Here is a 238,141-nt window from a genome sequence, read left to right as displayed (position 1 = left end):
GAAGTAAATGTCAATAGTTGTAAAAATCTGCTATGAAGTGTATGTTACCTTGATGACATAGACAAACTAACCAGTTGAAATGGTAATCCAAATATATTCTACTTTACCTCCAAATTAAAAGAATGTTCATCAGATCAGGTGATAGATGCTGGGCTTGATGATGCACACCTATAATCCCAGCAACTTGAGAGGCTGAGGCAGGAGGCTCACAAGTTCAAGATCAACTTCAGTAACTTAGTGAGACTCTTCTCTCAAAATAAAAAACAGTGCTGGGTATATTTGTGGAAATAACATTCAATTACTGATATCCCCATTTGATATTCATTTAACACATTTTTTTTAATGTTCTAAGAAATAAAAGATGGTAGGCATACTTACTAATTTGAATGAAAGCCTCTCTCTCCCCCTTTCTCTATTTCAGTAGTGGGAATCAAACAGAGTGTCTTGGCTGAGTATGGTGGCACATGTCTGTAATCCCTGTGGCTCGGGAGGACAAGGCACGAGGATCACTAACTCAGCAATGGCAAGGCGCTAAGCAACTCAGTGAGACCCTATCTCTAAATAAAATACAAAATAGGGCTGGGGATGTGGCTCAGTGGTTGAGTGCCTGAGTTCAATCCCTGCTACCAAAAAAAAAAAAAAAAAAAAAGAAAAGAAAGAAAGAATGCTTACCTAGTATGCACAGTGCCTTGTGCATACTAGGTAAGCATTCTACCACTGAGCTAGATCCCTACCCTGACAATGCCTGACAGTATGCTTCCTTTGTTAAAGGCAATTACATCAAGGTGGGACAAGTATGTGGATGAAGAAGTACTGGATGCTCTGAGAGCACGTCAGGGGGCCTTAACCCAGACTTGGAGTTATGTGTTTGGGAAGGCTTCCTAGAGGGAGTTACATTTAGGCTAAGTTTTTTCCTGAAAAAAATGAGGTGGGGGGTGCAAAATACACATTGAGAGACTGTTACACTAGATAATCCGAATAGACAGATTGAAGACATGGTCAAGATTGGTGGTGAGGGAAGGGAAATGGGGAACAAGAGCTCATCCATAACTCAGGTATTACTTGGGGAACAGAAAGTGGAAACTGGAACAAGGGAGACAAATGATGAGTTCAGTTTGGACCTGTAGAATTGAATTTAGGTGCCTATGTGAAGCCCAAGGAATGATATATATCTCAAACTCAGAAGGACCTGCCTGAGCTAGAGAGGAAGTTTGGATTCTGGAATTCTTAGCACATATGATAATTGCGGCAAAGGAATGTTTGAGATGGTTGGTTGAGGGATCAACAGTGGAAATGAAGCCCACTAAAAAGGCAGGGGAAAGAAAGGTAGATGGGAAATCAGAAGGCTTTATCCAGCTGAAGACTCAATAGTTGTGTTGCAGTTCATTACATGCACAGCACTATTCCAATTGCTGATGATAAAGCAGTAAGGTTTTACACAGATTTTATTTGTTGTATTTGGAGGAAGCATATAATTTCATGCACTATGAAGAAAAATAAGGCAAAATATGGAAATAATACAGAATGATGGAAGAAAGGCTATTTTTTAAATATTTATTTTTTTAGTTGTAGTTGAACACAATATTTTATTTATTATATTTATGTAGTGCTGAGGATCAAACCCACAGCCCTGCATGTGCTAGGAGTGCACTCTACCGCTGAGCTACAACCCCAGCCCCCTTTTTTTTTTTAAAGATAGAGAGAGAGAGAGAATTTTTTTTTAATATTTATTTTTTAGTTATCGTCGGACATAACATCTTTGTTTGTATGTGGTGCTGAGGATCGAACCCGGGCCGCACGCATGCCAGGCTAGCACGCTACCGCTTAAGCCATATCCCCAGCCCAACCCCAGCCCTTTTTAAAAAAATTTTTAGTTGTCAATGGATCTTTTTATTTTATTTATTTATATGTGGTGCTGAGGATTGAACCCAGGACCTCACACATGCCAGGCAAGTGCTCTACCCCTGAGTGACAACTCCAGCCCCGAAAGGCTATTTTTGATGGGGTGTCTAGGAATGATTACTCTTAAGAATTGGCATTTGAGCAGACGTACAGAAACGTCTGAAGTACAGAAATGGGAATATCTTGGGGAAGAGCACTCCAGGTAGAACAAATGGCAAGTGCAAAGGTCCTGAGGTAAAGAGCTTGGTAGATTCAAAGAATGTTAAGGAGGCCAGCATGGTATAAGGCTGGCAGTGGTAAAAGAGTTTGGAGAGGATGGCTGGGGTCAGCTCCTGCTGAGCCTGGTGACAAAGAATTGGGGTTTTGTTCTGAGTGTGTTGGGAAGACATTAGAGGGTTGACAGCAAGGAGTGGCATGATCTGAATTATATTTAACGAAGATCACTGGTTGCTGCTGGAGAATCATTTTGGGAGCAGCCCAGAGGAAACAGACCAGATAGGAGGTTAGGACAATTATCCAGGAGAGAGAGAGGGTGTGTTTTAGTTTGGTGGTGGTGTAAATTGGATGGATTCAGATACATTTTGAAATGAGAGCTGAAAATATATACTAAGTGTTTAGATATATGTTTGTTAGGAAAACAAAGAATCAAGGAAGCCTCTTCTTGGTTTGTATTTTAACAACTGGGAAAACAGGAGCAGAGTTTAGGGTGAAGGGGAAAAGAATCTAGAGTTCTTATGTAGAACATGTTAAATTGGATACATATATTGGACATTCCAAGAGAAGCTGCTTCTTGGGCCTTCAGATACACGTCTTAGAGTGGGTACTAGATTTCTTCTGGCATTCATATAATTTTTAAAAAGTATTTATTTTTTAGGTGTAGATGGATACAACACAACGCCTTTATTTTTATGTGGTGCTGAGGATCGAACCTGGGTCCCGCCTGCTAGGTGAGCACTCAATGTGAGCCACAATCCCAGCCCGATATATAAATTTTTTATGTTGATCTCAAGATCAATAAATTAAGACCTGAATCTAGGCCTCAGGTTGGCAGATAGTGACTTCTAGCATTGACCTATTATATGCATTCTTAACAGGGTGATATTGTCCTCAATGGGACAAAAATTTATTGTCAAAGTTGGAAAAAAAAAAAAACCTTAGACTTTACAATGACTTATGACCTTCAGAATTCAACTTCATCTGACAAAAATCTTTTTTTTTTTTTTTTGGTCGTGCTGGGGATTGAACCTAGAGCCTTGTGAATTTTAGGCAAGCACTCTACCAACTGAGTTACACCCCCAGCTCCATCTGACAAAATCTTATTCCTTAGTGTTTAATATATTTTATTAGGAAGAGCTTAAATTTAAGTAATTAAAATTTTCAGACTAGGGGCTGGGCATGATAGTGTAGGCTTGTAATCCCAGGCTGAGGCAGGAGGATCACAAATTCTCAGCCAGTTTGGCTAGTTAACTTAGTGAGAACCTGTCTAAAAATTTCTTAAAAAGGCGGGGGCCGCAGGGCTTCTGGCTCAGTGGTAGAGTGCTTGTCCCAAATGTGTGAGGCACTGGGTTCAAGTCTCAGCACCATATATAAATAAGTAAATAAAAATAAAGGTCCATTAACAACTAAAAAAAAGTAACGCATAATCTTAAAAAAAAAAAGGTTGGGGATATATCTCAGTGGTAGAGCACCCCTGAATTCAGTCCCCAGTAGCATTAAAAACAAACAGTTGGGATGTAGCTTATTGTTAGAGCTTTTTGCCTAGCATGTGCAAGATCCTGGATTCAGTCCTAGACACCATAAATTGATTAATTAATTAATAAGTTAATTGATTAAAATTTTCTCCTGGCACGGATGGATGATGGAAAAAAAAATAGGTTGAGAAACACTAGTTCAGTGCAAGGCTTTTAGGACAGACCTGGTATGAATCCTGGTTCCATCACTTGGACATGGAACTTAAATGAAATGACATGCCTGGCTATAGAGAATGGCTGACAAATGTTTCTTTCCCTTTTATTTCCTCATCCCAGAAGGGAGATTATTATAGAGAACTCCAGTAAATCGAGTGGTGACCTAAATCAGGTGGGAATATGAACTTTAAAAAAGTATTGAGGAAAAACAGGACCCAAGGGCTAATTAAATATTAGGAATTGGGTGTAAGAAAAAGGGAGCAGCTGAAGTAATTCTTAAGGAATTTGACACTCAAGGCAAGCCCCCAGTAAAGGTTGTTAGGTGCCTGTTGAAAATGCTATCTGAGGAAGCTTACTCTGGAGTCATTGACATATTTCACTGAAATAGTGATCAGAGGAAGAGAGCCCACATTAATTGTGGTGGACTTGGAATCTGAAGATCTGAGTGTATAAAATGTTGAACAATGAGGGGCTGGGAAAATTAATTATGGTCACTATTTTGAAATATCATGCAGCCGGTACAATTGTTTCAGAACAATATTTAGTGGCACATTACGAAACAATATGAAGCCATTTTTGTCAAACTTATGTCTGGGTAGGAAATAGATAAAATTATCTCTGGACTAGATATCAAGTTTTCTTCTTTGTAGTTTTCTGTGTTTTTAATTTTTTTAAATACAAAATGCTTTTGTTAGTTTTAATAACTAGAAAAAAAAAAGCTATTTTCCGAAAGAACTTTTGGCGGAATTCACAGAACGTTGTGACCCACATCTCAGCATTACCCCAACCTCTGGGTCCTGAGAAACGGAGAACCAAGGGTGTGGCTCCGGAGGTCTGAGACCCAGGGAAAGGGAGGCAGTGGCGAAACCTCCCTCCTCTGGACAAGCCTAGTCTTTGCGGGGAGGACTAATTAGGGATCCGACGCAGAGGTGGCCACACCACGCGAAGCTCAGAGCCAGACCCTCCCCTGGGGCTAACACCGGGAGGAGCAAGACGCTGGCCTCCGGAGTCGTCCGGACCACGGGGGCAGCCTAGAACCGAAGGGCGGAAGGCCCAATGGCCCTGGCGGCCGCCTCCTAACCCCAGCCCCAGAGTAACCGGCCGGGAACCGCGCCAGCCCGCGCGTCCTCGGAGCCTACGATGACTGATGGGAGGTGGGAATGTGGGCGGAGCTTCACACCGCAGCTGTGATTGGAGCAGCCCACACCTCCCGGGAAGAGCTGGAGAGAGCTCCAGCTAGAGATGCGCAGAGACTGAGGCTCGAAGCCTTCTCCGTGATTGGCTAGCAGCACGGGAAACCGGCTATGTTTTGATGATTGGCAGGCGCCAGACATCACTCGGAAACCGACTTTGCTTGGCTATTGGCATCCTGAGGGAGGAGGCGGGATTAGTTTTCGTGTGGTGCTGATGATTAGCTGGCGGCTGAAAGAGTTTAGGGTGTTGGGAGAGAGCCTGGGAGGGGGGCAATAGGGGTAGCTGACTTCCTTCTCGTTATTGGCTGGTGAAGTGAGTGGGGGTGGTGCGAAGGTCCTGCAGCTGCCTGGGATTGGAGGATGCTGGCGTGAGTGACAGACAGGGGGGCGAGCTGCGCGACCAGCGGTTTGTTTTTCGGAGCGTTCCTGAGGTGGAGAACGGTGGCCGGACCGAGCGACTGCCGGACTGAGGGACTGGTGGGCGGGCGGGCCGAGCGGCACTGCCGAGGCCGGGCTGGGCCAAGCCCGGGAGCGCCCGGGATGTAGCGGGCCACCCTGCCCATGCCACAGCGCCCGGCTGCGGGCGGAGCCGGAGCCGGAGCCTGGGGAGGCGGCGGGGGCCCTGAGCGCAGCCCGCGGCCCCCGTGCGGAGCCAGGCCCGCTGCCGTCCCCGCCGCCCGGGCCCCCGGCATGCAGCCCCTGCTGCGGAGGTGACACTCCTGGGCTCGAGCCGCCGCCGCCATCGCCACCATGGGTGAGTGTCGCCACCGCCCCGGCCTGTGCCCGCGCTGCCTCGCGACGCCCCGCCCCAGTCGGAGGGGAGGAGAGCCCTGGGCCGCCGCCTGACAGGCATGGACAGCTCGCCCAGCCCCGGGCTGCGGACGGTCGGCCCCCCGCCCACCCGCTTGCGGCGCCGGAGCCGGGTTTCTGGCTCCCGAGGCCCTCCGGGGCTGCCCCGCCGGCCGAGCCCACTAGGCAGCCCTCTTTCCGGGAGGCGCGGAAGGCGCATCCCGGGGAGGAGGAGGAGGCGGCGGCGAGACCCAGGGCCAGTGCTCCGCTGGACAGCCGGCTCCAGCCCCAGCGAGCCGGCCCTCGAGCCCGAGGGAGGGGGAGCGAGAGCGCAGTGTGGGGCCCGGGTTGGAGGCTGGTGCAGGCCCAGCTGCTGTTGTGTCTTTTCCTTGATTTGCTTTTTTTTCCTGCCTGTGTCATTTCCTTCCCTTTGCTCACATAGGCCAGCCTGTGAGTTCCCGGGGCTTGCTTTCGAGTCCTGGTGCGCGCCCCAGCGCAGGGGGAAGGGCGTGCGAGGATCGGCTGCGTAGTGATTAAACTCGAATCTCTGTTATCAACAGCGTGGTTGAGAAATGCGTGCTCCACGCAGATTGCAGAAGGTTAGGAATGTAGGGTGCTGCAGATTATAGTTCTTCCGCTGCTTTTTGAAAGATTCATTTGTGGTGTTTTACGTCTATTATTTTTCTCTTGTGGTATTCCTGAAAATTATGTAACTTTTGAAAGAAACATTTGCTACAGAAAAGGTTCTAGGAAATCATTTCCTTTTTGTCAATATTTGCTGTTTCAGCTGGAAGATGTAATCTAAGAAAAGCTGATAATGTCTTCCACACGCAGCACTTGAACTAGATTTCATATCCTTTTTAGTACTTAACAAATGACCATTGGAGCAGATTAAGGAGTAGACGAGACAGGCGGTGTAATACTGTTGTCCCCATTCACAAGAATTATTATTAAAAGGGTGAAACTGAGTGAAAAAGGATTCTTTGCAAAACCATTCATTGCTTCTCCGCAGTGTCCCATGTGAAGAGGGAATGTTAATGTTTGCTTTGCCCTAATAATAAGGTCAAGTTATTAGGGCATTTTGTAGGTTAAGTGTGTGCTGTGTCACATTGGTTAGATATTCATTTATGACCCATCTCCACACTCTTTGAATGAATTGCCTTGTTCTGTTTCATGCTGTCCCTCAAACAGTATAGGAAGGGTTTATTTGTTTGCTGGGCTTGTGGTTTCTTTCCAATTATGTTCTTTAAAAGTTCTTTCTTTTCTAGGGAATGTCTCCCATGAGAGTTAAACATATAAAGGAACGCAATAAGGCCTGATGTTCAAATATATAATTCTACAAACATTTTTTGAACATTTACTATAAATGGGGCACAGAATTATTTTTGTCTTGTCTTCCCAAGGCTTTAAATTTTATAGAATTTGAACTAATCTTTGAATTGATTTATGAACCTATATTATAATAGTCTTCTATAAGTCTACTCTTGTCTTGTGTGGCAGCATTAAGTCCAAAAGGGGTTATGAAGAAATTGAGGTGTTCACACTTTGCAAAACCAGTAAGATTGTCCAGATGTGAGGGCTACATCTCATTACGTAAAATAGATTTACAAACCTGTTTTCAAGACATTTTTAAAAAATTTAAGTGTCTGAATTATGGGGAGGAAAGGAACTATATAGGTAATTTCAGAGTCCCAAAGGTGAAGGACCAGGAACTTTTAATTTGCCCTTTTATCAGTTTTACATTAAAAAACTGAGACTGTGAAGAGGGGAATTAACTTGTCTGGTGGCAGCAATATGCTGGACAAGCCAGTTTAAAAACCACTGCCCTGGCTCTTTCTCCCCTTGCCATTCCCTACCTCTTTCTTTTATGTAGATGATCTTAACACACTGTGAGAGGTAGTATTGAGTTTTCTTGACACCGGGCTCTTTCATTTGTTTTGTTTAGAGCTCAGCAAGGTTATATGTACATAGACACACACACACACTCTGAAATACTAATTTTATTTTGGTGATGTAAATGATGAAAACTCATCCCCAGTTAGTTTGCTTTGGTTGCTGTGGTTCTAAATAAACCAGCAAGGAAGAGGCCCTGGGTTCAATCCCTAGCACCAAACAAATAAATGAAATAATTTGATGAAAAAGAAACATAGATTCCTTAATATCTTAGTTACACTTGTTGAACTCCATCCCAGTGAGGAAAGGACTAAGACTAATTTGAATACCCTGCCCTGCAGGTTCTTTTGTTAATAGTCATATTTTCTTGAGCTGTTCTATGCCCCAGACTCAAGCCTGTTTGGCAACTTGGATTGTTAATAAAAACAGGTCAGATTTTATATTGGTTATTAGCTCCAGTAAATTTCTAGTGGAAATTATACTTTGTAAATAACAAAAAATTCTTCTTTTTACTTTGATACCATGCTATGTAACTATTAAGAAAAAAAAATGGGATTGACTGGTTGTTATTTCTTGGTTACTGTAGAATTCCCTCCCAGTTTTAGTAATTGTAATGGCAAGTGCTATTAATAATACCTGAGACTAATTCACTAGTGTTTATTTGGTGTTTTTATAAATACAATCTGAAACTTAGTGGAATATATTACTGAATAACATGTAATAACTTGGAAATGTTAAGGAAAATATAGTGAACTAACTATAGGATTAAATAGTCTGGTTCTAGTCACTGATTTGATGTCAGAATCATGGTGACTTACAGAGCCTGTGTCCCTAGGGTTCCAAGGCTGTTGGGAGCTCCCTGGAAGACCAAATTCAATTTAGATTGGCTAGAATATGATCACCTGTGTAGACTCAGAATGGTTATTAACTTTTGATTGAAACTTGAATTATAGCCAGGCGTGGTGATGCATGCTTGTAATCCCAATGACTCAAGAGTCTGGGGCTAAATAATTTAGTGAGACCCTCAACAAATTAGCAATATGCTGTCTCAAAAATAAAAAAGAAAAAAATTACTGGGGATGTGACTCAATGATCAAGTGTCCCTGGGTTCAATCCCCAGTACCAAAAAGAAAGAAAGAAAACCTTGAATTGCAGTTTCACAAATCAACATAACATGATTTGTGATATTTTTACCATGTCTTAATGTATTCCTAATATTTTTTTAAAACTGACAATTGGGTTTTATTTTTTTAAATTTATTTTGTTTTTAAAGAGAGAGTGAGAGAGGGGGGGAGAGAGAGAGAATTTTTAATATTTATTTTTTAATTATCGGCGGACACAACATCTTTGTTTGTATGTGGTGCTGAGGATCGAACCTGGGCCGCATGCGTGCCAGGCGAGCGCGCTACTGCTTGAGCCACATCCTCAGCCCCTGACAATTGGATTTTAAAACTGAATTTTAAGCATTTATAAAAAAGTAATAATCCATCCATTAAGTGCTACTTTGGACACACACATGATAAGAATCAATTCTGGTTCTATGTAAGCTATCCATTTATTTTTTTGCCCATTTATCAAGTGTTTCCTATGTTCCAGGTGTAATATTAAGCCCTGAACCTGCATTTTTCTGCTCAAGAAGTTATAGTTAGATTAGATGAACCAAAAACATATAAACAATACAGGTTGAATATTACTGTTTTTTTTTTTTGTTTGTTTGTTTATTTGTTTTTAACTCCAAAACACTTGGGATCAGAAGTGTTTAAAATTTCAGAGGTTTTGGGTTTGGGAATATTTGCATGGCATTTACTGGTTGAACATTCCTAACTCAGATTTTGGATTAGGGATGGTTAACCAGTAAGTGCAACAAAAAAAATATAGGTACTTTGTGAAAAGTATGTAAAGATTTGCAAGAAGGAGAGCTCAGTTCTGTAACTAATGGTTTAACTACACAATCCTATAGCTTCTAGTTTTTTAAGTTAGTTTTTTCAAATATTAAAATATAAAGGTGATACATAGTATTTCTTTTTATGAGGAAGCAGTGGTTTTCTTTGTAATATGTATTTAAAATTTTTGAACTGTAAATTAATGTCAGATGCCTGTTATATATCCTAGAAACAGAAAAATAAACACCAGAATTTAACTTTGAGATCTAGCAAAGTTTCAACCATGTTATTAAAGGAGAAAAATTTGTGAACTGAGGATGGGGACTTTTTGTACATACTTGTTATAAAATGACGTTTGCTTGGGTATGGACAGGGTGGAGACATTGGAAATATGTGAAATGTCATGAAGAGAAAGAGTAAAATCTGACTCAGGGACACTCTGAAGCATAGGCTGTCCTGGGTTGAGCACTGTGATCAGATAATCTGGCAGAGCTGGGTAGAGCCTTGGCAAGATGAAGAAATAACATCATTAGTTAAGTGAAAACAAAGATAAAAATATTACTTTGGGGATTTGTATATATGGAAAAGAGAGAATGTATGGCATAGTAATCAGACATCTTGCCAGATGACAGTGTTTATTGGAGGACACTGTGCATCTGGCAACTTTTGTGTATTTTTAGCCAGGAAAACTCTTACATGGGAAATGTCTTAAGACCCTTCTTTTAGATAAAAGTAATATCTCAATCTGGAAGGATGACTTCCTGCTGGAGCTAAAAAGAGGAATGTGTTGTTTGGCAGCCCCCATACCCTAGGTCAGGGTTTAAGAGAAGAAAAAGTACATGCTGCTGGGAAATTATGGATACCTGTCTACTTAAAACTGCTTAAGACTTTCCACTTTGTAAGCCTGAACTCTGATTCTTGTTTTATATATGGCTTCTTTTGTATCATCTATGAATGCTCCTCCCTTTCCCTTCATACGTTCCTTACTTCTTCCTCCTGTACCTTCCTTTCCCCCTCCCCCCTTCTCCTTTTTTGGAGTCTGGGTACTGGGCCTCACACATGCTAGCAAGTGCTCTACCACTGCACTGTACCCCCACCCCTTTTTTATTGTACTTTGGGACAGGGTCTTGCTAAGTTGCCCAGGCTAGCCTCAAATTTGTGATCTTCCTGCCTCAGCCTCCTGAGTTGCTGGGATTTTAGACATGGGCTTAACTATTTTTTGCATTTAAGATTTATGTGTGTACATGTGTGTTTTAAACTGCTGGGGTGAGAACCCAGGGCCTTCCTCTACAGCTGACTTATATGCTCAACTTCAAAAAGCCAACTGCTTCTCTCTCTCTTTTTTTTTTTTTTCCTCTTTCTTTTCCTGCAATGCTAGGGATTAAACCCAGGGACTTGCACATGGTAGGCAAGTGCACTACTGAGCTACATCCCCAGCCTTGGTTAATATTTTTTATAAACTAATGTTTGGTGGTGTTTATTATTTTACTCCTAGAATTGAAATACTTCCAAATAGCTTTTATAAATTTCTAATGGGGCTAGAATATAGCTCAGAAGTAGAACACTTGCCTAGCTTTTATGAAGCCCTGTATTCAATTCCCAGTGCCCTAAAAACAAGCAAAAGAATAAAACATTCTAATATATAAAATAAGATAAATATTCAGTAAATGGTTATTGTTAATGATTAATAAATTTTCAGGATTAAATTTAAGTACTAAGGTAGATTAAGTAGCCTCCAGTTTTTTTCCACTGACCTGTTCCTACTGATGATGATAATAGCCAGCATTTTTTTTTTTTTTTAGTATTACTAAATGTTAGGTACCATGAGAAGTAATTTATAAGTTCATTTGTTCTTTTTTCTTTCTTTCTGATTTTTAATTTTCACAGCACTCTGTGAAATAATGCTTTTATTACCTCCATTTTACAGATGAGGAAATTGAGGTTTAGGGAGAATAAGTTTTGTTTATTTAGGAATGTTACACTGAAGGGGTGCAAATAATTCAGATAAAATCACAGTCAAGGAAGAAATGCCTAAAAGAGCTACTTGATTTCCTTCCTGTCTATCCATGTCCTCAGTTTGAAGTATCTGTTGAAGAACTATTTTGCTTCTAGTAACTTTGACTTTTACATAAAAACAGGTTCTATAACCTTGTTTTACTTGTGTCAAGCGATAGTGTCAAACCATTCCTTAGTGTGTTCTCAGAGCAAAAACTACCAAACAGGTTTATCCCATTAAGCATTGTTGGGAGTTGGTTAGCTTTCTGGAGATAGAATTTGTCAACCCGATAAACCAGCTCTTATAATAGCATCATCTGATACAGAATTAGAAATAATTCTGCCAGTCATACTTATGGATTTGACTCAAAAAGTATGTTTTATTCACATCCCTGTTTGTTCAATATAAAAATTTAGACAACTGAAATCTATACCTTCACCCCTGCAACCTCTCATATCTCTCTCTCTCTCTCTCTCTCTCTCTCTCTTGCATGCCAGATATCAAAGCCTGGGTCTTATGTGTGCTAGGCAAGAACTTTAACACTGAGCTATTTTCAAGATTTAAAATCTTGGTTGTAAGAATTAAACAAACAAACAAACAAAAAAACCCCAAACAAAACAAAACAAAAACCCAAGATAGTCCCCCCACTGCTCCTACCTCTAAGCTATATCCTCAGTCCAAAGTTCTTTTTCTCTAAGGAACATATAAAGAAATTGCTAGAAAATATAAAACAGTGATGGGACTTATGTGTTTTAATTTTGACTAATGTCTTTTTGGAGATACCCACTTCCCATTTGTTGTCCCATGTGAATGCTTTCAGTACTATAACTGTGTCACCCTTTACAAATTTTTGTATGTGTTTTGAAGTGGAATTGTAGAGAAGCTACTCTTCTGATGTTTTTCTTGTTTTTCTGGATAGACAAAAACCTCTTTATAGGCACCTTTGTTCTTCCTTTCCTTTACCTCCTCTGAGGTGTGGTGGGCCTCTAAGCAGAGTAGTCTAGGAAGAGGGGAGAGGCAAATAGTATGGGAGAAGAAATTGGAATGATGCTGTGTTTTCCTTTTCATTGGGGTATTAGAATATTTCCAAGGGACAAACATAAAGGGCAGAAGATAGGCACTCTATTTGGGAGTAGTCTTTTGCACTTGTTTCTTTTAAAGTTGTGTCCCAAGTCCCCAAGTGACTCACTTGATACCAAAGTGTGTGTAACAACTCATCCCCCATATTCCCTTCCAGAGCAACAGATTTAATTTTTTCAACCTCTAAATGTTAATTGAATGAATAGAAACCTCGTGAAGGACCTAGGAGAATTTTGCAAAAGTTAGAATTGGGCTGATTTGGGTTCTGCTTTTGCTCAGTTGTTTTCAGTGCATGAGAACTCCAGTAATTTATGCTATTTCAAGGAAAAGAGATTAAAAGTAATGCCAGTAAGGTAGAGACAATGCATTGCTTGGTCAGGGAAGAAAAACAATAGAACTGCCCTTTGACTTTCCTATAGGAAGCAGAAGGTCTGTAAACTTTGTAGAGTTAGGGGGCCTATATTCAAATGAAAGGCTTGTAAAAAAAAAAAAAAAAAAAAAAAAACCTCTGCTCCAAGTAGCTACCTGAAGTCCTTGTTTGGTACCTTTTTAAGATTTGCTCTCCTACATATGATGCTTTAAGAATAGGTCTGGGACTGACTGTGTCCCCTATTCAGCTCTCTCTGAATTTATCTTTTCATTAATACCCTGTTACACATGTGTGCTATGTTTTTTTTTTTTTCTCTTTTTTGTGGTACTGGGGATTGAACCCAGGGGCATTCTACCACTAAGCTAGGTCCCCAGCCCTTTTTATTTTTATTTTAAATCAAGATTTCATTAGCTCAGGCTGGCCTTGAGTTTACTATCCTCCTTCATCAGCCTCCCAAATTGCTGGGATTACAGGTATGCACCACCTGTGCCTTGGCTCCAACTTTGCATGTTTTTCCTGTTAAGTTTTTCTAATACTGGACAAATTGCTCTTTTTTAGTATCTTCCTTAGTTGCAATCAGTTGGCAAGTACTGCTGCCAGACTTTTGACTGGAGCACTTCTAAAAATTCGTTAAAATTTAAATTGTCATAATCTGATCTCATTTATCTACTTTAGTGAGGCATCTGCTGTAGTGATTGTTTTTACTGGGTCTGTCATTTTACCTAGGCAGAACCCCCTGAGTATTAGTTGTATAATTTATGGAAGTGCTTTGCTGATCTCTGTTTTAGTCCCTTAGCCCATGTGCTCTTTTTCATTGCAGATGAACAGGAGGCATTGGACTCGATCATGAAGGACCTGGTGGCCCTCCAGATGAGCCGACGTCCCCGTGCATCTGGATATGAGACCATGAAGAACAAGGACACGGGTCACCCAAATAGGCAGGTATGTGTGGCCTTAACAGATTTGTTGGAGAGGGATTTTTCCAATGGGAAATATTTGATAAGTTAAGGCCACTCTACTAACAGCCTTGAATTCTGTGGTCCTTTCCCTTCACAGTCTGTTAAATGGTAAATGATATATATCAACCAGATGTGAGTCTATGACCTGAAGTTCCAGAGCCTTGTGCATAGCATTTCATTTATAAAGAATAAAAATAGCTGGGTGCAGTGATGCACATCTGTAATTCCAGTGGCTTGGGAGACTGAGGCAGGAGGATCTTGAGTTCAAAGCCAGCCTCAGTAATGGCAAGACATCAAGCAACTTAGTGAGACCCTGTCTTAAATAAAATACAGCTGTGGATGTGGCTCAGTGGTTGAGTGCCCCTGAGTTCAATCCCCAGTACCAAAAAAAAAAAAAAAAAAAAAAAAAAGAAGAAGAAGAAGAATGAAAATAATTATTTTACTTATTATTGGGAGAGTATTCATACAATTTTTTTCCTTTACTGATTATTTGGCCTTATTCAGATTCATGCTTCCTAACTCAGAAGTATTTTAGAGTATACCTTAGAGTGTGTATTCAGAGAAAATTAATTTTATGTAAAACGTAATTAGGAAGGGAAATTTCATTCAAATGTTACATAAGTACTTGGGACACTGAGCCAGGAAGATGGCAAGTTCAAGGATAGCCTCTGCAACTAGCAAGACCCTATTTCAAAATAAAAGGACTGAAAATGTAGCTTGGTGGTAGAGTACCCCTTGGTTCAATCCACAGTACCCCAGAAAATAAATTAAATTTTTTTTAAATTTAAAAATGCCAAATAATATATTCTAAAGGCAACAATGAATGACTTGTTATTATTATTTATAGTTGTTTCCCATTATTGACTCATAATATATTTTTGAGATAATATTTGTTTTATTGAGAGTCCTGTGCTTCAGAAAAACATTGCCTATTTTTGTTAACATTTAAACCTGTGTGCTATTGGGAATCTTCTCACCTCTAGTGTCATCTATTGTCCTATTTCCTGGGTACTTTGGCCTTCTGAGAGGTGAGAGGAATGAATGGATGGGGAGCTTTCCTCCCTAGTGGGTATCACCAGTGCTGTATCTGATGGTGTTGCACATGTTTGATAAAAATTTGTCCATGATATCCATTCTTTCATGAGCTAACCTCTTCTCTCATTTGCATCTTGTCTACCAAGTCTTCAGAAATATCCTTGGTTCCTAGAGAAAGCATAAGCATAAAGCTCTAGGATTTTTTCTATCTGTGGTCTTGCCTCCTAGAGTATTTCCTGCCTTTAGGAATTCTAAGCCCCCCCCCCCTGGGGGGAGGTGGAGAGGATTATTTTTGTTCCATATTATTAGTGGAGAGATCACTTTAGAAAGCTTTCATTGTAATTATCTTACAGAACTGAGCTAGGAACAGATTAGGACCCATTCTTCTAATATTTTCATACATTATTCTGTCTAATTGTGTGGGTTCTCCTTGTTGTAACTTATTTGTTCAAAGCCACTTTTGGAAGGAGCATTTTACCAGAATTGAGTTCCCTCCCCCAGGCTTAAGCCTAATGACCTCACTTTCCTTCCTGTCTTCCTATGTGGAGTATGCCTGCAAACACTGCTCCAGTTAGCTGATCTTTTTCCATACTGAACTATGGGCGTAGATATCAGTTAGTGGGTGAAAAGGGGAAGCTGTTTTGAGCTGGAAGACCCAAATGGACTGAGGGAAAGGGAGTGAAGTAGTCCCAGATAATTTCTTAACAGGAATTACCTTTTAGGAATCGTTCTGTTTAGAGCCTAAAAGCTATTATAAAAGAAATCTTGATTTTTTTTCCCCTATGTCTGCTGTTATGTTATTGGAGTGAAGTCAGTGGTTGGGAAAGTTGTATAAAGAATTGACTAGGGCTGGGGATGTGGCTCAAGCGGTAGTGCACTCGCCTGGCATGCGTGCGGCCCAGGTTCGATCCTTAGCACCACATACCAACAAAGTTGTTGTGTCCGCTGAGAACTAAAAAATAAATATTAAAAAAATTCTCTCTCTCTCTCTCTCTCTTTAAAAAAAAAAGAATTGACTATTTTTTAGAAATTAATCTTCATGGTACTGGCTCTTTGCACCTATAATTTACTTGAGTAATGTCACATTTTTTTTTTCTGTTATGTGGAGGATACAAATCATTAACCTCAGTTTTTTTGTTTTTAAAGAAAAAACACAACAGCAGCAGCTCAGCCCTTCTGAACAGCCCCACAGTAACAACAAGCTCATGTGCAGGGGCCAGTGAGAAAAAGACATTTTTGGTAAGGACCTGTATTACCTGTTAAAGCTGAAATGTGCTTTTAAATTTGCTATTCATTCTAAAAGAATGCAATTCATTTCCCAGATAAGTTGTTTTAGTGAATTTGTAGGGATCATTGGTTCCATGTTCTGTGCCTCTAATCATTTCTCACAACAGTATTCATAAACAGCCTCTCTCAGTACTAATAAACTTCCTGTGATGACAGAAATGCTTTAATATTTGTACTGTCCAATATGGTAGCCACTAGCCACATGTGTCTGTTGAGCAACTGACGAACTAAGTTTTAAATTTTACTTATTTTTGATTAAGTTAAATAGTCACATGTGGCTGGTGACTATTTGAGAGTAAAACTTTATATACTATGTATTGTTGATTTTTTTAAAAAGGAAATTAAGTCTGTGCTTAGAGATGGTAGAGATTCATTGGTGCCTTCCGTATTTCTACACAGGTCGTGAGTTTCTATAAATTAATTATAAGTTCATCAATGGGAATCCTATCTAATGAAGTTCTATTCTTTGGAGAATGTGAAGCTGTGACTCTAACATGACTGTTTTTGAAATTAAAGCTCAAGTTTTTATGCAATATTAGGTAAAAATCCAAAAAGTGTCAAGATGACTTTTCTCTTTAAGTCAAGGTTGTAGAATGATCTCTTCTGGGAAGCCTCGTAGCTTTTCACCAGGAGAGATAGTCTTCAAAAATCTTTAAAAATTTTTTTAGTTGTAGATAGACCTTTATTTATTCATACGTGGTGCTGAGAATTGAACCCAGTGCCTTACATGTGCCAGGCAAGTACGCCACCACTGAGCCACAGCCTCAGCCCCTTCAAAAATCTTGAAAGCAGAAAGAGACTGCATTTATAAAAGAGAGAAGGTGAAATGGGGGTGAGGGAAAATGCATGGGGGAGAAGTATTGACAGTTTACAGTGTAGTGTAATGAAAAGCACGGGGGTGGGGAGTAGGGGGAAGCTGGGGTTGTGGCTCAGCGATAGAGCGCTAGCCTAGCACATGTAAGGCTCTGGGTTTGATCCTCAGCACCACATAAAAAATAAAATAAAGGTGTATATACATATTAAAAAAAAGTACCTGGAAAGTGGACTTGGGACTTTACAATTTACAGAGTAAATTAATGTTTGTTATTGTTGTTTATTGTTAGTTTAGGCCTAGGATAGGATGAAATAGCTTTTTTCATTACAAATTCTTTGCCAGAATGTCCATACTTAGGAAGAAAGAGGAATGAAAAATCACTGCCTAATTTCAAGGGCTAAGAGATGCCAAACTGGGCTAAGAAATGTCAAATTGGGCTAAGGATTCAAATTGCAGAATTGCAGTTGAAGGTAACCAAGTATTTTGGCTAGTGGGAAAGGTTGTTAATTCATGAGTGGAATGATGTTGGCAGAAGCAAATAGCTCTTCAGTGTGCAAATGGCAGTGCTGGTTACAAGGCCAAGTTGAGACTGGCACAGCCTCATGGGGCTCAAGCTTGGCACGGCAAAGAAAATCAGAGGAGGTAGGTTCATTGATAGAAATGTTTGGGGGCTGAGGCCTGGAAGAACTGGGAAACCTAACTCAATATCTCTGATTGGCAGGACTTAAGACATCCTCTTAAGTAAACAGGGTTGGTAATTAATTGAAAAAGAATGTGTCTAAGAACAAAAAAACATTCTGAGCCACTATAGAAGTACTGTGGGCAACAAGATGCTCAGTTGTGAACCATTGGCCGGGAGGCTAGATCTGTGTTCTCTTTATTCTCTCTTCTATACATTAGGTCCCTGGAAGCCTACAGCATGGTTAGAGCTGGCTGAATATCTTAGGTGTATGGCATATCAGGTGTGATTGGGGCCTGTGGATGGTTTTGCAGGTCATGATATGTTAAATTCTCTCAGCTGATATCCACTCACAGTGAGTACTAGCTGCCAGCTCAGTGGAGTAAAGAGAGCACTGGCCTAGAAGTCACAGAATTGTTAATCATCTGTTAACAAAGGATTTTACGATTTACTGAGTATTTTCTACAATGATAGTTAACAACATCAGCAGTTGTAAACATGTGTAATATTTTAATGTTTACAGAACTTTTTATTTTATTTTTTTATTTTTAGTTGATTATTTTTATGTTGTTTATTTTTATGTGGTGCTGAGAATTGAACCCAGCGCCTCACACATGCTAGGCAAGTACTCTACCACTGTGTTACAACCTCACCCCATACAGAACTTTTACACAAAGATAATTGAGTAGAACCAGGTAACAAACCCAGATCTTCTGACTCTTAGTCACATTAATTTTACCAAATGTAAGTTATATAACCTTTCGGAACCTCAGTTTTTCCATCTGATATATAAACATAGTATCATATTGTGTTTACCTCATAAAGTTGTGGGTAACATGGACAGAATGTATTTTGTACATTTTAAAACAAACATATAAATGTGAAGTTGTAGCTGGGTGGGGTGGAACACGCCTATAATCCCAGTGGCTTGGGAGGCCGGGACAGGAGGATCTTGAGTTCAAAGCCAGCCTCAACAGTGGTGAGGCGCTAAGCAACTCAGTGAGACTCTGTCTCTAAATAAAATACAAAATAGTACTGGGGATGTGGCTCAGTGGTCAAGTGCGAGATCAATCCCTGGTACCAAAAAAGTATAAATGTGAAATTGTAGTGATTACATGACTTCTATTATGTTCTAGTTCTGTAGGTGTGAACTTTGGGGAAACAGTTTCTAAACCAAAACTAGGCATACTGTTTTGGAACTGAAAGTTCTAAGATTTTCTACCTTTATTGAATTGTCATTATCAATTATTTGATTGATGGCCTTGTGCAAACTTCTGGATCTAGTCCAATTTTAGAAAACTCCAGTAAAGGAAGAAATAGAATCTTTTTTTCCATGATTCTGATTTCCCTTGAATCTTATCAAGATGGCAGGTAGATGCTCCATCAGAGCCCAGAGTCTGGATCTGACTCTCTAGATAGTCTACTAGTGGGTCCTTCTGAATGGAAAAGCTGCCTTTTTTGTGGCAGAAGTAAGCAGGGCAGACCCTTGGCTATCAGTTCTACAGGAAGAGAATTCCAGGAGCTGTTCCTCTAACAGGGTCGATGATTAAGCAGACTGCCTTTTGCTTTTACCATGATAGATCTGGCTCTTCAGGACTTCCCTTCTCTTTCAAGGGTTGTTGATAAGACGGCTGGCCAGTTTGAAAATAAGACATAGCAGCACACAGCCTGGTTTTTTTTTGTTGTTGTTGTTGTTGTTATTGTTATAAGGTTGGTTTATAATCATCTCTTCTGCTGATCTCTTCTGTCTTTTCTGAGTTACATATACAAATAAAATTTTTATTTTTGTTGCCTTTTTCTTTCACTTATTTACAATCTCTGGCAAAATAAGGACTTCAGTTCCAAAGATGTGGGAAGCCATCAAAGGTATTCAGCAAATATAGGAAGAGGGAGCAATACAGAATCAGAGAGAGGGTAAGACAGATAATGACTAACCGAGACCTTTGCCAGAACAAACTAGTTCACAAACCTTTGTTTAATAACAATGATTTTTTTTTTCTGGATTCTCAAGAGTTTTTTTGGATTACATGTTCACATATCAGTCCAGACTTTGAGAAATTTGCGTCTTCGTAAATTTGGTGTTACCGGTGACATCCATTGCCCCTGCTGCTTCCTGAATCTGTAGCTCAACTTTGAGGCCTGCCCTGTCCCTTTTCAGAGTGTGACCCTCACTGTTACCCTTACCGATTAACTGATGAACAGGGGACTTGAATTTCCTAAACCTGAATCGTTATACTAATTTTCTTCCTTTTTTGGGGGGGGGTTGTTTGTGGGGGGATACTGGGGATTTAACCGAGGGTTGATTTACCCCCCTGAGCTACCTCTCCAGTCCCTTTTATTTTTTATTTTGAGGCAGTCTCACTAAGTTGCTGAGGGTTTCACTGAGTTGCTAAGGCTACCCTCAAACTCTTCCCAGTGCCTCTCGAGTTACTGGGTTATAAGTATGCACTACTCTGCCAGCTCCAGAACATTTTTTCTCAGCTATGGCACCTCTATTAAATTTAACACATGAGTATAGTCCAGCTTCCTAAACACATAAAAGAAATGTAAGTTATAGTCCCTGAACCCTAGGATTTATGCATTCTTACTGGGAAATGAAGAATACATAGAAGAAAGGCAGGAAGACAGGCAGGCAGGCAGGCAGGCAGGAAGGAAGGAAGGCAAGAAGGAAGGAGAGCAAGCGGGAAGGCAGGCAGGCAAGAAGGAAGGCAGGCAAGAAGGAAGGCAGGAAGGCAGGTAGACAGGAAAGAGGACAAGCAGGAAGGAGGGAAAACTACTGTAGTGTATGACTGTACCTAATCAATTATATGGTCCCCAAAATGAGCGCTATGGGAAACCAGGAAAATGAAAGGTGTAAACTTGAGCCAGAAGAGCTATGGAGTCATTTCATAAGGAGGTGGCACTTGAACCAGTCTGCAAAAGTTGTGTAACAGTTAGGTGGAAAGAAGGAAGAGTGGCACTCTAGGTCAGGAAACAGTTAGTTACAGGCTAGAAGAAGGAATAAATATGGCAGAAAATAGAGTGAGCATTGACTGGCTTGAGGGGAGAGTTCCTTAGAGAACAAATAATATGCAATGGTTAGGTAAACAGAATGAGCGTAAATCCCAGAGGATTTCAAATGGTGGTGGAGGATTTAAACTTTATTTCATAGTTGTGGGTATCACTGACTATTATTTGAACAAGGAAGGGACACCATGAAAGAGGTGATTAAGATAGTTGGGGCCACGTATGATGGCACATGCCTGTAATCTCAGTGTCTTGGGAGGCTGAGGCCAGAGGATGGTGAGTTCAAAACTTAGTGTGGCCCTAAGCAACTTAGTGAAACCTTGTCTCTAAGTAAAATACAAAAAGGGCTGGAGATGTGGCTCAGAGGTTAAGCACATCTGGGTTCAATTACTGGTACAAACAGAAGATACTTGGAACTGTAGAGGAAATGTAGAATGGGTAAGAAGTGGGGAACTGAGAAGCACAGAGGTAGCCTTCAGAATCCAGTATCAAGAGGTGATGTCAGAAAGAATGGGAAGCAGAATCTCTTATCAAAGTCTTTTTTTTTAAGAGAGAGAGAGAATTTTTTAATATTTTTTAGTTTTTGGTGGACACAATATTTTTGTGTGTGGTGCTGAGGATCGAACCCTGGCCGCACGCATGCCAGGCGAGCGCGCTACCGCTTGAGCCACATCTCCAGCCCTCTTATCAAAGTCTTTTGAAGGGAGAAATTGGAAATTGCTATCTGTGAGCAGGGAAAGGAAGGAAAGGCTCAAACAGAACCCAGGTTTAGCTGAGAGAACAGAAGTACCAGCTTAGAAATAGGGATACTGAGAAGGGAGACTCATTTAAGAGGGTAGTTGATGTAGACATATGTGGCTAGGTTAAGTGTGAGATTGTAGTGGGGAGAAACACAGAGAGAGTATGATGGATGTGTGTGTGTGTGTATATGTGCCTGCACATGTGCACTGATTTTTGCAGGTCTACAGTATCTTTTTTTAATATTTATTTTTTAGGTGTAGATGGACACAACACAATACCTTTATGTTTATGTGGTGCTGAGGATCGAACCCAGGCCCTGCCCGTTCTAGGGAAATGCTCTGAGCCATAATCCCAGCCCCTATAGTATCTTTTTAAAATATTTATTTTTTAGTTGTAGTTGGACACAATACTTTTATTTATTTATTTTTAGTGGTGCTGAGGATCAAACTCAGGGCCTTACACGTGCTAGGTGGATACTCTGTTGCTGAGCCACAACCCCAGCCCCTCCACAGTATCTTATCTGCAATTCTGAAATGCCGAGAGTTCTGTAAACTGAAGGGTTTTTGTTTTTTAATTTCAAGCAAACTCATTTGGGAACAAAACTTACTTGAGTAGATGCAGGGCTATTTATAATCTTTCTCTATTCCACTTATTATGAATATTCATATTTTTCACTGCAAAAATTAGAATAACTTAGATAAATAGTTTGTACTGTGTAACAAATGAACTATGAATCTCAGTGACTTAACACAATATGGCCAGTATGAGGAGGGAGAGGAAAGTGTTCCCCACAGTAACTTAGCAATTTGAGTTGAGAGGGTCCCTGCTGTCTTGGGATGTTAGACTGCCAGGAAAGAGTATAGAACTCAATTCTGTTTCTAGCTCTTGGTCAGAAATAGGCACAATGTCCTAAACTAACTTTAGGAAATGCACAAGAATGTAGGAAATACTTAAGAGCATTCTGCCTCTCCAGTGGGAGTGCTGCCCGCCACTGACCCAGGGATGGGAGAGGTATCATGTGGTTTACAGAGTACATACCATATTAGTTCTCTAAGTCCTAAATGTGCATTTGGAAACACTTTGGCTGCAAGGATTTTGGCTAAAGGATAATGGACCTTTCTTAGTTCTTAAGTATCAGGTACTATTCTAATTTATATAATTGTGTAATTTAATTCTTTTGATAAATCTACATAAAAGATACATGCTCTTATGATTCTTACTTTTCAGATGAAGAAATTGAATCACAGAGAGGTTAAGTAATAAGTAAAGGTCATACAAACTAGAGCCAGCATTTAAAGAAGGTGGTTTGACTCCACTGCTACATTTTAATAACTGCATATCTGCCTCAGATACATGGTAGGCAAATAAAGCTTTGATTCACAGATTGGGGCTGGATATAGAGATTTGAGAGTCTTTTATTTATAGGTTGATTTGATGAAATTTATCCTTACTGAGAAGAAAGTTGAGTAAAGAGGGAGAAAGCCAGAAACTGAAGATTTGAAAATGCATGGTCACATGGTGAGAGGGGTGAGAGAGGGCATGAAGAAGAGGAAACAGCAAAGAAGCAGAAGTAGTTAGTGTGTTAGGGGTTAGAGTGGTAGCAGGTTCCCAGAGGAAGACTTGGCCACCAATGTAAAATGCCCCAGAGAGGTTAAGGAGAATGGTTGGCAGGAAGGAATTGAACTAAGTTACCTTTATCTGAACCTTCTTTATCCATATTGTCAGCCTGACAGGAGAAACAGATTTAGGAATTTGGCAGATTTGGGTACACCATGTCATACATGGAAATCTGCATCTTGCTCTGGGATGGCTGTGGTATCATTAGACAAGGAATCTTTGTTTACACTATTTGCTAGTCACAGCTTTGGTTAGGCTGGAGTAGGAGTGATTTGTGATTTGGAGCAAAAGTTTAATTCTTTCTCTCACTCTTTATTTTTGTACCAGGGATTGAACCCCAGGGACAATTAACCACTGAGCTACATCTCCAGCCCTTTTTTATATTTTATTTAGAGACACAGTCTCACTGAGTTGCTTATGGCCTCACTAACTTACTGAGGCTGACTTTGAACTCGTGATCCTCCTGCTTCAGCCTCTTGAGCTCCTGGATTACAGGCATGCAACATCATGCTGGGCTTAATCCCCTTTCTAACTAACCTCATGTAGAGGCAATGCCCAAGATAGATCCTTAATGAAATAAATTTAGTTCCTTTAGTCCTATAAAGGAACTGAAGAGGTTCTTTCATATGTATGTCTAAATATATTGTTCCAGTTTAAGCATGAGAGCTATTATTATATTTTTTAAACTATCATCTTGTAAAATGAAAAAAAGAAGTAGATAAAAATCAGCAAAAAACCTGAGGAAATCTGAATGAACTGTGAACTTAGTTAATACATGAATATTGATTAATTAATAGTAACAAAAGGAAATGTGCCATACTAGCATAAGATGTTATTAAGGAAAGCTTAGTGTGGGGGGAGAGGAATATATGGGAAGTCTGCTTTATCTGCTCAATTTTTCTGTAGATCTAAAACTGTTTAAAAACATCTATTCTTTAAAAAATAATAATAATGAGAGCTACATCAAGGTATGCCAGGCTATAGGCAGAATTGGTGAAAGGATATGGTAATCCACCTTCAGGGGAAGACAGGTGAGCACTGAGGATACTTCAGAATCCATTGTGGGAATAGAGTGAAGCATGTCAGGGTGGACCATGCTTTGGAGGGATTGAACTCGGGGGCACTCAACCATTGTGCCACATCCCCAGCCATATTTTGCATTTTATTTAGAGACAGGGTCTCACTGAGTTACTTAGTGCCTCACCCTTGCTGAGTCTGTCTTTAACATTCTCCCATCTCAGCCTCTCAAGCCGCAGGGATTATAGGTGTGTGCCACTGCACCAGTTTGGAGGTAACTTTTGTTATGGCAGCCCCTTAGCTTTTCACGGAAGAAGAAAACAAGTCTGTGAAAAAACTGCTATCACTAATATAAATCTTGAATTCATATGGTAACTCCTCCACAGCACTGCTCCATCTTCTGGCTTTTATTTGTGTGTGTGTGTGTGTGTGTGTGTGTGTGTGTGTGTGTGTCCGTGTGTCCGCCCTTGTTTGTGGGGGGGCGTGTTTACCTAGAATACAGATTGATAGGAGCAGCCTACCTTCCTGTTCTATCTCCTTTATCTCCATCTACCCATAATCTCAGCCAAAGGCTCCCCTCCTGGTTTCCCAGTTTGCTGCATGATTGTCTCCTGGTTCTGACTCCACTATTATGCCAGATACAGAGTTTTCCATCTCTTTCTTTATAAGTTCCAAAAAGTAAGTCATGTAACTTCCTTTGGTGTTCTTATTTATTTATTTATTCTGGGAGTACCAGTGATTTAACTGAGGAGCGCTTTACCACTGAGCCTCATCCCCAGCACTTTTTATTTTTTATTTTTGAGACAGGATCTTACTAAATTGCTTAGGGCCTTGCTAAATTATGATCCTCCTGCCATAGTCTCCTGAGTTGCTGGGATATAGGTGTGTGCCACTAAGCCCAGTGATAGTTTCCTTCCTCAGTACTTGCATTAAAGCCCTGCATCTCTGAGTGAAATAAACATTTACCTATGTGACACTTAAGTTGTAGAATAACATGGTAGTTAAGATAAGAGCTAGTCTAATACCTGTTGTGCAGATTAGTTCAATAAACATATAATATGCTTAGGACAATCTTGGTACATAGAAAATGCTCAAGCCAGGCATAGTGGCACACAAGTATAATACCAGCAATTTGGGAGGTTGTTACGGGAGAATTGCAATATTGAGACCAGCCTCAGTAATTTAGTGAGACCGTCTCAAATAAAAAATAAAAAAGGCTGGGGCTGCAACTCAGTGGCAAAGTGCCTATGGGCTCAATCCTTAAAGTTCAATAAGCTGGGTGAGGTAGCCCCTGCCTATATTCCAGTAACTGGGGGAAAACTGAAGCAGGAGGTTTGCAAATTTGAGACCAACCTCACTGATTTAGCAGACTCTGTCTCAAAACAATTTTTTTTTTTTTGTACCAGGGATTAAACTTCAGGGGCGCTAGACCACTGAGCCATATCCCCAGCCCTATTTTGTATTTTCTTTAGAAATAGGGTCTCACTGAGTTGCTTAGCACCTTGTAGTTGCTGAGGCTGACTTTGAACTTGCGATCCTCCTATTTCAGCCTCCAGAGCCTGGGATTACAGGCATGTGCCACTGTGCCCGCCCACTAAAACAATTTTTTAAAGAAGAAAACAAGAAAATGCTCATTAAATGTTAAAAATTATTGTGTTATTATTAATTGATAAAATGACTTATAGGTTATATGAAAAGAAAACATCAGGGCTGTATGTTTTGGGTTTTGTTGTTGTTGCTGTTGTTTGTTCTTATTTTTGTAGTACTAGGAACTGAACCCAGGGACACTCTCTCACTGAGCTACACCCACATCCCTTTAGTTTGAGACAGGATCTCACCAAATTGCTCAGGCTGGCCTCAAATTTGCAGTTTTTTTGCCTCAGCCTCCCAAGTTGCTAGGATTATGGACATGTGCCACTGTACCTAGCTCAGGGCTATATTTGAAGAGTTATCACATTACAGGCCTTGTCCCTCAAGGGAGCCTTGCTGCCTACTTTTTAGTACCTGTACTTTCCAGGAATACTGAGCTATTTGAGCCTCACTTTCCTTGTGTTTAAAATAACGGACTAGAGGATGGTATTCTTATATTCTAATTTAGTGATATAGTCTGGGTATCCTCTGGGAGGTTCCTAAGACTGTTTCAGGGTCAAAACTTTTTATAATACTAGATGTTACTTGCTCTTTTCACCCTCATTCTCTTAAGAATATACAGTGCAGTTTTCCAGAGTAGCCATATATGTCATTGCAACAGAGTGAAAACAAAAACAAACATGAGAATCCAGCTGTCTTAGGTAAGGCATTAAAGAGATTTGCATTTTCTCAGTATATTTTTTGGAAAATACTATTTTTTAAGTAAAAATCTATATTAAGTATTAATATAAATATTATATTTAACAAAAAGTCTATATTTTTATTTTAATGCTGTGTGTATGTGTGTGTATGTGTATGTGTATGGTACTGGGACTTAAACTCAGGGCCTCACACATGCCAGGCAAGCATTTTACCACTGAGCTACACCCCCAGTCTTAATTGCTATTTTTAAGTGAATAAAAGAAATAAGATTAGGGCTGGGAATATGGCTCAGTTGGTTGAGTGCTTGCCTTGCATGCACTAGGCCCTGGGTTCTAATCCCCAGCACTGCAAAAAATAAAATAAAATAAATTTTCTGAGCTTCTAATATGGTAAATGTCAATGGATATAATCCACAGAAACAAAAGTACTTTGGGGTCCTCAATACTTTTTAGGTGTAAATTAGAACCACTGTTTCAGTTGACCTAAAGCATTCTAGCCCCTAAAGGGAGAAAGAAGTTCTTTGTGTTCTCTCCTACCTTTCAAGCCTGCTTCCTTTTCTGTCATCTTTGATTACTAATTATTCTTCATCTTTTAAAATTTATTTTTATGGGTGCATTATAATTATACATAACATTGGGATTTGTTGTTGCATATTCATACATGCACATGATGTCTGTCTTCTTTAGATACTCTGAAGTCCTATTTTTCCCTCCCAATCCACAATCTATTAATTTGTCTTGTCCATATAATTTTTATTCATTGAGCTTGAATTCTTTCTCTCCTTCATTTGTTATTTGATGGTTTCCTGATGACCATACTTTCCTTTTCTTCTTTCATTTTTTTCCTTCTGTAATATCTTATCCCCGGCCCCCCTTTTTTTAGTTGTAGATGGACACAGTACCTTTACTTTATTTATTCACGTATGGTGCTAAGGATCAAACCTAATGACTTACATGTGTTAGGCAAGTACTCTACCACTGAGCCCCAGCCCCCACCTTTTCTGTCATTTTTAAAACGCCTTCTGCACTATCTCTTTCTTGATTTATTCTTTAACATTTTCACACTTATACTTTTCCCTATTTCTGACATTTACACTCAATTCTGTTCTTCAATCCACTCATCCATTTAGCAAATATTATTAAGTACAAATATTATATGCTACTCCCTTTGTTGGGCATTGGGGATTCAGAAACAAGATAAATGTGATCCTTGCCCTCCCAGAGTTCGCATGCTATCCAGCATAGTTACTTCAGATAGATCTGGGGACAGTTTCTAGGGTAATTTGTATAGGGTCTTACTTTACTCCCACTAGGTTAGCCTTGGTAGAATCATGTGAAATCCATAATAATAGTAACAATAGCAGCAGCAGATACAAAAACCATTTGTCACATGTCTATTACTTGTCAGTTATTTTACTAACATTATCTCATCTAATTCTCAAAGCAACTCTGCAAGATGTGTTTAGCCCTATTCTACAGATAGAAAAACTAAAACTCACAGAGGATAAGTAACTTACCTAAGGTCTATATCTAGAAAGATTGGCATCTAGGTTTCTTTTTCTATTTAGTTGCATCAGCCAAGCAGTAAAGGTATCTTGGTCAGGAGGTGATTTGGTAGGAGAAATTTCAGAGCCTCTTATAGAAATAGTGTATGAACCTAGAAAGTTGCTGTTTCAGAGCATGGCAGTTAAGCTGGAACAGCTACCTAGGAATTTTATCCCAAGAGCTTTGTTGCCCCTGAGGTTAGTACTGGAAGTTGTAACTCATTGGAAAGGAATGCCTTTCTGGGTAGAGAAATTGGACCAGGAGCCATCAGGTGTTTGCTTAATGGTAATGTTTGCTTAATGTTGCCAAGGACTGCCCAAGGCTTACCTGGGAATGTCTAGAGGAACACAAGTCGAGACTGCTCTAACCTCTCTATCATTCCTTTTGACAGAGTGATGTCAGAATCAAATTTGAGCACAACGGGGAGAGACGGTAAGTTGCCTTCCGATTGATGGTTGTGTTCATGTGTATGTAAGCTATCAGTATTGACTTTGGGAAGCAATACCCTGTCAGGTTCCCTGTGGGACCACTGGGCTGGAGCATGGGGTTGATTGGGCATAAAGGGGAAAGTTTCACCTATCAATTGAACTTTGTTTCTGATCTTAGAATTGGAATCCATTCCAATTGCTAATGTTCTGTTATATTCTGTTATTGTGAGGTCTGCCATTTTACTAGGGGAGGAAATGAGAATTCTTTCTACTCCAAGTCATGGCTTCCAGACAACTGGAACTTCCAGACAGCTGCCACCTGTAAGCATTAGAGGGAGGTCAGGATGGTCCTGTGACATGATGCCATCCCTATCTTCTGTAGAATTGCCCTGGCTTTGTCTATATTGGGGCCATTGAAAGTTGGGTGAATTGAAAGTTTCTTCATGATGTGTCTTTAGGTCATGGGAAGCTTACTAAATCCATCAGTTTTAAAAGATTTCAGATCCTTTAAGGGCATAGAAAGAGGGAAGGCTTTCTGTTTTTGTTTTTTTAAGTCTATTCTGAATCTTACCTCATTGGTGAAAATAATGTTACTCAACTCTTCTGTCTTCTCCATTGTCAATATTTTAGTAGTAGTTGTTGTTGTCATTATTGTTATTATTTTGTGGGAAGCCAAGGTGGAAGCTCTCAGTGGAGAAAAAAATGTGACTCCACTTACTTTCTCAGGTTATTTAAGGAAAAACATTTTAAAAATATACAGAACTCTGGTTGAGCAATATTTGGAACCCTGTTATGTGTATGCATATGGTCCATGTGTATCTAAGTGTGTCTAAGGGTACCTTTCAGTATTTATTTCCCACTCTTTCCCTCTCTTTCCCATTGCTATTCCTCTTTTTCCCCTTGTTTGAGCATCTGAAGAGGTGAAGAGCATGCCAGTGAGAAGATCTTCCTACTTTAAGAGGACCTTAGTACCTCCACACATCCTTCATTCTGGGAGTTGTCTGTAGCTGGTACCTTTCAACCCAATTTGACACTAAGTCCAGAGGAGATTGATGGCTGCAATTCTCCCTTAATAAGATCCAATCACAAGCCTGCAAGGTTGGCGGAGACTACCTGATAGAAACCTCCTAGAAAGTGTGGCCTATGGAGCCAGAGTCCTGTTCTCCCATGTGGATTTCAGGCCTGGAGGAAGGAAGTTCTTCGGAGATCAGTCCTCAGCTGCTCATTCTGCATTCTTCCAAAAACAAGGAAGTTAAATTGCCACTTCATAGGTGCTGCTTTTCACACTTTCTGACCTGACTGGGTTTTGGAGGGATGGCCAAATTTGGTATAGCAGAGAATTTTCAGAAGTAGATATGAAATCAAAAGCTCAATTGTGTTGGAGCCTAATTATGCAGTTATGCTCTTCTGAATTCCCTGTTCCCAGAGTGGTGTGCAGTTACAGTGAACGGACTTACACTGAGAAAGTGTGTATGTTTGGTTTCAAAGAAGCTGCCAAATTGAAACCACAAATATTTAAGGTGGTCAGGCAGGAATGGCCTTCTGAAGCCCCAAGTGGCAGAATGTTGGTATCAAGGTTTTGAAAACTGTATTCTCTTTTTATTGAGCTGACATTTCCCTGTTTGTGAACTATATGTAGAATCGAAGACTTTATAAAGAACAAGGGGAAGCCAAGTTCAAGCTGCTCTTTGCCAGACAGCTCTAGTTGCATATATTTCATGTCAAGATTTTGTAGAGAAAGTTGTGGGTTTCTTTACCTTTTTCAAGGAATATGGTAGGATCTTTCTAAATGTAGGCCCTTACAGAATTAGAATTTACAGAAAAGAGGAACAAAGTAGCAACTTTTCCCATTCATTCCTGTCAGGTATCCAGGTTGGTCATTGCACTTTCCCTTTGTTTTAGAAGGGTGGGGACCAGACTCCTGACCCTCCTCCCTCTTTGCCCCAGAGGCAGAAAAGGAGGAGTCTTTCCCTTTGAAAACCTCAGTGGCAGATAACATGGGGTTTGTTGTTAGGATATAGATTCCTGGTTGAAGCACAGGCCTAAAAATGCCTACTAGTGCATGCCATGGCAGCAGCTTGGGCCCTACCAAATCTTAAAAAGTTCTGGTTTCTGAACTTGACCAGACTGTGGGCAGCTTTTAAGGGTTTTTAATTGCTCATTGCCAGACCAGGATTAGGAAGATTTAATCTCTGATCCTTTTCTAGTACTGTGCTATGGATATCTAAGTGGACTTCTGGCATTTTTATACAGAAAGGCTAGCCCCTTTTGACTTATTGCTGAGACCCTGATGAGATGAATACGATTTGATATTAGGAATGACAAGAAAACCATTCTTTCCAAAGGCTACATAAAACTCCTCTAAGATAACATATCTAGCTAGCATCTAGATAATACCTAACGCTGCTTGGGACCGTTGATGGGGGGAGGTACGAATGGATTTTTCCCAGTGAAGACAAATGAATATAGTTGGCAATATAACTTCCAAAAGAAAAATTATGGGAAAGTATCTTCCTAAAGGGTAGGTTATGGTGTATAGTAATATCCTATCAGAGTTGTCCAGTAGAACTTTCTGCTATAATGGAAATGTTCTGTATCTGTGCTGTCCAATATACTGGCCACTAGACATGTGTGGCTAGTGAGACTGACAAACCAATTTTAATTTTAATTTAAATACTTTAAATTTGAAGCTGGGTGCGTTGGCACATGTCTATAATCCTAGCAGCTCAGGAGACTGAGGCAGGAGAATTGCAAGTTTAAAGCCAGCCTCAGCAACTTAGTGAGACTCAGTCTCAAAATAAAATATAAAATGGGCTGGGGATGTGGTTCAGAAGTTAAGCACCTCTGGATTCAGAAGTTAAGCACCTGGTACCCCCCTAATTAATTAATTAAAGTAGCCACACATGGCTAATGACTGATATATTGAATAACAATTCTAGATGAAGGTTTTTTGTACTGCTCCTTGGAACCAGTATAGTACAGAGGAACATTAAAAAAATTTTATCTGGTCATATTCTATTAAACCCAATGGCTTAGATTCATTTTTCCTGTGGCTGATTGCTTCTTCCTCTGGTTATACCACTTCCCACTCTGGGTGAGCAGGGAAGATATGAAAGAGCCACATACTTCTTCCTGTCAGCAATAGAGGATGGCAAAAAATGTAGAGTCTGTAACTGAGCCCTGCAGCTCTACCCCTAGTGTGATTTTTGTCCTGAATAAGTGTACTGAGAGATTTTACCAATTACATGGAATATCTTTTCATGTGTGCATTAGCCATTCATAACTCTTCTGTAAATTCTTTTTCTATTTTTTGTCTTTTTGATTCTTTGTTAAGTATTTTCTCTAAGTTCAATGTTTGTTGTTTTTTTTTTAACAAAAAACAAAAAATTTTTGGTTTATTTTGCCATTTGCAAGTTTAAATTTTTGTCTTCAAGTCTGCCTTCTTCCTTGTTTTCTATATTTTATGTTACACTTAGGAAGACCTTCCCCACTCTTAAGAATTTTATTTATTTATTTATTTTTAGTTGTTGATAGACCTTTATTTTATTTATTTATATGCAATGCTGAGAATTGAACCCAGTGCCTCACACATGCCAGGCAAGTGTGCTACTGCTGAGCCATAGCTCCAGCCCCTAAGAATTTTTTTTTGAGATGGGGTCTCACCATATTGCTTAGGCTGGTCTTGAACTGTTGGACCTAAGTTATCTGTGACCCTCCTGTCTTGGCTTTCTGAATACCTGGAACTACAGATGTGTGTTGCTGTACCTGGCCAAGATTTTACTTTTTAGTCCAATATTTTCAGGTGTGGGGAATAAATTAATTCTGATGTTCTCTTCTGTTAAATTTTTCTCTTTGCCTATTTCAGTTAGTTTAGAACCTTGTTGGGTTGGACCTATTGGATATCAAAAATGATTGACTGATAGCAGCCCTGTATAATTTAGCCTAATACATTGATTAAAACATTTTACCCTGAAAATATCAAACATACACAAAAGTTGATAGACTACTATACTGAACCCCCATGGTCCTGTCATTCAGCTATAACGTTACCAATATTTTGCCAATATCATTTCATCTCTCCTACCTTTTAATTTTGCTGGAGTATTTAATAACAAACCATATTTTAATACTTCTTTACTGAAGTTTTTACTCTATTTTATGTTTATAGAACTTGTTGTTTGTACTGACCTAATGAATCTCCCTAGAAAAGCTTCAGTATCAACACTACTTTCATACCCAGATAGGACACTGGTTAAGACACTGGCATATCAAAAACTTAAGGGAATTTTTATAATTCCATGGTAGGAAATCCTAATTCTGAAAGTAGTCAGTATTGAGATTTCTGTGCCATCTCAAAAATGAACAATGGAAAAGATCTTTCACTTCTTAAGAGTTGAGTCCCTTAGGATTTAAGATCATGTTTTCAGACCTGGTGGTTTGATCTGTGAGTTTTTTTTTTTTTTTTTTTTTTTTTAAGAGAGGGGAGAGAGAGAGAGAGAGAATTTTTTAATATTTATTTTTAAGTTTTCGGTGGGCACACCATCTTTATTTTTATTTTATGCGGTGCTGAGGATCGAACCCAGCGCCCTGCGCATGCCAGGCAAGTGCGTTACTGCTTGAGCCACATCCCCAGCCCTGATCTCTGAGTTCTTTTAGCTTATTTCCTAACAAGAGTATTTAGAATATAGTTCTCAAGCTGTGATGCTGTCATTGGGAGAAAGGTGCAAGCTAAAGTAGTAGAAGGAAAAACTGAGATTGAGCAAAGGTTGCAAGAGCTATTGTCAGATTTGAGAGATGTTCAGGTAAAGGGTGAAAAGGGAAAGATAAATAAGAAAATAAAAGGAAACAATAGAAAAAAAGCAAACTCAGTGAAAGAAAAAAGAGAATCCTATGTTGAGAAGAAAGGGAAAATATGTTCAGGTCATTCTAAAACCTACATTGTAAATATATAGTTAAATCAACCTGCCTGTTCCTTTTCAGAATTATAGCATTCAGCCGGCCTGTGAGGTATGAAGATGTGGAGCACAAGGTGACAACAGTATTTGGCCAACCTCTTGATCTACATTACATGAACAATGAGGTAAGAGAGATGAATTGTACAGGGACAGGAGAAATAGCTGCTTAAAGAAATTAAAAAAAAAAAAAAAAGGAAGAGATGCCTACTTTTCTTTCTTTCTTTCTTTCTTTTTTAAGAGAGAGAGAGAATTTTTTTAATATTTATTTTTCAATTTTCAGTGGACACAACATCTTTGTTTGTATGTGGTGCTGAGGATCGAACCCAGGCTGCACGCGTGCCAGGCAAGCGCGCTACGGCTTGAGCCACATCCCCAGCCCCCCTACTTTTATTTCTTACTGCTTAACTGAGCTGAGCATTTTTTTACATTTTTTAGTTTGTTCCTCTAATATCATCTGCAGGTTCTCATTTTCTGGAGCCCCTTTTCTTAATTCTAACAACTCTGGGATTTCTGGTTTTTTTTTTTTTTTTTTTACTACGTGAGAGATAACATAGTTATTTCTATTCCCCTACTCATTCAGTGTAGGTAGATCTAATATTTCATGGTGGAACCAGGTATGATACCAGGGCCAGAACTTATTCTGTCTCCTTTACATTTTATAGGTGTATCTTTCTTTTCAGCACAGACTTATCAAAAAATAGAGTATTAACTGAGCACAGTGACACACATCTATAATTCCAATGATGGGAAGCTGAGACAGGAGGATGGCAAGTTCAAAACCAGCCTCAGCAACTGAGACCTTTTCTCAGAATAAAAGGGCTAGGGATGTAGCTTGGAAGTTAAGTGTCCCTGGGTTCAATATCCAGTATCCCAAAAATAAAAGAATTCCAGATGTAGAGTTGAGGATGTCGCACAGTGGAAGAATGCTTGTGTAGCATGTGCAAGGCACTGAATTCATTTTCTAGTACTGGAAAAAAAATAAAGTCCCTAAAAAAAATACCTCATGTTCCCAAATGTCCCTAAATCTATTTTGAAACTCTTTCGCCAGTTAACAACTGTTTAGAATATTGAGCATTCCCTATTTTAAATGTTTGTATAGATGTTAATTTAAAGCCAAATCTAGATAATTATTTTAGATCATGCATCTAAATTATTTTTTGCTGTCCATACTTTACTAATGTCAATGATCAGGAGTTGACCAATTTATATTTTGTTAATTTAAAATTCCTTGTTTTGGTTGTACTATTGGCCTACATTGGCAAGCCCCTATGTGAAAGAGATGGAGTTAGAAAATGGGTCCATCTGGCTATAAGCCTGTGCTTATTCCATTTCAACACAGCTTTAATGCTGCATTCAGGGTGGAAACCTGAGTTACCAGAGTTGAGATTTATTATAAGCAAGTGAGGATTTTCTCTGGCAGTCTAAGGACCACCAGCAGTGGGTATACATTGCTTAAGACAATAAATAAAGAAATTTTTTTTGTTCTTCAAAAAAATAAATAAATAAATTTCATTTTCTTTCTTTTGTTTTGCTCCTAAACTCTACCCTGTCAGGATTTGAGAATCCCAAGTGAAAAACTCATTAAGGTTTTATTTAATTTATATATATAAGGGGCTGGGTTTGTGGCTCAATGGTAGAGCTCTTGCCTAGCACGGGCAGAGCCCTGGGTTCGATCCCTGGCACCCCACATAAAAATAAATAAATAAAATCAAGGTATTGTGTCCAACTACAACTAAAAATTAAATATTAAAAAAATTTATATATACATCATATACATATATATTATATATATGCCTCCACCTTGTTACTGGGGCTTGAACCCAGGTATTCTTTCTTTCTTTTTTTTCTTTTTAATTTTTTAGTTGTAGATGGACACAATACCTTGATTTTATTTATTTATTTATTACCAGTGAGCTATACCCGCAGCTCCTTTAAGAAAAACAAAAACTTTTTTTTAGCTGTAGATGGACACATACCTTTATTTTATTTATTTATGTTTTGCTGATGATCGAACCTACTGCCTTGCATATACTAAGCAAGCGCTCTACCACTGAGCTACAACCCAGCCCATCTTTTTCTTAGTAGATTGAAACTGTGTGTCATCATGATTTAGATTTGCTTTATACTAATGACTACTAATGTTGAGCATCTTTTCGTGTGTGTTGGGCCATTTGTTTATCTTGGGACATATATCTGCTCAACTTCTTTGCCCATTTAAAAAAATTGATTGTTGTTTTATTGTTGAATTTTAAGAGTTCTTTGTGTATTCTGTGTACCAAACTCTTATGCATTTGTAAAATTATAGCTGTTTTGAAAGTTAACACCTATTCCAATGATCTCTTTATACTGTCTGCAAACAGTTCTTATTTATTCCTATTTTGACTATCCCCCAGGAAGGAATTATTTTGCAGTATGATAGATTTGCAAAACATTCTTCCATTCTATGAGTAGTTTTGAAATTTTTATTTAAATACTATTCTTGCAGTTGAGTACACCTATAATCCCAGCTACTCTGGAATCTGGGGCAGGAAGATCACACGTTCAAGGACAGCTTGCCAATTTTGTGAGACCCTGTCTCAAAATAAAAATAGAAAGGGGCTGGGGATGCTCAGTACACTCACATACACTGTTCTTACTATTTGTTTTTCCCAGTTTAGGATTTGGGGTTCTGTCATCTATCTGTATTTTAAATTGGAAAATGAATAATTAAATGGACTTTGCTTGATTTTGTTTTTACAACATGTTTAAGATCTGGCATTTGCTAGTCCTGGGCAAAGCATATTTTTGCATCTAAGTATTCAGTGCCCTCTGCATTTAACAGTGAGTGAGACTTATCTGTATTCTTAAAACCTTCTCTTTAATACTTCAATGGAATGAAAAGAGAGTAGGTAGTTTTCAGGTTCTAGTCACTGAATTTGCCTTTAAACATTAAGATATTAAACATTCAGATTAAATTTGTGCTCTTATTTTTAAAATTTTTTTTTAGTTGCAGTCAGACACAATACCTTTATTTTATTTATTTCTATGTGGTGCTGAGGATCAAACTCAGCACCTCTCACATGCTAGGTGAGCGCTCTACCACTGAGCCACAACCTCAGCTCTTGTGCTCTTATTTTAATGAATTTTCATTCTCTTCCATTCCCCCCATCCTCCTTATACCTTTCTCTTCCTGCTTGTTCTGTTTTTGTCAGCACAATGGGAGATAGGGTGGGACATGACTCAACTACTTACTTTGGGTAAAAATATGAGACCTTTAACTGTTTAGGATTTGATGCTTTGGAATAAAGGGTATTTTTAGAGAGGACGCTCTTCTCAGAAAATATCTCAAAAAAAGTACTGAGTCTGAGCATGGTGGCACACGCCTATAATTCCAGCGGCTTGGGAGGCTGAGGCAGGAGGATTACAAATTCAAAGCCAGCCTCAGCCACTTAGCAAGGCCCTAAACAGCTTAGCGAGACTAATCTCTAAATAAAATATGAAAAAAAAATGAACTGGGGATGTGGCTCAGTGGTTAAGTGCCACTGGGTTCAATCCCCAATACCAAAAAAAAAAAAAAAAGAAAAAGAAAAAGAAAAAATACTGAGATGTGCTACAGCATGGATGAACTTAGAAACATTAAGCTAAGTGAAAGAAGATAGATGTAAATGATTGCAAATCTTTGAGTTGAATTGAATATGTATAAATTGCATGATTCCATTTAAATTAAATGTCCAGAAAATCTATAGACACAGAAAGTAGATTAGTAGCTGCCTGGGGCTGGAGGTGGGAAGGGGGAGTGACTGTAAATGGGTACAAGAAATATTTTGGTGTGATGGCAATCTTTTAAAATTTAATTGTGGGCTGGGGTTGTGGCTCAGTGGTAGAGCACTTGCCTAGCATGTGTGAGGCACTGGGTTTGATTCTCAGAACCACATATAAAAAAAAAAGACAAATAAAGGTCTATCAATAACAAACAAAAATATATATAAAAAAATTTAATTGTGGTACCAGTTGTGGTGGTGCATACCTGTAATCCCAGCAACTGGTAGGTTAAGGCAGGAGAATTGCAAGTTCAAAGCCAGTCTTAGCAATTTTGTGACACCCTGACTCAAAATAAAAAATAAAAAGGCCTGGGTATGCATCTCTCAATGGTAAAGTGCCCCTGGGTTCTATCCCTAGAACCCCTACTCTGGGGAAAAAAAATAATTATGGTAATGGTTGCACAACTCTGAAAAGTTACTAAAAAATATTGAATTGTATACTTGAAGGAAAAAAATTATGATTTCATGTAGATCTTTTAAGACCCATAGTATCCAATGAGATTGTTTTTTTCTCCAAACTTATTTTTAATTTTTATGTTTGCAAATTAAACATTGAAATAGAGTTGTATTTTATGATTTAATTTTTCTGTGTCCCATGTCACAGCTCTCCATCCTGCTGAAAAACCAAGATGATCTTGATAAAGCAATTGACATTTTGGATAGAAGCTCAAGTATGAAAAGCCTTAGGATATTGTTGCTGTCCCAGGACAGAAACCATGTAAGTAGCCTGTGTTATGGGCCAGCAACTGAAGACAAAGCTTGCATTCCTTCAGGCTTACCTTGTTGCTTGACAGAATCTTGTATTCCATGGCCCCTGCCAAAGTATGGGCATAAGCACAGGCCAGCCCACTATTGTTGGTGGCCAGCAAACCTTCTGTGTTTGATTTCATAGAGAGCTAGATTCAGTTTCAAATTTACAACTAATGGTAATTTAGCTAATAGGGTGGGAGGAAGGAAAACACTTTATGATAAAGGAGAAAATTCTTTTCTCTATATTTGTTTTCAATTAGATTTTGCCCCTACCACAAGAGAGTTTATTAGTGTAGAAGTGATGTTTAGTAAAGGTTCTCAAGGACTTGAGACTATCATATCTTGTGAATCCAACTCCCACAGCTCAGCACTCTGGCCTCTCCCTTGAGACACATGTAGGAAACAAATTTTCCATCTGTGCAATAGAAAAAAAGGCCATGGGCTGGAGGGCTTCTTGTAACTTGCCAGCTGCTGCCCTACCAAGTGGCAGGCAATCTATAGGGGCTGTCAGAAATGGGGAATTACACCATACACTTTTTTTCTGCTGAATTGTCTGAGAGCCTACATTTCATGAGAACACTTGCAATTAGAATTTGTCTTCTTCACTAATTCCTCTGCCAGATTTCTTCAAATGTGTGTTCCTAAAAGTTTCTTGCCTCTCTTTCCTTTCCTTACACTTGAAGATATGCAACTGTGGACAACTGACAGGGCTGCATGAGAACTATGAATGTACTATAGCAGGGTAGAGTTTAGGTGGAATGGTACTCATGACCATCTACTTTCTGAAGAGACTTGTATAATAGGATGTCTTATTGAGGAGACCCAAGAGAATGGGTATGTCCCTGTGCATAAGGAGAGTTCTTTTTTATCCCCAATGTATCTTTTTTTTCTGAATATGTTTTGGGAAAGTATCATTTCATGTTATTGTATTTCATTTCTCTGTTCAAGTTACCTCCCCCATATAGCCCTTCTTTATTGCCTATCATGTAAAATCTGAATTTAGTCTAACATCCAGGGTTCAACACTGAATGTCTCTGCTTTTATCTCCCCAGTCTTATCTACCTACATTCTTCATCATACTACAGAGCCCACCATCCTTCCTTTCACCTCTTTGCCAGTTCATTGCTATCATCTTTTATTTTAGGATCCACTTTGATTTACCTGCTATCATGTAGTCAGCATTTCTGACTGAGGCCATTTTGATTATTCTTAATTTCTTTAGTCATTGGATATAATTTGTACACTGGTCTGTAGGTTGTTCAGTTGTTGCCATCTAGTTGTTGCACGGTTGTAAGTTTTGCCCTACAAGATTATAACTCCCCAAGAACAGGAACTATATCATTGTTTTGGAGCCCTTCCCCACCCATTCACTAAATAAAATGTTAGTGCTTCTTGAATTGTTAGCAAGAGTTAAGCAGAGATCATTTTTAGCAAAATCCTTCCTTACAAAAGAAACTAGAATTGAAGTGTTGTTGAATGATTGCTTGACTGAGGGCTAGCACTCCTGATTGTGATTGTGGTCCTCTGATCTCCTAATAAGAAGTCATAAAAACTGGTTCTTTATATCAGCATTCCTGTCACTAAGGGGGTGCACATGGTTTCAGACATTGCCACAACACTCAGAGGTGTTTGAAAGATTTAGTCCAAGTGACTTGGGAACTGAAGCAGGAAGATTGCAAGTTTGAGGCCAGCCTGGTTTACGTAGCAAGAACTTGTTTTAAAATTAAAAGGACTGGAGTTGTAGCCTAGTGGTAGAGTGCCCCTGGGTTCAAGCCCCAGTATGGATAAAATGACAACAATAACGACAAAAATTAGTTATTTAATTAAATTATGGTATATCTATTAAAGAGAAGTATGTATGCTTATAAATTACAATTATGAAATTATATATTAGCATAGAAAAATGTTTGTGATTTAATGAAAAAATAAGTTAGAAAATTGAATGACTACCATGAAAACATTAACATAAATACATATACATATGACCAAAACCTGAAGAGGCATATGCAAAAATAAATAAAAATAATAAATGTGTTATGGTGATTTTAAACTTTATAAAACTTATATTGAATTTATTTAAAAAAATTTTTTTTTAGTTCTAGATGAACACAATACCTTTATTTATCTATTTTTTATGTGGTGCTGAGGATGGAACCCAGTGCCTCACACATGTTAGGCAAGTGCTATACCACTGAGCTACAACCCCAGCCCCTATATTGAATTTATTATGATTTCTGGAAACAAGGTCCTTAGAAAAAGAGGCATCGATGTGGCATTTGTCTTTTTTTGTTGTTGTTGTTACTGGGTATTGCACCCAGGAGCACTTTACCACTGAGCTATACTCCTAGCCCTTTTTATTTTTTTAGTTTGAGATAGATCTTAAAATTACTCTAGTCCTTGGAAAATCTTGTCTGTGCCTCTCTATAGCTGGATATCATTAGTAGTCAGAAAGTCTGATGTTACCTATGAGGAAAGCTTGTAAGATAATGTATCATTTTATTCCCCATATCTCAGAAGATAACCGACTAGAAAAAGTCCTAGAGAAGACAGGAAGGGGTTGGGATCACTTTTTTATGTGAAAAGTTAAAAAGCTTGAAACTCTTTGGTTAGAAAGACAGTCTAAGCATGAATATAATCTAAAACATCAAAGCGTTTAAGAATATAGATAATGGACACACAGATTTATTCACCTAGGCTCAATTTGGTTGAATGTGCCTGGAATACTGGCAGAACTTGTATAATAGTTGGTAAACATGGCTTTGTATTCTGAAATTATGTAATTTCAAAATGGATTTTTTTTTTTTTTTTGAGATAGGGTCTCGATAAGTTGCTTAGAACCTTGCTAAGCTGCTGAGGCTGGCCTCAAACTTGTGATCCTCCTGCCTCAGCCTCATGAGCAGAACTAAACCATTAAAGCAGGATGCTATGGATAAGATCCTGTGTGCCATTCCTTACCTTATATTTTCATGCACCAAACTAAAGCAACCTCTCTCCCTCTTGTTTTCCCTCTGCTTAGTTGAATCTACTTGTTTTTTTGTGTCTTATCTCCAAATCTTTTATTGAAATCATTCATGCGTCAACTTTTATAACTTACTTTTCTGCTTATCTCCTATCTTCCATTCACTGTTCATCTTGATGCATCTAGTTTCTTAGTAATTTTTCATATTATTTGTGTCATACCGCTTCCCATAGAGTCCTTCAGTGAAATTTTCATGAAATGATCAAATACCACCTTCTAGCTGCTGTGTTTAGAATGTTCTATTAGTTACACATGTCACACCTGTGGCTCCTATCACTCTATGACAGTCCCCTGTCATTTTTTTGGTATTGTCCCACCTTCTTCCTTTCTCTTTCCTATTTCTGAATCTTGTTCAAGTTTCTGTAATTCTTTGCAACAACTTCATTTTTGTTTACCATGTCATATTCCTTATTTCTTAAATCAAGGTTTTCAAAACTTGGCTGACTATTATAATCACCTGGAGACATTTAAAAATTATCAGTGCTTGAGCCCCATCCCTAGAGGTTCTTTTGTAGTTGGTCTGAGACATCGTAAATTCCACAGGCAATTCTAATGGGCAGCTAGAGGTAAGTAGCATTATCTGATATTGAAGCAAGCCTCAGCTCCTGAAACCTCACAACTAGTAGTGTGGTCTGTGGACAGCAGCATCAGCATCACCTGGAAGGTCATTAGAAATATAGAGTCTGAGCCCTACCACAGACCTACCTACCCAAATCAGAATCTGCACTTTAACAAGGTTCCACGGTTTGTACATATATGTATTAAAGTATGACTATGAAACCTTCACCCAGTCCCTTCACCTGCTTTTCAGCCTTTCCTTTCACAAATCTAAGCGTGGGCTGGCATGAACTTTCCTACCTCAGCCTTTAAATTTTAAAACAGAAGGTTTAGTGTGGATGTTCTTTGGAACGTTTCAAATTTATACTACAAAGATTCAGTGAAGTCTCATAATGTGTAAAGTCCTTCACCCAAGCAGGTGCACTGGGGGTGCTCATCATGCAGCTCTTCTTTTTCTGACTGCAGAGCTATGGCCCTCCTTTGCCCTTTACAAACCTGCTTTCCCCTGTGTGTGGATTTGATTGTTTTTACCTTTCTCTGGGCAGAACTATTGCACTTCAGAGGCTTCAGCAAGAATATTCACTTCCCTTTAGTTTAGACTTCCCCTTAGAGTAAGATAATTTGTCAAGACAGCCCTACATGTGATAAAGTCTTGCATAGGGAGACTATAGAGGTGGCTGTTTGGCAGCTGGACATGCCCCTGGGAGTGGGAAACCTTTTTTTCTGGGGGACAGGATATAGAGATTGTCTAGATCAGACTTTTTTTGTTTTGTTTTGTTTTTTTTTTCCTTCTCCTATGGGTAGAGGACATAGAGAAGCAAGTAGAAACGTTGACCTAAATTGTTGATAAATCCTGAGCTCCCATTCAAAATTTCAATAGTGCTTTGCATATATTTGTAATTACACCCTGACATCTCTCACTCACTTCTGCTGTTCGGTTTTAAGCTTCCTCAGTGCAAAGCCCCCCATTATTGCTTCAATTTCTCTCTAGGGCTCCCTTGCTGACTTGACTGGGTTGGCACCTCATGGGGTAGGTACAGGAAAGCTGCTGACCCTATTCTGAGGTCCTTGACCTCTAGCACAATGGTGCCTCCCATAGTTTTTCCTGGTTGAATGTGAACCTAAGATGATTTATGTGTAAACCTTGGCATTTTGAAGCAACCAAGATGTTTATACCTTAATTTTCAGGGAGTGGTTGTGATTGGGGAAGGAGCATATTGAACTACTTTTTAAAATATCGTTGTTAAGTATTTAGCGATGATAATTTTGTTGGGCAGGGAAGTTACCATCGTTCTCTTTTCTGACCCTCTCGCAGCAGGTGCTTTGGCTGCTGAAATAATTTCCTGCAATTCTTCCAAAGCTCTCTAGAGAATTTTATGAGAGGGTATTTACAGCTCTCTCTTCTGTTTGGCAGATTTTTTACAGGAATGCCTGTTATTCCTCCATGTCTGGGTCATTACCCATTAAACTGGGCACCAGATCTCATTGCTTATTTATCACTGAAGCTGTAATACTACATTTAATAAATAGTGAATTGTCAAAACAGATTGAGGGAAAACCAGGTAGCTCATTTGTTTTAAAAATATGAACATGGCTGGGTGTAGCAGCACACACCTGTAATCTCAGCGACTTAGGAGGCTGAGGCAGAAGGATCACAAGTTTGAAGCCAGCCTTAGCAACTTAGTGAGACCTTGTCTCAAAATAGAAATTAAAAAGAGTGCCCTTGGGTTCAGTCCCCAGTATTACCAATAAAAATGTATGAAGGTGGCTGAGAGAGCAGGGAATCCTAGAGAAAAGTCAGGGAGCCTTATAGGCCTGCCTGCTGAGAGATTTAGTTCAGCGTTTTTCCTCTTCTCTTACAGACCAGTTCTTCTCCCCACTCTGGGGTGTCCAGGCAGGTGCGGATCAAGGCTTCCCAGTCTTCAGGGGATATAAATACCGTCTACCAGCCCCCTGAGCCTAGAAGCAGGCACCTCTCTGTCAGTGAGTATCTCACTTCTTTATCCCCCCCCCTCATTTATTTTATCGGCTCATACTTTAAAAATTCAACAAATATTTGGACAACCCCTGTTGGGTCCCCTCTCACCCTGCAGGAGCTTCTCTTCTCAGTTAAATAATTCCTACTCTTTTTAAAAAATATTTTGTTAGTAGTTAGTAGACCTTTTTTTTTTTTTAATGTGTTTCTGAGAATCGATCCTAGTGCCTCACACATGCTAGGCAAGTACTCTGCCACTGAGCCACAACCCTAGCTCAAAATCCTACTTTTTTACACTCAAAAAATAAAATAATTAAAAAAAATTTAACAAATATTTATTAAACAGTCATCAAATATGTATCAACTACTACTCTGTGCCAAATAATCCTCTGTGCTTTTATTTATTTATTTAAAATATATATATTTTTAGTTGTTGATAAAGCTTTATTTTATTTATTTATATGTGGTGCTGAGAATCGAACCTAGTGCAATGTGTGCTACCACTGAGCCCCAGCACCAGCCTCTCTGCTTTTATTTGGGGAGGAGAGATGGGAAATGACTAGAATGTTATCCTGATCCTTAAGGATCTAACAAATATAATGATCTGATTAAATTTCTTTTAAATATCCCTGAGAAGGTGATCTCCTCAGACATCTGTTTGGAGACTCCAGTGAGGTCTACACTCATTTTTGATAATTCTTTCTCCTAAAGGACCAGAGACTTATAAATTTAGGAGACAGGTCTGAGTTTGAGTTTTGACTTTCTGCTTATAAGTCCTGAAAAGTCCTTATACTTTAAGGAAGTTGCTGGCTAGAAGACTCTTGGAGAATCAAACTAAGTTGTCTGAGAAGGACAGAGTAGTAGCATATACTGAATTGTGGAGTTGTATCAAGAGGGAGGGAAATCTTGCTGGACATGGGGCTCATACCTATAATCCCAGCAAATCTGGAGGTTGAGCAGGAGGATGGCAAGTTCATGGTCAGTCTGGGCAATTTAATGAGACCCTCAAAATAAAAAACAATTTAGTTATATCTCAAAATAAAAAACAAGAAGGATTGGGGATGTAGCTCAGTGGCAGAGCACTCCTGGGTTCAATACCTGGTACCATTAAAAAAAAAAAAGTAGGAAATCAGGCCTTATCAAATATTTGTATTATATCTGTTGCCCTAATGTTGAGACCCTGTGCTACTAAGGAGCCAAATTTTCCCTTTTCCATATAAGCAGAATTGCATTAAACTGAACTACTCTGAAGATTCAGAGCTAAGCTTGGAGAGGTCTGAGCATTGGCCCTGCTACTAAATCTGTCTGTGAGTAATATGTCTCCTGAGGAAAGAGCAGGAAAAACTATGTTGCTGAGGCACTGATTTTGCCTCACTGAGTAATTTCTGGAACTCAAGCAAACACTGATAGTGTTTCCAAATGAATTTCAGATTTCTGTGGATAATTATAGATAATTGGTGGATATGTTTTCAGTATGTTGGTTGAGGAGAGCCACCAAGGAGAACCTATCCAGAGCATCCCTGGAATCTGGGTGCCCTGGAGCCTGGAAAACTCTGCCAGCTTGACTTCTTTTCCAGAGACCTGATAGAGATTAAAGGAATGGAGGGCAGCAGCATTGTTCTTTGTAGAACAATGAAGTATGACATGGGGTAGTAATTCAGTCTTCTCCCAAGCATGAGCCTGTGATTAATGTGTAGAGACAGGGCTTAAATGCTGAGCCATTTGGACCTTTTCTCCATGTTGCAGGGGACATATATGGAAATTATTTTCCTGGCTAAGAATGCTGAGAATAAGATTTCTATATAGATCCTGTTTCTCTAGAAAATGGACAACACAGACTTACCCCACCTAGATTCTGGCTTCCTTCATTCAGCAAGCATTATGTACCAATTGGTGGGCTGGGTGAATGTGACAGTGGACCATGTACAAAGGCAATGGTAGTAGGAGCACAGAGGAGGAATCACTGATTCTGCCCAGGAGAGGAAGACTTTCACAGCAAAGGGAACATCTGGGCTTACACGCTGTATATAGAGATACATTCCAGGCAGGGAAAAGAGTACCTTCTAGGTGTGCTCATAAAAGATTGTGGTGGGCTTGAAGAACTCCAGGCACTTTGGAGCACGTGGAGTGGTGTAGATGCATCAAGAGAAGGGGGCAGAACCAGAAAATTGTAGAGAGGACTTCTAACTGGGATGACCTGGGAAATGCCTTCCGGGGAGGAGCTTTTTTAGCTAGATTTGAGAGAGAATGGAGGATTTCCATAGAAGGATGAGCTGAGAGGGCTTTTAGACTGTGCCTGTGGAGAGCTCACAATCCTTCACATCCAGATGGGTTCATGCATTTGGAGAAAGGATGCCTGAGTTGCTTTCTGGTGGTGCCCTGATTGTACTTAGTTATGCTTCTTTTTTGTTTTTGTTTTGTGTGTGTGAGGTATTGAGGTTTGAGCCAGGGTCTTTTTTTTTTTTTTTTTTTTTTAACAGAATGCCTTTATTTTGTTTATTTTTATGTGGTGCTGAGGATTGAATCCAGTGCCTCACACTTGCTAGGCAAGCACTCTGCCACTGAGCTATAGCCTCAGCCCAAGTCTAGCGTCTTGCACATACTAGACAAGTCCTGTACTACTGAGCTGCACCTCCAATCCTTTTAATTTTGAGATAGGGTCTCACTAAATCACCTAGACTGGCTAAAAACCTATGAACCTCCTAATTAGCTGTAATTATAGGCATGTACCACTGTGCCTGACATGCGCTTAGTTTTTTTTTGGTAGTCAGTGGAAACTGCTGAAAATCTTCGTTCCTCGTACCCTTCACCATTATAATCTTTATCACATTATTATCTTATTTCTGTCCTTTTAAACTACATTTTTGTTCATTCATTACCAAAGTATCTGCTATGTGTCAAAAACATGAAAAACAAAAAAGACTTGGGCTTTGTTCCTGAAAACAGACATTTACTTGTTATGATATGATGAATGTATAATTCCAATATGTGACCAGAAGATGCATAGTACTGTGTGTTTAGATGAGAGATAGAACCTGACCCTGGGGCCTGGAAAGGCTTATACTTCTACCTAAAGCACAAACAAAGGGTTCCAGGCAGAAGGTACTACACATGCAAAAGCCTGATGACTGGAGGGAGTGTAGATTAGAGAAAGGGAAAGAAGTCCTGATAGCTGGAGAGCTAGGAACAGAGGAAGGAGGCCAGAATTTGGCTGAAGAAAGAGGCAGACCCATGTGGACTGTGGTTAAGATGTTAACCCTTTTGTCTAAAGCAGTAAAAAAGGAGTCTTAAGGTAAGGAGGAATGAGTGGTGTTACATATTCAGATTTGTATTTTGATAAGATTGTGCTGGCTGTAGAGTGGAGAACAGATTGGGTCAAGAATGAACCCAAGGGAACCATACTAGGATAATGCAGTAGTCCAGGTAAAAGAAAACAGAAGCTTGCATTAGGCTGGTAATAGTAGTGGAGTAGAGGAACAGGAAGATTTGAGATTTCCAGAGGTAAAACTGACAGAAAGTGGCATGTCAGTGGTTCTCAAAGTTTGGAATGAGAACCCTGGGAAGCCCTTGATACCCTTTCAGGAGATCTGTAAGGTCAGAATTACTTTCAGAATCATACTAAGACCTGATGCCAATTCTCTCACAAGTCCGCAGTGGAGTTTTCCAGAGGTTATGTGTCTGAGGTGATGTCATCCCTCTGATGACTAATGGAATATGTACTTGTGTATTGTGTTTTTAAAATTTCTGAGTTTGCAGGGTGTGGTAGTGCAGCCTGTAATCCCAGCTGGATTGAAAGTTCGAGGCCAGCCTGGGCAAGTTAGTGAGACTCTATTTCTAAAATAAAATATAAAGGGCTGGGGATGTAGTTCAGTGGTAGAGCATTTGCCTAGCATGAGTGTGGTTCTGGGTTCCATCCCTAGAACCACACACACCAAAGGAAAAAAAAAAAAAAAACTCTGAGCTTTAATTTCTTTTTAAAAAATATTTATTTTTAGTGATAGGTGGACTCAATATTTTCATTTTATTTTTACGTGATGTGAGGAACAAACCTGGTACCTCATGCATGCTAGGGAAGCGCTGTGCCTCTGAGCCCCAGCCCCAGCCCCTGAGCTTTAATTTCTACTATGCTAAATATCAATTGACCTTGTTGGGGCTCTGAAAATGATACCTTGAAGTATGGTGCTTTGGCATGCTGAATACTTTGAACTGCAGGACATTGGTAGGGCCTCAGAAGCAAAGTGTCTTTCTGACATTTTTTTTGCTCTTCTTATATCTTGCTCCCCATTCTCCTCTACAGCAGGCTACAGAAATTGGAATTCTCTTTCCCCCAAGCACATTATGGAATTTGTTTTTTTAAAAACATATAAATTAGCAATTTTATTGAGGTAAACTTATACATTCCAAGAAATGATCTGGCAATTTTATTGAGGTAAACTTATACATTCCAAGAAATGATCAAATTGTCTAGACTTTTATATTATCATTTCAAAACCATTATATAAAATAATATTTCAAGTGGTACTTCATAAAATTATAAATATCAATCACATATAAATTAACTCAGATCTCATATTTAAATTATCAATAAATTAAAAATAATTAAAATAGTGTCCTAACGCTCATATTGTCAGTTCTTCGTAGAGAACAAGATAAGGTAGGTACCCAGTTGATAGGACATGTTTTCTGACCATAGGAAGGAATGCTCATGAACCAATAAGCTTAGATGCCCACTATGCTTTTGGAACAGCTCTCAGGGTGAACTACAGGAAATCCTCAAACTTGCTTAAGTTGAGTTGCATGGTCATGACCTTCTGCCAATCATTCTGTGACTCCAGTTTTGCCAACAGGTTGATATTTGCAGTTGGGCTAGGGAAGACTATTTTACTGGGATCCTTCACCTCTTGTTTCAAGATCTCAATCAGGTCTTTGGAACTGAACTGCACATGTTCAGCTCTGTCCCTGTTCTTGCTTTCCTGAAACTTGTTCCGGATGTACCTCAGGTAGACCTGAAACTCCAGAAGCCCAGAGGTGATTCTCACAAGGCAGTTGTCCCGATTGTATCCAGTTTGGAAGCATCCATCTTTTTCAGTCATCTTTGGAAGGTTCAGATTGTTTTCGGACACTGCCACATGGCTCTTGATACGGGTCTCATCATTCTTGCACAGCTCTTTTCTCATTTCGAAGACTTCCTTGATGAGGTAGGAAATCTGTCCTGCGGTTTTTTCGGAAGAGGCACGTGTTGGTTTATTTCGAGTGACACTATTCTCTCCATCTTCTCCTTGAAGTTATGAGGCGGGGAAGGCAGTAGCCACCACTAGGAGCAGCCCCAAGGAGGCAATTGAGAAGAACTTCATGGCTGTTCCTGGAGGGCAGATGGAACTCTCTTTCTTTCCTGGTGGACTCAAGAGCTTAATGTACATTATGGAAATTAACCCTTCTCCTTTATAACCAGCCATAAAACCTAAAACATTCCTTTTCCAGCATGTCTGTGTAAGAGCTGGTCTTGAAGAAATTCTCTGACCTATTTTATCTGATAATAGATCAGAATACCCTCATTCCAGAAGAGCTGATGCCCTATACCACAAAGAGACACCAAGAAGCATCTGAACAGTCAGGGCTTTACTGGGTTTCCCTCCTCAGTCTGTTACCATTAGGTACACCCATTTTATCTAATCAAAGTTCTACACTGGGGTTTGCTGTCATTGATTCCTAAGTATAACAATAGACAGTTTTCCCTGGGTCTTTGGATCTTCATTCTGAAGACTTTTGTGTCATATAAAACTTTGGTTAAATAAAATTGCTATGCTTTTCTCTTGTTAACCTGTCTTGTTGTAGACATGTATACCCTTGGTTTTAAAGAGTTTAAGTATTCTAAGACCAAAAGACTTTAGGAAATACTTTGGTATTGGATTAAATTTTCAGGTGTTGAAAAAGAAGTAAGTTGCTGACTAAATGGCACCACCTTTCACTAAGGCAGGGATACTGAAAGAGAGCCTGATTTCAGGTGCTGGGAAGGGGCAGAAGTAATGTTTTAATCATGGTGTTATTAAAGTACCTTTAAGACAGCCAAGAGGAGATGTCAAATGGGAAATTAGATATATAAGTCTTAAACTGGGGAGAAAATCAGAGCTGAGAAGGAAAAACAGAAAAGAAATCGTCTGTTTGAAACTATGATCTCAGAGTGACTAAGCAGACTATAGAATGAGAAGAGAAAGGGGCCTAGATTGAGCCTTAGGAACCAACACTTAGATCCAGTTAGAGGGAAGAGAGGATGAACCTGCAAGGAACAGAGGAAAGGAATGACTAGAGAAGTGGTGAATAAATTAGAAGTGTGAGGCATTGGCCTTACGTGGAACCGGCCAGATTGGAAAGGACAGAAGGGTAAGTTAGAGAAACTTGCTTAAGCAGGTACAGTATAAGGCTTTCTAGTAGTAAAGGGAAGCAGGAAGAAAGAGGAGTCAAGGTTATAAGATGAAGGACTCTAGGAAAAGTGCTAGCAGTAGAAATGGGGTCCAAAGAGAAGTCACTGGTAAGTAGGCCTTAGCAATTCACCTCCCACCCAGTTCTTCTCCCTTCACCCTCCTTCATCTTCAACATTAGCACACCTAACTATTCTGTGAGAGGACAATGTACAGGTCATTCAGCTCCCACTGCAAGGTTTCTAAGAAGCACTAGGTATCCCAGTCAATTTTAGACATCTCTATTCCTTACATTGAATTGAAAAATGGATTCCCTTCTCTTGACTACTCAGATAACATCTTTCAATAATAGTTTTTCAAATATTTGAAATCAGCTATCTTGTTTGCCCCTTGTTTTTCCTATTATAACACACACCTTGAGTTCCACTTTTTTTTTTTTTAATTTTTTAACATTTATTTTTCAGTTCTCAGTGGACACAACATCTTTGTTGGTATGTGGTGCTGAGGATCGAACCCGGGCCACACGCACGCCAGGCGAGCGCGCTACCGCTTGAGCCACATCCCCAGCCCTTGAGTTCTACTTTTTAAAAGCCAATCTGTTAAACTAGTTCATGCTAAAAACAAACAAAAAACAGGCTGGGTTGTTGGTGCATGTCAGTAATCCCAGCAATTCTGGAGGCTGAGGCATGATAATTGCAGTTCAAAGCCAGCCTCAGCAACTTAGTGAAACCCTGTCTCAAAATAAAATTAAAGGCTGGGGTTGTAGCACAGTGATAGAGTGCTTGCTTAGCATGTGTGAGACACTGGGTTCAATCCTCAACACCACATAAAAATAAATAAAATAAAGATCTATCAACAACAACAAAAAATAATAAAAAATTTAAAAAATAAATAAAACTTATTTCTTTATTAAAGATTGTGTGTGGAGATATTGGCAGACAGATGAATGGAATTTCCTTCCCTATGTGAAGATGTCCTTCCTGTCTTTGCATATAGAAATTCTACCATCTTTGAAGCCAAGCTGAAGCAGCATTCTTCCATGAAGTTGAGTGGTGCTCTTAAGCCATGTAGCCAGGCTAGAATTAAAGGACTTGTCCCTGGGTATTCTGACTCCTGTTTTTCATAGTGTATCTCATTAAGTGCCATTGCTTATTCATACACCATCTTTCTCTTTTTCTTGTCACTTTATCCCAAGTTGAGGCAAGCCAAACAGCAACCCCTAAAATGAGTGGAGGTAATCAGTCTTTTCAAGAAGTTGGGTAGTTGGGACTGGGGATGTGGCTCAAGCGGTAGCACGCTCGCCTAGCATGCGTATGGCCTGGGTTCTATCCTCAGCACCGCATACAAATAAAGATGTTGTGTCCGCCGAAAACTAAAAAATAAATATTAAAAAATTAAAAGAAGTTGGGTAGTAACAGAAAAATAGAGGTGGGCTAATAGCTTAGGGAGCAGCTAAAATATTATCAGGCTAGAGATCTGAGCAGTTTGTGAAGGGAGAGTAAAGATGGCTGGAAAGGGGAAAGCCAATGTGAAGAGACTGTGGGTAAGCTGGATCCTGCAGAGGGGGATCGCAGTCCAGGAAGAATGTAGTGGTGCCTTGGCAAGAAGGAGAAAAGCCTCTGATTCAGAGGGAAGAGGAGGAAATAATGAAGCAAAGGGAGAAAAGGATTGCTGACAGTGTGGGATAACTTATTATAGTGACGGCTGGGCAGTGGAGAGCTAGAGCCCTGTGTGTAGTACCAACTTCCAGTCTTAGGACAGGTTTGAGAGGGTAGAAGTCAAACTGCAAAAGTGGCATTTATACATACGAAAAGAAAATGGTCAATCTCCTTCACTGCCAAAGGTTTTTTTCTCTTTTTCATTATAAATTCTGCTGCCATAGTAGATGGTTAGTGGTGATAGCAACTTAATAAAATGGGGGGCTGAGGTTGTAGCTTAGTGGCAGAGCACTTGCCTAGCATGTGTGAGGCACTGGGTTCGATTCTCTGCACCGCATATAAATAAATGAATAAAACAAAGGTTCATCAACATCTAAAAAAAAATAAAATAAATAAATAAAATGGGAATATTGAAAGTTGAAATACACAGATGTTCTCAGGGTCTTGTGGGATGAAAATGTTTAGAAGCACTGTTCTGCACAGCATAGTCCAGGGTGAGTATTTGGAGAAATATTGGTTACAATTTCTTTTTCTTTTTTTTTTTTGTGTGTGTGTGGGTGGTTATTGGGGATCAAATCCAGGGACACTTAACCACTGAGCCACACCTTCAGCCCTTTTTAAATTTTATATTTAGAGACAGGGTCTTGCTAAGTTGCTTAGGACTTCATTAAGTTGCTGAGTCTGGCTTTGAACTTGTTATCCTCTTGCCTCAGCCTCCTAAACCACTGGGATTATAGGCATGCTTTACTGCGCCTGGCTGGTTACAATTTTCATTCTTTTTTTTTTTTTTTTTTTTTTTGGTACTGGGACTTGAACCCAGGGACACTTAATCACTGAACCACATCCTAACCAATGAGCCACATCTTTAAAAAAAAAAAAATCTATTTTTCAGTTGTAGGTGGACACAGTACCTTTATTTTTTATTTTTATTTGGTACTGAGGATCGAACCCAGGGCCTCACACTGTACCACTGAGCCCAAGCCCCAGCCCCAGTCCTCAGTCCCTTTAAAAATAAATAAATAAATAAACATATTTTTTTTGAGTACCGGGGATTGAACCCAGGGACATTTAACCACTGGGGCACATCCCCAGTCCATTTTTGTATTTTATTTAGAGACAGGGTCTCATTGAGTTGCTTACCATCTCGCCATTGCCGAAACTGGCTTTGAATTCAAAATCCTCCTGCTTCAGTCTCCTGAGCTGCTGAGATTATAGGTGTGCACCACCACACCTGGCTTCTTAAAAAAAAAAAAAAGAAAAAAGAAACAGAGTCTCACTGAGTTGCTTAAGGCCTCTCTGAGGCTGGTCTCGAACTTGAAATCCTCCTGCCTCAGCCTCAAAAGTCACTGAGATTACAGGTATGTACCACCATGCCTGGCTTTGTTACAATTTCTATTGAGAAAGCAAAAAATTAAAAAATTTTAAAAAATAAGATTTAATTACCCTCCCTATATCATTTATCCCTCAAGAGAAAAAAAAAGACTTAGAAATATTTCTTGTACTTGCAATGACCTGACCTACACATTAACACTGACCCAAAGCCCTAGAACTCCCTGTGGAGGCAACTTCCTGACTCCTTCCTGTTCTCCTTTGAAAAGGGCCAGAATCCAAGAGCCTGAATTTCAGCTTAGAGCCCAAGCAAAAGAATCATCCATATCCTACCTTGGGGGGGGGGGCATAGTTATCTGATTCTGCTTCTCTGAATAAGGAGGCTAGCAGAGAGTAGCATACCCCATCAAGAATTCAGACAGCTAGCAGCCTAACCCCCATTTCTTCTCCTTATGTATAGAATGCTTTCAGGGGAAGCTGTGAGACACTCTGGACTGAGGACTACTCCTGTGCCCTTCTGCTTCAGCCAGTGCTAAGATGGGCCCCTTAGTATAAATAACCTGATGAAGCTAGAACAGCAAGATCAGGGTAGAATGCCAGGGAAGCATGGCCTAGAGAACCTGTTCCTCTCCCCCTGCCTGTGCTTGCCTCCTGAGATCTATTGAACGAGCTGTGCTTTGCACAACAGACTCTTCTGCCATCCAGCTCACTGTCATTACTGGTAAATATATGACCATCAACAGCACTTAGCCCAATATCCTGGCCTTGTTCAGTTCCCTGTCCCACTTGTTCTCAACTACTTGTTGTGTATCTTGTAGGCTCCCAATTTCTGAAATGAAGATAAAAACAAAACTGAAAATACCCTGAAGCAGTTCTGCCAACTCCTGGTTTTTCCATTCGCTTCCTCTGATAGCCATTGGTTTGGGGAGACTTCCCTTTCCTGCTCCAGGCCGTGGGCCTAATCACAATAGCCCCTGGCGTGTTGCCCATCAGATAATAAGGCTGGCTCTCTGCAGGCCATCGTGTGGATTGGAAAAAGTGAAAGTCTCTGGCTGGAAGTAAAAGCTTAGAAAACCTTTGCTCTTTTCCCTCTCCTATTTCTTTGTTGCCCTTGCATGGGCTACTTCCATCCCACCTGCAAAACCAGAAGATAGTTCAGAGGAGCTTGTGAAGGAGGGGATAGGTATGAGGAGGATGCTGAATGTTTGATCTCAGGGAGGTCTCACCCCAGACACTCTGTAACAGATGGGGAAATTCATCCTGTTTAGGGATAGTTTGGACCAATGTCTGAGGTTTCATCAATAAGAGTTTTTCTTTCTCTTTAATCAGTCCCTTTCAGGAGATGTTTATTATTTGTTCTAGGTGAAATATATAATATCTTTTCACTCCAGAACACATTGATCAGGATTCAGTTGCACAAAAAAGTATCCATTTTAGGCAAAAGAGATTTAGTGCACATTCTGCTCATGGAATGGACCATTGGGAGAGTGAAAGAAACAAGCTCTAGATTCCAATGCACCACAGAGCTTCTCTTTCTTCTATAATTGGAAAGCCACCAGTCCAGAAGCACGTGCCTCTTGGTTCTGGTCCATACCACATACATACACAGGGATCCCTGCACTTCTGTAACTGTGTCCACAAACAGTAGGAATGACAGGAAGCCTCTAAATCTCACACAAGTGTATTTGTTTGGCTGAACCTAAAAGGAGTTTTAGAAATATAACTAGCTAAATAGCTTTTGAAGAGCAGGAAGAGATACTAGACAGAATGGATCTAGAGTGTAACTCATACCTGCTATATAAGTTAAAGGAAATAAATGAGATTCGGCCGAGTTCCTACTATGAGATGGTGTCATATAGGTTACATATGCCACCACATTTATGACTTCCCCAAATCATAGATACTTCTCTCCATTTTTTCAGATGAGAAAATTTAAGATGAGAGTTTAAATCAGTCAGCTAATAGGTTAGCAAAGCCAAGTTCACGTAATCCCAAAGCTTAGACTTTCTTTGATACAACTTTCTTACCTTAGGGTTGCCTCTACTACTGACATATGTTACCAACATATGGACTGAATTGCCACCGAACTTGGAGACTACCAAAATGTTATCTACTGCCAAAAGCAAGAATTGGGCACAAATATTAGCAAGATTAAATGTTCTGTGTTTTGGGACATGACAAACAAAGCTTAAGAAAACCATCCTTTTTTCATGGTTACACTGGAATTTTGTGATACAGTGGTGAGGGAAGTGGCCAGGTATTTTGGTCTTTGACATCTGGGCCACTTGGGAAGTGCAGGCATTTTCTTTTACTTGGTCCAGATTTCCCCTCCCCTCCATTGTGTGTCTTTGCCTCTGGGTTCTCTATTTGCCACATGGCATTTTGTATCCCTGACCCCCTCCTCATGAATGAACATGGACAAAATAACTTTGGATCTGAGCTATATAAAACATGTCACTGTGTTTCTCCTGTACTGTCAAGAAATTCCCACACTTGTTGGGCTTTGTGGCACATCCTTTGGTCCCAGTGACTAAGGAGATTGAGGCAGGAGGGTCGCGAGTTTGAGACTAGCCTCAGCAATTTAGGGAGGCCCTAAGCAACTTACTGAGACCCTGTCTCAAAAAGAGTTGGAGATGTGGCCAGTGGTTAAGTGCCCTGGTTCAATCCCTGTTATCAAAAAAATTATAAAGGAAGCCATACACGATGGCACATGCCTATAATCCCAGTGATTCTGAAGGCTGAGGCAGGAGGATTGCAAGTTCAAGACCATCCTGCCTCAAAATAAAAAAAAAAAAAATTAAAAGGACTAAGGATATAGCTCAGTGGTAAAATGTCCCTGGGTTCTATCCACAGTTCTGGGAAATAAATAATTTCAAAAAGGGCTGGGAGTGTGGCTTAATGGTAGAGTGCCTGCCTAACATGCATGAGGTCCTGGTTCCATCCTAAGTCTGTGAAAAAAGAAAAGAAATCCCCACACAAGCCTCTCCTGTGCCTGCAGAAGACTATCACATTTCCCCATGTAAGGGATATCCATCCTCATGGGGGGCACTTCCAGGAAAAGTTTTGCCTTTTGCTCCTATATTAAGCAGCATGCCTGCCCTTTTTGGAAATGAATGTCTCAAAATTACCTTGGCTGACCTGCTTTGGGAGTCACAAAGCCTGGTTTCTAGCCACAATCCCACTGTTAAGTCACTATATGACTTTGGGTCTCAGGTTCTCCTTCCATGCAGTGTAGGTGATAGTCATACACCTCTGCTGCAGGGGTGTTGTAAGAGTTAAATGAGAGATAACAGAGTGTCGAGAGAGAAGAGAATTGCCTAGCCTGATTTCATTGCTCTGTTGGTTCACATCTCAACATCCCTAAATTTATACTCAGAGCTGCTTGAATTTCTGCCTGGGCTTAAGAAATCATGAACAGACACACTTCATTGGGCTGTTTGAGATCATGTGATAGGAATGGTTCAGGTACTGCTTTACCTCGGAACTGGTGGCCTCTAACCTGTGATGACATGTTGAGTTCCTATTTTTGGAGAAATGTTTCTGGCAGCTGCGGTGAAGTCAGGTGAGGAAGTCAGATTATTGAGGGCCTTATGTTAGCCTTCCTGCCCAATATACATCCTTGGATTGATGCCTCCAAGAAAGAGTTGGAAGTTTTGTTTGTTTGTTTGTGTTTTTGGTAAAGGCGATTGAACCCAAGGGTGCTTAATCACTGAGCCACATCCTCTGCCCTTTTTATCTTTTATTTTGAGTCAGGATCTCTCTAAGTTGCTGAGGCTGTCCTTGAACTTGCAGTTCTCCTGACTCAGCCTTCTGAGTCTCTGGGATTATACGTGTTCACCATCACGCCCAGGCTCAATTGGAATTATTTTTTTTCTTTATTTTTTTAGTTGTAGGGGGACACAATAACTTTATTTTATTGATTTATTTTGTTGAGAATTGAACCCAGTGCCTCACACATGCAAGGCAAGCACTCTACCACTGAGCTACAACCCCAGACCGGAAGTATTCTTGATGACAAATTTATCAAGTGTCTTCTGCATAATTGAATAAGCTATAGGTCTGATCAACTGATATCATATAGAATAATAAAGGAGTCAGTCTCTTGATGAACGGATTAAGCTTCTTAGATGCTGTCTCAAAGAGCAACCCTCTGCACCATTCTTTTTCCCTTATGAGGGCCCTTGGGATAGTAAAAGGAGCCTACCTGACTCAGGGAATTTTGTTGAGCCCCAGCAGTTTGTTAGGCCCACTCTCCCCTCCAGGATGTTCAAAGAGCCTAGCTGGACTTATTAGCATCTTCTGCAGGAGATATACCACCTCTCCTTCCAGAGCACAGCCTGTGCTCTGTATATCCCAAATTTTCCTTCTGAAACTGATTTCTATCAAGAAAGGAGGGAGTTGGTATTGGCTGTTCCCCCACTTTCAGAGTAGAATGAGTTAGATTCTTCCCCAAGTCTCCAGGCTACCATACTTGTTCTCTCTTCCTTAGCCATGCCCACAGAACATCTTGCCTGCAGCTCCATTTCAGGAAACCTAGTGCTATAGCTCTGAACTAGACTGGAGAAACCGGTCACTGAGGAAAGTAGCCTGCTTCATTGAGGATTTTAACTTCGGCTATTCCCAGTGTCGGAATTGCTGAGTTATGGGGGAGAGGTAAGGAGTATAAGATATGAATATGGGGAAGGATATGGGGAGGACTGTTTTGATTCAGGTTTTCTATATGACTGGATAAATTTGTTACCTGCTTGGTGATCTTAGAAAAAGAAAAAATTGGGGCTGGGGATGTGGCTCAAGCGGTAGCGTGCTCGCCTGGCATGCATGCGGCCTGGGTTTGATCCTCAGCACCACATACAAACAAAGATGTTGTGTTCGCCGAAAACTAAAAAATAAATATTAAAATTCTCTCTCTCTCTTTTTAAAAAAAAATTAAAAAAAGAAAAAAATTGCAAAATTCTAGTCTCACTTTTGTCTCCTCTGATTATTGAAAACAGAGAGTCAATCAGAAAAGGCTAGGGGTAGAGAAATTGATTTCCCAGACTCAAATCCCTTATGACAGAACATTGCTCAATGATTTCTAAAGCATGTCTATACACTTGTCATTCTGTGATATTTGAATGATAAACTATTCCATCTTACAAGCTGATGTAAGTCCACACACATTGGCTTTGTGTCCTCTCACCTGTAAAATAGGAATGATTTCTGCTTCCTAAAATTATTTATATTTTCCTAAGAAATGTAAAGCTCTCTGAGTTCAGCTGCCTCCTCTGTTAAGTAAAGCAAATGCTTATGTTTCAGGATTATTGCAAGGATTAAGACAAGTAACAAATGTAAAAGTACTATGCAGAGTGCCTGACTCTGAAAATGTTCCCCAAACCTCTGTTATATGGATGTTGAAAATCAAATGAAGTAATTACTATGAATGTCCAACAGAAAGTAAAACATTAAGATAATATGATTATTCATAGTAGTTAGGAAGGATAGAAGTGGTAGATCTGAAATAGGCAGCCCCTTGCTGCTGGCCAGAATGTCAGGGGGCCTTCTTACCTGATACAGATATAGAACAAGTAAGGGGAGCCACAGACCTGGGGAATAGGGCAGGAGAAGGAGATGCCTAGGTATATCCAGTTACCTTTCCCTGGATCCCAACCCAAAAGTGCTGCTGGGACCCAAACAAAGCTCAAGAGAATTAAGCTGATGTACAGTAGACCACAGTTTTGTTTTCCACAATTTTTTTTATCACTAGTCAGTTGTAGTCAGAAAATATTAAGTGGAGAATTCAAGAAATATGCAATTTATAAGCTTTAATTTGCACACCATTCTGAGTAATGAGATAAAACCTTGCATTTTTCTGCCTGGGGTATGAATCTTCCCTTTGTTCATATGCTACCTGTTAGTTACTTATAACTATTACATTTTAACATTGCTTGTGTTCCAAATAACCCTTATTTGTTTTTTAAATATTTATTTACTTATTTTTTAGGTGTAGATGGACACAACACAATGCCTTTATTTTTATATGGTGCTGAGGATCGAACCCAGGTCCTGCCCATGCTAGGGGAGTGCACTACCGCTGAGCCACAATCCCAGCCCAAATAATAACCCTTATTTAATAATGGTTTCAAAGTACCAGAGTAGTGACATTGGCAGTTTTGTTAGACTATTATTATAATAGTTTTATTTTATTATTATTATTAACCTCTTACCATGGCTGATTATAAGTTGAACTTTATCATGCATATATATACATCTAGGAAAAAACACGGTATATGTCAGGTTTAGTACTATCCAAGGCATCAGATATCTTACTGGGGGGTCTTAAAATATATGCCCCAACCATATATGAACAGACATATGGGAAACTACTGTATCATTCCTTTTTCTAGGTTCTTTGCAGAATGAGAGGAAATTGTTTTGGTGCTCTATAGGGAGAGAGAGAGGTATGGCATTATAAAGGAATAGTCATATACATGAATAAGAGAAAATACAAAGCTGGTCTGATTGTCAACTCAAAATGATTTCCCAGGGTTTATTCTGGTTTATGTTTTGTTCTAAGGTTCTTAGTTAATGTATGTTCTAGCGTATGCTCCTTTTTTTTGTTTGTTTGTTTTTGTTTTTTGTATTGGGGATTGAACCCAGGAGCACTCTACCACTGAGCTACATCCCCAGCCTTTTTTTTTTTTTTTTAAATTTTGAGACGGGGTCTCATCAGGTTGCCAAGGCTAGCCTGGGACTTGCCATCCTCCTGCCTCAGCCTCTCAAGTAGGTGAGATGATGGACATACACCACCACACCCTGCTTGCTTCCTATTAGGAAGGACTTTGCCTTGGGGAGCTGGAGCATGCTGGGCTTTGGTGCCATAACCCAAGTCACAGCCCTGACCTCTAGGTCTCAGTATCTCAAACTGGTCCCATGCCTGCTCCTCTTGAGCCACAAGTCCTACGCTCTGTTGTTAAAAGCCTTGTTTCTATGCTCTAGGCTCTCAAAACCCTGGCCGAAGCTCACCTCCCCCTGGCTATGTGCCTGAGCGGCAGCAGCACATTGCCCGACAGGGATCCTACACCAGCATCAACAGTGAAGGAGAATTCATCCCAGAGACCAGCGAGCAGTGCGTGAGTATGGGGGCCCAGGGTATGCCCATGGACTGTGTTAGACCAAGGTTATGACCAGGGGTACTCAGTGGGCACAGTGTATACCGCAGGGACTTGAATCCCACCCAATAACTCTTTTATAAATCAGGCTTTCCCAAATATTAGTTATTCCTTTCTAGGAGCCAAATATTAATTCTTGCCAAAAATGAAGTTTAAACTACCTACCCTTGGTCTTGGGTGAGTACTTGACAGTTTCCCTCTTCTGCAGTCCTCTCGCAATCCCCTTATATTACACCACTTTGCTATTTACGATGATCTTTACAATGCCTATCTTCATTTCCACACAGTTTTTCATTAGCTGTGTTTTAGTTTTGCTATATCTTGATGAAAGGTAGAAAGTAAACTATATCCAGATCACCTTTTAGGATTGATTAAGAGTGACCTTCTGTGAAGATAAATAGCTGTGTTAGTTACCTATAACAAAATAACAAATTCCAGCAAACTTAAAATCTTTAAATGACATATACTTTTATTGCTTTAGTTTCCTTGGGTCAGTTGTGACTCATTGGTCACTTTGGGGGTTTGTCCACTATGATGGTTTAACCATTTTAATGACTGGCTTTTTAATCTTGGGGCTTACTTGATGAAAATGGCAATGGGACTTAGTGAACTCAGCAAGGGTGAGATCTCTGGCTTCATTCTGGTCTTTTAAATGAGCTTGCTTTAATTACAAAGAGAAAGATCTGCTTTTATAAGTTTCTGGAATTTGGTTTGAGAAGGGGAAATTTCTTTTTTTTTTTTTTTTTTTTTAAAGAGAGAGTGAGAGAGGAGAGAGAGAGAGAGAATTTTTTTAATATTTATTTTTTAGTTCTCAGCGGACACAACATCCTTGTTGGTATGTGGTGCTGAGGATCGAACCCCGGCCGCACGCATGCCAGGCGAGCGCGCTACCGCTTGAGCCACACCCCCAGCCCCAAGAGAAGGGGAAATTTCTTAAGGGTAAAATGTCCAACAGAAGGGCCAGTACCATCACATGTAGAATTTTACAGCAACAATTCCTGTAACTTTTCTTTCTTTAAGAAAAGAGACTGTATAGTCTATGAGAAGCCCTTTATACTCTTCTCCCTTCTCTACTCCTGCCTGCTAGATAAATTCATGTTTGGAACAGTGACTTGGAATGCCTTTAGCTGCAGATTTTTCCTAGGCATTTTACTAACTGCCCCATTTCTCTAACCATTTTTCTTCTGCACACCTGCTGTTCTTAGAGGTGACTGAGTATGAAATTCCAGAGATTGCCAACAAGCTCCATTGCCTCTGTTTCTGTCTTTCCCCATGGAAAACATAGGAGAATTTGACTCTTATTGATTACAGACTTTTAGAAAGAGGCTGCTGGAGACTATCAAGGTCCTACCCCCAGTTCCCACCCCTTTAGCCAAAGCAAATTGCTTCTAGTAACAGGCCATTCAAGATAAATCTACTTCACAGGGACCAAAACAGCATAGTATATAGTGAAAAAAATATCCCATTGGGACTTTCTTAAAAAGTGAAACTAAGATAAGTTTATTTTGTTTTTTCTTTAATCAGATTTAGGTAACAGTTGCATCTATTTGCCGATTTTTAGAATGAACAAAGCATGATTCATGTTAATTTTTTGGCTTAATTTTTCTGACAGAAGTTAGCTAGCACAATGTAACTTCCTTCACTTCCCCTTTGACTTCTGTAGCACTATCATAATTAGGGTCATTGTTGCAAAAACATTCATGGGACTCAGCAGTTTTTCTCAAGGCCTCTTGAACCTTTGGTATATTTCTCCATCACACTTGCTGTGTTGTTTTACTCATCCATTTTCTCTTTTCGGTTACTTGATCAAACTTTACCAAATATACACTTGCTGGATTTGGAGCAGTTCTTTCCCACTTTGGGAAATCTTGTATCCTGGCCAAATTTGTAATTTTACTTTGCAGTTAATTTGTCTTGATAGGCAGATTTTTTAAAATCATATATGATAATATGACCTAAAACATTTGAAATTATGGGTGGGAATGGACCCTAGTATGAAATGGGAAAAGAGATTTCATTTGGAAACAAATTATGTAAAATCTTATGTTATTGAATTCTCATAATTCTAATATTTTCTTCCCTGTGTGAAGTTTAACTTTGGAGCTCAGGTAATGCATATAGTCAGTCCTCTACCTCTGTGGATTCCATGTCTATAGACATGGAACAGATTCAACCAACTACACAATGAGTATATTCTGTCTGTACTTATTATATAGAGACTTTTCTTTCTTTCTTTCTTGGTACTGTGGATAGCTCTATTTTTTTTTTTTTTTTTTTTTTTGAGACAGGGTCTCACTAAGATGCTAAAGCTGGCCTCAAAATTGTAATCCTCCTGCCTCAGCTTCCCAAGTCACTGGGATTAGAGGCAGGTGCCACTGGGACCAGCATGGACTTTTCTTTTTTCTTGTCATTCCCTAAACAATACAGTATAACAATTATTTATGGAGTATTTACATTGTATTAAATATTATACATAATCTAGAGATGATTGAAAGTACGTAGGAGTATATATATATGGATAATATGCTAATACTGTGCCATCTTTTGTAAAGGGACTTGAGGATCCTCAGATTTAAATGGGAACCTGGAACCAATCTCCAGTGGATGTCAGGGAATGACTATACTGTGAAATTGAAGACCCCATAGCCACCTCCGCTCTGTAAAGAGAAAATGAAGGGGAGGACCTTCACGAGATTAGTTGGGGGGGTGAACTATTGTGAAGGTTTTTTGTAACTGCATTAGATCAGGGTCCAGAGAAATACTTCAATCTATGTAGACGTCTATTAACTCTGTATTGGAACTAGGAGCTGGGAGATTGTATTCTGGTACCAGCTTTGCATGGACTAGTTTTATGACTTTAGACAAGTCTCCTAACCTTTCTTTGGCTACAGTGCTCATCTGTGAAATGAAGCAATGCTTGTTTTCGTAAATTATGAATTATAGAGTGTAAACAGAAGCATTGGGGTCCCACCCAAACTCACTGGAAGCCTCTGCAGGGTAGTACCATCTCCAGTGCCAGGCACCAGTGTTGATAAGCCAAGAAAGTGCCAACTAGAGAAGCTGCGTCTCTGCTTTGCCCTCCTGGCAAGACTCCTTGGGATGCCAGCCAAGCATTTTTCTCCCTCCTGGAAACTTGCCTTTCAGACTACAGGGGAGAATGGTACCTTACTAACCATTCTTCCTACTGTATGGGGAAACAAGGGCACTTTCATATTTAAACAAAAAGACCATGTGCTGGCCTCAACTGGGTCATAAAGCCTGGGTCACCTGGCTGGCTGGGATTAGGGTTGGGACTATGGTTTTATTGTATGACTTGCCTTACAGATGCTGGATCCCCTGAGCAGTGCTGAAAATTCCTTATCAGGAAGCTGCCAATCCTTGGACAGGTCAGCAGACAGGTATGGGGCTGTGGGTAGCTTGAGTGTTATTAGATGGGCTTCTTAAATTTTTTCCTTCTTTCTTTTTTTTTGGGGGGGGTGGTCCTGGGGATTGAACACAGAGCCACTTAATCACTGAGCCAGCTACATCCCCAGCTCTTTTTTTTTTTTTTTTGTAGTAGCAGATGGACAGAAAACTTTATTATATGTTTAATATTACGCAGTGCTAACGATTGAACCCAGTGCCTAGGTTTATTTATTTAATATTTTGAGATAGGGGATCACTAAGTTTCTTAGGCCCTCGCCAAATTGCTGCAACTGGCCTCAAGTTTGCGGTCCTGCCTCAGCCTCCGAAGTCTCTGGGATTATAGACATGTGCCACCACACCTGACCAATGCATAAGCATTTTTTGAACTGATGGGTTGAAGAAGTAATGTTCGCTAGTGTGCATCTATGATCCAGCCACAGATTGACAGGCCCAGTGTTGTTTTTTTTTGTTTGTTTTGTTTTAAATATTTTATTAGTTGTTGATGGACCTTTATTTATTTATATGTGTGCTGAGAATCAAACCCAGTGCCTCACACCTGCTAGGCAAACACTCTATCACTGAGCCACAATCCCAGTCCCAGGCCCAGGGTTAAAACAGCATGCATCTAGGGAAGCCCTCTCCTTAGTTTCCCAAACACCTTGAGAATGTTTTGCTTGCATAATAAAATGAATATAAAATATATTTGCATAATAAAATAGCCTATAAAATATCAGTTCATTTATTAAGTGCTTGTTGTGTTGTTTTGAGTGCTCTACATGTTTTGATTTGACTCATAATACTTGCTGCTCTTGGGCATTTGGGGTCTTTATTGTAATCTAGACTGAGAAACAATGGGCTATTGAAGTTTGGGGGGAAAAAACGAAATTCTCATCCATGGGTTTACTTTCATTTTAAAATTTTTTTGTCCAAATGTTTCTGGTGGAATAAGAAACAGGGATATGATAATTGAAAAACAATACTTAGGCCTCCTCCCATGTATGGAATTCTGTTCTTACATTCTAGGAGGAAATGTGTTCTCCTTTATATAGAACATGGCTCTTTAGAGCTGGCCCCAGCACTGATCCCACTGCTCCCTTATCTCAGCCTTGTTTTGGCCACCTCTGATTGGGTTTAGGGTTATGGTTAGAAGCTAAGGAGCAATGGTTGGGATTGTGGCTCAGTGGTAGAGTGCTCATCTAGCATGTGTGAGGCACTGGGTTCATTCCTCAGCACCACTTAAAAATAAATAAATAAGTAAAAGTAAAGGTATTGTGTCCATCTACAACTTAAAAATTTTTCAAAAAAAATGGAGAGCAACAAGTTTAGTTTTTTTTTTTGTGTGTGTATCTGATTAATTGTTTATGTGTGTACTGATCTTCTGACTGTGGCCAGATTTGACCTGAGCACTGATAAGTGTGATCTTCCTCTAGATGTCCCAGAATGTAGTCATAGATATGTGTTGATTCCAATATATATCCTTGATTGGGGCTTGCTTTCCAATCAGGGTAGCAAGAAGGCACAAGTAAAGTGCTAGGAGTCCTCACTGGTTGAGGGCTCTGCCAGGACAGGGACTGACTCTGACTTTGGACTATCTTCTGAGCTTTGGGATAGGAAGAGAGGACAGAAGGTCTGGGGAAGGTCTTGGGAAGAAGAAGGCAGCCCCCAAGTCACTGTCTTGAAAGTTCTGACCTCTGACCCTTTCAAAAGGTACTTGCTTATCAGTCAGGGAAAGGGTTATTCAGGTGGATGCTGGGAAAGATAGCTGAATTTACCCACTTCCCTGGTTTTGGGTATTTCTTCCAACCTTATTTTTTTACTTTGTTTTTTCCTTGTGAATGAAACCCAGTGATCTGAACTGACTTCACTGAGGTCTGGCCTGACCCGAGTTCAGAGCTCTTGTCTTCCCTTTTTGGGATTTAGGAAAGGGCAGACATGGAGCCAGATAGACCTATATCCAGTCCCAGCTCCAGCAGATATTTCAGTAGCTTCAAATAAGTACGTTAACTTCTTAGTTCCTCAGTGTCCCTCTCTCTAGAATAGGATAGTAATGACTAATTGAAAGGAAGATGCTTGGTATAACTGCAGGAACACAGACTTTGGAGTCACAGATGTGGATTTGAAGTCTAGCTCTGTTGTTTCCTAGCTGTATCCTTGGGGAAATAAATAAGAATGTTCATACTTAAACCAGTAGGGGGTCTGCGAAGACACATTGCCTACCTTGCAGAGTTATGAGGGTTAAATAAGAAAAAGCTCACTCTCTGTAAACTATGCTGTTGTTATCTTTGTTACTGCTTGGGCCAGGGATTCTCTTGCAGCTCTTCACCTGTTACATAGTTGGGGAAAAAGGCCAAGAAGGTAAAGTAAAGGGGCATGCAGCCAAGGTGGGGCTCAGCAGGACTGTCATTTACCACCCAGGGTCCTGTCACATTTGGGCCTCTGACAAGTGAAGGGTGGAGAAAGCAGGGGACTAGACTAAGGAAAGGGCTACTTCCCTCCAGTTCCTCTTTCCACACCTGTGCACATGGGAGGCACTTTGAAGAAGAGATGATTTAGATGCCCTTGACTTCTCTTCTGCCTTCTGAGCTGCACTGGAAGTACACTGAGGTCTATTTTGTGATTCCTTTTTGCTCTCTCTAGCCCATCCTTCCGGAAATCACGAATGTCCCGAGCCCAAAGCTTCCCAGACAACAGACAGGAGTACTCAGGTAAATTCCACAGAGCCTGGGTTAGCAAAGCAAGGGAGTCTTTGTGGGTCCAGAGAGTTCTGAGTTGGGAAGCCAAAACTGTGTAGACAAATTTGCCTGGGCTTACTGCTCTAGGGTCTTGAATGACCTGGGACTTAAGTGGCTCACTCACATTGACCTGCCCAAAAGCCAGTGACTCCCTTGTTTTACTTAGATCGGGAAACCCAGCTCTATGACAAAGGGGTCAAAGGCGGAACCTATCCCCGGCGCTACCACGTGTCTGTGCACCACAAGGACTACAATGATGGTGAGTGTGCCTCCATGCTGCCCTCTGCTGGCTGCCTCACAAAAGACCATGCTTAATGCTCTGCTTTGGAAAAGCCACCACTAGTGGGTGGGACCTGGGTACTCCAGGATCTGTGTTTTCCATTAACCTTGGAAATTGTGCCTTAGTCTTGAGTCAAGAGAGACAGAAAATAACCAGATAAGGAGTATTGCATTTTCAAACTAAGTAGCTGCTGCTAGGAGCTCCGTCTTTTTATCCATGGTGTACTCTGGAGTGCCGTCTCTCCAATGACACAGCGGAGCTGTGGAAGAGGGGGTCGGAGTAGGATGCTGAGGAGAAAAGAGACTTGTGCTGGGGATTGGCCTTATCAGTCCCTGTCCCCACTCCCTATGGCCATGGCTCCCTGAACCTGGCTACTTCTTTATTTCTGCTTTTGTCTTGATTCTCAAGGTGCTTGGGACAGCAGTCTTTCTGGCATGAGTCAAGTGGAAGGGCAGACAGGATAGACCCAAGCCAGTGTTGTCTATCACTTCTAGCTGGTCTGCACATTCTGTCTTGTGGCCAGAGGTCTGACTTGCTCTACTCTGGCCCCTTATCTTTTTAGGCAGAAGAACATTTCCCCGAATACGGCGTCATCAAGGCAACCTGTTCACCCTAGTGCCCTCCAGCCGCTCCCTAAGCACGAATGGCGAGAACATGGGTCTGGCTGTGCAATACCTGGACCCTCGTGGACGACTACGGAGTGCAGACAGCGAGAATGCCCTCTCTGTTCAGGAGAGGAGTGTGCCAACTAAGTGTGAGGAATGTCCCTGGCTAGAAGAAGACTGTCAAGGGTGCTCAGACAAGCTTCAGGGTTGGGAGGACAGCCAGGCCACTAGGGTGTTTAGGCTCAGCATGCTGCTGCTCTGGCCCATCCTCTCCCCACAGGGACATCCTCGGAGAGAGCAGCATACCCTGGATCTTAGGCCTGACTCCACTGCTGTGAGACAAGCTATTAATCTCCAGCCTTTAGTTTTTCCATGTTTAAATTGAAAAGCATGCTCTTAATCCCTGATGTAGTAAGGTATTTGGGAGTTTTGAAAGTCATGCAGAAGACCATTTGACTATGAGTTTAGCAAGTCCTCTGTTTCCCAGGACTCTGATCTTAAGCTCCCTTTGATGAGGGCTCTGGGTCTACTTCAGATGGGGTACTGAAAGAGGTGATGGTGCTGGGCATGGGGGAACCTAAGCCAGAGGTTTCATGATCAAGTGGCTGGAGAACAAGGAGGGTCTCCATAAAGAATGTGCATAATATAACAGTCTTTTCCAATGTTCTCTTGTAGCTCCTAGTGCCCCCATCAATTGGCGTCGGGGGAAGCTCCTGGGCCAGGGTGCCTTTGGCAGGGTCTATTTGTGCTACGATGTGGACACAGGACGAGAACTTGCTTCTAAGCAGGTCCAGTTTGACCCAGACAGTCCTGAGACAAGCAAGGTACTGCCTTTCCCATTCTCTGACCTCCAGTTCTCCAGAACTCTTTCAATATAAGTGCCTGTCTTGTACTGCACAGATTAATAGCTCCAGGTGCTATAGGTTGCCTCCCCCATCACTCTTCCTCCCAAGCTGTCTTGCTATCCACCCTGGTCCTAACTATGGGGTGAAGAGTTGATGGTCCAAGGAGCACCAAGCCCCTCGGGGAGGATCTAAGGCCATCTCATAGTCCCATGCAATCCAAACAGAGGTGATAATCATCGCTAGAAAGAGTACTCCCTGTCCCCACTCCCCAAGTACCTTTCTCCACTTACTTGGGCCAGCTCTAAAGGAGAAATCATGTGACTGACACCTCAGTTTGAATAGGCAAATACAATAGCTACCTTAACTAATCCCCCACAACCCCTCCTTCCTTCTCCCTGTCTGCCTTCCTCCAGGCCTGGGAGTGCCATATCCCAAGGACTGGCCGGCATTGTGGCCAAGAGTCAGACAGCGAACAGGCCCTCTTTTCTCCATATGAAGTTCCCAAGGCAGATCCCTGTGAAGCACAGTCTAGGGCAAGCTGAGTGCATCCCAGGCAGGCACACCCAATCCCCTAAGTGCCTGGGTGACCACTGGCCCTTCCCTAGGAGGTGAGTGCCCTAGAGTGTGAGATCCAGTTGCTGAAGAACTTGCAGCATGAGCGCATTGTGCAGTACTATGGCTGCCTGCGGGACCGTGCCGAGAAGACTCTGACCATCTTCATGGAGTACATGCCAGGGGTATGTGTGCCTTGGACATATGAATCTCTCACAAAAAGGAGCCTGATCTGGGGTGAGGCCTTGGGGGGTCACTTTTGACTTGGGTCTGACCTCCTGGGGCTCCAGAGGTTCGGGGGAGCTAGGTAAGGTTATGGCAGGACCTGGATTCAGGAGAACCTTACCTGTGGCTATAGTAAAGGTGTCAGGTGAGAAATGTCCTAGCCTAGCCTAACCCAAGGTTGGCGCATGAGGTCTAGTTCTTGTCCAGTAAGCACAGACTTCACCTGCAGCAAAGGTCCCTTCTTCTGCATGTGGGTCATCCATTGCTTGAAGGAAGGATTGTTATTTATGTTTTTCTCCAAGCTGCCTGGCAGCTCCTGGCAAAGTGCCCAGCATATCACAGATGGAGCTTGGATGAATAACTGCTTTGCTACAGTGCCTGGGGCCAGGAAATAGCCTTGCCCCCTCCCACAGCCATCCCCTGAGGGGACTCCCTGTGACTCCTTGTGACTGCTAGGGCTCAGTGAAAGACCAGTTGAAGGCCTATGGAGCTCTGACGGAGAGTGTGACCCGCAAGTATACCCGGCAGATCCTGGAGGGCATGTCCTACCTGCATAGCAACATGATTGTTCACCGGGACATCAAGGGTGAGCAGGGCTTAGGCTGAATGGAGTCTTCAAGTCTACCATTTAGTGACTGGGTGGGCCAACACTGAACCATTTTGAACTTTCTATAAAGTGGGACCCCCAGTTGCTTCCCCAGCCGTGTGGGATTAATATGAAGAACGGTTGAACAATTTGGGGAAATACTCTAATCCAGTGTGAATGTTGACCACAAAGACCTGTGACTTCACACTGTAAGTTTGAGGCTTCCCTTCCCTGTGTGCCCTGTGCAGCTCATGTCAAATTCAGTGTAGCTCCCACCCTCCATAGCTCTCTGTGACCTGGAGGGAGGATGATAGAAAATAGAAGGGGGGGCCAAGGTGGTAGTTTCTGCTCTTCCATGCTTTAGGAGCCAACATCCTCCGAGACTCTGCTGGGAATGTGAAGCTTGGGGACTTTGGGGCCAGCAAACGCCTGCAGACCATTTGCATGTCAGGGACCGGCATGCGTTCAGTCACTGGCACTCCCTACTGGATGAGCCCCGAGGTCATCAGCGGCGAGGGCTATGGAAGGAAAGCAGATGTGTGGTGAGTGCTGGGACATACCAGGACTCTGTTTCCCTGCCTGGGCTGTAGTCGCTCTGAATTGGAAATGATTTGGGGAACCTTGCGTGTGAAAGGAGGGCCTGCCTTTTGCTGACTGGTGCACCCATAGGCTAGGCTCCTTGTATGCAGCGGTGGTGGTGTTTGCAGTAGCACAAATAGGGTGTGTTTTAATTCCAAATAACAAATCTTGTTAGTGCTAGGAATTTAAGCCATGGAAAAAGTATCCTTGGGTTTGCTAAACCCCTTGAGAAGCAGAATCCACTCTGAAGACGTAAATCTGTCTCTAAACAAAAGCAGACTTATGCCCTTTCTCCTAGTGCTCAGATGGACTTGCCTTTGCCTGAGTTTATTTCTATTTTCAGAAAGGACCTAGAAGTCACAAGAACTTTTCTTGAATAGTTATTGTAGTGGGCTTAACAATGCCCCCCCCCATGTCCTGATCCCTAGAATCAGTAAATGTTACCTTATATGGTAGCAGGTCTTTGCAGCTGTTAACTTTGAGATGGAGGGGTTATCCTGGATTACCCAGGTGGGCCTGGCATAATCACAAGAGTCCTTATAAAAGGGGGTTCAGTTGGTGCAGTGACACACTCCCATAACTCTAGCTACTGGGGAGGATAAGGCAGAAGGATCAAAAATAGTCTGGGCAGGGCTGGGGATGCGGCTCAAGCTGTAGCGCGCTCGCCTGGCATGCGTGCAGCCCGGGTTCGATCCTCAGCACCACATACAAACAAAGATGTTGTGTCCGACGATAACTAAAAAATAAATGTTAAAAAATTCTCTCTCTCTCCCTCTCTCACTCTCTCTTTTTAAAAAAAAAAAAAGAAAAAGAAAATAGTCTGGGCAATTTAGCAAGATCCTGTATCAAAAACAAACAACAAAAAAAATTTTTTAAAGGGCCAGGAAAACCTGGATAACTTGGCGAAACCCCATCTCAAAAACTAAAGGGCTGGGGATGTAGTTTAGTGGTAGAACACTTGCCTAGCATGTGCAAAACTCTGGGTTTGATCCCCAGCACTACAAAAATTAAAAATAAAGAGGGAGGCAGGAGGTCAGAGTGGGAAATAGGAAGTGTGACAATGAAAACACAAGGCTGGAGTAAGCCACGCAGGTACTTGAGCCAAGAAACACAGGTGGGGCTAGAGTGTAGCTCATTATAAAATACAGCACATGCTTGGAGAGCACAAGACTCAGGTTGATCTGAGGGTATACACGCATGCGTGCATGCACTTACACAAACACAAAGAAAAAGAGAAGTGCAGGGGGCCTTCTTTAGAAGCTGGAAAGGTGAGGAAATGAATTATCTCCTCAAAAGCCTCCAGAAGGAACAAGCCCTGCTAATGAATGCCTTAACTCTAGTCTGGGGAGACTAATTTTAGATTGATGATCTCCAGAACTGGATGATAATAAGTATGTGTTGTAGTTATGCCACTAAGTTTGTGATAATTTGTTACAGCAGCAATAGGAAATTAATATAATTATCTTGGAGGTTTTGGGTTTTGTGTGTGTATGGTGCTGGGGATGGAACCCAGAATCTCCCACGTGCAAGGCAAGCATTCTAGCACACATTCCCAGCCCACTTGGAGCTCTGTCAGTGCCCAGTGGTTCCTTTTTCTCCAGTCTGAAGAAGTAAGTACCCAGGTGAGTGATTTGTGCAGGTTGATGAGGCCCGTATGGATAAGAGCAAAGAGTGTTTCAAAGTTTTCTGGTCTTGGGATTCAAGGAGTCTCATTCCTCAGCTCAGCACATCCTGCACTTCAGTGTGATCTGAGGAAGGCACCTCCTTTCACAAATTGGGTGAGGCAGCTGGGAGCCTAGAATTGGCCAAGGGGTGACGTGAGATTCTCTCTCCAGGAGCCTGGGCTGCACAGTGGTGGAAATGCTGACAGAGAAGCCACCTTGGGCAGAGTATGAAGCTATGGCCGCTATTTTCAAGATTGCCACCCAGCCCACCAACCCTCAGCTGCCTTCCCACATCTCTGAACATGGCCGGGACTTCTTGAGGCGCATTTTTGTGGAGGCTCATCAGAGACCTTCAGCTGAGGAGCTGCTCACACACCACTTTGCACAGCTCGTATACTGAGCTCTTAAGGCCACTGCTGCCGGCTGCCCCGTGCTGCACAGGCAGGGGCTGCTGTGGGGCGCAGTGAAGTTGCTGCTTCTCCCAGACCAGGCTGTGGACCTTGGAGCTGCAATCCAGCCAGCGTTTGTCTGTGCCCCTTCTGCCAATGGGGCTCAGCTAGGATGGGATGGCTGTAGCCTCAAGGACTGGGAGCCACCAGCCTGCCAGACCCAAGAGCTCCAGTGTCTTAAGCTCAGTGTGGAGGGAAGGGGCTGGGAAAGTGTGTAAGGCAGCTGCGGGCCCTGCCCTTGGGGTTGTCCTGACACTGCCGTTGACTGGGAAGCCTGGGGTGGGGGGTACAGGACTGACTCAAGGGTATGAATAGTGTTATTTTCATTCAGAGTGTTATTTTGTTTCTCCTCCCAATGTCTGGAGATCACCAGGGTGTCTCTGGGCTGGATGAGCCCACTCAAGCCTGAGGTAAAGCCCAGTGTCCCACAAATGAGGGAAGACAGAGGCCCAAGTCAGTTTTGCCAGTCCTAGTCTTTACCAAAGATGAATGAAGCAAATGTTATGCTGCCTTATTCAGGGAAGGAGGAACATATCCTGCCTGCCCCCATGACTCTGCACCCCCAAGCAGGAGCCTGAGACATGGCTGCCCCCACTGAGGGGGGAGACCCAGTTTTGTCAATGCAATTGTCTCTGTTTTACAAGTTGGAGTCACTCTTATGCTGTATCCAGTTTCTAAACTGGAGACTGTGCCCTCTGGGTTCTGAGTATCCCTGTGTGAGCTTGGGCTTTGGGCTGGATTCTAAAGAGTTGATGGGATGACCTTTGTGCTTCTGGCCTGGCATGTTTCCTCACTGAAGCAGAGAGGAAGGTGGACAACTCGGTGGGCCCAGCAAGGATGTTCAGGAGAGCCCAGGGGTTGTCTCTGCCTGTCAGTCATGTCCCTGCCAGGCCAAGCCCACTCCATCTAGTAGAAGGGAAAGCCCATGTGCTGCAACCAGCAGTGTCCAAAACTACCAGCTCTGTTCTTCCTTAGCCTTGCCCATCCCTGTGAGGACTCAGCCTCTTTCCCTTCTTGTTCCTCCCCTGAGGGAGGAATGGCAGTGGGGAGCCAGTATCTCCAAGCAGCTTAGAGTTGGCCATATTTACCTCAGCCTGGGCGCTGGTCCTTTCTTCCGGCCCCTCCCCTCCAAAATGTGCCTATTGCTAGAGCTCCTCCCTCCCAACACCCAGTTTCCTTGGGAGTTATCATAAAAGAAAGAAAAAAAAAAAAAAGCTAGTGCCCGCGGATGGGCATCTCCAGGGAGCTGGGGATTAGCGCCAGGCAGCTCACTGCCAGCCATGCCCACTACCCCGCGGGCACAGAACAAGCCAAAGCCTTCGTTGTATGTTGACGATGCACTTTTATGAATGTAGTTTCTATCGCTGTTTTTAGCCTTTTCACATCATGTAATGTGAGGCCTTGTACTTGTTAATTTATATCTCAGATCATATTTGATGGTTTTTATATATCAATTCTAGACTGTTACAGGTGATGGACGCCTCAAGAGAGAGAAGAGAAAATGAAAGCAGCTGGTTTTGCAGAATGTGTGTTGCACGGTGCCAATTGGGCCTGGGCCCCCTTCCATCCCTTTTCCCCTGGGGCCTCTGTCAGGCCACCTTCTACCCATCACTGCCCTCTGAGGCCAGTGAGCACACATGCTCCTGCCTCTACCTCGGCCCTTGCCCAGGGTGGGGACTGGCCCCTCAACTTGACCAAAGCTGCCAAGAGGCAGCTCGGCCTCTCCAGGACTCCATCCTGATGGCTGTAGCACTCCTTGGCCCATACCCTGTCCCCAGTCCCCATTTCCCAAGAGGAAATAGAGCATGGTGCCACTGATGAGACTAAGTGAGACGACTCTGCTACTCTGCATGACCCAGGTTCAGGCTCCTACAGAGCCCTACCCCTGGGGTCTTACCTCACAGGGATTATTTTTAAAATAAAATTTTAAAACAAGCCAACCAAACCCTGCACTCCCCCCAAATCAAAAAAGACCGACTTTTGTGCCAAAAACTGTGGACATGCTGGATCAGCATCCTCAGGACCAAGCTGTTGCTTAATTTTAATTTATTTTTTTTATTATTTACTAATCAAGATTAAAAATTCTGGGACTCTAGGATGGCCTGGGCCCCAAAGTTCTGGAGGGCAGTTTCCTTGCAGCCCCAGGCTTGCCATGGCAAGGGGCCATGCTACCATTTTCTCACCATTCCATGGGGTATGTTTGCCCAACCCCACACATAAGGGCCAGGGCTGGGCCAGTTCGCGTGCTGCCACCCTTCTGCCCCTCTTGCCCTCCCAGCTCTGTGTCTGTGTCTGAATTGTGGATTGTGCAGAAGAACCTGCAGCCATAGTTATTTGACTGTATCTTGACTGAGGGCTTGCAGTGCAAAGCCAGGCCAGTGTCACGCATTACTTACAATAAAAGGGATCATTTACACCAGGGGGGTCCTGTGCGGTGCTTTTGGTTGGGGGTAGTAGGTGTATGCCTGGGAGGGGCTGGGGATGGCACCTAGTAACAAGGTTCCTCAAGCAGGAGAGAACTTGATGCCAAGAAGAGGGGCCTTGGCATGACTTGGTTAGGTACCACTGTTATGTTACCTCAGTGTGCCCTCCTTCCTCCACTCCCTCTCCCTTTTTAGGACCTCTCCTGAAAGTGGTAAATTAGGGCCAATTTACTGAGGCACTGTTGGCCTTTCTGACCTAAACATCACCAGTGGCTTAGTTCCTGGGACCCTCATGGCATCTAATAAGGTCGTCTTTTGAGGCTCTCCTTGGACCCATCCTGCAGGGCATTATCAGAAACCACCTCCAACATCTCTCCTTGGCTCAGCTGCTGCTGTTGCTTAACTTTGAGCAGAGACTGTCCTTGTCCCCAACAGAGGCCTCACTATAGGAAGTTGGGCTTTCCCTGAGTGAGGCTCTTAACAGCTCCCAGGATCCAGGCCTTGGGTGCTGTTGGCTTACTAAGCATTGTGTCTACTTCCTCAAGGAGCAGTGCTTACCTCAACAGCACAGTGGCTCATCTGTCACCAGGAATTGAGACCAATTCCTACACACTGCTTATTAGTAAGTTGAGTTGTATGGGGCAGTGGCAGCAAGTCCTAGGTGTCTATCCTCTTGCTCCACCACCTTTTCTATCCCACAGGCAGTTTGGAGAAGTCAGGACAGCTGGGTCTGCGCAGGAGAACCCAATCTTCCAAGATTGCATTGTTTCTCTGCTATACACTGTCACCTCTCAGTGTGCCTGGGCTCTCAGAACAGCTGACAACCTCTCCTTGGATGACCTGGTAGGGGTAGCTGTGGTTGCCCCACTCCCCAGAACATAGCAATAAGAGGGGCACAAAAATGAGGAGGGACAAAAGGAAACCTTTAGCAACACTTGCCAGGTCTGTGGGTTCCTACATTCCATGCAGATTTCCAAGGCAAAGGAATAGGATTGGGGAGCTGCACAGCTGGGAACAGCCCATAGAAAGGGGTTAGACTCTGCTGAAGGGTTCTGCCTTGGGCCCTGCCCCCCAGGTGTAGCAAGGCAAACAGATGACATTGATGCTTCTGGTTCCTCTCTTCAGAACAGGGGTGTGGATGTGAGGCCATGGGCTTGGGAAGTCAACCAACCCAAAGATCAATGAGAGTGGAGTTGCAGTTATAGAATCACACTGTTTGTGCGGCACCCTGGCTGAGCAGAGAGCACCCCTTTTCTCAAGCAGCTTGTATTTCCTTGACACTGCTGCCCCTCCATCAAAGCCAGGAGTGCTCTGGGCTAACCCTGAACCCCTTCCCCTCCCTGTGGTCAATGGGCATCCTGTCACAAGAGCCCCCACAACAGGCCACATAATAGAGTCAGGATCTGTTTAAACATGTTTAAAACAGGGTTATCACAACAGTCAGAAGGCAGAAATGAGGGAGAGGAGGGGGCACGGCTGCTGCTGGCCCCCGAAGGTCTCAGAAGCGCTCAGCCTGGCGGGGACTTTAGCTTCATGGTGCAAGGGGGTCCCGGCCCCAAGGCAGTGGGCCCTGCTTTGCCTTCTACTTCCCCATTCCCTCCCCCATCAGCTGCTGTGGCATCCTTGAGGTCCAGCAGGTGACACTCTCACTCTCCTTCCTCCCAGTCTGTGGCTCAGGACCAGGCTAAGGACAGAGGTAGATGGGGAGACATGGGGGCCAACATGGCCCAGGTGGCAGTAAGGGAGCTTGGGACCCTGAGGGGGGCATGCTGACTCCTTGCTGGAGAAAAGGCACCTAAAAAGGGAAGCTGGGCTTGGCGGCCTCCCAGGGGGCCATGTGGTGAGGTGGGGTGGGCTGAAGGAAGCAGGGTGAGCAAACCCCAATCCTGGTTCCCACCCCTTGACCCCCACTGAAGGAGAAGGAAGGAATCCTGGAGCAGAGCCCTGCCCCGGAACCTTCTGCCTGAGCAAGCCTCCCCCTTCCCACCCTGCCCCCTACTCAAACCCAGAGAATCTTTTTCCCGCCCTTCCCACCGCCCAGTTCCAGGCCCTCCGCTGAGGGAGTGGATGGTCAGAGGGGCCTCAGGCTGTCTTGGTGCCGGGGTCCACCTCTTTGTGGGCCCAGAGCTCCTTGTGCTGTTTTCGGCCGAATCCCTCATCGTAGTTGCCTTTGCTCTTAAACAGCTGCTGAAAGTGGGGTTTGCAGTAAAACTCACCATGCAGCGCGGCATAGCTGCCCAGACTGCGGAAGCAGAGCAACAGGGTCAGGCGGGGTCAGGACTAGAGGCAGGGCAAGGGGTGGGCAGGGCAGGGTCGCACCTGAGCTTGGTATGGCAGTGCTTGCAGCAGAAGCAAGAGTTGTGGAAAATGAGCTTGTCTGCCACCAGCCGCTCCATGGGGTACACAGTCTTCTGGCAGGCGGCACAAGTCTCCTTCACCTGGGCCCGCAGGCTGAAGGACTGTTTCGAGGGACGCTCAGCCAGGAGCCTGGCCAGCGCCCACTCCTTCCTCCACCCTCACTCACCCTTAGGGCCCTACCTTGGAGCGCTGCACAGCGCTGTTGCCACCGCTGCTTTTGGCTTCCTGAGAGACAGTCAGTCAGGGCAGGCTCTGAGGCGGCCCAGCCCAGACCTAGGGGCAGTCAAGAGGGGGCAAAGGGTGCCCGGCAAACACACAGCTCCTCTCCCCTCGTCCCTCCCACCCGGCTGGTCACCTACATGAGATGGGGTGGCCTGGGCGGCTCCCGAAGCCTGGAACATGGCTTGTCGGAGGTGATGGAGGCCCCAGGCAGAGACGCGGCACCGGCTGGGTTCTGCAAGGGGAAGTCAGTCGATGGGGCCCCACAAGCCTTCTGCAGGCTGCAGGGTGGGGGTGTTTACAGGCAGGGGGCTGGGGGGCTGTGGTTGGGACTTTCCCTAAGTCATTTCCTGTTGCTCTCGGTTTTGCCACTTCCGCCCCTCACCCACCCTCTTGCCTGCCCGTCCCCCACGCTGCTCCCCAAGGGACAGGGGTCCTGGAGTGGAACTATGTGTGGGAAAAGAACAAAGTTATGGGGCAGCGGCCGGGCACAAAAGGTCCCGCGCAGCCTCCTCGTGCGCTCCGCAGGCTGGGACCCCTCCTGGGGTGAGGGGAGGTCAGGGGAGGGCGGGGCGGACGCCGCCGGGCGAACACCCGCTGCCCCAGCCTGACTCGCGCCGCACGCTGCCCGGCGCGGGGCCCAGGCACCCAGCTCCTGGACAGCGCCCCGGCCCGGCCGCCCGCCCCGCCCCGCCGCGCCGCAGCCCCAAGTCTGCCCCGGCACCTTGGACCCGGGGAAACAGACCCCAGACCGGGGACTCCCGAGGGCCCCACCCTCGCTGGGGACCGGCCCTGAAGGCAGACACGAGCCTCGGGGCCGACGGCGAGAGCGAAGCACAGAGTCGCGGGGCGTTGGGACCCCGCGGGCGGAGGCAGAGGCGGCCCTCGTCCCCCACCTCGGCGCCTGGGCCCTAGAGCCGGATGCTGGCCCCTCCCCCTGGGCGCCCGCGCGTCTCACCGGGCCCCGGCCTGGGCCGCGGGGCGGGGGTCGGTCTCCGGGGGCCGCCTCGAGTGGGAGGAAGGTGAGGGCGCGAGCTGCCGCCGCTGCCAGTGGTCCCCAAGCGGCCACCGCCGCCGCCGCCTTATCGCGGCGCCGCCCCCGCCGGCCCCCGCCCCGCGCCCGCCCATTGGCTCCGCCGCGCCCGGAGCCGCCTCCGGGGCCCGGGCGCCGTCGCCGACCCCCCTCTGCGCTTTGTCTTTCTCCGACTCGCCGTTCCCCCGCCTTTGTCTGCCCCCCGCGCCGACCCCACGCAGCCTCTCTGGCTTGCCAGCTCTCGACGACGCCGGGCCGTGGGCAGCCGCGCTTGAGGAAAAGAGAGGTGGGGACCGGAGCCCGAGGTTCCACACCGCCCCCTCCTGCGGGGACCAGTGCAGATTCTGGTTTCAGGACACGACGCTACTGGCACAGCCCCTTGGAGCTTGCCTGAGCCTTTTGCTGCCTCAGTTTGCCCGTTGGCCCTCGTGGTCGCAGGTTTCCGGCAGCTCCTGTTCCCGCCCGGCGCAGTGTGGGCCCCGCAGCCTGAGACCCCACTGGGGCGACCGTGGAGACGGGGCAGGGACCTTGGGTTCGGCTCCCGTGCCCCCTCAGGTTGCGGGGTCCTCCCGCCGCCAGGGGCCGCTCCCGCGCCCGCACAGCCCGCGGAGAAAGATGGCAGCGGCACGCGGTCCCGCCAAGCCCCGCCGCGAGGCTGCGAGGCCAGTGTTAAGGGCCGCAAGGAGGACTCGGAGCAATCGCTGTCAGTGGCCTTGGCTGGCCGCTTGCCACGGAGCTTACCTGCATGAGAGGTCGGGCAGGGTTGCTACCCCAATGCGCCTTCTGCTGCCCGGTAGACAGGGGCGGACAAGGCTGCTGGCCGCAGTTTCCCAGAGCACCCACTGTCCCAGGGCCGGCGTCTTGAAACCTTTCTGTGGCTTGACTTTGTGGCATTACTAATGTTACCGGCAACCCGACCCAGGGCCCCTGCCTGTTTTCTGGCTGGTTGGATTGGCTGCAGCCCGCATAAGAAAGAGGCAAAAACAAAGGAAAAGTGAACTTTATGCAGTTTGACCAAACTGGAAAGAAACAGCTAGATTGCTTCTCTAGCCCGTGACACTGAAGCCGCCACAACTTACAGAAACAAAAGCCAGGTGATATGCATATGTAGATTTAGTTGTCCTGAAGAGAGGCAAAATACACATATATTTAGTGAGCCTGTGCTCCATAGGCCAAGCAGGAGTCTCCCTCTCAGCTTCTTTGGCACCTTTTAGAGTGAGGGTTGCAGCCTTCCCTTTCCATTCTCCTCCAAGAAGTTCCTCTTAATTCAGCAGGTCCTTAATTCAGTCTGTTTCACTAACGTCTGGCCCTCCAAGAATACCAAGGGCAAGTCCTCAGGGAAAGAATTATTCCATCTCACCAGCAAGCAAATCTCTGAGCACCCAAACCTCATTCTGCAAAAGGGAGCTAAGGCCTAAAAGTTTGAGGTGACATTCAGGGGAACAAAGTTAGTGCAGGAGCATTGCCTCCTGCAGGTGTGCCCTGCACAGAGCAGGTCTAAAAGTGACAGCCACTTGTGAGTGGAACCTCAGCTGTGCTGGGGTCCCTGTGGACCTCTGCAAAGAGGCTGGGGCTTTCTGGGTCCCAGCGACTCATTTGGCTTTGCTTGAAACCAGGCTGGAGGCTGTTTCACAAAACACAGCCCTAAACAGCATGTTCCCACACTGTGGCAGGAATAGAACTGGTGGCTCCAGATTGGGCCCACACACTTGTCAGGGAACAGAACAGCTCCCTGCCTGCCGCCTGGCAGGGAAGCAAGGAGCTGCCCAGCCCCCATTTTCCTGGCTGGCTGGATGCACCCACACTGTATTTGGTTTTCTCTGTCAGCCCTCTGGCTCACCTCTAAAGGAACCTGTGTTTTCCTGGCACTGTGGGCCTGAGAATTCCCTTATAGGTGTGAGAACCCTCCACAACTACATGTGTCCACACCTGTCATCCAAGGGAGCTGTTTGATACAAGAAAGGTGAAGCCCTCCCAGACACTAGGAGCAGGCTTCTTGGCTACAGAGTACTATCTGGGAGCCAGCCCTGAGGACCATATTCTGCCCAGGACAATCTGTGGGCTGAGTTGCAGGAAACTATCACAAGATCAGTAGTTAGGTGTTGAGGATGAGCTGACTACATGGAGAAGGCAATCTGGAAGGAAAGAAAACTAATATGGTGATATGTTGTTAAGAAAAGGAAATTTAAGGCTGGTTACAATGGCACATGTTTGTAATCTCAGGGACTCAGGAAGCTGAGGCAGGAGGATCACAAGTTCAAGGTCAGCCTCAGCAACTTTAGCAAGACATTGTCTAAAAAACTTTTAAAAGTTTTTTAAAACTTTTAAAAGGGCTGGAATGCAGCCCAGTGATAGTGGTAGAATGCCCCTGGGTTCAATCCCTAGTACCAAAAAAACAAAACAAGGGAACTTAAGACTCCATGAAAAAATGAACTGGGTAGGGGTTAGGAGAAGGGCTGGAAACAGATGTGATGGAAGCTTCTCACTTGCATTTCAGGTCCTCAACCCCTAACTTCACCTCAGCTCCTGTAAATGCTCAAGGGAAGAAATATAAATGTTTTCTTTAAACTGGTGTTAAAATTTCTCAGGAAGTGGAAAGTAAGGGTGTTTGACAGTTCAGAGCAAGCTCAGGGAAAAGGGAGGGGCACTTCCTTAATCTGACATTTGCAGTGCTTGGGCCAGAGTCTTCACCAGAAAGGACCAGCAAGGCAGAAAGCACTGTGCTGGGCATGCACAAACACATGCAAATGAACGTGCACATGTCTGTGAAGCACCACAAAGGAGACCAAGGTTGGAATCATCCTTTTGCTCCCATTCACTGGCTGACAAGAACGACAGGGCCAGGAGCAAATGCCTATAACCCAAGCAACTTGGAAGGCTGAGGCAGGAGGATCACAAGTGTTTGGAGTCCAGTCTGGGTAACTTAGTGAGAGAGACCTTGTCTCAAAATAAAAAGAGCTGGGATATAGCTCAGTGGTAAAATACCCCTGGGTTTGATCCCCAGTAGTGAAAAAAAGAAAAATGACAGGAGTGGGCAGGTCTTGTTCTAAGGTTTCTTGCTCTTTGGACATTAGTACCCATGGTAGGGAGACTCCACAAGTCAGGTTACAAGACAAAACCCTCCACCCTTTCCTGCCAAAGGTGAGCATCTTCTGCCCAGACCCTCAGTGGCCCAGAAGAGGTCCTGCAGAGGGCTAGTCTTTAGCACACAGACCTTTCCAGCTCCAGGTGGTTTGATGGCCACAAGCAAAAATTAATAGTCTTAAAATTGGGGGTATTTAAGAGACTATCTCTTATGGGTTTTAAAAGAAACTGGTCTATCTACCTAGTGAAAGGTGTCCCTTCTATGCTCCCACAATCACTTGTAGGCCCATTTTTGGTTAGAATGGTCCGGGTGAAATGAGGAGAGCCTGAGCCTGGCCATCCTTGGAAGCACAATATAGCTTCTGCGAGCTTGCAAACACTAAGCCATTCTCTAAAAGGTTCTCTGAAAATTTTAATTTGTTCTGACAACAAAACTAACACAGCATAAGGATTTTAAGCCTTCAGGCAAGGCAAGACATTATGGCCCTTGGAAGAAGCACCAGGGCAGCTGGCAGGTGTTAAGATGGATACTTGGGAAAGGAAAGAGCTGCACAGATGAACTATGGGAAGGTTTAGGAGTCAAGGTCAAAGAGATTAGTGGAATAAGGATGGACTGCCCCAACTTTATTAACTTGATGCTTAAAAAGACAGACCCTTCCCTTCAGTTATTAAGGAGAGGCTTCAGAGCAAGGGAAGCAAACTGCTAATGACTTGCCCCTTTATGGACCAATAGGATCTGAGAGCAGAGGAAAAGAATACAATCAGGCTGGCAAGAGAACAAGTGATGGGAAGAGGAGGTGACAGTTCCCTAAGTTGATGAGTCAAACCCTGGACTTCAGCCTCAAGGCCAGAGAAGCTTTTCTTTCTTTTGAGGATGTTGCTTGAGTTCGTAGGACAGGACGTGTCAGCTTTCTGACCCTTCCCAATCCCTGGTGCCTGGGATTCCCTTGTTTCAAAAGCAGTGCAAAAATCTCTCCTGGATGCCCTTCCAATCAGTCCACAGCCTGCTCTGCTGACAGAAGGTCCTTTCTACCCAGTCTGCACCCACGAGGGTGGGAATGTGCCAGACCTCAAGGGCTCCTGGGCCTTGCATGCCCTAGGTTGGAGAACGTGCATAGTCTGCAGAGGCTCAGAATTCCCAGTCGTCCACCTCCAGCTCTTCCAGGTTTGTCACCAGGCCAAAAATTCCACTATGATCTTGAGACTGGCTGCCCTCAAAATTGGTGATGGGAGTGACAGGACGAAGTAATTCAGGCAAAGCCTCTGAGGCACGTCGCTTGATCTGGGGAGAAGAGAATTGGGTGATGGATCCTGCTGTTCAGGCCCCAGGATAACACAGAGCAGGAATAATGGCCCAGTGACAGATGGCCTGTCATAGCCAAAATATGATAGAGAGGAAGGAGCAGTGCCTTTTAGTGGCTTCAGAAACTTGGTCATTTCTCTAGTTCAAAAGGAATAGTAGAGAATTCCTGAACACCCCACAGCTAAAGGAATAATGGGCAGTAGAACAATAGGCCAGAAAAAAAACAGGAACTGAGGCAGTGCTACTGTACCTGCTTGAAGAAGGAGTGGCTCAGGAGGGCGCTGGCACTTGGCCTGGAGAAGAAGGTGAAGAGATCCACATCACCCATGCCCAGCTCCACCTCCTGTTGCTGACATCCTATCCTCAGGTACCTCTACTTCTTCCCTCAGCTCACCAAAAATGACAGCCAGAACTATCCAGGCTGGCTTTTTAGCAAATTCATGAGCTGATCTCTCTTACTGTTTTGCCCCTCATTTTTCCTGGGAGCCCAAACCCATACAGATTCTTCTACTTTAATGTTTCAGAACTTTTATTTTTATGTGGTGCTAAGGATTGAATCCAGTGTCCCACACGTGCCAGGCAAGCATTCTGCCACTGAGCTACAGCCCCAGCCCCCTTATAGATTCTATGAGAGGTACATCTTTTAAAAGTCTTGCCCCAACTCTGGAGCTCCCTCTGCTACCCCAAAGCCTGGCTCCAAGGCCAGAGGGATACCTTTCATCCGGGTTGCGCTGAAGGCACTGCTCCACAAAATGATGAAAGTGGGGGGAGAAGGTTCGTTGGTAGGGATGGGAAGGTGAGTCACCATTGGAGGGCCGGGGGTTGCTGGTGGTCAGGCTCTCACTCAGGCCAGGGTTGGCCAAAGAGCGTGAAGGGCTCATGTTCAATTCCTCAGCAGGGATGGTACTGGTGTCCAACAGGCAGGGCACTGTGCCATTCAGCTTCTCCAGCAGCATCTGGGAAGGACAGAGCCAGGGCCTGGGCTGGAGGGGGCCTTGGAAGACCTAGGAGTCTCTTCATAAATAAACTCTTCCCCATAAGCAAATGATCTTTTGGGAACAGAGAAAAGACGGAAGTGGAATAAGTCTAACTTTTCCAAAGGAATGCTGGCCACTGACTCAGCAGCTCCCCACTACCTAGGCTGACATGAGAAGGAGAGGAGGAGTTGCAAGAAGTGCCCCTACCATCGCTGGAAGGGCCACCACTGCCTCTCTCCCTTTACAAGACATCAAATTTCTTTAACTGTAAAGCCTTCATCTCAGGGTAGAGGCAGCAGCCAGGTCACTTTTTCTGAGGCCCAGCCCATTTGCCATACCCAGGTGGGTCCAATTGGGTCCACAATGCAGAACCTATAGTACCATATTCTGGGTTTGCTTTACAGTGGCAGGCTGCACAGAAGCAGTGTGCCGGGGCAGGCCAGGATTGGGTGACTGTTCCAAAGCCTTCAACTCAATACATGTAAAACAAGTCCACTTTGAATACTGCTGTCCTCCTGAACTTCATGTGCTGCCCAAGCCAGAAACCTAGGAATCTCTCTAGGGCCGCACTTGTGTAGTAGCCACTAGCCACATGTAGCTATTAACATTTAAATTAAATCACGTTTAGAATTTAGCCCCTCAATCTAGTCACATTTTCAGTGCTAATAACTGCAGGTGCCTGGTGGTTGCCATATTGAAAAGTGCAGGCATTGCACAAAGTTCTACCTGCATAAATGCTGCTTCTAAATCTGAACCTGAGGGCTGGGGATGTGGCTCACGCGGTAGCGCGCTTGCCTGGCATACGTGCGGCCCAGGTTCGATCCTCAGCACCACATACAAACAAAGATGTTGTGTCTGCCGAAAACTAAAAAATAAATATTAAAAAAAATTCTCTCTCTCTCTCTCTTTGTTTAAAAATAAATAAATAAATAAATCTGAACCTGAGCATTCTTCTGTTACTAAATTATTTTTCTTGGGACTTTACCTACATTCATTCATTCATTCATTTATTGGTACTGGGGATTGAACTCAGGGGCATTCAACCACTGAGCCACATCCCCAGCCCTATTTTGTATTTTTATTTAGAGACAGGGTCTCACTGAGTTGCTTAGCACCTCACTGTTGCTGAGGCTGGCTTGAACTCTGGGTTCTCCTGCCTCAGCCTTCCAAGCTGCTGGGATTACAGTTGTGAGCCACTGTGCCTGGCACTTTACCTACATTTCTACACCCCCCTGACTCATTTACCAGATCGAATCCAGCTGCTAGAATGACCTTTCTAAAATATGTGTGTCTGATACGATCACCCCATACTTAAAATCCTCCAGTAGGGGCTAGGGATGTGGCTCAGTGATAAAGAGTGTTTTTGCCTGGCATGTATGAGGCCCTGGATTTCATTCCCAGAACCACAAACAATCCCTCTAGCAAGTCTCCATATGCTTTGCAATAGGAGCCTAATTATACATTAGAATGGAATACAAAGCTCTTCATGAGATGCCCTTGAGCTTCCCTTGCTTCTTTCTCCAGCCTCATCACCAAGCAGCTTCCCCCACCCGAAAAGCACTTGTACCTTAGCCACTGACAACATTTTGCTGATGTTGTTCACCAGATCCTTTTCTCTCTCTCTTTGATACTGGGGATTGAACCCAGACCACTTTACCACTGAGCTTCATCCCCAGGTCTTTATTTTTTATTCTGAGACAGGTCTTGCTAAATTGCTGAGATTGACCTTGAATTTATAATCCTCCTGCCTCAGCTTCCCAAGTCATTGGGATTGCAGGAATGTGGCACTGTGCCTAAAAGATCCTGTTCCTTCCTGACTCTTGAGTCTTAAAAGAGTCTGTTTTTGTTCCCATTCTTCACACAATAAACTGATATTTGCTTTTAAGGCTTGACCCAAATGCCTCCTTCCTCAAAGCCTCCCTGGTCCCCTCCTCTAGAGGGCTCATCTGGTCATTCTTTTTGTGGCTTTTACAGTGCTGGGAATTAAACCCAGGGCCTTCAGCATGCTGGATAAACTTTCTACTACTGAGTTACACCCCCAACCCTAATATTACTCAACCATATTACCATGGTAAGTTGTGCAGGTCAATTTTTTGTGGGGGTAAGGGAGGTAGGGGATTGAAAACAGGGGTGCTTAACCACCGAGCCATATCCCTAGCCCATGTTTTATTTTTTATTTTGAGACAGGGTCTTGCTAAGTTTATTAGGGCCTGGCTAAGTTGCTGAGGCTGTCTTTGTACTCTCAATCCTCCTGCATCAGCCTCCTGAGCTGCTGGGATTACGGGCGGGCAACACCATACCTGGCTGTAGGTGAATTTTTAAAGATGAAATAATAATATATTTATTAATTGCTTAAAAATATATGTGTGTATGTATATACATATATTATTATTTTATATAACACATATATATTATTTTGTGTGTGTATGTGGTAGTGAGGATTAAACTCAAGTCCTCATGCAAGCTAAGCAAGGGCTCTATTACTGAGCTACATCCTCAGCCCTTGGTCTGGCCATTCCTAAGCTTCCCTCTCCCCACAGGGGGAAGAGTTCACAGGTGGGAGAGAGAGGCTTACTGAGAGTTCATGCCTGCCCCCTCCTCATTCTAGGCCATGCTCCAGGCACTTGGAACCCAGGTAACCCTTGCCCAGATGACTCTTCTAAGTCCACTTTCCTGATTCTGATGGGGTCTGGATCAGCCTCTTCCCTGGACCTGTCCAACCAGACTGTGGTACAGGCTGTGTATTCTAAGGCCAGAGGGTGGGCCAAAGGGTAGCCATACGTAGGAGCATGAATAGAAGGTGAACTTGCAGAATGGAGGTTCCAAATGTGTGGGTCAGAAAGGCGGCACAGAACTCTGAAATGTTAGCCAGACATGGAGGTGCACATCTATAATCCCAGCAACTCAGGAGGCCAAAACAAGAAAATCACAAGTTTGAGGCCAACCTCAGCAACTTAGCAAGATTCAGCAATTTAGTGATACCCTGTCTTAAAATAAAAAATAAAAAGGACTGGGGAATGCAGCTCAGTGGTAAAGTGCCTCTCGGTTCAATCCCCAGTACTACAAAGCAAAACAAAATTCAGATGTCTAAGAATTCCAAATTAGAAACTGACCTTTCAAGGTAGGAGACAGAAAATAGGTAGAAGATATTTTATAAATTTATAAAAATTGGTTGGCTTGATTTATACATTTTAAATAGACATATGGTAGGTGGGCCTCCATTTGCACTCTTAATTCCAGGCTCCACCTTCACTGGACTGGGCTCCATGACAATAGTATTTATCATGTAGAGAAGGACACGAAGAAGTACACAACCATCCCTGACTTCTTGAAGAAAAGGACCGTGTCTTTTCATCTGAGCTAACATTAATCTATGTCATTTATGTAGCAGGTATTCAGGAAACATTTGTGGAAGGCAGGAAGGTAGGTAAGAAGGGAACCACTGGGCTACAGGCTCACCTGAGTGGCAGGCATATCCTTAAAGGGGACATGGCCATTGGCCAGTTCACAAGCAGTGATTCCCACACTGTAGATATCAGACTTGGCATCGTAACCCTGAAGATTCTAAATCAGAAGAAAAAAGCCACAGATGACTTCATTTGCAGTCCTGGTCTTCGTTTAGAAAAAGAAGGTTTGAACAAAACTGAGGAGGAAAAGAATGCCTTTCCCACAATCAGAACCAGCTGCTAATGACTCTCCTTGCCTGTACTGCTGAAGATTAGCTGCTATTTTACAAGGAACAAATGTTTAGTGCTACTATGTAGTACACTGGAAGGAGCACTGGGGCCATGCTCCTGCTCAGCATAGGGGTCTCGAGAGCACCAAAATGCTCACTCTTCCATAAGGTAGGAAGGATTCCCCAGGAGGAGTTGAAATAGGACCCCAGCAAGTGGGAACAACATCTATCTGCAGTGGGTAGATAATATCCATGTTAATTTGAGTACCAACGCATATCTGGCCAATAGGGACCCCTTCCCTCCAGGATCCCTTTAGTCCACTCAGAAATACAGAGCATCCCACCCTATCCCTGGGAAATTCCTATAGCTTCCTTGGGAAATCATGAATTGATGGGGACTCCTTGGGACCCTATGCACAGACCTGCTGAAGGACTTCTGGGCTGAGCCAAGGGAGGACCTTGATACTGTACTTGGGAAAATCATGAACCACACGCTGCCGCTGCCCATGGCTGATCATGCTCAGGTTGCTGCGTAAACCAGACAAGTAGACCTTCCCGTCCACAGAGATCAGAATGTGGCTGGCTTTAACGCTCCTGGTGGAGAAGGAAGAGAGAGATAATGAGCAATAGGAACGCCTCACACTAAAAACCCTCAGTATTTACACACTACATCTATTCAGCTCAGACCCAGGTGTATGTTATACATTTTATATGTAAATATGTTTTTATGAAAAACTTCAAACATACAAAAAAAAAAGAGAAGATAGCATGAACCCATGTACATATCACTTTTTTTAAATATTTTTTTTTAAGATGTTGATGGGCCTTTGTTTTATTCATTTATTTCTATGGATGCTGAGGATAGAACCCAGTGCCTCACACATTCTAGGCAAGTGCTCTACCACTGAACCACAACCCCAGCCCTTTTTTTTTTTTTTTTTTTGGTACCAGGGATTGAACCCAGGGGCACTTAACCATTGAGCCACATCCCCAACCATTTTTATATTTTATTTTGAGACAGGTCTCACTAGATTGCTTATAGCCTAGCTAAGTTGCTCAGGGTGGTTTTGAATCTATGATCCTCCTGCCTCCTCCCCTTGAGTCACTGGGATTACAAACATGTGCCACCATACCCAGCAATCAGATTTTAAAACTTACTATGTCTTGTTCTGTTTTTTTTTTTTTCTTTTTTAGTTGAAGATGGACACAATACCTTTATTTTATTTATTTTTATGCGGTGCTAAGGATGGAATCTAGTGCCTCAAATGTGCTAGGCAAGCGCTCTACCACTGAGCCACACCTCCAGCCCTCCTGTTCTGTTTTATGCACATCCCCCTAACTTCCACTAATAATCTAATCTGTACTTCTTATTTGTAGGGATTCTTTCTTTATTTTATTTTTTTTAAGAGAGAGTGAGAGGAGAGGAGGAGGAGGAGGGAGGGAGGGAGAGAGAGAGAGAGAGAAAGAGAGAGAGAGAGAGAGAGAGAGAAGAGAATTTCCAACATTTTTTATTTTTTAGTTCTTGGCGGACACAACATCTTTGTTGGTATGTGGTGCTGAGGATCGAACCTGGGCCGCACGCATGCCAGGCGAGCGCGCTACCGCTTGAGCCACATCCCCAGCCCCGGGATTCTTTTTTTAAAAAATTTTTTATTCTTAAGTTTCAGGTGGACACAATATCTTTATTTTACATTTATGTGGTGCTGAGGATTAAACCCAGTGCCTCGTACATGCCAGGCAAGCCCTCTACCACTGAGCCACAACCCAGCCCCTTGTAGGCATTCTTGTAAAGTATGCCATTGTTTTGTATGTACATTTTAAATTTACTTGTTTTGTATGTATATTTTAAATTTAAGAATGTTATGCAACTCATTCTTCCTTTCTCAGTGCTATATTTTCAAGACCCACCTGATAGCTCTCTTTATATATCTTACATATCTGATCTTTGCTTCTACTTGCCACCTTGTGTCCAGGGTGGGAATCTAACACTTTATTCTCATTCTCCCAGTCTCCAGGGAGGGATACTCATACTGCCTCTACTCAGTACAAATATGACCAATGACATTGATACATATGTTCCCTCATGGGGCTATGTAACAGTTTCTTTAGGGCACACACCCCAGAGGCAGTATTAATTGTCTTGGTTCTGTGTACCTGACTGGCTGCATCAATCATCTTCTACTATCTGAAAAGAAGCTTTCAGGTTCCCACTGCACTGGGCTTCACCCAAACTCTGAACCACCACCAGTTTCAAGAGTATAAAGTGATATCTTAGTTTTATTTGCTTTTCTCTGATTGCTAGGTCTCAGTGCTGGCTCTTATGATTGTTTGCTTTTGGGGATTTTCTCTTTTATAAGCTTCATATCCTTTGCCCATTTTCCTATTCTTTGTTGTCCTTTTCTCATTGCTTTGCAAAATTTTCTTATTTCTAAGCTACTGTGTATCTTAGACAAAGCTAACATCTTCTTCCACTCTGTTACCCATTTCTTCACTTTGTTCATGATATCCTTTATTGAGTAGGGAACTGAGTCTTCATATAATCAAATTCATCTATATTTTTGCCTTATGTTTTATGTTTCTAAAACGTTTAAAAGTTGTTTTTAGTCTCAGATTATAAAACTATTTTCTTGCCAGGTGTGGTGGCGCACGCTTGTAATCCAGTGGCTCAGGAGGCTGAGGCAGAAGTTTCCCAAGTTCAAAGCCAGCCTCAGCAACTTAGTGAGGCACTAAGTAACTTGGTGAGACCCTGTCTCTAAATAAACTATATATAAAAAAAGGGGGTGGGGATGTGGCTCAATGGTTAAGTGCCCCTGGGTTTAACCCCTGGTATTAAAAACAAACAAACAAACAAACCCTATTTCCTCACATTGTTTTCTATTTTAGTCTGAGTTTTAAATCTTACATTTAAGGCTTTAATCCACCTGCAGTTCTCTCTGGGTATGAAGATAGATGGAGTTCCAGTTTTATCATCTTTCCTCAGTTTTCCTGACACACCTATTAAGAAATCTGTCTTTATTGCAGCCACTCATCTTAGGACTGACTTGAAAGCACACTAGAAAGGAAGTAGGGGAGTGGTCCATGTCAGATGTTCTTTCCTCTCACATTAATACTCAGGACCAAGCTGCCCAGTAAACAGAAAACAGTGGCATCAGCACTAACAGGCTAAATGCCACCATCAGTGGCAAGGTCAGACTCAGATCCTTGATTTTATTTTATTTTTGGGTGCTGGGGATTGAACCCAGGGCCTGTGCATGTGAGGCAAGCGCCCTACCAGCTAAGCTGCATCCCCAGCCCCAGATCCTTGATTTTAAACTCTGGCGTCATTAACTCCAGTTAACTTTCAACTGTTTCCCTGAGGGCACATGGTCACAGGTTCTTTTTGCTTATTTTGTGGACTGGGAATTGAACACAGGGCTACTCTACCACTGAGCTACATCCTCAGCCCTTTTTTATTTTTATATTGAGATAGGGTCTTACTATGTTGCTGAGGTTGGCCTCAAACTGGTGAACCTCCTGCCTCAGCCTCCCAAGTTGCTGAAATTATAGGCATGAGCCATAGCACACAGCATTTGCTCTTTATTAATAGAGGATGAAGTCACTTAAAAGTGTATTACCAGGTGCAGTGGCACATGTGTGTAATCCCAGCAGCTCAGGAGGCAGAGGCAGGAGAATCTCGAGTTCAAAGCCACCCTCAGCAAAACCAAGGTGCTAAGCAACTCAGTGAGACCCTGTCTCTAAATAAAATACAAGATAGGGCTGGGGATGTGGCTCAGTGGTTGAGTGCCCCTGAGTTCAATACCCAGTACCTACCCGCAAAAAGAGCATACCTGTGGGGGCTGGGGTTGTAGTTCCGTAGTACAGCACTTGCCTAGCATGGGTGAGGCACTGGGTTCAATTCTTAGCACCTCATTAAAAATAAATAAATAAATAAATAAAATAAAGTATTGTGTCCATCTACAACTAAAAATATAAAGGAAAAAACAAAGAGTGTACCTGTGCACATAGCCCATATGGTGGATGTAATCCAGGGCCTTTAGCACCCCCTGAAGGATATAAGCAATTGCCAGTTCATTCATGCCATCCATGAAGTGTGTGCCGATGAGATCCTTTGCAGAACCTGAAGAAAAATTGTGGGGAGGAAGCAAAGGGTAACAGAGGAAGATGATGGCACATAAGCAATCTGCCAAAAGAGTTCTTAGAACCCTCTATACCAGGAACCTTTTCCCACTCACCATATGCCATGAATGATGTGACAACCCACAGCTCATTGTCTGCAATAAAGGTAGCTCGATATGGCACGATATTGGGATGGTTGAAGAGTTTAGAGACATGAAGCTCCCCCTGAAAGCAATGGTAAAGCTGAAGTCAAAATCAAGGAGCCCTGAAGAATGATACCCAATGTGAAGGTGGGAGCATGAATAACATGGGAACCTACTTCTTTCTGGGTGTTCTTCTCAGAGTTCTAGGATAAGCCAGAGTGCTTCCAGTATAGGAGAAAGTAGGCCCTGCAGTGCCTGCAGTCTGTTTTGCCTGCTTAGGCCTGAGAGTGGCTCTGTACCTAGCCTCAAGAATCAATCCCCCACCAGACAGGGAAACTACTGTCAACACATTGGAAGGTTCCAGTTAGCCATCTCAGACATGATGAAAATAAACTGCTGATTAAAGACTTAGGAAGCCTGCCAGCAAGCTTAGCTCAACTTCAAAGACCAAGGTAAGAACTCCTCTTGAAGAAAACAAAAACAAATTTTTCTATTATAAATAAAAACCTAGTAATTGATAGAAACAACGTATAAAGAACAAATGACAACTAAGAAACATAAGATGTTTTTTCAACAATCTTAAACCAAGGGATTGCTTCCTCAAAAGCAGCTATAAAAGTGTAAAAAAAAAAAAATGGGGGCTGAGGTTGTAGCTTAGTGGTTGAGCACTTGCCTCCCATGCGTGAGCAGAGGAACTGGGTTCAATCCTCAGCACCACATAAAATAAAAAATTATAAAAACAAACATATAAGTCTAGGGCTGGTATTGTGACTCAGTGGTAGAGCGCTCGCCTAGCATGGTCAGGACCTGGGTTCGATCCTCAGCATCACATGAAAATAAAGGCATTGTGTTGTGTCTATCTATACCTAAAAAATAAATATTAAAAAAAAAAAAAAGAATTACACAGTCTAGCAAGCACTAGAACAAAATTAGATGTGTTTTTCTAAAATAACTAAGCTGCTTTACTGGCAGCCTTGCTCCATCCTCAGCCCCACCAACCTACTCTGAACAAATGAACTGAGAATAGAGCACCATCAGGCAAGCTTGGATTCAGGGAAAACACTGAAACATTGCAAACAAAGAAGAGGAAAGGCTGCAAACAAGAACATTGAATATAACACAGAGCAGGCTCCTAATTCCAAGCCATGTTAGCCAAAGAGAGTCTAGGCCCCAGTCAGCTACTAGACTTGTAGTCTCTCTTAGTTGAACAAGAATGCAACTACTTACTTCCTAAAAAGGAAGGAACCTAAGGCAAGCGGGATGCTAAGAGCTAGAAGATAGCCACTGGCAGCAGGGCAAGAAGCTCTGCATTGGAAACAAGACTGTCTGGGTCTGAATGCTGTCTCTGCCACTTACTACTATATATGACTGTGCACCAGTTACTCAGTCTTTTAAATAATGAATGAGCCACAAAGGAATATTTGAAGAAGGGAGCATAAAATACATATAATGGCCAATGCCTAAGATTCTCCATTGAAAGCTTCTTGACTTTTGAAGTCAAGAAACCATCCATGAAGTGTGTGCTGATGAGATCCTTTGCAGGAACTTTCAGAAGATTGATGTGACAGATGTCTTACAATTACTATGGAACTTCTAAGAGCCACATTCATTTTTTTATTACCTGCAAAAATGTCACCATCTCATTGGAACAAGCTTCTAGGTTAATCCTTCGTACTGTCACATATTCTCCTGTTGGTTTGTATCTTGCCATATTCACTGTCATCAGGTCCTCAAATCCTTTGCCTAAAAGAAAAGAGGAATGCCATAAATAAGAACAACAGCTTCTAATCTCTTTAATGGAAAAAGAATTTGATTTCAACAGAAAATTAAAAATTTTCCCTACTATTACTTTCATGATTGACATTTCTCTTTTTTTTCCTTTTAGTTATCAATGGACCTTTATTTTACTTATTTATATGTGATGCTAAGAATCAAACCCAGTGCTTCACACATGCCAGGCAAACACTCTACCAATGAGCCACAACCCCAGCCCAATGACTGACATTTCTTGGGTTTTCTCCTATCACTTCCTTCTTAGTCAACCATTCTAGCTAGCTATGACCTGGGACATCAGAAGTATACAACTATGAAGAAAAAAATGGCAAAAGAGTTTCTCTCCTGGAAACTTGATTTCTTTGCATAGTTGGCAAAAAAAAAAAAAAAAAAAAAAACCAAAGAAGATCCACAGGAGCCAGTTTTGTCACTGTGAATCCTACTAATTGAGCTAAGCTGCAGCAGTCCCCTGGAACAGAAAAGCAATGACAGTCTCTGGACATTACCTATAATAGTAAGCAGCTCATAACATCCTCCCTCTGGCAGGAAACTACTCATGATCTCTTGTTTAGAGAAGGATGCTATCGACTCTGAGCTTGCCTCATTGGTCTAAAGAAAAAGAAAAATAGGTTAACAAAGAAAATGGGGTGGGACTGGAGTTGGGTGAAGGTGGTAATTTAAACCCATGAGGAAACTGGAATCTAAACAAACACACAAATCCTGACTCTGGCAAAGAAACAGTACCAACACTATTTGAAGAGAAAACACAAGATGTACAGTGTAGGAATCAACAATGATACCTGAGCAAGTTAAGTGTTGCAATATCTACACATGTTGGGAGATGACAAGGGGCTGTTCCAGTCAACTGTCAATCTGCTTGTCCTTTCATACAACTGATTCACTTGTTAAAAAAAAAAAAAAAGAGGAATGCCATAAACTATGGCATATGGAATATCTATGAAATTCTTACTTGGGGCAAGGATGTCTAGAGAAAGGCATATGTAGAAAAAAGAAGGGGGATAGAAAGGTAGAGAGGTCTCTTGAATTTCCTTCTCTTTGAGGGTCTTGCTTTTAAGGACCTAACTGCAAGTTCTCAAAAAGATCAAGTGCTAAATCTTGCTGTGTGGAAAATGTGGCCAGAAGAAGTCCTCTCTTAAATAACCCAAGAGCCCAGGCTAGTCATTCCCTGATGTTTCCAAATAAAGCAAGGTGACAATGCAGGCACTGAGCTGCAGGTCAGGAACAGAGCTGCCAGTTCTCAGCTGTATCCCCAGCTGCAGAAGCAACCTGCTCCCTCCTTCTGTGCTCTCATGCTATAAATGAAGCCAGAGCCCTGCCCTGCCACATAGATGGAGGAGTTATGCCCCTGGACTTTTGAGGGCCTAAAGGAAGGCGTTCAGCAATGTCTGAGTGTTGAAAGCAAAACACACGGCAGACAACAGTTCTTCTTCATCTAAATGGCTTGGTTTTCTTCTTCTTAACTTAAATTTATTTGTATGGCTTGGGATGTATATTTCTCTTTCTTTTTGACACTCTTTTCTTTTTTGGAGGGAGGGAATAACAAGGGATTGAACCCAGGGGCACTTTACCACTAAGCTAAATTCTTAGCCCTTTTTATTTTTTTTTAATTTTGAGACAGGGTCTTGCTGAATTGCCCAGGCTGACCTCAAGCTTGTGATCCTCCTGCCTCAGCCTCCTGAGTCACTAGGTTTAGAGGTGTGTACCACCATGCTAGACCCTTTTTCTTCAGATATGTATTCAACTAAAATGGAGAGACCCAAGGCCAGCTTATATGTCATATGCTACATTCAGAAATCTAGTCCCTAGCCAGGAGTAGTGGTGTATGCCTGTAATCCCAGCAACTCAGGACTCTGAGGCAGCAGGATCAAGTTTGAGGTCAGCCTCAGCAACTTAGTGAGAGTCTAAGCAACTTAGTGAGACCCTGTCTGAAAATAAAAAAATGAAAAGGGTTGAGGATGTGACCAAGTGGTAAAATACCCTTGGGTTCAATCCCTTGTGTCAAAACAAAAAGAAAAACCTGGTCCCTAGTCAGAAAAAAAAAAAAAATCTCTGTGAATACATGAAGGGTTGTTGGCTCAGCACTAGCTAGAAAGATCCAAGTAGAGAATGTTCTGACAAGGTGGTATTTGAACAATCACCAAGGAAGTGGCTCTGCATAGGAGCCCATAAAAATGGTCATGCTTAGCTGGGCGTGGTGGTGCACACCTGTAATCCCAACAGTTTGAGAGATTAGAGACAGAGGCAGGAGGAGCTAGAGTTCAAAGCCAGCCTCAGCAATCTAGCAAGGCGCTAAGCAACTCAGAGAGACTCTGTCTCTAAATAAAATACAAAATAGGGCTGGGGATGTAACTCAGTGGCCAAGTGTTCCTAAATCCAATCCCTGGTACCGTCAACCTCCCAAAAAATTACCTTACAAAAGAAAGTCATGTTTAAATCTGTTATTTAAATATAATATATTTTTCAGAGCATTTCCACATTGTATTTGATCTTCCCTATAGCTCAGTGAAGTAGATATCTCTATTTTTCAATACCAAAAATAAGGGCCAAGGAGATGAAATTCAAAATTCAAAATGTGAGTACATGGCACAGACAAGATCTGGGCCCAGGCCAGGGAAATTAATATAATCCCTTGATAGGTTGATGTTTATGGAACATCTTATTTCAAAACAGTTGACAATATCTATGAGGAAAGAAGTGAAGTAGGATTCTGCTCCCTCACCACTTATGCTGACACTAAGAACTAAGAAGAAGTTAGTCAAGCAAAACTGACCACTGTTAACAAACTCCATTTCTAACTTGGTCTATTTTTAGTATTGCTAAGACTTAGCCATATAGCTGTTCACCACTTTCACTGTTGTATGATATTCCTCTAATTAGTGAGATCCTGGGTAACTTAGAATTAATAAATTGAGACACATCCCCAGCCTTTTTTTTTTTTTTTTTTAAGATAGGGTCTCATACTCCCATACCCAAAGCATAAGGAAGTACTATACTACTTATTCAACTTTTTTTAACCCACCATTTCCCAATTATGGCTGTCTAAGAAACTTTTGATGCCTAACATCTGCTAATCTTTGGGAAAGAAAGTGATATTTTAAGTGAAACATATGGTATAACACAAAGATCATAGCCTTAGGAGCCTGACAGAGGCAGAATTCAAATTCAGGTCTATCATTTGCCCTGAGAACCAAGGTAAGTCATTCTTATCTCTTGGTGGTCAGCTTTCTCAGCAGCAGTATAATTCCCATCTTGCAGGCTTGTTGTAACTATAAAATGATATAAAATATATCAAGAGGATAGCTGCCTGCTATATAACAGGTATTCAATTGTGTTATTCTATTCTCCCTCTATTGCTGTTTACTTTTGATGACTTGCCATTCAATAAACAAAATGGCACAGAAAATGGAAGAAACAGAATCCTAAGTGGAACTTCATCAATAGTTGATTTATTTTGCTTTTTAAAAATTTTTTTTAGTTGTAGATGGACACAATACCTTTATTTACTTATACGTGGTGCTGAGGATAGAACCCAGTGCCTCACACATGCAAGGCAAGTGCTCTACCATTAAGTCACAGCCCTAGTCCCTGATTTATTTTGCTTCTTACAGTTATCTCTGGAAACCAATTCTAGGATCATTTAATGTCACTGTAACTCTTTGAAATGATCTTGTCTTTTTTTAAACTTTATTTATTTATTTTAGTTGTTGATAAACCTTTAATTATTTATTTACTTACTTATATGTGGTGCTAAGAATCGAACCTCATGCCTTGCACACGCCAGGTAAGTGTGCCGCCACTGAGCCACAATTCCAGCCCCCATGATCTTGTCTTTAAAACAATCTTAAAATACTGGTTACTACCTGCCATGTACTTCACACAAGTGAGAAAGATACAAGAGAAAATTAGAGCAGCAATTTGAGCAAGAAGTCTAAACTACAAACTCTGGAATGACAACTCCCCATTTGTCTAGAGTTTATGATGCTACGTCAGTCTTTAAGTATCCCATTCTTATATCCCATTCTCAACTTCTAGCCTCTGCACATACTCTTGCTCTCAATAAAATCAATGTCACCTGTAACCAGAAAACTCAGTGGATTGCTTTCAGACCCAAACTTCTTATTCTGGCCTATGATTCTTCACATGATCTGACCTCTGCCCACCTCTCTGATCTCTTCCCTTACCACTCTCCCTGCCATTTTCTCATTGCTGTCTCAATTCATCATAGAGGTGTCACTTAAATGTTGTCTCTTCAAGCCAGGTGTGGTGGCACATGCCTGTAATCCTAGCATCTAGGAAGACTGAGGCAGGTGGATTACAAGTTCAAAGCCAGCCTCAGCAATTTAGCAAGCACTAAATAGCTCAGCAAAACCCTACCTCTAGATATTAAAAAAAGGGGGATGGTGAGGATGTGGCTCTGTGGTAAAGTGCCCCTGGCACTGGGTTCAATCCCTGGTACCAAAAAAAAAAAAAAAAAAAAAAAGTTGTCTCTTCAGAGAAGACTCTGTCAGGCAAAGTAGGCTCCTAATTACTTTCCTTGCTTTACTTTCTTCATGGTAGCCATCACTGCAGTTTGTTTATGTATTTCCAATCTTCTCCATTAGAATGCCAAGCTTCACAAGAAAGGAACCTTGTCTGTCTTGACACATATTTATTTATTATTTTTTAATATTTATTTTTTTTAGTTTTCAGCGGACACAACATCTTTGTAAGTGGTGTTGAGATCGAACTCGGGCCACATGCATGCCAGGCGAGCGTGCTACTACTTGAGCCACATCCCCATCCCTGTCTTGACACATTTAAAAAACAAAAATCATTCAATCGAAGTTTGAAATGAGGAGGTTTTCTGCCTGTAATCCCAGCAACTCAGGAGGCCGAGGCAGAAGGATCAAAATTTGAGGTCAGCTATGACAATTTATTTTTTATGTCTCAAAATAAAAAATAAAAAGTGGGGATGGTGATATGGCTCAAGCGATAGTGCGCTCTCCTGGCATGCACGGGGCGCTGGGTTCTATCCTCAGCACCACATAAAAATAAAATAAAGATGTTGTGCCACCAAAAACTAAAAAATAAATTTTAAAAAATTCTCTCTCTCCTAAAAAAAAAAAAAAAAAAAAGAGTTGGAGATGTAACTCAGTGGCAAAGCTCACTCAGGTCCAATCCCTGTACCAAAAAGTAAATAACTGCCTTTGGAAAAACTACAAATAATTCACTGTTACTACCTATGTCCTTCCATGTCAGGGACACTTAGAAAATATACTGTCTCACTAGGCTTCACATTAAGATGTGCTCTTTTTGAGGAAACAAACAAACCAAGTCAAAGGCAAGTCAAAGCTTTCATCAAAGAGAAATTCCCAGTCACCATCATCATTTTTCATTTAACCTGGGGCTGGCTACCTCAACACATTCACTAAACTATTGATGTGCTTAGTTAGCAACTTGACAAATATTTCTACTATCCTGGAGTACAGAAAACTATTCAAAAGTGTTAGTTTTAGAAAATAAAATTCTTGGGCTGGGGTGTAGCCCAGGGCTAGAGTACTTGCCTGGCATGTATGAGGCCCTAAATGCAATCCACAGCACCACAAAGAAAGAGAGGGAGGGAAAAAGAAGGAAGGTAGAAAAATTCTTTAGGTAATTAGGATTACAGTTCATGGGCAATTGGGAATTGCATGAAATCATCTACGCTAGTGATTGCTGTGGCTCCTCTGCCTCACTGACCCCAACTCACTAGAAACAATCCTAAAATGGAGGCTTTCTACTTTGTGAATATTCTTTAGGTCTGAAGTTAGACAGCCTAACTTTCACTTATGAAAGCAAACAAACTAAGAAACAAAGGCAAGACAGGTGTGGTGGCACACACCTGTAATCCTAGCAACTCAGGTGGATGAGACAGGAGGACTAAATCTAAGGCTTACCTTAGCAATTTTACAAGAACCTGTCTCAAAATAAAAAAATAAAAAGGGATGGTGATAGCTATAGCTAAGTGACAAAGTAACTTTGTGTTCAATTCCCATTACCCTCCCCTTCAAAAAAAAGAAAAAGAAAGGTAGTTCTTTGTTTTTGTACCAGAATTGAACCTAGAAATGCTTAACCACTGAATTACATCCACACTTCTTTTTACTTTTTATTTTGAAACAGGGTCTCTCCTGCCTCAGCCTCCTGAGTCATTAGGATCATAGTGCCACTACACCCAGCACAAAAGCAATATTATGAAAGGAAGATGTCTGGTCTGATATTGACACAAGAAAGGGAAGTTAGTTCATTATACTATTTGAGACTTAAAAAAGGTCTAAATCAATAAAAAGAATGAAATATTTAGCCTATTGTGTTTAAATGCAGCATGCATAGTTTTATTAGTATGATGTATAATCTCAAGCTGTTCAGGCAAATAAACCAATACTATTAAGATCTTCTTAGTTTCCTACACCATGAAAAACATTTTATTCATTTCCAAGTATTTGAAAAATATATAAAGTCAGATGTGGTGGCCCACATCTATAATCCTAGTTATTCTGGAGGCTGAGAAAGAATGATCACAAGTTGGAAACCAGCCTAGCAACTTAGCATACCCTATCTCAAAATAAAAAAGGTTTAAGGATGTAGCTCAGTGGTAAAGTACCCCAGGTTCAAACCCCAGTACTGTAAAAAAGGAAAATACATAAACTATTGACATCTAGAAATGACCATACAATGATAACTTTGTTTAAACAGTTTAAAACAAAATACAATAAAGCATACAAAGACAATACTCATGAAATGCTTCCAAATGAACACATTCAACTTTCCATAGGTTTCACCCAGGATAGCTTCTGGCATAACACTGACAGATCTGAATATATAAAAATTATATACAACTGACATGGTACTCTGGAAAAAAAATCATCCTACAAGGGAACTTTTTGGGTCTCCTGAATAGAAAGTATTTGGATCTGGTAGAGAAGTGCTCCTGACAGCCTCCATGAGCACAGTCAAAGCTTTAATCAGAGAAATTCCAAGTCACCACCATCATTCTTCATTCAACCTTGGGGCTACCTGCAAAAGGTACAAGAGTCTGTAATCCTTACTGAGTTAGAACTCTACTTAGACTGTTTCTTAAAGACACTGACTCACATTTTCCAAAGCAGCCTGGTACACTGCACTCATCTGGTGCTATTTACTTAAGTAAAATAAACCAGAAGAGGAGGAAGCAGAGCAAATCTTGTAGTTTTTGCCAATAGAAAAAGCAAATTATTAGTTTTGAAATTTTTAATTTTGGCTTTATTTTTTAAGGTAGGAGACTTGACTTATAATCTAGACAGAGATTTATATTATTTTCAAGGACTGTAATCTATTATTAATAGACTAAGATTGGAGAATTTAGCATCACCAGCCAGAATTCAGACTGGAGAAACTTATTTTGGGGGTGGTGGGGGGTGGTTAGGAAGAGAACTTAATATCAGAGGAGAAAAAAAGTGTCTGAGACATTTTCACTCTTCAAACTGTACATCAAAGTCCTTCCAGGGTGAAACCTGAATCCCCATAAGTAAAAGAAATATACTACAAATAAAGCTCAAAGATAGAGAGGCAGAAACTTAACATAATAAGCCAACAAAACACACAAACTTTCACAATAAGTCATCTTCATGCAACAGCCATGGTGCGAGAGCCTAGAAAATCACTTACTTTTCTCCGAGTGTCACCCGGAGGCTGCTCTGGAGTAAAGAAATTGATTGTTGGAATTTTGTTGTTTAGCAAAAGACACCCACATTCAGAACAGCATTACTGCACTTAGGACTACATTTATTAATAGAATCCACTTAAAAGTCATTACAGCAAAACTGCCTGCAGCGCTACAAACACACACACAGAATGAAAATGCTACAGCTAGACAGGATTTTAAACACAAATCTTCCACTCTTCAAAACTTGGCAAGGCTACTACTCTATGGGTATTCTTTACTGGGCATGACTCAATTGCCACAGTTCTGTCATACATTTACTTGTCATCAATACACAATGAATCTTTGAATTGGCTGGTTTCAGTCTTATACTAAACTAAAAAGTTCTTTTCTTTTCTTTTCATTTCTTTCTTTCTTCTTCTTCTTCTTCTTCTTTTGTTTTTTTCCTTTTCATGGTATTGAGAATCAAACCCAGGGTGTAGCACATGTTAGACAATTGCTCTACCACTATATCTGCACTCCAAAAATTAATTTTAAAGTCAGAGATGGTTGGCTATTTCCTAGGAAGTATAGGGTCTAGAAAACAATGTTTGTTTTCAAAGTAAAAAGCCCTTTAATACAGAAGCACATGTATGAAGGGTAATTTCTGATTTTGATTCTACAAAGTTAGATATATTCTCTTTTCAATGCAAATAAAGCAAGGGCTTTTTATCAATCTGCTATTCAGTGAAAGTGAACAAATTATAGGACAACTGAAATAATTTTCTGCTTTTCTTTTTTTAAATTTTTTAATATTTATTTTTTTAGTTTTCGGTGGACACAACATCTTTATTTTATTTTTATGTGGTGCTGAGGATCGAACCCAGCGCCCCGCGCATGCCAGGCGAGCGCCCTACCACTTGAGCCACATCCCCAGCCCAATTTTCTGCTTTTCAATTAGACAAATTCTGTACGTGCTTTTGATTTTTCCCATTTCATACAAGTGAAAAAAAATCATTCAAGTGGGAGCTAGGATGACAGCTTAGTGGTAGAGGGCTTGCCTAGCATGCATGATCTCCTGGGTTCGATCACCAGCTGGGGGAAAACAATCATTAAATGTTTTGAACTACAAAGTACTCGGGTAATATACAATGCCATTATCTTAAATTATACAGTTTTAAATATCTTAAACAAAATTGAGGAATAAGTCTAGTCACCAAGAAAAATGCTTCTCATAAAATATATTAGAGCATCTAACTATATTACTAGACATTGCATTAGATATCAGTTTTCTGGTATACAGACAACAGAAAGAGTTGCTTAAGTCAGAGTGTCCAAGGTAAAAAGCCAGGTGAATGGATTAAAATAAATCTAATTCAACCTTCCAGAGTAGAAGGCAAATTCGAGATTGTATGAGACTTGGTAATACAGAATTCATCAGGCTATAAGAAAAACCTTTTCCTATTCCTTAGATCAGAAACTAAGGCATAGTCAAAAGACAGCAAAAGCTCCAATACTCAAGACACTAAATACCAAACTCATTCATTTAAGTCACTATACTAGAATATTGTAACTAATTCATTGTAAATTACACTTGCAAACTGATTTTCATTAATGTCAACGTTAACTTTTATTTATTTTTATTTTGGGGGGGATGTGCTGGGTATTGAACCCAGGGGATGCTCTACCACTAAGCTATTTTCCTCAGCCCCTTTTTATTTTTTACTTTGAGACAGGGTGTCACTAAATTGCTGAGGCTGGCCTTGAACTTGGGATCCATCTGCCTCAGCCTCCGCAAGTCACTGGTATTACAGGTAAGCACCACAACATCTGGCCTAATGTTTACTTTTATTTTTATTTATTTATTTTAAATATTTTTTTTTAGTTGTAGATGGACACAATATCTTTATTTTATTTGTTTATTTTTATGTGATGCCGGGGATTGAACCCAGTGCTTCACGCATTCTGGGCCAAAACCCCGGCTCCCAATGTTTACTTTTAAACAATTTTATAACCATTAATTATTGGAAGAAAATGAGAATCGGACCAGAATGTAATGTTTTTTTCCATTAATCTTTCCTTTACTGTGTAACTAATTTCTACTCTTTGTAATTCACACAAAAAAAGAACTTATCATCTTCTAAATTCTCATTTGTCTGAAATAACACTTTGACAAAGTTCACAAATAATACTATTTCAGAATTTCTTTGAGATGCCTTATGAAAAATTAATAGGTACCACCTAGTAACAAACAAGTTTCAATTTCCAATTATTTAACCTATTTGGGGGTAATGTGAACCAATGCACTCAATCTGATAACCTATTTCTTTTGCTATTAGAACCTAAGAGACTATCTTGATATTCACACATAAAAAATGGGGCTCTACTACTATTATTTTTATAGAAAGCAATTTTTTTTTTGCCCTAAATTAAAATCATCATTGCACAGAAGGCTCACTTAGCACAAATGGCCAAAGAATAATGCCTCAGTCTATTAAACCTCAAAGTTACAAATATACTTTACTTCTGAAATCTACATTTAGGATAGTTGATATTTTTGCCCTGATAGATTTTCTCTAATATTCTTAAGTCTCATAATTTCTACCACACACACAAAAAAATGCCTCAACTAAATGGATCAGTAACTTTTATGTTATTGCTACCTTTATTGGGAACCATCATTTTATTTTTAGAATCTTCAATGGTATAGAATTTTAAATATCTTTTTTTCTTTTAAGAATATGTACTTCAGGGCTGGGGATGTGGCTCAAGTGGTAGCTTGCTTGCCTGGCATGCGTGCGGCCCGGGTTCGATCCCCAGCACCACATACCAACAAAGATGTTGTGTCCGCCGAAAACTAAAAAAATAAATAAATAAATAAATATCAAAAAATTCTCTCTCTCTCTCTCTTTAAAAAAAAAAAAAAAAAAAAGAATATGTACTTCAGGGGCTGGGGATATAGCTCAGTTGGCAGAGTGCTTGGCTTGCATGCACAAGGCCCTGGGTTCAATCCCCAACACCGTAAATAAATAAAGAAAGAAAGAAAGAAAGAAAGTACTTCAATAGGACAAACACTTAGGAAAAAAATTTATCTGCCTTTAAGTAAATACTGTACTGGCTTTCTAACAATCAAGACAGGTCAAGGACAATTGTCAGACTAGACCTCAAATCTTTGGGAAGTAATACACTCAAAAAGGAGCCAAATAAATCTTGCACTGAGAATTGCTAATTTATATATAAACTGATCTAATCATTTAAAGGATAGTGATGTTTATCCTGAAGTGATGGCTAAGTGTCATACCGTACTTACCTCCAAATAGTTCCAAATCTCTTAAGCCCTCAACAATGAACTTTTCCGAGACCCACCGCTAAAGAGGAAAACCCCAAAGAGAATTAGTATTTCTTCCAAGCCAGAACAAATTAACTATCAGCCTTTAGAAAGACAAACAAAACCACAACTACAAAAAAAACAACAACAGCAACAACAACAACCAGAATCATGCCGTATAGTTAGGATACATTTCTATAGAAGTTTTGAAAGAATCTTGAAATCAGCTAAAAACAATAGACTAATTCCTTTCTCAATTCCTCTTTACCTAATATTAGGTAAAAGGTCAACTAATCCTAAAATCTGAGAGATGATAAATATATATTACTACTAATGAAATACGCCTTTGTCTTTCCTATATGTAAAAACTACATTTTCTTCCATCTTATTCATTCTATAGCTATCTATTCACAGATGACTTGAATCATTAATGCCAATCTGAAAAGTGTTACTGGAATCAAAATATAGAAAACAAAAATGAAACAATAGCTCTTCACAAGCCTCCATTAGTTTGCAAAGGAAACACAGTAAGTTGCATATTCTTTTATCCACTGGGGTTTCTGAAGACATCCAAGCTTACATTGTCTACCATTTTCCCAAGGACCAAACTAGCAGGATCACTCTATGGTTTGCTTTACTGGCCCACTTCAAGTGAGCATTAGATTTCCATTATACTGATCAGTGGTTTCACTTGGTTAAAATGGAGAAGTAGTTCGTATTTAAAAGCAATAGAATTAAAGATTGTATTTCACTTAAAGACTAGTGTTAAAGTTTGGCATGGAAGCATTCTTTCCGCTGAGCAGAGTTTAGGCTAAGGAGAGAGATACTTTTTCTTCTTAATTAACACCAATGTTTAGTCTTTACAAAAATAAATTATTCTTATATACATAAACATAAAAGAAAAAGAGCTAGACTTGGTGGTACACCTCTATAATACCAGTGACTCTGGGAGCTGAGGCAGGATCACAAGTTTGAGGTCAGCCTCAGTAATTTACTAAGACCCTGTCTCAAAGTAAAAAATAAAAAGGGTTTGGGGAATGTAGAGTACCCCTGGGTTCAATTCCCATTACTGGAAAAAAAAAAGATATAACTAACATTCTGAAATAAGTTAGATAATATGGACTGTGAAACTATAAAATTATTCTTTGTCCTTCTCTAAATCATTTTTCCAATTTAAAAAATAACACCATAAATAAATTTAATATAAATAGAACTTATATGCACTATACCACAAAATATAATTTGTTTTAATAAAAAGTAAAATCATGTCTCATACCATTTAAACACTGTTAAATTTTTTAGATAATTACTACTGTATTCAGAAGTTAAGTACTTAATAATAAACAAAAGAGGATACTCTTGAGGAATTATGAGAGCTTATAAAGACTTAAATTCAATATTTGTTCTTGAACCTATTTTAGTCTAGAAAGTTTTAAGGTATAGTAAGTTTTTCATGTGGACTTTTAAAGTCTTCAGTTAATAATAATGATTATACTTATAAAAAAGTGTCCCAGTAATTGCAATTTGATACTTATTTATTTTTTTGAGATGGAGTCTATCTATGTGTTGTCCAGGTTGAAATCAAGAGTTCAAAAAAGTCCTCCTGCCTCAGCATCCCAAGTAGCTGGGATTATTATGAATCACCTCACCTGGCTATAATTTGATACTAATTTTAAAAACACATTAACCCATTTAAAAAAAAAACAGGAAAAGATAGATCGTTAACAGTATCTACATTGAAAAATAGTATCTACTTTAAGTCGTTTAGCTTATAAGTGATATTTATTCATAAATATGACACTATCTTCCTTCTTTTTTTGGTACCAGGGATTAAACTCAGGGAACTCAACCACTAAGCCACATCCCCAGCCCTATTTTGTATTTTATTTAGAGACAGGGTCTCACTGAGTTGCTTAGTTCTTGGATTTGCCAAGGCTGGCTTTGAACTCACTATCCTCCTGCCTCAACCTCCTGAGCTGCTGGGATTATAGGTGTGTGCCACCGCATCCAGCTCACACTTTCTTATTTTTTTCCCATTAGTCAGGCTGGCAGTACATACTGTGTCTCTTGCCTGCAAGTTCTTCTCTCAGGAGTAAAGATTGCAACATCTACCTTACTTCCTACATTCCTCACTTCTGCATGATTCTGAGCATCACACAAAAAACCCACCTATGATATCTGCCAAAACACTTTATTTTTTAAACAAGAAAACTAGTAAAGTCAGAAAAATGGAAACACTCACCCTAATTCTCTCTGGTTTACTTACAAGAAAAGACATGAGTTCTTAATATGTAGATCTATTTTCAAAAACTTAAACCTAAAAGGAAAACAGAAATAGGTTGAGTTAGTCAAATATCCTTTCATAGAAATATCTTTTGAGGGGCTGGGATTGTGGCTCAGCGGTAAAGCACTCACTTAGCATGTGCAAGGCCCTGGGTTTGATCTTCAACATGACATAAAAAATAAAATAAAGATAAAAAAAAAAAAAGAAATATCTTTTGATTAACAAAAACTTACACTAGATCTATAAGTTGCTAGCTTCTAAGTATTTGTTTAGAGAAATTTTGAGTGACAATAAACTTGGATATACTTTGGTCAAGTACATCTTAAAACTCTAAAATTTCTTTCTTTCTTTTCTTCTTCTTTTTTTTAATACTGAGGACTGAACACAGAGGTACTTTACCGATGAGTTACATTCCCAATCCTTTTTATTTTTTATTTTGAGATAGGGTTTTGCTCAGTTGCTGAGGCTGGCCTAGAACTTGCAATCCTCTGCCTCAGACTCCCAAATCACTGGGATTATAGTTCTCCGCCATCATGCCTGGCTGAAATTCTGCAGTTGCTATGAGAAAAGAGAAGCCAGTTATTATTTGGTTTTCTCTAATTTTAAAATTTCTCTTGACCCAATCTCCCACTTACCTGTTTCCAGAAGGAATTACCTTCAATTCTTTTGGCTATTTATTTTCTTTTTATCAACACCTTAAATAATGTCTATATGACTATGACTTATCCATCTTAGACATTAACCTACTAACTTCTTATCATGGTAGATGAAAACTAAGTTCTATTCACCTTCCTCAACCCTACTTACTGCCCTCAATTTCCCAACATCGTTCTAATATAATTTTTTATTAAATTAATGATTCATAGTCAAAAGTTTCCAAGAAGTTTTCCTCTTTCTTGAATGTATCTTCTCTCCACTATCCCATCTTATTTGATCTGTCAGTCATAGTTTAAAAAATTTATATCCAGAATGGCTAAAAACATAATGCACCACGACCAAGTAGGGTTTATCTCAGGAAAGAAAGACTGATTTAACATTCAAAATGAATAAATGAACCAGGCACAGCGGTTATGCCTGTTAATTCCAGTGGCTCAGGAGGCTGAGACAGGTCAGCCTCAGTAACTTAGTGAAAACCTGTCTCAAAATTTAAAAAAGGGCTGGGGATGTAGCTCAGTGGTAGAACACCTCTGGACTTGATCCCCAAAACAACAATAATAAAAAAAAACTCCAAGAATTAATATATAAAAAAGTGTTTTTTTTAGTTGCTGATAAAGAAAGAATAATTTTAAGGAATCAAAAAAATAATCAGCCAGTGCAGTAACGCATACCTATAATCCCAGTAATTTGGGGGGCTGAGGCAGAAGAATTGCAAGTTCAAGACCAGCCTGGGCAACTTAGTGAGCCCCTGTCTTAAAATAATTAAATTAAATTAAATCTTAAAAGGTCGGGGATGTTGGCCTGGGGTTATGGCTCAGTGGTAGAGCGCTTGCCTAGCACTGTAAGGCCCTGGGTTTGATTCTCAGCACCGCATATAAATAAATAAAATAAAGGTCTATTGACAACTAAAAAAATAAAATAAAATAAAATGCGGGAGGTGGGGATGTAGTTCAGTGGTAGAATGCCCTGAGTTCAAGCCCCAGTACTGCCAAAATAAATAAATAAAATAGTAATTTAATTTTACCTTAACTAAGTAAATGAGAAAAAAATACAATCATCTCAACAGATGAAGAAAAAGCATCTGACAAAATTCAACAACAATTCACAATTTAAAAAAATTTCATTTCAAGCCTGGCATCATGGTACATTCCTCTCATTCCAGCTACTTGGGAGGCTAAGGCAGAAGGACCATAAGTTCAAGAGACCTTCTCTCAAAATAAGATAAAGAAAGAGCTGGGGGTGCAGCTCAGTGGTAAAACACTTGCCTACCATGTGTGAGGCCCTGGGTACAAGGCCCAATACTGTAAATAAATAAATAGATAGATAGATAGATAGCAGGATCAATCCACTTGACCTTGAATGGCAAGGTTAACACAATGGAACGATAGTGAAGAATACCACTTGGCTCTTTAGTGAACAATGCTTAAAAAATTATAATAATTCATTATTAGCTTTCAAGTTTTAGAATGGAATGACAAAGCATGATGCTTAATTATAGTTATAGAACAGAATTGAAATGTCTTTGAGTTTGATAATATGAAGGGAAAGGTTTGGTTGACAGAGATGTGAGATAAAAGGGGAAGAGAGTAAGAGGAATGACTAGCGAAGCTAACATACTTCTTTCCAAGGAGACCACTGCTTTTATTAGCTCATTGTACCATTATCTTTAAAACTGCATGCATGTGTTTTCTTTGATACAGTTAATAAAAACATATTTATATATACACTTGAGATGACTGAGAGAAACTCTACCTAAGGACTAAAAGTATACATTACATAAATGTTAAAGGACTTTCCTAGTTCATTTTTACAAATAAACTTTGTCTAACATTAAAATCATTATGCTGAGCCAGGCATGATGTGCACAACTATAATCCCATCATCAGATGGCAAATTCAAGGCCATCCTGAGCAATTTAGAGACACTGTCTCAAAATTTTAAAACTGGTGGGGGATGTAACTCAGTAAAAGAGCACTCCTGGGATCAATCTCTAGTGCAAACACATGCACGCGCACACATGTTAGTTAACACCATAAAACATGAGCAAAGCAATATTCCTAGTGAACAGATACAGAAATAGCTTCCTTTCTTTAGCAATATTACTACTGGACAGACACAGAAACAGTTCTGTTTATTCTGCAGTGCTGGAGATTGAATACAAGGCCTCACACATGCTAGGCAAGCACTTTACCATTAAGCTATACCCATCCCAGAAATAACTTCATTACTTAAAAGCAGATTTAAATGATATTTAAAGATTCTACTGGTATTCAAGGCTATGAATATCCTGAAGAAAAGTGAAAAGGAGGCCTGTCTTGACCAGCATGACTAAATCCTATACACTTTCCACAAACTGTCTCTAAGTATTAGCACTAGAATAATGTGATATTTACGTTAATAGCACTAACAGAAAGAATAACTATTATGGATAAGCTTGTACACTTAGACTGGGTGTGGCACCTCTAGCTAATCTTAAAGACACGGAGTGTATGCTGAGGGAAGGGACTCAAAGGATAACCACACAGTTTCATCATCCTTAAATGTGTACATCCTCTGACAGGGCCCTGGTGCCTGGCCTTAGCAACTCAAAAAGATATGACACATTCCTGGAAAGTAAGGAGCTTATAAATTAGTGGTAGAAACAAATAGTAGGACAGGGAAATGTATAAGTAGAAATTAGCAATGCGTAACTTCTTATAGAGTTCAGCAAAGAGGAAGAATGCTATCAATTGTAGTGAACCTGGAACGTCAAACAGGACTTCAAAAAAGTGGGAATTCTGCTACACATGCCTGTCATTCCATCTACTAGGAGGCTGAAGCAAGAGGACCCCTAATTCAGGGCCAGCCTGAGGAACTTAGTAAAACTGTTTCAAAAATTTAAAAAAGCTGGGCAGGGGCTGGGGATATGGCTCAAGCAGTAGCGCGCTCGCCTGGCATGCGTGCGGCCCGGGTTCGATCCTCGGCACCACATACAAAGATGTTGTATCCGCCGAAAAAAACTAAAAAATAAATGTTAAAAAAATAAAAAATTTAAAAAATTAAAAAGCTGGGCATGGTGGCACATGCTTGTAATCCCAGTGGCTTGGGAAGTTGAGACAAGAGAATGGTGAGTTCAAAGCCAGCCTCAACAAAATAGAGGCATTAAGCCACTTAGTGAGACTCTGTCTCTAAATAAAATACAAAATACACTGAGGATGTGGCTCAGTGGTCGAGTGCCCCTGAGTTCAATCCCCAATAATAAATAAAATAAAAAGGCCTGGGGATGTAGCTTAGTGATAAAGCACTCCCAGGTTCAATCCCCAGTACTGGAAAGGAAAAGAGAATGAATAAACATGGGAATTCCAAGCCAGAACTAGCATAAGCTCCTGGTTTATTTAATGCTTATGTTGTCCCGTCTACAGGTGTGTGTGTTCCAGTTTCTACAATAGTACCTGCCATATTGCAAACACCTTGCATGTACTCTCCAATTAACGTGAGGGCAGTTACAGAAGCAGAATTCCACATGTATGAGGACAATCTATAGGCCTTCAATGCATGCTGGAGTATGGATTTTATTCAGCAGGCAGTAGGAAGCCACTGTAGGTTTTAAACAGAAAGATGACAAACACACAACAGTGGTATAAAACAGTGTCTCTCAAACTTTATTGTGTATGCAAATCATGTAGGGGTTTTACTAAAATGCAAATTTTGTTTCAGAATGAGGCCTGCCAGTTCTAACCTGCTCCCAGGTGGTAGTAATGCTGATATGTGGATCATCACATTAACTAACATTTGAGAAATCTTGTTTCAAAAAACATTCTAAAGAATGTTCTGCACAAGAATGGGGAAGGGGAGAGGTAAAAATAACTCAGAGAAGCCAGTGTGGTGGTACAACACTTAATCCCAGTGACTCTAGAGGGAGAGGCAGGAAGACTGTAAATTCAAAACCAGCCTGGGCAAACTCAGCAAAACCCTAAGCAACTTAGCGAGACCCTGTCTCAAAAAAAAGGGGGGGGGGGCTGGGAATGTAGCTCAGTGGTAAGCACCCCTGGGTATAATCCCCAGTACCAAAAAAGAGAGAGAAAGAGAGAGATGAGCCAAGTGCAGTGACATGTCAGTAACCCTGGCTATGCAGGAGGGTGAGACAAGAAGGATCACAAAATTGAGGCCAGCCTAGACAACTTAACAAGACCTTGGCTCAAAATATAAACAGGACTGGGGTGTAGCTCAGAGACCTCTGGGTTCACTCCCCAGTATTGCCCCCACCTCCAAAAAAAAGAAAGAAAAGAGAGATGAACAGGGGAGCAGGAAGAATAAAGAAATTATAAAGTAATTTAGAAAGGACACCATCATTTAGCCCATTCCCTACACTTTGGAGAATATGTTTTACAAGATCCTGGATATATGGTTATCTAATCTCTATGTGAAAACTTGCCATGCCAGAGACTTAGCACCTTATCGGGGAGCCCATCCTACCTATAGACAACTGATCATTCCAATTTTTTTTTTTTCTTTTTGAGTATGCACCCAAGTGATTGGGAAAGAAATAGTGTTTCAAAGACAGGAATAGAAAAGTTCAGAGTAGAAGTAGTTTGGGTGTAGGGCTGGGGTTGTGGTTCAGTGGTAGAGTGCTCGCCTAGCATGCATGAGGCACTGGGTTCCAACCTCAGCACCATATAAAAGCAAAATAATATGTCCACCTAAAAACTAAAGATACATAAATAAACATTTTTTTTAAAGTAGTTTGGGTGTAAAGATGAATTCAAGTTCTTATTTTTGAGGGGTGAAAGGGGTACCAGGGATTGAACTCAGGGGCACTCAACAACAGCCACATCCTCAGCCCTATTTTGTATTTTACTTAGACACAGGGATTCACCGAGTTGCTTAGTGCCTTGCTAAATTGCTGAACTGGCTTTGAACTCAAGATCCTCCTGCCTCAGCCTCCTGAGCCACTGGGATTACAGGCGTGTACCACTGCATCGGGCTGAATTCAAGTTCTTAAATCATACTGAGGCTAAACAGATAGATATATATTACAGGAATAAATAGGTTGCAGTATTCACTTAGAAAAATAGGACGGATGATTGAAAGGTTAGAGATGACTACATGGACTTACGGGGTCAGCAGCTGAAGCTGTGAGAGTGACTGAAATTCACCAAAGGAGAAAATAGTCAGAGAAAAGCAGAAGGATGGGAAACAAGAATTGAGAAGGAACACTTTTAGGGTAAGGCCCTTGAAAAGAAAGAAATGAAGCCCAAAGGAAATGCTTGAGATAATCCTACTTCCCCTATGGGACCACCTCCTGTCCCCAATCTGGCTAACTTTGTCCTGTCCCTCTGTACTCACTTCAGGTATCCTGTGCTATAGGAAGTAGCAAACATTTATAGCAAACTTACTATAGTACCAGGCACTAAATGTTTTGCAGACATCAGCTCACATTAAATATTACCATGCTGCATTTTATAGTTTGGGAAATTAAGGTTCAGGAAAACTTTAGTTCAAAGTCACATAGCCAAATGATAAAGGACTAATGAAATCTGTTCCAAAGCTTGTGATGTTAAAAATCACAGTGAGAGCAAACCCTAAGCTGAAGCTCAAGACTGGGTGTGCAAAGATAAAATGACATCAACTAATTAGCAAAAAGTGGCTGACCAGCTACCAAATGGTTCAGAAAAAAATTTTTTATTTTAGTTGTCAGTGGACCTTTAATTTATTTATTTATGTATTATATGTCATGCTGAGGACTGAACCCAGTGCCTCACAATGCTAGGCAAGCGCCCTACCACAGAGCCATAGTCCCAGCCCCAGAAAGAATTTATTTACTGATTATTTTTTCCCTTATTCTCTATTTTTGTCACTGGTTCTGAAACTTCCTCCATATCTGGGATCACAAAACACTGAATTTGAGCCAGAATACCTCTAGGAAACTGGGTTAAAGAGTGTGCAACAGGCCAGGTGCTGTGGCACATGCCTGTAATCCCAGAGGCTGGGGAGGCTGAGGCAGGGGAAGTTCAAAGCCAACCTCAGAAACCGGGGAGGCACTAATCAACTCAGTGAGACCCTGTCTCTAAATAAAATACAAAATATGGCTGGGGATGTGGCTCAGTGGTTGAGTGCCTTTGAGTTCAATCTTGGTACAAAAAAAGAAAAAAAAAAGTGTGTAACAGATTTGACCAATTCAGCAGAGTAACAAATATGTGAATTAATAAGCTCCTGACATAAAGCAGATATCAAATTTGAATTTCCATCAACTTTCTGGTAAAAGTCTTTGGTGTGTCTAGAAAGTATAATCAGTCCTTGAAGAGAAATGTCTGACCCAGGTGTGGTTGCACACACCTACAATCCAGCTACTGTGGAAGGTGAGGAGGCCAGCCTCCTCAGCAACTTAACAAGACCTTCTCTTAAAATGAAAAAAAAAAACAAGAAGACTTGGGATACAGGTCAATGGCAGAGTGCCCTGGGTACCAAATTCCAAGTATGAAAAAAGAAAAGAATAATAAAAAAAAATGTGTACACATTGGAAAACGGTTCTACTTCAACATACCGCCTTAGGAAGACCAACTCCAACGGCTTTTCCTGTATGTGTGTGTGGGGAGGGTCAAATTAAAATATATATGCTAGGATCTTTGCAAAAGCTGGGCGTACAGGTTAGTTCCCTATTTCCTGAAAACTAAGAACAATTTTATTTAACCTATCCCCTGCCCTCCTGCTCATCCCCCTCACCCCCGGTCCCCACCTCCGACCTCAAAAACTACTGTGGATGTTTAAAATATTCTTTAAAAAAGTAAAAAGAAGCCGGGCACAGTGGGCACGCCTGTAATCCCATTGGTTTGGGAGGCTGAGACGGGAATGCGAGTTCAAATCCAGCCTCAGCAACTTAGCGAGACCCTGTCTCTAAATAAAATACAAAAAAAGGGCTGGGGATGTGGCTTAGTGGTAAAGTGCCCCTGGGTTCAATCCCTGGTACCCCCCCAAACCAAAAGTAACCCAAGTAAAAAACTAAAAGGACAATGATCATCCCGCTTCGTTTTGGCCGATTCAGGGAGCCGCCCGGATCTTGTGTCCTTAATGGGGGTTTGACTCGCTGCTTGTCCTGTCTGGTGTGGGACGGAGCACCAGGATCTGCTGCTACTTTGCAGAACAAAAATGAGCAGGACAAAAATGATATTTGGCCTTATGTTCCCCACCTGGAACCCGTGGTGGAGAGGGTAAATGGGAAGGGAAGGCGGGAGTTCGCTTCTCCTAATCCGCAACTCCGCTCCGGCGTCTCCCGGTCGGGCCCAAGCCTATTCTACTCTCGGGCAGCGGCCCCTCATTTCGGGAACCCAGGACGCGGGTTAAAAGGGGCCGGCGGAAGGCGAGGGAGAGCAGGGATGGCCACTTTGGCCAAGGCCCGCCCCTGAGGAGATGGAATCGGTATCTGGGCGAGAAAGACTGGTCCGGGAAGCGCACCAGGCGGCCCCGCCACCCAGTACCTGGTCCTGGAGTTAGAGCGCAGTCCCGACTCGGTCTCAGCTCCGCCTCCTCAGTTTTGTGGCCGCGCCGCCGCCAGGCCGGTTGTTGGGAGGGAGACACGCAACGTGCCATGCGCAGTCGAGGGACCCGGGGAGGCCGGTCAAGCTCCGCCCCGCCCCCGGCGGGTGGGGAAGCTCCGCCCCGGCCTGGCCCAGCCCTAGTTGAGTAGGCGAGGACTCTCCGCCCCTCCCCGGAAGTAGCGCACCGCCCCTTTACGGAAGCTCCGCCCCGGCGCGCGTTAATGGGAATCACTGCCTCCTTGCCTTGGTTTCCGCTGGTACTGTGATCTCCTAGGAGCTGTAGCTCCGAAGTCTGTTCCTAGGTTCCCTGTTGCCCCTTTCCGCGCAGTGCCTGAGGGTATTCCGTTAGGAGGAGGGTCCGTTTCCCCAAGTGTGTGAAATAAAAGACATACCTGGTTATTTGTGCGACCTACAGGGTCCGAAAAGACCCCGGCCCCCAGGCTTTGCTCCCGCAGAAAGGGAAGTAGGGTTGTTTCTATAATGGAGGGTCAAGGGGACTAGAGAAGGGCAAACCAACTCTGGCTGCTGACTGGCTACTTTGAGGATTCCCCCCACCCTGAAATCATTCTGTCTTTAGGACTTTACGAGGAAAGACACGTCTAACACTTTTCTTCAAAGACATCTCAATTGCCTCACTTTGGCTTCCAGAGGAACTAGGGGAACTGTAAGGAGGAAACTCACTCTTTCTCTATGCTCCAGAGGAAAAAAAAAAGCTCAACTAATGAGAACTACCTCCCACCACCATCACCAACACCCCCTTCTGGGTCTTTCTGTTCCTGAATCCTTCCTCAAACCACAACTCCGAGATATATCTGGTTGGTGGAAAGCTATAATAAGAACCATGCCTGGTGGTATTTGGTACATGCCTGAGGCAAGAGGATCAAAAGGTCAAGGCCAATGTGGACAACTTAGTGTCCTAAAATTCAGTGGTAGAGCGCCCCTGGATTTTCAACCCAGTACCACAAACCAACAAAAACCCTATGACAGCATTTGCCATGATGGGGAAGCTACCCCAAACCAAGGTGTACAGGACTCTAGAAATAAGGCAATCATGTGATAGAACAAGACTGCCTCTTGTGAGGCTAGGTTTTTAGTGACTTGCTCAGTTCACTGAGGGGTGACTTTTAAATAAATTTTAAAATTTGATTAAACCCATTAGGTGAATTTAAAGAGGACAGTTTGGTTTTGGTACCAGGCATTGAGCCCAGGATCACTTAACCACTGAGCCATGTCTCCAGCTCTCCCTCCTTTTTTTAAAATAGACAGGGCCTTGTTAAGTTGCTGAGGGTGGCTTTGAACTCTCAATCCTCCTGCTTCAGCCTCCCAAACCGCTGGGATTATTGGCCTGTACAACCATGCCTGGCTGAGTTCAGTTATTTTTAAAAGATAAAGTTAGAAAAAAAAAAGTATGCAATAAAGATAATATCTGTTTAAAAGTGGTGTAGTAGTAGCCAGGGTGATGGTGCCTGCCTGTAATCCCAGCTACTAGAAGACTAAAATTAGGAGGATGGTTTGAGCCTCTGAGTTAGAGACCAGCCTAATGGTAACATGTCTAGGCCCCCCTCTCAGAAAAAAAAAGTGATACTGTAGCATGGGCACAAAGTTCTCCCATCAGGGGAAAAAAAATTAACTTTCTTCTGAAATTATTCTCAATTCATGTAGATGAGAAGACAGCATTCAACTTGTACAAATACAACGATACACCACATACATGGCACACACATGTTGCTTCAGTGATTTGGGAGGCTGAGGCAGAAGGATTATAAGTTTGAGGCCAACCTTGGCAACTTAGTGAGACCCTGCCTCAAAATAAAAACTAAAACCACATGTGGTGGTATGTGCCTGTAATCCCAGCAGCTCGGGAGGCTGAGGCAGGAGGATCATGAGTTCAAAGTTAGCCTCAGAAACTTATTGAGGTCCTAAGACCCTATCTCTAAATAAAATATTAAAAAGAGCTGGGGATGTGGCTCAATGGTTAAATGCCCCTGAGTTCAATCCCTCATACCAAAATAAATACAAAATAAAAAGGACCAAGGCAGTAGCTCAGTGGTTCAGAGACAGGTGCCTGTGCCCACACATATACAAACACAGATAATATCACACTATCTTCCTTACATAATGAAAAAAAAATTTTTTTTTTGAGATAGGGCCTTGCTAAGTTGCTAAGGCTGACCTCAAATTTGCAATCCTCCTGCCTCAGCATCACTGAATTGTTGGGATCACAGGTATGTGCCACCACATCTAGCTGTAATGAAATCTTTTGCTGACTATCAAACACCAGAAACTGGGAAATACTTTTGGCTGTTGTTTTAGCAGTTTATAATAGAATTCACTCCTGTTGGTATAGCTTTTCTCCCTTTTATATTCTTTCATATCATTCAAAATGAGTGGAAGGGACTGGGATATAGGTCACTGGAAGAGTGGCTGACTGAGTTCAATCCCCAGTGGGATTGGAAAAAAAAAAAAAAGTGGAGGCAGAAGAGTGACAAAAAGAGAACTTGGTGGGGCTGGGGATATAGTTCAGTTGGTAGAGTGCTTGCCTTGTACTCTACCTTGGTTTAAGCCCCAGAACTACAAAAAATAAAACAAAATATATGGGGCTGGAGCTCAGTGATAGAGTGCCCATCTAGCATGTGCGAGGTCCTGGGTTCGACCCTCAGCACTACATAAAAATAAATAAATAAATAAATGTATAAAAACAAACAAACAAAAGAAAACTTGGGAGCTGGGGTTGTGGATCAGAGGTAGAGTGCCCGCCTAGCATCCATGAGGCACTGGGTTTGATCCTCAGCACCAAATAAAATAAAATAAAGACATTGTGTCTACCTATAACTAAAAAATAACTTTAAAAAAAAGAGAACTTGGGAAGTTAATACAGTATTTCACTCCTCTCCACCAAATCCAACAGATCCTTATACAACAATAATATTCACATTGCTAATTTCTATTAGATGGGTAGAACGAGAATATCAATGTTTTTCTTTGGTGTAGGTTCCATGTAAAGAGGTCTACATCTGGGGCTTGACAGTGAGAAGTTTCCTATTAATAGAGAAAGAGAATCACGAAGGATTCCTCTCTTCCCCCCAAAATACCCTATCAATTTTGGCAGATCAATTCAGAGAACTCTGAAAGGATCTCCTTGGTTTCCACTGGGAGAGAGAAAAATAAGTAAAGCTAAACTGAAATCACTTGGAAAAGTCTTAGAGGATACCATTTCTTTAAGATTTGTGGGGTCCCATCTGTAGGTGTTGGAGTTATTAGGAGGTGGGGCCTACTGGAAGTAAAGTTTGGGCATTGGGGAAGTGTCCTTGAATGGAATATTGGGACTCCTGCTCCTCCTTCTGCTTTTCTTTGCTTCCTGGTCACTATGAAGTGAGCAGCTTCACTCCACTGTTCACTCCCTTCCATGTTTTGCCTCACCATAGGCCCAAAGTGAAAAGGATAAGCAAGCATGGACTGAAACCTCTCAAACCATAAGCCAAAATAAATCTTTCCTCCTTTAAGCTGGCTATTTCAGGTGTGTCATAGCTACAGAAAGCTAACACAGAGACTGCAGGAAGGAACACACTAGTACATGGGCTGGGCCCAGAGACACAAGTCCGTAATACCAGTGACTTGGGAAGCTGAGTCAGGAGGATTGCAAGTTTGAGGCCACACTTGGCAACTGTCAAAAGGGCTGGGCATGTAGTGACCTCCAATCCCCAATAACAAAAACTTAAAAATTAAAATTAATAAAGGCTGGGGATATAGCACTGGTAGAATATTTCTGGGTTCAATCCCTAATACCCTCCACAAAACAAACAAAAACAAGAGGGAGCTCTAAGAATATAAAACACTTTAAAAGGGGTAAATGAACAACAAAAGGAATATTCAAGATCAATACTTTTAAAGGAAAAGCATTTCAGTGCTGACTTTCACTGATCAGAAAAAAACTTTCCTATGGGTGTATATTCTTGTAAGAGAACTCTAGAAAAGTCAAGGCTCACTCTTGAGATTTTGTCAATCAGTTTAATATATGTCCATAGGTAGTTCATTATGAATGCTTAAATTACAAAATTAGCTGCCATGGTCCAAATGTGTGGGACTTTAAGAAAGCTTATATTATTAAAAGATAGCTAAGCATATCAACTTTGATTTCTAAAATGTACTTTAAAGGCTTGTAGTACAATGCTAGTTCTAGACTTATATAGCACTAAATTAAATTTGTGTTATTTTTGTCATTTTTAATAACTTAAATTCACAAACTGTTAAAAAATATTACATCTGCATCTCCCAGTTTACACATTTCTGTATTAACCTAGAGAAAACCCATGTGAAAAGTTCCCATGCAGTTACAAAGGCAGCGGTACATGCTGTTTTCACAGCAACTCATTGTTATTGCCCCAGAACAGATCTGCACATAAAGCATCAACAAAAATCCCTCCTCCCACACCCACCAAAACACCCAAACCTTTCCCATCCCCAGCAAAAACTACCTGGTGCCAGCAGTGACTTAAAAAAATGCTTTCTTAGTAGGAAGCATTTATAAAATGCAGAGATCTGAACAAGCCAAATGCTTGTACAGATAGATGGGCCTCTCCCACAAGAGTTTCTTCCTCAAGAGGCAGAAAGGACTCTCAATAGTTTAGGAAGGCTCAGTTTTTTAAGTATTATTTATGTCTGTTTTTGGCTATTTGAAAGGACATACCCAGCCCCAACTGTAGAAGAGATAAAGCAGAGGGAGAAGCAAAGGTACACAGCCATAACACAGCAGAGCTTCTCCATAAACATCCAATAGGTGGCATTAATCAAGAAGAAAAATATTTGTGACTTCACATAGACCAATGATCTGATTGCTGATCTGATCTGGATGTAGCAATTAATTTTGCATGCACTTGGTACTCAAGAAAATAACATAAAACCTTTGAAAATACAGCATTCACATTGTCATTAGCTCATAGTATCAGGTAAGGAGAAAACCATGCTCATGTACTACCTACCTCTAGAATTTTCCATGTACGTATCAGTATCCTAACACCTACAGATTTCCTATAATACTGCCATCAGCACCTCCCACCTACAAAACATACTGCATTATGTACTGAGTTTCCTGAAATTTCATCACCACATATAATGTTCTAAATTTTACTTTTTCACAAGTTCAATGTACACACAGAAGAAAACATCAAGCAATGTTTATTGTGCAATTCCAGTAGTTATTTGTGGAATCTTGGTTTAGAGTCAGGTTCCATAGCTACTCTATCTGCTTAGTTTAAACAAAAAGCAACAACCTAATTATTTACCTGTAAATTTCATGATATTTCTTCAAACTTTAAAACATTAAAAGCATTGATGATTCATGTTATAATTTAAAAAATATTTGAAAACTACATTTTATATATCATTTCTTTTATAAAATAATCAAAATAATTTGATTATCTGGAAGAAAATTACTGAAATAGAGCCCTTTCAATGTATCTACAACCTCTGTAAAACTCCAAACCAAGAGCAGAATAGATAATGAAATAAGGATTTCTCAGCACAGAGAGTATCTGAACTTTAAAGTGAAAAAACAACTGGTGTTTTTTATGTTTCCTATGAACTCAGAGCTTATAGGTGGAATTAGGACTCGGATCTCTGGGATGATTTTACATGGCTTTCACTTTGATTTGTTTCATTTTCATTTGCTTCTTCTCCAATTTCTTCTGTTCACGCCTCAATGCAGCTTCCTAAGACAGGAAGGCGAGAAAGAAAGAACCCAAACTTAGTTCTAAGCACATTAAAAAAAAAAAAAAAAAAAAGCAAAAGCAAAAACTTAGGCCTGTAGCACAAATAACATTCTAGAAGAGAGTTAACTCTTGATAGTATAACAAATTGTTTCAAAGAGTGATTTGTAAATTCTTGGTCTGGGAACTATTTATTGACTGTGTTAGGTTCCCCCACAAATAATAGAGAACTACCCACCAATACTGCAGTAAGTGAGAATGTTTATTAATCTATAGGCGTCCTATCATCTAAGTAGTTGAAAAACTGAAATATCAATATTAATGCCACTTTAATGGAAACACATTCTGAGTTTGGGTTCACAAAGGAGGAAAGAACTCCCCCTCCCCTGCTCTGCCTACTGTGAGAGCCTAGTAGCAAACAGCTACAGCATATATGTCAAAAGCTATATTATTCTATTATTTATATAAAGTAGTCAGATATTCTCCCAACATCCTCTTCCCACACTCTCAATCTCTCTCTCCACCACCATCAAATCTTTCCCTAGCATTATCCATCCCTACTTTTCATATTACGTATTATACCCACATGTACATCTGCATCTCCCAAGATACTAGAATATAGTATCATGATTTAAAAACATATTTATGTTAATATATTTAAGTGACATCTTATGCCAAGACCAATACATGTGAAAAATGCTCACCTTCAATAATTAAAAAATTTTAAAGCAAGAAACCATTTCCTATCAGATTTATAACTTCAAACAACTGATGTTTTTTCATAAAAGATGTGAGTGAAGAGATTTCATACAATGTTAAAAGTGTAAATAGATACAACTTCTTATAAGCAATATCCATTAAAAGTATTTTTCATAAATAGGTGCATACATGCATACCTACATATTTATATATTTTTTATTTTCTGAAATAATCTTAGAAGAAATATAGGGCTGGGGATGTGGCTCAAGCGGTAGCGCGCTCGCCTGGCATGTGTGCGGCCCAGGTTCGATCCTCAGCACCACATACCAACAAAGATGTTGTGTCCGCCGAGAACTAAAAAATAAATATTAAAAATTCTCTCTCTCTCTCTCCTCTCTCACTCTCTCTTAAAAAAAAATATACATTAAAAAAAAAAAGAAGAAGAAATATATATTCACATGTATGTACATATATACAGATATCTCCCAGGTCTCTTTTCCTTAAGAAATAAAAAAGCTCATATGTGGGAAGATATTACTTTCTTGAAAGACTTGTATTTATAAGCTGATTTACTTAAGAAAAGATAATATACACACTTAGCATATGAATGGATATATAAACAAAGGGAAAACTATATAAACAGTGTTACCTTTAATAGTGTTTATAGTGATTACCTTTAGGGATAGGAGGTGTTTGAGGGATTGTTATATTATTTTTATATGGTAATTTTGACTTCTATGTGTATTTTTCTCATTAAATATATAAGAAAACAAAACAAACAAAAAGCATCCTAGCAGTGGCAGGGAGGTCTAGCTCATTTCTATGAATGAGCCATTCAAGTCAGAAATTGGCCACAGTGGCACATTCTTTTTTTTGGTACTGAGGATTGAGCACACAAGCCACATCCCTACCCCTTTTTTATAATTTATTTAGAAACAGGCTCTCACTGAATTGCTTAGGGCCTTGCTAAGTTGCTGAGGCTGGCTTTGAACTCACGATCTTCCTGCCTCAGCTTCCCTAGTTGCTGGGATTACAGGTATGTTCCACTGTGACTGGCCAGTGGGCACATGCTTCTTTTTAAAAAAATTTTTTTAGTTGTCAATGGACCTTTATTTTATTTATTTACATGTGGTGCTAAGACTCAAACCCAGTGCCTCACACATGCTAGGCAAGTGCTCTACCACTGAGCCCCAGCACCAGCACATGCTTTTAATCCAGTTACTTAGGAGGCTGAGGCAGGAGAATAGCATGTTGAAGGTTATCCTTGCCAAGTTCAAGGCTAGCCTCAGCAACTCAATGAGACCCTATCTCAAAATAAAACATTATAAAGGGTGTCGTAGCTTACTGAAAAGCACCCCTGGGTTAAATCCCCAGTATTGCTAAACATATGAATAAGTAAATCAGTCAGAAATTGATTATGGGGCTGGGGATGTGGCTCAAGCGGTAGCGCGCTCGCCTGGCATGCGAGGGGCCCGGGTTCGATCCCCAGCACCATATACAAACAAAGATGTTGTGTCTGCCAAAAACTAAAAAAATAAATATTAAAAAATTCTCTCTCTCTTTAAAAAAAAAAAAAAAAAAAAAAAGAAATTGATTATGAACTGGGAAGGGTGGTGCACACCTGTAATCCTAGCAGCTGGGGAGGTTGAGATAGGAGAATCCAGAGTTCAAAGCCAGCCTCAGCAAAAGCAAAGCGCTAAGCAACTCAGTGAGACCCTGTCTTTAAATAAAATACAAAATAGGGTTGAGGATGTGGCTCAGTGGTTGAGTGCCCCTGAGTTCAATCTCTGGTACCTCCTTCCACCCAAAGAAGAAAAAGAAATCGATTATAACTTTTTTCTTGACTTCTATTCCATTTAGTTCACTGGATCTTCTCATAAGATTTCCAGACCAGACATTATAAAGCAGTGGTTCTAGGGCTGGGGTTGTGGCTCAGTGGTAGAGCACTTGCCTAGCAGGTGTGAGACACTGAGTTCGATTCTCAGCACCACATACCAATAAATAAGTAAAATTTTAAAATTCATCAACAACTAATAAAAATATTTAAAGAAAAATAAAATAAAGCAGTGGTTCTAAAAAAAAAAAAAAAAAAAAAAAAAAAAAACCCAAATGGTTTACATTCACAAAAAGCTTACAATCTAACTCAAGTTCTGGGTCTCCTTTTTCCTTTAACCCACTTTAGATTCGAATCTTAGAAAGAACAGAACTTCCTTTTTCATATAAAAATGAAAGGCATTACCTCTTAATGATTCCTGTATAGATTTTTTATGTGTATACACTGAAGAGTCATTTCATTTATAAAGAATACTGCATAAACATAGCTAAATTTTTAGGGGGAAATGCCCATCAGCTAACCCAAACCAAACCAAATGAAGCATGATGAAATCCAGGCACAGTGGTTTATGCCTGTAATCTCAGTGGTTTGGGAGGCCAAGGCAGGAGGATTGCAAGTTCAAAGCCAGCCTCAGCACTTAGCAAACTAAGCAATTTAGTGGGACCCTGTCTCAAAATTCTAAAAGGCTGACAATGTGGTTCAGTGATTAAGCGCCCCTGGGTTTGATCCCCAGTACCAAAAAGAAAAAAGAAAAAAAGAAAAAGAAACACAATGAGAGAGATGCAGGCAGAGTTATATCCTGGGCACTTCAGTTATCCTTGCAAGTTAACACCTCACTGGCAACTGCAGTGCACACAGACGCTCACATTTTTTTTGGGCAACATGTCCCTTTTGCTCTGAAAGATTTTCTTCAATCTTTAAGATTATTCTCATTTAAATTCACAATTTCCAGGACTTTGTTCTCTTCTTTTTTAACCAGATGTATAAGTTTTAGTGCTGGATTAGGGATTTTATTTCATAAAATTATCAGAACATGCTTATATTTAAATAACACACTAGAGCCTAAGAAGCTTACATTTGAGATAATAACTTGAAAAATACACACAAAAGTAATAGAATTCTCTGATTCTATGATCAAATCTTAAACTTTATATAGCAACTTCATTTAGTGCTATTAATAATCCTAATTTCTGAGGAAATTACTAAATTACTAAATTACTAAGTTCCTAATTACTGAGTTCGAGTATCAGTAACTCATATAAATAAATGAATAAAGGTCCATCAACATCTAAAAAAAATTTAAAAACAACCATGGAAAAAACTAAACTTTTAACTTGTATACATTCCAATATAGGATTACCTGAACAGCCAGTGTGGTACAAACAGGAATCCTTATAATAAAAATCTTAGTATTGCCCCAGTGATAAGGTAAGTCTGTCTTACCTCCAGTCTGCGTTGTTTCTCAGGATCTTCTTCATTCATGATGCGCTCCTTCTCTGCTCTTTTCTTTTCTTCACGCCGGGACTGTGCAGCTTCCTGTCTCTGTACATGTGTCAGTTTCAAGAAGTTCTCTTCTACTCGTGCACGGTTCTTATCTGCTTTTTGTTTGCCCTTTCCCAAAAAGACAAAGTCTTTCATAAGAAATCCATCTCTATGCCACAAAAGTAAAATTTCACTCAGAATTCTTGCATTAAACTATTTCCATCTGGCACTTTCAAGTCATCTAGCAAAAATTCAATCACTGAAATCATTGACAGCTGCTCCCTCTAGAGTCCTACCCAGAGAAAAAAAACAATAATTAAAGGTATCAGTTTGTAATAAAGGCTTTGGGTCTTACTTCTCTGTTGAGTCGAAACTTTTTGGCTTTATCAATAGAATAAATCACCATGTTCATCAAGGGTAGCAAAGCCTCCATATCCTTTGGGTAAGTATTACCTGATCCAGGCACTGGAAAACAAAGTCAATTTTCTATTGAGTTAATGGCAGCATTAATACCTGAGTCACCAAAAAAAATTTTTTTTAATGTTAATAGACTCCTTTCTCCAAGTTTTCTAGCAGAAAATTAAAATATATAAAATGATTAAAATATATAAAATGTGATCTTCTTGAAGAAACTCAGAAATCAATCAAATCAGGCATGAGGTTATTAGTTTTAATGTAATTTTACATCTATCAGTTGCAAAAGAACTATATTTCCTTAAGGTCATCTCATAGAAAACCAAGACAGGACCCAGAACACTTACCATTAAATGTAAACAATAGTGTCCTCTTAGTGTCAGGCAGCTTTAAAGGTTGACCTTCCCTATCATAAAAGAAAAGTCTTTTAAGACACAACATAAGAAAGACATTTTCCATGTTCACAAGTCATCTGATTCATTTAGACAGATACCTGCAAATAATCAGCACAGTAAGTGCCTTGGCATCCCCAAGTCAAATATAATCTCTGGGCCTGAAGGAGACTTAAGGTCATCTGGTCTACTTGGCTATCTGATGAATGTATTCCCAAGTGACCTTTATCTTTCAATTTGAATACTTCCAGTGGTGATGTCCCCTGCAGGCAGGATATATTCCATCTCATCTGGGGAATCAGAAATGAATCTACATTTAAGTATGAGGTTCATATTTTATATGACACTCGTAGTTTTGTGGGGTTTTTTTTTTTTTTTTCAGTATTGAGGATTGAACCAAAGACACTCTACCACTCTGCTAAATCCCCAGTCTTAAAAAAAAAAAAAAATTAAATAATTTGGAGACAGGGTCTTGCTAAATTGTCAAAGGTGGCCTGGAATTTGTGATCCTTTGGCCTCAGCCTCCCAAGTACCTGCTATTACAGGTTTGTGCCACCCTGCCTGTCTTATTTTGATAAATTATATTTTATTTCCAACTTCTACGCTATCTTCCCACAATAAAGCATCTTACTTGAGTTAGCCTCTGAAGAAATTTAGAGATAATCTACTATAACATATAATTGGCCCTCCATATCTACGGGTTCTATAAAATATTTGGGAAAAGAATCTCATCTGTAATAAACATGTATTTTGCAAACTTTTTTTCATGTCATCATTCCCAAAGCAACAGGTATTTACATAGCATTTACAATGTAATAGGTATTATTAAGCAATCTATAGTTTAAAGTACATGGGAGGATATGCATAGGTTATATGCAAAGAGTATGGCATTTTTATGTAAGGAACTTGAGCATCCTTCAATTTTGGTATCTGAGGGGAGTCCTGGAACCAATCCCCTGTGGATTTGGAGGGAATACTATATAATTTAGTTCTGTCCTTGAAGATTCATTTATAGTCTTTGACTGCCAATCATCCCCCCTTTCTACAATTCAAAATGCTTGATAAATATTCTAATGTGATATTTTGTCCCCGGTGTTGCAAGGCAAGGATGATACAATACCATCTAGAGGGATATAATCTGAATAATCCCACTTACAACTAAAATCCAGAATGAGTTTTTTGTTGTTATTGTTTAGATGCTAGGGAATAAACCCAGGGCCCCCAGATACCTTTATTTATTTACTTGGTACTGATGATTGAACTTAGTGGTATTTTATCACTGAGCTACAACCTCAGTCCTTTTGATCTTTTGGGAGAGGGTCTTCCTAAATTACTGAGGCTGGCCTCAAACTTGTGATCCTCCTGCCTCAGCCTCCCCCAGTCACTGGGATGATAGCCTTGTAATTGTACTCAACTCCATAGCCCATCAGAGTAGTGTGCAACTGAAAATTTAGATTGGAACCAGTTCTACATGACAAGGAAACTTAAGGAAGCCCTCCTGAGACAGGCTGTGAATTTAAGAATGAATCCAATGAATATGTACACTGGACAATATTACTATAAAGCTAAAAACCTGATTGGGAATAACTGATAATATGCTCGGAGAAGATATAATAATCACCTGTTTAAAGAAGGAAGCCAGAAAAGGCTATAAATGACAAAATACACAATTACATAGATTTGTAATCAAACAAAAGTCAAACATCATAGATTAATATCATAAAATTTGGGGAAAAAAATGCTGGGTGTGGTGGTGCTACTTGGGAAGCTGAGGAAAGAGGACTTTGAGTTGGAGGCCAGCCTGGGCAATTTAGCAAGACCCTGTTTCAAAAATTAAAAACCAGGCATGGTGCTACATGTCTACAATCTCAGCGAATGGGAAGCTTGAGAGATTCCTAAGTTTATAGCCAACCCTGGCAACTTAGCAAGAGACTATCCCAAAAATTAAAAAAAAAAAAAAAAAAAGCCTTTTTATAAAAAATAAAAAAACTGGGCTAGGGATATGGCTCAAGCGATAGCGCGCTCGCCTGGCATGCGTGTGGCCTGGGTTCGATCCTCAGCACCACATACAAACAAAGATGTTGTGTCCGCTGAAAACTAAAGAAAAATAATAAATATTTTTAAATAAATAAATAAATAAAAACCGGGGGGGGGCCGGGGTTGTGGCTCAGTGGTAGAGCCTGAGAGCTTGCCTAACATGCGTGAGGCACTGGGTTCAAACATAAAATAGAGGTATTAAAAAAAAAAAAAAAGACAGGGGATATAGCTCAGTAGTAAAATGCCCCTGAGTTTAATCCCCATTACCAAAACAATGAATGATGAATGAATAAAAGAAAAAGGGTCAGGATGTAGCATGATGGTAAAGCACTCATGTGCAAGGTCCTGAATTCAATCCCCAGCACCAAAAACAAAAACAAAGGCTGGGCACCAGGGCACACATCTGTAATTCCAGTGGCTTGGGAGGCTGAGGCAGGAGGATCACTAGTTCAAAGCCAGCCTCAGCAATAGTGAGATGCTAAGCAACTCAATGAGACCCTGTTTCTAAATAAAATACAAATAGGGCTGGGGATGTGGCTCAGTGGTTGAATGCCCAAGTTCAATCCCTGGTACAAAAAAACCCAAACAAACAAGAATTTCCATTTTCTTAGTATCAATCATTTCTGTAAGATTCTCATCAACCTTACTGAGTGTGTGATGCAAATAGACACAGACGTATGCAAAGTAGGCTAGGCTAGGCTCATTTGTTTGTCTCCCATAGATTTTCTTTCTTGATGTTTTTGGTCCTGCTGAGGACTGAAACCAAGGCCTGTATATGCTAAGCAAGTGCTAAGCCACCTGAGCTATATCCTCATCTCCCATGGGCTTTTCTTTCTTGCTTTCTTTTTTTAACTTTTTATTTAGTTGCTGATGGACATTTATTTTGTTCATTTATTTATATGTGGTGCTAAGAAATGAACCCAGTGCCTCACACTTTACCACTGAGCCATGACCCCAGCCCTCCCATGGGTTTTCAATGACATCTCTCTTTTTTGGTACCAGGGATTTGCCACTGAGCTACATCCCCAGTCCTCTTTAAAATGGTGATTATTTGGGCTGGGGATATAGCTCAGTTGATAGAGTGCTTGCCTTGCAGGCACAAAGCCCTGGGTTCAACCTCAGTTCAATCCCTAGCAACACCCACACACAAACACGTCTAAAATGGTGATTATTTGAACTCAGGGCCTAACACATGCTAGGTAAGTGTTCTATCACTGAGCAATTCTCAACTGCCTCAGTCTACCCAGTTGTTGGGATTAAAGGTGTGCACTATCTTGCCTGGCTTTTCAATGACCTCTTATGATGCATACAACCAAAGCAAAGGAAAACTTGGATGCCATCACCAACTTCTCTCACTCATTTGGTAAGAAAACTCAGAGAAGCATTTTGTGGTGTTTCAACACAGAACTAGCAAGAAATATCAATACCAACGTTTTATCTCATACGTACTCTTGCATAATTTTTGGACCAGAGAACTGGTCTGAAAAATGAATGGATTCAATCTTGTCAGCATAGTGTGTAAGAAAGTGAACCATCTGAAAAACAGAAAATAAAATTATTTTTTTTAAAGTTGATTTTGATGCATTTCCCTTTTTTCATAAACATTTCACCCTTCAATCCCCTGGAATGTTGCTCAGACCAAAATGTTTTAAAATTAAATTTATTTATTTCATTATTTTTTTTGAGAGAGAGAGAGAGAGATAGAATTTTAGTATTTATTTTTTAGTTTTTGGCGGACACACATCTTTGTTTGTATGTGGTGCTGAGGATTGAACCTGGGCCGCACGTATGCCAGGCGAGCGCGCTACTGCTTGAGCCACATCCCCAGCACTAAAATTAAATTTAAATAAGGAAGCTCTCTAAAGTGAAATTAATACTGTTCTTATACAGTAGCTGAAAATATGTCTCAAAGTAAAATTGTAAACAAGAATGAAAGTATGAAAATCTAAAATAATAATGAGCTTCATTCTTAGTCCTTTTTATTTTGAGACAAGGTTTCATTAAATTGCTTAGGGCCTCCCCAAATTGTTGAGGCTGGCCTTGAATTTGCAATCCTCCTGCCTCAGCCTTCCTATCTGCTGAGATTACAAGCCTGTTACTACACCCAGATTCAAGGATTCCTTTTTTTTTTTTTTTTTTTTTTTTAAAATACCAAGGATTGAACCCAGGGGCACTTAACCCGGAGCTACATCCCCAACCTTTTAAAAAATATTTTATTTAGAAACAGGGTCTTGATGAGTTGCTTAGGGCCTCACTTAGTTGCTGAAGCTGGTTTTGAACTCAAAATCCCCCTGCAGCAGCCTCCTGAGCCACTGGAATAACAGGTATGTGCCACCGTACCTGGCTCAAGGGATTCTTTATGAACATGTCACCTTGAATTTACATTTGGAATTGTCCCTGAGTTATTCCATAATTTAATGTAAGTAAGATATACTGTTACCATAACACAACCAAAAGAAAGAAATGGTTCTCTGAACACCCTCTTCTCCTATGCTAATTGAAGCTCAAAATTATAGACCAAATGACATGGTAAAAAGAATTGAAGTTGTGTTCCTTCTTCAAAAAACCTGAAACTCAGTAGCAATCCCAGAAACAATTTGCTATTCATTCAGAGAACTTCTTGACTAATCAAACAGTACTTCTGACAAGTTGAATTATTGCTTAAATATGGTATTTCAGAATCGATGTGAGAAAAAAATACATAATTAAGGCATTAACATTAAGGATTCATACAGGGTGACTTTTAGGAAAAGCCTTCTCAATGCCAGGTCTGGCAAATATAAGTCTTTTTTACATTTACCTTTGTATCCATCATTCCCTCTGTGACTTCTCCCATCTCTGACAGGATGGCCAAAGAGTCTGGCAGTCCATACTTCGCTCCAGACTTAGGTTTATCACTACAAAACTCACTCTGGAGGAAGAAAATTTTGAAAATAAGATAGGACATTTGATTATGCACAAAGATTTCCCCCTCAAAAAAGCATCTGGATTAACATATTTCAAAGCTTAATAACATTTGAGTAAGGTAATTGTCTTGTGCAATGAAAATCTATTTAATAAAGAAGCACAGTTTCTATACATATTTCAGTTGGAAAAACTTGACGTACCAGATCCTGCATCTCTTTCTGCAGTCGCACCAAAGCTTTTCGTGTGCCAACAGCAAACACATAGGTATCCATGTCTTCATCATTCATAGTTACTTTTATTTGCTTTTAAAACAAAACAACAAAGCTTACCATTGGGTTCAATGGTAGGTAGATTTCTAAATGGTCCGTAAGAACTCCCTTGAGTGAGATTTGCAAGTATGATATGGCATCACTCCCATAATTATGTTGTTATAAGGCAAAAGGTCCTTAATTGATTGATTTTGAGTTAACCAAAAGGGACATTATCTTGGGTATACCCACTAAGCATGCAAATTCTTAAAAAGGATGAGACTCTATGAGAAGAAAAGAATCAAGTAGTGAAAGGGCTTAAAAGAAAGATGAGTGATAAAGAATTGAGGGTGGCCTCTAGGAGCTGAAAGTGGTTCCCAGTTGGTAAGTAGAAAGAAAATAGAGATCTACAACTACAAGAAACTGAATTATACCAACAACCTGAATGATCTTGAGAAAGTGGTGCCCAAGAAAGAAACTTTAATCTTGCTGATACCTTAATTTCAGCCTGCAAAGACCTGAGCAGAGAACCCATGCTTGGACTACTTATTTTCACAAACTATGAGATAACAAATGGGTGTTATTTTAAGCTGCCAAATTTGTGTTAATTGTTCTGTAGCCATAGAATACTAACAGATTCATATAGGAATACTCAAGTCCAAAATTCAACATTAACAAGATCCTAATTGAAGCTGGGTACGGTGGCACACACCTAAAATCCCAAGGGCTCGGGAGGCTGAAACAGGAGGATCGCGAGTTCAAAGTCAGCCTCAGCAAAAAGTGAGGTGCTAATCAACTCAAGTGAGACCCTGTCTCTAAATAAAATACAAATAGGGCTGGGGTTGTGGCTCACTGGTGAGTGTCCCTGAGTTCAATCCCTGGTACCCACCCATGCAAAAAGATCCTAATTGGAAATGTGCTATAATAAGAAATACATTTGGTTTTTGTCCCAGGTTTCAGGCACCAAGCTCCTAAAACCTTTAGAATCGCATGAATGATTGGAGTATCTTTTGTTATTGAGAAAAGAAATGCAATGACTTTGGTTGGCTCCTAGATGGCATCAGAAATAGGGCTAGTCATCAATTTCCATTTTTCCTTTCTTTCCCCGCTAAGCCCTTGATTAAGCCCTATTCAAGATATCTGGGAAAGAAAGGAAAAATGGAAATTGAGTTCTACAAAGACTCCAGAACAGGAATGAGGATTTAGCTCAGTGAACAGCACTTGCCCAACATGCTCAAGGTCCTGGTTCAATCTCCAGTACCACAAACAACAAAAAAAATCCTGAATAAGATACAGAGGGCTTCCAAGTTAGTGAACTCATTAACTTGTTGGAAGAGTAAAATGCTCAGAGAGGTCATGCTCCATGCATACCTCTCTCCTATGTACCACCCTTTATCTCTCTTAATTTGGCTATTCCCGAGTTATATCCTTAAAAATAAGCCAGTAAATGTAAGTAAAATGTTTTCCTGAGTTCTGTGAGATAATCTAACAAATTAACGAACCTGGCCAGAGGTTGTAGAAATGTCCAGTTTATATTTTGATCAGTCAGAACTGTACATGTCAATATGGATGGCCTGGGATCTGCAATTCCCTCTGAAACAGGAATAGTCTTGTGGGATTGGACCCTTCAGCCTGTGGGATCTAAGCTAACTCCAGGCAGATAATATCAGAATTGAATAGAATTGTTAGAACTCAATTGGTGTCCAGAGAATCAAAGAACTGTTGGTGTTGGAAAATATCCCCAAAGCAAGTAAACAACTATTAATATTTTGCATTGGGCCAAAATTAAAAGCCTAAAGAGTTTGATATGACAAAATATGGCCCTACTTGTCATCTTATTTATATTTTTAAATGTTTGAGTCAAATAATTATCAGTTTTTCCAATAATATGGAAAAAAGAAATGTTACTATTGGGTAAGATCTGGCAAAATAGCAGCCGTAAAAGAAAAATTTTCTGCTCTTTCAACATTGACAGAAAATTATACAAAGTCAACACTTTAAACAGAATCCTACAAGAAAAAAAAAAACTAAATATAAAGAATCATGGGTGTGGGCTCAATCATGAGGGTTATGGCTCAATGGTAGAACACTTGCCTTGTACATGTAAGGCACTGGGTTTGATCCTCAGCACCACATAAAAAATAAATAAGCAGGGCTGGGATTGTGGCTCAGTGGTAGAGTACTTGACTAGCATGTATGGGGCACTGGGTTTGATCCTCAGAACCACATACCTGTAAAATAAAGATATGGTGTCCACCTAAAACTAAGAAATAAAATAAATATTTAAAAAACAAATAAGCAAAATAAAGTTATTGTGTTCATCCACAACTAAAAAATACTAAAAAAAAAAAGAAAAAAAAAGAATCATGAATTTATTAATTTCTTCTTCTTTTTTTATTTTTTTGAGTAGTGGGGATTGATATGACAAAACATGGCCCTACTTGTCATCTTATTTATATAAGGGCATTTAATCACTGAGCCATATCCTTAGCCCTTTTTTATATTTTAGAGACAGAGTCTTGCTGAGTTGCTTAGTGTCTCACTAAATTGCTGAGGCTGGCTCTGAACTTGAGATCCTCCTACCTCAGCCTCCCAAGTTGCTGGGATAACATGCATGGACTACTGTGCCCAGCTTCTTCATTTTTAACTAATGTTTGGTGGGAAAAGAGATGACAGGAATATTAACTGATGAGGCTCTAAACTTTAGTGGATTAAGTCATCAATGGCGACATTACAAAAAAATTAAAAGATATAGATTTACAACTAATATTGAAATCTTTAAAATAATGAGTTTCAAGGCGAGGCATGGTAGTGCATTCCTGTAATCCCAGCAGCTTGGGAGGCTGAGGCAGGAGGATTGCAATTGAAAGCCAGCCTCAGCAACTTAGTGGGGATGTAAGTAACTCAGCAAGACCCTGTCTCTAAATAAAATATAAAAAGGGCTGGGGATGTGGCTCAGTGGTTAAGCACTCCTGGGTTCAATCTCTTGCATCAAAAAAAAAAAAAAAAAGAGTTTCAATCCAATAACGTTTGAAAGTACTAAATTTATAAAACGAATACAACACTTACTTAACACTACTTTGTACTTTGACATACACTTATACATCTCTTATTTTATTAATTCACATAAAAGAAGAAATTGTCCTTTTCTTGTTTTGTTTCTTGTTGTTTTTTAGTACTAAGGACAGAATCCAGGATGCTCTACTATGGAGCCACATCCCCAGTCCTTTTTATTTTTCGTTTTGAGATCCTTGCCTAGGCTGGCTTTGAACTTGCAATCCTCCTGTCTCAGACTCCAGAGATGCTAGGATTACAGGTGGGTGCCACCATGCCCAGCTATTCTGTATAGTTTTGTTTCTTGTACCAGTAGGAACCAACACAATTATTTACTGAAAGAATTAAGGAAGGAGGAATGTGGCATTTCTAATAAAGGATACATTGGCAGATTAACAAGTTAATTTAATAAAAGAAAGAAGGTATGCCTAACAATAAAGTTCTTGAATCATGGTTTGAGCTCCTTCAACCAAAATTAATTACCTGAAGCAAAAAAATTTGAGAAGAAACCCAGCTTTTTGCCAAAAACAAAGATATACATAAGAAGCAGAAGTAGATATAAAGGCAAACTATTTGTGACAATTCTTCTTCCCTCTATCAAGGCTAATTTAGCTGATCTCTGTGGTGGTAGAGTATTTCTCCTTCTCTCCAAAAAGCACATTAAGGCCTCCAGATAGTTGTACACTGAGTGAAAGAAGATCTGCTTAAATAGAAAAGGATCAATTTTTTTGGCAAGGGATACAAGTTGCCAGAAATTCCAATAACAATCAGGTAGAAATGGAATAAGGTCAAAGAAGTAACAAATTCAATCTGTAACCAGCATATGTAATACATACCACTTGATCACTCATTGGCCTCATCATTCGTGCCAGGACATTCAGTAAGTCTTGTCTCTTAAGGAACTAAAAAAATAAGGAGTTAATATAGTTTTAACTTCTACTTACTATAAAGAAAAGGACTTTGAGAGAAAATCACTTGCTTTATCAAATATCCTCTATAACATGCTTGCCAGTTGAACCTTATTTTAAACCAAACATGAAGAGATGAGACATTGAATTTAGAACATTAGGAACCACATTTAGAAAAAAAGGATGATATACATTGGACCAAAAGTTACTTACCCTCAGCTGGATAAGCATTCCCTCACAGCACACTCTTCCAGAACACCACAAGTTATAGATATGCTCATTCTCCTGGTTCAACTTTCCCGTGCTTGTAGCTTCTTTGTTAGTTCCATCATCTCCTAGGGGTAAAACCACTTAATGTGATTCACTGAAAATTTGGGGCCTAATTATCACACCCTTCCTCTATCCTGACTCCAACATGATCATAGCTTTAAAATAACAATAATTTGTTATCTTATAGAATCTCTTTTGGAGAGAGATTTATATAGATTGGCACTGTTCCTTTTACTACTACTTATTTTTTTAAATATTTATTTTTTAGGTTAAGGTGGTGACAATATCTTTATTTTTTATTTTTATGTGGTGTTGAGGATCGAACTCATGCCAGGTGAGCACACTACCGCTTGAGCCACATCCCCAGCCCATTACTACTTATTTTTTTCTAGTTTGTTTAATGTTCCATTTTCACGCTTTAATAGATTTGATGTATTTCTTTCTTTCTTTCTTTTCTTTTTGAGAGAGAGAGAGAGAGAGAAATTTTTAAATTTATTTTTTAGTTCTCGGCGGACACAACATCTTTGTTGGTATGTGGTGCTGAGGATCGAACCCGGGCCGCACGCATGCCAGGCGAGCGCGCTACCGCTTGAGCCACATCCCCAGCCCCCTATTTACTATTTTTAAAAATATTTTTTTAGCTGTAGATGGACACAATATATTCTATTTATTTACTTTTATGTGGTGCTAAGGCTGGAACCCAGTGCCTCACACGTGCTAGGCAAGCACTCTACCACTGAGCTACAACCCCAGCCCTCCTTTTTACTATTAAAGTGGAATAAAGTGATACCGAGGTGCAGTGGAGCATACCTGTTATCCTAGCTACTTGGGAGGCTGAGGAAAGAGGATTGCAAGTTTGAGGCCAGCCTGGACAACTCAGTGAGATCGTGTCTCACAATAAAAAAATGTTGGAAGTGTCACTCAGAAGTACTTTCCTAACATGTGTGAAGCCCAGGAATTAATTCCCAATATAGCGACCCCCCCCCAGCCCACAACAACAAAAAAAGTGTTAAAATGACAAGTAGAGGTTCATGTGAGGGGAGTCCACCCCACTTCTTATACTGCACAGTTACAGATATTCCTCCAAGTACTTCAGTGTATATCTCATCAGAAGATTCAGTACCTTTGAACTGGAGAGAAATTTAAGGGGCTTCCAACTTCTTTTCTTTTCTTCCTCCTCTTTCTTCCTTTTTTTTTTTTTTTGGTAGTACAGTACTAGAGATTGAGTCTAGGTCCTTGAGCATACTATGCAAGTGCTCTATCACTGAGCTACATTCTTAGCCATTTTTAAAAAAGACCCTAGGTTTCATTAAGTCACCCAGTCTGGCCTCAAACTTGTGATCCCCTGCTAGAGCCTCAAAAGTGGTTGGGATTACAGAAATGTGTCACTGTGCCCAGCAGGACTTCCAATTTCTAAAGGTGAATTGAAAGCATTTATCGAGTTACTTATAATGTCTAAATTTCATAGTTTCAACCAGAAGTTTATCAACTTTTTGGGGGTATGGGGAGGATACCAGGGATTGAACTCAGAGGCACTCAACCCCTGAGCCACATTCCCAGCCATATTTTGTATTTTATTTGGAGACAGGTTTGAACTCATGATCCCCCTGCCTCAGCCTCTTGAGCCACTGGGATTACAGGGGTGCACCATCATGCGTGGTGCAATTATACTATTGTTTGATAAAAGATAAAGAAATTATTACATAAATGCAATATACTCAGTACATTAAACTTAAAAAAAAATATGTATCCTCTTCAAGCAGTACATGAAAGCAACTGGATGCTTATACTTAGAAAAAAAAGCACGAAGGTAAGGTACTAGGGAACAAAACTGAACAAATTACATTACTCTATTATGTGCATGTACAAATATGTAACAAAGAATCCGAGAATTACATATAATTATAATGGACCAATTAAAAAAAAAGTGTGGCAAGAAAATGTATCCTCTTTAGCATTTACTGAAAGCAGTTAGATGCTTATGCTGAAGGGAATAAACACTTCTTACCACACTATTTTCAAGCAGGGAGCTGGACATATATTGGCCTAACTTACCCACTAAGGTAAAGTTGCTCTCCAAAAGCTCTCTATGAGTGTTAAACCAGGCCTGTGCTAGGCGACTGTTTTTATTCTTTCCAATAATGTAGTTCATGATATAGGCGAGCAGACCAGTCACCATCAAAATTTCTAGATAATAACTCTCCCAACTGTTCTGGAGGTGTGCAGGTACCTAAAGAATCAAAATTATTCCATTTAATATTGGATAAGGCTGAATGATAAGAGTCTAATAATGGTATGAAAAATGAGAAAACCCATAAGTAGAAATAAATCTCTTATATAACTGTCACTGAATATGATTATACATGGAGAAATAAGCCTATTTTGGTTTTTTAACTTAGTTTTGTAAAAGATTCTTTAAGGAAATGTTAAAGAGAATCAGATGAGATGAAAAGCTGGCAAATTCTTTGTATTAACTTGGTTCTGAGTCCCACCCCAAAATATATCCAGTGTATGGTATACCTGTTTATTTATTTCTTTTTTAGTGTGTGCTAGGGTTTGAACCCAGGAACACTTAACCACTGAGCCACATCCCGAACCCTTCTTATATTTTACTTAGAGACAGGATCTCACTGAGTTACCTAGGGCCTTGCTAAGTTACTGAAGCTGGCTTTGAAATTGTGATACTCCAGTCTCAGCCTCCAGAGCTATTGGGATTACAGGCATGCACCACCATGCCTGTTGATTTATTTATTTCTTTTTATTTATTCTAATTAGTTATACATTATTTATTTCTTGATAATAAAACTAGGAGAACTAGAATAAAATAACCATTCTTTTTCCAGATATGATCTTTTTTTTTTTTTTTTTGGATTGGTGCTGCTGCTGCGGATCAAACCCAGGGTCTTTGCATGCTTAACTGGTGCACTACCACAGATTTCTAGGTATAGATGTTTATCAGAATAACTGATGTTAAGCTATTTCTCAATTTCCACTATTACATCACCACCAGCCATATGTCACTAATTATATTTCTGGGATTAATGACATCAAGTTTTGTTGGTTAATTTAGAATTCAGAACCCTGTATACCTACGTCAACAATTGTTATTGGGTCTTTATTTTTGCTAGAAGTAGTATCTGGTTTGTCTTCATAACCTTCAAATTCTTCATCATCATAAGGTTCATTCTCCGTATCTCCCTCCTACAAAAATGAGGCACAATCTGTTTTTCTCTACAAATGTCACCAGCAATAGTGTCTCATTTTGCAGGCAACGTTTGTAAAGGAAAAGAGAACTTGTTAACAGAAAGCCCAGAACAGAGATATTAGATGTTTTTAGCAAAATATCAAAGTGTTCAAACTTTCAGTCCTAAAATAAATAAGTTCTGGAGACTTAATGTACAATATAGCATGGTAATAATTAGTAGAATATTATATATACTTAAAATTTGCTATGAGAACAGATGGTAAGTATTTTCATTACACATACAAATAAAGAAAACTATGTGAGGTGACAATATGTTAACTAGTTTGTGATGATCACTTCACAATGTATACACATATCAAAACACCATGTTGTACAATTTAAATATACGTAATCTTCATTTGTCACTAAACTTCAATAAAGCTGAGACAAAAACCCAAAAACACAAAAATGATGACTCCCCATACTTTAGAATCCAAAGTTCTAAACCTAAATGATGACAATCCTCACCCATACACAATATCTATTCTCTAGCCCCTTCCTAGCCAGGATTGCCATAGAGGAGGAAAACACAATTTACCATATTTTTTAATGTAAAAGGTGGAAACATCACAAATTGTTTTTCAGTAGGGAAAACTCTATCTACTGAAGAAAAATGAAGATTCCAGAGAGTAAAGGTCTCCCTAGATCTATGTCTTATTTCTAATATTTGAGAAGTGCTAGTTATAAAATTTCCCATCCTCCAAATTGGGGGGGAAAAAAAAATCAATGAAAGAAAACCCCACCTGGGTATCTGCATCTTCAAAATCTCCTTCTTGGTTTTCATCTTGCCCTTCCAATTCCACAGTAGTCTCATCTTCGTCGTCTTCAGTAGTTATTACCCGTTGAGGAGATTCGGTAACAGAATCTTCTAGGACATCTTCAAATTCAGCAAAGTCATTATCATCATACTCTACTATGTCCTCCTCATCCTCAAAATCATCAAACTTGGCTTCAGAGACACTCCCGAACACCAAAACAACAACAAAGAAAGCACAGAAAGCTTTCATTGCACCTTAAAAATAAGATTAAAAAACAAAACAAAGAGCCTTAAAATGAACTCTATTCTACATATAATAGACTTTGTAAATAGTGAAAATAAAAATTTAAATTTAAAATAAAAAACCTCTCCTGCTTTTCTCTCTTTTTTTTTAAAAGGGGGGGGGAGAGAGAGGGAGAGAGAGAGAGAGAGAGAGAGAGAGAGAGAGAGAGAGAGAGAGAGAGAGAGAATTTTTTAATATCCTTTTTTTTTTTAGTATTCGGTGGACACAACATCTTTGTATGTGGTGCTAAGGATTGAACCCGGCCGCATGCATGCCAGGTGAGCGCGCTACCACTTGAGCCACATCTCCAGCCCTCCTGTTTTTCTCTTACTCCATACTCTCAGATTTCAAAAACATCATACAAAAAAAAAAAAAAAGGTCAGGTCAAGAGGCTTAGATCTAGTTTAGACCTTGTTACTAGTTATCTGTAAAAACTTGGACAAATCATGTAATTTCTTTAGGGTGGGGGTCTCTGAAAATTTTTTTCCATTTCAACTGAGTGTTCCATAAAGGAATTTTTTTTCTTTTTTTCAACATACACTTGAGAGCTTATACAAAGCTTTCTAAAGACAATGAAAAAGACATATCATGAAAGAATAAGATACTATTTACCTATTAGTGATAACAAAAATAATCTGTAAACAAGCTATGCAAGGATGGGGATGTCGCTCAGTACATGTCAGAGGCTTTGGGCTTGATTCCCAGCACTACACAAACACACAAAACTGCCATTTGCCCTTAGATCAATTTTTTATATGTGCCTGCACATGTTATAAGAGTATTCACTTAAGCTTTCCGGTTCCGCACTGCGCGGAGTCTGCTTTTGGGTCTTGGGTACCCGAAGATTGAGAGCTTCTACTCACCCGGAGACTGCACCCGGGAGCTCTGTGGCTATCATCGTGCCACAAAATGAATACATTGAATTACACCTTAAACTTTATGGACACCATTTGGATTACCATGAGAAAAAGAGAAAGAAGGAAAGTTGAGAGGCTCATGAACATTCAAAGAAGGCAAAAAAAAATGATTGGCCTGAAGGCTAAGCTCTACCATAAACAGCGCCAAGCCAAGAAAATACAAATGAAAAAGACCATTAAGATGCAAGAAAAGAGAAACACCAAACAAAAGAATGATGAAAAGACTCCACAGGGAGCAGTGCCTGCCTATCTCCTGGACAGAGAAGGACAGACTAGAGCAAAAGTACTTTCCAACATGATTAAACAAAAGCGAAAAGAAAAGGCGAGGGGGGGGGGATCAGAAGTCCCCCTTCCCAAGGTTCCTGCTCAGGGAGAAACAGAAGTATTAAAAGTGATTTGAACAGGAAAGAGAAAAAAGAAGGCCTGGAAGAGGATGGTTACTAAAGTCTGCTTTGCTGGAGATGGCTTTACAAGAAAACCACCTAAATATGAAAGATTCATTAGACCAATGGGCTTATGTTTCAAGAAGGCCCATGTAACACATCCTGAACTGAAAGCCACCTTTTGCCTACCAATACTTGGTGTGAAAAAGAATCCGTCAGCCCCACTGTATACAACTTTGGGTGTTATTACCAAAGGTACAGTCATTGAGGTGAATGTCAGCGAGTTGGGCCTTGTAACACAAGGAGGCAAAGTGATTTTGGGGAAATATGCCCAGGTTACCAATAATCCTGAAAATGACGGATGCATAAATGCAGTCTTACTTGTTTGACAACAGTTTTACACTCCTTGGAATTATTATAAGACTACAAATCAATCAGGAAAACCACCATTACTGTACAGTGATGGTTCTGAATACTACCAAACAGCCTTACGTATCTGCAGTCATTAAGAGAACTATATATTAAACTGTTTAAAAAAAAAATTAAAATGAGGGAGTTTGCAGGTTGTTCTTTATGTGGGGGTTTATGTTAAGGGTTTACATGTTTTTAAGATTCAACAATTGAAAAAGCAAACCCATAAATACCAGTATCTGCATTAAAGAGTGGATATTCAGCAATGCAGATCTGTCATTTCTGAAAAAACCACCAGTATAACTGAAAAATATCTAAGAGAAAAGCAGGCTATACAATGTAGAAAAAATTCAAACCTCTTAGATACATCTTTTCATCAGTGATCTTGTTCAGTAAGTAAATTAACGTACTTTTTTATGTTAGCATTTTCTATATTCTATATATATACTTGTGCTTTCAGAATGGTACTAAAAATTTTGGATAATTCCACTTAGTTTTCATTAATGCCCTAAAGAGAAAATTATTTGCAATTAATTGGTTAATGTAAATAAAAAGGTCATGTTTTAGGGTTAAAAAGAAAAAGTATTCACTTAAAACATTAAGTGCTAGGTACTGTCCTAAAAGCTTTATGAAAAGCAACTGATTTAATCCACAAAAAGCAAATGTTTTAATCCTCATAACAATCCTCTATGGAAAGCATAATTACCCAAATCCCCATTTCACAGATAAGGAAAATGAGGTCAAGATGTTAAATAATACAACTACCACATGACACAGACATGTGATTTGATTCCAGAGTTTTGTCTTCAGAATCTGTGCTGAGCCATTTTCAAGTTTCTTCTCAAATGTAAGCTGGCAGCTGTGGCTTTAAAAGTAGTAATTTACTAACAAACTGTTTCTAGTGTATATGGTAGAATGCAACATTACCAGCATTTTATAGCTTTCAGAAAAGAACAGTAAGTATTCTAACATTTGAACAAGTTTGTGAACTAACAAAAATAATGAAAAAATATCTGTGACAAACAAAAAATCTTATATGAAAATATGAAAAACAATGCAATCATTTTATCTAACAGTTAAGACATTTATGCTGCAATGGAAGTAGCTAAGGGGGCTTGGGATGTAGCTCAGTAGTAGAGTGCTTGTCTATTATGTGTGAGGCCCTGGGTTCGATTCTCAGACCACATAAAGGTAAATAGATAAAATAAAGGTAGTGAGTCCATCTATAACTTAAAAAAAAATATTTAAAACAAACAAACAGGTCGTCTTCTCTGGTCTCAGTCTCTGCTGTGTTCGCCCACTCTCTCTGGGCCTTGGGAAGCCTAAACTCCGAATAGGCCTTACTACTTTCCGCCCAGCCGTAGCTGTGTCTTAGACTTCACCACCATGTTTGAGGAGCGCCTGGTCCAGGGGTCCATCCTGAAGAAGGTGCTAGAAGCCCTCAAGGACCTCATCAACGAGGCCTGCTGGGACATCAGCTCTGGTGGTGTAAACCTTCAGAGTATGGACTCGTCCCATCTCCTTGGTGCAGCTCACCCTATGCTCCGAGGGCTTCGACACATACTGCTGTAATCGCAACCTGGCCATGGGTGAACCTCACCAGCATGTCCAAAATACTAAAATGTGCTGGCAATGAAGACATTATTACATTAAGGGCTGAAGATAATGCAGATACTTTGGCGCTAGTATTTGAAGCACCGAATCAAGAGAAAGTTTCAGACTATGAAATGAAGTTAATGTTGAACAACTTTGGAATTCCAGAACAAGAGTACAGTTGTGTAGTAAAGATGCCTTCTGGTGAATTTGCACATATATGCCGAGACCTCAGTCATACTGGAGATGCTGTTGTAATATCCTATGCAAAAGATGGAGTGAAACTTTCTGCAAGTAGAGAACTTAGAAATGGAAACAATAAGTTGTCTCAAACAAATAATGTTGATAAAGAAAAGGAAGCTGTTATCATAGAGATGAATGAGCCAGTTCAGCTAACTTTTGCACTGAGGTACCTGAACTTCTTTACAAAAGCCACTCCACTCTCTCCTACAGTAACACTCAGTATGTCTGCAGATGTACCCCTTGTTGTAGAGTATAAAATTGCTGACATGGGACATTTAAAGTATTATTTGGCTCACAAGATCAAGGATGAAGAAGGATCTTAGGCATTCTTAAAATCTGAGGAAATAAAACTAAGCTCTTTGAGAACTGCTTCTAAAAGACTCAAAGTCTTTTCTGTCACCAAATTTGTAACTGAGTACATATGTAGATAATGTTTTCTGTAAATAACCCAATTTTCCCTTTCCTTCCTCTACAGCTTAAGAATAAAATCCAAAATCAAATATAGTTTTGTTAACCTAAAAATACTTCTTTCTGCCTTACTTAGAAATACTTCTGGTGATTTTTATAACAAAAGGGTCTTGACTTTAAATGCAGTTTTAAGAATTGTTTTTCAATTTAAATAAAGTTATCTGAATTTCAAATGTCAAAAAATATATATAAAAATAAAACAAACAAAAAACATTTAGGGGCCGAAAGTTGTGGCAGACACCTGTATCCCAGCAGCTCAAGAAGCTGAGGCAGAAGAATCCCAAGTTCAAGGCCAACCTAAGCAATTAAGTGAGGCCCTAAGCAACTAAACAAGACCTTGTCTCAAAATAAAAAATTAATAAGGCTGAGGATGTAACTCAGTGGTTGAGTGCCCCGAGTTCAATCTGTACAAGTACAAAAACAAAAACAAAACAAAAAGCAAACACCACCACCACCAACAACAAAAAACCCAAAACCCCAACCATTTAGGTTTATTTTAAAAGTCCTGCCCTCTTATCTAAACATGAGACTTACATCATCTGCTATCTAAAAGGCATGTCCATTTTCATGCTCTACAATCCCCTGGCTACCCCATACTATACTTGGTAACTATTTTAGGCTTTGTGGAGCAGACACTGTTGGGTACCCTTTAAAAATAACTCTTTAAAAATGTAAGACATTCTTAGTTCAAAGGCCACCTCTAAGGCTTTGTTTGCTGACCCCTGCTCTATGGTCATCTTAAACTCAGCAGGTATCTGAATTTCCCTGTTTTTATAATGTCATTTTTTCCAGTCTTGTTTTTAAAAATGAGATATCCAATTTCTCATTTCTTCTGCATTTGAAATTTAATCAGTCATCAAACCCCCATGTATTCTTTGATTCTGTAAGCCACCATGATCCAAATTATCACCACCTGCTAAGAAACCACAGCATTATCCTAAACTGAATTCTTTCCTACTGCCTATTTCTCTTTCCTTAAAACCACTGTAATCTTTCTAAAACAACTTTGGTTACATAAGGATTCAATAGTCATCAAAGGCCAACCAATTCCTGCAAAACAATATAAAAATTCTTCTGGCTTTCACTGTTTTCTATAAAATGATCCTACTATATCAACTATACCTTCACTAAGTATACTACCATGCCACTAAGCATATGATCATGCCAAGATAAGTAAAATGTAATTCCTGACAAAAATTTGCTCAGGTATTTAGCTTAAAGAATATGTATTCTACATTCTACAGTATTACTTAGGACAGTACAAATTTTGAAACTATTTGGTTAAATTATGGATGTATCCAAACAAACTTACTTTTGCCCATTAAAATCTGTTACAAAGAAGTTAGAAACCATGTTGTTTTAGGAGCAAATGGACATAAAGGAAAAGGTTTGAAAGTATATATATCTACATAGAACAGTAGTTAGTGTGTATGGTATGTTTATTAGTATTGTCTTTCTTTTTCTTTTTCTAACTTTCCTATTATATATGCTTGTAATTAAAAGAATAATTCTTTGTAAATAAAAGTATATTTTCTGCATTAGGGAAAGAAGACAAGGAACAGCTATGACACAAAGGCCTGAAATAACACATTTCAGTTTGCTGTGCATTGGGTTTGCAGACTTAACTTGCTGAAAAGGACAGCAGTGGCCAGATAATGATGATCTTTATATGACACACCAAGAACTTTGGATAACTAGAAACAACTAAAGGATTTTAAATAGGAAAACTATACAAATTTGCAACTTAATCTTCATAGTTTATAGGCAGCATGAATCTTAGAAGGGTACTTGACACAGGAAACTCAGAAGTGGCTGAGATAATTAAACAGTATTTAACTGGCAGTGGCAGAAAAGTAAAATAAAAATTGATTTGACAGATATTAAGAATTATATTTGGCAACATAAAGTAACCAGATGCTGGGAATATGGGGAAGAAAGATCTGCAGTGATTCCAAGTTTTGTTTAAATAAAAATGAATAGCTGGACAAAGCCATCCTTCATTGAGATAAAGAACAACGAAGGAGAAAAATAATGAGGAAAAAGGTAATAAATTCAATCTAGTACGTATTTAAAAAGAAAGTAAATGGAAATATAAGAGTTCAGGATATAGACTTGAGCTTGAAAGAGACATACTATGCGAATGCACAGATCACCAGAAAGTATTGAGCTGAGTTGGTGAGGGGTTCAAGAGAGAAATCACCCAAAGAAAATCTGTAAACAAATCATAATAGCCAAGAGGTGGGCTTATATTTCATGCAGTATCTACCACATAGAAGGCACTCAACAAGTATCTGTTCCTTCATTATTAATTACCTTTTTAAGAATTAAAAAGTATTTTAGGGCACACTTTTTCAGATCTCAGGCTTAAACCTTTTCAAACAGATGCTGTCAACTTGATTAATAGACTGCAAAAAGGAACGGTCATTTTAGACTGAATTTTAACTTGGAACTTTTAAGAATACACACACAGAAGCATTTTTAAGATAACTCAGCATGTGACAGGGCTCCTTCAAGGTTATTTAGGTTAATATTATACAAGCCATTTGTGTATTGGCTTTTCCTCTCATAAGTCTCTGCTGCACCTGTCAACCCATTTCTCAAATGCACAACTCCATGCCAGTCTCTAGGACTCCTGAAGCTAGGGAACACTGAACCAAGGCAGGGCACAAGCACTAACAAGTCTGGTTTGATTATTATCTATAAACTCACTGGGTAGTCTCTCAGTGACGGACTCTGGACTTAAAAACGAAAGAGTAAGTAAAGTAACCATTCTTTGCTGTTATTTTAGAAGAGGCCTCTGACATTAGTCCTCTGTCTCCTTAAAAGTTTGGTTAAAACCCCTTTTTATGTTAACAATTTTCAGAGAAGGCTGACTACAGAAAGTAGTTGCATCTATCAAACTACCCTTATTTAGTCTCTCTCCACCATCCATTCATCCCAATGTTTATGCTCCATTTTTCCAGCCTCACGTTGTAAATTTCCTCTAACTTTGTCCTTTAGGTTGGCATTTGCTCAGAGCTTTAAAAACACACTAAAATTACCCCAGTCCCCAAAAGACCAATAGAAAATGATCCAGAAGAATGAACAAAGATTTAATATTTAATATAACATATATACGTATGCATGTATGTGTGTGTGTGTGTTCTTAAAAAAAGGGGATATGAGAAGTCGCGGGGATGGATGCATGTCACCACTGGCAGGGCAGAAGGGCTGGTTAGGTGAAAACAGGACCGAATTACAGGCCACGCAACTCAGTCGCCACTCGGCCTGACCCAGCCCCACCGATTAACTGCATCACCGCCCGCTACCTACCTGTTTTCGAGCTTAAAGCCCGCCGGGCGCTCCTGCGGCCTTACTTCTCAGCCTGGCTACCACCTTTATCGTCGCCGAGGTTTACTGGCGGCTATGCCAGTAAGACAAGGCAGAAGCAGGGAGCTCAGTCACACCTCCCCTCTTTTCACGTAATCTCTGCCGTCCGTTACGTAGAATGCGTGTGGCTCATCCGCGCCTGCGCTGGGCGTGGGGGGCGTAACGCGAACTCAGTTACAGCACCAGACCTACCCCTCCACCGCCCAGAAGAAGCGAGATGGGGCTTCTGGGAAGGTTACATAATCTCCGCCCGTGGGCCTAAGTGCCCTCGCCGAAGCCGGCATTTTCTATTAGGGTCCAGTCGGGTTGACGTCACTCTGAACTGGTGCTCCGGAAGCTAAAGGTGGCCATGCTCTATTGGACCATGTGGTCACAGGCATGCGAGGAAATGTTGCCCAAGTCTTATTTGCAAAGGAGCTGATTTGGGATCGACTTTTTTTACGTATACGTGGTTTTCAGCCAACCTCCTTTCTCTTGGAATTTTTGAGCGACTCCCTCTTACTGCCACTCTGTCTTCATCCCAGACCCCCTTTCTTAATGGGCCACGAACAGTTCACCCAGCAGCAGCTTCCGTCTAAGTGCCCAAGGAGCCTGTGAGGGATTCTGGAACTTCATGGGCGGGAAGTAGCGGAGCCTTCCGGCAGCCGTAGCCCCTCAGGCCCCGCCCTTTGGCCCGCGCTCTCTTTACTGCGCATGTCAGGTGTGTGTGTTCCCCTCCCCCCCGTCAGCAACGGGCCGAGAGGCGGCGGCGGCGGCGGCGAAGGGGGCGGAGAGGGAGGAGCGCGGCGGGACGGGGCCTATACCGCGCGTACTTTGGGCCGTGGGATTCTCTCCGCGCCGGCGGTAGTAGCAGCTGCCGCTGCAGCCATAGCAGCAGGTTTGTGGCGGGGGGGAAGGGGGAGGCAGGACGCGGGGTCGCTAGCCCTTTGAAGCACTAGAGGTAACTGTGGGGCCTAGCGAAGGCTGAGGAACCCCGGCCTCGCTTAACAAAGAGTCGGCGGAGCCTCTGGGGCCGGGGAGGGATGGGAGTGCAGTCTGAGGCCTCGAGGGAGCCTTCGGAGCTGCGTCGCCCTCCCACGGCTCCCGCTGCTAGCAACTCATGCCGAGGCCCAGTTGGCGGCTTTCCGGAGGCGGCGCCTGCCAGGTTAGGGAAGGGATTTGCAGGGTGCTGGGCTCCGAGGCCGAGAGCCACCGGGAGGATTCTGACTCAGGTAGGCAGGGAGATAAAAGTCCTGGAGTAGGTGTTCCCGGTAGCAAAAGTTGACAAAACAAGAAGATTGTAAAGACAGTGATCTTTGTGAAACCTTGGGTAGATCAGGGGTTAGCATCACCATTGTCACAAACTTTTTGCGGCCTGCTTGAAAGCTTATGTTAGCAAATAATTTGTGGATTGCAAGCACGCACACCAAAAATATAGGGAAAAACATTAATGAGAGTTTGGGGGGGCACTATAGATTCCTTATCCTGTGAGCATTTCCTTCTTTGGGCCTCAGTCTTTTAGTTTGCCTTTTAATTTTCTGTGGCTTCCCTGTATGTTGTTTCGTAAATGATTTTTGTATATTTGCACAGCCACATATACACGCACGAGTTCCTACGGGGCAAAGAACTGTATATTAATTCATTTAAACTTTTTAAGAGTTCCGCCCAGTTCTGGCAGGTAGAAAGTGAGCGGTGTTTAGAATAAAAATTTGTCTTTAAACTTTCATCGGTGAAAAAGTATTTTTCTGTACCCAGAAGGAAGATTATGTAGCATAATATAATTCATTCATTCAAGGAATATTTCTACTGATGCCTACTGTGTGCCTGTTCCCTGGGGTTGTTTTAGATATTGAGAGGTCTGTGACCTCTGTCCTCATGAAATTTTCTTGTGGGGAGGGAGACAGATATATATTCTGATGTACGTTAGAAGATAATCAGTGCCTCAGGGGAAAAATAAAGCCGAAAAACGGGATGGGAAGGTGGTTTCAATTTGCAATAAAGTAGTGAGGGAAGTCCTTTCAGACAAGTTGATATTTAAACAGGAGGAGATGAGGGAGTGAGCTGTTGAAGTATCTGGGGAAAGGAACATTCCAGTGGAAGGAATGGCAAGAATAAAGGCCTTGAAGAGAATAAAGCTGGCCTATTAGAGGAACAGTGAGAAGACTGATGGGCTTGAAGTACTGAGCAAAGGAGGGAGTAATAGGAGATAAGTTCAAGAAAGATGGCTGGGGGAGGACCAAGACATTTTAGGCTGTTATGAGGATTTCACCTTTACTCTGCATAAGATGGGAATCATCCCCCAGCAGAGAACATAAAATTTGACTTGCATTGTAATAATGTAACATAATTCGAGGAGGAGGGCAGTTCTCCAGAAATGTGTTCTATCATAAGGATAGTCATAGTATTTAGTTTTATTAAATAACAAAGAAAGGGATGTTTTTAAAAATAGCTAATCCAGCAATTACTTATATTTGGTTTTAGAAGAATGTGATGAAATTCTTGTTTTTTATACAGATTTTCATTAAAGTACAATTTGTATACAGTGTGAGATTTCTCAAAGCAGATCATTAGGTAAAGTAGATGCTCATCAGGTGCCACTACTCCCCAGATTTTCCTCCAAAAACTCTAGTAATAAAGTAACAATTTTTATAATCAGTTGTTGTTTTTAGTGTACTACTTTCTTTATTGTACTAGGGATGGAATCCCCAGGGGTGCTGTACCATTGAGATCCACCCTCAGCCTCTTTATTTGGAGATAGTCTCTGAAAGTTGCTGAGATTGATCTAAAATCAACGTGTGATCCACCTGCCTCAGTTTCTCAAGTTGCTGGGATTACAGGAGTGTGCCACCGCACCTGGCTCCTTAATCTACTGCAATTAAAGTCATTTAGTCCATATCTTATTTTCACCAAAACAAACTCTAAACCAGATTTCATCCTTACGCTGTACTCTTTGGTACTTCCATCATTTCTCTTTAGAATGTCTCTTTCTCAGCACATCTCTATCCTGCTTACAGACCTAACCTAGGTTCTAGATCTCTTAAGAAGCTTACCCCAACTTGTCAATTTCTTGCAATCTCTGTTATCTTCAGTGTCATAAGGTATTCCAATGTGAGTCTGAGTTGAAAGATACCTGATATTATCAATTTACCAATGGACAGATTGATTTCTGGAGAAATGATGATGATAAACATAATGTCTACCAATATGCTTTGAAGACTTTCTATATATCAGGCTTTGTCAAGTGTATTTTTGTGTATGAACTCAGTTTTTCACTCCAACCCTTGACGTAGGTGATATTCTTACCATTTTACAGATAGAGAAACTAAGACCCAGAGAAGCTAAATAACTTTCTTGAGATTTGGTATCAAGTTAGTGGCAAAACTATAGTGTGAACATAGCCTGTGTTACTTTGCTGTTCTGTTGATTTCCTACTAAAGTATAGCATTTTAGAGCCTAGAAATATACCAAACAGGACTTTATGCTATTTTTATTTTTTCTCTTCATTGAGTAAGCATGAATAATTATTGAGTAATACTCTGGAAAACATACTATAAAACATTTTAAAGTATATAACTCTGCCATGCATGGTGGCATACACCTGTAATCCCAGAAGCTCCGGAGGCTGAGGCAGGAGGATCATAAGTTCAAAGCCAGCCTCAGCAACTAGGAGGCTCTAAGCATCTCAGTGAGACCCTGTCTCTAAATAAAATACAAAATAGGGCTGGGGGTGTGGCTCAGTGGTTGAGTGCCCCTGATTCAATTCCCAGTACAAAAAAAAAAAAGTACATAACTGTTTCTTCAACCATGATGCCTGTAATGTAGAATTCAAGAAATAAAACAAGAACATAGTTCTTGTATAACTTGATTAATTAAAATTAAATGTCAGGTTTGTTTGTTTTTTAAATCAGTTCCAAGTTTCAAACTTGGGATTCTCTTTCCTTGACCTCCCTAGTCGCTGGGATTAAAGGTGTGCACCACTGTGACTGGCAAATGTCAGATGTTTTAAGACCAGACGGGGAGTTTGATGGAAGAGATACTACTTCTCTAGGAAATTATATCCATGTCATTGCTCTAGGAGTTGGTATTTTATATGGTTTTTAAAGGATACCAAGGGTAAGTAGATATAGTGAGAGATTTAGAAGGGAGAGGATCCAAATAGCAGGAAAAGCATTCATCAGAGTTTCTGGTTTTCTTGGGAAACTGAGTGCATGTGGGAAATCCTGGTTAATATGAATGGTAAAGTAGTTTGCTTATTCCAGCCTGATTGAAAAACTGTAGAGAGGTACTGAATTATAAGAAGTAACAGAATCAGGAATATGTGTTTGGAGGACCTGAGGCCAGGATCTGGAAAAACCTGGAGGAATAGGGTTTTCACTGAGCATATCAGTGCTCATCTCTCTGATATGAGTAGTTCCACTATCCCCACAAAATGCTATTCTGCCAAATGAAGTAGATATTTGGGATGCCTCCAGAACTGCAGTATCTTGGATGGGCAGAAGGTAGGGTAAAGCATAGATCTTTTTTTTGTTTATGGCTGTAGATGCCTTTTAACACTGTTCTTGGCCTTCAAAGCTTTGGCTGTAGTTTGGCTTTGAAAGGGGCAGGAGCTTCCTTCTTTGCCTTCAGAGTTACTTTGATGAAAAGCCATTCCCCCGCCCCACATTGATTAAACTGAGGAGTGCTCTACCCTGAACTACATCCCCACCCCCCACCTATTTTGCTTTTTCATTTTGAGACAGGGTCTCAGTTACCAAAGCTAGCATCTAACTTGCTGTCTGTCCTCTTCCTCTCAAGTAGCCGAGATTACAGGCAGGTGCCACCATGCCTCATATATTTTCTCTTTCTTTGATAGTAACCATTATAATTGGGTGTGGGGTACTATCTCATTCTGGTTTTGATTTGCATTTCCCTATAACCGAGTGATGTTGAGCATCCATCTGTTCCTGGTCTTATTGGCTATTTTCATATCTTCTTGGGAGAAATGTCTATTCAAGTTCTTTACTCCTTTTTAAATTGGATTGTTTTTGTTGAATTTATTGTTTTTAATGAAATCTTTGAAGTTTACTTAGGTGTAGGAAGAAAAAACATTGAATATATACCTGGAAGCTACAGGATATTTCCATGTTTACCTTCTCTGTCATCAATCTGATAAGTGTTTACAGAGGTAGAGGTGAGATTTTTAGATATATTTGTTGAGTTGTCCATCTTGGTGGGAAGGATGATATACCAAGCATATTGTTAACCTGAGAGAAGACTGGGGCCAGGGGTATGTACCAAAAAGGGAGCTTTGAACAGACCCACATGTAGTGGGACTATAGTTTAACATTTTAATGTTTTTTTATTTTATTTTAGCAGGTATCTCTTAATATGAAAATTAATTTTTATAGCAGAGGAGTATCATCTTTTTTCTTTATTTCTCTTTTTTTTGTAACTTCATATGACCACTTAGAAATTAGAGTGGTAGCTGGTCACCATGATGCATGCCTGTAATCCCAGTGACTGGAGGCTGAGGCAGGAGGATCATAAATTCAAGGCCAGCTGCAGAAATTTAGTGAGGACCTAAGCAGCTTAATGCGGCTGTCTCAATAAGGGTGTGGGAGTGGAGATGTCACTCAGTGGCAAAGTACTCCTGGGTTCAGTCCTTAGTATCCCCACAGCATTCCCCCACCAAAAAAAGAAATTAGAGTGGTTATCTTCTTCTCTTAACTGTAATTCCCCAAAGCTGTGTCTCTGTCAAGGTTCTGTAGCTATATACATGGCTTTATAGTAGGGAAAAAAATTGTTAAAGAGAGCAAGAAATTAATGATGTGTTGGATGTTCTGGTTTAGCTTAATCAGGAAGGACAGCTAGATAACAAGATTTAGAAGACATTGGATTTCACGAATTCTAGGATGAATTTTGGAGAGCTTGGGTGCACATTTATTTATTCATTTATTTGCAGTACTGAGGATTGAACCCAGTAGCACTTTACCACTGAGCTGCATCCCAGCCCTTTTATTCTTTATTTTGAAACAGAGTCTCACTGAGTTGCTTAGGGCCTCACTCAGTTAGTTAGGCTGTCCTCAAACTTGTGTTTCTCTGTCGTCTGCCTCCTGAGTTACTGGGATTACAGGTGTGCACCACTGTGCCCAGATTTGTACTTTACATTTTTTCCATCTTGTGGTACAATCCTAGTGCAACTTCTCATCAAAATGAACTTTCCTAATTGAAAATGACCCTTCAGCTACCATTAAATTTATCAACCTCACTTAAATGAAAAAGAATTGGTGGTTGTCATCATAAACAAAAATAAGAAGTACTGTAGCGTTGTCTACATTGCTTCTTACAACACAAACTTTGAAAGACCTAGTGATGCTTTATAGAAAAGTTTAGTTGGTCTTGAAGAGGCACATGGTGGGCTGGGATTGTGGCTCAGCGGTAGAACATTCGCCTAGCACAGGCGGGACCCGGTTCCATCCTCAGCACCACATAAAAATAAAGGCATTGTGTTGTGTCCATCTACACCTAAAAAATAAATATTTTAAAAAAAGGTACATGGTTTTTTTGTTTTATTTTGTTTTTATTTTTTTTTTTTTAATTTTTTTTTTTTAATTTTTTAATCTTTAGTTCTCGGCAGACACAACATCTTTGTTGGTATGTGGTGCTGAGGATCGAACCCGGACCGCACGCATGTCAGGCGAGCGCACTACCGCTTGAGCCACATCCCCAGCCCAGTTTTTTTTGTTTTAAAGAAGTGATTTATTTTCTACATATATATATGTAAAAATTTTAGTTGTAGGTAACACAATGTATTTGTTTATTTTTTTTTTGTGGTGCTAAGGATTGAACCCAGTGTCTCACACATGCTAGGCAAGCACTCTACCACTGAGCTACAGCCCCACCTCTTGTTTGTTTTTTAACATTCTGGAAGTTTTGCTACTACCACTCTTTCTGTTGCAGAGATGGCACCTGTGATTATTGGGATAGACTAGAATGTTGTTCAAACTAAAAGCCAGAGCCAAAATTTAACTGCACGGTAACAGTACACTTTTCCTCACCCAGCCTTTTGTTTCCTAAATATGCAATTTTATATCATGCATTAGAGTACATAAACTTGTTCTAATGATTTACGTCTAATTTTATAATATGGAAAAAAATTAAGGAAGGATATGACCTGGGAAAGAGAAAAGGGTGCCCAAGAACCCTTATTGCAGTGAAAATAGACACATTTGTACCCCAACTATATAATAAGAAGATAATCCATTTGATTCCAGAAACACTGCTCAAACTTTTCTTCATTGATGAGAAAGATCCTCCTTTGGCGTTAACTGGGATGAGAGTATCAGTTTGTTTCGAAAGAAAAGTTGAGTACAACAGAAAATAGTTTTAACTTTGGTCCACATGCCAGTTAGCTTCTTCTTTTTTAAATTATTTATTTATTCTAATTGATTTGTTAACCTGTTAGCTTAAGGATAGTCATACTTCTCATAATCATTTCAAAAACACGTGAGCTGGGCACAGTGGCACACCCCTGTAATCCCAACTGCTCAGGAGGCTGAGGCAGGAGGATGGTTAGTTCAAAGCCAGCCTCAGCAATTTAGAGAGGCCCTAAGCAACTCGGTGAGACCCTCTCTTTAAATAAAATTACAAAAAAGGACTGGGGATGTGGCTCAGTGGTTAAGTTCCCTTGGGTTCAACACCCACACCCACCCACCCCCCCAAAAAAAAATCCCAACATGTAAATATAGAAATGTATTTCCATGTGTAATCAACATAGCTGTTCTGTCCTCATCCTCTGCCTTTTCCGCTTAGGAACCCACTGTCAGTTTGCTTTTTAAACCCTCAGCACCTCATGATTTTTCTGGCACCTTCAGCAGCATCTGCTTGGTTAGGCTCTCTCTTGGCTCTATAAGAACCTCAGCAATTTCTTTGTTATCTTTGTCTACTGTCTCTCATTCAGTCTTTTAAAACGTGTGCCCTTTTTGCTTAAAATCAATGATTATTTATAGTTGACAATGTATTTTTGTATGGTATGCTGTTCATCTTGCCCTGTGTGTTTTTCCAAACATGTATCCTGCAACTTTTCCAGATATCCTACTAACCTGTAGCTTCAGTGAACTTTGGGTACTACTTGCAGTAATTTCAATTTAAAATGCCTCCTCTGCTGCCTCTTTGCTTTTAATACCTCTTTAAGCTTCAAAATTTAATATGTCATCTCTAGGAAAACTTATGTGACATCAGTTTTCCTCATCCTAATTCAAAGAACCCTTTCCTAGACCACCAATGAGTGGACATTGTATAATACATCTGTTAGAAGGCATCATATTTTATATATGGGGGTTTTTGTTGTAGTTTTGGTGGTGCCAGAAATCAAACCCAAGGCTTCAAGTGCTAAGCATATGCTCTACCACCGATCTACGTACCAAGCCTATCATGTTCTTGGTGTTTTCATTTTTTGTGTTTAGTGGTCCTAGGGATTGGACTCAGGGTCTACTAGGGAAATGCTCTACCACTGAGCAATTGTTGGGTTTTGGCTGGCCAAAACTACTACGGAGGCATCTCCTAGAGAATAGCCAGATGTATGTTTAATATGCAAATGCCCAGTGCCTAACTACTTGTTTTCTTACCAAACTTGCAGTAAACTGTTGAAACTTTCCTTGCTAGGAGATCTTTTATGTGATTTATTTATTTTGGCAGCGGGAGTTGGGGGGACAGTCACGGGAAGTTCTAGGGATTGAACCCGGGGATGCTTTAACACGGAGTTATATTCATAGTATTTTTTATTTTTTACTTACTTTATTTATTGAGACAATAAATTGCTGAAGCTGGCCTTGAACTTTTGATCCTGTAGCCTCAGACTTCCTAGCAACTGGGATTATAGGCATGTGCCATGTGATTTTTAAAATCCACCTGAGGACTGGGGTTGTGGCTCAGCAGTAGAGCACTCGCCTAGCATGTACGAGGTCCTGGGTTCCATCCTTAGTACCACATAAAAAAAATAATAATAATAATAAATAAAGGTATTGTGTCTGACTACAACTAAAAAATAAATATTTTAAAAAAATTCACATGGAGCTGGGGTTGTGGCTCAGTGGTAGAGCACTTGTCTAGCAGGTGTGAGGCACTGGGTTCGATTCTCAGCACCACATATAAATGAGTGAAACAAAATAAAGGTCCATCAACATCTAAAAAAATATTTAAAAGAATTTTTTAAAAATCCACCTGAATCTCAATGTCATGTTACCATTCTTCCTTTGCCTACTTTCTGGTTTCTACTGTACATATATGTACATTGTATACACTAGGGAAAATGAAGTAAAAATTTAGGGTCCATCATTTTTGTTTATTTAGAACAATTTTGTAAGCATAGGGATACAGATTAGATTAAAAACATTAAATACTAAGATTTTCTTGCTTGTAAATAGTCTTAATAAATTTCATTTCAGTAAGTTACATTGATTCCCTGGTTGAAGTAATCCCTTATGAGACTCAAGTTCAAGTAAACACTAAGTACCTACTTTTAGCTATATTTACTGTGTTGGAAAGTCTAAAATGAGGAAAGATAGTCCCTGTCTAGAGCTTAGTTGTGGTCTAAGAGTAGAAATTGACATAGTTTAACTTTAATTTCATACTAAGCTGACTAAATGCTATATATTTCAAATAAAACCTATAAGATGGATATATGTGAGGGGCATAGAACCAGAAAGGTACAGAATATTTTATTCCTGGTCCCTTCAGCAATATTACTGTAAAATGTGGTTTTTGGAACTTTTTCCATCTCAACTTCAAAGCCATTTTAGTCTAAGGGTAAATATCAAAACAAAAAAAAAGTGAAGTCAAGTAACTGGTATTAACGTTTTGATATAGACTTCCAACTATCTGTTTGTAATGTGTTTTTTGTTGTTGTTGTAGGTGGACACAATATCTTTATTTATTTATTTATTTTTATGTGGTGCTGAGTATTGAACCCAGTGCTTCACATGTGCTAGGCAAGTGCTCTACCACTGAGCTACAACCCCAGCCCCTATAATGTGCTTTTTACATAAATTGAATCATACCACCCACCATGTTTTACTCAGTGTGTAACGGACATTTCCATAAATATAAGTAGTAATTAGAACTTCTTTTTACTAAGCAATTACGTTTTAAAATTTGATATTAAGGAAATAATTAAGGGTATACACCAAGATAGAGCTATAATATGTTTTATAATAAAATAGTGAAGAAATATTGACATTGCAAGGTATTACAGTATATCAGGTGAAGAAATCAATAAAATACTCAATATAGATTCAGTTTTGTCTTTAAATTTTGTGTATGTATATGTACACATGTAGATATAAAAAAACTACGTATGTAGGAGAGGGAATTTCTGGCAGTTTTATTTATTTATTTATTTGCTTTCTGAGTTGTTTTTCTCTGCCCCCCCTCCCCGCCCCAATATGAATCTGCACTGGGTAAGCATTCAATCATTGAATCACACCTCAACTCTTTAAAAAATTTTTTTATTCTGAAACAGTTTCACTAAGGTACCCAAGCCATCCTTAAACTTGTGATCCTTCTGCCTCAGCCTCTTAGGTACCTGGGGTTTCAGGTGTGTGCCACCGTGCTCAGCTCCAGCTTTCTGAGTTTTCTGCTTTTCTATGAAATTTGAATAAATTATGTCATTGAAAAATTTTTTTTTGGATTAAGCGGGGAAAGGCTTTTTGGAGCCAAGACTAGTAAGATTGAGATTATAAAATGATTTTAATACTAAGGAAATTTCTTTGTAATCCTTAACCATATGCTAACTGAATACTTAAGGGAATTTGTCAGTGAATTATGGTTTCTTCCTGGATAGTGTTCTTTCTAATAGGGAGTTGTCCAATAAATATATGGTTAATACGTACCCCTCAGAGATACATTCGTAGATGTTAACTATAAATTCTTGATTATGTCTTTTTTTTTTTTTTTAAACAGTCTCACTGTTGCCCAGGGTGATCTCCAACACCTGAGCACTAGTGATGCTCCTATCTTAGCCTCCTAAGTAGCTGAGGCTGTCAATGCCTATCTCCATTCCTGGCTCTGATCTTATCTTTTAAGTTTCAATTCTTTGGTTCTTCCAGATGTCATTATCAGAGGATAATTTTTGGTTTGGCGACAGTGTTGCCGATAGTGTCTCAGTCTTTGTTATTGTAAGCATTATATTATAATGTGTGGGGGCAGGTGTTGGCTTTTGGTTTTTAAAGTGTTTTTTCTCCAGGTGACTAACTTCTGTGAGGATAAAGATTAAGAGATTATGTTTTTTAATCTTGATATTTTTAATTATTAATCTAATACCCAGCCCATAATAAGAGTCCCCAAAATATTTTATAAATATTTTTGGCAACTTAAATGTTGATTAGCAACGAAATCCATTTGAAGAGGGAGGTACTGCATTCCTATTTGAAATCCCAATAAAATGAATAATTCCTTAGTATTTTAGGAAATAATCATTTGGTTGAGGTTATTATATCTATCTGAAGTGCAGTGTTATAGGTTTGAGGGACAGAGTTTAAAATTATGGATAGCTGTTTATAAAGTTAATTTTATATTTGTGCATCTTATTCCTAACAGATTATTAGCACCATGAACTGGAATAAAGGTGGCCCGGGCACTAAGCGGGGATTTGGTTTTGGAGGTTTTGCCATCAGTGCTGGGAAGAAGGAGGAACCTAAACTCCCACAACAGTCTCATAGTGCCTTTGGGGCAACTAGCTCATCTTCTGGATTTGGGAAGTCAGCTCCACCACAGCTTCCTTCCTTCTACAAAATTGGATCTAAGCGAGCCAACTTTGATGAAGAAAATGCGTAAGTGGTAATTCTTGGTGTTGAAAGTTTGGGCTTTAAGTTTCTATTCCATTAGCAGAAATTAAGGCAAAGAAACTTTGTTTCCCAAGTAATAATGACTTCCTAAATTGGTTATCTCACTGAATTGTATTGTTCCTAGTATGTAAATTGTTAAATCTACTTATTTGTAAGGAATATAATGTTTATACCTTTGTTTCATGAATAATGATTTCTCCCTGGCTAGCATTCTAGTGGGCAGTTACACAATAAATGCATGGTTTCAGGGTGGGAAACCATTGAAGCTTAAGTATGATTGAAGGGTTTTATATAATTTGAGTTTTGGTGGTCTTTACTGCACCCTTTTATTAATACCATATAAATCGTTTTGTGAAAACACGATTGTCAGATCTGGTAGAAATGTTATCTTAACATCTAAGTCCTCAAAATCATTACATTGTATCATCTTACAGTGATAGAAAAAATCTACTCAGATTTTCCCTACAGTTTTTTTGTTTTGGGGTACTGGGGATTGAACTCAGGGGCACTGGACCACTGAATCACATCCCCTTTGAATTTTAGAGACAGGGTCTCGCTGAGTTGCTCAGTGCCTCGCTGTTGCTGGCTTTGAACTCATGATCCTCCTGCCTCAGCCTCCCAAGCTCATCGTGTCTGGTTCCCCACAGTTCTTAGGAAACATATTTATCAATTATAATTTTTACCTTGCTTGTCTAATAAAATGTTGTAAAAAGCTGGAATTTAAGTGTTTGAGCTCTAATTCCTAAGGATAATTTTTCCTGAATTTGAAGAAATTTTCTTTTATTTTTTTACATTTGAAAATGTTTATTAATCATTGATGCATTGATGACAGGTGTAGAGTAAAATGAAAAAAAATTTCTTAATTACTATTATTTCCATCCTGGTTCTGATGCTGCTTGAGTTTGTTTTGTTTTGCTGTACTGGGAATTAAACCCAGGGCCTTGCACATGCTAGGCAAAATGTTTTTCAGCTGAGCTACCTCTTCAGCCATTTTTGTTTATTTTGAGATTGGGTCTCTAAGTTTCCCATGCTGGCCTCATACTTGAGATCCACCTGCCTCAGCCTCCCATGTAGTGCTGGGATTACTGGCATACCTCACTGTTCCCAGCCATAAGTTTTTTTTTAATAATTAGGATTATACTCTAAAATAAGGATAAATAGTATGTTGAATGCATGAACCAGTAACATTTTATCATTATTAAGTTTTACTTGCTATACATAATTGCATGTGCCATACTCTTGTATTATTGGTAGCACAGTAGGTTTGTTTATAGTAGCATTAGCACATGACCACAGACATGTGAGTAATGTATTGTGTTACAGTATCTGTAGGCATTAGGGAAATTTTCAATTCTTTTATAATTTTATGGAACCACCACTATATATATGTGATCTGTTGCTGACCTAAATGTTGTTGTGAAATGTATGACTATTAATTAGTATGTACATAATTACTACATTAGTGTACATATATGTGTATATATGTATGTATAGCATAAGTTGTTGGAGTTTTTTAAAATAATTTCTATGAAAACTTGAAATGCTTTAAATTTTTAAGTTGTAGATGTTTGAACTAATATTTAATTTTTTTTTTTTAATTTTGAGGTAATGTCTAAATGATGTTTTATTTTAATTTATCGAGATCTATACTGACATCCTTTTCTGGAATGTTTGTTGTAGAAAGAGTGATGGTTTCTCCAGGCTTTGAAGATGTCCTTGCTCAACACTTTCAAGTAGTGTGGTGAATGATTGTGGACTGAGCAATTTTTTGTTACCGGCGATTGAACTCAGGGCTACTTAACTGCTGAGCCACATCCCCAGCTCTATTTTGTATTTTATTTAGAGACAGGGTCTCACTGAGTTGCTTAGTGCCTTGCTTTTTCTGAGGCTGGCTTTCAACTCACAATCCTCCTGCCTCAGCCTTCTGAGCCACTTCTGTTGGTTCTCGAAAAATAGTCCAGAACTTCTAAAGAAAATCCTTAGACTTTTGAAAATATTTTTAAGTTTTTAAGGATTATAAAGAATATGTTGTTTTTAATATTTCAATCAAAAGGTTTATTTTTTCCTTTTTAGCACATACTCTTTAATATTTAACCAATCTTATTCCAATGTAAAATATTTAATTTATATTGGAAATTCATTTCTTTTAACAGAATTGGGGATGTGATTTGAACAGACACTCTTGAAATGGAGTATCTGCCATGACTGTTTTCTTGTAATATTATTAGAATTTTTGCACGTACTTAGTAATACTTAACTAAGTTTTTAAGTCTTAAAGCCATGAAGAGTCGCTTAATTTGACCTGAATGGAATTTTTTGTTGTTGTTTTCAGACTGGATTTTGATAAGTTGTTGGTCTTGCTGAGCTGTTGAGGTTGGCTTCAAACTTAAAATCCTCCTATCTCAGCCTCCTAAATTGCCAGAATTACAGACATGCAACACTACACCTAGCTAGAAAAAAAATTTTTAATAGTAAGATAGATCATAGTACCCCAACACACAAAGGTTGTATAAAAAGATGTGCCATAATAAAAATTTCCATTAAATGTCAGATTCACTGAACCCAGACTAAATAGTCACTTTACCACTCTACATTTTAATTTTCAGCTATTTTGAAGATGAGGAAGAAGACTCTAGCAATGTTGACTTACCTTACATTCCTGCTGAAAACTCACCTACCCGCCAGCAATTTCATTCCAAGCCAGCAGATTCTGACAGTGATGATGATCCCTTGGAAGCATTTATGGCTGAAGTGGAGGCAAGTATCAGTTTATGTCTTCATTAAAATATGTAACAATTAGCTAGGCATTATGAAACTTACCTGTAATCCCAGCTCTTCAGGAGGCTGAGGCAGGAAGATACAATTTTGAGGCTAGCCTGGACAACTTAACAAGACTATGTCTCAAAAAAGTAATAAAAATTGGGAGCCAGGCACAGTGGCCAGTGTTTGCAATCCCAGCAATTCAGGAAGGCAAAGCAGGAGGATTATAAGTTCAAGCCTTGCCCGGGCAACTTTAGTGAGACCTGGTCTCAAAGATTTGGTGTATAGCTGAGTGCTAGAGCAACCCTGTACCACTAAAAAACAAAAACGAATTAAAAATTAATCAGAATTAGTTGACAATTATTAATAATTTTAGTTATTATTTTTTTAACCTTTTTTTTTAATTAGTTATTGATGGAACTTTATGAATTTATGTGTTTATATGTGGTGCTGAGAATCGAACCCAGTGCCTCACACATGCTAGGCAAGCACTCTACCACTGAGCCACAACCCCAGCCCCAAATTTTAGTTATTATTAACAGTAATTAAAAACTAGTTAACAAGGGCTGGGGTTGAGCGCTTGCTCAGTGGTGGATTGCTTGCCTTGCATGTATGAAGCACTGGGTTTGATTCTCAGCACTGCATAAATATATGAAAAGAATAAAGGTCCATCGACAACTAAAAAATATTTTTAAAAAAGAAAAGAAATAGTTAACAAACCCTGTTCATATTTTGGATTCTGCTTGTTTTATTTGTTTAATTATACTCTCAACTTCTCTTACCCCATAATATTTTTTAGTTGTAGATGGACACAATACCTTCATTTTATTTATTTATTTATTTTTAAATTTGACTATTTTAGGTGTTTGTTTAAGAATCTTAACTCATCTTTCTATTCTTCCAATCTTATTCTTTTTTTAATTAAATTATTTTTCTGTTATGACAGCAGAATGAAATTTTTTTTTTTTAATATTTATTTATTTTTTGGCGGACACAACATCTTTGTTTGTTTGTGGTGCTGAGGATCGAACCCGGGCCGCACGCATGCCAGGCGAGCGCGCTACCGCTTGAGCCACATCCCCAGCCCCGAAATTCATTTCATATTACACACATAGAACATAATTTTTCAAGTCACTGATTGTACACAAAGTATTTTCGCAGCATTCGTGTACTCATTCATGTACTTAGGGTAATGATGTTTAAGTCATTCCACCATCATTCCTACCCCTTTGCCCCCTCCTATCCCCCTCCCTCCCCTTTGTCCTATCTAAAGTTTCTCCATTTCTCCCATGCCCCCTGCCCATCACCAATATGAGTCAGTCATTTTTTAAAATATAGTTTTTTAGTTATATGTGAACACAATATCTTTATTTCATTTTTTTTTTTTTTTTAATGTGGTCTGAGGATTGAACCCAGTGCCTCACATGTGAGGGGCAAGCGCTCTACCAGTGAGCCACAACCCCAGCTATCACTTATTTATTTATTTAGAGAATTTTTTAATATTTATTTTTTAATTTTCGGCAGACACAACATCTTTGTTTGTATGTGGTGCTGAGGATCAAACCCGGGCTGCACGCATGCCAGGCGAGTGTGCTACCTCTTGAGCCACATCCCCAGCTCCATTTTATTTATTTTTATTTAGTGCTGAGGATTGAACCTAGTGCTCCAATACTGAGCCACAACCCTAGCCCTGTGTAATCATAGTGTTATTCAATCTAACACTTATTAAGTACATATTTATGTAAGGTAATTAAACTTCCAGCTTAAATTACAAATTTTGTAGTTTTAAATGTTACTTCTTATTAACATTAGTATTAGTATTTATAACCTTCCCATAGGAATTAAAACTTATGACCACTCCCATCTGGAAATTCTTCTCACTAGGTTTTTATGATTTTTGCATTTTTTCCCATCTCTGTGGCTTGCTTGCTTTCTTTCTATTTAGTTGCTTATTTATTTTTTTATTATGGAAAATTTCAGACATATACCATTAGAATAATAAAATGAACTTTTCAAATTTGTCAATTAACTTTTAACCAGTCTTCTGTGATCAAACTCCTCCCTCATGTCATGGTGGTGCACATCTGTAGTTCTAGTGACTCAGGAGGCTTAGCCAGGAGGATTGCAAGTTTGAGGTCAGCCTCAGCAACTTAGCAAGGACCTAAGCAATTTAATAAGAACCTATCTGAAAATAAAGGATTAGGGATGTGGCTCAGTGATTATGTGCCCATGGGTTCAATCTCCAGTACACAAAACCCTTCCTCCTCAAAAACCTGTTTTGGGTAGTTTTAAAGTAAATTCAAGACACATAATTTCATCTGTCAGTATTTCTGTATGTATAAAATGACTTTTAAACATAACCACTATATCATTGTTATACCTAAACAAAATCCTTAAATATATATCTATGATCTTTCTTCTTATGATCCTCTCTCAGTTCCTCAAATATAGAGGCCCTTTAGTGTTCTCTACATGAATTTACTGTTTCTCTCCTTTTTTTTTTTTTATTTTTTTTTTTTGCTTTCATTACTGGGGATTCAACTCTCGGCCTCATGCATTCTCACCAAGCACTCTACACACTACCTTACTCTTTATACATTTGTTAGTTACCTTATCCACTTATAAAACTTAACTTCTGTGTGCATAATTCACGTCTTTAGTCCTATGCTTTTTTTTTTTTTTTTTTTTTTTTTCAGTTTTAACCCTACTTTTCTGGAAGCATATTGACCATTTTTACCTGGGCATGTCCCAGTGCCACCTTAAATCCAGTTCATTATCTTTTCCTCTTTTACTAGTTCACTGTCTTGTCTTATTCCTATTACTAGCACCAATACTCATACAATATAAAACCTTGTTTTAGCATCTTTCTTTCACTTGCCCCCACCCACTTTTTTTTAAAAGCAGATTTTCAAGCATATATATTTCTTGTGTGGGGGTGTATTGGTACCCAGGGGCACTTAACTGAGCTACAACCCCATCTCCTGATCTTTTATTTTGAGTTGCTAGGGCCTTGCTAAATTGCTAAGGTTAACCTCACACTTGATATCCTCCTGCCTCAACCTTCCAGGTTGCTGGGATTATAGGTGTGCGCCACTGAGCTCAGCTTCAAACATATTCTTACTCTAAACTTACTATAGGACATAGAAAAAAAAGTATATGTAATTTTTAACATCAGACAGCTGAACCCTATGATAGTACTTACTCATTTGTGTATGTGTATGATGCTGGGGATTGAGTCCAGCAACTCATGCATGCTAGGCCAAGCCCTAATATAATTTATATAGCCTGCCTTGCATCATACTGACAATATTTGGATAGCAGGAACTCAAATCTAATTTTTCTTGCTTTAGTAGTCCAAGAGCATAACTTTTTCCAGTATATAACACTGCCCTTCTTCATTCACTAAGTGGGTTGATCTTCACAGTATCCCTTGCATCTTTTCATTCCTTTCTGTTTTCACCATTATTTATTCTACTCTATACTCTATTTAACTATTGTCTGATTTAAATATTTTCTCTCCTTCAGACTCTCCCCTCTCCTGTTTATGTGGTCTATAGCTACAGGTTGATGAGACCAAATCACATTTCTTATTAATTCCTTTTATTTAAAATCTCTCCTTCGTTGCTTATGAAATAACATTTTCCCAGATTCCTAATTTGTCTTCAGTCAGAATTCATCTCTCCTCTAAGAAAAGAGGGAACAGATACAATATGGATGTGTTTTAGTTTGACCTAGATGTTGTTTGTAAAAATAAGAGCCACCATTTTTAAAATCAGGGAATTTTGTCTTAATTTTCAGGCTCCATGAAGTAGAATAGCTAGCAACTAAGCCTGCTTTCTTGTGTGGCAAAAATAAGCTATTGCTGAGTAAGTGGCTCTCTACTTTATAGACAAGGCATGCATTTTCCTTGTTCACATCAATCCCTGTTTTCTTGATGTTTAGGCCACTTGCTTATAGTCAGTTATCAGAACACTTGCTTTGTAATTTTTCTTTTGGTAGAGGAATATTTTTCCAAATTCAGTTCTGTTACATAATCAGAAAATAAAAGACTGAGGGCGATTTAAGAAAAATTAGCATGGGGGCTGGGGATGTGGCTCAAGAGGTAGCACGCTCGCCTTGCTTGCGTGCGGCCCAGGTTAGATCCTCAGCACCACAGACAAACAAAGATGTTGTGTCCGCCGATAAAATAAAAAAATAAGTAAATATTAAAATTCTCTCTCTCTCCTCTCTCTCTCTCCCTCTCACTCTACTTAAAAAAAAAAAAAATCTGGTGAAATAAATTTACTTTGTAAGGCTATTGTTTTAAAAAAAAAAAAATTAGCATGCTTCTTGAGAAGATTATTCCTGTTTATTGGAGTGCAAGAAAAGTATGTTTATGTGGCAAAAGAATACAACTTTTTATTTTTTAACATTTATTTTTTAGTTGTAGGTGGACACAATACCTTTCTTTTATTTTTATGTGGTGCAGAGGATCGAACCCAGTGACTCATGCATGCTAAGCAAGAGCTCTACCTCTGAGCCACAACCCTGGCCCCAGAATACAGCTTTTCTTATCATGGCTTTATTCATTTATTACCAGCTTGGCACCCATTAGATATTTGAGTTTCTCACCTTTGCTTTAGTCCAGTTCAAGTACTTGTTGAAAGTATGTACCTAAAAGGAGATAGGGCCAGAATTCACCTCTAGCTCTCAAATTTTTCATGTTGTTTTATTCTTTATCTGAGTTCTAGCACTGTGTATTTCTGCCACATGAACTATTCAGGACATTCTCATATGCTTCCCTAAATTATTCAGGACATACATGTACCTTACAGTGTAATAGATATTTAAGTAAATATGTTAAATGATTCATTCTGAAAGTAAAGACCATAAATGATTTGCTATGTTTGAGATGTCTTGAACCTATTGTGTTTTCTTCCTCTTCTTGAGATGTGTATGTTTCCTAAGAGCTGTGTTTTCAAGAGAACCTTGTCATTATTTCTTGAAATCCCTAGTTGATGGGATTTCAAGAAATAAAGAAACATCAGTTCCTGATTTTCTAGGTTTAAATTTAGATTTAAATTATAGTAGTGGCAGCTGACATAGCCCCTTTTGAATGAAAGTAAACAAGAACATCCCAAATTCTCCTGCTTGGCATTTAAATAGTTGAAGTTGTTTGGAGGTTAAATCTTGGTGTGTGGTATCAAGGAGTTTTGCTTGTTTTAGAGATTGAATGTTATCTGATCTAGAAGAACATGTTGATGCCTAAGTGGTTGGTTTTTTTGTTTTGTTTTTTGATACTGGAAATTGAACCCAGGAATGCTTTACCACTGAGCTATATATCTAGTCTTATTTTTTATTTTAAGAACATAAGTCTCACTGAGTTGCCCAGGCTGGTCTGACTTACTGTTGTCCTGCCTCAGCCTCCTGAGTTGCTGGGATTACACCTGGCTGTTTGCATTAATTCTTTTTTTTTAGTTGTGACAGACCAAATATTTTTTTTATTTTATTTGTTTATTTTTATGTGGTGCTAAGGATTAAACCTAATGCCTCATGTGCTAGGCAAGCACTCTTGTCACTGAGCAACAGCCCCAGCCCTGATTGTGTTAATTGTTTATTTCACATGTCGGTTTTTCTAAAAAGTCTAAACTTTTCTAGTACTTAAACTAGATGATTTATTCTTAGGTAGTGTTCTAAAGAAAGATTTAGTCTAAAAAAAAACAGTCCTTCAAGTGTTGTGATCTGATCTATTTAATGTGTTAAATTGTATCCTGTTTAATTTATAATAATATGTATATCTTGTATCTGACAGCTTTCAATTCCTTGAAAAGTAGATTGTGTTTAATACTTTTTTAAAAAATAATTACTCTCTATTGGGAACATTTGATTTAGCAGAACATCTAACCATGCCATTATGTACATAATCACATTTTTAAAAATCAAAGATAGAAAAATTTACATTGCTTTATGACAAACAGTTGTGCAGAATATGTATAACCTTAGGAAATCGTGTAAATCTTTTGATATTGATTTCAAATGTATAAAACAAAGGAACTATTTAGTAGTGAATGTCAGTTTACTGTGCATAAGAATTGGCTAAGGAAAATGAAAAAAAACTACACATTTAACTCCATCACCAGGTATTCTGATGTTGTAGGTCTAGAACAGAGTTTTCAACTATAGAATTATTAGTGTTTGGGGTTGAATATTTTTCTTATGACTGCTATTCTATATATTGGAGAATGTTTAATTGCTTCTCTGGACTTTGCCAACTTGTAACACCAACCTCCCTCGCTCCCCAAGTTTTGATAACCAGAAGTATCACCAGACCTTACCAAATGTCAAACGCAGGTTAAGTACCCCTTTCCAAATGGTTCTCAGATCCAGAAAATTGTATTTTTTACCAGGCCCACTGGTAATCTAACATAAGTGGTCTCAATTTACACTTGGAGAAATCCTGATTTGCCTGAATTTTAGCCCCTTTAAAGCCATAGTTAAATCATTAACTTAAAAAAAAGTGACCCATTGTTATGTGTTTGTGAGTCAAATGTTTTTGTTAATTTTTCTGTTCATGGTAGAAGTATATATATATTACAGATTAAAAATTTTTCAGTCTAGCTGGGTGTGGTGGCTACTTGGAAGGCTGAGTCAGGAAGATCACAAGTTTGAGGCCAGTCTGCAGAACTTAACAAGACCCTGTGTCCAAAAAAAGAAAAGAAAAGGGCTAGATACCCAGCTTGATGATAGTACTTGCCCAGCATGTGTGAGACCCTTTGTTTAATCCCCAGTACTCCCAAAATAATAATATAATATTGAAACAAAAATCACACAGTCCATGTATAGCCAAGATTTTAGAATATTTGGATTTTTCTCTTTCAAAAATAATTATCAAAAGTGGACTTTGATTATATCAAAATGCAGTTGTCAGAAAATAACTAGGGATGGGGTTGTTGCTCAGCAGTAGAGCACTTGCCTAGCTTGTGTGAGGCACTGGGCACTGGGTTTTAAGCACAACTTAAAAAATAAAGAAATAAATAAAACAAAATAAAGGTATTGTGTCCATCTACAACTGAATTTTAAAAAAAAATAACTAAAGCTGTGACAATAGTTGTTCCAATCTGAATTCTTTTGTTTGTTTATTTTTATATGGTGCTGAAGATCGAACCCAGTGCCTCACACATGCTAGGCGAGCACTCTATCACTGAGCCACAACCTCAGTCCCCCAATCTGAATTCTTTATAAAAAAATATTTCCCAGGCTAGGGTTGTGGCTCAGTGGTAGGGCGCTCGCCTCGCACCCTGGATTTGATCCTCAGCACCACATAAAAGTAAATAAGTAAAATAAAGGTATTGTATCCAACTACAACTAAAAATATATATATATTTTTTTTTAAATTTCCCTTTCAGTGTTTTTAGTTATTGTGATTACATATGATCTTTTGTTTCATTAGGATCAGGCAGCTAGAGACATGAAGAGGCTTGAAGAAAAGGACAAGGAAAGAAAAAACGTAAAGTAAGTTGTTTTCTTCTCCCTTACCATGGTTATTTAAAAATTACTAAAGTACTGCTAGGTCTACCTTCCCAAAGTTTATAGAGGAAGAAAAAAAAAGTATATAAATATCTTTACTTAGTCTTGGGTTGTAGTTCAGTGGTAGAGCACTTGCCTAGCATGTGTGAGGCACTGGGTTCGATCCTCAGCACCACATAAAAATAAATAAATAAAATAAAGGTCCATCAACAACTAAAAAAAATATTTAAAAATAAATATCTTTACTTGAACATATTTCTATATCTTGAATATTTTTATAGGTATAGAGATGGCAAAAAATCTTTGCATTTCCAATAATTAAGAGGTATTCTGTTTGAAAGAATAGCATTTGGTCTTCAACTTATAAATAATTGTGGTAAACATAAGAAATAAATTACAGTGGGGTTTAGGAGAACATAATTACTGAAGTTTTGGTTCATTCTTTTGAGTTTTGTCCCATAATTAGTATAAAATAATCATGAGGGCTGTAGTTGTAACTCAGTAGTAGAGTGCTTACCTAGCATGTGTGAGGCACTGGGTTCGATCCTCAGCACAACATTAAAAAATAAATAAATAAAATAAAGGCATTGGGTCCATTTACAACTGAAGTGACATCATGCTTTAGTAACCATAGTCAGAACTTGAATACTTTATTTCCTGGGAAAGAAGAAACTTCTCTTTCCCTTGCTAAATATATTCCTAAGGCTTTTTCTATCAGACATGGTTGGATTTTTCTCTCTATTTGCTTGCCAGTCAGTGGTTCAACCTCTTCCCAGAGTTCCTGTGCCATGTGGAGGTTCAGCCCTCTTTGGGTGTTCATGATATATTGCATTCTCTTCCAGCTGTCCTAGCCTGGTGGTGTTGCTTTGCTAGTTGCCTTAGGAATACTGTGTTATAGATAGGCTGAAAGTCTGATTAGAACGAGATGGTGGTAGGGGCTGGGTTTGTGGCTCAGTGGTAGAGTGATTAGTGATTGCCTAGCATGTGTGGGACACTGGGTTTGATTCTTAGCACTGCTTATAAATAAATGAATAAAATAAAGGTCCATCAACAACTAATTTTATATATATATATATATATATAAAAAGATGGTTGTGGATGGGCTGGGAGTATAACTCTGTAGCAGAGCTTTTGCCTAGCATGCACAGGGCCCCCAGTTTGATGCTGAGTTACCCCGCCTCCCCACATACACACAATTCTTTGAGGAAATAGTTGGATATGGGAACTAAACAACCATATTTTGTGTAACTGCAAGAAATGCAGCAACTGGCAGTAGTTTCCTTCTCTATATGAACTGCTTAGGAGATTTAGTTCCTATCCCCCATCCACAAGGTAAATGATTTTGGCTCAAAAGTTTATTCTAGAGCTAGAAACACTGAGAGATTGTAAGAAATTTGTGACATTCTTCCTACTATTTACTAAATGCAGGCTTTTTATAAAGTATGAAATATTTTTCACAGCTGCGTTGTGTTTGTTTTATGGGTTGCCAAAGCTAGGATACTTTGGTGTCTACAGAAAGTTTTTACTTCTTATACTCATATTAATAATTGATATTTCTAGGGATACCATGTCATCCCATTCAAAAGAAATGCCAAGTGTAGCTCATAGAGCAAAACCACACATATTTGATGGGTGGATAGTTTACAGTGTGCTCATTGCTGCTTTGTTATTGTTAGTGTTGAGAGTTCCTGTTCTGCATGGAATCCAACACTAATTTACTGTAAGTATGGAGCTGGGTATGTGGAACATTTGCAGGGAAGTTTGTTTCTCCGCTTGTTTTTCCAGGGGTATTCGAGATGACATTGAAGAGGAAGATGACCAAGTGAGTTCCTATGCAGTATTTCTATCTTTTATTTTTACCCCACAAAGTCTGTACTGGGAACAAGCTAGAATTTGCCTTTACTGAAATGGCCATTCCTTACATTGAGCAGGGAATGTCATTTGACTTGCTTCTTTTGTACCTGTGTGATCAATTGGTAATATACCATAAAGATTCACATGACTGTTCCCAATTTTGAAGTTGGAACTTTTGATCAGCTGACATCAAAAACAAACATGAGCTTCATTCAGCTTTCTTTCTTTAAATCTAAAATTAAAAGTTTATTTTGATAAATCAATAATAGTATAGGAACTATTGATGGCCTTTAGAATATCTAACCTCTAAGGGTTCTGTTTATGATTCTTATATTTGAAAATGGAACATTAATGACTGTCCGTTAGTATTTCTTTTTTCCATTGTTGAGTTTTAGGGTGGTGAGAACCAGGGTAAGCAGTAGCCCTTTCCAGGTTTGTGACCTTTCTGATCAGTGTTTACTTCCAAACTTGGATTGGTAAAACTCCAGCATGTGATCTATAACTCTGGACAGTTAGATAGACACCCCACCCCAGGAAGGCTATAGAATAGACAGATTTGTAAATATTCTGCTAGACAAATTATTTTGTAGTACTAATTGCTTTGTTCATTTCTTATGATTCTTCTCCTAAATACTGCTATTATAAAAGGATTATTACTAGTAAAAGTCTTGTCTTATTTGGTAGGTATTTAAACTGTGCAGTCTTCTGGTACAGTGTGCACTCATTATTGGAAAAGAAACATTTTTCAATTGTACTTGGGTGTGATTGTGTCCTTGTGCTTTCCTGCAGGAAGCTTATTTTCGATACATGGCAGAAAACCCAACTGCCGGTGTGGTTCAGGAGGAAGAAGAAGACAATCTGGAATATGATAGTGATGGGAATCCAATCGCACCTTCCAAAAAAATAATCGATCCTCTTCCGCCCATTGATCATTCAGAGGTATGGTGTTTCTTGCTGAATTTATTATTATTTCAAAAGGATACAGTTTTCTTTAATATTAATATTTAGGTTTTCCCAGTATCTGAATACTCTAATGCCTTGAGAATTTTTGTACTTGGGGATCTTTTCTCCCTGTTGAGGCTTTCACAGTCTGTGGTGTTACCAAAAGGTATAGCTGAATCACTTGCTCTCGTTTAATTTTAAAATATTAGGAGTTTTTTTTCCAAGCAACTGTATTTGTTTTCCAGAAACAGTGCTTAACTATCTTCCTTTCAAATGGGCCTTGGGTCTTCATTTTTTTTTAGTTGCTATAAATATTATTGCCCCCTAATAGGCAGATCAGAGCCTATTTATTCAAAGTAGAGCCAGGAATTATGAGTTCCATAAGTCAAAAAAAGGAAAAGAGACTGTCGTTGTACTTGAAAAAATATCAGTGCTTTTTCCAAGTTAAATATCAGATAGAATTTGCATATCCTAGTGACTAGATCTAGAGCAATGGTTCTCAGAATATGGTCCTAGGACCCCTGAAAGAGCCATTTCAGAGTCTATAAAAGTCAAAAAAATTTTTTTGATACTAAGAATTTGTCTTTTTCATTGTATCAGCATTTATACTGATAGTATAAAAGCAGTATAGGTAAAACTATTGCCACCTTAGTATGGATGAAGATAGTGGCACCAAACTGCTCCAGTAGTCATTATATTATTCCCTACAAGACCATTTCGATTTATATATTTATTTATTTTTTAGTTGTAGTTGCACACAATACCTTTATTTATATGTGGTGATGAGGATTGAACCCAGGGTCTCGCACATGCTAGGAGAGCTACAACCCCAGCCCCAAGACCATTGCAATTTAAAAACGGGGTTGGGGAGGTGCCTGGCATGATGGCTCAGTGGTAGTGCGCTCCCCTGGTGAGCGCGGGGCTCTAGGTTCGATCCTCAGCACCACAATCAACTAAAAGTATTGTGTCCAACTGCAACTAAAAAATAAATATTTTTTAAAAAGGGGGCAGAGTTCGTCTAAGAATACCCTTATAGAACAGATTAAATCTGATCCTTGAGTTACATGTCTTTTTATTTTTTGGTATTAGGGATTGAACCAAGGAGCACATAACCATTGAGCCATATCTCCAGCCTTTTTATTTTTTATTTTGAGATAGGATTTCACCAAGTTGCTTAGAACCTCACTAAATTACTGGGCTGGCTTTGAACTTGAGAATCCTGTCTGAGCCTCCCAGGTCAATGGGATTACAGGCATGCACCACCGTACCCACAAGTTAAAGGTCTTTTTTTATTCTGCGTGTCCAAAAGGAAAGAACACATAAAATATTTCTATTGGCATACCAAAATATGATAGTTGACTCCAGAAAAAGCATTTACATGTTTGAATTGTAGGCTGAACTAGCTGTTTTATTTTCATGGAACATTATTTGTAACTGAGAAAATTAATGATACCTCAAGGAAATCAATTATGTTTATTACCAGTGCTAAAAATTAAAACTTTCAAACAAAAATTAGAATTTGGAAACTTACATTCACCATAGTGAGCTCGACAGTTTCTTAAGTCTGTGGTGATAAAATTGATGATGACATTAATGAATATGAATTTTAAAATTCATAATGAGCTGTATCAGCATTTAGATGATCTGCATACTATCTTAGTGAACCAATATTTTCCATGTGATCACTATTATAAAATCATCAGAGTCCATCAAAATACTGTCATGAGCAATGTCTTTTTTTTTTTCTTACACCTAGGGATGCTTTACCTTTAAGCTACACCATAGCATTTTGTTTTGTTTTGTTTTTGAGACAGGGTCTCTCTGAGTTGCTGAGGCTGGCCTTGAACTTGTGATCTTTCTGCCTCAGCCTCACTGAATTGCTGGGGCTTCAGGGGACACCAACATGCTGCCTAAACCAATGACTTTTAATGTAATTAGTATAAAAAGTTCAGTGATTTGGTATCAGATTACACAGTGAAAATAACCTTTAAGAAGTGACCACTAGTGGGCTGGAGTTGTGGCTCAGTGACAGAGCGCTTGCTTAGCAAATGTGAGGCACTGGGTTCAATTCTCAGCACCACATATAAATAAATAAAAAATAAAGGTTCATCAACAAATTAAAAAAAAAAAAAAAGTGACCACTAGTCAAGTTTTAGTGTGGTATCAAAAAAGAATAGAAACTGGGCATGCTGGCACACACCTATGATCCTAGCTGTTGTGGAAGCTAAGGCAGGATCAGGAGTTTAAAACCAGTCTCCACAACTTTTCTAGGACCTAAGCAACTTGGCAAGAGCCCGTCTATAAATAAAATATTAAAAAGGGCTGGGGTTTTGGCTCAGTGATTAAGCATCCCTGGGTTCCATCCCTGATACCAAAAAATATATATTTTTTGCTTAAAAAATGTATTATAAATAATTTGTTGGTAGAGAATCATTTAGGCAAATTCTGTTGAACAAAGGGATGCTTATTACTGAGCTACATCTCCAGCCCCTTTAAAATTATGAGACAGATTCTCACTAAATTGCCCAGGCTGATTTGCAAGTCTGTAATTACAGGTTTGTGCCACCATGCCCAGTTAGCCAAATTCTCATGTGGTAGTATGCTTACGTTTTGTGTCCTAAAGTAATCTATGAAATGAGCAGCAGAAATGACTGCTGCTCTTTGGAATTAAAAATGTTTAACTGATTTTTGTTTGCTTGTTTAATCTTGCTAGGGATTTAACCCAAGAGTACTTAACCACTGAGCCACATCCCCAGCCCTTTTTATTTTTAATTTTGAGATAAGATCTCGCCAAGTTGCTGAGGCTGACTTTGAATTTGTGATCATCTTGCCTCCACCTTCCAAGTTGGTGGGATTACAGGTTTGCTCCACTGTGGCTGGCATTACAGGCAATTCAAGCAATTCCTTGTTTTTAAACAGAGTAGGGTGCCCTCTAATGGCTAAAGCTTTTCTCTTAATTATTAGCAGTGTTTCTAAATGCCTAGAACTAGGTGAACAACTTAATCCAAACATTTAAATGTTAGAGTGAACTATCATCCTTAAAATACTTGTTCTCTCAGGACTTTGGCATTGTAGAAATTCTGTGTTCTGCTTCTAGGTTGTTCAAATCTGAGTTGTCACTAGGAATATTAGTTTATACCTGTAATCTTGTATCTTTGTGTTGGGTGTGGGGGGTGCTGAGGCAGGAGGTTCACCAGATCAAGGCCAGCCTCTGCAATTTAGACCTTGTCTCAAAATAAAAAGGACTGGGGTAAAGCTCCCTTGGGTTCAATCCCCAGTACCCAAAAAAAAAAAAAAAAAAATCTGAGGTGGTGTTAAATGATGGTCTCTTTGGGAAGGAGATTGATATTTATAAGAAAAGACAGAGACTGTACTTTCTGGAATGTGTGTCAAGAATAAATGAATTCCTTTGTTCTTTCTAGCAAGAAGGGGATTATTTGTATAATTTTGTAAAAGATTATTTTGCATTAAAATCAAACTTACAGGATTGACTCTTGAATTCTAGACTAACTTTGAATAATTGGACCTGCAGATTGACTACCCACCATTTGAAAAAAATTTTTACAATGAGCATGAGGAGATAACCAACCTCACTCCACAACAGTTAATAGATCTCCGACATAAGCTCAATCTTCGGGTAAGACACTCATTTATCAAGTATTTTTATGTTAATAATAGTTAGTGTAGGTTTGTATTCTTGCTTTTTCAAACTAATAACCTTGGATTTTTTTTTCTAATGGTCTCTGAACTGCCTTTGCTAGAATAATAATTATATCCATTGGGCTTACTTGATTTGATTGTTTAAGTCCTCCAGATGACCTTTTAGGATAGGACATTTTTTTCTTTCATGTATTCATTCAACTTTATATGTACTGTCCTGTGTGGTATATCAAAGAATGATTAGAAAGCCTCCTCTTTAGGAAGAGGAAACAGGATTACTAGATGTGAATAACATGAAGTCTTAGAATATTTTGAAATTTTGATACACTTTTTAAGTCACATATTGTGTACCTTTTTTAAAAAGAAGAAATGAAGGGGCTGGGATTGTGGCTCAGCGGTAGAGCGCTCACCTAGCACGGCAGGGCATGGGTTCGATCCTCAACACCACATAAAAATAAAGGTACTTGTGTTGTGTCCATCTACACCTAAAAAATAAATATTTGAAGAAGAAGAAGAAATGAAGACCTTGTAAAAATACATATGCACTACTTTCAGAATGAGATGGTTTTAATTGCTTACCAAAATGTTTTGGGTTGTTCATTGGCTATATTGTTTAGAGTCCTTCTCATATTAGTTAATGAAACTTAATATACTCATCTACTTTGATGCGAATAACTTTCCAGTTCCTCTGCCTTATTGGTTGCTACATGAAAACTGCTTTTCAAGAGGTGTATGTATGTGCTTGCATGCATGCACATGTGTGCATATGCACATTTTTTTGTGCTTATTTTCCCAGAGATTAACAATCCTCCATAAAATCTTTTTTTTTTTTTTTTGAATGCTTATTTTTTAGTTGTAGTTGGACATAATACCTTTATTTTATTTATTTTCACGTGGTGCTGAGGATCGAACCCAGGGCCTCATACGTGCTAGGCAAGTGCTCTACCACTGAGCCACAACCCCAGCCCTCCATAAAATTTTTAATGAAATCCTTTTTGAAAATGTCAGCATCATTGGGGAAGCATTGAAAGGTTACCACTTTTGGAGACAAAATAGAGATAATAAACCCTGTTCTTGACCTGGGCATAGTTGTAACAGAGCTTGATAGTGGCTAAAACATCACTAGGGGATACAGTAACTCTTCTAGCAATATTTTTTGTAACCAGTGGGTATAGACTTGCCTTAATCTGAGTTTATATGCAATTTTTGTTTTGAGTAAATTTTATTGGTTTTTTTCCTCCTACCTGGTTAATATTGATGCAAAACTAGAAAAAAATTCTTTTTTTTTTTTTTTTTTTTTTTTACAATTCATTGAATGGGTTTTTGTTTTATTTTGTTTGAGATAATTTTTATTTAAAAGATTTTTAGGTACTTAGTCATTTAAAACCAAGTGACAGTTATCTCGGGAGTTGTTTATATGAAATCCTCATATTATTTAAGGTTTTGCCTTTTCAATGCATACTTTTGGCTACAGATTTATGTTATCACTTTTTCATACTCAAGCTAAATGTTAGATCCAGGTAAGTGTTGTTGAACTTCAAATATTATTTATATTGTCATACAAGTCATTCCTGGAAGTTGTCTCTATCTCTAGGTTTCTGGTGCTGCACCTCCTAGACCAGGAAGTAGTTTTGCTCATTTTGGATTTGATGAACAACTTATGCATCAGATTCGGAAATCTGAGTACACACAGCCCACTCCAATACAATGTCAGGTAAGTAAACATAATGAAAGAAAAATGAAGAAGAATGATATTTAGTGACTGTATTTAGTTGACAACAAAGTCAAAACAGTAAAATAATGTTTATTGACATGGGTAGATGGTACAAATACTTCTTCTGACTTTGTCTTTAATTTTTCCTCTAATTAAAAGGGGGTGTGGGACATAAATAAAATCCAAGAGGATTTTTTAAACTTTTAAAAATTAAAGAGCAAGTGTGAATTATTCACCCCTCTAGGAAATTTTAAGTGGCTAAGAAATGTTCTTTTATATCTGATAAATACCTTGAAAACATGATATGAAGAAAATAATCAGTTCTACCTTAACAGAAAAAGATTTGTGGGTGGACTGGAGTCGTGGCTTAGTTGGTAGAGCTCTTGCCTAGCATGTGGGAGGCACTAGGTTCGATTCTCAGCATCACATATAAGTAAATAAATAAAGGTCAATCAACAACTAAAATTAAAAAAAAAAAAAAGATTTGTGCATGGACAACTTGAGCACTAACAATGATTAGAATTGCTTTGTCCATTAGTTGAAAATTCTCATTTATTACTGAAAGATAATAGCTTCTGTTTCCCATTCATATATGTGATTTACTTATTCCTAAACAACTGTCTGTACCTTCTAAAGGGGAGAACATTTTTTAAAATTTGAGCAGCTACTTCCATTATGAATTGCAATTTTGTATTTCTGCATGTCAAACAAAATGGAGTCAGTTATATTCCATAAATGGTAACTGAGCCACATGAAGAAAATGATGATTTTTTCCAATAAATCAAGAAGCTTGTGGGAATATCAGATTTTTTTCACTGTTTGCAGTCAGTATGCATAGCCCAGGATATTTTTGTTTCTTTGGAAATAAATGTCATTAATGATCATTTGTCCTTTTTAAGGATTTCCTTCAGTTCATCTTTAAAATAGAAATTTTAGAGTGGATATACTTTACTTTTTCTCCAGGGTGTGCCTGTTGCATTAAGTGGTAGAGACATGATTGGTATTGCCAAAACAGGCAGTGGAAAAACTGCAGCCTTTATCTGGCCCATGTTGATTCATATAATGGACCAGAAGGAATTGGAACCAGGTGATGGACCAATTGCAGTGATTGTATGTCCTACTAGGGAGCTTTGTCAGCAGGTATGTGCTTTGTATAGAATGCCTCCTTCCCAAAGTGGATTAGCAAAAGACTACCCAGTCAAGTGGATAGAATAACCAGGAAACTTTTTTTTTTAATTATGATAAGTATACACAGGATTAACCATTTTAGGAATATTTTAAGTGTACAATTTGGTGGCATTAAACACGTTCATACTGTTGTGCTACAAGTAGATACACCCTTTTCTACTGTTTTTAGAGGGGAAAAAGATATTACAATATGGGAATTGTTTGTATTCCAAGCTCACAATGTTTTTCTCTAAGTGTATTCATTTTTTTTTGATAGAAAGGCAATTACAGAATCAGGAAGAAAAGTTAATTTAAAAAAAGAATAATCAAGGCAAGATTTTAGACAGCTTGATTTTATGAATAAAATTTTAAGCCATGTTTCAAGTTTTCATTTTTTTTATTCTGTGTTTTTCAGAACTCCCTCTTGGGTTGTGATAGAGGTATTTATTAGTGTCACAGTTTGTTAATATGTTATTAACAACTTTGTAGATCCATGCAGAATGTAAGCGGTTTGGGAAAGCATATAATCTTCGATCAGTGGCTGTGTATGGAGGAGGGAGCATGTGGGAGCAAGCCAAGGCCCTTCAGGAAGGGGCAGAGATTGTTGTGTGTACCCCAGTAAGTATATCATGTCTAAATGGCTTTTCGGCCTCTCTTTGTATGGAAAGCATGGTTAGTTTTGAAGGGAATTCTCCCCCAAATTGTGGTAAAGCAGGGTTGAGACTATCCTCTGGTTTTGGTTTAATTTTGATTGGTTGACTAAAACAGCAATCCATTAGGAATATCTGTAACATACAAATTAGCAGCTACAAGTTTCTATTTCAAATAGTTTTTCTTATGCTCTCCTAGGAAGTGGATCGTAGTAAAACTAAGATCTTCAAGAGTCAGAAAGATACTCAGAACTGCCTAGAGGATTGTGATTTAAACATTAAAACCCATCAATAAGGCTTTAAATCAGATAATTTCCAACTATCTTACAAAAATTGTTCTGGCCACAAAATATAAACTACATTTAGGTAAAGGAAGATTCTAATTGAGTTTTCAAAATGTCTGCCCTCTTGAACTATATAGTACATAAAGTTCCAGGCTGTCAGACTATATTATCTATTATTATTTAAGACTTTTGCCAGGCATGCAGTTTTGGAAAGTTCTTGGGTCTGTGATTATATTTATCATTCACTTTGTGCATTTTTTAGGGTCGACTGATTGATCATGTGAAGAAGAAAGCTACTAATCTTCAAAGAGTCTCTTACCTTGTATTTGATGAAGCAGATCGAATGTTTGATATGGGATTTGGTATGCCTTGAATACCAGTTTCTTCTCTCTATCCTCATACTAGTTTTTTCCATTTTTCTAGATTTAGCCAATGATTTTCAGCATAAGAGAATCTAAAAATACTCCTTGATTGGATTAGATTATAGAGCTATAAGAGATAAACTGTTTTTTAGAGTTTTCTCAGGAAAAGTATGTTAGTCTTGATTGGGTGAAGGAAATTTGAAAGCAGCTTTGTATAGGGAGGAATATTTTCCATTATTCTTATTCATGTGCTGTTGATGTGGAAGTCAAGGTCTGTATTCTTGGGTAGGTGAATATTAAGTCCTTTGTTTTCCTATCCTTGATTTTTCTGACAGTGTAAACTTCTAAATAACCATCTTTGCTAATTGATATACCATGTAGCTCAGCTTCATGGGGGGAGAGTTTTTTGGAGTTTCATACTGAATGATATGGCAAAGAGTTTCAGTTTCTTAATTCTTACAACTTCTCATGAGGATTTTACTAAAATGACTTTTCGGGCCTCCTGAAATGTATTACAGGGTTATAATATTAACTTTACCGTTGTTCTTCCAGAGTACCAGGTTCGATCCATAGCAAGTCATGTTCGTCCTGACAGACAGAGTATGTATGAAGCAGCTTTATCATAAATCACATTTATACTTAGAATGAACACCTATTTTTATAGACATAGTTATGGAACTAAAACCAATCATTTGTATACTGCTTCAAGTCTTACAGAGCAATAATGACCATTTATCTGAGCTGACAGAACCTTAGCAGTTGTAGACTATAACTACCCATTTTCTTCAATGATAAAACCAAGATTCAGAAATTGAATGACTTGTCCTAGCTTACACAGTATTATCAGTGAGTAGAAATTGCATAATATAGATCTGATTTGAAATCAGAAGCCTTTTTCCTCAATCATACTGACATTTCTTGATTGAAAAAGGTAATAAAAAGTAAAATAAAGGAAAATCTTTTTTCTTTATTGAATCAGTTTCTAACTAAAAGTTAAGATGGGTTTATGGTTTTTTTTGTTTTTTAAACAAAAAAAAAACTGATTCTGGGTTTTTTGGTTTGGTTCGATTTGGTTTTATTTGTTACTGGGGATTGAGTCCAGGGATGGCTTGACCACTGAACCACTTCCTAGCCTTTTAAAATATTTTATTTAGAGACAGTATCTCACTGAATTGTTTAGGGCCTTGCTAAGTTGATGGGGCTGGCTTTGAACTCACTATCCTCCTGCCTTAGCCTCCCGAGCCACTGAGATTATAGGCATGTTCTGCTCCACCTGGCAAAGCTGAGTAATTCTGAATATTAAGGAAGCTTAATGGGTGTTCAGTAAAATAGTACTGTTTCTTTAACAGAATTTACTTTACTTTTTAGCTCTCTTATTCAGTGCAACTTTTCGGAAAAAGATTGAAAAACTGGCGAGAGATATCCTAATTGACCCTATTCGAGTGGTGCAGGGAGATATTGGAGAGGTAACACCTTAAGCAAGGCTGGATGGGACTCCAGTGGGTTATTTCTTATATTATGGAGACAAAAAATTGATTCTTCACTATGGAGATTTTGAAAATTAATGCATATTTATAGATGAGGCAACATGTTTTAGATTTGCTTTAAAATACATAGAAGTAGTAGTTGAAATAAGATTGGCAAAGTGTTGATAATTGTTGAAGAAGCTCAGTGACAGGTACATGGGAGTTGATTCTGTTCATTTTGCTTTTTTTGAATGTTTAAAAAATTCATAATAACGGCTGAGGATATAGCTCAGTTGATAGAGTGCTTGCCTCATATGCATAAGGCCCTGGGTTCAATCCCCAGCACCATACAAAAAAAAATTCATAACAAAACTTTTTAGAAAAAGCTTTTAAAGAAACAAAAAGGTCTACCTGAAAGACTCTCAGTGAGTTACAATAGAACTGACATTTTAAATGATTATGTGAAGAAGTCTGCATAGGATGTAGTGGGATGTCTTTTAGGGCCTGGTGAAAATAAATTACTGTTTGATTTCTTATTTACATGGCCTATGTGAAAAATTTCTCTGGATTGGATTTCATAATTCAGTTAAGCTGCTCAGAAAATTACTTAAGTTGCTTGTCATGTTTTTGAATTGTATTAAAAAATTGTGGGTGTGGGTGTATCATGTGTATGTATAATATGGGGGTTTTTTATTGTTGTTTTTTTTTTTTCTTGGTTCTGGGGATTTAACCCATGGGTGTTTTACCACTGAGCTACATCCTCACTCTTTTTATTTTATTTTGAGACAGGATCTCACTGAGTTGCTGAGGGCCTTGCTATTAAGTTACCGAGGCTGGCCTTGAACTTATTATAATCCTCCTATCTCAGGCTCCCAAATTTCTGGGATTACAGATGTGTGCCACTTCACCTGGCAATTTAAAATATATTTTGTATAATATTACACAATAATTGTACATATTTATGGGGTACAGCATATTTCAGCATGTATGCACACAAACACACGATATATTGAATACAGATCAAGGTAATTAGTATTTCCATCCCCTCAAACATTTTACATTTTACCATTTCTTTTACTTTGGAAGCATTCAAAATTTTCTCCACTAGTTTTTTTGAAATACATTTTTAATTGTCAACCAATTATTTCTTGCTGTGTTTATTATTCAAGAAATTTTTAGTGTAGTTGATATTTTGACATTGTCCAATTTTCATTTTTTGATTACCTTCTATGTATATGTATGAGTGGTGCTAGGAATAGTGAGTGGGAGGGATCCAGAAGAACTCTCTTCATTAGGAACAATCAAAATAGATATATGAAAAAGTATTGCCAAGAATTAGGACATACAAACTAGATAGTATGTATACATAGAGGGAGAGAAGTGTAGGATGATTTATAAAGAGAGGTAACTTTTTTTTAAGAGAATTTATTTATTATTTGATTTTATTTTTTTAAATACACAACAGCAGAATGCATTACAATTCTTGTTATACATATAGAGCACAATTTTTCATATCTTTATATAATGTATGTTCACGCCAATTCCATGTCTTTATAAATGTACTTTTTTGCATTACAATTCGTATTATACATATATACCACAATTTTTCATATCTCTGTTTGTAAACAAAGTAGGTTGACACCCAATTCATGTCTTCATACATGTACTTTGGATAATGATGTCCACCACATTCCATCATCCTTGCTTATCCCCTGCATCCTTCCTTTCCCTTCCACCCCTCTTCCCTATCTAGAATTCATCTATTCCTCCCATGCTCCCCTTCCCTACCCTAGGGATGAATCAGCCTCTTTACAGAGAAAACATTCGGCATTTGTTTTGGGGGGATTGGCTAACTTCACTTAGCATTATCTTCTGAGAGGTATCTCTTAAGCTGTACTTGATATACTTAAGGAAGGACCCAGAGAGAACAGGGATCATTCAGGATTCTTCAGATGCAGACAACAATGTCACAATAACTTATTTCTTCCTCCTAGGCAAATGAAGATGTGACACAGATTGTGGAGATTCTCCATTCTGGGCCTAGTAAATGGAACTGGCTTACCCGGCGTCTGGTGGAATTTACTTCTTCCGGGAGTGTCCTCCTGTTTGTTACTAAAAAAGCTAATGCTGAAGAGCTAGCCAATAACCTTAAGCAGGAGGGTCATAATCTTGGGTTGCTTCATGGGGACATGGATCAGAGTGAAAGAAACAAGGTCATTTCCGACTTTAAGAAAAAGGACATCCCAGTCCTAGTAGCCACAGATGTTGCAGGTAGAGTATAAATTTCACAGTAACTATAACCCATTACTCTAAGGGTGCTGTCTTTTTCTGTTGTGAGACCCATATTCATGAGCAGGCTGAAAAACTCCACTAGCCTGGCTGACTTCACCCCACAGAGCAGCAGTTTAGTACAGTGATAACAACCTGGAGTTTGGGATACCACTTTTCCCTTAATGTTTCTCTCAGAACAGAGTATTGATACAGCTAGAAGACACCTGGGAAAAAAAGGTTGTACCCTTATTGTGTGTCTAAATATGGTAGGTATCTTACATTGATTGTTATTAGTTGGGCATACTTCAGTCAAGATCAGAAAAGTAGCCAAGTGCAGAGGTGCATGCCTGTAATCTCAGCTGCTCAGGAGGATATCACAGGAGGATCTCAAGTTCAGAGCCAGCCTCAGCAACTTATCAATTCAGCCTAAGCAACTCAATGAGACACTGTCTCTAAATAAAACATAAAACAGGCTGGGGATGTGGTTCAGTGGTTAATTACCCCCCAAGTTCAATATTCAACCCCTAGTACAAAAAAAAAAAAATCAGAAAAGTTTTTGAAATTTTGGGGGACTGGAGGATGTGGGGCAGGGGGCAGGGTGTACCAGGGATTGAATCCAAGGGCGTTTAACCACTCAGCGGCCACATTCCCAGCACTTTTTAAAATTTTTGTTTTGAGATAGAGTCTCACTTCTTAGCTTAGAACCTTGTTAAATTGCTGAGACTGGTCTCAAACTTGCAGTCCTACCTCAGCCTCCCAAGCCACAGCAATTACAGGCATACACCACCACACTCAGCTGGAATGTGATTTTTTATTTTGTTCTGCTATTTTATTAGCTACCCTAAAAACTGGTATTTTTCTCTCAGGAGAGAAAATGCTCAGCTTTAAAACAGATTTGATCCCTGAGTACAGTGGCTTGTGCCTGCAGTCTCAGCTACTCTGCAGGCAGGAGAATTGTGAGTTTGAGGCCAGTGTAGGTAATAGAGTGAGACCCTATCTTCAAGAAACACATTTCATACATGTATAAAGACATGAATTGGTGTAACATACTTTATATTCAAACAGAGATATGAAAAATTGTGCTCTGTATGTGTAATAAGATTTATAATGCTTTCCGCCATCGTGTATTTAAAAATAAAACCAATTAAAAAAAAGAAAGAAACACATTCCATGTCAGTTTGTTTACATAGTTCAGATAAAAGAGAGAGGCTTTGCCAGTTTATTGATGGCAAACGATAAGCCATTGCATTAGTGGCCCAGCATCATAGAATCTGTTGGGGTGATATTTGTTCTAGAAGGTAACTTATGTGCCTATACTGCAGCTCACCAGACTCATACACTCTGCCTAAATAAGCGAAACTAGTTTCTCAGAGCTCAAGCATTTTTAGTTAGTTTGATCTTCTGGCTCCAGGTAAAGAATATAAGAATTTGATTGCTTTTTATTTCAGCCCGTGGTCTGGACATTCCTTCAATTAAGACTGTCATTAATTATGATGTGGCACGGGACATTGATACCCATACTCACAGGATTGGCCGCACAGGAAGAGCGGGTGAGAAAGGTGTAGCCTATACCCTGTTGACCCCTAAGGACAGCAATTTTGCTGGTGACCTTGTCCGGAACTTGGAAGGAGCCAATCAGCATGTTTCCAAGGAACTTCTGGATCTGGCAATGCAGGTGAGGGGATAGGCACACTAAAGATTGCCTCAGGTTATACAGCTAAGTTATATTTCAGCAGGCAAGGAAAATAACATGGACAATTGACAAGAAAATGGGTTACAAGGTACAGAATGGAATTATAGGATATTAAAATTCATCTTGTCTATCCACTCATCCTCTCATTTTAACAATGTCTGTGTTGAAAAGCTACTCCTTGCTTTGTGCTAAAATCTGTCCTTGTAATTTCTACTGTTTACCCCATGGCACGCTTATGAACAATATCTGCTTTCTTAATGCTGCCTCCACCCCTAAAAAAAAAAAAAAAAAAGTGGGGCGGGCTTCTCTTTTGGAGGCCTAAAAATGAGTGGTATTTTTAAGAAAATAATTGTGTGGTGCTTCTAAAGTGTTCCTTACAAACTGAGATCTCAGACCTTTGACTACATGTTGATTGCCCTCTTCCAGAGATGCCTCAATCTAAAACCGAGTCATTCTACCAAATCAAATGAGGCATCTTAATGCAATTCCCAAATTACAGAGCAAATTCTGATATTGGAAACTGTTTTTAAATCTATGTTAGATTCATGGACCAGCACACAGCTGTGTCAGCCTATAGGTAGTGTACCTGTAGTGTGGCACTACCTGCATTTCTGATCCTAGAATAAAGGAGAGAGGAGACGAATAATACTTCCTCCCCATTTCCTTGGTGGAAGAGAGCCAATGCTAAACTAAAAATTTGAACTGGATACATTTTGTCTTTGGCACTTTCTTAACATTTCGTTTCGTACTTCATGTTCTCTCTGTTTAGCACTTTTCCCAGTCATGGCTACCTCTAAAGTACTTTTCTTTTTTAATAATGAATGTCAGATAAAGCTTTTAACTTCCCATAGGTGTTTGTATTCTTAAGATAATGTGAATAAATCTAGTGAACAGTTTTTAGGCTGTGGTCAAGTTCAATGAAAACTTTTAAGACAGTGGGTAAATAAAATTTTCAGTTATGTGGTTTCTAGTCCTTCCTGAGAGTCTTCCTAGGGTTTACTCTAATAAGCCAAATGAGCCTGGCTTTTTTTTTTTTTTTTTTTTTTTTTTTTTGAACCAACCAGTTCTTTAAAGTTAAGTGGCCAAAATGGCTACTCTGCCTTTTAAAATTTACCTAATCGCTTCCCTTCCCTCAGAAGGAAGCCTTGATGGAAGGAATAATAAAGGAAGCCTTAGATATAAATGTGCATCTAAACCTCCTAACAAATTTGGTGGATTAAACTACTGAAAGCATCCAGGTTGTGGGTTCTATGAATATTTCTTCCTTGCCATAAATAAATTGGCAAATAGTTCTTACCTCCCTTTAATTTCCTCTTTGACCTTGTCTTCTTCCTCTGGGCTTTTCTCCCTCTGCTGGCTTAACCTTGAATTGTGTTCAATGCAGAATGCGTGGTTTCGGAAATCCCGCTTCAAAGGAGGAAAAGGCAAAAAGCTGAACATTGGTGGAGGAGGCCTAGGCTATAGGGAGCGACCTGGCCTAGGCTCTGAGAACACGGTGAGTTCAGACTGTGGTAGTGCTCTTAGAGTCAGTCCATGTCTTAAATGATGGTAGGATCTGATCTACCTAAAACAGCCCTAGAGTTTGGGGCTGGAGCTGTGGCTCAGGGATAGAGTGCTTGCCTAGCATGTGTGAGGCACTGGTTTCGACTCTCAGCTCTGCATATAAATAAATAAAATAAGGGTCCAATGACAACTAAACAATATTTAGGGGGGGGAAAACCCAGAGTTCAAAATCTTGCCTGGCAGATAGCATCTATTTAATCTACTGATTGAAGTAAATGTGGTGCTGGCTCATGAAGAAGCATCTATGTGTACTTGGCTGACCAGCTTTGCTTAGGAAATTAGTATAGATGTGCAGTGGTTCTCAGATTATAACCCCTGGACTAGCAGAACATAGACTAATCTCCCACCACAGACATGGTGACTCAAATTCTTGAGGGGGACCACCAGTCTCTCTTTATAAGCCCCCCAACAATGACCTATAGCCTGCTGTTAAAAACATTGCCAGAGAGTCGGTGTATAATCTCTAGCTGTATCTTGTCAGGAATGATCATACACTCTTTGTTGTTTCTCCTCTCTCTCTACCACCATCCCTCCCAGATAAGGTTCTTGCAGTGTTGCCCAGGCTGGTGTCCAGCTCAAGGGTTCAAGTGTCCATATTGCCTTAACCTCCCAAGTAGCTGAGTCTACAGGCAGGTGCCACTATACCTGGCTTATGCTTTGTTTCATTTTGTTAGAATTTCTGAGACAGGGTCTTGCTAAGTTTCCTAGGCTGTTCTTGAAGTGGTAGGCTCAAGCAGTTCTTCTACCCCAGCCTCTGTAGTGGACAGGACTCTAGATGTGCACCAGTAGACTTGGCTTCTGCTTGATTTATGTCTTGTTAATTCCTAAGCCATGGAAGAAAGTTGCCAGTATACTTCTAGAACATTATAGCTAACTTGGCATCTTTGGTATATAAATACTCTGTTCCCACAGTATAATAATGATACTGCAAATAATAGTGATAGCTAATAGTTACTGAGCCTTTGTCTGTGCCAGGGCCATTCCAAGTATTAAATCTTCAACCCAGTATAAAAATACAGACAGTAAAACTGAGGTGCCCAAAGTTACACACTGGTAAGTATTGAAGTAGAAATTCAGACTCTTAATGATCTTGATTCAGAGCATAAACATTGTACAGTATGCTGTACTGGTGGCTTTTCATCTTTAACATTTTTTTTATTTAATTGAATGTTGTGTAAACAATTCATGGTTGGGCTGGGGCTATAGCTCAGTGGTAGAGCATTTGCCTCCAATGCATGAGGCACTGGGTTCCATCCTCAGCACCACATAAAAATTAATAAATAAAACAGATTGTGTTCATCTATAACTAAAAAACATATTAAATAAAAAATAAAAATTCATGGTCAATTTTGGGCATAATTAATCTGATGGAATTTTTTTTTTTTTTTTTTGGCGGTGCTGGGGATTGAACGAACGCAGGACCTTGTATATGTGAGGCAAGCACTCTAGCAACTGAGCTATATCCCCAGCCCTCTGATGGGCATTTGTAGAAATAGAATTACTGGGTTGAAGGGCATGAACACTTTTAAGTGGCTTTTCGTCACTGCACCTTTTCTTACAAAGTGTTAAGTAATTTTAAAAATATCCAGTTCCCATTCCAGTCTGTGGCAGTTGGCTCTTCCACCTATTTTTCCATTCTCATGGATACATTTATTTTTTAGGACCGAGGAAATAACAACAATGTAATGAGCAATTATGAGGCTTATAAGCCTTCCACAGGAGCCATGGGAGATCGGCTGACAGCAATGAAAGCAGCTTTTCAGGTCTGAAATAAACATTTTGCTAAAATAGCTTTCAGTAGTAACTCGTGAGCAGTGATGAGGGGGCTGGTCTTCCTGATGGTAGTAGATGAGCGGATAAAGTTCATGTAGAATAAGGCCTTTTCATTGCTTGGATTGCACATTAAACTAACAGTACCTTACCTGGGGGTCTACATACAGAGCAAAAACCTTTGTGCTGGTCATCTGTATCTGTCCTAGCCAGAGTCTGGGATTACTGTACTACAGCAGGATTTTTTCTACAACCTGTGATGTTACCCACCTCCAAGACTTTCCCAGTCTAGTTCAGAGTAATTGCCATGTTCTTGGCTAAAACCAGTTTGATGCTGTTCATCACTCTACACATTTTTTTCTTTTCTTTAAAATGTAGTCTCACTATGTTGCCCAGACTGGTCTCAAAATTCATGAGATCAAGTGAGCCTCCCTAGTAGCTGGGATCATAGGCATGTGTCACCATGCTCAACTTTCTGATTAACTGGCTGGGCTTTAATTTTAATCTACAGATTAATCTGTACCAGACTGATGGTTCCAGTTTGGGCCCATGATTGTTTTTCTGTTTTTCACTAATAGAGGGATTCAGAAACCCTTGTTTAGGAATCTAGGATTTATTATTCAGATTTGAGAAACAATGATACATAGTGCACATATTGTCACATCAACAAGGTCTATAGCCACATTTTACATAATTAAGTAGAAACTAAATAATAGCCTTCTATCCATTCAAATTAGGTTTTGCTGTCAAACTTTCTTTTTTGGTATTGGGGATTGAACCTTGGGGTGCTTTACCATTGAGCTATATCCTCAGTCCTTTTTAAGACAGGGTCTCCCTAAGTTTCTGAAGCTGGACTCAAATTTGTAGTTCTCCTGCCTCAGCTTCCCAAGTAATCAGGATTGTGAGTATGGTGCTAAGGATTAAATAAACCCATGGTGTTGCACATTGCACATTCTAGGTCTACTTCCCATCTGCACTCCCAGTGCATTGCTGTGAAACTTTTTCAAAAATGTTTTGTTTTTTGAACTTGTGGTATTTTTGAATTGTAAATAGCAGACTGCAGACCATAAATATATTGAATTACTATAAACAGGCTTTATTCTAACCTGTCTGGCAGTAAGTGTTGATACATTGAGGTCCATCTATCCACAAAAATCTGTTTTCCTTTACAGCACAAGATCCAAAGGGCCTGTGCTATGGGGGCCATCAGGATACTAAAGTCATAGAGCCTGGATAGCTAATTTCTGTGTGATTATTACCAAATTTATATGTATACTCATTTCTTGAATTTGTTAACATAACTACTACTGGTGTCTTTCTTTCAGTCACAGTACAAGAGTCACTTTGTTGCAGCCAGTTTAAGTAATCAGAAGGCTGGAAGCTCTGCTGCTGGGGCAAGTGGATGGACTAGTGCAGGGAGCTTGAATTCTGTTCCAACTAATTCAGCACAGCAGGGCCATAATAGTCCTGACAACCCCATCACCAGTGCCGCCACCAAGAGCATCCCAGGCTTTGGCAATACAGGGAACATCACCAGTGCTCCAGTGACCTACCCTTCTGTCGGAGCCCAGGGAGTCAACAACACAGCTTCAGGAAATAACAGCAGAGAAGGAATTGGGGGCGGCAATGGGAAGCGAGAGAGATATACTGAGAATCGGGGTGGTGGCCGCCATAGCCATGGAGAGAGTGGCAATCGGCATGGTGATAGTCCACGGCACGGAGACAGTGGTCGACATGGAGATGGATACCGCTACCCAGAAAGTAGCAGCAGCCGCCATACTGACAGCCACCGGCATGGGGAGAACAGGCATGGAGGAAGTACAGGCCGGCATGGGGAAAGCCGGGGTGCAAATGATGGTCGGAATGGAGAAAGCAGGAAAGAAGGTTGTAATCGTGAAAGCAAGGTGGACCCCAAGGTGGACAGCAGCAAGATGGACAAGGTGGACAGCAAGACAGATAAGACAGCGGATGGTTTTGCTGTCCCTGAGCCACCCAAACGCAAGAAAAGTAGATGGGACAGTTAGAACATATGTGCTAAAGCGTGAAATCAGTTGTCTTTAATTTTATTTTTAGAGATTTTGGTAACTAGGTGTCTCAGGGCTGTATTGGGGCCCAAGGTGTAAGAACCCCTGCCCTTAGTGGAGAGCAGGAGGGCAGAGACATTACACCTTCATCTGAATGATTGTTCAGATGCTTTCTTGGGAAGCTATTTTGGTCCCAGCAAGCAGCGAGAGCTGGGTAGCTTCTGTTGGCTCTGGGTGAGTTTCATGAGGGTAAGTGAAGGTACTTCCAGAGAAAAGGGCCTTGTAGGGCACAAAACTCACTCTGTTTATATTATAAGTAGCTTCTATTTTTTACTAAAATGTCACCTTATAAACATCTATAAATTGAGTTTCTTTTTCTTAGCTATGTGGCCAGGCAGTCCCCTTTTTAGGAGTTGGTATCTAATCCATTGAGCTGTTAGGGATGTTTGGGAAGCAATTTGGTGCTTCCAGACATTCACAGGGAAGAGAGATGCCCAATTCCAAACAAGAGTTGACTCTCAGGTCCCCTAGCGAGATTTATATCCAGCCCTGAGACATGTAGGAAGAGGCAGCCTTCCAGACCTAGGCTTTTGAGATTTCCAGAGATACTATGATTAAAAAGAAGTGATTACTCCTGGAAAGGGTTCCAGGAATGCCCCAGGTCTGAAGCGTTGCTAAATTAAAATTTAAAAAAAAAAAAAAAAAAACCAACAGCTTTTGAAGTGTCTTCTATTTCGTTGTATTTTTTTTTAACTTGCCCCAATGGTAGAGATGTCTTTTGCTGAAATGATTGATGATTTTTGTTCTATCTTGTTTATAAAAGGAAAAGAAATATACAAACTTTGAATTTTGTGACTTTGTGAAGGTTTCTTTAAGATGTGCATTCCTCTTTGCTTGCTCTCTAGTAAATGTTTTACTACTGGGACCTATGATTGTCTGTCATTTCTACTTTAAAATAGTTAAATTATGATTTGACACAGTAGGGGAAAGTACTTATTAAATCGTCAGAAAAGGTATCTGTGCTATCATTTTGGTTTTTATTCAGAAGGCCCAAGAATAAGCTATAACAAACATGGCCAATGCTAAAATTCCTTAAGATTTAATGATCTGACTCTTCATTCAGCACCATGCAGGAGTATGGGGGTCTGAGGGACCATCCTCGAACCATAATGACATCTTGTGGCTCCTCCTCTCAGCCTACTCAGTCAACTATGATGGGAGCTGCACCGTATCTTCCCATAAGGAGGTAGCTCTCACTTCCGCTTCTGTTTTTTCTTCTGGTCCTTACGTTGTTGTGCCCGCTGATCCTTCTTCATCCTGGAGTCCACCACCTTAAAATGACCTCTAACTCCAGCTGGCCGCCTCACCTTGCGGCCCACACCTTTTTTAGCTACAACATAGGTGACTTGGCGTTTCTCCTTGCCAAGCCCAGCCTTCTTGTAGAGACTACAAAGGGGAAAGCAGATGAGTTAGAGGTCTGATTTCTGCTGTTCTTTTACCCTAATGTGCCTCTGTGCATATACTCCCCTCAATTACCTTCTTAGCTGTGCCACCTTCTCTCGTTCTGAGATGTCCACTGTGTTCACCACAGCTTCAGCCTTCTTCTTGGTTTGCTCCAGCTTCTTCAGCATCTGGGAGGGGGCCTCAGTCAGGTGACCTCTCTTCCCATATTCTATCCACACCTAACTCCAGGCATCCCCTACCACTTACCCTCCGTTTCTTTCTAGCCTTGGCCTCAGCCACTTTCTTGATAGGACGTGCATTAATTTCCCGCCAACGTTTCCGGTAATACTCCACCTCCTTCTTATCGATAGGCAGTTGCCTTATCCGGTGCTGCTTCTCTTCCTGCACAAACCACTCTGGAAGCTCCTCCTCATCTTCATTAAATGTGTACCTACGTGGAACAGACATCAGTCCATCAACCAACCACTCCAGGCTTCTTTAGGAAGAGAAATCACCCATATAGCCAACTACACCTGATGATTTTCTGTCCCCCTTACCGGTTGAAGGAGTTGTCTATAAGGTCTCTCTTGGCCTTTTTGGAAGAGGCAATTACAGCACCTAGAGCAAGGCCTTCAGGATCTAGAATCCGATGTTTCACTATAGGAAAGGACAAAAGTCAAACCCCGATTCCCAACAGATTCCCACTGGTCTCATTCCACTCTGTATAAAGCTCTCACCTGGGTCCTCAATAGGCACTACCTCAAATCCGTCGTTATCAGACTTAGATCTCCGGCTTCGCTTTTTACCATGGGATGACTCCCAGCTGTGGAAGATAAAAGGATTATATTCTACCCTCTCCTGTGCCTCTCATTGCTTCCTACTTTAAGCCACTTAAAAGAACTTGCAGGAATTCAGGTTGTGCCCTAGGCCAAATAAGTCAGAAACACGTATTTTAAAGCTCCCTAAATATAGCCAACGTTATAGGGAATGCCCATACTAGAGCAATGACCCACACTACTGCTTCCTCTTCATCCAGTTTCCCATCAGCTGTACTCACTCACCTCTCTTCATCCTCGCTGCTACTGCTATCACTCTCTGAGCTGCCATCTCTTTCTTCCCCTCCAGGATGAGTGGCACTTTTTGTTCCGGAGGGAGCCTCTATCCTCTTGGGGATCTCATCCTGGCACTGGGGAGACTTCCTGGAAGGTGATGGTGGCTGTAGCTGCTGGTTTCTTTGCTGCTGCCCCTTCCGGCGGCTCTCATATAATAACTGGGCCTGACTGATTTCTAGGGCCTCATCAGCATCATCCTCAATCCCACTGAAGCCATCCTGTGGTGCAAGAAATTTTCAACTCCCTTTATCCCTAGGAATTCCAGTGTCCCATCAGCCTTGCTCCCAGCTTCCTCTTACCTTTGAGAACCACAAATTGGCTTGTTCTTCCTGCAGCACTGTCTTTTCCTCCAGTGGTACCAACAGTGGATTTTCTTCTTCCACCTCTTCCTCTTTATCTACTTGAGTAAACCGCACACTACAGACCCCATAAAAAGTTGAGAGACATTTAGTACCCCCCACGTGGACTCTGCCTCAGAAGTTGAGCTAAGGGTGGTGGCACTTCCTTTGGTGCGCGCACACACACACACACACACACACACACCCCTTACCTCTTTTGGTCCTTTAGAACTGGATGTCTACTGACTCCTGCCAACTCCTCTGAATCCAGATCACTATCCAGAGATGCATCATCATCGTTGTCCTCAGCATCTGACACATAGATGTCATCTCTTGGCAAATCAGCCAGAAATGTGTCTGCAGCACTCATGTCACCTTGTGTTACTTCCTCTAACAACTAAAGAAAAACAGATCAAATATTCAAGGAAACCTACTGTGTTTTCTCATATCCAATATCTTAATTCCTAGCAACACTAGAAATATAAATACATGATCTCCTTTCACAGACAGGGCAGCTATAACCCTGGAATATGAGTGGCTTGTCTAAAACATCCCACTCAGGTCCAGTCCACTTACTGGTTTAAAAAAATCACTCTTCCAGAATCCAGTGGCACACATCTGTAATTCTAGCAACCTGGGTGGCTGAAGCAGGAGGATCACAAGTTCCAGGCTAGTCTGGTCAACTTAGTAAGACCCTAACTCAAAAGGGCTGGGGATGTAGCTCTGTGGTAGAGCACCCCTAAGTTAAGTCCCAGTATTGCAAAAAAACAATGGGCTGGGGTTGTGGCTCTTTGGTAGAGTAATTGTCTAGCATGTGTGAGGCACTGGGTTTGATTCTCCATCAGCAATAAAATATTTTTTTAAAAAATTCCTCTCAGAAAGCACCTGAATTACTTGAGAACACATCTATACTTTGATTCCACTGAGACTAGCAGCCCAGACAACCTGTCTGTTTCACTTCAAACATCAGAACCTCAATCTTTTGTGTGATACTGCGATTGAACCTGAGGCACTCAATCACTCGCCTATGTCCCCAGTCCTTTTTAGGGTCTTGCTAAGTTACCCACACTGGCCTGGAACTTGGCAACCCTCCTGCCTCAGCCTCTTAAGTAGCTAGGATTACAGATATGTACCACAACACCAAAATCTATTTTAATCATGGCAAAGAGCTATTATTTCTTCAGTGTTCACCACAACAGGGACTGCACCCAACGATGTTTTTAAAAAATTTCTCACAAAAACAGTTAACATGTTCTACTACTGTTGTACAGATGAGAAAACTGAGGCAGAAAAAAGGTAAATGGGAATGAGCTCAGAGTCACACAGTTCAAGTGGTAGATCTGGATCTGAGACTAAGCCTGTGTCTGCTCTAGGGCCACCAGGCTCTACTGTCTTTCCTAGGCAATAAAGATGGTCTGTATTGTGTCATTCCCACACAAAAGTCACAAAAACTTGTTTGGCTTGTCACAGTTTTTAATAGGAAAAAGCTTGTTCCTCAGTGCATGACCCAACAGCTTAACATGAGGTACTAACTTGGTAACAAGGAACTAAAAAACATTGCTTCCTGCTAAAGGACACCCTGTTTTCACCTGTGCTGGTAACCAGATGCCCTGGCTGCATCTAATATAACCTAAACTTGTGGTCTTAGTATTCTCATTCCCGAATCATAAATCTATAACACACAAATCTTCCTCATTCATCACTGTTTCTTTTTGGCCTTTGTGTGCAGATGGCTCTTATTTTATCTCCAGTCTCCCCACTGCCTGCCAATTCTTTTTACAGATGAAGTCAGCAACCAAACCTCATGATAATTCAGCACACTTAACCCAATCCTCCCACCTCCAGGTACCCAAACTGACCACTGTTTCCTCAATCTCTACCCTCAACCCCACCTCACCTGGTGACCCCGAATGGTGCGCAGGGAGAACATGCCTGTCTCCCCCTCATCCGCAATGGAAACCCCAGGCAGATCCATCTTCAGTTCTACTCGTTCCCGCTGCTTTCTCTGCTCACGTAGCAACTTCTTTTTCTTCCTGAAGGGATGGGTTGAGGGTCTAAACCTGCTGGGCTCTGAAGATTCCCCATCCATGCTTTCCATTCTACTACCTTCAGGCACTGAGGAACTGTGTATTGGATTTCCCCTCACCTCCTTAATTCTGCTACCTCCTGGGCTTTCATCTCCGCCAGGGTTTGGTTTAGTTGCTCCTCTTCTTCCTCCTCCTTGGAAGGCTGCTTTGTGGTTCCACCTGTTGACTCCTCCTCTTCCTCACCTTCCTCCTCCTCTCCTGAGCTAAGACTGACAAAGCAGTCCAAGGAGTTTGGTTATTTTGCCAGACACTTCCTTCAACACCTAGTTTAGCTATCTCAGTTTAGTTCCCACCTCACCTGAGGTCTAGTGCCTTTGCTTGCTCTTTTAGCTTCTTGGCCACATATCGTCGAAGTTTTGTTCTCCAGTTCAGTAGTGACCTGCTCCAGAAATATATTAGCATCTCTTCCTTTGTCCTTGTCCCCTCTTCTATTTTCAGCCCATGGTTTAATTTTTAGGTTTCAGCCACATAAATGCTAAAGCTCAGGTCTCAATCACTAACCTCCAGCACAAGAGTACACTTTTCCCAGAAATCCAATGTCATGGTTTCAAAGAAAAGACCTTTTCTTGTCCTCAGGGCTCCTGGTCCCAATGCCCACTGTACTGCATACCTGAGCTCCTTGCGCCCCAGCACTCTGATGTCCTGACAGCATGCCTGTATGTCTTCAGTGGTGGCTGGATGCTGTGCCAATTCTTCATCATTTATTGAAATCTATTTGGAAAGAATAGGAGTCAAGGGAGATTTTCAGGTCCTGTGACCAGAGCTCCCTTACATTCCTCGAGTCTGAAAACTCACTTCGCTGGCCTTGGAGAGGAAGTCAACAGGGTTGGCAGCTCGCAAGAAGTCAGTGACTGAAGTGCGGTGATAAAGAGTAAGGTCACCCTCAGCATAGCCTTCAGCCTTATGGAGAGAAAAATGGGTGAGCAGTCACTTCTGAGCTATTTGAATGACTCAGAGGGGCAGAGCCTCCCCAGAGTTCCAGGACCTTTGGCCCCCAACCCCAAACATACCTTTGGCTTCTTCTTGGACACCAACTCAGTAACAGTCTTAGCTTGAACTTCAACCTCCTTGAAGGCAAACTTGGGATCGAAGAATTTACTGTCAACCTTGTCAGGAGCCAGAAATCCTAAAATAGTTAAGACATATTTCAAAATGTGGTTTGGAGCTGGATGTGGTGGTGTACTCCTGTAATCCCAGCGACTCAGAAGGCTGAGGCAGGAGGATAATGAGTTCAAAGCCAGCCTCAGCAAAACTTGGTGGGAACTTAGCAACCTGGAAAGACCGTGACTCTAAATAAGATACCAAACAGAGATGGGAATGTGGCTCTGTAGTTCAGTGTCCCTAGGTTCAATTCCTGGTACCAAAACAAAACAAAAACAACACAAAATGCGGTTTGGCAGTTAGGAGGCTGGATCAAGATAAAGAAGGAAATAATACTCACCCTGGCAGACTACAAAGATTTCTGCAGATTCATGGCGAGAGGCTTGGGGTTTTGTGGCCTGGACCCGGCGGAAGAGCTGCTGGAATATCCACAGCAAGGGCTGATAATCTCGAGAACGAAAAACCTTTGTGATGAAGCAACCACCACGAGCCAAAAAATCACAAGCCAGACGTAGAGCCATCAGTGTCAAGTGGGCTATAGGACAGAGACAGTCAATGAGGACCCATGTGGCCTGCAGGCATACCACTTCCACCTCCACTCTCCTCTCCAAGCCCACACACCCTGCACCTTGTGAGTAAGCATCATGGACCCAGCTGGCCCCAACATTGGGGGCCCCATCATTAAGTACAACATCAACCTTCCAGGTCTTCAGCTCCTTCCTTAGGGCCTACAGAGAAGCAAAGGGATTACGGCATCAGAAACACAGAAATGGCTAAGAATACATTTCCCAGTTTACTATCTATATCATCCAGTTATTTACTGAGTGGCCTCCATGGCCCAGATCCTGTGCCAGACACTGGGGAATACAACAGGAAACAAAACTTATACATCTCCAACTTTATGAAAATTGAAGTACAATAATCCACTGGAAAGCACTTCACTAAAGTCTCTGACCTTCCCCCAATTCCAATCACCTTCATCCCTGACTCTTTAAGATTGAGGTGCACACTGGGATTCTCATGGGCCTGTCAGAGATGTCATGCAGACACTCGCTCACAGTATAATAAATAGGAAAAAAAAATGCCTTTAGGGTGACTTGAAGGATATGCATATTTGCATATAAAGGGACAGGGAGAGAGAGATTCATATTACCTGCCTACATCGTTCTGTAGTGATGTCCTCCTGGAGAGTCACCACATTGGGGAGAGGCTTGATTGGAACCAAGTCCACTCCTGGGAAAAATCAGATCAGAGTACTCTAAAGGGCTGCCTCAAGCAAGAAGTGGTACCTCATACACATTCCCTAAAATACCAGGAGAATCGCCTGTTACTCACCTACAATAAGGCTGGACACAGGCATAAACTTGGCAGCCACCTGCAGCCTATGAAAAAGAACAGAGATTAAAATACCTAGGACTGTCCCTTTCCCTCCCTTAGCAATGAGATTTCTCACTCTCACTGTTAGTGGCAATTGCCATAGAGTGGACAATCATGTCATATACATTACAATTACAAGCCTTTTCTCCTGTCAAGAAATGTCCCTTTCCCTGGCACTGGATTATCCCTCAAGGTTTAGAAGAGACCAATGGCTGGAATGCACAAAAATCTGAAGCTAGAATTATTGCACTGCAGGTCAGGAAAGCTCCGAATCCCGACCTTAACCAATGCAACTCTAAGCCAGTCAGGGCCAGGAAATTGCCTTCGAGAGAATGGTGTGTTACGCACCAGCCTCCTGGCGCAGCACACAGATCCAACAAGGCTCGAGCTTTCTGCAGGAACTGAAAGCGGCGATTGAGTTGGATCAGCTTGAAAGCAGAGCGGGAACGATAACCTGGGGTTGGTGACAAAACAATATGGTTCGCGTAGCGCTTTTCCAGGACTTCCCCAGATTCATAACCCACCACCCCTTCTGCGGAAAAAGAACCCAATATTCGAAAAGGCAAAACGATGAGGATCAAGATCATTCTCTCGTTCTCTCCAAGTACGTACCCTCACTTACCAGTCTCCTTTGCCAGGTGATAAAACTTGTCCCGCCGACTCTTGCCGACTTTGCCCTTCTTGCCCATAATGAAAAGGATGAATGTCACTCAATCTGGGGAGAAAGCAGGAGTTGGGACGTATCTTTTAAACAAATTCCGCTTCCATTTCCCACCTCTCGCAACAACCACAACCCACCCCTAGCTTTCCAAACCTCAACCCAGCGCCGTCCACAGTAGCAGCAGCACATGCAGACAGCAAGCGAACTTCCGCTTCCGTTTGCGCCCTCTGCGTCTCTGTCGTCAACTCCTTCGCCATCTTGAGTGTGTCCATTAATCTTCAAATTTTGCCCCTAGATGTACGAGTTGAAAGTTGGGACCATAAGAGCATATTTCAACGAATAAATACCTAGTTTCTAAGAAGCAACAACTAGGATCTCCCTTTCATGTACAGTTCCTAACAAATTTCCTGACCTCGAGAAACCACTCTTCCCATCAGCTCCCTTTCGCGTCTCCCCTCACACCCCGCCCATTGACCCGGAACTCTTCTCTGTTGAGTCCTCAGACCTCAAGCCCTCGCTTCCGCGCCTGCGCAATAAGGCAGCGCGGATGCCGGCGGTCTCCGTTGAAGAAAGAAGATGGCGCTTGACGGGCCAGAGCAGGTATGGTGACGGTGTCTGCATCTGCAGCCGGGTAGAGACCGTGGCAGGGTGTGGAGCAGGCATGATTCTAGGTGGGGAGCGGGCTGGGACAAGAGGATCAAGTGGGCCGGAGTTAGGTGGACCAATCCAAACTGGGCCTTGCCTGAGCCCGGATTTGCTGTGTCAGCGCCGCCACCGGCGAGTCCGGCAGGGGCTGGGTAGAAGTGGAGTGTGGAGAGATAGGATAAGTCACAGTAGACCGTATGCCAGTCCTTAATGCTGGCTCTGTGTAGTAATAACACTTTGGATGTATATGGCGCTTGCCACAATGCGCAGCACTCCGGTGTATACGGTTTCTTTATCCTCCTAAAACTCTTAGAAGGTAGTTGGTATCTGCATCCTGACATTTTGGTCTTGGGAAAGGGAGAGAGAAAAGGGAGGGAGGAATTAGGGATTTCTCCTACCCAGAGCTGCCTGGTGACAGGCCTTATGGAGAAGTGCCCTGAAAGTGGCTTTATCTCTTGGATGTTTATCCTCACATTCAGTAACTACACTGTGTCTGTCTTCAGATGGAACTGGAAGAGGGAAAAGCAGGCAGCGGACTCCGTCAATATTATCTGTCCAAGATTGAAGAACTCCAGGTAAGAACAAACTGGGTGGCAGGGTGAGGGGAGTTGGAAGGGAAGAGAATTGAGAGAACCACAGTTCTATATAATTCCATCAGGAATGCAGTGGAAGAAGCTATTTTCCTATTTTTTTTTTTTTTTTTAGTTTTCAGAAAAGTGCAAGAAGTAACAAGTCGTTTAAAGTATATCACATAAGCCAGTCTCTTGTTTTCTTTAAGCCCCTCCTCTGTGAGGACAGGAGTATTCACAAATGTTACTTTTCTGCAAGTGTGAAATTTTAATAGAAAAGGAACCACTAGGGCTGGGGAGTGGCTCAAGTGGTAGCGCCCTCGCCTGGCATGCGTGCAGCCCAGGTTCTATCCTCAGCACCACATACAAACAAAGATGTTGTGTCCGCTAAAAACTAAAAAATAAATATTTTAAAAAAAAATTCTCTCTCTTTAAAACAAAAGAAAGAAAAGAAAAAGAAAAGGAACCACTAGCCTAAGGCTGTAGTTTTTGGAAGAAGTGTAAATGCAAGGAATTCTTATAAAATGGAAGGCATATGCCCAGGATATCAGGAAGTTTGGGGCAGGTGAAACTTTAGGAACTTGAGGAAGGACAGTATTGAGAAGTCTGGACAACACTGATGTCATGGGGACTGAGTGAAAGGAACAGAGCAACCCAGTGCTCTATATTAAAGAGCTAAACCAGAACCAGCATGATGGTGGACAACTGTAACCCCAGCAACTCAGGAGGCTGAGGCAGGAGGATTACAAGTTTGGGCCTCAGCAGTTTTGCAAGAACTTTCTCTCAAAAGAAATGAAAAGGACTGGGGATATGGCTCAGTGGTAAAATGCTGCTGGATTAAATCCTTAGCTCCCCACCACCACAAAAAAAAAAAAAAAAAAAGCTAAGCAAGAGAAATAGGTGGGATAGAGGGGCACGAGGACAATTTCCAAACTCCAGGTACATTTGCAGATATTGTATTTGGTTTATCATTTATTATTGCTTCTACATGTGATTTTATTTGTTCTTCAAGTAGTCTTGAAATGAAGCAGGTTTGTTAATGCTGTGCAGTTTGGTGACAGGTTAATAAATTTATTTTTTTATGTGATGCTGAGGATCGAACCCAGTGCCTCACACATGATAGGCAACCACTCTACCACTGAGCCACAACCTCAGCCCCTGCTTTACCTTTTAATTGACAGTAGCTGGGCTAGAATTAAGGCCTCTCACTTAAAGTTGTCTTTTGCTGGGTGCAGTGGCTTATGCCTGTAATCCCAGCAGACAGAGATTGAGACAGGAAGATTGCAAGTTCAGAATCAGCCTCAGCAATTTAATGAAGCCCTCAGCAATCTAGCAAGATTCCATCTCAAAATAAAAAGGACTGGGCCAGGCACAGTGGTGCACACCTGTAATCCCAGCAACTTTGGTGGCTGAGCCAGGAGGATCGCAAGTTCAAAGCCAGCCTCAGCAAATTAGCAAGGCCCTAAGCAACTCAGACCCCATCTCAAAATAAAAAGGGCTGGGGATCTAGTTAAGTGGTTAAGCACCCCTGGGTTCAATCCCTGGTACCAATAATAAATAACAAAGCTCTCTCCATTGCCTCTTCAAAAGAAAGTCACTACACAAGCCAGCTGTAACTTTTCTCTATTAGATTCTTTTTTCCTGGACCAGTATTACACAACCTTTTGTGGTGGCTGCCCTAGACTCCTAAGGGACTCTTGGAGGACTGAACAGGGTCATTAGGATCCTACTGGAGAATCTGAAATAACATGCAGGTGATTTTCCCATGGTTCACATCTGCCTGTGAGGGTCTTGGCCAAGATCCTGCTGTTGCTCTGGGGTAATGGAATTTGTCTCTTGCCTTCCACAGCTGATTGTGAATGATAAAAGCCAAAACCTCCGGCGGCTGCAGGCACAGAGGAATGAACTAAATGCAAAAGGTGAGGGGGGATATAGGGAAAGCTACATGTATGTGGTTTGAGGTGTGGCTGTTCCTAATCTCCTTGACCTGCAGACTCAGCAGTTCCATTTCCTTCCCTTCCATGGAGATGCTGCCCACCGTCATTATGTAGTTGTTTTCTGTGTACATCTCTCTCAAGAGTTCTGATGTAAACCCCTTCAAGATGTGAATTTTATCTTTTTTGACTGTGACCTTCCCTTCAAAACTTTTATTAAAGTATTACTTGGTTTGTGCATGTTGAGTTTGAGTTCAGGGGAGGGGAAGCAAGGTCACCACTGTGTCTTTTGCCATCTAGTTCGCCTATTGCGAGAGGAGCTACAGCTGCTGCAGGAACAGGGCTCCTATGTGGGAGAAGTAGTTCGGGCCATGGATAAGAAGAAAGTGTTGGTCAAGGTAAAAGCAGAATGGGACCAGCATGTTGTCCACTGCACTCCCACCCTTTGTATGAAGCCTTGGGAAGACAGTGTTCTATCATGTTATTCTAGGAATCCCATGGGTCTTCCTGGGTGAGGTTGGTGAGTTGGTGGCTGTCAGGGAAGGTCATGAGCCCCTGTTTCTTCAGGTACATCCTGAGGGCAAGTTTGTCGTAGATGTGGACAAGAACATCGACATCAATGATGTGAGTGGAGCTGGTGAGGGTAGGGGTGGTCAGTTCCTAGGGCACTACTTCCTGAAACTTGACCCTTCCATTCAGGTGACACCCAATTGTCGGGTGGCTCTAAGAAATGACAGCTACACTCTGCACAAGATCCTACCTAACAAAGTGGACCCTCTGGTGTCACTGATGATGGTGGAGAAGGTGCCAGATTCAACTTATGAAATGATTGGTGGGCTGGACAAACAAATCAAGGAGATCAAAGAAGTGATTGAGCTGCCAGTGAAGCACCCTGAGCTCTTTGAAGCACTGGGCATTGCACAACCCAAGGTGAGGCTTCTCCTGGAGATGGGCTATCCTCCCTCCTCTCTTGGCTGGGGGAGAGGTTTCTAGGCCACTAAACTGGTTTGGATATAAGCTCTGAAGAGACCTTGATATTTATTTTTTTGTATCTCCAATCTCTAGTAAGTGAGCAGATACAAACCAGCACTCACTAAACGTTCACTGAGTTAGGCTGGCGTTCTGCCCTGAATCCTGCTATTTCCCCCAGGGAGTGCTGCTGTATGGACCCCCAGGGACAGGGAAGACACTGTTGGCCCGGGCTGTGGCTCATCATACAGACTGTACCTTTATTCGTGTCTCTGGCTCTGAATTAGTACAGAAGTTCATCGGGGAAGGTAACTGGCTAAGAATGGGCAAACCAAGTAGAAGAGTGGAGGGTACAAATCTCAGTAGCTCCTAACACCAGGTTGGCCTCTGCACAGGGGCAAGAATGGTGAGGGAGCTGTTTGTCATGGCACGAGAACATGCTCCATCTATTATCTTCATGGATGAAATTGACTCCATTGGCTCTTCACGGCTGGAAGGGGGCTCTGGAGGGGACAGTGAAGTGCAGCGCACAATGCTAGAGCTGCTCAACCAGCTGGATGGCTTTGAGGCCACTAAGAATATTAAGGTGAGGTGGTGGCCTCAGAACAAGCCAAGGGAAGGCCTGGGGTGACAAGCAAGCTAAAAAAGAATTTAGCTAAACTTCTCCTCTTTCTTTGCTCAGGTTATTATGGCTACTAATAGGATTGATATCTTGGATTCTGCACTGCTTCGCCCTGGGCGCATCGACAGGAAAATTGAATTCCCACCTCCCAATGAGGAGGTCCGTAATGGGCAGTACCTTAAGTGGCTCTGTCTATAGGGGTAGGGAGTGGAGCTCAGGGCTTTTTTTTCCTCCTGTTTCTAGGCCCGACTGGACATTTTGAAGATTCACTCTCGGAAAATGAATCTGACCAGGGGGATCAACCTGAGAAAAATTGCCGAGTTGATGCCAGGAGCATCAGGAGCTGAAGTTAAGGTAATTGAAGTCCAGAGAAATGGGGTAATACCAGGAAGTTCTGAACTAACTCGGGGATGAGGGGGCATAGCAACAGGGCCTCAGCTTCCTTTTCTTGCTCAGGGTGTATGCACAGAGGCTGGCATGTATGCACTACGGGAACGGCGAGTCCACGTCACCCAGGAGGACTTTGAGATGGCAGTAGCCAAGGTACGTTCCTCCACCTTTCTCTCTTTGCTGATGGCGGCTGTGGAGTAGGGGTTTAGGCTTGTGTTCATTGAGTTTGTGGCTTAATGCTCATGTGCTTGCTCTCTTTCTCCAGGTCATGCAGAAGGATAGTGAGAAAAACATGTCCATCAAGAAACTTTGGAAGTGAGGGATGTCTTTTGTGTGGATCCCTTAAATAAAGGTCTGTGGGACAAGCCCTCTAGAACTTCATTACATTATGTTAATGAGTGGTCACACTGTTCAATGACCAGGTATGGACACCACCAGTAAACAAAAGAATTTATTTGGAAATTTCCAAACCTGCCAGAAGTGGCATTTTTGCCAAGCCCTAGGCCCACCCTCCTGACTAAGCTCCAAAGGACAACAACAATCCTCCCAGCCTCCCCTAACCTTATGATGCCCTCCACCACGCGCAACATACCCCTACCTCTGGCTGGGCTAGGGTAGTGGTGTGTCCCCTCCTCTCTGTAGGAGGCTCCAGCTCCCCCAGCCTAAGCACCTGGGTAGAGGGGCAGCCCCCTGGCACCCCAGGAGATGATGGCGGCTATAGCCGCTTGCATAGATTGAGGAAAGAAAATAAGAAAGGAGGCGCCAAATAGGGCTCCTTGAAAAACCCCAGCTTAACCCCTGTACAAAAAAGTGGCTCCCACATAGAAAATCCTGCTCCCCAAATAGTGCAAATACCCAAAAGAGGAAAATACCAGCAGCAAGGCTGGGTTGTAGGAATGGCAAAGAACTTTGGTTTAGAAAGGCTAGGAAGAGTCTGGGCTGGGCCGCCTCCTCTTCCTCACCCAGCTCCTCAGAGCCAGCTCTGGCCCAAAGGGGGAGCCTGTAAACAAGCAAACCCAGCAGCCTTTGGTTCCAAATGTCTGTTACGACAACAAAGCACAGCCTCCAGCAGTCCTACTTGGGCCTGCCTGCAGGGAGCAGAAGAGGCTTCTATCTTGAGAACCCAATTAAAGCCAACGCGAAAAGTAAGTAATAAGGCTTTGGGGACCAAGCAACGAGGAATCCTATCTCTACATTTATGAAAACTAAAGCTGGGGAGTAGAGGTTAACAGGAGACACTGTCACCCCCTCACCCCATCCTACATGTCTTCAGCCATAGCCAGGTCCCAGAAGATGGTCCCCTGCCAGGCTCTGGGGCTGAGATGGAAGGAAGAGATCCCTGAGCAGTTAGGTCAGGCGAATTCCCAACACCTGTTCCAGTTCCTGCCTTCGCTGCTGCACCTGGAGAAGGAAAAGAATGGCTCAGACCTCTGCCACTCACAACCAAAGGAGGACAGACTGGGCAGAGCCTCACCTTGGCAAAGATGTGCCTCCCCACTGCTTCTTGGGCCCAGGGCTGATGGTAGAAAGCAGCCCGTCTCTCTTCCTCAGGATTTCCGATCACATCAGTGATGATCTGCAGAGAGCCCAGAATAACCCCTAAGCCAATCTGCCTTTGGGACTGAAAGAACAGTACTTGGGGATAAAAATCACCCAGAAAGAAGACCATACTTTGAGGTCTCGGCGTTGAGAACGGAGCCATTCCTGGATGAAATCCTGGGGGTCAGTGCTAAAGCTGAGCATGAAATCCCTCTGAGTCTTCAACTGGTTGATGGACTCAATGGTCTCATGGATCTGGGGAAGGGGTGCATGTGTCAGATATGCTCTACCAATGGGGTCTGTTCCCACTTCCTGAGCCAGAGATTTTATCCCCAACATGCTTTAAGTATGAAAATAACAGGCCCACTCTCGTCCTGGGTCCCAGAGAAGGTGGTAGAGGTAGAGGACCTACCTTGACGTCTAAAGAGGCAATCTCCTGCTGGTTAGTGGTAGAGGCCAGAAAATTGCTCATCTGAGCTTTCAATGGGTCATCCACCTCCACATCGATGTCATAACAGGCTGTCTTCTTCTGGTCATTTGGGTCCACACTGCAGGCAGTGCACAGGAAAAGAAGGCTACATGCTTCCCCATGTCCATCATACCTTCCTGGGGCCCATTCTGTGCAATAAACCAACCTGCTGTGCCTCTAGCTTTTTATCAAGCTATGGGTGAATCTGCTCTTCAAAGAGCTTAAACATCTCCTTCCACTTACCTGATGACGTGGTTGATGACAATGGGATCTGGATGCTGCAGCAATCCAGCCAGTTTCATGGGAATCTCAGAGAAACGGAGTCGGCCACAGCTGAAGATCTGGAAAGAGCACCAAAGGTGGTGATGCCTGAGCACAGGAGGTGTGGACCATTCCAGGGCCAGCAAGGACAGCAGTCAAAATACTGGCCAAGAACTAGCCCATTGGGGGTCCAGGGCAACAGGCAGGGGCTGGGAGGACAAAGGATAGCACCCAGCTAACCTGGCGGAAGTAACGGTTGCAGTTGATGTATTCGCGCTCATGCCCATCTTGCAGCTGATTGTGCTTGATATAAAGCCACAGGGCCTGCATGATGGCAGCCCTTGTCTGTGTGTGCACTCCCAGCAGCCTTGCCAGCCGAGGGTCCAGTTTATACTGGGGAGGCTGGAGATGAACAAAGGGGAGTCAGGAGGGTTCTTGTGGAAAAACAAAGCAGAACAGCAGGGACAGGAAGGGTTAATAGAAACCTGCCCTCCCCCACAAGTCCCTAAGACCCTGGACATGACCCTAAGGGTATCTGTCACCTGATGATCCAGCATGAGCAGGAGGGTGCATTTGACATTTAGGTCCCCTGGTCGTTTCACCTGGAAGCCATCTGTCTCCTGGGTGGTGGGCATTCGGTGCCACTAACAACAAGGGAGGGAATTGTGCTTATCACCAAGGAGAAAGCTCCAAGAGTACTTGACCATTACCCAAATGACCCATCAGCCTGTGGCTGGTGTACTAAGTTCTCCCCAGGCCTGAGAGCCATTCTTACCTCCACCAGGTGGTTGTCAGGTCCATATAGTTCCTTGTCCAACTCAATGACGAGACTCTTAAAAAATGAAGAAAACTTCCTCTTCTGTTTGCTAGGCTGGGAATGGGAAGGGATTATGAGATGGGGGCAAGGGGATGTTGCTGAGTTCTTGAACCAAAAGCCATGTGCTAAGCCCCCAAAAGGAATATTGTTTTGGCCCTGGAATTCAGGGCACTGGTGAATCCTGGTCCCCAAAGAAGCTGTCAGATTGGGTAGAGACCAGTACAGGAAAGATGCAGCCCCACTGCCAGCCAGACACTTGGCTGCCATCTCAGGGAGGTTCCTGTAATAACTACACATCTTCAACCTGGGGCTGGGGGTGGCTCAATGGTAGAGTGCATGTCTGATGTCCTTTCTGTTCTTAGCACCACCAAAACAAAAACTTGAGCGTCTAGTTAGCTGGGGCTGTGTCCTCTCCCTATGGCAGGACTTCTCTGGGAATGCCCATTTCTGGTCCCAATCTTAAACCCATACAGGCTTCCTCCCCTCCAGACACTTCCATCCCCAACTCACATCATCCAGCAGTTTTCCCTCCACTCGGAGTTCCCAGGAAGCCACCTTGTCCCCTGCTGGAGTTCCCCCAGGGGTCCCTGCAGTTCCTGTACTATCACCTTCTGCCTTGCTGGGACTGAATGTATTGGAAATGTAGATCCGAAGCTTTCGCTTTTGCTAAAGAGGGGAAAACAATCAACTAGAGGTGGACAAAAAGTTGGAAATCGTTACCCAATCTTCCCATATGAACTCATTCAGCAATCCATACTGAGTGCTATGGGCCAGGGACCTTGGTAGGCACAGGGAACTGGAAGCAGTAATCCTACACAATTGTATAGGGAAAACAGATGTATCACCATTCATGCCAACACAGTGGGACTGGCAGCATGATGGGTACACACAGGGTGCTGTCAAGCAAGTCAGAAGCCCCTGGGGCTGGGAGTCTGGCTTTGTGGTATAGTGTCGCCTAGCATGTGCGAGGCCCTGAATTTCATCCATAGCACCACCAAAAAAAAAAAAAAAAACAAAGAAATAAAGACTCCAGCTCATATTTTAAATGAAACCCAAATAACCACCATGGCCCCCCAAATATCCTAGTCTCTTGGAAAGCATTCACCACTCAGGAGACTATTCTTTAGGAGAACAGAGAATGAAAGAAAGCTTCTCTAGAGATGGTAAGGAACTATCCAGGCCGGTGTGATGGTGCACCTATGAGCCCAGCAACTGGGGAGACTGAGGCAAGAGGATCACAAATTTGAGGCCAGCCTAGGCAACTAAGGAAGACCCTCAGCAACTTAGCAAGACCTAGTCCTAAAATTAAAAAAATAAGGCCTAAGGACATAGCTTAGTGGTAAAGTCTCCCTGGGTTACAAAAAAAAAGGAACCACCCTACTACCTTTATCTACTCTTTGGCAGCTTTCAGACTTTTGACCACATGATCCATAACTTTTTTTTTTTTTTTTTTAACTTTTATGTTTTGTAACTGGGGAGTGAACCCAGGGGCATTTACCACTAAACTACATTCCCAGTCCTTTTTGTTTTTATTTTGAGACAGGGTCTTACTAAGTTATTAAGGCTGGTCTTGGACCTCCTGAGCCATTCATTTACATTTTAAATAATCACCCAGGAGCTGGGGATGTGATTCAATGGTAAAGCATTTGCCTAGCATGTATGAGGCCACAGGCTCAATCCCCATTTCAATCTAGGAAAGAAAAAAAAAGTACTTAATTACTATGACATATTTTTATATTTTATACTATATTCATTTAAAACATGATGACCCCAACACATTAAAGTGAGTTCATGTTCTACTCTTGAGCTGCATCTTGCATGTGAAAAATACTGCTCTAGTTCAATGCAGACCCTCACTTGACCCTGGAAACAAGGTGGAGGCAGGAAAGGGAGGAAAGTATTTTGGGAAAGCCCCGGGTAATCAGAGTTGCACATACTGTCAGAGGCTTTTTGATGGCCTCCTGGATCTCCATCCGCTTGCGAGCAATGGTCTGGTCCAGCTTCCGCTCAAAAGCTAAGAGATCCATGTATGCCTGAGACTCTGGGACAAGCTCCCGAATCTGAGGGTGAAGGAATTCAACAGCTTGCTTCTAGCAGCTCTGGCTCTTTCTTTCTTTCCTTCCCCATCCCTGGGTAGGTGGAGATGGCCTCCCACATGGCCAGACAGTGGGGAGACCTCCCTCCCAACATACTCACTCGCTGAGGTAGAACCTTATCTGCCATCTTCCTCCTCTTTAACCTGGGGAGGACAGAAACTCATTTGAGAGGTTAGCAGTCCAAAGGATTCTTGCCCCCCACCCACCCCTCTAGTCCCCAGCAATCTTCCCCAGGGAGCCAGAGGTCTCCCTCAGTCATCAAAGCTCTTGGGATAGAAGGAAATCTGCTACCACCAGAGCTAGACTAGGCAGAGTAGGAGAAATTAATGGTCTTACCCCCGGCGCTGGGCAGGAATCGGGGGCTGGGCCTGGGGCACAAGCAGGCGTTTTCGGAATGGATCCATCATGGTGGGTGGCATGCCAGGTCGAAGTGGAGCAGCAGTACCAAATGGGGAGCCAGTAGGGGGTCCCACCTGCAAGCCAGCCATGGGCATCCGGCTCCCTGGGGACATGCCAGGCCGCTGGGGAAAGTAAGCCAGTGGGGGTGCATAGGTCAGTGGCAGGAACCTACAAGGCAGGTAGCTTATGCCCTCCATCCCTCTCTGTAGTCAGGCCTGGCCCTGAGCAGCACATGGGGAGCCCCACTGGAGGCTGGGAACAAAGGGGAGCTGGCTCCTAAGTACAGGGTGTAAACCACACCTGCCCTGCCCCTGCAACCGCCTTTGCAGCTGTGCCAGCAAATGAGGCTGCCAGAACCAGGGGTGGGAGGAGAGTGCTGCCTACAGAGGGAAAGGGAGCTTCTCAAGATCCACTGTTGCCTTCCAGCCCCAGCATGCTGTGACCCTGCTCCCTGAGGCTTTGAGGCACTCAGAGGGTCCCACTAAGCACTCCCCTCCTTCTCCCTCCATCTTGAGAAAGTAGCATGGAGGGGAGGCCTGGGGGCCGTGTCACAGTCAGAAGGGTGTAGGAGTCCAGTGTCCACTCCTATCACCAACCTTATAGTGACTGAAAGAGGCTGTCAGTATGTTGGCAAGACTATTAGGCAGAGGTACCCCAGGTGGCAACAACAGGAGGATGGCATGGATGTGTCCCAATAGGTGGAGACAGCCTCAGGCAAAGTACAGAGACCATTTGGTCACAATATGGCCCCTACCCACAACCAGAACTTAATCCTTCTCTCAACTCCCTACTGTTAACCCCTACCTGCCTCTGAGCCAGAAGACCCCAAAAGGGAAGCTATGGCCCCTGGGTAGCCTGTGGGAATGAGAGCAGCTTGCACCTGGCTCTCTGCCCTTGACCCAGGCACCACCTGGCGGCCTGGCTGATGCTGTCTCAATTTAACCCTAGCAATCCCAAACCAGAAAATGGGGATCAGATTATCTTCGGATGTAAGAAGCAGAGTCACAGGGTCAGCAGCCGCAATCTGGATGACAAAAATAGTTCTTTAAAGGCCTGCAGAAACATCTTCCAGGAAAGGCTCAGCTCCCTAGCATTTCTGTAGAGCCCATCTGGGAGTCACCTCCACCCCTCAACCCCCTTTCCATGGCTGCTGCCTGCAAGGCCTGTTTGGCAGCTCTGCTTCGCACACACTGTCCCTGGCAGCTTCCCGGGACTGGCCCCAGGGCCCAGATTATGCAACTAGCACAACCAGCCAACCAACCCAGGCTGGGTGGAGACTCTCACCAAATCAAAGGATCTTTCCCCACCCCAGCATCCTGGAGATGAGTCTCCCCTGCCTCTTAATGGAGCACAGAACCGATGTTCCCAACAGTTGCCCTGCCCCTGCAACTCTGATTTGTGACCAGATACGAAATGAAGAAAACTTGGCCCAGAGACATGGGGAAGGAAACAGGGGAAGTACAGTAGGAGAGTTTGTAGAATGAGGAGTTAAAATAGGGGGCCCTGGGACCTCAGGAGTCCTGCCACAGTCTCTCCCTGTCAGGAAGAGATTCATCAGAGCTGTTGAAAGGCAAAAAAACAGCCTGGTTTTTCTGCCTTAATGAGCCATAGCAGGAGATCACAGAAGAACGGGGTGGGGGCGGGGACTGGACTCAGTGTGGCCACAGCTGTAAACCCAGACCAGCTCTCTCAGGTTTGAGTTTTTCCCAATGCTTAGGACAAAGGTAAGAAACAATTGCAAAGAGTGAGCTAGTGAGATGTGGTCCCCAGGAAACTACTCACTAGGGTTCACAAAACCTGGAGCACCACACAGTTCTCCTGGGCAGGTGCTCAGGTAACAGGAAATCCCAAGACTAGGCAGCACAGGAGGACCTATAATAGGCACCATTTTATTAATCTGGAGATATCCTCTAGACTTCCTGGGCTCTGAGCCTCTAGCTCACCCAGGGCCCCCAGAGGAAGGCTGCTTACAGTTCAAGTCCTGGCTCAGCCTTGCAAAGCTCCACACCTGAGCTTGAAAGCACCAGTAATTCCTTCCCCTTCAAAACAACTCAAGTTTTTTTTTTTTTTTTTTTTTAACAACTCAGCCTCCCAGCCTCCCTACCTGCATCAGAGTTAGGTTGGTCTGGTTCATTCATCTGAAACCCAGAAGGTACAGCAATTTATTTTCCTTTGGTCCAGCACCCATCCATATTCCAAGCTTGACAACCACCCAGGAGAACAGGGCAGGAGGCTGGGCTACAGCCTCCAGGGGAGCAATCTAGGGCTCTGCTCCATCCAAAACCTGTGCCCCTAATACACCTGGTGGTGGCTGGACCTAAGAGCCTCAGCTGGAGAACATGATACCCCAACCCATGAATAGAAAGTATTTTGGGGCTGGGGATGTGGCTCAAGTGGTAGCGCACTTGCCTGGCATGCGTGCGGCCCGGGTTCGATCAGCACCACATAAAACAAAGATGTTGTGCCCGCCGATAACTTAAAAATAAATATTAAAATTCCCTCTCTCTCTCTCTTAAAAAAAAAAAGTATTTTGAACTCTGGAGTAAACGCAGTGATACATGGTTGTTGTTTTTTTTTTTTTCATTTGGGTTTTTTGTTTGTTTGTTTTAGCTTTTCAGTTGATTGTGATCCAAAGCTAGAACCACTCTCTGGAGGGAGATGGACTGTCACATCCCTTCTTTCAACAGGTTTACCTGTTTTCCCAAATCCTTGTTCTTCTGCTTACTCCACAAAGACTTAACAGACAGGAACTCCTTTGTTCCCCAGACCTCAAGTCCTTCTCTTGGAAGTCATACAACTGGACTTAGAAAGAAAGCAACAAGATTCCCCTTAAACTTAACCAAAGTTAGCTGGGTGGTTCTTCCCATCTATCTCTTCTACCCCTCTGAGGAGTAGGATGGGGAGATGATGATGGGAAACTTGTGGGATGGGAAGTCCAGGCTCAGAGCTATCTCCTGCCCTATACCTAGCAGCCGAGAGCTATCCAGCCAGCTAGCCTGGGATTGTCACAAGACCCAAGGCCATTCCCCAGAAACACTATGGAATCCATCCTTACAGGGGCTTTCCCAAGGGCACATTTCCTATGGGTTCCATGCCAAGGAAACTGAAGAGGCTTTTGTCTGTTCCAAGGCCAAAAGCCCACAAGAAGCTCCCAGGCCAGGTCTTAGCTAATAGGCCCAATGACTAGAATGACAGATGCAGGGACACTCAGCAACACCCTGGAACCATGAATCACCATGGCGGAGAACAAGATGGGAAAGATGGACAGCATTTGCAGTCCTTGGAACCACGTTTGTCTCTGTTCATACTCAAACCCATTGTTTTCTTTCGAAAAAGAAAGGGGAATGAAGAGTAAGGGAAAAATCACTATCCCCAGTTAAATAAGCATCTCTTTTGAAAGTGAGGGCTCAGGGGCCTTAGCAGATTATGTGTATCCCTTGAGGATCCACTTCTGGGACCTCTACCTGAGAACACCAGGAGATAACAAAGGAAGCCACAATGCACACCTTCAGACATTAGCACAACATGGGTTAGGATATGGCATTGTCAGAACTTGGAAACTAAATAAAAGCGGAGTGAGGTAGAAAAAAGGATGGACACAATTCCCAAGCATTCTGGGACAACATGAAACTGGGGAACTGGCCAGTCCCATAACAGGGTCAGGCTGACCACAAGATTAACTCTCTGCCTCTTAATGGCCTTTGAAGCTGCAACTTGAGATGCTGTCTTCGAGGGATCAGGACAGTACCCTCTGAAAGCAACTCCTGCAGCTGCAAGCTCCTCCAGCCCAGAACAGCAAGACTCCATGGAGCCATTCAGCTCCTCAAGACTCATCAACTCCTGGACAATGACACCAGGCAGGAAGCCCAGAAGAGTCTGCCCAGAATGCTGTTACTGGGCTGGGTCTTCCTCAGGCCTGGCCATCACTGTCTCTGGTCTAACCCAGAGTAATCCTGGCCAGAGCCTGGACCTGACCAGGGAGTCCAGCCTGCTCCTGCACAGGCTAGAGTCCCAGAGCCCTTCTGCCTCCCACGCTGTGGGAAGCCTCCTTCCTCCTTACTAGCTAGCAGCTGGGAGCCATCTCAAGACAGGCTAGGGCTCTGCCAGTTCTCAACTATAAAAAACAGGGCAGACCTAGAGTGGGACCGAGGCCAATGCTGGGTAACCCTGGATTCTCAGTAAGGACCCTTTTCCAAAACTTCATCAACTCTCAGGACTTCCCAACCCAGAACCTGCACTAGACTTCTCAACGCAAGCGCCCACAATTCCCTGGCTCCCAGAACGCCTCCATCTCTCATGCAGAATCCCTGTGCCAGGAAGCCAAGAGATTCCTCCAACTGCATCAAACCTTCCACCACCGTAGGGTTCCTCTCACCCTTTTCTTTAACTCTGCCACCATTCCTTAGACGCAATCCGAGTCCCCAACCTGGCCCTTCACTGGCTCCTGAGAATTCCTCCTACAAGGCCCCTGCGCCTTCCATCCACAGACTCCTCCAGAGACCTCACTCAAGGACCCCAGGCAATATAACCTGGCGCCCTCGCGGCGCCGACCGCCCGCCGGCCCGCCTCACCTGGTACTGAGCAGCGGGGCCCGCGGGGCCCATAGGGCGGAAGGCGGCGGTCCCGGGTCCCCCCACGCCTCCAGCGGGCCCCGGGCCCCTAAGCGCCGGGCCGGGCAGCATTCCGGGTCCCGCTGGGGGAGGCGGCGCTCCCAGGGCCGCAGCCACGGCGCCGCCGCCGGGACTCAGAGGGGGCAGCGGGAACCCGCCCGCGCCACGGCCCGACATAGCTCCGTCCCGTCCCGCGGTGCTCGGATCCGGCCTCCGGGTTCCGCGTCGAGTCCGCTCCGCGCGCTGTGCTCCGCGATCCGGGACTTTCCAATCTTAATTCCGGGTTCCGAGGTTTACCGATCCGGGTTCCGGGATTTCCTAATCCAAGTTCGCGAGTTCCTCACAGACCCGCTTTGGGTCAGAGCCGACCCTGATTCCGCTCCTGCACGATAGATCCGGATCCGGGATCTCCTGCGGGCCCGCCTACCGCCGCGGGCCTTGGCAGGTTTGATCGGTTGAGTCTAGTTACCAGAGGCGGTCACTCACTCCAAGCCCCGCCCAACTCGGGCGAGGGCTATGCCCCGCCTCTACTTAGCAGCCCAATGGAGAATGCCTCTTCAAGTCCCGCCCCTCGCGAGACCCGCCCCTAACAGACACCGCGCCTAACCGCCGGCGTCAGAGCCCCGCCCACATTCCTTGGGCCTGCCCCTTGCTGGAGAGGCGGGAGCGGAAATTGCGCATGGAAGCGCCAAGCCAGGGGCGGGGTCAGAGGTCGAAGGTCAGCTGGGGCCTCTGCTGCTACAGCATTCTGCTGGTTGTAGGTGCCTTCCCAAGATGCTCAGCCGTACTTTCTGAAAGTACTTTTGTCAAGTGTTTCTTATTTTTCTTTCTTTCTTTTCTTTCTTTCTTTTTTTTTTTTGGTGGGGGGCACTAGGGATTAAACCCAGGGGCGCTCTACCACTCAGCTACAGCCCCAGCCCTTTTTGTTTTTTAAGACAGGATCTCGCTGAAGTCAGTCGTTCTTCATTTTCAGCGTTAAAGAGCTTTTAGAACTGTTCTCTGGGGCAGAAGAGCCACCACCTGGGCTCTTTTTAAAAAGCTCATCCTGGTTGCTCAGAGCTGCCAGGGGACATGAGCGGCTCCAGATTTGATCCAGCTGTGTGAACGGTTGACTTGGCCGGACGCCTCTGTCTTATCGCACATTTGTCTTTCTTCAAGGAAGCCTGGTACTTTACTTCACAGGAAATATTTCTAGTCGAAGGAAATTTGCATAAAAATATACCTCCCAGTAGTTTTTCTTTAAGTTCTTTCTCCAGTATTTATAACACCACGTTTTCAAAAATTAGGTACTTTTTCCGAAACCACTGGCCTGTTTTCAGGAGGTGTCTAACATAAAGTGCTGCGGCTGTGCTAGGGACCAACCCTGTGGTGGTGTGGAGTTTCCTTCCCCAATACAGATCAGTGCTTCTTATACTTTAATGAACATTATAAAATACAAATACCTAAGGCTCCTTGTTAAAAACAGTAGGTGGGCCCGCAGGAATATAGCTCAATTGGTAGAGTGCTTGCATCAGTGCACAAGTCCCTGAGTTCAATCCCCAGCATCACAAAAAAAAATTTTTTAAATGAAGTTTATGATTCAGCAGGTGGGAGCAGGACCCAAGATTCTGCATTTCTAATCAACCTTCCAAGGGGTGCTCTGAGTCAACTACACTTTGGGGTAGGGTAGCCACTATAGATATTTTTTTCCCTATGAAAATATTTGCTTTTTCATCTCCAGCCAAGTGATTGATTGCTTCCTTCCTTTCCTGCACCATAGCACTCCAGATACTGTTTATAGCAGTCTTCCAGCCCTTTTTAGAAATTAGTTCTCACCTGTACCTCTTTTTATCGTTGTTACAGTGATAAATTCTGCTGTGACTGTGTTTCTGCCTCTTGACTTCTCAGAGATCCCTCTCCTGTTTTTCCCTGAGTTGGTTACCTGTCATTCTGGGAACAGGCCACTGAAATTGTTTCAGTCATTGAACCATGGCCCTTCCCCAACCCTTAAGATGGATAATTAATGTCTATTTCCACTCTTTCAAGCTTCTAGAACAATAGTAGTTTAGGAGAAAGTGCTAGGGGCAGTAGGGAATCAGAATCCTCTGGGGAGCTATTGCAAATGATCCCTGCCAACCTTCCCTCCAATCCAATGGCTTCCATTGTTGCATTATAAAAATAAGCCAACCCAGTAATTCTGATACAGTCCCCTTTGTAGACAACCACCACACTGGAAAAGAGGCAAACTAATGCATGCAATTAAGAAAAGATAAAACAAGGACTTCAGTGGTGGCTCAGTGGTAGGGCATTTGCCTAGCACGTGTGAGGCACTGAGTTCAATACTCAGCACCACATAAAAATAAATGAATAAAATAAAGGATTTCTAAAAATAGATAAAACAGTTAAATATAATCCAGGCCCTGTTAATTGTTTGCTTAAAACCCTCCCAGCTCCCTATTGCTCTTAAATTGAATATATAAAGCTCTGCAGTCCTTGACTCTTGCTTACCTCTCTGTAGGCTCATTTTATTTTTTTTTTATTTTTTTTTAAGAGAGAGTGAGAGAGGAGAGAGAGAGAGAGAGAATTTTTAATATTTATTTTTTATCTCTCGGCAGACACAACATCTTTGTTGGTATGTGGTGCTGAGGATCGAACCCGGGCCGCACGCATGCCAGGCGAGCGTGCTACCGCTTGAGCCACATCCCCAGCCCTGTAGGCTCATTTTAAATCACTGCCTTTGGCTCTGGAAACAGCCCAGATGGTATATTTACAATTTCTCAAACCACCATCCCCTGCTCTTCCTTAACTTTTCTGCTGTTTTTTTACTTCCCACCAAGTGATTATCACATGTAAGTATTTATGTGTATACTGGCTTACCTTCTGATCTGCCTCCCTCACTAAAATATAAACTCTATGAAGGCAGGATTCACATAACATAAAATTAACTATATAAAAGTGAAAAACTCAATGTGCATGTATGAGTATGTAACAACAAATTCCATTATTATGTATAATTACAGTGCATCAATAAAAATATGGAAAAAATTTAAAAGTGAACAATTCAGTGATATTTATTACATTCACACTGTGTGCCACCACCACTTCTATTTAGTTCTGAAACAGCTGTTATCAACCCAGCTGTTCAGAACTAAATAGAGGTGATGGTGGCACAACAGTAAGAATGAAAATTAAGCATTAAGCATTACCCATTCCTCCCTTCTTCCCAATCCTTGGTACCCACTAATCTGCATTCTATCTCTGTGATTTACCTGTTCTGGATATTTCATATAATTGGAATAATAGTATTGGCTTTTGTGTCTGTCTTCCTTTACTAAACATAATGGCTTCTTTTTTTTTTTTTTTTTTTTTTAGTATTGGGGATTGAACTCAGGGGAGCTCTATACTGAGTTATACCCACAGTTCTTTTTTCTTTTTTAAAATATTTTTTTAGTTGTAGATGGACATAATAACTTTATTTTATTTATTTACCTTTATGTGGTGCTGACACATGCTAAGGAATCACTCTACCACTGAGCTACAACCCCAGCCCCCACTTTTTTCTTTTGAGACAGGGTCTTGTTAAATTAAGAAGGATGGCCTTGAACTTGCAATCCTCCTGCCTCAGCTTCTCAAGTTGCTGGGATCATAGGTGTGCACCATCATGCCCAGCTAAGCATGATTTTGAGGTTAATGTATGTTGTAGCATGGATAAGTACTTTATTTCTTTTTATGGCTGAATAAACTCCTTTGCATGTGTGTAGCACAATTTGTTTATCCATTTATTTGTGGATGGACATTAGGGCTATTTCCACTTCTTGGCTATTGTGATTAGTGTACATCTGTGAACATGCATGTGCTTGTATTTCTTTTTTCTTGAGTACTTGTTTTTAATTACTTAGATTATATACTGTGTCTCTCCTGGTCATTATTATAATGTATATGAATAAACAATCTTTGAGCATAGTAGGAGAGAATGATAAATAAATAATATCAACATTGAGTTAATTGCTATGATAAAATTTCCTCAAAGTGTTAGGGAGAAGCTGCATGTAGTGGCATACGCATGTAATCCCAGTGGCTAAGGAGGCTGAGGTAGAAGGATCTCGAGTTCAAAGCCAGCCTCAGCAAAAGTGAGGCACTAAGCAACTCAGTGAAACCCTGTGTCTAAATAAAATACAAAATAGGGCTAGGGATGTGGCTAAATGGTAGAGTGCCACTGAGTTCAATACCCAGTACAAAAAAAAAAAAAAAAAAAACAGTGTTAGGGAGAAAATAGAGACATCTAAGACATGGAAGGGATAAAGGAAGATTTCCTACACAGTATGCAAAAAGTAACTTAACATTTATTAAGCATTACTGCACACAGTAGCTCACTGAATTGTCACAACACACGAGTTAGATACTACATGAGTTACATACTATTTTTACTTCTATTTTAGAAATCAAGGCAGAAAAATTCAATTGCTTGCCTATCCTCCCTATGATGGTGCTGGGATTCAAACCTGGTTCTCACATGGCTTTAGAATTCACTCTCCAGGAACTTAAATCACTAGACACCACAATTTGTCAGTAGTTATATGTCTGCTTTTTTACTTGCAGAGAAATAGTGTTAACCTAAAAGTAAAGTGCCATGGGGGACTCAGAGATTGATAGGTCCTGATTAACCAGAGTTTTCCTGAAACACTTTGTTTTGAAGGTTGAGATACTATTGATAGTTACTCAAGAGGCAAATAGGATCTGATGTCTCACTTCAGACAATTAGGAACTTGTGAAAAACAGAGCTGAGTTAATGGTGAAGAATCAATAGCTATAGGGGACGGGAGAGATTCCCACTGCTGGCTGCCCATATAGGACCTAATGGTGCAGCCACTAATAGGTCTTGTAGTCACAGAAGTGGCAGCATTCCTGTGCCTTTGTCCTCTTAGCTGGGAATGCCTTTTTCTCTTCCTTCCTTCTTTTCCGAATACTTATTCTGCTCAGTGCCTACTTTTCAGGGATTCCAATAATTTTCATTGAAAACTTCTATGATCCCAGTATAACTCTAAAGGAGGGACTTTCCTATAACCTCTGGACCCTATTGCACCTACATATGCTCAGAGAGACTGAATGGAACTCAAGTATTTAATTGAATAAACTACTTAATAGTAAAGAATTTAAAATAATCAGAGCCAAAGGGGCAAGTCCCAGTATGGGCCCTGTGGTTCCTTGCCCAGATATTTGTTTGTCCAAATAGTGCTTCTTGGAGTTCACAAGAGGAAGGCCCTTGGAGCAATATAGCTCAGTACTTCCCCTAGACCAGGTCAGCAAAGGATCATTCCTAAGAATGGATGTCCCTCAGGAGGTCAAAATTTCAGGAGAAGCAATGTGGATAATCAGATCATGATGGGAAATATTTATTGAGATGGCAGTACTGTTGGAGCTGTACCAAAAATATGTCCAGTGGAGCATCCAGACAACTGAAAAATCCAACTGCCACATGGATATGATGATAGTAGCAGGTCCAGTGCATTGGACAGACAGAGGAGCAGAATGAGGAAACACCAGGACAAAGCAGCAGATGTTGTACTCAGAGTTTGAGAAGCAAACTTATTTATTGAGCACCTTCTATGTGTCAATCTCTGATATATGTTAATAAAGAAGATGAATGCACAAAAGACCATTTCCCCATGTACTATAATTTGGAACTTGAATGTTCCCCAAAGAACCATTTGTTAAAGCTTGATCCCTCAGCTTGGTACTATTGGGAGGCAGTAGAGCCTTTGAGAGGTGAGGCTTAGTGGGAAATCCTTCGGTCTTTGGAGGCATGCCCTTGAGGGGATTGTTGGACCCTGATCCCTTCCTCTTCCTCTTTGTTCCCTGGTGTAAGCAGTTTTCCCCCACTACATGCTCCTGCCATGATATGTTGCCTTGGCACAGTCCCAAAGCAACATGACCAGTCAATCACAGACTAGAACCTATAAAACTGTGAGCCAAAATAAACCTTTTCTCTTTATAAGTTGATTGTCTCAGGTATTTTGTTATACTGATGATAAGGTACTATGTGGATACTTCAGGAGGCCATTAATGGGGAAAAACCATCAATGAAGACTTCTTGAAGGAGGTTATATATGAATTAGGCAAAGAAGACATAGTATGACTCAAAGAAATGAAACAGTACTGGTGAATCAGAATGAATCAGAATCAGTGTTGCTGGATCATCTTCTGTGTACACATTGTGGTCACAATTCTCCACACATACTATTTTCACAGTCAACACAGTCTAACAGATAAACATCAAAAGTGTAGAGACTTCCAAAGGTGGGGACAGATAGCAGTATAAAAGCAGAGGGCTTCAGCAAAACATAATGATGTATGCCTATAATCCCAGCTATTTGGGAGGCTGAGGCAGGAGGATGACAAGTTCAAGGCCAGCCTTGGCAACTTAATGAGACCTGTCTCAAAATAAAAACTAAGAAGGGATGGGGATGTAGATCAGTGGTAAAAACAAAACAACAACAAAAACAAACAACCAAACCTTCTGGGTTTAATTCCCAGTACAAAAAAGGGGTTGGGCTTCAGCCCTGGGAGCCAGTCTCTTAACCTAGAATGCCATGAGAAGCCTCAATGGTTTCATATTCTTCGGGTGTTGCTGTGACAAAGGAGTTGGCAAAGAGAACCTAGGAAATTTGGAAAGGCTCCTTTGGAAGGAAAAATTGACAGATGGTGTTTACAGCTCTGCTTTGGTTCTTCCATCAGAGTGAATGCCAGATGTTTTCTTCTGGTTTCTAAGCTAGTGTGTTACATCTAAAAAGCTCTTTTGCCCAAAGATAATGAAATGTGGGTAAAAGTCTGATTTGCTGCTGATTTGTAAAGCCAAGATTTGATGTTACCATTCTAATCTTTTCTTTAAGTCATGTAACAGCATCACAATCTGACAAAAGAGGACTTTTTTATATTTATTTTTTTAGTCGTACATAATACTTTTGTTTATTTATTTTTATGTGGTGTTAAGGATCGAACCCAGGGCTTCGCGCATACCAGGCGAGCGCTCTACCACTGAGCCACAACCTCAGCCCAGCCCAAAAGAGGACTTTTGCAACCATTAAAAAGGATGTTATAGGGCTGGGGTTGTGGCTCAGTGGTGAATTATTTGCCTCACACATATGAGGCACTAGGTTCGGTTCTCAGCACCACATTAAAAAAAAAGGAATAAAAGTAAAATAAAGGTATTGTGTCTATCTACAACTAAAAATATATATATTTTTTAAAAAGGATGTTACAAGCTGGACATGATGGCGCCATGTCAGTGATCCCAGTTACTTGGGAGACTGAGGCCAGGAGGATTGCAAGTTCCAGGCCAACCTCAACAATTTAGTGAGACCTTATCTCAAATTTTTAAAAAAGCATCAAGAGTGTAGCTCTGTGGTTAAGTGCTTGCATAGCATTCATGAGGCCCTAGGTTCTCGGAGAAAAAAAAAAAAATCCACAGAACTATGTAACACACAGAGGGAGCTTTGATGTAAACTAAGAACTTGAGCTGATAATAATGCATCAATATTTGTTCCCATTGGAGCAAATGTACCACATTAATGAAAAATGGTATTTTTTTCCCGTAGATCTAAAATTGTTTTAAAAAAATAAAATCTAAAAACTGGGGTTGGGGAGTAGGGCTACAGATAGTTTGTAACACTTTTAAATCTCTGGAGCTAAGGTCTGGGACATGATTCTGCAATTTGTTCTCTCTCCAGTGAAAGATTAAGACCTGCATGGTATTGTGGTCTCAGAGGCCTCTTCTGGTCACTTCTTAGATCTCTGAGGTGACCTCCTGGCTTTTGAACTTGGATCCAGAACTATTGGTATAATTAATAAACAGACCACTACTGTAGTGAGACAAGGGAAGGGCCTCTACTGGGATTCTGTCTCATCTGTACTCTCCTGCTGGCCCTAAGTGTCCTTGTTCTCTCACTTTCTATCTTTAGCTCTTTTCTCTATACCTGATGTATTTAGACGTACTCATCTTCTTCCATCCTTTCAATTACTGTTTTCTGATGACCCTAAATCTCCATCTCCAACCTTTCTCTTGAGCTTTAGATCTATATTTCTAGCTACCTGCTAGATGCTCTGTGAGTCATTTAAACCCATCTGCTCAAAATCAATGTCTCATTGTCTTTCCAGACTGCCCCTCCTTCTCTGTATCAATCTTGGTGAAGGGCATGGGGACATGGCAAAGGGCCAACCCCTGCCTTGCTGAGACAGTCACACTGGACTTGCAGGCAAAAGAAAGCTAAGAAAGATGGAGTGACCCAGCCAGATGCCCAGGGTGCCTATCACCAGAAGTAAAGAGAACAGAGAAAGTCTTGAGGACTTTCATTTGAAATCATCTTTCATTCCACTTTCCTTCTCCCCCTCATTCTCAATCACTGTGTTCTGTTGATTTTACTTCCTAAATCTTTCTGGGATTCATTCTACCCAACTTAAGTCCTCAGTATCTCTTCTCTAACCCATGCAACTGGCTTCTTTGCTAACTGGCTATCCCACTTTGTCCTCCCAGATAAGTTTAGTCAAGGACAACAAAGCAGATCCAAACACTCTGCTCATTGTTTATGTGCCCTCCATTACCTTCATCAGGGGGGTTAACTCATGATCCCTTAGGTTTCACAGAAATGCCTCAGGAGCAGGGCATGGAGGTACACCCCTGTAACCTCTGCAGCTCAAGAGGTTGAGGCAGGAGGACTGCAAGTTCAAAGCCGGCCTCAGCAATTTTGCAAGGCTCTAAGCAACTCAGTGAGACCCTATCTCTAAATAAAATATACAAAGGACTGGGGATGTGGCTCTATGGTTAAGTACCCCTGGGTTCAATCCGTGGTACAATTAAAAAAAATTAAAAAAAAAAAAAGAGAAATCCTTCAGGAACTTTATGGAGAGCTGAGGGTGAGCTGGGAGAGCAGAACTAAGGGTTCCTCTGAAGTCCACTCTGATCCCTGCTTTGACCAAGCAGCTCTGCTTTTGTTTTATATACTGAGTGTCTTAGGCAGGATTTCCTCTGAAAAAAAGAGTCCCACAGCTCTAAAATGCTTAAAAGTCAATGCATAGGGCTGGGGGTGTAGCTCAGTGGTGGAGCATTTGCTTAGCATATGCAAGGACCTGGGTTTGATCTCCAGCACTGCAAATAATAATAATAATAATAACAACAACAACAACAACAATAATAATAATACAAGCTACTGGCTTACAGAAGAGTCTGTTTAAAATTCTTAGCATGGAACAAGAAGTGGCTCTTTATTATCTGTCCTCATGCTATCTTGATAGCTTCATTTTCCACTGATAAACCATGTATTCTACCATCAGGCCACAATGAACTCACCTTCTCTGAATATACCAAGGCCTTCCATAGTCTGTTTTCTTTCTGTCTACCATGTCACTAGGCTTCAAGTTCCTCAAAGGCAGGGCCTTTGTCCTGTATGCTGCTGTGTCCCTACTACCTAGAACCATTCTTGGTATAAAATTAAGTACTCAAGTGCCTCTGAGTTCAATCCCCGATATCAATCGATTAATAAATAAATAAAATTAAGTACTCAATAGGTATTTATTAAGTGAATAATCTTCCCATTTTCTGCCATGGAAGCATCAGTTTATCCTTCAAGGTCAACACAAATGTCATTGCCTCTGAAATTTTCATGACTTAGTATTCCCACCTTCTAAATGACATCATCAGTTTGTTGCTGCCTTTTGTTTTTCACAATACTTGGTCAGAGGTTCTGTAACAATATGTAACATATTATGCTGCAGCATTTTTGTGGGGGACTGTCTCCATCCACAAATTGCTCCAATGTGAACTCCAAGAGTCAAAAGGACTTTGCAGAAACCATGAGGGCTCAGGAAATAACTCTGATAAAAGTTAACTCCATTCCTCACCCCAGAACTCTGTTTCACTGACCATTCTGATCAGTAGTTAACCTATTAGGACAGGTTGAAAACATCTAAAAAATTCAACAAATACTTGAGCATAACCTTTGCCAGAGCACTTTTCCATTTAAAGGAACAACTTCTCTACTTCCTTAGGAAAGCACCTTTTATATAAAGACATGGGTTAGCCAAGTAAGCCTATTTACCAAAATTAACTCAGGGCCAATTTATAAAATTAACAGAATACTTAAAAATATTTTTACATGGTACATTATTTTTTAAAAAATATTTTTTTTTAGTTGTAGTTGGATATAATATCCTTAATTTACTTATTTATTTTTATGTGGTGCTGAGAATGGAACCCAGGGTCACCTTGCATCTGCTAGGCGACCGCTGAGCCATAACCCCAGCCCCTGATACAGGGGCTATTTTAATGCCTTGAAATTTAAGTTTTTCAATTAAAAAAAGCAAAGTTTGGCTGATATGCCATTGAGGAATTGGAAAAAAGGAAAATAAAATTATAGCATTTGACAAAATAAAAAATTACATTCAGGGGCTGACACATAGCTCAGTGATAAACTGCTTGCCTAGCATTTGGGAGGCCCTGGTTTCTACCCCCAGCACTACAAAACAAAAACAAAAAAAGAGACACTCAAAAAGGTATCTGAAAGAAATAAGTAGCCAAAAAATCCTGCCAAATATGAGTACGGAAATTTTGGTTTCTGACCAAGAATGATTAGGATGTTAATGTGTAGCAGCAGTTTGGCGAAATGAACATAAAATGAGTAAACCATTCAGAGCCACAAAGGAGAAATAAAGGTACCCTGAAGCGTTACTACACTATATCTTAAGGACTTGGCTCAGATTTGCTTTTGGTTTTGTTGTTGTTGTTTGTGGCTTTTCTTTCTTTCTTCTTTTTTTTTTTTTTTTTGCCCCCAGTACTAAGAATTGAACCTGGGGCCTTGCACATGCTAGGCAGGTGCTCTATAGCTGAGCTACATTCCAAGGTTGGCTCAGATTTAACAGAAATGTCTGTGAAGGATCCAAAAAATAAAAACAAAACAAGAGGTGAACGTGGGGGCTGGGATTGTGGCTCAGCGGTAGAGCGCTCGCTCGTCTAGCACGCATGAGGCCCGGGTTTCCATGCTCAGTATAAAAATAAATAAATAAAATACTACAACTAAAAAATAAATATATATTAAAAAAACAAGAAGTGAACGTTTTAAAAAGTAATTTAACATAGGAAATTTACTGGGAAGCAATAGGAGCAACCACATGATAATACATTTTGCTAGAAATAACACGAGATATGCAAATGAAGAAACTAGCAAAAATATTTTTCTGCTTATTAAGAAAACAAGCTGTGTTGGGATATAGTTGACAATTAACCACACATTTGAATTTACACAACTTTATAAATTTTGACATAAACTCTATTCCCCACTCCCTCCCTTGGGTACCAAGCGTAAAACCCAGGGGTGCATCCCCAGCATAGAATAGAATGCCTTTATTATATTTATTTTTATGTAGTACTGAGGATCGAACCCAATGCCTCACACATGCTAGGCAAGCGCTCCACCACTGATCTACAACCCCAACCCTCCCCAGCCTTTTTTATTTTTTGAGACAGGGTCTCCATAAATTGCTGAGATTTTAGATTCTCCTGCCTCAGCCTCCTGAGCCACTGGGATTACAGGAGTGCGCCACCGCCACAAACTTTATTTTCTTAAAGACTTTAATTACCTTGTGACTTAACTTCACACAAATTGAATAATCCTTGCAGTGCTTCCAGGAAGATAAATAACTACCCACCAATTAAATCTTTCCAGTTGGGCGCGATGGAGCAGGCCTGTAATCTTAGCAATTTAGGAGGCTGAGGCGGGGGGGGGGGGGGGGGGGGCGGGGGGGGGCAATCACTGGCTCCGAAACAGTGAAGTCCTGTCTCAAAAAATCGAGAGGGTTGGGGATGTAGCTCGGTGGTAGAGCGCTTCCGGATTCAATTCCCTGTATCACAAAAAAACAAAATATCCCAAATTTCCCTGAAATCTGTCAAAACCAGGCCCTACAGTAGTTAACTGCTGGCAAGTTTATTAAGAGTTAGAAGAAACACTGCGTTTTGAAGAATTGGTATCAGGAGTCCTCCCCATTTTGCCCTGTGGAGCTGTTAGCGGGATTGGGATGTCAAAGGTGAGCCTCTGAATAAGCACAGTTCCTCATTCCGCTTCTGAACGAGGATGCCACGGGTGGGGATGTTGACCAACATTACCAGCCCAGAAGAAGGTGGTGGTAACATCTCTGGACAAACACCAATTTTCATTTGGAGAAAAATGAGCGAAAGATGGTCGCTTAAAAGTGTTATTTGCGTGTGGAATGGGGCATAAAAATGGGAGTAGGGGCTCGAGGAAAAAAGGACTTTTCGAATATTGCCAGAGCCTCGCTAAACCTACTTCCCAACTCAAGCGGGGGCAGCCTTGAGTGGACCCCGCAGAAATTTTGAAAAGTAAAACACTCAAGACTAAGGACTTTCAAGATGTAAGGTCCTAGGAAGGAATACGGTTGCGCGCGCATCTAACTGCAGCACGGGACGACTCACGGGTTTAGGCAGAACCACCAGACGAACAGGCACAGGAGAGGACAATCTCTTGTTTTTCTTTATAGAGCCACTGTTTGTTGCAATATACATTTCCTTTTCATTTTCACTTTATTTCATTAAGTAATCAATATTTGAGTCAAATATGTGCTCTCAGCCACACCAGGATACAGGCCTCCCTACCCTTATCTTCCCTACGCACCCCTACGGTCGTTTTTACCTTCCTGCTCGCCTCACTTGTCTCAACCAATCCCGCTGAGATTTCGCGTTTGCGTCACGAGTTTCTAGGCGATCAGGAAAATCCTCTCCGCGGCTGCGCGAAGACGCGCCCCCTCCTGGTGGTGCAGACCAAACGGTCCCAGCGCGTGCGAGTTGTTGAGAGCGGAGTTTGCCCGGCGTCTTAACGATCGAAGATTGGTGTCCCTTGAAGCGAAGAGCGGCCCCGCGAGGGCAAGGGACGTGCAAACGGCCCCGGCTCAGTGAGGACTTAGGTCTTATTTGGTTTGTGTTCATTCTGGGTTCTGCCCCGGCTTTTCTGTCAAGTCTGGAGGCCTCGCTCATTGTGAGCTTCGCCCCTCACACTAGTGAACTGGACTGGGTGCCGCGAGGAACACTCGTTTATTTTCCTTTTCTATTTTTTCCGTGCTGGGAATTGAACCCAAGGCCTTTCACATATTTTAAAAATGTTTAAATACCGTCTGCCTTAGGAAAAAAAAAAGATTTTAATGGAGGTGGCGTGATGACTATGCTTGTAATCCCAGAAGCTCAGAGGGGAGGCTTAAATTTGAGGCCAAGGGCTGGCCAAGGGCTCACTTGGTAGAGCGCTTGCCTTCTATACACAAGGCCCTCGGTTCAACCTCCAGCACCAAAAAAAAAAAAAAAAAAAAAAAAAATCGAGGCCAGCTTCAGCAATTTAGCGAGGCCCTAAGCAATTTAAGGAGACCTTCAAATAAAAATGAAAAGGGCTGAGGCTGTAACTCAGTAGTAGAGCACCCCCGGGTTCAATCCCCAGTACCCCGCCCCCCCCCCATAAAAAAAGTCCCTCAAGGCTATGGTCAGGTACCGCCCCTCATCCTGGAAGCTCCTCCCAGCCAGAACTAGTCTGATGTCCTCCACTCTGGCGGTGGGCTAAGTTTCTTTGCATAAGATGTATCTTTTTGTCTGTAAAAATTCTAGGCTCTTGGGATCCAACATTGGATAAAACAAAGGGTCCTGCCAGTCCAGGGCAAGGGAGGGAGAGACACTGATGAGAGACACAGGTCTTTGAAGTAAAGAGTGTGTTTGAGGGTGATGTGAGCCATGGGAAAAGAAAGTAACAAATTGAGGGTGAGTCTTGAGGCTCTAACAGAAGGGAGGTAAGTTAACTTGGGTAGTGTTGGGGAAGAAGGAAGAAAATCACAGGCAGAGGAAATTGAAGGTGGTTTAAAGGGCAGACTATAACTCCTGTCTATAAGAAACCCTTGTATGTAAGAGGAAGGTGTGGAAGGTGGGAATCCTGAACTTGTACCGGGGGTCCAGTGCAGGCCACTCAGCCAAAGCAATCCACAGCAGGGACTGGGGTGCTGGCCTAGACTTTCAGATAGTTTAATCTTTAAATATTTGGCATAGAATCTGTGGAAAAAGCCAGAGATCTAAAAATTGTTTTCTCCTAGGGATGCTGATTTTATTAACAAAATGAATATAAAATCTTATGTTTGAAAACCTGATCATAACCTGCCTCTTGAAAGCAAGGTTGGAAGATTAGAGCTGTGTGGATAGTGCATAGGTGGTGGGGAGGGCATGAAAAAACAGAACAAAGTGTATGTCAATATATGAATGTGAAAACAAAAAGAATCTGCATCTCTCATCCCTGCACCCTGTTTCTTATGCTTACTTATGGGCATAAATATGTACTAGTAGTGATTACAAGGAAATAAATTTGGTTTACTAGTGATCAGAAATGGAAAATCTTTGTTTTACCTAAGATTCTGAGCAGAACGTAGTAATGAGATAAATTCACAGCAAGGTCAGACTTTGTAGCAGAAGTCTACATCAACAAGCTCAAGAGAGATTAATAGAAGGAGCTCTGATTAACTTCTGGAGAATTGTGACAAAGTGGTCCCATCAAAGCACAAATAACTTGGATTCATGGAAGGTACAGAAGCAGTGAAGGACTGAGCATTGGTGAACATTTGAAATGCCTAGATTTGAATTCTGGCTTCCCCTATTATTAACTGTGTGATCTGAAGCAAATTAGTTTATCCCATGCTTGGATTATAATGTATGTTTACTGAATGTTAGAAATTATTACTCAGAATATAATAGTCATTGAAATAAGATACAGAACAGTAGAGTATTAAAGCCTGAAGTAGTTATGAAGAGAGTACTTTTCCCTCAAAGACTTCAAAAGTTCATTTGGATTATATCATGTGCAGATAGATAATGTGACTGATATATTATTTTTAAAATTACATAGCATGGACTGAGGGTATATCTCAGAGGTAGAGTTCTTGTCTAGTATGCACAAGGCCATGGGTTCAATCCCCAGCACCAGAACAAAATGAATTAACAAACAAAATGAATGTTAAAATGTCCATCAAGCAGTAGGAAATCCATTTTCTTTTGTCCTGCCCATGCCACTTCCAAAAAAAAAATTACATATGAAATTGATTGTCTAAATTTTATGTAAGGTGTAGAAAATATTTAAAACACTGCTATTTTATTTATATAGTTGATTTGCACTAACTCATTTGATTCTTATCTCCTTTTTAATATTTATTTTTTAGTTTTCGGTGGACACAACATCTTTATTTTATTTTTATGTGGTGCTGAGGATTGAACCCAGAGCCCCGCGCATGCCAGGAAGCGCGATACTGCTTGAGCCACATCCCTTCCTTTTTTATTATAACACTTAGAATTGTTGTTGTTGTTATTATTTGCAATATCCCTAGCGTAGAATTATTATTTTTTACATTTATCTTTCCCAATAGACTTGTAGGAATTATGTGTCACAGGACAAAATATCTTCAACACCTTAAAGAGCTTGGCATGTTGTAGATGCTCAGTGATTGTTGGAAGAAAGAACATATAATATAAGCAGTCCCACTTGGGACTTTTGTACTTTTTCCAACTCTTGTTGGCTGAGTTAAGTCATATGTGTCCACTTCTTTGTTCACTACCAGTTCAGACCAAGTTGATGTTCTTTCAGAACTCTAATTCAAGCTATTTTTTTCTAAGAAAAATTTCTTTTTACTTTCCTTTTTTCTCTCCACAATGTATGCTTGGAATCACACTCAACTCTCATTTTATATTTGAATTTTCAAACATTGTGTTTTGTACAGGTCTACTTTAATGCATAAAATAATAGTCATCTAAATTCATACTTCTAAATGAATGCTATCCCTCAGAATTATACTTTGGGAGGCTATGAGCTCCCACTGATGACACCTTTCACCTTTATTTAAAATTTCTTTGAAAATGATTTTTAGAACTTCCAAGATATAAAATAAAAATCTTTCTCTTTTTTTTTGGTGGGGGTAGTAGGGATTGAACTCGGGGGCACTCAACCATTAAGCCACATCCCCAGCCCTATTTTGTATTTTATTTAGAGACAGGGTCTCACTAAGTTGCTTAATGCTTTGCCATTGATAAGACTGGCTTTGAACTCAAGATCCTCCTGACTCAGCCTCCCTAGCTGCTGCGATTACAGGCATGTGCCACTGTGCCTGGCAAGAAAAATCTCTTTATTCAACTATCTTAATATTCTTTGAACAAAAATATTACTCAGTCGCCTTATTTGCCAAACTTTGCTCTGAGTGACATATATCTTTTACCTAGCAAGATCTGTTTATCATTGAAGACATTCTTAAACTCATGTTTTGAAATTTTCTTCAGAGTCTGAGTGTTTTATTTAGAATATCTTCAATGATATTTTTCTTAGAAAAAATTAGCTTGAATAGTGTTTTGAAAGAAAATCAATTTGGTATGAATTGGTGATAAACAAAAAAGTGAACACATAAGACTTAACTCAGCCAAAGCAGTAATCCAAAGTTTTTTTGGTGAATGTGGAGGCAGGTCAAAAGGAGGTGAATTATCTGAGGAATATTTCTCAGAGGTCCTGAAGACAGTGTCCTGATGAAACATTTCTCCCTTTTTTCAGAGAACAAGATTGTAATGACCATGTTCTCTAGATTGAGGGTCACATTCTTTTATTGAATAGTGTCAGAGAAACACTACCAAAATCCATCTCTAAACTGTTTTATATGTTTCCATGTTGGCTTTCTGTGAACTCAGTCTAATAGATGGAGGCAAACTAGTAAAAGCATAAGTACTGTACAATTTTATATAAGAATCTTGCTAAACAAATATTCCTTCATAGCTGGGTGTGGTGGTGCATACCTATAATTCTAGGTACTCCAGAGGTTGAGGCTGGAGGATTGCAAGTTTGGGGTCAGCCACCCTCAGCAATTTAGCAAGAATACACCTCAATATTTAAAAAATAAAATAACAGTTGGGGATGCAACTCAGTGGGGGATCAATCCCCAGTTCTCCCAGTATTGCCAAAAAAAAAAAATCAAGTATTTCTTTGTTCTTTTACATATTTTCCCTCATCTTTATCCTATGCTCATAAGCCAGACTTAAATAAATACATGCAAGAATTTATTTTAGTACACTCAAATTATTTTTGCTATAGTCTCTCCAGACTACATGAGGTATAAGGAAAGGGGCTGACTTAACAATATCAAAAAATAATTTTCTATATCTTTTTTTTTTGGTCACTTTTTCCCAGCACTACTGCTGTTTTTCTTTCTTTCCAGCTTTTAGCCTTTCTCCCAAGGATGGAAATGCTTCTGTTTGGTATCTGGACCCTACTGACATTGATCCCTTGCCCAGGTGAGGCTATTTGGGAAAGTTTCTTTAGGCCAGTATGGTCAGTGAGCAAGGGGATGGGGCAACACTTCAGTATTTATTCATCTTGACTCTTGGGAGAAATTATCCTATCTCTTGATTCACTGGAACACAGAATCTCCAGGTGTCTCTGGGTTGTAATTGGGTAACCTAAATTAATAGACAATCAGAGAGAACTCTGTCTAGGAAATGTGTCTTTTTCTTCAAGGTTCTCTGCTACTCTATGACTGTTCTTGTCTTGGTAGGATCATGTAGTAGAACAGAATTGCTCACTTTATGGTAGCTGGGAAGTGAAAGGAGGGAGAGGAGAGGCTGGGATTCCAATATCCCTTTCTAAGGCATGCCTCAATGACCTGTCTTCTACTAGACCCCATCTCCTGAAGGTTTTACCATCTCTCAGTAGAGAGATATTCCCTTCAAGAACATTTTACTTGGGCTGGGGGTGTAGCTCCATTGGTAGAGTGCTTGCCTTGCATGCACAAAGTCCTGGGTTCAATCCCCAGCATCATACACACACACACACACACACACACACACACACACACACACACACACACAAAGAATGTTTTACTTCCTTGTGCCACCTTTTGTGTCATGACGAGCCATAACCGATTCCTGACATCACACATACTAGGCAAGGACTCTAACACTAGCTACATCTCCAGCCCTATAATAGGATCTTGTTAGGACAGGGCCTATTATAGCTCAGTTGCAAAAAGTTGTTGCATTGGTAACAGGAACTCTGGACCCTTATCAGGTAATATTTCTACAGGTGTTGTGCAGAGGGAAATATTTGGTAGATATAGTGGATGGTGGACATGGTAGCTAAAAGGGACTGTGCACCTTACCTACATCAGGTATCTAAAATATATCTGATGTTTCCCTCAATGCATCTGAGACTGTTTCCCTAACATTGTGTTAGCTTTCCATTGCTGGAACAAAATACCTGAGGGAAAAAATTAACTTGAGGAAAAGCTTTTTTGGCTCATAGTTTCAGAGGTTTCAGTCCATGACTACTCAACCATATTGTTTTTTGGGTCTGTGGTAAGGCAGAACGTCATAGTAGGATCATGTAGTAGAACAGAATTGCTCAACTATGGCAGCTGGGAAGCAAAAGGAGGGAGAGGAGAGGCTGGGAATTCCAATATCCCTTTCTAGGGCATGCCCCAATGACCTGACTGTCTTCTACTAGACCCCATCTCCTGAAGGTTTCACCATCTCTCAGTAGTGCCACAATCTGGCAACCAAGCCTTTAATATATGGGCCTTTAGGGGTCATTTAGCTCTAAAGCATCAGAGAACAAACTTGTCAATACTTCAAAACAGTTGTTGCCTTAGCAGCAAAGCAAAATGGAATATTCTCACTCTAAGAAGAGGTGGAAAGTTCCATAGGAAGTGAGTGACCATGGTAGTCACCTTTAGGCTAGTGGTTCTGAGAGTTTGGTATGTAGAAGGTCCCCAAGAGGCTTGTTTTGACCGCTAGCATGTTTCCAAGTCCTGCCTTCACCAGTTCATCTTTTCTCTCTTTTTTTTTTAAGAGAGAGTGAGAGAGGAGAGAGAGAGAGAGAGAGAGAGAATTTTTAATATTTATTTTTTAGTTCTCGGCAGACACAACATCTTTGTTGGTATGTGGTGCTGAGGATCGAACCCGGGCCGCACGCATGCCAGGCGAGCGCGCTACCGCTTGAGCCACATCCCCAGCCCTTCACCAGTTCATAATCACTCAGTCTGACATGGAGTTGGAATCTACAGCATTCCAGTTGACTCTAGTAAAGGCAGTCATTAACTATAATTTAAGAAAAACACAGCTTTGAGGTATAAGTGACAAAGCTCTTTCACTTAGGGATCTGTATGCTAATCCCATGACAGTCCTTAGTAGCCAGTCCTGGGGAGCTTCTCAAAATTCTGAAAGCTTAGGAAAAGAATAGATTTGTGGACATGATTTTAGCAACTCCAAAATGCCATTGTGAAGTCAAGATCTCAAGAAAGAAGATGGGTGAAGGAGTAATGGTTGAATTGGGACTCTCAACCAGTGATTAAAGTTCTTTTTTGTTCAGTCTCCTGAACCTTTTATATTCAGGGCAGGTTTTCCTTTACCTAGAACTAGATAAAATAAGCCTTGTATTTTGTCTGGGTCTCATGATCTTCACCAAAAGTCTTCGGCATATGTGGTTCATTTCAGGGGCCATAGAAGAGCTTTTTGAGGTTTCTGTTTGGCCAAATCAGGCCCTAGTGGAATTTGGACAGTCTCTAGTGATCAACTGCAGCACAACCTGCCCAAATCCAGGACCCAGTGGAATTGAGACGTTCTTAAAGAAAATCCAGGTGGGCAAAGGGCTTCAGTGGAAGGAGTTTCTCCTGGAAGATGTCACAGAGAACTCTGTCCTGCAGTGCTTCTTCTCTTGTGCAGGGATTCAAAAGGATACAAGCCTGGACATCATTGTGTATCGTGAGTGGGGCAGAAAACTGGGGAGGAAAGAGGAGTGGAAAAACGGGAATCTGTCTTATTTAGGGGAGAATTAGGGCCCTTATTAAAGATTTCTGTCATACTGGAAGATTCCAGAGGCAGATGCTTCTTTTTCCCTTTGGCAGAGGCTGAGTTCTGGGTTTTGTGTTAGCAGACTGACGAGGACATCCAGACATACCTTCTGGAGGACAGGAAGCAGATGCTAATAATGCTCACTTCTGAATCATCAACAGAATATGATATTAGTGCTGATTATTTGCTACAAGTTGTTAGAATAACAGAAAGGAGAGTCATTTTGAGCTGATTTGAAGAATGGGTAGACTTTGAATTGTTGGAGAAGGTAGTGAGGGGGATCGTTCTGTGGGGCAACTAGCAGTAGTAAAGGTAGGTCTGTAAGAATAAGTGAAATCTCTGTAGGTGAAAAACTTAGTTAGCTAGAGTGATTTTTGTGTGATGCTAAAAGTATTTTAGAAGTTGCTCAGCCTCTGAACACCCCTGGTAAAAGATAAAAGCTCTCCAGAATGGCAGCAAAAAAGCAAAGGACCTCCATTCCATTGTCACATTTCTGGGTTATGGCTCTAGCCACCTTTGATGAGCAAGAAGAACTAGAAAACTAACTCATCCCATCTATGGTGGGGGCAGCAGGAAATTGACACTATATCAGATAATTTAAAGGTAGTAGTCATCTTCTGTCATTTACATATTCACAGGCTTCCTGTCCTATGCCATTTCTTTCTGGAGAAGTGGATAGCTCTCATCAAGCCCTACCTTTTTTGTTTTAAAGAGCCACCAGAGCAGGTGATCCTGGAGCTTCAGCCTGCATGGGTGGCCGTGGATGAAGCCTTTACAGTGAAGTGCCAAGTACCCAGTGTGACACCCCTGGAGAACCTCACTCTTACCCTTCTCCAGGATAATGAAGAACTGCACAGAAAGAACTTTGTGAGCATGACTGTGGCCTCTCAAAGAGCTGAGGTCACCATCAGTGTCAGAGCCCAAAGGGAGAATGACAGGTGTAATTTCTCCTGCCATGCAGAATTGGATTTGAGTTCACAAGGTGGAGGGCTCTTTCATGGCAACTCGGCTATCAAGCTACTCCGGATCTTTGGTGAGTTTGAGGCCAGGTGTGAAAGGAATCCTGGCATTCATTTTGCTCATCTTGCCTTGGCCTTTGAGTTCTCATTTTGGTTGAGGCTGTGAGGTTAATTGAACTCCACCTCTACTTTTTAACTCACCTTGAGAGAGAGAGAGAGAGAGATTTTAGCCCCACTCCCATCCTACATTGTATGGTCCTACATAACACATGATTTATCATGACTTTCCTCTTTTCTTGCCTTTTGCTAATTTCTTGGCAGAATTCTCTCAGAGCCCACAGATCTGGATCTCTTCCCTTCTGGAGGTTGGGATGGCAGAGACTGTGAGCTGTAAGGTGTCCAGGGTGTTTCCAGCCAAAGAAGTTATATTCCACATGTTCCTGGGAGATCAAGAGCTGAGCCCCTTCCTCTTCTGGAAAGAGGACACAGCATGGGCCAATGGCACTGTTCGGGCCATGGAGACTGGTGATCAGGAGCTGTCATGCCTTGTGTCTCTGGGTCCAATGGAACAGAAAACAAGAAAGTCCGTGTATGTCTACAGTAAGTGACCTGCCTCTTCTTTTTCCCATGTGAGTTCTTTGCTCTTGAAAACTAACACAGAAATGGGTTGGTAATTCAACTGTAGGTATCTCTGCTAACCTTTGCCAGGTATGCTCTCAAGTGAATATTAGTCTTCATCTTTCTCTGTATGTGTAGGCAGGTTGGGATGTGCATCATGACAGTTCTAGCCAGCCTTCACCCTCTGCTTCCTAAGGCCATCCTGTGTGCTGGTGTTTGAACTTCATTCTAGAATGATTATTTGAAGGGAAATCTAAGATGAAAAGAGATCTTACTGTCCTTTCAATAAAGGCATATAACCAAATATGTGTACACTGCATTTGTTATAAGAGGAGCTTTCAAATCCCCAAACCTCTTTGTTGTTCAGCCTTTACAGAAGCATAATGGCATCCAAAGTCTCTTTTCCTGTTGTCTGTCTATCCAAGGGAGACCTCCAGCAGAAAGTACAAAAATAGCTGCCAGTTTTGAAAAATGTATTTTCTTTATTCTTCCTTTTTATCCTTTTTTCTTTCTCCTTTCTTCCTTCCTTTTTCTTTCTTTCCTTCTTTTTTTTTTTGTGTGTGTGGTTCTGGGGATTAAACCCAGGGATATTCAACTACTGAGTCACACCCCAGCCCTTTTTATTTTTTATTTTGAGACAGGGTCTTACTAAGTTGCCAAGGATGGCCTTGAACTTCCTTCCTCATCCTCTTGGGTCCTTTTTCCTTTCTTTATAGGTTTCCCTCCACCCATCCTGGAGATAGAAGAATTATATCCTCTGGCAGGGACAGACATTAATGTGACCTGTTCAGGCCATGTATTAACATCACCCAGCCCTACTCTTCAGCTACAGGGAGCCCCAACCCTCTCTGCTCCTGGGGAGACTGTATGGCTTTTACTTACTGCCAGGGAGGAAGATGATGGCCGAAATTTCTCCTGTGAGGCTTCTTTGGAAGTACAGGGTCAGCGGTTGGTTAAAAACACTGTGACACAGCTTCATGTCTTATGTGAGTAGAGACCTGGTCTTTCTTAAAATAAGGATTATTTGTTCCCCATTCCCAGAGATCTTCTTGGCCAGTAACTTCATTGTTAACATTGCCATATTTTCCTCATTGAAAAATTAAAGAAAATACAGTGAAAGCTCTCCAAGCTTACTTGCCCCCAAGAAAATGAGTGGGTAGGAAGATGAAGGGAAATTGGAACCCAAAAGGAAAGTGGTTGCAGTGATTAAACAGCAATAGTTGAGAGCTGATGACTGGGAGGACATAGGAAGGGGAAGTTGGAGCTGATGCTAAGGAGGAAAGTTTCCAAAAATTCTATATCAAAATTTGTAATTTGCAAAGTGGGAAAATCCTCATTTCTGAGTTCACCCCTGCTCAACTCCTTCTCCATTGGGAAGCTAAATGGGTAACAGAACAGTGTTACCATTAGTCTGAATCTGTAAACATACTCTAGGCTGCATCTCAGACTCCTTTTCCACAAGGAGGGAAAGAGGAGCTGGCTCAAACAGGGAACTAATAATCTTCCCCTTGGGAAAGAAAACTGTTAGGTGGAGGGAACAGCATTTGGGTGGTGTGGGGAGAGGGAGCTCAGCATGGAGGTGAGAAGGGGAACAGAGCATACTGAGTTGGCTTCCTTGGGGACTCTGTTTTGCAGATAAGCCAAGGTTAGAGGAATCTGGTTGTCCTGGAAACCAGACATGGGTAGAAGGAATGGAGCAGATGCTTACCTGTGTCCCAGAGGGAAATCCAGTTCCAGCTTTGGAGTGTACTTGGAATGGGATGATCATTGACCTTGAAGTGCCACAGAAGGCAACCCAGAACCACACAGGCACCTACTGCTGCACGGCCACTAACAAGCTGGGCTCTGTCAGCAAAGACATTGATGTCACTGTTGAAGGTAACTGCTGCTGCCCTGCTGTCAGACCCAGGATGGAATTCCCTTAGGGGTTTGAGATATATATATATATTAGTTGTAGATGGACACAATACCTTTATTTATTTTTGTAGTGTTGACGATCTAACTCTGTCTCACACATGCCAGCCAAGTGCTCTACCACTGAGCTGCAACTCAAGCCCCTTGAGATTGTTACTCAAGCATGGAAAGAAGAAAGATTTTATTGGGCTGGGGAGGAAGAGACTTAGAAGTGGGCCTGGTGGTAAGGGTGGGGTTAGTTCTCTTGTCCTCAAACCCCTCTCAGTTCTCTGTCTTCTGTGCTTGGACTAGGACTTGATAAAGGAGTCAACTCTACCCTCTTCATCATCATTGTCGTCCTTGGAGTGGGTGGCATCATCTTAGCACTGTATTTAAACTATCGGCCCTGCAAAATGAAGAGGAAGAAATTGCCCTATAGGCAGAAAAAGTATAACAAAGAAGAAGAAGAAAATCAGTTTGCTGTTCAACAAGCAGAAAAGTGCAATTCACATAATTGTTGACTAGAAACAGCTCTGTGGTTGACAGAATTACTACTGGGGTTCCCCAGGGAGGGAAGAGTGGACAGAGGAGAAAGGAAGAAACAACATGAGGCGACATTACCCTTTGTGTTATATTGTCCCATAAAACAGACATGTTTCAGGCCCCCCATGTCCTTTGTGTCCAGTCCAACCACAAGTTCACTTTTCTCTTTGAGTTCACTCCAGTCACTAGGAGTTTCATTCTCAGTGTTCAGCTAGTGAGAGGGTCACAGAAGGCAACCCAGAACCATCTTGCTATGTGCCTAATTGGATCATTCTTAGATCTACAAAGATCCTGCTTTTACATCTTCATTCCCACCACCCTTTGCTCTATGAAATTTGCCTCATAGGTTAAGGCTGCAAACATCTCTGAATTTTTTTTCATAAGCAATTGCAGAGTAATCTATGAGTTCACATTTGACATATTTACCTATATGGGCTCTTGGGTTTAGTTTCAATGTTTAGCCTTAATTTCCTAAAGATGTATAATATTCATCTGCCTGAGAACTATTTTCCTTAAGTGTCAGGAGGAATCATCTTGGGCTGGGGATGTAGCTCAGTGTAGAATGCTACTGGGTTCATTCCTCAGTCCTGGGGGAAAAAAAAGTCAGAGAATGAAAAAATCTCTTGTAAGATTTTATGATTTGGCTTTCTTTTTTGGAAAGAGTTTATTCACTCTAGAAAGAGGCATGAGGAATCAGAAAACGAGATCTTTTCTCTCAGATCAGTCATGAAATGTTGGCTCTGGTGAAAATAAATGTGATTTGATGATATCTGAATGTATTTTTCTTTGTATCATTTCTGAGTTTTTTTTTATTAAGCCAAATAGTTGCATTTTAGAACTTTGAATATAATTTCTAAGGTCAGAATATCAGGTCGATTGCATGAGCAGTGACCCTGGGGCAGGTAATACAGTAGCCTATCTGACCTGCCCTCAAAACTAAAGTTCAGACTTCCAGATAGAGGCCCACAGCCTTCCATATTACCTACACTAGCTAGAAATAATGCAGCATCAGATACCAAAGGGGAAACATTTTCCCCTTCCTCCCAGATCTCCCTGAGTTTTGGGAAGTGGTACAAAAGCAATATTTTGGTTTTACAACATCCTGCAATGGGAATGCCATTGTGAACAAATCATTGTTCCTGCCATCCACAAGATTATAGTTGGTTTGGGAATGTGTTAGCTTTTCATCACTAAC

At 40.9% G+C, this 238,141-nt stretch overlaps 9 protein-coding genes and 2 pseudogenes across 35 annotated transcripts; 6 read left to right on the top strand and 5 right to left on the bottom strand.

Annotated features, from left to right (window-relative positions):
- Positions 1-5,361: 5,361 nt before the first annotated feature.
- Map3k3 (mitogen-activated protein kinase kinase kinase 3) lies at positions 5,362-74,381 on the top strand. Of its 7 annotated transcripts, none has more exons than XM_021728402.3 (17): positions 5,365-5,756; positions 13,834-13,955; positions 16,154-16,246; positions 28,396-28,436; positions 33,413-33,512; positions 37,792-37,905; positions 43,377-43,497; positions 59,871-60,004; positions 63,368-63,429; positions 66,086-66,153; positions 66,347-66,439; positions 67,023-67,214; positions 67,741-67,889; positions 68,516-68,647; positions 69,144-69,273; positions 69,638-69,815; positions 71,688-74,381. In XM_021728402.3, exons 1-17 carry the CDS (start codon positions 5,753-5,755, stop codon positions 71,914-71,916), a joined length of 1,962 nt encoding a protein of 653 aa, XP_021584077.1. In that variant the 5' UTR covers positions 5,365-5,752; the 3' UTR covers positions 71,917-74,381. The 7 variants fall into 7 exon arrangements, with proteins under 7 accessions (XP_021584078.1, XP_021584077.1, XP_005328251.1 ...); XM_005328193.5 differs by having other exon boundaries at positions 5,368-5,756; positions 63,368-63,441; XM_040268608.2 differs by lacking the exon at positions 5,365-5,756 and adding an exon at positions 5,928-6,390 and having other exon boundaries at positions 63,368-63,441.
- A 1,409-nt stretch (positions 74,382-75,790) lies between these two features.
- Limd2 (LIM domain containing 2) lies at positions 75,791-78,564 on the bottom strand. 5 transcript variants are annotated; one of them, XM_005328196.5, is made up of 5 exons: positions 78,389-78,564; positions 77,106-77,200; positions 76,927-76,971; positions 76,708-76,847; positions 75,791-76,630 (listed from the first exon to the last, which is right to left on the bottom strand). In XM_005328196.5, the coding sequence occupies exons 2-5, from the start codon at positions 77,145-77,147 to the stop codon at positions 76,471-76,473; spliced, it is 387 nt and encodes a 128-aa protein (XP_005328253.1). In that variant the 5' UTR covers positions 77,148-77,200; positions 78,389-78,564; the 3' UTR covers positions 75,791-76,470. The 5 variants fall into 5 exon arrangements, with proteins under 5 accessions (XP_005328253.1, XP_077898019.1, XP_077898022.1 ...); XM_078041893.1 differs by lacking the exon at positions 78,389-78,564 and adding an exon at positions 77,924-78,083; XM_078041896.1 differs by lacking the exon at positions 78,389-78,564 and adding an exon at positions 77,862-78,078.
- Positions 78,565-78,982: 418 nt separating this feature from the next.
- Positions 78,983-114,599, bottom strand: Strada (STE20 related adaptor alpha). 6 transcript variants are annotated; one of them, XM_005328197.5, is made up of 13 exons: positions 114,451-114,598; positions 106,298-106,372; positions 104,038-104,095; positions 100,754-100,782; positions 93,577-93,679; positions 92,919-93,040; positions 91,271-91,379; positions 91,032-91,155; positions 87,461-87,632; positions 86,822-86,926; positions 83,100-83,341; positions 82,636-82,678; positions 78,983-82,364 (listed from the first exon to the last, which is right to left on the bottom strand). In XM_005328197.5, the coding sequence occupies exons 2-13, from the start codon at positions 106,331-106,333 to the stop codon at positions 82,212-82,214; spliced, it is 1,296 nt and encodes a 431-aa protein (XP_005328254.1). In that variant the 5' UTR covers positions 106,334-106,372; positions 114,451-114,598; the 3' UTR covers positions 78,983-82,211. The 6 variants fall into 6 exon arrangements, with proteins under 6 accessions (XP_005328254.1, XP_021584080.1, XP_013215349.1 ...); XM_021728405.3 differs by having other exon boundaries at positions 106,322-106,372; XM_013359895.4 differs by lacking the exons at positions 100,754-100,782; positions 104,038-104,095.
- Positions 114,600-119,668: 5,069 nt separating this feature from the next.
- On the bottom strand, positions 119,669-146,586 carry Ccdc47 (coiled-coil domain containing 47). Its single transcript, XM_005328200.5, has 13 exons — positions 146,072-146,586; positions 138,448-138,716; positions 137,554-137,661; positions 136,516-136,690; positions 134,404-134,525; positions 134,119-134,184; positions 130,181-130,282; positions 129,874-129,984; positions 128,523-128,608; positions 124,992-125,050; positions 124,586-124,695; positions 124,192-124,359; positions 119,669-120,218 (listed from the first exon to the last, which is right to left on the bottom strand). The coding sequence occupies exons 2-13, from the start codon at positions 138,709-138,711 to the stop codon at positions 120,138-120,140; spliced, it is 1,452 nt and encodes a 483-aa protein (XP_005328257.1). The 5' UTR covers positions 138,712-138,716; positions 146,072-146,586; the 3' UTR covers positions 119,669-120,137.
- LOC144375599 (ribosome biogenesis protein NSA2 homolog pseudogene) lies at positions 139,401-140,487 on the top strand (annotated as a pseudogene).
- LOC101972582 (proliferating cell nuclear antigen pseudogene) lies at positions 141,842-142,657 on the top strand (annotated as a pseudogene).
- A 107-nt stretch (positions 146,587-146,693) lies between the features above and the next one.
- Ddx42 (DEAD-box helicase 42) lies at positions 146,694-190,540 on the top strand. 3 transcript variants are annotated; one of them, XM_021728407.3, is made up of 18 exons: positions 146,694-146,828; positions 157,682-157,914; positions 160,536-160,686; positions 168,119-168,180; positions 169,981-170,017; positions 170,839-170,988; positions 174,524-174,628; positions 176,246-176,365; positions 177,329-177,505; positions 178,022-178,150; positions 178,729-178,828; positions 179,381-179,428; positions 180,197-180,294; positions 182,289-182,565; positions 184,014-184,240; positions 185,643-185,753; positions 187,483-187,584; positions 188,917-190,540. In XM_021728407.3, exons 2-18 carry the CDS (start codon positions 157,694-157,696, stop codon positions 189,613-189,615), a joined length of 2,814 nt encoding a protein of 937 aa, XP_021584082.1. In that variant the 5' UTR covers positions 146,694-146,828; positions 157,682-157,693; the 3' UTR covers positions 189,616-190,540. The 3 variants fall into 3 exon arrangements, with proteins under 3 accessions (XP_021584082.1, XP_005328259.1, XP_077898013.1); XM_005328202.4 differs by lacking the exon at positions 146,694-146,828 and adding an exon at positions 146,836-147,005; XM_078041887.1 differs by lacking the exons at positions 146,694-146,828; positions 157,682-157,914; positions 160,536-160,686; positions 169,981-170,017.
- Positions 190,541-190,633: 93 nt separating this feature from the next.
- Ftsj3 (FtsJ RNA 2'-O-methyltransferase 3) lies at positions 190,634-198,196 on the bottom strand. Of its 3 annotated transcripts, none has more exons than XM_078041888.1 (22): positions 198,147-198,196; positions 197,872-198,025; positions 197,696-197,788; positions 197,422-197,527; positions 197,032-197,078; positions 196,850-196,929; positions 196,325-196,424; positions 196,037-196,231; positions 195,606-195,721; positions 195,391-195,495; positions 195,206-195,306; positions 194,894-194,974; positions 194,655-194,804; positions 194,406-194,541; positions 192,721-192,905; positions 192,470-192,587; positions 192,120-192,388; positions 191,796-191,881; positions 191,616-191,715; positions 191,326-191,509; positions 191,152-191,246; positions 190,634-191,061 (listed from the first exon to the last, which is right to left on the bottom strand). In XM_078041888.1, the coding sequence occupies exons 3-22, from the start codon at positions 197,760-197,762 to the stop codon at positions 190,869-190,871; spliced, it is 2,514 nt and encodes an 837-aa protein (XP_077898014.1). In that variant the 5' UTR covers positions 197,763-197,788; positions 197,872-198,025; positions 198,147-198,196; the 3' UTR covers positions 190,634-190,868. The 3 variants fall into 3 exon arrangements, with proteins under 3 accessions (XP_077898014.1, XP_040124535.1, XP_040124537.1); XM_040268601.2 differs by having other exon boundaries at positions 197,888-198,025; positions 198,147-198,195; XM_040268603.2 differs by having other exon boundaries at positions 197,686-198,025; positions 198,147-198,194.
- Positions 198,178-205,051, top strand: Psmc5 (proteasome 26S subunit, ATPase 5). Of its 3 annotated transcripts, XM_078041889.1 has the most exons (13): positions 198,178-198,334; positions 198,883-198,954; positions 200,798-200,867; positions 201,183-201,280; positions 201,450-201,506; positions 201,582-201,812; positions 202,033-202,159; positions 202,247-202,437; positions 202,534-202,632; positions 202,717-202,827; positions 202,930-203,016; positions 203,129-203,215; positions 204,137-205,051. In XM_078041889.1, the coding sequence occupies exons 1-12, from the start codon at positions 198,311-198,313 to the stop codon at positions 203,180-203,182; spliced, it is 1,221 nt and encodes a 406-aa protein (XP_077898015.1). In that variant the 5' UTR covers positions 198,178-198,310; the 3' UTR covers positions 203,183-203,215; positions 204,137-205,051. The 3 variants fall into 3 exon arrangements, with proteins under 3 accessions (XP_077898015.1, XP_005328262.1, XP_021584084.1); XM_005328205.5 differs by lacking the exon at positions 204,137-205,051 and having other exon boundaries at positions 203,129-203,230; XM_021728409.2 differs by lacking the exons at positions 198,178-198,334; positions 204,137-205,051 and adding an exon at positions 200,579-200,702 and having other exon boundaries at positions 203,129-203,230.
- On the bottom strand, positions 203,302-213,520 carry Smarcd2 (SWI/SNF related BAF chromatin remodeling complex subunit D2). 2 transcript variants are annotated; one of them, XM_005328204.4, is made up of 13 exons: positions 213,016-213,519; positions 208,382-208,566; positions 208,146-208,188; positions 207,887-208,009; positions 206,460-206,615; positions 205,908-206,003; positions 205,675-205,776; positions 205,373-205,534; positions 205,115-205,212; positions 204,815-204,950; positions 204,535-204,657; positions 204,338-204,439; positions 203,302-204,264 (listed from the first exon to the last, which is right to left on the bottom strand). In XM_005328204.4, exons 1-13 carry the CDS (start codon positions 213,229-213,231, stop codon positions 204,211-204,213), a joined length of 1,596 nt encoding a protein of 531 aa, XP_005328261.2. In that variant the 5' UTR covers positions 213,232-213,519; the 3' UTR covers positions 203,302-204,210. The 2 variants fall into 2 exon arrangements, with proteins under 2 accessions (XP_005328261.2, XP_013215374.2); XM_013359920.4 differs by lacking the exon at positions 206,460-206,615 and having other exon boundaries at positions 213,016-213,520.
- A 12,311-nt stretch (positions 213,521-225,831) lies between these two features.
- Positions 225,832-237,715, top strand: LOC101974487 (intercellular adhesion molecule 5). Of its 5 annotated transcripts, none has more exons than XM_005328206.5 (8): positions 225,832-225,987; positions 230,305-230,380; positions 232,577-232,843; positions 233,646-233,966; positions 234,214-234,492; positions 235,227-235,496; positions 236,146-236,388; positions 236,716-237,715. In XM_005328206.5, the coding sequence occupies exons 2-8, from the start codon at positions 230,326-230,328 to the stop codon at positions 236,922-236,924; spliced, it is 1,644 nt and encodes a 547-aa protein (XP_005328263.2). In that variant the 5' UTR covers positions 225,832-225,987; positions 230,305-230,325; the 3' UTR covers positions 236,925-237,715. The 5 variants fall into 5 exon arrangements, with proteins under 5 accessions (XP_005328263.2, XP_040124528.2, XP_040124532.2 ...); XM_040268594.2 differs by having other exon boundaries at positions 225,832-226,009; XM_040268598.2 differs by having other exon boundaries at positions 225,833-225,987; positions 230,277-230,380.
- The last annotated feature ends 426 nt before the right edge of the window (positions 237,716-238,141 follow it).

This window comes from Ictidomys tridecemlineatus, chromosome 3, assembly GCF_052094955.1.
Source record: "Ictidomys tridecemlineatus isolate mIctTri1 chromosome 3, mIctTri1.hap1, whole genome shotgun sequence".
In the NCBI taxonomy this organism is placed as follows: domain Eukaryota; kingdom Metazoa; phylum Chordata; class Mammalia; order Rodentia; family Sciuridae; genus Ictidomys; species Ictidomys tridecemlineatus.
This window is presented reverse-complemented; position numbering and strand designations above follow the sequence as displayed.

Bases quoted from the DNA above. Each gene is read 5' to 3' on its own strand.
- Ftsj3 (XM_078041888.1), bottom strand. From the start codon at position 197,762: ATGGGCAAGAAGGGCAAAGTCGGCAAGAGTCGGCGGGACAAGTTTTAT. The intron at 197,079-197,421 runs GTGCGTAACACA...TCTTTTTCATAG, and splicing joins TGTGCTGCGCCAGGAGGCTG to GCTGCAGGTGGCTGCCAAGT. The intron at 195,307-195,390 runs GTGAGTTTTCAG...CTTTCCAAATAG, and splicing joins TCCTCTCCAAGGCCAGCGAA to ATTTCAATAAATGATGAAGA.
- Map3k3 (XM_005328193.5), top strand. The intron at 28,437-33,412 runs GTAAGTTGCCTT...GTTCCTTTTCAG, and splicing joins GAGCACAACGGGGAGAGACG to AATTATAGCATTCAGCCGGC. The intron at 33,513-37,791 runs GTAAGAGAGATG...CCCATGTCACAG, and splicing joins TACATTACATGAACAATGAG to CTCTCCATCCTGCTGAAAAA.
- Ccdc47 (XM_005328200.5), bottom strand. From the start codon at position 138,711: ATGAAAGCTTTCTGTGCTTTCTTTGTTGTTGTTTTGGTGTTCGGGAGT. The intron at 124,360-124,585 runs GTAAGACCCAAA...TTTTTGGGAAAG, and splicing joins AGTTTCGACTCAACAGAGAA to GGCAAACAAAAAGCAGATAA. The intron at 120,219-124,191 runs GTAAGACAGACT...TTCCTGTCTTAG, and splicing joins AGAAACAACGCAGACTGGAG to GAAGCTGCATTGAGGCGTGA.
- Smarcd2 (XM_005328204.4), bottom strand. From the start codon at position 213,231: ATGTCGGGCCGTGGCGCGGGCGGGTTCCCGCTGCCCCCTCTGAGTCCC. The intron at 208,189-208,381 runs GTAAGACCATTA...TGTCCTCCCCAG, and splicing joins ATTCCTGCCCAGCGCCGGGG to GTTAAAGAGGAGGAAGATGG. The intron at 204,440-204,534 runs GTATGGTCTTCT...GGCTCTCTGCAG, and splicing joins CTCAACGCCGAGACCTCAAA to ATCATCACTGATGTGATCGG.
- LOC101974487 (XM_005328206.5), top strand. From the start codon at position 230,326: ATGGAAATGCTTCTGTTTGGTATCTGGACCCTACTGACATTGATCCCT. The intron at 230,381-232,576 runs GTGAGGCTATTT...GGTTCATTTCAG, and splicing joins GACATTGATCCCTTGCCCAG to GGGCCATAGAAGAGCTTTTT. The intron at 236,389-236,715 runs GTAACTGCTGCT...TGCTTGGACTAG, and splicing joins CATTGATGTCACTGTTGAAG to GACTTGATAAAGGAGTCAAC.
- Ddx42 (XM_021728407.3), top strand. From the start codon at position 157,694: ATGAACTGGAATAAAGGTGGCCCGGGCACTAAGCGGGGATTTGGTTTT. The intron at 178,151-178,728 runs GTAAGTATATCA...TGCATTTTTTAG, and splicing joins AGATTGTTGTGTGTACCCCA to GGTCGACTGATTGATCATGT. The intron at 178,829-179,380 runs GTATGCCTTGAA...TTGTTCTTCCAG, and splicing joins AATGTTTGATATGGGATTTG to AGTACCAGGTTCGATCCATA.
- Limd2 (XM_005328196.5), bottom strand. From the start codon at position 77,147: ATGTTCCAGGCTTCGGGAGCCGCCCAGGCCACCCCATCTCAT. The intron at 76,848-76,926 runs GTAGGGCCCTAA...CCCTCGAAACAG, and splicing joins GCGCTGTGCAGCGCTCCAAG to TCCTTCAGCCTGCGGGCCCA. The intron at 76,631-76,707 runs GTGCGACCCTGC...CTGCTTCCGCAG, and splicing joins CACTGCCATACCAAGCTCAG to TCTGGGCAGCTATGCCGCGC.
- Psmc5 (XM_078041889.1), top strand. From the start codon at position 198,311: ATGGCGCTTGACGGGCCAGAGCAG. The intron at 198,955-200,797 runs GTAAGAACAAAC...TGCCTTCCACAG, and splicing joins CCAAGATTGAAGAACTCCAG to CTGATTGTGAATGATAAAAG. The intron at 201,507-201,581 runs GTGAGTGGAGCT...CCTTCCATTCAG, and splicing joins AGAACATCGACATCAATGAT to GTGACACCCAATTGTCGGGT.
- Strada (XM_005328197.5), bottom strand. From the start codon at position 106,333: ATGTCTTTTCTTGTAAGTAAACCAGAGAGAATTAGG. The intron at 104,096-106,297 runs GTGAGTGTTTCC...TTTCCTCTTTAG, and splicing joins GTAAACCAGAGAGAATTAGG to CGGTGGGTCTCGGAAAAGTT. The intron at 82,365-82,635 runs GTACAGTAGCAC...TCTTCTCCCCAG, and splicing joins GCCACTCCTTCTTCAAGCAG to ATCAAGCGACGTGCCTCAGA.